The sequence below is a fragment of the Sander vitreus genome, chromosome 10 (assembly GCF_031162955.1).
Source record: "Sander vitreus isolate 19-12246 chromosome 10, sanVit1, whole genome shotgun sequence".
NCBI classification, from domain to species: domain Eukaryota; kingdom Metazoa; phylum Chordata; class Actinopteri; order Perciformes; family Percidae; genus Sander; species Sander vitreus.
In genome coordinates, this window is record NC_135864.1 from 10944430 (window position 1) to 11232787 (window position 288358).

A 288358-nucleotide genomic window follows, 5' to 3' on the forward strand; every position below is an offset into this window, starting at 1 on the left:
GCCTGCCCTCTCCCTCTCTCTGATCATATCTATCTGGCTGTATGACACTATCTCGTCTTTCTCTTTTAAACTGTAGATTAGAAAAGAAAACTGGTGGGTTCACCGGTGACCAAGTTTACAGTCTATACAGTAACTAAGCCAAGACAAGAGCAATGGTGTAGGTTTGATTTCAGAAGTGGGGAGTACACAATGGAGTCAGCTAAAAACAAAACTTGATAACACATTCCGTGAAACTGGTTATCATGTTTTCCCTAGTCTATATCCACAACGTTTCACTTCCGGGATTGATCCGTTGCTGCCAGAAATTCCACCGGATGACACTCTTTTCGGCCGGATGTCCGTTACCTTCCACTTTCTTTGTGTTGGAATTTGAAACTCCGGTAGATTTATGAGGACTATGGTTAACTGCTCCTCAGATCTCTGCAGGGTAAATCCAGACAGCTAGCTAGACTATCTGTCCAATCTGAGTTTTCTGTTGCACAACTAAAACAATTTTTGAATGTACACGTTCCACCAAAACAAGTTCCTTTCCGAGGCTATTTTGCAGCGGCACCATGCCTCTGTCCGGCGCTTAGTGCCGCCCAAGACAATTGTGTTTGGTTTAAAGAAATGCCAATAAACCAGAGCACGTTTTTCTCCCTTCCCGGAATAGAGAGCCGAAGTCACGCCCTTCTACTTCCAGCCAATGGGGCCTATCTTTCGAAAAAATATGGGTCAATGGAGAGATAATAATTATTTTTTAATCCCGTTTGAATTGAGCCACGGATTACAGAAGAAAGTCTTAGTTTATTGTTAAACTGTTGAAGTATAAGACTGTGAAAATACGTAATAAGAAAGACTACACACTTCAATGTCGCATGGATGACGTCTCGCTGAAGCTACGATGTCTCTGTGTATCGTACCGGGGATGTAACATTACTCAAATGAGCAGCGGATCTTGCTTGTTCTTTTGCTTATCTGCTGAAAACACTTCACTGGATAAAACACATCAGGTAAGATAACGTTACATGTGTTGTGGAACAGAGCTAAGCTAGCTAGCGAGCAAGTTGAGCATCAAGCTAGGTGTCTTAAATTGTGTGAGACGAGAGATGTAGTTCACTGAGCGGCTTCACACAAAACTAAGTGGTACTATGACAAACCTACAGCTAACTGAGACTTTCTTCGGTTGAAAAAATTATCTTCTCAATTGACGAACATCATATTTGTAATCCATGGCTCAATTCAAACGGAATAAAAAAAATATTATTATCTCTCCATTGACTCTCATTCATATTTTTTCCGAATTAAGGTCCCATGAGGTCCACCGGAAGGGGCGTGACTTCGGCTCTCTATGCTGTGTGGACTAGCCAGACCCTCCTCCGCAGCGCTGTGGAGAAAGGTCTTGTAAAGTGACACTATGTTTTCCATAACGATGATAGTCAAACGAAAGAATTAGAAAAGTTGTGTAAATGTCTGAAACCCCCATATCTTTCCAATGTTGGAATTGGGGGAATTTCTGTAACTTTCCGAAACCAACAATCCTACAAGAGAAGACCACTTCATGCAGCTATTGACCAGGTGTGCAGAAGTGTGAGAGCAGGTTTCTTCTCTCAAGATCTTTTTTTTTTCCACTCTGCACACTGTGGTGTCTTGCTACAGCATCACCATTATATGGTGATGCTGTAGCAAAAGCTAGATTTTCCCTTTTTCCAAGTCTGATATTTTCCAACGCGCCTGCACCTGGATGTGCAAATTATTTCTTCGAAAAGTTCTTTTGAGACAAAAAAGATTCACTACCTACCCTAACCAAGTTGGTGCTCCCAAGCAGTCACAAAATGTCAATGACAATGTAAAAAATCCTACATAAGCATATAAAAGATAATTTGTTAAAAGTTAGGTAATTCTTTTATAAGAAACATTAGCCCATGTTTACCATCACTTTGTGGTTATTCTGTGTATAGCAGGGCCTCCTGATACTGACTACCTCTGCAGCTGTTCATACATGGTAATCTTGTACTTGATGTGGTTTATCACATCAAATGCATCCTTCCTGTGGAGCTGGAATTCAACATCATGACTTTAACTTCAGTGAATGCATGAAAGACTTGGGTTTTGTTAACCTATGAAAATCCTGAAATTTCAGTCACATGCACACACCACACCAATTTTCAACCTCTGTGTTCCTCACCCCCCAGGCTGGGACTCTGGATCCTATTTCTTAGTGACAGGTCCAGGACAGAGGAGGGGAGGTCGGTTCATTTTTTGGCTGCTGGGAGGAGGATGAGGGGGGGTTGAGGACACAGGATGAGCTGCCAGATTGACAGGCTGATGGGGCTGTCGCTGGGGACCAAGGTGTAGAGATGTTCGGGGAGTTGGCGTTTGCGACTCAAAAGATAAACATCAGTGAGAATATGAGAGGCTAGATGGTAATCTTTCACAGGAAGTCAGGCTATACAGTTGCAGAAGAAACCACAGGAGAGAGGCTGACCTTGTGCGCCTGTGCTCGGCTGCATTGCTTTTCAGAGGAGGCCAGGCCTCCAAGCCACTGCAGACAGGAAGATACTCCATCATAGTACTGCCCTGCTTAACATCAAAGACAAGTCAGCTCGAGAGTTTATGTGCTGATCATAGAGAAGTAAGCCTAAACTGTTTTATAATTGCTGCACCATTAGCAGCATTAATAACCAAAATTTCAGTCTATAGTTTGGGAACTGTTGCTCAACATCTATCCCCTACATTTTCAGTTTTAATCAAAACTTAAGATGCTTAGCTGAAAGATGCTAAATTGTTCTGAAGAGCTGAGGTGATAATTCTGTGTATATTTGTCACGATGAGTGTCTTTCACATTACACAGTCATTTGACCCACTGTTAATATAAAATATTGAACCTCATTAGGGTTCCCAAATATCCCAATAAAATCTAATTTTCTAACTACAGTTTATTACAACTTTGGTTCAATTATGTAGCTCTGCTATCAGTTCTATTGGTTATGATAGCATAATACTCTGTAGCAACATTGCTAAAGATAGGTCCATCTTGTCCCTCCGGTCTGGGTCGCCTTCTCCAATTTATTTTCGGGACATGGAAAAAAGTTTCCCTGTTCATCAGAGAGGGGGAATCTTCAGACTGTACAAAACACTGCGTCTCTTGAGTGTTGCGACGCAACACAGATACTCCTGTTCGGTGGCCATAGCTTCACAATGTCCGCAGGTACACCACCAGTTTCCCGAAGTATGAGGTTCTGTTGCGGCATAGCTCTCTCTCTCTCTCGTAGCCATTTCACGGAGCTCCCGCAGCTTTTCGTTCAATAAACAGTCTGTACACTTACAAAGTTCTCAATGCTTCGGTTAACATGTAGGGACCCTCACTATGCTACCGTTGAAGTTTGGTGATATTTTGAGCCTTTTTAGTGGTATAAATAGCGATTTGTTTTTACTTTCCCTGTGCCCCGAATACTAGCGTTGTAAGCTAACCAGCGGTCTGCGCTAGCTTCGTTCAAGCTACAAACACAATCAATTAGCATAAAAACATGTCCCAGAGAACGACAGCGTGGGTACACATCCGTTATTAACCCTTAGGTTCATTTTGCGCTGGAATTGTCCTTTAAATATAATGCATCTCAATTTCTGAATTTTTGGTTTGTGTGTTAATCAGCATAGCATAAAAACATCATGCTGATATTAAATGTTATAACTGGGCATTTATTAATCTGAGTGCTGAAGATGTGACCATAGATTTTTAAAGTATTACCAAAGTGACAGTAGACTCTTCATTAACTGTTTATTCAATAAACTGAAAATATTACACTCAAGTGAAATATCACTTCAAAGGTTAAGCTTAAATAAGATAGGCCTACTATCACAAATTGTAATTTGGGTTTACCTTCTTGTTTGATATAAAAATGAAGCCAGATGATGATCTGATTGTAAGAGTAAATGTCACCGTGCTTCCTTTTGCACTTTGCAGAGCAGAAGATGTTGTTGAAATGTCACCATGTTACTGCTCAAATTAAGAGAAATAGCTGTAGCATTGGCAGATTCATTTGACCCTGATTTATTGAACAAATGGTCTGAGCCTGGTTTTCAGATATAATTTGGGAGCTTGCACATTTACATTTTGCAAACTCACACTCGCAAAAGTTGTCAAACCCTCAATGACTTTTCATATGTATATTAATAGGATGATGCAGACATTTGTTGTAAATAAACATTATTAAAAAAAAATGAAATACCCATATCACAAACAATGTTTCCACAAAATATTTGTGTACAAATGTTTTACTGTCTAAACAACTGTGAAGACCTCAGGTTATAGGCCAGTTATTCACCACACAGGAAGTCATTTTGCGTTACTGCAGTGGGCTGCCTAACTCTGACAGTCAGACTTTAAGCAGCCTGGGTGTTTGTCTGAGCGAGGGAAATAAAAACTGCAGACTATCTATTTCTGTAACCAAATACATGTAACCAAATAGGCTTGCTGGACACCCACTGATGCAGGTGTGCGCTTGTTGTTCAAGTCTTCGGAAAAGGTAAGTAAAAAGCATCAAAAAGTTAGTCCGTAGTAAATACAGATAGACTAGAAGAATAGAATAGAATAGAATAGAAAGGACAAGTATGGAAATATAAAAAGACAAGCTTTGAAATGCAGTATTTTCTGCTAGAGTTGACAATTCTGCTTTGATTAAAATTCAATTTAATGTATAGTAATCTTAATTTTTTTATGTGAATTTGGTATTGGGGGGCACGTTTAGTCACAATGCTATAAATCAATCTGATTATTCAAAAAAAGGCGCAAAACTCATTGCTATAGTTGCATGTAATACTGATACATTTAAACGTCTTTGTGTTCACGCTAAATAATAGACATCTTCACTGCAATAATTAATTGTAGTGATAGTGATATACTGTATACTTCATAGCAAATGGACTTGAAAAACCTCTAAGAAATCTTTTCATCTTTTTATCCAAAGTTGTAAAAGCAAAAGCCTCATATGAAGTTAAATAAATATATATATATTTTATATATTTTCTCTCTTAATATGGGTACATTGAAATCCCTATTTACCTGTGGTTTATAATGTATTTGAAATAAAATATAAACAGGTAAATAAGGATTTTTATTCATATAAACCTATTAACCTTAATTCAGTCTGAGAAGCACTTAACATAGAGACATACATTTAATGAGAAGGACTGACTAATCCTGGAGGCTCGAAATACACCAATTGTCATTACATATTAACTGCCACAAAACAAACTAACAGAGGATTCATTTAAAACATAAATATCAACACCAGTGACAATTATATCAACAACAGTGAGTGGCATTTTATGACAATTTACAGTGTGTCCCAGTTTGATCCCTGTTGATATTGTTTTGCTCCTCAGACTGAGCTCTTTCTTGCTCTCTGCAGTTGATACTTTCTTGATGCCCGTAGCAAAGCTAGGTCAAAATCCTTAAGTAGTCTGGTGCTTTGAGTTGCCACAAATTCTCTGCACCCAATTTCCATGGGGCAGAAGTTTCTTTTCCAGACTAACTGTTCAACCTCAGACGCTGGCTCCAAGTACCTAAGCTCTTTCCTTTTCATACGTCTCATCCAACACCACTTCCCATGGCCCAGTAAACTCTGCAAAGTAGACAGACAGCCCCGCTGAGTGTTGGACCACACTGTCAAATCCAATACTGAGTGTGATTCTCCCTTTTGGGACTGTGAGTTGGTAGCCTGTAATGTCTCCTGGCATTTTCACAATCCTCACTTCTATTTTAGGTAGGTTTCCTTCCTGCTTTCCGTTTTGTTTTCCTTCACAGCCAAAAGGATTGAAAGAAAAAAAAAAAGAACATGTCAATCAAAGAGTGATTGATTGGTCCTGGCCCAGTGGCTCTCTTCCTCTTCTTGCTTCTCTCCCTGGAAACATAATTTTAAAATATCATATATACATATAAAATAATGTCTTAAAAAAGCTCATAAATGGAGGATACGTGACAAAGACCCACGTATAAGTCTCAGTTTTCTTTTCACCATTAAGATTCAAATCATATTCCTGACACTGTGGAGCACTAAAAGTCTGGCACTTTGCACTATCCAAAAATAAAGCAACACAAGGTTAAAAAGTGCATACGTGTTTCTGTGCTTTGTTACAAAGCTTGCACATATCAAGGCAAATTTGGCATTGTTTGGATCTGCAAGTGTTGACAATTGAATAGTCTGGAGAGACAAACCAATTTTCATTTTCTTCACTTGACTGATAGGTTTAAGATAAATATTTTGAAGAGAAAATGGTGAAACTAGCACTGATTCCCCTACTTACAGAGATTATCTGAGATGAATCCTAGAACACATATACCAAGGTGTTATGCTGGGAAGAATAAAGTGCAGCATCTGATACTAGTGGGTTTCTACTTCATAAAACTATTTCAGACTAATGATAGCTTTGTATCGTATCTTTTAGTTTTTAATAAAAAAAAATTTTTAACAGAATACAAAACATACAACTCACAACATGAACTTTTTGAACAATTTTATATCTTTTAAGGTGGATTCTGCAATTCTCGAGAAAGATTGTAAAAATTCAAACTCAACACCCAAACAAATACACCCCTGCCGTCACATAATTTGCTGCCACAGCAGCATCTTTTCTACACTATGCTGATGACACCTGACTCTCTCATGACAAAGCAAACAAACAAATTATATGAATTGACTCTGCTCTGTTGAAGCAAAACAACTATTTGATTTTTGGTGAACAACAGCCACTGTGACCACAAGTGACAACTCAATATAGTTGTGCTCAGTAATGTCAGCTGCAGCTATATCTCTCCAAACTGATTCTGATAAGCTAACATTAGCAACCTCAAGCTACTTTTCATTCAAGACCAAGTGAGGCTGTAGTTGCAAAACCTCTGAATGTACTGACTGAACAAGGATGTTTAATTTGTTTATGAAACAAGCTTTTACTTTGAAAGAGGAACCTTGTATTACTTCGTCTTTCAACAGTTGTACAAAGTATCACTTTACTGAGTACTGAGTGATAAATATGGAAACAAACAATTCAATTTAGACAACTAAAATACATAACCACAAATTAAACAAAGCAATCCTTATATCTTTAGTGATGTTCTTCCCCACTATAATTATATTATTATTAGCATTATATTGATTTCTTTTTATCCAAAGTTGTAAAAGCGAAAGCTTAATTTGAAGTTATATAAATATATATTTTTATGTTTTCTTGTAACCTGTTGTTTATATTGTATTTGAAATAAAATATAAACAGGTAAATAAGGACTTTTTTAATCATTAACCTAAATTCAGGCTGAGAAGCAGTTAACATAGAGACATAAATTTAAGTAAATTACAATTACTAATCCTGGAGGCTCAGTGGGATGTTGTAAAGATTAACACATTATATAAATTGTTTGTATTCATATGTTTCTATGTTTAAGCAACATCTGTCCTTTTTGTGTAAACAATTAAATTATAAATCTGTCAATATTTAAAAAAAATTGTTCCGCAATAAATTCAGCTATAGTTTCTTTTCACTAAATGTTTTATTTCAGAAAAAAAACTTTAATTCAGATCAACAGACTGAGAAGCCCGGTGAGAACAGTGAGGGGCCACAAACAGCTCTGTTTTGTTGTGTAATAAGACCTCGTTCTTCTACATTTGTAAGTGTTGAGGAAGAAAAGTCCAAGGACAAATTGTGTTGGAAGGCCACATTCTTCAGCAGAACCAGCACCAAACTAATTATGTTTTTTTTTATTTCTGTTTCAGCCCCTTGTTAGCTGCAGAGAGAGAGAGGGAACAGCCATGAGGCTGCTGCTGTGATAATGGTGAGTTATGGCGCCCGTATCCACAACGTTTCCTCGATGGTTCCACGTGAATGTTACGAGGGGAAGCTTTGGGAGTTTGCAGCCCCCTGTGTAATTACCTTTTAGCACAGAAATGATGAAGGAGTGAGATTCAGCTCTATCATTGTTAGTGCACAGCAAGAACAACACAGAGCAGACCAGGATTATGATTCATAACTATTGTTTTGGTTGGAATTATACAATTAAATTATGAAATAATATTTCAATTTATTTAGTCTTACTTATTAATAGAATAATCATCTCTAAAATTCACGAAAGCCCATTAGTTTGATAATATGTTAATGTCATTTTAAGGAGTCATTTTAATCTATAAAAGATGAAAACAAAGCATGTCCTTTAAAATTAAAGTAGTTGTTTTTAACTCCACATACATGTCTTATTATGGTTATGAATACTACCTGCAAATGTGCCGTAGACAGGGAACTGGCATTGATGAGACATTAATGAAACCTTAATCCTCATCTACACGCACACTGTGGGACAGACTGTTTTTAGTCACACTGTTTTTTGGAAACTTGCAATAACATTCAGATGCTTTTTATGATGTACTTTCTTTCCATTGTTGGCTCATGATGCTTTTCAGTAATGCAGCACAGAGCAATGGCACAAAATGTAAAGTATTTTCTTTGATATCATGTTTCTGGATTTAGTGTCCCTCACATCGACTCCAAAGTCACATGAACTCAGTTTAGGTTACTTTCACTTTCTCTGTCTTTAGCAAGAAGCATGCTAATCAGAAATGAAAACTTAAAGTTATAAATGTAGTAGTAAAGCAGTCTGTACTGGGTTAAAAAATAATAATAAAAAGGTTCCCTACCAGTAAATGTCATCCGCTTGCAGGATGATGACAGCTTTCCCTTTTGGTCGATTAGATCCCTTTAGCCGTCTGAAGACTGTAAGTGTGCATCATCTGCAGCCCCTAAACAGAGAGATAAGTGAGATATTTTCAGCACTCTGGGCAAGAATGTGCTCCATGTGAGTGTACAAACGCTGAGAAAATCTTCGACAATGTAACATGTTGATGTTAGAAAGTGACCCTGTGTGGCAAGTTATAAATGGCCTTTGCAGAGATTTAAACATCATAATATTATAGCATAATAAATTCACCTAAACCTAACACAGTACTTAAAATGCAGGTATAGAGTACGGTTACTTTTAGTTACGTTTTGTAAACATATGTTTATTGATTTTATACATTTAAGAAGTTATGGATATTGAAACATTCCCCAATAAGAACATTTGCATTATATAAAATATTAAATAAGTTAGGATTAATGGTGAAATTATACAGTCACTGTCTTTAGTGATAAAAAAGAGGATGAAACCAAAATACAGTAAAAATACAGTCGCATGCATAGGACTGAGTATGGCATAAATAACTCACAATAACATTAGTTTATGTCCTTCACCTTAGCCTTACACTTCCAATGCCTCTTCAATGTCCAGAAATATCTCCCAAATATTAACTGTGTCAACCAATAACCAAAAGAGGGGCAACTATAAGGGCCTATAGGTCTTTACTGTATTGGAGATGAGGAAAAACATCCATGAAACCAAGCCCACCACCGACCTCTAAAAGTTTTGAATCTCAACACATTCCCACAAATAATGATACAAAGTGCCTTGTTGTGTATTGCACTTTTTTTACATTCGTCAGGAATATTAGGATTAAATGTATTCAGTTTTACAGGAGTGATGTGTTCTCATTACCCATTAGGGACAGTTATATTATACTGAAAGTTTTAAAGTCAAAATCATGATGTAAAAATGTTGACATTGCTCAACTCTAAAAGGTACATTGAGTCAATCTTGTCCAACAACCTCTTGCAATATAAGAACCTAATATTGTGCTTTATTTAGAAAAGACATTTCCCCCATTTGTGCATATACACAGCCAAACAAGTGGTTATTGTAGGAATCATTTTCTTTCAAAATACACTCTCAGAGTTCATCATTACTCGTGAAAACAAAGGAACCTGGGCTTCCAAAGAAAGACATTTCCTGCTTTTGGTGACATATTGGTGATGATACTGCACTGCACTCCTCTCAGGAAAAGCCAATCTGGACTCCCCTTTTCAATACAAAAGAACTAGTTCTGATGTGAAACACAAAGCATTTTCAAATTGAATGAGAGAAGCTGGTTTGAATGACCATGACGGATGCACCCACCTATAATACATTCATCCTAATCTCAACCATTTTTCCAGCTTCGCACATGTGCACAAAAATACACAGTCACAATGCACTTTGTATCATGTGCCATTAATTCACAGAAATGGACTATATTTATTATTTAACAGACACTTTTTTCTGTGTAAATGTGTGCGTATTGGTGTCTGTGTGACTGCAAAGAGTGAAGCTTTAAAAAGGAAATCCCTTCAGAGACAAGCAGTGGGTTATGTGCAACATAACCCACTGCACCCACACCTCATTATAGCTTCCTGTGCTTATCAGTGTTGTATACGGGTCTAACACTACTCAGAATATATTAATGTGTTACTGTACAAAGCAGCAAGACTCAAAGGCAGATTAATATATTCTAAACAATTGCAGAATCAGATCAAAAGCAGTCTTTCTTGTCTTAAATCTTAGTGACACACACACAATTTCCAAGAGCTCAGTGTAAAAAGATGAAGTTTGTTTATTGCACACCAGGTATCTCCAAGTCTAATCGGAAGAAACTGCAATTTTCTCTCCACAGGATCGCAACAGGACAGGCAGGAACAGAAATCAAAGTAACTATAACAGCGTCGTGGCGCGTCAGTACGACGTGGTGGGTGACCTGGAGGAAGAGCTGCATGTGTGCATACTTCCTGCAAGGCCCATACATGATGAGAGAGAGTATGCAGGTAGAGAAGAAAACAATGACTTCATTCACATTGACAAAAGCTCCTATTTTGTTGTTTTCAGTTCCGGTTTAACCTGGTTTGTTACAGTTTTGTTGGTCGCTCAGTGGGCTGAGAATGAGTAATTCTGTCCGTCTGTAGGAGTGAATTTGACCTTTAATATTTTGCCCCTTCTTGTCTTACTTTCATTATTCATGCATACAAATATAGCAATTAAAATAGATAAAGAGTTCATAAACCTAAGAATTAACTTTAATTTAAAGAAGTTTTTGCGTTGACACATTGAGGGTGAGTTTGTTTCACTTTACTTCACAGAAAAGATCTGGTGAACTAAATTTTTGTTTTGTTAAAGAGGGAATGACATGCAGGTAAGGGCTGCAGGTCAGAATTGAAACCACGGCTGCTGCGGCAGGGAATGAGCCTCTGTACATGGGACGCATGCTCTACCAGATGAGCTACCCTGGCACGCCTGGTGAACATAATAAGAATGAAGCTGAATGAAACGCAGGCACAAAAATAACAGCCACCACAAACTGTGGTGAGAATGAAAGCAGTGTGTATCTGAGAGAGAGAGAGCGAGAGAGAGAGAGAGAGAGAGAGAGAGAGAGAGAGAGAGAGAGAGAGAGAGAGAGAGAGACGCAGCTCCTGATGAGTGAGCATGATCTGCCAGTGGGTCTCCAGGGCCATCTGTTGGTTGAGTCAGACAGCGGGAGATTACAATTATCCAGGAGCCAAAGGCAGAGAGAGGGAAGCATGTAGTGTGAATAGACTCCCTTTACTCTCTTGCATGGATGTGGCCCACAGCCAGGGGCCTCACAGCTGCATGTCTACAACTTTATACTGAATGTGGCTTTTAAATTTGTTCACACTTAGTGTTCTCCCTCTGTAATCAATGCAGTCTGCTGCTGCTTCTGCAGTGTACTGCTGGGATTGGCAAAGACCGACTTACAACAATGATACAAACTCATGGAGTGTTTAAACTGTCAACAAACACTGAAGCTACAGAAACAACTGAAACTACTTTCATTGCTGTCACTGTCTTTTACTTTCAAGACAGGGATCTTCCAAGGTCATCATCGGCTCAGAGCCTTGTATCACTCTCCACTGTAAGCTTTCTGTTTTCTTTTTTTATTAATGCTCCATTACAACTGTACTGCTGTAAGTGTCTGCTTATACTTTATGTGCTCTTCACTTCTTCAGGGTAACTCCAGCATCCTCTCAAGAGAAATCCCATTTACTTCAGGTAAAGTGACAAAACTCTCCATCATCATTCTGAATTTTGATTATTGTGGTAAAGACATTCTGGGGAAGTCTTACTTGGCTTTTCAGTACTTGGCCATAGGCTGCTACTCAGCAAAAATGTACACAGGGTTACTTAACAGGCATTATTGAAGATTTAACATAAAATGAAATGGCTCTCTGGAATGTTAGAAGGTCACGCATGGTACTGAAAACACTAAAAACAGACGCAAAACCCATGCTGCAGAGCTTTGTAAGTCTCTTTGAGGTCATTGTATTGTTTTTACAGCACATTTACTGCGTGGGTCAGTCTTTTCAACCTTCATAGACTGTTTGCAGCTCTGGTAAATCCCCTGCACACTACTAGAGGCAGGCAGTTAAGTTAGCAACTAGCTAGTGAACGTACGTTTCTTTTAGGGTGACCTCTTACCACCAGTCCAGGGACAGCAGATGTGAAATAGCCTCCAGGCCAATTCTGACACATGTTATATTTTTATTTATGTATTATTAGTGTGCATTGTCCCTGATAAAAAAAACTGAAGTAAATAAAATAAAAAATAAATAAGTGGTGTGGTTAAAAACCCAGATATTTGTCTCATTTCAAATCAAATATAATGTTTTTTATAGCATTAAATGTGATTTATATAATGAATATAATATAGCTGATGGCTTTCAAGTCAGTGGCATTACTTGTTTTAGTTTAAAGAGCCCCTATTATGCTTTTTTGGAATTCCCGTCTTTTAGTGTGTTACATAGTTATTTGTGTATGTAATAGATGTTTAAAGTACAAAAAAACCCATTTCACTCAAAATGGAGCTTTTGATGGAGCTCCAAAATGGAGCACTTTTTCTCAACTGCCTAAAAACGCCTCATCCACATTCCTGTTTGAAATTAATGATGTCACCGATTGATAATGCCAGCCCAGTTTTTCATATGTGCTGCCCATACAGTAGGTGCTGCCTGAGCAAGCACAGCCCGCCCAGTGGCTTGTTTGAATTTGGTTGACAAATCACAACAGAGTGGGCCGGCTGACCAATCAGAGCAGACTACGCTTTTTGGGAAGGTGGGCCAAGAGCTCAAATAGAGTGTTTTATGCAGAGGAGCTGCAGCAATGGGCAGTATGAGAAACACCTATTCTAGTAGACCCCAAGGGTATAAATATGACGCCGAAGAGGAGTATAACAGGGGCTCTTTAAAGTAAACTGTAACTACAGCCTTGCAGTTTACTAAAAAAAAGTAAAATACCAGGAGTACCAGAACCTCATAATTGTACTTAAGAGCACAACTTTAGTAAATGTACACTATACATAATTATTTCTGCATTCTGTGTATCTTAAACACAGGACCTGCTATAAATAGAGACCTGAAGCCAGGCAGAAGAAAGGACAAATTAGGTAACTACTTTACTTTACTTTTACCACCCTCTGGCATCAGAAGCACCCCACGTATTCACATGTTGCTCTTACAGATAAGGGGGTCACACCTGTGCTGCCAGCAGGACAGGTAAACACCTGTGCCATATACATATATTGTTAACTCTGTTTTTGTGTCAATACACCGTGCTAATTGTGAATGACTTTTCTTTCTTTCTAATATCACAGCACTCACACAGGTACTTTTCTCAACTACTATTCAAGTTATTCAAGTTAATCATTGTTGGGTTTAAATGAGTTATGAATGGACTCAAAGTCTGTGTACTTCCAGGCGCTCTCCACCACCTCCACCGTTGACCTCAGAGTTAGTGAAAGACTTGCCTGGGCTGACTCTACAAGAACGCTGCAGGAGAGAGTGAGTAAGTTACTTTTGTAGCAGGGCACAAAGAAGGTAGACAGACCATCGCCTGTTGTTGTCTAATTTTGCTGTAGTTGGCTTTGACCCTATGTGACCCTTTCCTCTGTGAGTAAATGGTGGAAAGTGAAAGGAGGCTCTCTTAGTTTACAGTTTGCACGGTGGGGCAGTAACGCCATCTGCTGGTTAGAAGAATAATAACTGAGATGAAGCATGTTGTTGTTATGTTTAAATAATGCCCCTTTTTCATTTCAGTGGACAGAAAGCAACAAAAAAAGTAAGGAGTCAAGCATACAGCATTATTTCAATGAAATAACATTTCACATTTCAGCTATTTTTATTATAATTTTGTACATTATATTTTATTCTACACAATTAAACTTGTAACCTGACTAGAAAAGACTCCTTGACAAACTTTTAAATCTAATTGTCTTTTTAATACTTCTAATAGGCAGACTCCAGTTCACTTCCCACAGGTAAGAGCTAGATAAGTGTGAATGTAACATTTTTAGGTAGAAACAGCTACACTGTTTTAATAATGTTGAATGTGTTTTTAGGTCTACAGAAAGCTGAAAGTGTTTCATCACTTCATGCCAATCACAGACATTCTCTGGATTTGGAAACTCATAATTTCGAAACAAGGTGTGACTTTAATTTCTCAGGTATATCAGGGCAATTATTTCATGTTATGTCATGTTTGATTTACTCTTTCTTCCTTTATTTAGGTCACAACAATATCTAGGTAAGTAATGTTATAGGTCATCAGTATCATTACACAGTTATTGATTAAATGAGTCAACATGTCAACAACAACAACAACGTCTATTTAAAGAAAGGGTGCTATCAAAACGTCATCACCATGAGTGGCCTCAGACTAAAGAAGACGTTGACCAACATGACTTTGTTCCAATGGAAAAGCCTCAACAGGTATACTTAAAAAGTCCATAGGTGTAAAGTCATTAGTCACTGAACTCTATAATAATCATTGGTGGAAAGTAACTAAGTACATTTACTGAAGTACAATTTTGAGGTACTTATAATTAAATATTTCCATTTTTTGTTACTTTATACTTGTACTAATGCATCACTAATTATAATCCAGTATATGATTCGGAAATGGACCATTCTGCATAATGAGTACTTTTGAACGCAGAACTTTTACTTGTAACTGAGTATTTAACACTGTAGTATTGCTACGTTTACTTAACGAAGAAAGATCTGAATACTTCTTCCACCTCTGAAAATATTTGCCAGACCTGTGAAGAAGACTGGTACGTTGGGGCTTGTACTCGAGCAGATGCTGAGCACGCCTTACACCTGGTGAACAAGGTACTGTGTCTCTTATAATATGACATTAATAAATATAACTAATAGCCTATAATATGTCTAAAGCTAAACTTCTTTTGTTTATCACACTTTAGGACGGGGCATTTTTGGTACGAGACTGCTCCATCAACACCAACAGTGAGCCCTTGGTGTTGACTGTGTATCACGAAAAGAAGGTTTACAATGTAAAAATCCGGTTCATAGAGAGCACCGTCAAGTATGCCCTGGGGACGGGACAACGATCAAATGATGTAAGTAGACAAATTAAAAAAGATAGATCAACAAGCACTCTCTTCATTCATTATATTTACTGAAGCTCACATTTTATCTCTCCTCAGATGTTTGACTCTGTGGCAGACATCATCAAGTTTCACTCCATATTCCCAATAATACTCGTCAGTGGGAGAAATACTCCCGGAAGCAAATGCCCAGAAAACTGTGTGCTGACATGTCCAGTAACGAAAAGGGATGTTGACCAGCTGCTGCAATAACACAGAAAATATAACAGCAAAGATAATCTGTTCCATCCTATCTGGTTCGTTACACTAATATGTATGTTACCTACAGTACGTGACCCAAAACATCCAATAACGTTAACCATGAGCATGTTCGGAAAAAGATGAGTGTGTATAAATTGTGAAAGTGTTTGCTTGTGTCAATAAAAAAACTGTTCCATCTAAGTCTGCAACTAAGGATTATTTTCATGATCAATAAATCTGATGATTCATTTTTTGTTTAGTGTGCCCACATTCCAAAAACACAAAGATAATTACTTTACAATGATACAAAATAAAGCAAATTGCAAACTCTTCGCAGAGAATAATGATCATGTTTTCTTGATAACTTTTCATTTTTTAATCATAACCAGAATAGTTGACGATTAATTTTTCTAAGCATGTCAGAATTGTGAGCTTCATGGCTACGCAATCAAAATTATGACTCAACGTTCCACTTCCGGGATTGTTCAGGTGCCGCCGGAAATTTCGCAGGATGTCCCTCTTTTCGGCTAGATGTCCGTCACTTTCCACTTTCGTTGTGTTGGCATTGTAACCTCCGGTTTGATATTATTTGAGGACTGTGGTAACTGCTCCTCAGATCTCTGCAGGGCAAATCCAGACAGTGTAGGGAATTATGTTTAAAACAAGGCCCTAAGGCCTGTCAAATTTGACTCCAATTTATTAATTCCCGCGCCTTCTTTGATTGGACTTAAGTTTACCAGAACACAAGGATCAATCTGAGACTAAGAGTACAGTTAAGCAAGTTTACTGAAGGCCAGCACTGAAGTTTACAAAACATAATTGTGGTTTCACAAAATGACAGTTAGTTTCCCTAACCTCAGACAAATGTATACGGAGTTCAAGTCAGCAAATTATTATTATTATTAATGTCAAATTATGAACCCCGTCTAACCATGTTCCTAATCTTTCATATCTTGCTTGAAGGCATCCCCCTCCTGTCTTCCCGAGGCTATTTTGCAGAGGCACCGTCATTGTGTCTGGGGTTTAGCGCCGCACAAGACGATTGTGATTGGTTTAAAGAAATGCCAATAAACCACAGCACGTTTTTCTCCCATCCTGGAATGCTGTGTGGACTAGCCAGACCCTCTTCCGCAGCGCTGGGGAGGAAGGTCTGGCAATGCGAAACTATGACTCAATAAATCCAAAGCAAGAGATAGTGTAGAAGAAAATGATCAACAGGTCCTATAGGCTACATACGTGTTTTTCTCCAGCTCACCTGGTAGAGTGTGCGCCCCATGTAGGCTGAGTCCTTGGCAGCGGCCCGGGTTCGAGTCTGACCTGCAGCCCTTTGCTGCGTGTCCTTTCCTGTGTATCACTGTCTAATAAAATAAAATATCTGCTGGACAAAATGTGAACATGTGTGAGTGTTGCTAAAGTCTTCTGGCAAAGAATCCTGCAGTTAAAAAAAAAATCTTAAAATAAATTCCCTTGGTGGATTATACATATGATGTACTTACAACTAATGACACATATGCATGTAGATATACATATTGTCATGACCCAGCTCATTAGCCATGAAAACAAACTGGGTTGCAGTGTTTTCAACTAAGGTATAACATTTATTTACTGAACAGGAATAGCATATATTGTTATGAGGAATCTAAGACAGTGTTATCAGTGTGTCGGCCAAAGTCAACCAAACAGAAATGTGGTGCCAGGAGAATGGAGAGAGAGAGAGAGAGAGAGAGAGAGAGAGAGAGAGAGAGAGAGAGAGAGAGAGAGAGAGAGAGAGAAAGAGCGAGAGCAGGTTCTGGCAGTCTAATTTTCAAGACTCCTGAGAGACTGGCCAGGTGCTTCGCCTAGCGACCTGCAACAACACAACACAACACAACAGAAAACACACAAATATACTGTAGAGATATACACATATTAGGGCTGTGCAATTAATCAAAATTGTAATTGCAATTATGATTTCGGCTCCTAATGATCACAAAAACAGAATACTCGAGAAAAATGATTATTTTGCACATTAAGTAAATCCGTATTTTGTCTTGTGTTTTAAATGAAAAAAGAAGTTCAAATGGGAAAAGCATTAAGGGAAATTCCACAGTTCTAGGTGTTTTCACTGTTGATTTTTCAGTTTTTTTAAGTTCAATAATTGCAACATCTTTCCAAAAGTCAATGAGTAATCGCGTTACATAGTCTGGATTTCAGTATTGACCAGAATAATCGTGATTATGATTTTTTTCCATAATCGAGCAGCCCTAACACATATAGTGCATATGTTCTAGAAGAACATTTTTCTAAAGTTTTAAAAGTATCAGCAACAACTCATTATTCTCCAGCCTTTTACAACTTTACATCCCCTCGAGGCCACTCAGGTCAGCTGAACAGTTGCTCCTTGTGGTCCCAAGATCAAGGCTGAAGCACTGGGGAGACTTTTCAGTTGTAGCCCCCAAACTCTGGAAGGAGTTGCCTCCATGGATGTATTATAGGGTTGCCTCTAGATGTTAGGCTGGCCCCTACACTGCCTGTTTTTAAATTCCGTCTTAAAACACATATTTTTGTCAGGCTATTACCACACTATGATAGTTGCCTTTCTATTATTGTTGTCATTTTGTCTTTAAACTGGTCTTCGTGTTTTTACTGTGTTCTTTTTATGTTTTCGGTATATTTGATTGTACAGCAAATTGGGTTGGACTATTGGATTACAGTCATTCTTAAAGTGATTGAAAAGTCAGTGGCGAGCTATTTTTGTTCTTTGCGAACCACTTGATTAAGTTGTGGTATGGTCTCAAATTTTAATTCCTCACTCATGAAGCTCAGCGTAAATTCTTTCAGGAAGACTTCTAAGCTTTCATTCACCTCTCTCTCTCTCTCTCTTTCCTAAACTGATCAGCTGATTCGGGGTGTTCACTCTTCTATTAAACCAACAGAATTGGCGATGAATTCCACGAGCCAATCACAGCATAGCATCCCTGCTTTAAATATGTTCTTCTCTCTGCTGCTGTCAGTTGTCATTTCAGGCCAATCGCACAACCCTCCTCCACCCCATTCAAATCATGATTTACCTCCGGCATCGTCATCCACAGCACCCTGGGTCCTCCTCCGGAAGACTTGCTCCCGTGCTTCCATCCAGTCTTCAGGCATCGAGAACCGATTCCTACTTGGAATCGTTTTCAAAAATTACGATTCCAGTAGAATCGTTTCTTTATTGATTTGGTTTCAAATCCGATCATCGCTTCCCAATTTAACATGCGCAGGTTTTGGTTTCCGGCGCCAGGCGCTTGTATGCTGCAGCCTTGGAGCAGTAAGCAGCGCTCTAGTGTGGTTTTATTTTACATTGAAAAAGCCCTGTAAAACTGCAAACGATCATTGAATCAAAATAAAACTTTCCTCTTATTTGTGAAAATAGGCATGTGACACGTTTCAACTCCACCCCTCAAAGAATTGGAATCGAGAATCGATACGAACCGGAATCGAAAGGAAGAATTGGAACTGGAATCAGAATTGTTAAAATCCAAACGACCCTAGTCTTCAGACCCCTTCACCACCACCACCAGTGTCTGGACTCCATCGTGGGATTTTTCCTGCCCACTCGTGGCTTCTCTACTCCCTTATAAAATGATTTACATAGCAATGGAGTCTAATCGCTAAGGACTCATATTTAATGAATAAACCTCTTGCATATTTGCAACAAAATCTCTTATGATTGAAATATTGTTACAACAAAACCCCCGTAGTGGAGCAGGTTGTAACAATGGAACTCCCTGTGTTTGACATCATTTCATTAAATGTTATACAGTTGGATATACTAGAAACAGTGCTATTTGTAGTAGACAAAAACGTTCACAAGGACACACACAAAGAGTCAGGGAGTTATGAAGCTTAAAGAAAGTTTAACCAGAAAAACGCCCTCACTCATTCATTCTCATACTCTGTCTGCGTTCACTCTGGACTGATAGTCAAATCAAATCTTGCCACGAGCTCTCTTAGCCAAACATATCCTTGTTGTCCAACTCTAAAAACTGTTCTCCTCTCTGCTGCTGTCACTTGTCATTTCAGTATGAACAGAGGGTCAAAAGCACTCCTCCCCACCTTCACCTCCAGTCTTCATTATATTCCCCCTTAATATAGCTACTACATCACAATGGGATCTAATCGCCAAAAACTCTTCTCAAATTCTTTTTAAACATGATCTTGTATAAAAACTGATTGACTCTAAATGAAGTCTTTCCTGATTGAAATAGGTGCTGAGAAAAATTCTGTTAAACAAAAGGGAATAGGCCATACAAACTGGGTTCATGTTTTAATAGAAAAAGAGGAGTTACACAATTGTCATTATAAAAGCATGAAACATGATAATGAACATTGAAAAGGTAGTAAAACCAAAATCTGCTATAGCAGGAACATGAGTAATTCTAATACAAATGAAGAGTGAATGAAAAACAAAGCAAAGCATTCAGAAAGAACTGTCACGCCCTTACACACCTTTAAGACAAATAATACAGCACAGCAGCTTTAGACACTGCAGTGTTAGGAGAGTAAAGCACAACATAACTTCTTTTGCAGAAGAGGCTGTGGAATGATAACCATTCCCTACTGAGTATAAACACCAGTTATCGCACGTTATATTTAAAGGTATATACATAATAAAATCTGAGGGTGATCAAAATATATACAATGACTGGGCAACTGAAACCTATTATAATTGAATAATAGGTCTAGCAACTCCTACATGATGGTTACAGTATAAACAAGAACACAAAAATGTTGTAATGCTGTCGTAAGAAGAGAAACACATCTGCAAAGTATCAGGAAAGAAGATTGTTTGTGTCCTTTATATGTTTTCGAAAAACTATACAAGTTTTAGCAGGTTCCCTAGAATCACAACAGTCAGTATTTACACGAAAAAAAACACAAGTATGTACTTGGCCTACATGGCAAAATACACATATTATATTTTGTGGCTTTCTGTTAAACTAATAAACCAGTTTTGGCCGATTTTATCAACTCCATTTTGCACTACTGTTTAAGACGCTAGAAAAGAGGCTATACATGGAAGCTGTCACATAAAAAAAACAAAACAAAAACATATGGCACAAGGAGTAACAACGATCCAAAATGGCATTAACACTTGGTTCTGGGACTGTTCCCTTACATAAGTTAATTACAAAATATCTGTGATGAATTACACATTTAATCGTCATGAAACAAACATCTAATGGGGTGAGAATGAAAAAAATATTAATTATCAAATCGAGGATAACATAAGACTGAACAAGTAAATAAAAATACAGAAGGATTCTTTAAGGCTTTAAAGGGGGCTGTACTCAAAATACTGAATAAACTGCTTGCTGGGATTGCTTCCACACAGCTCTCACAGACCATTCCCCAATACGTGAAATACCCGTGTTTTTTTTCACGGCCACATGCAATAATATGCACGCACGCACGGCCAGACCGGCTATCAAAAAAAACAGATAAGTTCTGATTACAACACACACAGTGGGAGTGTGACTTTATTCTCTGCTCACGACGCCATTACTCCACTATATCTTTACATAGCACTATATTAATGTTCTGAATATTGAGTACAGCTCCTTTAAGTTTACCGTTCTTATCCATCTGGACTATTAGGAATAGTGGAAATTGTAGCTCTTGGCTAAATATAGCGGTGCATTCAGGCACTCCTCATCAACTGGCAAAGTAAAAAACATTTAAAGCTATAGTGCGTAGTTTCTGCCACCGCCCCCATGAGGAATTCTAAGTAATGACAACAAAACTGTCGGCAGCATCCACTTTATACAAGCCTTCCATGACCGCACCACAATGGCTTGAGATGTAATGGGACGTTCCTCAGCGTAAATTCTTTCAGGAAGACTTCTAAGCTTTCATTCACCTCTCTCTCTCTCTTTCCTAAACTGATCAGCTGATTCGGGGTGTTCACTCTTCTATTAAACCAACAGAATTGGCGATGAATTCCACGAGCCAATCACAGCATAGCATCCCTGCTTTAAATATGTTCTTCTCTCTGCTGCTGTCAGTTGTCATTTCAGGCCAATCGCACAACCCTCCTCCACCCCATTCAAATCATGATTTACCTCCGGCATCGTCATCCACAGCACCCTGGGTCCTCCTCCGGAAGACTTGCTCCCGTGCTTCCATCCAGTCTTCAGGCATCGAGAACCGATTCCTACTTGGAATCGTTTTCAAAAATTACGATTCCAGTAGAATCGTTTCTTTATTGATTTGGTTTCAAATCCGATCATCGCTTCCCAATTTAACATGCGCTGGTTTTGGTTTCCGAAGCGGCCAGGCGCTGAAAAAGCACTGTAAAACTGCAAACGATCATTGAATCAAAATAAAACTTTCCTCTTATTTGTGAAAATAGGCATGTGACACGTTTCAACTCCACCCCTCAAAGAATTGGAATCGAGAATCGATACGAACCGGAATCGAAAGGAAGAATTGGAACTGGAATCAGAATTGTTAAAATCCAAACGACCCTAGTCTTCAGACCCCTTCACCACCACCACCAGTGTCTAGACTCCATCGTGGGATTTTTCCTGCCCACTCGTGGCTTCTCTACTCCCTTATAAAATGATTTACATAGCAATGGAGTCTAATCGCTAAGGACTCATATTTAATGAATAAACCTCTTGCATATTTGCAACAAAATCTCTTATGATTGAAATATTGTTACAACAAACCCCCGTAGTGGAGCAGGTTGTAACAATGGAACTCCTTGTGTTTGACATCATTTCATTAAATGTTATACAGTTGGATATACTAGAAACAGTGCTATTTGTAGTAGACAAAAACGTTCACAAGGACACACACAAAGAGTCAGGGAGTTATGAAGCTTAAAGAAAGTTTAACCAGAAAAACGCCCTCACTCATTCATTCTCATACTCTGTCTGCGTTCACTCTGGACTGATAGTCAAATCAAATCTTGCCACGAGCTCTCTTAGCCAAACATATCCTTGTTGTCCAACTCTAAAAACTGTTCTCCTCTCTGCTGCTGTCACTTGTCATTTCAGTATGAACAGAGGGTCAAAAGCACTCCTCCCCACCTTCACCTCCAGTCTTCATTATATTCCCCCTTAATATAGCTACTACATCACAATGGGATCTAATCGCCAAAAAACTCTTCTCAAATTCTTTTTAAACATGATCTTGTATAAAAACTGATTGACTCTAAATGAAGTCTTTCCTGATTGAAATAGGTGCTGAGAAAAAATTCTGTTAAACAAAAGGGAATAGGCCATACAAACTGGGTTCATGTTTTAATAGAAAAAGAGGAGTTACACAATTGTCATTATAAAAGCATGAAACATGATAATGAACATTGAAAAGGTAGTAAAACCAAAATCTGCTATAGCAGGAACATGAGTAATTCTAATACAAATGAAGAGTGAATGAAAAAACAAAGCAAAGCATTCAGAAAGAACTGTCACGCCCTTACACACCTTTAAGACAAATAATACAGCACGGCAGCTTTAGACACTGCAGTGTTAGGAGAGTAAAGCACAACATAACTTCTTTTGCAGAAGAGGCTGTGGAATGATAACCATTCCCTACTGAGTATAAACACCAGTTATCGCACGTTATATTTAAAGGTATATACATAATAAAATCTGAGGGTGATCAAAATATATACAATGACTGGGCAACTGAAACCTATTATAATTGAATAATAGGTCTAGCAACTCCTACATGATGGTTACAGTATAAACAAGAACACAAAAATGTTGTAATGCTGTCGTAAGAAGAGAAACACATCTGCAAAGTATCAGGAAAGAAGATTGTTTGTGTCCTTTATATGTTTTCGAAAAAACTATACAAGTTTTAGCAGGTTCCCTAGAATCACAACAGTCAGTATTTACACGAAAAAAAACCACAAGTATGTACTTGGCCTACATGGCAAAATACACATATTATATTTTGTGGCTTTCTGTTAAACTAATAAACCAGTTTTGGCCGATTTTATCAACTCCATTTTGCACTACTGTTTAAGACGCTAGAAAAGAGGCTATACATGGAAGCTGTCACATAAAAAAAACAAAACAAAAACATATGGCACAAGGAGTAACAACGATCCAAAATGGCATTAACACTTGGTTCTGGGACTGTTCCCTTACATAAGTTAATTACAAAATATCTGTGATGAATTACACATTTAATCGTCATGAAACAAACATCTAATGGGGTGAGAATGAAAAAAATATTAATTATCAAATCGAGGATAACATAAGACTGAACAAGTAAATAAAAATACAGAAGGATTCTTTAAGGCTTTAAAGGGGCTGTACTCAAAATACTGAATAAACTGCTTGCTGGGATTGCTTCCACACAGCTCTCACAGACCATTCCCCAATACGTGAAATACCCGTGTTTTTTTTCACGGCCACATGCAATAATATGCACGCACGCACGGCCAGACCGGCTATCAAAAAAAAACAGATAAGTTCTGATTACAACACACACAGAGGGAGTGTGACTTTATTCTCTGCTCACGACGCCATTACTCCACTATATCTTTACATAGCACTATATTAATGTTCTGAATATTGAGTACAGCTCCTTTAAGTTTACCGTTCTTATCCATCTGGACTATTAGGAATAGTGGAAATTGTAGCTCTTGGCTAAATATAACGGTGCATTCAGGCACTCCTCATCAACTGGCAAAGTAAAAAACATTTAAAGCTATAGTGCGTAGTTTCTGCCACCGCCCCCATGAGGAATTCTAAGTAATGACAACAAAACTGTCGGCGCATCCACTTTATACAAGCCTTCCATGACCGCACCACAATGGCTTGAATGTAATGGACGTTCATTAATATCAAAAAGTTACGCACTAAAGATTTAAGTTTTTCACCGAAAATGGCTGGCAAAGTGGTAAATACCAGTAAGAAACTGGGGCACATTCCAAGTTTACAGAACAACTGACATTTCATTTCACACAACACATTAAGGACGACTTTGGCACACATAAAGTCCGTTTCTCTGCAGCACCCTGTGATTTACAACACATCCAAACTAATAACGAGAACAAACAGTGGTGTGCATGCCCAGCTTCCATTATTTACACCTTGCATCCTCCTTTTCATTGGTCCAGTTCATTTGATGAATTAACCAGTGACTGTTGAACATCTGATAAATACGACATGGTCACGCAATATTTACCGAATCTTAGAGTTGCAAAGAGTTCCTAAATGCACCACGACACTACTGACCGATACCGAGTGCTGCACACTGGCTGTGACTTCTACGAAAGCCACATTGCTCAGGCCAAATTTAGAGGAGCTTTTGAAATGGGACGCGTCTTATTGACCACTTTTAAGGCAATCAGTGTTGAAAGTTTAACTTTTTGGGTGCAGCTCCTGAATTGGAATGCAGCATAAAAGTCTAACAACTGGCCATCAACACAACAAACCAACAAAGAAATAAAACATTGTATAGGCTTGCAAGTGCTATCTATATATGATCATTGGAAATTGATTTGTTTTCTTGCCTTTCGACTGTTCTGTTAATCTGAGTAAAATGGGGGGAAATGGGGAGTCACATTGGAAGAAGAAATGTTTTCATTGTATGTTGTTTGTGCTAAATATTGCAGGTGAGCTTTCACCCACAATCAACAACATCTAACTGTCAAATATCAACCCAAACATTTCATCATTACTTAATATCCACCACGGATTGTTCCATCATTACAACTGGGAGCCGTGTATGTTACGTGTATTTATTCATGACATTGTTTATACTCTACACAAAGATTTGATACTCTCAGGTGCACTTTCCCTAGTTCAGGTTGTATCTTAGAGGAGCCAGATGAACAGCAAAACATTACTGATGCAAACAAAAAAATAAATACAGTATGTTATCCTTTTTAAGTAAACAGCATGCATTAATGCCTCAACTCTGACAGATCTACTGGTTTCTCAAACGTCTTTAAAACAGTAATCTAACATCTGTGTGTTACTGACTGCAATCTATTACAGTAGATGGTCCATGTTCCCTTTCATTGCACTTAAATATTCCATATCCCATGCCTATATTAACATACGTATAACACAATGTTCACTGATAATCAGATGTCCACTCTTTTAAAATTGTGTGCTCCCATAGAGAAAATAACGTTAAGTCAACATCTTCCCATTGTAATACTACTTATTTTCTCATAAATGTACACTTCTGTCCACTGACATATTATCTGATAAATTCATGGAAAGACTCCAACCGTGCACCCCATCACCTCATACTTCTGCCCCATCACTTTGCTCAGCCTCATTTTTAAGATTTGGCACTTTGGAGCTCCATTAGAGGCTCCTGTGTCTGCTAAAGTGTCTGCTCTCGCTCCCTGAATGGAGGCCCGAGGCTTTGGGTGATTGAGCACCACCACAGGCTGGTTGGGGCCCGGCCGTTTCACCAGTTGGTCCACCTTCAGTGGCATTGGGTAAATAACCGTGCAATCCGTTAGACTGCCCACAGGTATCTGAGTCTTATACTTGGATATTCTAAGTTTCAGTCCCTTCTTGGTTTTCTTCCACACGCCTACTTGTACCCTTTTCAGAGAGACAGTCAGGAACTTTGAGATGTCGTTCTCACTTTTTGCCATTTCCCGTAGAGGCTCTGCAGTCTCAGGTGCATTCACATGTGCAGCAGTTTTGGAAACAGATTCCTCATCTGTTGAAGACTGTGAAATAGGAGTGTGATGGCCGTTCTTATTGTCTGTTGGCGTCGTGCTGTTTGTTTCCTCCTTGATATGGACATGGTTGTGGGTCAGTGCAGGAGGGTGTTGAATACCCTTATCCTGCTCCTCTACTTTGACGGACTCACTGGTCCGCTCTGTCAATAAAAGCTTGCGGATGATGGATCCATCTTTTGTGGCCGCCTGAGCACAGAACCCCAGTGTTGGCGCCTCCTTCACCTGCTCTGTGCTGTTCATCTTGATGTGATCTTGAGTTGCACTACCAGAACTGTTACTTTTATTCATCACTATACCACGCAGAGCCATAACCAGTGGCTGCATGGAGCCTTGGACATCCTCTGGTTGTTGACTTAATGAAAACACAGAAGAGATGATGGGAAAACCCTCGGGCTCTAGCATGTCTCCTTCTCCGGCTCTCTCATTGGATCTGACTTCCTGGGTCCAAGTGGAGATCTTTGAATTTGTGCGGTTGGAAAGCACCTGTGTTTTGACTGATGAGGGCTCATTTAGAGTGCTTGGCATTGAAGAAGATGGCTTTGCAACATTATCCTTACAAACTAAAGTCGCTGGAGGTCTCACTTGGGCCGCTGCAGCTAAGAGAACACTCAAGGAAGGAGAAGTTGTTTTTTGCTGGTTCAAGCCCACTGCCTCTTTCTTCTTTTTTAAAGAAGTGGTGTTCTGGAGGAGCTCCTCCCCAGGTTCCTGCTTAACAGCCACCGACACATCTTGAGGAATGATTTTTATGTCACTTGCCCTCTTTGGTGGGATACTCTTGGAATGCTCTGGAATTAAATTATTTCTCTTATCCATTGCTCTCTGAGAAACACATGCTCCCATGTTTTCTGGATGTAGGGTGTGAGTCAACCTGTTGACAACCGTGTTGGAGATAACAGAAGGCAGAGCTGAATTGTGATTGATGGACTCTCTCTGTGTAACTTTGATCCCACTATTTCCTTCTCTTACAGGATTGAGGATGCTTTTGGGAACCTTGTTTGGAACGACTGTGTGACATTCCAAGTTGATTATTTCTTGTGATGTTCTTTTCAATCCACCTTTTTCCTTGCTTACTTGATGATTCGGGAGGTTTTTGGAGATATTGACTGGGACAACTGCAGGACGCTCCACATTCACAGTCTTTGTTTCACACTGTTTCCTGTTAACTGTGCACATTCCCATACTCATAGACTTCACGGTGTTTGGATGATTTAATGCAGATAAGAATGGCTTTCCCAGTGCAGTGTTTTGAGAGACTGTGGTCCTGGTGTCTTTAATCACAGACTTGTTTTCTTGTTGAGAGACAAGCCTCAGCTTTAGCTCCTTTGTCCCATTGACAGTTTTTACCTCAACAAGTTCAACCAAACAGCCAGCAGGGATCGTTACTTCCTCTGGAAGGGAAACCGTCAGAGCCCTGTTGTGCTGAATGAGTCCATTAAAAGAGGTCAAATGCTCTGCATTACCATTTGATACATTTGTGTCCAGTGTTTTTCCTCTCTGTTCATCTTTACCCAGTCTGACTGCAGATGTACTCAGGGCAGGTACTGTTACTCGAACAGTTGGTCGAAGTGGCGACGGATCAGCAATGGGCACACTTGATAAGGCACTGGAAACAGAAACCTGTTGATTTTTTGTCGTGCCAGGGTCACCAGGTCCTTTACTAATGTTTGTACTATGGAAACGCTCGATGTGCTTCACAAGGCACAGCCTCCTCATATAGCCCTGTCCACAGTGAGGACATTTAAATGGATACTTTGAATTGTGTTGCTTCAGGTGAGCGTTTAACTCTGCCTCACTGAATGAGACTTTGTTGCAATAAAAACAGTAAAACCTTGTTGTCCCCCTATGCTCGATCATATGCTTCTTGAACAACGCAGCATCTGTAGAAGCGAATCCACATTTCTGACAACACCTCACATTTGAAGTGTTGAGAACACGATCCAAAACCACATTGGAATGCCCACCGTTCACAGACGACAGCATGCTCTGATAGCTGCCAGGATTCATGTTGAGCGGTGAGGTCCGCTGGTCATCAGGCAGCAGGTATTATTAGGTCCCACTGATTCAATGGCTGCGATCATACAATGGAGTAAGAGTCAGACAAGAGGTAACCGTCAACTGACACGTGAGACGTCTTCTCACTGTAAAAAGCAGATGAGAAAAAAAACAGTTAAATCACTGAATGAACCTTACAGTGCTGACATTAACATAAGGCCCATAGAGCCCCTCCCCCTCTCTATCACACATTTCTTTTTTTTCTTTTTCTTTTACGCTATTACGATTTGCTCTACAGATAACGGATTACGAGCAGAAGACACAAAGCGGTTCACTAAACTCAGTGTAGTAATCTCTATTTACATATTCCTGCTGCGGTGTACCTTTGAACACAAGGAAAAGGCCCGTTACCTGACCACAACAAGGGGGGTCGCAAAGGCGACGGCCCGCATTTCAACTGTTTATATTCGAGACAGAGTCTAATGCCACATACCTACCTTATAAGAGTGTTGTGTTTCGATCCGTTATATGTTTTTAATGAATAATTCCTGTCTGTGGACGGTATATTATCGCTTGTCAAGGCGGCCAACCGAGCCGCTTTGCTTTAGCTGGTCGTAGCTCACGTTAGCTGACATAATTCCGGAAAAGGGTTGTTATTGCCTTCAAAATAACAGTATAAAATACAAATAAGCGTTACTAAACATAGCAAACCATAATCAAGTAGCCTACATTGGGGGTATTCTCGAAATCCTGACTTATTTGTATGTTACAAAAACGAAATTTTGGTGCATACTGTGGAATATAGCTAGATAGATTGACTCTATTGTTCACCTCAGTGGAAATATGTCTTTGGCTTTATTCTAGTAAGCTACAGCACATAGGCTACAATACACGTAACATACAAATTACAATATACAATAAACAATAGTGCAAATGGACAGGTAGCAGCAAATAAGCTGTATACATATTAAAAGAGAGCACATCTTAATCTATCTAAATACATACAAGTACAAGTAGCCCACTATAGGCCTACAATTTTAAGGTACTACTTGTATTTCATAGGCTATTTTACTACTACATACTATACTTTTTACTCCACTACATGTGTTTGATAGTTTCAGTTACTTTGCAGATTTAGATTATTAATACAGAATATAAATCAACTAATAAATGAAGATACGTCAAGATACCCAGCAATATATAGGTATTTTCACAATAGACGTGTGTGAAGTAATAGGTCTTTTTCACAGAAGACGTTTTTTCACTTGTCACAGTAGGAAAAGCACAGGTGTAAATAATGACATTCAGCTGCTTTGATTTCAGGTTCCTTGTATGGTGCACACTGGCTCACTGTCAGTCTCACTGGACACTTGAATCATAACTATGTGCTCTTCCTACAACAAGAAGTCAAAATGTCTGCTGTGAAAAAAGCCTATTCAAATTAGCTCCACATTTACTAGCTCTTACTTAAAGTGATTTACACATATGCTTATGAAATTGGCAGTTTTCCAATATATTTGCTAATACTTAAGTAGGCTATATTTACCTGAGTAAGCTTTTGAATGCATGGATTTTAGTTGTAACAGATTATTTTCACACTGTGGTATTGCCACTTGCACAGTGAAGTAAGCTATTATTTTGAAAGTTGTTACCGGAAGTTCACGTTTCTATTGTTTCTCTTTACAGTTGGAAAGATGGGCGTAGTGTAGTTGCTATTCTTGAAGAAATACCACGCAAACCTCCTTCATACCCTGCAAAGGATACCCTGGGATTATTTACACTAAATCTGCCACAAAACACGTAATGCTTTGATTTGCCAAATATGTTATCAACACCCATTAACAACTTCCTATATGGCAACAGGCCTACACATTTTAAACTCGTAAGTGCAGTTTTATTATGAAATCGCCGAACGCAACAATTGTAGCCTTTTTGTTTTTAGAGACAGACGGGAATTGTGTCGCCGTACGCAGACCTACGAAATGCTGCGGGTTCACCCAGTGACACAGGAAGTGGTTTAAACCTTTTGTAGCCTATTTAGCGTGATAAGACCACAGGTCTTCACCGGCTGAGAGTGAGCAGAGAGATAAACAAAATCGACACGCGGTGGATGCATCGTTTTAAAATGCCCTTCAAACGAATAAAAACATGCTGTTTATAAGAATCTGCAGACTGCTTCCTACTGTTCCAGTGTCACTGGCAAGGTGAGTGCAGTAACTTTATAAGGCAAATATCATGGTGCTTTCTGCAATTTATATAAAATGTAACTTTAGGCTATTTTATCTAGCCTAATTTTTTTAGTGAAGAATTAGCTCTGATTTACACCTGTTATTGTAACCCCCGTAGGCTACTGGAGCTCATGTGAGGGTGACCATGCCTAATTGTGAAAACATTTTCTGGGATTTACACACCATTGTTATAATTCATAATGACACAGCAGTGGCTTTCACTTGACCCTCCCATTTCCCTGTACGTCTGACACACTGGCCTGCGAGCTTCCTGGTTATGGCAATATTAATCCAGCTAACCCGGACGCGAGCTCCCTGCTGGTTTATTTTCAGAAAGCAACTTTTGTCGTTTTTTCGCAGACAAGGAGTTATCATCCGTCGCAGTATGGCCTCAGACCCGACGGCAACAGAGACGACCCGGTTCGACCTTTTGGTGATCGGCGGCGGGTCCGGAGGTCTAGCTGGTGCTCGGAGGGCGTCGGAGCTCGGAGCATCCACCGCCGTGATCGAGAGTCACAAACTCGGAGGTACCTGCGTGAGTAAAAACAAATTAAACACTGTTATCCATCCCGACAACAGTCACCGTGCTTTCGCTTGTGCTGCTTTACACCACACTCTGGTTGCCAGGTTCACTGCGAAGCCTCCGGACTCCTTTTGTAAAGTTGATTTTTTTTGTGTAGCCTACAACAAACATTGTCGGTTTGATTAAAGTCAGTGGGCATGTCCACCCCCAGTACAATTTTGAACGTCAAAGACTTCATTTCCTGCATTCTGACCCACTTTTATGCACCAGTTTATGGTGTAAATACTTTTTTAATTAGCCTATGAGGGGGGAAAAACGGATGACAATTCAAAATGTATCAAAAATAATAAGTAAATAAAAAGTATATTGTTACAATTGTCATTGCACATTTTTAAGTGGGTATATGGAAATCCTGGAGCTTTCTTGCATATACCTGCATATCACGTAGACTACACCACTGAACGTTTTTAAATGCATCCCAGCCGTTAAGCTCTCCCCCATAGCACTGACATAGGCTACTGAAGCTAACAACCAATGTATAAAAGAGTAAAGACAAAGTCTCAACATTTTAAATTAAGTTGACGAGGTAAAAAAAACTCACCCCTCATCGATTCCTTCATTAAATAGAAGTAGAAATAGCCTAGTAAGCTGGTCCACTTGGTCAGATTAATTTCCAAATGTTGGTAATAAATAAGGAAATGAGCTCATATAAAAAAAATAATAATAATTATGTGGATAAAAAATATATAACAGGTATTAAGCAATGGTCAAAGCCACCCAAACTTAGTTTATGAATGCCACCTTTTTGGTGATAATAAGACTTTTGTTTAAAGTTCATATTAATTTGAGCATATATTGATTTCCAGTGGTATTGTACCATTTTGATGATTGTACTTATTGTAATTGTGTAATTAAAAAGAAATCTGATGTGCAATTCTTATGTCAATTTTAATGATTGCAAGATAACAAATTAGTTATTGAAGGTTTTGCTCTGGGTTGCAGTTCACCTTTAAGTTTTCCTTAACACTACAACACATTGCAACAAACTGTGTGAATAAAGTTCAGACCTCTGCAGTGTTGTTCTGAAATATTTATTACTAACGTAACGTGAGCTTGGACGCTATTTCATCAAGCTTACACTGAACTAATTTGCGCTGTTTGAATGTTTTTTCAGGTCAATGTTGGCTGTGTCCCTAAGAAGGTACAATTTTCTCTCCATTTGAGTTGTGATAAGCCAAGTTTTACCTATCAGACATAATCATTTTGTATCAAACTTCACTAATCCAGCGCCTTTACACCTGTCTTCACAGGTTATGTGGAATGCAGCCGTTCATGCTGAGTATCTTCACGATCACAGTGATTACGGCTTTGACGTTGGAAATGTTCGTTTCAGTTGGGAGTAAGTCACATTATCTGGTGTCTTCTTCGCTTTTGTTTGCAACTACAGCAAGCTCTTTTGAAACCTGTTATGGGATTTCCTGGAACAAAGCGGTGTCTATTTCATAGCACAACTTCCCAATCTGTCTTTTGTTGCTTCACTTCAGCCCACTTCCCTATCTTTGTGAACAACGTATTCTAGTCAACATTGTTTTGTACTTTAGCATTACATATGCACATTATGAAGATCCCAGCACAGTGTTGTTCAGCACTAACCATAGATTTACCCTCCCTGTGCATAGCAGCCTCATAACATAGGTGAACCAACTGTATCTGTGTCCTGGTTAAACACTAAATGGGCCGCTATTTAGGGCTGGGTAACGAATTCAGTTCTTTTTAGGCACCGACTGAATTGCCTCTAAAGTATAGAGTATCAAAAAATGCCTCGTCATTCAATACCCAATTTCAATGCCTAAGGAGTAAATCTCATCAGCGTCAGTGAACCAATATGCATTCAGCATGCTCCTACCAAGATCTAATAATGCTTGTGATTGGCTGTTTAGTGTTACACATCGTAGAGGCATCCAGGAAAAACTCTACGTTACGCTGGGCTCATGTAGAGCTGAATATAAACAAAGATTTGTGCCGTAATGTTGTAATTTCTTTTTTGTCTAATAAATTTGGGATTGAAAAAAAGGATCATTTAGGAACCGGTATCGAAGTCACGGTATTGGTACAAGTATTGAATTTCTTTTAACGATACCCAGCCCTAGCGCCAATATACTCCGATCTGGGCCTGTTCTAGGGGTGCATGATATATCGACTCAATATCTTTATCGCGATATCACGTTGCACAATACTATATCGAAAGTGTCGTGATAAGTATGTAATATTTTTTTATATTTTTATTGTTTCTAATCTGTCCTGTTCTGTAGACATGGTCATTATTTATTTATTCATGTTGTACCAGTCCAATGTGACTGTCAGTTGAAATAAACCTTGTGTTGTAAGAAAACCTTTTTTTATTTGTTATGAATATATTTTGATGCGTTTTCCCATAACTTTTGTAATTTTACATATGTTTAAAAATATCAAAATTAATATCGATATCGCAATATCCGTAATCAAAATCACAATATCACATTTTGTCAATATCGTGCAACCCTAGCCTGCATACGTCATTGGAATGCATGCCTTCCTTGTGTAAATGTGGCTAAAAAAAACAAACCACCTCTTATCTTCGATCATTTCCTGTGTTTGCAGAGCTCTCAAGGCCAAAAGGGATGCTTATATTAGTCACCTAAATCGTATTTATCGCAACAATCTTGACAAAGTAAGTTTGTGTTTTATCATTTCACATCTTTATTATTTCAGTGTGTTTGTTGTTCTTTCCCGTATACGTCTATATTTACTCGTCATGTCTGTAAACATTTTTCACTATTTCAATAATGACATCTGATCCATTCCAGGCTAAAGTCCAAACTATTCAAGGTCATGCCAGGTTTACCAATGATTCTGAGCCGACTGTGGAGGTAAATGGAAAGAAATATACAGCGCCTCATATCCTCATCGCCACTGGAGGGCAGCCTACTGTTTTGAGTGATGCTGAAGTTCCAGGTAAGACATACTGTACTTAGATTTTACTTGGAAAAGTTTGTTTTATTCAATCTGTAAATTAAAATCAGACGACTTAAATAAAATTGCGAAATGTGTTTATTGATAACTTCAGGGGGAAGTCTTGGCATTACCAGTGATGGCTTTTTTGAACTTGAAACTCTGCCAAAGTAAGCTTATCGTATAATCTCTTCATTGTTTATACCATGTGTAAAGTTTGTGCCTATAATTCAAAGTTTTGTTTTCCCAACAGGCGCACTGTGATTGTGGGTGCAGGTTATATTGCAGTGGAGATGGCGGGCATCCTTTCCACCCTGGGGTCCAAAACATCCATCATTGTTCGACAGACTGGAGTAAGAAACCCATAGAATCACAACTAAATACTAAATGATGATCTTCATAAGTGTGCAGCCTTGCAGTTACTGAAATGCATGTATGCTCTCATATTCTCTCTGTAGGTTTTGAGGAACTTTGACAGCTTCATAAGCACCAACTGCACTAAAGAACTTCAAAACTCTGGTGTGGATATGTGGAAGAATTCTCAGGTGAAGTCTGTTTGTAAAACCGACAAGGGACTGGAGGTGACAATTGTCACCCAAGACCCTGAGAAGAAGAACGACGAGGAGAAGATCGGCACCATCCAGGAAGTGGACTGCCTTCTCTGGGCCATCGGCAGGCAGCCAAACACTTCTGGACTGAACATCGGCCAGATGGTAACAGTCTACTTATGATGTCTACTGTAAACTAGATGCTGAAATGTGCAGGGGAAACATTTACATCTTAGCTCAGTGGTAAAATCATAGACTGTATATTAATGGACAGCACATGTCACTGTCACCCATTAGTTTGTGGAGATCTGTTATCCGTCGTCGAGTTTGCCGTTACGGGCGCAGCCATCCTGGTTGCTGCTTACACTCTACGTTACACACTTTCACGGGCAATCACATCATAGCCACGCCCTAAAACACCCCCTGCTTTATCGCCGATTTTAAAATGGAGACCATAATTTAAAAAATGAACATCATTCTGTGTTGCAGAAGACCTAAAACTAGTGATTGAGACCATAAACTCATTGTGAAAATGTTTTACTGAGGTAATAAATCAAGTGAGAAGTGGGTCACTTTCTCATAGACTTCTACAGAAACAGAACTCTTTTTGCAACCACACGTGTCGCCCCCTGCTGGAATTCAGATATAATGCAGGTTTAAGGCACTTCCGCATTTGCAGCACTTCGCTGAACCGGATGCGTTGTCCATTAATATTAACAGTCTATGGGTAAAACCGGTAGATGATCCTAAAATAACTGAGTATTTATTCTCCTTATTGAGGCAATTCATTTTGCAGCTGGAAAGAGTGCAACACCCATCAATAAAATAGTAACAGTGCATTTAAAACGGGTGACTACAGCTTATCACCACGGTCTGTTTGCAAAGGGAATTAATTAGTGTTTGGCTCTGTACAGATTTCCTTGTGTCACCCTCATCCTGGCTGCTTAACTGTCCTCATAGATTATAGCAGCATTGCAGATCATTTTGAAGTATTTGGTGTCTTTACACACAGCTTTGAAAGAAGAAAGAACTAAATCCAATAACACACTATTGGATAAAAGGTTTCATAGTTTAACACCTTTTTTTTATATAAAAAAAACTAGAGCCCAAAATAAACCAGGCATGGGATCATTTTAAATCGGCGATTAGGGATAATCCGGAAACAAGACAGACAACATACTTGGCAGTCTTTGTTACGTTGTTTCTTAAGAGGTGAAGCGTAACATGCTTATTGGCTCAGGATAATGGGCACATTAATAACAGATTAACGGGGACGTTAAGTCATTTTTCTTTTTAAGGTACTTCACCATACAGTAGCTTAGTGAAGAGGGCTATCAGATTGCCTATTGAAAGGAAAGTTTAATAGATGTTTGTACCTAACTAATACCACACATTCTGGCTTGTCTTTTTATTGTCTAACTTGTAATATGAAGGAGAAGGTGAGTGAAATGTCACAGCAACAGTTCAACACTCAGGGAACCACTAACTTGTATTGAGAAAGCATCAAACTAAGGGAAGTATGAAGGAAAGCTTGTCATCTTAGCGGTATTTATACCCGGTTTGAGAGGGTTTGCAGGGATCAGTCTTTGTTGAAACGCATGATATTGTTAACAGTGAGTACGTGGTTGCCCCTGCTCTGTGTATTCTGGAGGTTTCCGAGCCTCAACAGTAGGATCAGTCATTGTTTCTTGCTTTATACAGAAACTGTTTCTGTTGCTCGCTCCTTAAAGTTTCTGTTACAAATGCACACTCTGCAGCTCAGCAGCTTGTGATTAGTGAACTGCACCATACAGAATTTATTTTTTCACCAATTTATTTTTATTGGTGTTTTTTTTTATGGATTGTACAATATTCAAGATTGTGATTGTACAAGTATGTTCAGCATTTTGTTATAGAAAACAAAAAATGAAGTGTATGTGTGTGTATATACCAGCACCTTGGCATAAATGTATCTTTCCTTAAAGTCGTTGAAGAAAAAAGACTTCAGATGTGATGTTTCTCTCTGTTTGCAGGGTGTGGATACAGATGAAAGAGGCCATATCATTGTGGATGAGTTTCAGAACACCAGCAGACCAGGGATCTATGCTGTAGGGGACGTTTGTGGCAAAGCTCTTCTCACACCTGGTAAGTAGTTGCACTAATGACTGACATCATTTTGTGGAGGTTGCTTAAAAACTATACAGTCATGTTTACATTTGAGCTTGCCCAGTATGGGCGTTTGAAGGCTGATAGACTAGTCAAGGCTTCAGTGGTATTTTCTATCCATGTTGAATATCTATACATTTGTTTTTTATGCCTAAAAGGTATTTTAATATTAGTAGGGTAAAAAAAGAGAGGGAGACATTTTTAGAGGTCTTCAGTTGAACTTTAGTCACTTTGTATAAACAGGTAAGGACTTTATTTAGTGTCTTATTAGAGGCAAGATTTACACATTTAAAAACTAGAGGCTCCAAATATCTGCAGTGAAACTACCAGGAAGTGTCCTCCCTCAATCGAATACTGTTACTTTTGAGTGAGAACATAATACAGGAAGCATGTTTTTGTCAAGTTGTGTTGTGTACAGTTGTACGTGTACAGCAAGATGGTATTTTCATAAGAGAACCATTAAATGAGGCACTTTGGAGTCCACGTCTGCCCTGTTTAAAAGCTCTGGGTGTAACTCTTGTAATTAGGCGGTATAAACTAAAAACTAGACCATAATTTGTGTGCAAATCTCACCTTTTTAGCTTTAAACAAGATAGTAGGTAGCAGTAGAATTTGCTAAATCATTGATAGAAATATGTAATTTTCCTGCACAATTCTCAGGTGCAGCCTCCATGTACTGACACCTATCTATTTTAAATAATCATGTTTAGTTACAGTTTACTATTTCCCTATTCCATGCACAGTTGCAGTAGGTGAAGTGATCCTTTGCACTTGTTTTTCTGGTTTTAGAATAAAGCGTTTTTATTTTTTACTTTGTGGGCCACTAAAATGTTTTCTTAGGACGTTTACTGTTAGGCAGAGTTGTGCACTGATGTTATGTTGTATGTCGGGGCAGTTGCCATTGCTGCAGGCAGAAAGCTCGCACACAGACTGTTTGAGGGCAAGAAGGACTCCAAGTTGGACTACTCAAATATCCCCACAGTGGTGTTCAGCCACCCACCCATCGCAACGGTGGGCCTCACAGAAGGTGAGCAGTAGTTTCATAATCAAAGTTAAACTTTCACATGATTTAATCCTTTGTAGTACTCAATAGGACAAGAATTACAATGCCTAATTTGTGTTTGTCACAGAGGAGGCCATTAAATCTAGAGGAAAGGAGAATGTGAAGATCTACAAGACTTCTTTCACTCCCATGTACCACGCCATCACGAGCAGGAAGAGTCAGTGCATCATGAAGCTGGTGTGTGAGGGCAAGGAGGAGAAGGTAGGAGTCATCTGCTATTTACAGTTGTTGATCCAATATCATCAATACTTTGATAGATCAATAATTATTCTTCTGATTTTCTAATGTCATTTAAATTATTGTAACCGTTGTATTTATTATTAATCAAAACAACATGAACTGTTACTGTCATTGTTTCTTAAGGTACACGTCAATTAAGCCACATGTTCAGAGTTAAAACCGCGAGGTAGGGCGCAAAGCATATAATGGGCACAGAGGCAAAGTGCAGCGCAGGTTTACGTCATCGTAGCGTTTGGCTTTGGTTGCGCCTTGAAAGGTCAGCGGCACCGAGGTCAAAGTTGAAATAATTTGAACTTTGAGCTCAGCACTCGGTGGCAATTTCGTGCGGTGCACCATGCCAAGGGTAGCGCTTCCTCCGAGTTGTCTAGACCGCTCTCCCCATAGTAAAACAATGGCATAGCCAATGCAGAGCGATTTTTTTTTTATTTATTTTTTTTTTATCAGGTGTAGGCAGCTTTAGACTTATCGCTACATCTGATAGATTATGAAAATCTGAAACCCTAACCCTGCTTAAAAATGTAAACGTACTTAAATTGATCATTAATCATCTCTAAACCAAAAAAAAAAACGCATGACTTTGTCCTTGGGTATTGTGTGGTTAACAAACCTTACTCCAGGCACTCAAGTGGATCACAGTAATAAAAAGCCTTGAACAAATATGGCCCAATGGAAAACTTTGTTTATGTGTATTCTGTTTTTGAATGACAGTGCATCTATTTTTGCATTGAACTCTACGTATTTGACTCAAGTGTTGATTCTGTAGTAGATATAAAATGTTTGAGAGAGGACCTTAAGATATCTGGCCCAATGTGCCTCTATTTTTGGCTCATGTGAACATCAACAACTGCAGTGATTTTTTTTTTTTTAAAGATGGACTTGTCTCTTATCCTCAGGTGGTGGGCCTGCACATGCAGGGCCTGGGCTGTGATGAGATGCTGCAGGGCTTCGCTGTGGCCATCAAAATGGGTGCTACCAAAGCAGACTTTGACAAGACAGTTGCCATTCACCCCACCTCGTCTGAGGAGTTTGTTACAATGCGTTAATGCAAACACAACCCACCCCCACCCTTGCTTCCCTAGACGACTTGCAACCCACACAGGCATACCAGGACAGAGTTGCTCCTCTGTACCACTCTCGCATCAGCTTGACGACTTGCTTTCTAAAACGGCATACTTCCATTTTCTCTCTCATTTAAGTGACCTTATTCGTGCAGTGTTTCATCTTATCTTCTCTAATTTTTACCTAAATGGACCAAGACCGAGTTATGGCCTCCTTAAACTGTACTATGGGTCTTGAATATTGATCGAATATTCTGGATTCCATTTTAATGATTGTAAAGATGGAGGGGATGGATCTGCAGGTATTGATGTCAAGTGATTGCATGGGAAATCAAAAAGACTCTCCCCTAGTGTATGTGTTTGATTTGTCAGTTATTTGTTAGATGAATATGACAAACACTGCTGCTCCTTAAGGCACCTATTTACTGCAAGATCATAATATATCGACTGTACTGTTTTAAAGGTTCAATAAACATGCATGATTTTTTTTCTTAACTGTTGTGATTCCTTTCTTTTCATTCACTGACTAAGTCTTTATTTTATTTGTATTTTTTTACGGTGCTGTGTTGCAACACTCTTCCCCCACTAGTGCCCTGCTCTGTCTGTGTTTACAAATGACATGGGTTGAGCAATTAAGTACTTCTCATATTTGGACAGAGGGTGCTGTATTCCTCCTTCCAAGGTAAAATTGTATGATGACAATGCTGCATTTAAGACAACTAGCACACTATTTCATTGCTAAAAAATGCAGAATAATAACCCTGCTATTTACTACCCAGATGTTTCGTTTTGTGTAGTGCAGCAAGGCAAACTATATGCATATTCTCCAGATGCGCTAGTGTGGTGGATCTATTTCCATTTGAAAATAGTGAAAAGGAATTTATTTGGAACACTAGTGGTGATAAGTAACTAAATACATTTATTTAATTAAGTACTGCATGTACAATTTTCGAGGTACTTTCCATTTTATGATTTTCTTTCTTCTACTCCAAAACAAACTAAACTTAAAATATGATTGAACTTCCCAACATGATGTATAAAGTAATCTAAACCATTTATACAACAATACAATATTTAGATGTTAATATTTGATACATAATAGAGGCCATTCTGCTGCATAATGAGGTATTTTTTACTTTAGGTACTTGGTGTTGATTTTGTTGACAACAACACTTCTGTAGTTTTACTACAGTAAGATGTAAAATGCAAGACTCATGTAATAGATTATATTTATTATATTGTGGTATTACCTGTTTTAGCCTACTTAACTAAACAATCTTCCAACACTGGGTACTTTAACAAAAAGTATTTTAATCAAATCAACCTTTAACTTTTCTTCTTAACTGTATATGAAATAGTTGGATGTAAACAGCACCGTGAGGATGACAGGGATAAGAAACTCTGGACATGAATGGCCTAGTTTGCACAGTGGTTATTACAGGACTAGTCGGATTATGGAGAAATGAAATGGCAGGAAATTTGGCTAGTTGGAGACAAATTATGTCATAACAAAGTTAAAGAGGTTTCAAGCAAAAAAGACGTTAAAGCGATTCAGACTTCATATTGAATATTCTTGCACTTTCTGTGAACTAAGAAGAAAAACAAACTTAATACTATGTATACCAGAATATGTTTTGGTTAATGTTAAACATTTTATAAGAAGGGAACTGGGCAAACAATTCAATTTCAGGATAAAGACATTCTTATATGTTTTGAAGGTCACGAGATGGGGAAGATCTTTTTTTGTACAGTTAATTTTATTATTAGGGAAATAATAATATAATATAATTGCCATATTCGCAAGAAGAAATGGCCGGACTCCAAACCAAACATTGGACACATTTTTATGAGGAACTGCATCAATATGGCAACATTATGAGATACCTTAAAAAGAGAAGGCAATTAAGACAAATTTTGTGTTGGGCAGTTTATGTATGTACATCATGGAGGTGTTGATGTTCTTGTGTTCTTCAAATAAAGTGAAAAAAACTTAAACTGAATAAGATCTCGCGAGAAGACAATCAACGTCACTTTCGTGTCACAGGTCAGGTCACTGTGTGTGTTGTTTGCAGCGTTACCATTAATGTAGTCTCGCTTTGCCAGACCCTCCTCCAAAGTTTGACCATATATTCTAAAATGGATACAGACTATGCAGAATAAATCTCACAATAGAAAGGTACTGTCTTTTTTAAATGACCTTATCTAAATGTACTCGCTATTCAGTTGCAGTTGTTTCTGAGTAAATCAAATGTTACACAGTACTTGTTACTTACGGCGGCTAACGTTGTTAGCTTACGGTGCTAGCTAGCCGGGGTTGGTGGCACTGCAGTAGAGTCAGTACGGTAAAGATATTTGACCATTCAACCGATTATCGATGACAAACATTTCAGTTAGCCAACAATGCCACTTGTGTTTAACACTTTAGTTTGTTTTATAGCGATGCTAACGTTACTGCTTGATGAAACTGTCAGATGTTGAGAGGCGATGTCTTGGCTTTAATCTGTTCAGTTGACAAGCTAACACAACAGTGACCGTTCTATCTGTGACTCCGCATAGCAAGTTCCTGCACTTCGGTACCAAGCCCCGCTACAGCGAGGATGTTCCCCAGCCTGGCCCACAGACCATGGCATATCTTCTGCAGGCTCTCCTTGCAACACAGGGCGCCCCTGTCACAACGGTCCCCGAGGATCCCCCAGCTGTGCTACGGTGAGGACTCATTACACATTATGGCTCTAACTACTGTGCTTTCTCTTGAGCCATAGTTTACAATGCAGTACAACTGAAGAAACGTTTATCATACATTCTGTTGCACAGGTTTGAAGAGTGGAGGCATACATAACGTGTGGTTCAGCCTCCCAGACTGCCGTGTTGCTTCTCTAGGGCTGGGCAAGGTGCAGTACTACTCTACCTCTGGCAGCAGTAAAGATGGTTCCCCAAAATCAGCATCAGGTGATGCTCCAACAGCAGAAAAGGTCTTGTCTGCTGCTGCAAAAGCCACCCCAGGTTCACCAACTGACTAACTTTAATGTTTCAGAATACCGCAGATTCAGAAGTTGTTGAGATGTTTGCTGTATGTCTGTTTTTGGCATTTTGTGTGGCACTGCATTGTGTACATTAACGGTTACCATTTCCCCTTTTATAACTGCTAAAACTGTTGTCCTATTGCATGCCCTGTCAACATTAGCACCGGAAGATGTTTCTGGTAAGTTAAGATGTTTAGGAAAATTCCAAAGTCCCCCAGAAGAATTTCACTTTAGTGTACGTCTTTACACGTTTACATTTCAATCTTTGCTCTCATAGGTGCAACACCTCAGGGACTGACTAAAGCTGAGACAATTCAAGTAAAAGGTAATTAACAATATTTGTGCATGCTTCACATGAAACAGATTTTAAATAAAACTCACTGCCTTACTCTTGATTTACCTATATTCTTAGTATCTTCAGAATGTGGGTGTGATTTGATGACTTGCATGAGGACTAATGAATGCAGATGAAACCCTGCATCATAATTTCCCTCTGTCATATGCAGTTCGAGCAGTCCTGAAGAAAAGAGAATATGGAACCAAGTACACTCAGAACAACTTTATCACAGCGGTCAGAGCCATGAATGAATTCTGCCTCAAGCCAAGGTAACCCCAGTTTCCCAAACAAATTGTGTTATGTTTCATTTATATATTCACTGTGCCCACAGCTGAATTAACGGTGTTGAATGCTCATCTGTTCAGTGTAACCATGTTCGGCGCTAGCCGAGATGCGGGCAGACCACAACACACATTCCTTTTGATTAATTAGTAAACATGCTGTTGTCATTAGCACATATAAGACTGCCTAACATCGTTTAACTCAGGTCTTTCTAAATCTTTTTCTTCCCGACTTCCCCTTAAGTGATCTGGAACAGCTTCGAAAGATCAGAAGACGCAGCCCTCACGACGACACTGAGGCTTTCACGGTCTTTTTGCGGTCAGATGTGGAGGCCAAGTTAGTTCAATTTATTTACACCTCAAGAGATATAAAGAATATAAACACTATGTGTACTCCAACAAATTATTGCCCAAACCACCAATTTTCATTCATGTGTCTCTTCTCATTTTGTGATTCATTTTTTTCTTTCTTTCTGTGACTATTAGAGCACTAGAGGTATGGGGAAGCCATGAAGCTCTAGCCCGAGAGAGAAATCTCAGGAAAGAAGTGGAGAGAGAGTTTCAAGAAAGTAGGTTTATTCCATTCCTTAAATGCTCAATACAGACCTTTTGTGAATATTTGTGTAACTAACCTGATTGTTTAACAGCTGTTAATTGATTATTTTGTCCGTTGGACATATCGTTTTTATTTGTATCTCTTATTTGTTGACCTCCAGGTATATTTAGGAATCAACAGTTGTTAAAGGAATACAAAGACTTTTGGGGAAACACTAAGGTGAGCTCTTTTACTTTTGTCCTGCCATTTTGTTTGATAATATGGTTAATTCTGAAATTTTTTTGTGTTTTCCAGTTCCAGTTTTATGTGTGAAAGAGAGAGAGTTGACATAAGTGATGTATTTGTGTGACATTTTTCTCTGTTACAGAGGTCACTGCGTCTACGTGTATATTAATGTCATTATCTGTTGTCATTTATGAAGTCCACTGGTGTTATTTTGATGACCATACTGTACTGTTCCACACTGCTCTGGTGTGGCATGGTGTATTCTATACTCTGCCGGCTTGTTTTTCCTCCTTGTATTCTCACAGTATTTTTCATGAGATAACATAAACTGTATAAGTCTGTTATGACGACATAGCTGGACATTCCCAATCATGTGTATATTAAATCAATGGCCGGTTGCTAAATTTCACTGTAGTTGTTTTTCTTTGTTCCACAAAGCCTCGATCAGGCCAGAGGACAACGTTCCTACAAGGGCCGGGGAAGGTGGTCATGGTCGCTATTTGCATGTAAGTTTTAATACTCTCGCCCTTGTTTCTGACTGCTTGTTTGGTTTCGCTGTAAAGTCTTTCTGTACTCAGTGACTTTGCTGAGCTGTAGCACACACAGTGGGAGGTATTGGATTAGAGAGGAACCACGAGTCTGTTCTCGGCAGGGTTACTACAGTGTGTCGGGTGAGTTTCAGAGTGTAACGTTTAGGAGACAGTAGACCTACTTTCTGAAAAAAGAAGGACCCCCCCTGCACTGTAGAGTTTTGACACTCAAAAAAAAAAAAATCTCAAAGATGCAAAAATCTAAATTGGAAACTGCATGGGCTTTAACTCACGTGAGATAATGTGGCATTTGGATTAGGATGATTGCATTACAGGACATGTGCAGTCACATGAACATCTAAATGTTTCCTTCACTTAGTATGCACAAGGACTGACAGGACTCAATTGGTTAAGTACTGAGTCGAGGGGAGGTCCAGTCTGGGTGTAAATTCTGTGTTTCTGGGGAATGAAAACAGAAAAGCTGAAATACTTTGCAATAACCAAAAGTAGTTGAGTAATAGCAAATGGGAGCAATCGTATCGTATGTTATTAACTTTGGCCTCCAGCCACATTTGTTTGTCTAGACTTAACAGCCACATTATCACATAGCTAACTGTTTTTCTGTCCAGTACAAGCTGCTTATTAAATCTGTAGCCCACCCAAGTCAGAACTACTGTTAACCATTAAATTATGTTGTAGATGATAAATGTTTTCAATGCCCTTTGAGTGCTTCATCTACTTATTTTTCCTTGTCCTCAGCAATGGGCTGAATTTCATCTTCAAGCTGCTGGCTTGGGTCTACACTGGATCAGCTAGCATGTTCTCCGAGGCCATCCACTCTCTGGCCGACACCTGCAACCAGGCTCTGCTCGCCCTGGGAATCAGCCAATCTGTCCGCAACCCTGATGCTGGGCACCCGTAAGCACCACACCTTACTGTACTGTTAAAAAGAAAAGAAAATGATGATGAGGGGAACGTGAGCTGTCGCCAAAGGAAAGAGCACCAAACACCAAAAGAGTAGAAGTATAGGTTGAAGTTTACACATTTAGAATTTTGCAGAAGTACCATTTTAATCCTTTTGCAAACAGCGTTTTTGCAGAGCGTAGGTATTTGTATCCTATACAATATAAATAATGGGGTTGTTGAAAATAATGTTGTTGATGGGTAAGAGAACCAGTCCTGGTTTTGTTCAAATGATACTCTCAGCTGTAATAGAGGCCCTACCTCTTTTCCAGGTATGGCTTCTCCAACATGCGCTACATTGCCTCCCTCATCAGTGGGGTGGGCATTTTTATGATGGGAGCAGGCCTCTCCTGGTACCATGGCATCATGGGATTGCTGCACCCACAGCCCATTGAATCTTTGTTATGGGTGAGTGTCTATGTTGACTCGTGTCTGTAATACAGGATATATCAAGGATAATAATGACCCAACACGTCACTTCTCTGTGTTACAGGCTTACTGTATTTTGGCGGGCTCTCTGGTGTCTGAAGGAGGTAGTTTATTGAAATGAAGTTTGTTTTTGTTTTTTTGTTTTTTTAATCTTTGGACATAAAGTATCATTTTGTAATGAAACATCTCTTTCTGTTTGCCTTTCTCAGCCACATTACTAGTAGCCATAAATGAGATAAAGAGGAGCGCCCAACTTCATGGACTGTCTTTTTATGAATATGGTATGTACAACGGAAATATTTTTCGTATTAATTAATGATGCTTTGAATGCCATTTACACCTTGCATTACAATGCATCTATATTGATCAGGCAGCAGTTTACTTTGCCCTTATCTACCTAAAACTGCAGGTAACCTGTCCTGAGCTATAGAGGAGGGGATTGAATTATGATTGAATTGAATTAGCTGAAATCACATATGACAGTGTAAGATCTCTATAACAATATACAGAAGATGCCTTAAGGAAACACTCTCCAAAAAAACTCTTAACGGGGAAAGAAGTGGAGGAAACTTCAGGAACAACAACTGGGGAACAGTCTCCCTGGACGGACAAACATACAATAGATGTCGTATGTCCAGAATACAATAAACACAATAAAATTACAGTATAGACAGCCAGGATGAGAAAATGATACATAGAGTGGCAACATATGGGAAGAAAATGGATCGAGGAGGATGTTAAGCAGCTTCCAGGTGTCGCCAAACAGAACCTGAGCCACATGACCTCTTCACCACCATGTAACCTGGAACGCCGACAAGAGACACAAACACACAAGACGCAAAACTGAATCGCATCATTCACACAGATAAGGAGAATAAAAGAAGCACACAGAGAAAGAGGGAGAGGCTGAATCCCAGGAGGACGGATATCCAGATCCAAACGTGCGAAGTCGGGGCACCGACAGCCAGGGGAGAGAGAGCGAGAAAGGGTCCCTGGATGACCAAATACACCTGCCGTCAGTTTGAGATGAATGAAACTTACCTCTGGAGTAAATGAAAGCAGGTGTTTCCCATCATTGTACGCAGACGGCGTCATTCAGTCCGAGTTGATTTTCATATTGTGAAGGAAAGAAGTAAATCCGATCATTCATCAACCATAATTCTACCAAAGACACACATCTGTCCACAAATGTAAATGTTATGTTGATAAATCCAGCCTTGGTGTAATGTGGGTATATCGCTTGAAAATTCAGGTGTAAGTGTGGTCTCGCGTTGTTTTTATGTGTGCAGTAATGCAGAGTCGAGACCCCAGTACTAATGTAGTGCTGCTGGAGGATGCTGCTGCTGTATTAGGAGTCATCATGGCTTCTGGCTGCATGGGCCTCACCTCACTTACAGGTAAACAAAGAGACACGGAGACATTGTTGGATTATTGGAGTCGATCAGTTTCAATCTATTCTATTGCCCTTAGTCATGCAGTTAATGAGCTCATGTTTTATTGCTTCTTTTAATCTTCTCAACCAGTACTATGACTTATTATTCTCCAATTGATAAACTACTAACAAGGATAATCCTTCTCTCATGTTTTTGTACTTTGGTCTCCACTGTCAATGTTGGCAATGATCCATATTTCTAAAGTTGTACTGATTCTCTTTCTTTCAATTTCTTTTCCTCTGTCCCTCTCCGCCCGCGTCACCCCCAGGTAACCCCCTCTATGACAGTATGGGTTCTATCTGCGTGGGCACGTTGCTGGGTGCCGTCTCAGCTTTCCTCATCTACACTAACACAGAGGCTCTGCTGGGTCGCTCCATACAGGCTGAACGTGTACAGAAGCTTACCGAGTTCCTGGAGAACGACCCTGCAGTAAGGTCAGCAAATGAGCATCATGTTTTCAATTTTCTGTTATGGTGTGGAGTGGAGGGGGCAAGGAGAGCGTGATTTACAAAAACAAAAACGTCAAGTCTTCTGGACCCCACAGCCCGTTGCTTTTGAAGCCTGGCATCACCACGCAGCCAGCGTACGGTACCGTCTTTCATGAGTTCACCCGGAACTCCCAGACAGCAAGCATGTTTAGTTACGTCTGTTTCTCTCTGCCGTTGTTGTTTTACACAAAGAACTGGGCTGATGTTACAGAGGTCCGTTAAACCAAGCGCTATCAATGCACACGTTAGGCTGTGATAGACAACAGCAGAGAGAAATAGACTCAATTGGGGTTTGGGAGTTCCAGATTAAGTCGTGAAAGCCGCCGCCGTAGATGTACGGTAAAGCCAGAAGCTGAATGCGGTCAAGCCGTACATGGAGATGAGGGGCTATCATGGATGTATTAAGAGAACAGGGAGATGAGGGGCTATTTGCTGTTTTTCTGTGCTGGTCGATGTTGTTCTTCAGCATTTAGCGGCAGTCTAGAACATTTTTAACGTTAGGCGTATATACTGCCCCCGTCAGGTCCGGAAGGATTGCATCCCCTGGTACCTGGGGAAAAATGAGTACCGGCATGTTTTCAGAATTTTGATACAGAGTTGGTACCGAAGTATCGGTTCTCATGACATCCCTAATTTGTCGAATCTGTGTTTTCTGTTGCATTGACGATAGTGACACCAAGTCCTCCCGGAGATGTGCCTTTTGTCATTAGTTTTGCTTTCAATAACTAAACAGTGGCAGTAAGGCCGGTTACACACTGCCTGCGTGGCGTGTGGCGTTTCTGTTGCGTGTCAGCTGCGTGGCGGCTGCGTGGATTCTTCTACACACCAGAAACGTGTCTGACGTGGCGCGGCTGCTGCTAGCCTTGTCTGGACACATGTATGTTTCCCATTGATAAAATTAAATACCATGTTAAACATAAATATATACTGATTTGATTACAGTAAAGACGACGTCAGAATATTTTGTTCTGTATTGACAGGTGCAATATTAGAAAATCATTAAATTACATTTATATCTGCATTTATGTCAAAACCTAGAGACTTTGTCATTTGTTAATATGTATTTGTGTCTAAATGACATATAAACATCTTTTCCTATTCTATTTTGCCTGGAAACGCTTCCAACACGCTTGAGTGTCGCGTGAAAAATGGGCGTCGGTTCTATTTCTAGCAGGCGCGCGTTTTTGGCGCAGCTGGAGCCGCGCCTGAGACGTGCATGTCACGCAGGCAGTGTGTAAGCTCTAACCTGTTAACATGGGAGCTGAAATATAAACGGACACGCCACGCAGCTGACACGCTCGTGCGACGCATCCAGTGTGTAACCGGCCTAAGCGAACAGCTACATGCAAGGTGTGTGACACCAAGATAAATGATGCCGGATCAACAATGTCCAACTTCATCAGTCATCTCAAAACGCACCCAGATAGGTCAGTCACTTGCTAATGTGAAAGAGACGTTAAATTTAGCATATATCGTCACAGGTAACAAGCTAACCAAGTGTTGTGCTAATGCTGGGAACAGGCAGATTGTGTCTTAATAGTTAGTAGTTGCTGAGGCTCAGACATCCATGGCGCACAGGAGGCAGGACGCACGGATCCATCTCCCCAGGAACAAACGCCGTGTCGGATGGGCAAACTCATGTGATGCGTAATTGATCCCGTGGATGATTTGTAGGCTATTATGAACAAGGTGTACCCGGTCCACCAAACACTGGGCCGTTTTGACTGTCTTAATTCTGCACAGTAGTCCAGTAGTAGTCCCTATTTACTATTTCATTATTTCATCCATGCGTGGCGCAGCGGATCCGTAGCGCACTGTCACCTGCCGTGGAGACGCTGGCCTCACTAACCTCTCCTCCTCTGAGTCGGATCTCCCTCGCGCTGGACTCAGTTTCACTGAGCGTACTAACACTTAGAAAATAAATGGCATTACATCAGTGAGTTCAAACTGCTTATTGTGCGTAATTTGGACTGACACTGAGATGCATGTTGTTCTGTAACTGGTGTGGCGCTGCCACTATTCTCTTGATTTCCACTTCAACATTACACTTTTTTTTTTGAGTGAAAGAGACGTTACATTTAGCATATATCGCCACAGGTAACAAGCTAACCATCGCCAAATGTTGAGCTAATGCCGGGAACAGGCACATTGTATCTTTATAGTTGTATCCATATGATGTGACAGCCTTAGGTTGATATTTCACCAGGCCAGAGGGTTAGAGGGATGTGTTAAGTAGACCCCATAAAGTTATCCCACAACTGATTTTGTTACTGTACTCTATGGATGGTAGCTACGGGACATGCTTTGAATTCATAAGATTTAACAATACAGTGTTAGGGACAGATCAGATGGCCAGAGACTTGAGACTTGACTTGGACTCGTGGCAAAAGACTTGAGACTTGACTTGGACTTCCAAAAAATGACTTGTGAACATCTCTGGTTTAAAGAAATGCCAGCATGTTTTTCTCCTATCCAGGAATGTTGTGTGGAAGGGCCAGACCTTCCTGTGCAGCACTGTGGAGATAGGTCTGGCAATGCAAGACTACATTTGATGTCATACTCATTATAAACACACCCTGTCTTAGCGAAAATCCACTAAACTATCCTGTAACATGTTTTGTTCTCTGACTAAGTTTTAAGTATGATAGTTTTTCTTCCTGCCTAACCTAAAGAACTGCTTTTGTTTTTATCATGATCAGGGCCATCCACGATGTGAAGGCCACTGATCTGGGACTGAGCAAAGTGCGATTCAAGGCTGAAGTTGACTTTGATGGCCGAGTGGTGACACGGTCTTATCTGGAAAAACAAGACATTGACCAAATCCTCAATGTAAGTTGTTCACTCCCTTTGTTTCCTTTTTCTTTAATATTTTTTGATCACTACTTTTTATTACTGTGGTGTATAGTAGGCAATAAACATGTCTTTTGAACACTATATTATGAATCCATCTGTCGCTAACAACTGCTAGGGACACATTGAACAAATCACAGATCAATTCAAAACAAAGGTTTTTCACTCATTAAAGGATAATTCCAGTTTTTACGCTTTCTTGTTTATGCCATCATCGCAGTTAATGAGTCGTGAAAGAGCGAACAAAATCTTGCCATTTTCCCGACTATAATTGCTGCATGTCATCCCTTCTCTCTCTGTCACAATCTAAATAAAAAATAAAATGTCTAAAAGAATAAATAAATAAAAAAGACACACAACAGCCCCTTACACTGCAGCTTACACAGTCACTTTTAATAACAAAAACTGATTATTATCGGGACATTTTGGGTTAAACAAAAAGTCACTTCAGTGAGGTTCTGTTTACTTTGCTAAATGTTGGTTCCTTGCTGCATTCATGTCACATAGGAAGAAGCATTCCTTAAAAACTGTTGTGGTTTAGTATACAGTATAATAATTATTTAAAATGAATCATAAATGACCCTCAGCAGATGTAAGGATTATGCACTGGTATCTACTAGGGTTGGGTACCTTTCGCATCTGAACCCATATCAGTACCGATACCGGTACCTGAAATTCAGTTCCCGGTACCCAACGGTACTTTTTTCAGTACTTTCTCTCTGTAATTACAAAAAAATGATTTCAGTTGTAAAAATAATTCCAAACCTATTTATCCTATTTCATTTACAACATGATATTTATTTAGAATATTTTACACTGACAGAAATTAAATAAAAATAAAACACCTCCCTCTCTCCTCCCAAACCCGTCCCTACAACCTATTACATTGAATAATGATTCAACTTTTATTCTTGTATTTGTATATTATTCTTTTTTAGCCTGTTTTATTTTCACCATTACCATTTTTAATTGCTCTGTAATGTTGCATGTAAAGCACTTTGAATTGCTTTGTTGCTGAAAGGTGCTGTAGAAATAAAGTTGTCTGTCAGTCAGTCCCCAGGGCACAGAAACCACTGTTGTGCCTGCTTGTCTCACAGGAAGTGTAACGACAACAGCACCGCGACTGCTTTCGGCTCGCCATTAATGTCGTATCACAGTGAAGGGTGTCTGCGTGAAGTCACTGTGACTTCAACAAAACTGCAGAGCTGACGTAGTTTGCTCCGTCAGCACCTGTGCGTGCGTGCGTGCGTGCGTGCGTGCGTGCGTGCGTGTGTCAGAGCTCCACTCTCTGTTAACATGCAGAGAGGACAGATAAGCTTACGCGCTCTCAGGTACCGAAATTTGGCATCGTTTGATTTTACGTGAACCAATACTCGGTAGTGCCGACGTGATTCGTTCGGTACCAGTAAAAGTACAGGGTTCGGTACCCAACCCTAGTATCTACAACATACAGTAACGCAGGCTACAATAGCTACTCTCCAGATTATCTAACGTGCAGACCTTGAGGATTTGAATATGTTTGAGCTTCGGTCCAGTTGAAGTGGTCCGAACCAAGCTTGAATTTTTTTGCAACAGGAATGTGGACAAACCTGAACTTTTTTTTTCTTTAAAAATGTTTTTCTTAAAATGTGATATTTTTGTCCTCAGATGTGTCCTTGGCTTTTGCTGTATCCAACATGCATCTATATTGCTTACCTTGTATCTTTACTGACTGACTGACTTTCTCTCTCTTTAGGAAATCCAGCAGGTGAAGACGCCCGAGGAGCTGGAGAACTTCATGCTGAAACACGGGGAGAACATCATTGACACCCTGGGGGCCGAGGTGGACCGCTTGGAGAAAGAACTCAAGGTTCTGAAATATTAAACTTGCTCAAATTGTTGTCTAGAAAATACCTAAAACCGCCTTTTTTTTTTTTAACATTTCATGGTGCTGTTCCTATAGTTACTAATTGGAATTTATCTGCACAGCAAAGAGATTTGTATGTGACCCTGTTTTTTTTTTTCCTCCGTAGCAACGGAACCCAGAGGTCCGTCACGTAGACTTGGAGATACTATAATACCTTACGGGTCATCGTGCTGTAACAAGAAGAGGAAAAGGTGAAAGGAGGGCCAAGCTTGCCTCTGCTATCTGCCCCCCCCATCCTGACCACATCTGTCTTTGCACAACTCATCAAGTCTTACTGTAGAAAAGTCCACAGCCATACTCAAGGAAGGTGTTTGGGCAATGATCATGCTTTCTTTGTGTTTGTTGAACTTCAGTTAGCCGGGAATTCAGCCTGCCAGAGATCCACTTTTCACATTCAAGTGCGAGTGTTCCTGGCTTAAGACTAAGAACTGTCATTAGTCTCCTTGAATTTTAAGAGAAATTTGAATCTCCGTTGCAGTTCACATACATCTATGACAGTTTAGTCTCCTGGTTGTTTGCTTGACCTCACATTCCTGCATGAATGTGTTTGGATTCGGATGAAATCAGGACCAGTATCATTTACTAGACTTGTACTGTAATGTGAAGAAGCTTGAACCACAGCGATAGTGTTTCCTTCATTAGTACAAAGGAAACCTGAGAGCTACATATTCAAACAAGATTTATTTAACTGCAAGACATTAGTTTTTTTTTCTTCTTTTAATGTGAAAACGGAGGAACTGAAGACGCCACGATGCTCCTGCAGGTTCTCTAATAAAGACAGTTTGTGATGGATAGATTGTATTGCTATTACAGTGTAAAACAGAAAAGAAAAAGAACTTAAAAGGTGTTGCTAAGACGTTTCATTTGATTGTATGCTAGAGTTGAAGAGTGAACTAAGAAAACGGTAGCGCTTATTGAGCATCAGCTTATGCAAAACTTAAATATTAGAAAACGGTGTCATCACTGTAAAATCAATATGTTCCCATGATATTAAGAAGACAAGTTGAAAGTCTGACTAACAAATGCATTAATTAAGCATGTATCGGACATGTTGATCTTTACACAAGGTCAAATAGAAAGAGTGAACGCTCTTCCGAGCCAAGACATTAAATTATAGGCAGTGGCATCCCTCTCTTTCACTTCATTTCTCAGCTTCACACTCCAAACTTTGATGTTCTCCAAACTTAGTAACTTTATCTTGTGGGGTTTGGCAGCCGATCAGCAGGTAACTGTACTGATCCAAAGATGAGGTACTTGATGGATGCAAATTTCCAGTGTAAATAAGTGGTCCATGATGACAAAATGTACCAAACGATTGGACCATCATCATCATCATCCTCATAAACTGGGTTTTAATCATTCAGGATGTCACATTGTACAGTGCAGCGTATCAACATTATCTCCTACTTGGTGTGAAACATACAGTGACCGCTTTTACTTTTCATTCTGCTTTTACTTTAGTCAGTCAGCTGCAGCACAGGACACACCTGCCTGTTAAACATGTTACTATGCTTCAGGAGGCCAGCCCAAATCATTTAATCTCTGTTGGGAGGATGGATATGTATCTTTCAAGGTGTTAATAGTGTAATATGTTCCCCTGTTGGCTGTAACGAGGCTGCCACTGCTGAAAGAGTGAGAATAAATTTGAAATTATTTATTAAATTATTTTTGCTGTCCTTTTTCTGTCATGTGGTCTGATCTCATTTCAACACTGCTTCACGTGTAGTTTGTGATTAGCATGATAAGAGGACAACGGTTCTCAATATGTTCTCTGGATTGTAACCCCAGTGACCGACCCGTGGATGCATTCAAGACCTCCTGAACGCATCTGGAACAACAAAGAGGTGCATTTTCAATCCTTGCTTTTCGGATTGGAGGCCTGTTTTCTTGTTTTAAGCTCAGATGGTTGACTGGAATGTAAACCCAAGTCCATTAGATGGTGCAGTTGTAGGGATGAGAGAGAGAGAGAGGGGTGGGGTGGGGGGAGTGCTAGCCTGTACGCTGACGTCAATAAAAACAGTCATTTTCAACCAGTCTGCGCATTGACCGACCGTTCAAAACATTACGCACAGCATCGCGGCTGGAGCCACGCTAGACTACTCGACTGAAATAATTTTTCGCCGAGCCCGGAGAGCGGAGACAATGCGGACAAACTCCATTGCAGGTTTTTACACCATTGAATGTTGTCTGACAATGAACATTTTGGGTGTTGCGCGCATATCACTGTCATGTCTCGTCATACCATTCCCGAGTCAGTTGTGCCAGTGCCGCTTGCCCATCTTGTTTACTTTCATTTCTCCCCTCCGCAGAGAAAGAAAGGGTCGCTTGTGCACGTTGATACAAAAAAGAAGCTGATCTTCAGGCTGATTTGGCTCATTATTAGAAAGGAAACATGCGTCGAGACGCGCCTGTCACGTTCGGAGATCACTAAACACGTCTTCAATCCTTCTGCACATCACACCGTCACTTTCAGTAGCATTAATTGGTTCATTTTGTGAGCGGATTTAAAAGAAAATGTAGCTGTTTTGTTTTTGTAATAATAATTAAAAAAAAAATCTTTCTCTTTCTCCAATACGTCGTCTCCAGCAGCCCACAGATGGGGGCGCAGTAAACCCGCACATTCGGGGTCTCAGATTTGTCATGCAACCTCCCCTTCATCACCACAAGCCTGCGGTTACAAAATCCCAAACCCCATTACTCTTCGCTGCGGAATTGAATTAAAGAAACGAGATTTTGTTCAGCAATGTAATCATCTCCCATTACCCAGGCAGAAAAACCTCATCAACCCCTTTTTTGTTGTTGCTTTTGTGTGTATTTTCCTATGTCTTCTTTTTTAATAATCGATTTGGTTGCTGTTTCAATCACAGGTGCAGGAGCATCTAGAACAACCCAGGTGGTGATGGCAGGACAGGTCTTCATGGCGGATGATCATCACCATCACCACCATCACACTGCTCTACGCTTTTAGCCTCTTTACAGTGCTGCCTTGTCGAATCATGTTCAAGCAGCATTGTACAGGGCTATGACAGCATAGAGAGCTGAGCAGCTCGGGCGCTGCGTTTCTCTGACCCTTTGGATGGCGGCCAACAAATGACATCATCCGTTAAAAACACTAAACGGCAATTATTGCATGTGAGGACTGTTGGCAATAGACTGACTTGTCTTTTAATGTTCACGCTCGTGTCGTCAAAAACTGAGATGCATTGCTTTTTTAGTGTTAAAAAAAGCTCGAGCACATTAAGTTCTCAGTGGGTTGAATTATTCAATGCAAACCTAAATCCCTTTGCAGCCAATACATTATTGAAACAGTCACATTGCATTGTGCTGCTTCTGTATTTCCATTGCATTGGAGTCCCACAGAGCTAGTCATCTCCATTTTCTTAATTTTTATTTTATTTTTTTATCTTTACAAGACTGTTCTGAAGTTATTTCCCCGAATCGTTTAAGACTGTTTAACCATCTGGATGAAAAAATATTGTCTTTGCTGCACGATAACACAGACTTAAACGTGAGAGGCACAAACTGCATATAGGGCATTGTTTGGGGAATATGTTTGTACTGTACTGTATGTGTGGCTGTAGAGTGCAACCACCGATTATTTTCATTATTGATTACTTAAAAAATAAATAAATCACAATTTCTCACAATTACATATTCCTAAAGCCAAATGTGACATCCTAAAATGTTTTCATATTGTCCAAACAACAGTTGGAGATATTCAGTTTACTATCACCAAGAAGAGACAAAGAAAATCAGCAAATTCTCACAATTGACAAGCTTAAACGGGGGCACTTGGGCTTAAAAATGGACAGAAACGATTAATCGATTATCAAAGTAGTTGTTGATTATTTTTCTTTCAATCGACTAATCGTTTCAGCTCTAATGTAGAACTAAGAAATATATAATGTACTATTAAAAAAGGTTTCAATCTGTTTGATTCCCTTGATTTACTTAAATTTAAATCTGTCTTCACACTTGTCTATAAACCCTCAGTTTTCAGTTTATTAGGTACACCTAGCACAAACTAATCTTACATTTATTAAGTTTTATATGAGGTTTGAATGATATTTTGTGTGAACAAAGATCAGGTTCCATGCCCTCTACTGGCTGCAGATTGAGCCCTTTAACTTTCCTTCTCTGTCCTGTGTCTAAACTCCGTCTGATATGGGATTAGTAATGAGAGCATTTTAAATGACGGAGCCTCCTCACTAATTAAATAACACGCTTAAGTTTTCCACCTGTGAAACTAGTTCACAGCTCCTTGGTGGACGCATGTATTTACAGACAGACAGAAACCTTTCAATGAATTTTGAATAAGCTAAAGGGAGATCTTTGGATCATAAAGAATTGTTATGATGTATTACATAGAGTTGAACATAAACAGCAGATCCACAAATTCACAGATTTTATTACAAATGTGTTTTCTCTTTAACTAATAATGGCCATGGAAGAGTCCTGCTGTGTTTGACTTTGCTGCCTGTGCTACAGTCCAGTTGAACGTCCTGACTAAAGTCCTAGAGACGGAAGTAAAGATGTTGGGTCAGGCACTTAACATCCTCAGTGGCTGCAGCTCACACAGGGCTGCAGGCCGTTCTCATTGCAGGAAGTGCACTTGAGGGCTTTGAAGGAATCCGTGAAGCAGTTGCGAAACACGGACATCTTGCTGCCATGGCACATTGGGCACGGGATGAAGGCAAAGCCCCCACAGGTCTGGCACGTCTGGGGCTGCTGTACTCTCTAGAAAAATGAATAGATACATATTTACATTCCAGATAAGGTATCCAACATTTAATATTGACAGCTAAATTATCTACATTCCTTGAGCAAAACAGGACTGGGTTTCTTTGTATTCCCAAAGTCCACATTTTTAAAGATACAACATTTTAAATCAGCTGAATTTGGTAGGAATAACTAACTTAAAACTTAAAAATAGTCTGACATTTTGGGAAATACTCTTATTTGGTTTTTTTTTTGTTGGGAGATAAGAAGATCAGGAAAGTGTATTTCCCAAATGTCCAACTATTGCTTTAATCACAACTTCCTATCCAAACTTCAGACTGTGCAGCTATAAACACACAATAAAGTAATGTTGCAGGCCAGTTCTGGACTGATTAATGTATGCATGACCTTTCAGAGATGCATGCTCTTTTTTACTAATAGCCTGCAGTGACTGGAATGCATGACTTAAATGTCATTGTCAACACGGCTTTGTATTCATTTATGAAGACTCTTGCTGGCTCCAAATTACAACCAAGGCCTGAGAAAAGGCCAGTGCTTTGTGTGACAGACATTTCTGCAGCTCAGTGAAAAACAGAAATAGTTTACACCATCTCAGTTTGTAGCCAACCGCCGAGCAATGTGCTCTGCTTCGGCGTGTTTGAACAAATGTGTTGGAGGCCAAATCAATAACACATCCTCCATTATTGATCGCCATTTATTGACGTGCATGCATCTTTCACATTGCAGTTTGCTTATGTTTTATTGATGACACAACTGGTGAAGGGAAATGACTGATGCTGTTTGAGCTGAGTTCATCTCAGTGACTTTGGGCAACGACAAAGCGTTAATTTATTATGACTTTATAATTACCTCATGCTTTGATATGATATGTGCTACACATGAAACACATGGGTAATAAAACACCACGTGTCATAACAAGTGGTTGACTCAACCTTATTCACAGGAAAAGCATCTGTTTGACCACCATCAATTATTCAGAATGGGATTTTCGATGCAAACACTGAAAACCAACCTCTATTTTTGTCAGAAGATCTTGAAGCTCTCCTGATTCATTCATGCCTAGAATTTTCTCAGCACCCTGCAAAACATAATTCAATATTTAATGAACTCAGTGTGTGCATGTACAAGATATTGGTGTCAGAGGTTAGAAAGGAGCAAGATATGCAATAAATACACCAGCACTTTGTGGACTTTGCACTTTAACGATTTCCGTTACTTTTTAAGATGTCGTATTGTCTGTACAGTCCTGTGTCCTTCCTTCATGTTCTAAGATGTCTTATGTTGATCTTGTGTTGATTTTATGTAGATTTAAGAATGTTTTTTTCTGTCTGTACATGTTTTGTACAGTGTTGTAATGTAACAAAGTACAAATACTAAGTCACTGTACTTAAGTAGAATTTCCACGTGTCTGTACTTTACTTTGTTATTTATATTTCTGGAAACTTTTACTTCTACTCCACTACAATTCCTCAATAAAATGTATACTTTTACTCCACTAAATGTCCCCTTAGCATCTTCGTTACTCGTCAATGCAAGAAATGTTTTTCGTACGTTGGAGTGGAAGGTTCTTCCTTGTTTTTTTCTTCTTTTTTTAATGTCAGACATTGAATTTAAATGTTTAAGAAGGAGTGTAAACCCTGAATATGATGCTTTACTATAAAGAAGCCACAATCAAGTTCATAATCACTTTTTTTTTTTTTTTACTTCTAATAATAAAGTACATTTAATATCAGAAAATGACTTTTGATACTTAAGTACAGTAAATATTTAAGACTTTTACACAAGTAATATTCTAAAAGGTGACTAACTTCTACCAAAGTCATTTTCTGGTAAGATACTTGTACTTTTACTCAAGTATTGCTTTCAATTATTTTATAATTATATAAAGACTGATGTTGTGAAGCAGCAGATTGTAGCACTATGCCCAAGACAAATTGCTCCTCGGGGACAACAAAGTGTATTCTATTCTAATCTAAGATGAAGAACTGACCCCAAGGTAGTGTCCGTCAATGAACACGACTGGTAATGAAGGAGTTTCTCCCACACGTTTGCACCGCTCCTCCAACTCCTTCCCGTACTCGATGTCCAGGGCGATGTTCCTCTCCACAAACTTCACCCTGTGGTTCTGGAAGATCTTCCGGACCAGCTCACAGCGCTCAAAGGTTGTCCTCACCACACGGAAACTCGTAGTGTAGATCACTATCCGCCCAAATTCAAGAGATAACTCCATCTAAGAGGGAGAAAAAGAAATCCTAATTGTAGTTACATGATTACGTTTTTTTGTATTTGTTTAACTATGCAGAGAATAAACCATGCCTCCCAGCAGCAGGATTTTGATGTAAAATCTTAGTATATGTACTTCAGAGATCAGCCTCTAAAAAAAACTCTCAGAGGAAAGTGCATTACTAATTGTATCAATACTAATAGTAGAATTTTGACATATTCCACTCTTGTGTTCACTTATAGGAACATGTCTTATGTTTGGTACCACTTTTCTAATGAGATGTAGCTAATGGCTCTGGTAATGCTTAATAAACAACAATAACAACAACAACAACAACAACATTTTTAACACCAAATATAGGACAAACATCAGCCAAAAGAATTGTTTCAACTCATGGAACCCAAATGTTGTAATGGCTTACATAACTGATTTATAGAGCTCCCTTTTTGTTCACAAGCTAAATAATTACAAGCTCAAACTAAAATGGCTGTTAGTTAGTAAACCGTTTTGTGTACAGTCCTGATCCTAAGCTCTTCTTAAAGGGAACTTTAACGTTACTATCAAAAAGTCAGAAATGCTGAAAACAATACTGAACCAAACGTCTTAGACACAAAACTAGTACATATTTTTTAGAGTAAAATGTTTTCTGTTCTTTATGCAGTCCTGTTACAAATTAAGCAGCTGTTGTCTCAGTCGTACTGGGATCTTAAAATGCTTTGCATTGTTAGAATTGTGAGGCTTTCAAATGATGTACAGTTTTTCAAGGTGAAGTAAGGATTCAAATAATGATATCCTAAATATGGTAACTAATCCCCTCCCAGGCCTTGTGTTTGAGTCTTAGGCAGTGACCTCATTTAGGATCCTATGGCCTGAGGGCAGAAGCTCCTCCTGAGCCTCTCAGTGCTGGCTTGGTGTATCCGGTACCTTCTACCCGACCTCAACATGGAGATGAGGCTGTTACCCGGCTGGTTTGGATCTTTAATGATTTCCCTAGCCTTTATCTTTTCCCGGTGTAAATATCCTTTAGGCAGGGTAAAGCACCTCCTGTTGCATGTTCAGCCAAACAAACTACTCTCTGTAGGGCCTTGCAGTCATTGTAGAATAATGTTCTTACTATTTGCAGATAAATATAATAAGGATGTAAAAGGTTTCCATGAGAGACCAAGTGTGTTTCGGTGTATGCTTATTTAGCTTAAGCCATAACTACACACACACACACAGTGGTCTCGAGCAAAGTACATTGAGTAATAATAACAAGTGAAACAGGAGCAGAATGTACCGATTCGCGTGAGAGCAAATGAAGACGAGACACAGCACAGTGGCCTCAACCCTGGCGTGTGTTGTGTGAAGATAACACTCCCTGTGCTGGAGAAAAGAGGAGGCCCAAGAAAGAAAGTATAAGAGATGAGGGGAAGTACAGAACGAGGCTTATAAGGTCTGACAGTCTAGAGATACGTAGACCAGCTCTGGCTTTTTGCCTGTTGCTATGGAAACGTAGTCTCTGCGTGCGTTGTGATCCCACAGATCTGTGTATTGAAACTCTGATACTTGACTGACTGACTTGAATGTGTTTTACTTTATCGTATCGTCTTATTTGGCTCTTGCTTAGGATCAATGTAATTCCAATTTAATGAATGCGCAGGGATATATAGGTCTTTTATTTGGAGTCAGACACATTGTCCCAAAAGGGGGGACACAGAAGAGGAAATCCCCAACATCAGTTAGGTATTATTTCAAGAATTTCCAAAAGTATACAATAGAGGTTTGTTTTATACTTTTAAATGTGCTTATCCTCCCTTCCAGGCAGCCTTTGGTTTTCATTTATTTCAACAAAGTTTGGAAACTGTACAGAGACTACTAATTCCAGGTGAAAGTAGATGGAGTTGCAAAGTCTGCACATCATTAACATGTATATTATTGAAATAAATAAAGCTACATGTTCATTGTAGGCGCACATCAAACAAGTGAGTCAACAACATTCAAAAATGTTGTAAGAATTTATGGCATGCTTTAAAATATTAGTGGTGATAATGTAATGTGTATGTGATTTTCACGGTTATAAAACATGCAAAACCCCCAGAACCTTCCTTTGGGATAAGATCAGACTGTGGTAAGCATTTAAACTTGAACCTAAAATAAAGATAATCATGATGAGCAGCTTTATCGAGTCTACAATGACGCTGTTTGTTCACCTAATACCACTTTGCCGAGAACTGGCCTCTTTGATATGACCCTCTACATCACCTTTGCATCAGCACACAAGCCAAAGAGTTACCTCAGAATAATAAACACGTCTTACTGCTGGGATACTAGAAAGTGCAGAGAATTCATTAACCTGATTAGGTTCTCTTGAAACCCTTAACGAAATGCATCATTAATCTTTAATTGCTCTGTGACCTTGTCCTCTATTGTGAGCTTTTATCCCAGTCACACACCTACATGCTCCTACCTGTAACTAGACTTGAGGACGTAGGCGACAATGATGGGAACTGGTGTAATACATAGATTGTATTAAACAATAAGAATGAAACCAGGCCCTGACAGATTCACTTACACTGTTGAAATTGGGAAGGTTTTCAAACAGCGTCTGACCTGCGCTGACTTTGTGCTTGACCCCTCTCACGGTGCCATTTTTACTGAGTATGTTGACCCTCTTGGTGGTGAACATCCAGTCCTTGGTGGCCCCCGCGTACATGAGCAGATCATCAGGCTCATACTCGCTGTCGTCCAGCTCGGAGCCCAGGTATCCATACAGGTGTCCATCTCCACTTGTAGAGGGGGTGCTGGCCCGTTCTGCATCCGAACTGCTGGTGCAGTCTGAATCCAGGGAGTCTGAAGGCCCCTCATCCTTGAACATCTCCTTCAGCACCCGGCCGCTGTTCCCCGAAGCCACACGGAACCTCACCCGCTTCTGTGGCTTCTCCTGTCCAGCCATCAGCGTTGTCCCCTCCATTGCGAACCCCCTGCCACATTACATGGTCCACAACATTGCAGTGTAGCTCCTCGCTTCTCATTCGGATGTAGACACTGAGCTCAGACAAACAAGTTTGTCCCTCATGGATTACTACCACGTTTAATCCTCGCCATTTGAACAGATCTAAAAACGACTGAGAGCCTGTAAGCTGCCTTACAGTCTGACACACTGCCAGTAAATAATACATGCATCTCTGCCATGGCAACCTAACCAAGCTAATCTCAAGTAAAATGATCGTTGTCTTTGAATTATTCATCACAGTTTACACTGTTTTCACCAAAGCTTAAACAGAAGACTTTTAATGGCCTGACTTCATGTACTTTAATCAAACAAACAAACATTTCTCCCTCTTGGGATAAGATGACAACTGACTGTGAGGCTAAAACAGCTTCTGCATCAGTTACATTTTATAATAATACAGCTAGGTATATTGCCTCTTTTAAAAACATAAATAATGATTATAGTGTGTGACTGCTGAAGACAATAGGCTACACCTACTCAACACACCGTCTGCCCTTTTCATTTAGACTAAAATATCTCAACAACTATTTGATGGATTGCCTTGAAATTTAACACAGACATTAATACTTCTCAGACTATGAATCCTAATCACTTTGTTCATCCCCCTGACTTTTATTTAGTGACCAAACACCCACAAAATGAACAACATTCCCATCAGCCTCAGCAGTGCTTTGTGTATCCATGTGTTCTTAACCCTTGTGTTGTCTTCACGTCGACTTTTTCCGACATTTTTGTTGCATAATTCAATGTTTTTTTTTATTCATGGTCAATAAACCTAATTTATATGACATTATACTTAACTTTGAGTTAAACAAAAGTCATTACACATAGAACCAGTATGATATGATGCATTTTAGCATCTATCCAAATAGGCCAGAGTAGCAAAAGTGTGTAGGCTATAGACAGGCCTAGGCTCTATATAATGATAAACAAATGTACAGAATAGACAATAAACCAATGAGGTAGTGATAGTAAGAGGATATGAAGCCTAAATGTGTTTACAAATAGGCTACAAATTTATGCAAGTAGGCCGACTTCAATTAAGATTCTGCAGGATCTTCATTTGTTCTGAAAACTTTGTTCTCCAATTTTAGTAACATACTAGAACTTTTTTTTCATTGTGACGTCTTTACTATTATTCACCATGTACAGTAAAGTAATAAAGTAATAATGTAGTGTGACATCATCATCCAGACACATGAATGCATGACGTATGCGGATATTACTTGACTGCTTACTGTGTTACAGCTAAAGTGGGAGTGCAGGTGTTCACTGGGCGTCCGCCCAGAGCAGAAGAGGACCAGACCATATAATATGTCACAGTGACACAATTCAGCAACGTGTCCACAGAGATGCCTGGGCCAGTTTTTTTGTGTCGCAGGTGATGAAGCAGCTCCCTGGAGATGTGACACGTCAGCTTATTGCGTTGACAGCACTACTCTGTTTGAGTGCTACATTTTGGCCGCTGAGGTAAGAGCTACACACGCACACATGCACGTGCACACACACACATGCACGTGCACACACACACACACACACACACACACACACACACACACACACACACATACACATATATAGTGCGTTTCACTATCTTTGTGGGGACCCGTCATTGACATAATGCATTCCCTAGCCCCTTACCCTAACCTTAACCATCATAACTAAATGCCTAACTGTAACCCTTACCCTCACCCTAACCATAACCTAATTCTAAGCCTAATCCTACAACCAAGTCTTAACCCTCAAACAGCCCTTTAAAGTTGTGGGGTCCAGCATTTTGGCCCCACAAAGCTGTCTGGACCCCACAAGTATACTGGACTCCCGGTTTTTGGACCCGACAAATATAGTTAAACAAGAACACGCACACACACACACACACACACACACACACACACACACACACACACACACACACACACACACACACACACAGCATATCATCACCTGTTCATGTTCATGTTATGCTGATTATTAGATAAACTCCACCTGAGAAAGTCTAATATGTCAAACTAAAATTTAGTGATATCCTGAGACTGTGGTAAAAATGGCTCTGGTTCCAAGTCGTATTGATCCAAAGTGACCCTAACTCTCCTTTAGACTGTCTTTTATTATAAGGCCATCACAACAGCTTTTACAATATGGGTCGTTGTGCATTATTGCTGCTAATAGCCAATGCTAGATGCCATTAGGCTGTCTAGACTTTGAAATTACTGCCTGAGGAGCTGAGGGTGGCTTGATCACTTTTATTTTTTAAATCTCGTCTTAATTTTATTGAGCTGTTTTTTCTTCTTTTAAATGTTATGATCTTTAACAGTCCTTGCACTCCCGTCTTCAAAACCCCTGAAAACCTAATTTTCTCAATCATCCTCTTACTGTGAATGATGGGGGTCCTTAATAATCACACATATTTCTGCCCAAGTTAGATCAGTTTGGGGCATGAGAGCTTTCTGTCTGTGCTGTTTTTCTGGGGAAATTGATGTAAAGCATTTCTGTGGACCTTCTGTGGAATTTAGCCACATTTGACTTAAAACTGCTGATTGAGTTGTTTGCTTGTTTGCTTATGATACAGGTAACACTGTGTGTTGTGAATTATGTGTATCCTTGAGGTCAAACAAACAAATTGAATGCGTTTACTTCCTCAGAAAACATTTGCAAAGCAAAATCTTTAAAACCTTTTTAACCTGGATTGTTGAATTCCGTGTGGACATAGTAGCAGCCCTCCTTTTCATTGCGTTTACTGGTGCATTTCTGTTTTTCTTGGTGCGTCACTGCCACCTGTAGATAAGTGGATTAGTGTGAAACCACTGACAGGCATGTATATTGCATGTATGTGCATCCTTGTGGGGGACCCACTCAAAAAAGGCAGAAGACAAAAGGCTAAACTATTAGCAACATTGTCTCTCCTCCTTTCAAAGGCTTCGCTGATAATGACATGTGTTTTATTGTGTTTATTGTATTACCTGGAAAGCTACATAAAAAGCTAATAAGTGGATCTTGAGTTAAGATTTTTTGGTAAAAATATTTCTTCTAACAGTGTTACAGCATTTTCTTTTTCCTTTTTTAGTAAATAGACTCTTTATTTGTACATCAGTGTTAATGAATATAGGTAGGCTATTGACAAGTGCAAGTGGTTCATGCTGGTATAAAAGCTGCAAACCAATTTTTGTTTCAGTGCAGAGTTTTAATACAACATGAATGGTACTGTTGCTGCTTTGCCGTCCGATAGGAGTCCAATTGTTAGGGAAATAATATATTTTGTGGATGAAAATGCTCAAAATGAAAGATACTGAATACTGATACTACACAAGGTTTCAACAGCATATTATTTTACTGGTGCTGGGTGGATTAGAGATCCTACATTTTGAATTTGGCAGTCAGTGTCTGGATAAAGCTGCTTATGTTACTCTGCCTTATAATTGGAATAAATCAGTCATGGTCTTTACATATGATTTTCATTTTAATTAGTGGGTTTTTTATATCATGGAGAAGCAGTTTCTCAATCATCCCTCCCCCATAGAATATAACTTTCAGTTTAATTTTGAGAAACCTCTTCAGCTGTTTTATTCGGGAATAAGAGTTCACGTGGGTACAGCTACAGTGACACTGCAGTAGATGAATTAAGATAAAACATGGGAAAACAAGCTCACCATGTCCTGTAAAAAAGGACATGCTTATCTAGAGTTCAGTAAAACACACCCACTCCATGTTGAGTCAAGCAGCCATTTTATCTCATTTTAGCACATTTAGTCCAGAGACCACTGAGATGGTGATAGTCTATTCAACCTGAAGAGCTCATCTCTCAGCCCTCCTCATCAGTAGTGCTAATGTAGCCTCGCCAGCCACCTCAACTGCTATTAAAAAAGCCATTTCAAAAGATTAATACTTTGACGCGCTTTAATTTCACTGCTTTTCGCTGGCTCGGCTGTTACCGAGTGGAAGAAGTCAAACAGTGCAGGGTGATGAATTGTTTTCATTTTGTGCATATTGAATATACAGATATATTCATGAAATACCTGCAGGATTTGTATGCTAACTTCATAAATTTGATTGATTTGCAGTACATTTTTTAGCCGAATCAGACTGATCCACATCTAGGAAACTATGAAATGTGTCTTTGTGCAGGTTTGACAAGATCTGCACATATTCATCAACTTGTGAACATGGTTTAGGGAAAATGACTCTGCAGTGACTCACCATTTGTGGTTAGTTGGACATCAAACCACCTCACCCTCCTTGGCTACAGACTAACATCCACAAGGGGGCAGAGTGCAATTCAATCACAGTTACAGTTAAATGTCACTGCTGCCCAATAGTTCCCTCAAGAGCTGTAGGCAAGAAATGAAGGATGCAGCTGCAAGCCCGAAGGCTGCACCCACCAGCTTGGTTTAATCAGTCTTTAGAGAACGATCAATGATTAATGATAAAATCAATAACAATTTAGTGAACCCAAGTGAGAACGAGCAGGATTAATGTATCCTGAAGAGATTGAGACCAAATTTCCAGGCTAAAGATTTATAAACTGAACTTCAAAGGGTTTACAGCCACAGGTGTGTTTTCTTTTAGAGAATATCAAAGCCATTCTTGAGTCTAAAAGCCCTAAAAATGAGAAATGGTCTCATCCTAGCTTCATTTTTTTTTATAGCTTAAGTGCTGTCTCAGTGCTGTGGTGAGCATAAAAGCCAAATGAATGTGTCCATAACATACAATGAATGTATGAATCAAGCTGTTTTAGTAAGGATTTTACTTCTAAAAAGAATGACGCTAAATTGTTAAGCTCTAAAGCATCAAGGTTACATTTAGGAGAGGTTTCACAATAGCAGATATCAGTAAGGGAAATAGTCGGTACTTCATCCTCTATAGTCAACTGGACACCCCTTTAAAAGCATCTGGGATAGGATCCGGTAAAGCTTGTTGCAGTGTTTAAGCTGCATTACTTCTTGCCTTAGTATTTCCTCTCTCAAAAGCAGCAACGTGGCTCAATGTATTTTCCTGCAGAGGCAAAGGGATCCCAGACAGGGGCTTACAAACATCATCACGTTCAGGCTGGTTATACAGCCAGACCTTTGTTTGCTATCTCTGAAGGACACTGCAAACTCATTATAGTTAGATAGTTACTGAGCCCTTTTGATTATGAAATTACAAAGAAATGTGGAGACAAAATTGCATGGCAATCCATCCAATCATCCAACAGTTGTTGAGACATTTCAGTCTGGACCAAGGTGGTGACCGACTGACCGACACAGTCAACCCTAGAACCTTAAAACAATGCATTCAGGGCTGAAAAAAAAAAGCACAACAAACAAACAAAAGTTAAAATTCACTACATTGATCAGACTGTATCCTTTGGACTCCTCCTAAATAAATTGAGGAATTACATTTTGTTATTAATAGATAAAAAGCTTGAGAATTGCAGGCCAAAAGCAAAAAAAAAGTAATAAAATAAATAATTAATTGGACTGATGTTTGCAGTAAATGGGTTTTTGCACTGAGCTAAAAATGCATTTCTGGGACTGATCTCAATCAAATATAGGCTATATATATTTTAAACATTACTTTTTTTGCCTTTATTATAATAGGGTGCTGGATCTTTTATCTGCATTTTTTCAACAGCCTGTTTAAAATGTATATTTACACTGCAATCGATTTTAAAGAACAAAGGTGTTCGGAGGGAGTGTCAATGAAATCTTTTTAGGTCACTCTGATGAAGGTTAGAAAAATAAACTGAAAGAAAAACACTGTTTGTATTTGACACAGATTTTGATAGTGATAGAAATTGTTACAGCTGGTTGAATGAGTCATTGTTTGGACTGGATCTGCTGTAAAACACAAAATCAGCATACGCACACATAGCCTACACACACACACACACACACACACACACACACACACACACACACACACACACACACACACACACACACACACACACACACACAATCAAAAAGGCAGGCTTCTTGTCACTGTTGCTTAGCAACCATGGGAGCTACATGAGCCAAATCCCTGTGGTGGCAAGCTGATGTTGAATTAGGTGAAGTGGGGGAAAGAAAGGAAATCTTTGGGAGAGATGTGTCTCTAGCAGGCACAGGAGGAGGCATCGATGTTCAGGTGTTCATTTCTTATTTTTGGATGTAGTGAATCTTGAGTTCCTATGTAACACAATCGCCCTGTGTTTTTGATTTTGGCTTTTTTTGGCTGTTGAGAAGAGGACTTACTGTTGCATTTAGGATTTAAAAAAAAAAAAACATACATACCGAAATCTTAAGATACTGATTATTTTTGTTCAAAGAAATGTGCACACAGATATGCCTTCCAGCATCTGCACTGTTCACACACAAAGAAGCATTATCATATATTCCCCTAATCCCAACAACAGTAAAGACATTTGATCAAAACAGTGGCCTAAATCACTCCTAAAGAAGAGTGTTAAACTATGAAATGATGCAGTGGCAGCAATAACTAAGGAATCTCTCTGTAAAAATACATGCACATAAGCAGGACACTGCATTATGAAAATACTGCCAGAGCAATACACACATCAGACAACTAGTGTGTCTGTAACACTGCAGTTCTCCCAGGGAACTGCAGTGGTGCTGCTGCTGTACAAATGGCGTCTCCGGTGTGATTTGCATTTTAACTGCAGTGAGAATGAGACTTTGATTTACTGTACAGCCAGACTGTCTCAGCAGAGATGGCATTGTTGCTGCTTTCTTCTTTGTATTTGCATGTGTATTCCATTTATGGGTCATATTTATGGTTACTGAGGGTCCAGGTTAGATCATATAAAGGAAACTGTGCACCTGGATCCTCTGCTGAGCTTGTCTTGAGACAATAATCACATAATAACATGGTGACTGATACTAGTGTCTACTTACAACTACTTGATTCCATTGTTGTGGTCAGTAGCTGTCCAGGATGTTATCTTTGAAATGTTTATTAGTTTAGTTTTCCCGAGACTTGAACCACTGTTTTATGGATAAGATTGATAATTTGATTCATTGGTCTAATGTTGGTGAATAAAAAAGAGGTCCTTAATAGAAAGGTGGCATTACTTCTACCATATTAGACATTCAAAAACAGCCACATGGCCTGTCGAAATGTCCATGTAGATAAAAATGAACAGCATCTTAAAACAGTCCAGTATTCAGAGTGAGGTTGTTGGAATTGGGCATTTTTGTAGCTTCACCATGAACAAAAGTCAGTTGATTCTTGGATGGTTAATTATTTTAATTTTGTTGGTACTTTATACTGTGATTGTATTTTTAATTGATAGTTTTATTTTGTATATGTACTTTTGAAGGTACAAGTTCTTTTTGAGGACTTCAAGATTAAAGTATGCACGCTTTTATCATTTGAATCATAAATTGTAACACTGTTTTCCTCCTTAAAAATGAATCTATGTGAACTAACTTTGAACCAATCCTCCTGTCCATCCAGAGTCTTGTTCTTATCTTACTTCTCTCACTTCAACTTTATTGATATTGTCCCCGAGGGGCAATTTGTGGTGCAGCAAGGCATACATGTAAGACAATTAGACACAAAGCACAACAAAAGAAACCAAAATAAAGAGACTCACATGAAGTGGGGCAATGAATAATGAACATGTGGAACACAACCATAAATTCACATAATTTAAAATAGTTAAAATCCTACCTTAAATAGTTAAAGTGCCAGTTCCCCATCATAAAGTGCTAGTGCACTACAAAAAAAAAAACAGATAAATAACACAGACATCTATAAAAACCATCATAAATCACTAATAAAATCTGAGCAGCAAGTGCTATCACAAATAAAACGACAAACAATCACTACAGATCTAAACCAATCAATATAAGACTAAAACGGACCTGTATGCCCTATATATACACATACACACACACACACACTAAGAAATACCATAGAAATGAAATGAAAAAAACAGAATTGCCTTTTTCTGCATTATCATGACCATCATCATTTTTATTTTTTACATCAGGACCCAAGCATACCATCACCACCTACAGTCCTGGCCAGACCTGAGTTCAGCAGTGAGATGGCGGTATGAATGTCTGACCTGTTGCTCTTGACTGGCGGAAATCTGAAGCGGAAACCAGAGGGAAGTAGGTGAAATTCTGAGGGAAGGGGGTGGACACTGACCGACAGAATGGATTTTGCTTTTTGAATCACTTGTCTATTGTACAGGTCAGTGAGGTTATTTTGTTGAACACCAAGGATTTTGCTACAAATCATGTCATCTAAGTGAATGGAACGATTGTTAGAAAATATTCTTGTGTCTCATTAAACCTTTAGAACACTGTGAACTGACCCCTGCTTCGTGTCACTTTGTTCTCTGAGCTCGCCACTGCTTTCAGAATCAACTCACAGATGTCAAGCTTGTAGATGATAGGATTTGAACTACAAAACAGACGTGATCCGATTGTTTCACAACAATCACCTTGAAAATGTTTTTAAATCCTGGAACATTTCAAAAAATGATTTGAAATGTTATTCATTGGATTGAAGTTAGTGTTTTTTTAAATTTTTAATTTTAATTTTCTTAAATCAAGTCTTTGATGCTGATAGTGGTTAAATGGCAGGAAGCCTTCCTGATTAATAAAGATCTTGAAGGCATAACAAATGTAAAGTATATCAACAACCAAATAGGGATCCCTCTACCACATGTGAGTGCAAAAAGTGGTACATATAGCTTTGACCTCCCTGGTCATATTGTATTAATGCACGAATTGGCTTGCAAATCATTCTGCTTTTCAAAATATTAGTGATTTCATGATCAGCAATAACAATATATTTTATAATGTTTGTTTAGGTATTTAAACCTACCTAATACTTGCTACTAATATTGCTTGGATGACCCATTCTCCATCTGGCCTCGGTGCAGATGGGAACACATTGGTCATGGCCACCTTCAAATTTTATATATCTTGATGATATATATTAAACAAATACAGAGGACAGTCTGGGATAATTTCATTTTATAATGACTTTTTAATAACAAGTTTGGTTGTGTATATGGTTATTATAGTGTCTCAGTGAGTCCTGTTTGTCCTATTTCTGCACTGACTGGATGTCTTATTTTGTGTCAGTTGTGGCTTTTTGTTTATAGGAATTCCATATTAAATAATTATTATTAAACAAAAATGTAACATACAGCAATATATAGTGTCTTGTGGAATATATCTAATAATACATTGCAAAATAAATTTTTTCTGCGTTTTTTGATATTTTGCAAAAGCATCACCATATAAAGACATGTCAATATACATATATATTTTATATTTCTAATATATTACATTTTAATGTTTGAGCATATATCAATGTATGTTAGTTCATTAAGTGGCGGAGGTTGTCATTTGCTGACATTGCAATAACTATTAATACGTTAATAACAATATTTTATTCAAAAACAAGACTAAATGTGATAAGCCAACTCCCACCCAGTGTATGTCCCACCCCATATTGTTATGTCTTCAAGCTGTGAACAACATCTACTGCAGAGGGGGGAGGCGTCCACACCAACGAAAAATGTGTTGGCCAATTTTTAAAACGGTGCCTTATACATTATTGGCCCTGCCGATCCAGCTCTTTGTGTGTTTTTTTTTATATCCTCATAAAAATAAAATGTTCATGACTTATGCGCTTTGATTTGAGAGTTATTATGTTATTATGGTTAGTCACCCCCTCCCGCTGCGGGTGAATGTGGTACGGTCCATAATGTGAATAATGTGAAGCGGCACAGTCCCCCTCACGTCAGTTTATGGTAAATCCGTGTCTACTCTTGCCTTACCGAAGGCGTCTATCGGCTTTGAAATCCGCCGTGTAAACCGTGATGCTTAGGGATCCATGCAGCCGTGGGCTCCTGGGCATGGTTCTGTTACCACCTGGATTTTAATGTTGTTTATATCTCGTCTGTATCTTTCATTATCAGTAGACACACAGCAGCACTGCCCGCATGAGATAGATTCCTCTGTTCAATTTTAGCCGTTTTTTTTAAATTTTTTTTTATTCTTTGACGGTTGAGAAGAAGCAGCAGCAGTAGCCACAGGGAGCAGAACTAACAAGCCGCGACCGCTTGACAGGTGCCGTCTCCCGGCTCTGCGTGGAGAGATGCCGCCCGTCCAGAGAACGATGTCTGATCTTCGTACCCGGGCGGAGGGTATGTTAAGACATTTTCACTACGTTGTATGTGTTACAAAAATGTTTGGAAATCAGGTCCACGGCTGTTTCCTTGTTAACGTTACCGAAAGTAGGCCGGTGTTGTAGTTACCTCCCTGAACGTAACGTTACAGGACAGTAACTTGCTAGCTAAAGCTGTGATTACCGGTGCCTCAAAAGAGGTCAAGGAAACCCCAGGGGCCTTGAGAGTTTTCTGAAGGAGTCTTCAGAAAAACAACTCGTTCAGTTTTAATGTAACTTATTTTAATAAAGAGAGTCTGCTGTCATCTCCACATCTGCAGATTTAACACGGGGTTTCCCAGACAAAGGCTTTATCAAATGTCTGTAGTCTACGTGAAGCTTCTATAAAATTAAACCAATGTCTGACCTAGCAGACCCATCCAGACTGGGACCCCCCCTCCCCACCACCACCACCACAACAGCCAAGCCTTGCCAGTCACAAAAGTACCATCATCTCAGAAAGCAAATGAAGTGATCAGAAATACTGCAAGTTGATGCTTACAGTAGCCACAAGTCTTACAGCGCAATAACAAGTGTCCAGCCAAAGGCATCTACAGGAGAGTGGGTCTAATAATGCAGCCATTGTAATTCAGCCGGGACCCTTACTCCTTCACTGCACCAGTAACTTTCCACTGCATCTCAGTTGTGTTTTCCAGGGAAAGAGGATGCGGATACATACACAATGTGAATGCTTATAAGGGGATCTTTTTACTCCAAGGACTCCAAAGCTGCTTAGTAGATTTGGGTGTTAAGGTCTGTTTGTTTATCCAGGAGAGCGCCTATGGCTGGGCACATACAGGCTTATTACTGGCTTCAGATGCCATGCCCTGTATGGTTTCCTCCCTTTTTAAAATCCTCCCATCACTTATTTGTGGCTCACCCTGACCTCTGACCTCTCTGGACCGGAGCAGAATTTATCTGCAGAGATCAATGCCATATCGTATTGGTATTATTTATGGTACTTACTGCAGTTTGTGTTTCTCTTCACATGTAGTGGCACTGTTGTGGTGTGGGTTTGATTTATAACTGTAGACCCAGGCTAATATCTCAATCTGAGTTATTGCTTTTGAGTAGGACTATGTATATTAGGCTGCTTAGCAAGCAGCCTGGGCTAATAAAGTGAATTAAAATAAACTTCCTCTTCATTGTATTTTTATATATCTCTAGATTGTTCTCAAAACAAAGGGGATAAAGGCACATTTGCATACCTAATATGTGCTGCTCATTAAGGCTATTAACAAAATGTCTACAATGCACGTTGTGCCATCTAATTTACCTCTAGTAATGCAGTAACTTCACTGTATGAGACATTTTAATTGTTGAATGAGTGTGTTCATACAGGAAGTATTCATGAGCCAGGTCCTTCATCCAAGTAGCTATGACTGTGGGAAATGCATTTTTAAAGAGACATGCGACTCAATTTAAAAATTCAGTATTTGTGATCATGAAGGATTGTCTCAAAGCTGCTGCAAAGGAGCACAAAACTAAGACCAACCTGTGAAACACTTTTCGTTGTTGTGCACAACATATTGGTCAGCTCCGTTAATTACTGATTACAAATGCCGTGATTCAAGACTTTTCTTTTAAATGAAAAGTCAGTTCTGAAAGGATAAAGTTAATAGCCAAGTTTGTGTGAATTACTAAAATCTTGAAAAACCTGATTGAAGGGATCCGTTTTCCTCTTGGCGTTACTTAAGGCAATAGTGTCATTGTCAGAATTTTACAGAAAAGCTTTAAGGGATTTACCAACTGTAGAAAAAAAAAATATATATATATTATGAATATGTATTAGGGTTGGGCGATGTCCCCTAAATTGGCAGTTGACGATGTTTACAGTAAAATATGATGATGGACGATAATATCGTAACCTACAGGACATCAGACTTACTTATTGATTCACGCACCCAGTAGTGTCGACAAACTTAGTCCAATGAGGGGAGAAAGGAAAGTGTGATAACGTTCCACGTTATCGCTTTTTTCTCTCTCGCTCGAGACCTCTGTGTCCACTAGCAGGTGGAGCGAGCTACAACTGACAGGGAGAGAGAGATAATGTATCACTACAGCCAATCCAGTCTGCTCAAAGCAATGGTCTTACAAATAGGTTGCACGTAAGGGGGGAAAAAGTAGCTTCCACTTAAAGGGCCCTATCTTGCACCCTGCGCAGCATGGCGCAAAGCCCGACGCAAGTGTCTTTGCTAGTTTAAATGACCGACGCACTTGTCAATTTCCCGTCCAGCGCCCGCGACTAGGAATAGTGTGTGTCTGACAGGGTGGGGGGCGTGGCATCACGATGGTGGCTCTCCATCGTGATGTCGGCTAGCCATCACGATGGACGATGATATCGTACATCGGCACAACCCTAATATGTATGTAGACAGGCAGGTTAACAGGTTAATATATAGGCGCGTAATGAATAATATTGGTAGTAATGTTGGCCTAAATGACCATTATTGCTTATTAGAGTTCCGAAGATTTTAATATTAAGCGTCTCTACCATCCAGACATTGATCTACACCATAGACAATTAATAGGTTTTTGTTGAGTCAGAGAATTTCTAACTCATACATTAGTTATTTCAAATACACACCAACAGTTTTGCCTACATTGTAGGACAGTGTATGATTCAAAGATAAAAATATATGCAAGTATGTCAGTAAAACAAATTTCTCTGCTGTTAAATTGAGTTGCTTCTTTTTTGTGAGCAGGGTGCAGCTCACACTTGTTGTATGTGATTGTGTTTGGTGGTAGTTTTGTGACATGGTTTTAAAATGCGACCTAAGAGCTGGTGATTAAAAAGCAGTTTCTCATCCTGTGCACCACAACAGAAATCATAGTGCATCCATCTTACTGGTAGAAATCTAAAACAATTAAATACTAATAGATTCCATAGAAAACTGTTGACTGCGGCAGTCACAAGAGCAAACACATAAATTATGCAGCAGCTATTGCTGTCACCCCCAACCCCCAACTATCACGCAGTACCTTTTTTAGATTATAAAGAGCAAATGATTTAGCTGTTTTTCACTTGGTTCCATAGCACTAAAAGTACGCTGTCATCCCCCTGCTTCAGTGAAAACAGTATCATCTTTTCTTTGCAGGCATCTTTCTAAATGTAGGATTCGATCACCTCCTGTACCGTGCCAGGTTGGCGACCTATGCAGCTGCTCCGTCTGTTCTGCAACATTTCTTTCGGCTGCTTTTATGAGAGCCTAAGCACACTTCCCACCCTTCAGTTTTATTTTTTAATCACCACACTGCATCAGGCAGGCTTCCATCTAGAAAGGGCAACCCTCTGCCCGGCTTACCACCTAATCCATAAGCGGCCTGTCCATCAGCTCTTCATGCTGCACACTCCCCAGTCTTGCCCACCACGTGCCGCTCCACTCCTTGTCACTCTTCTCCGCTGTGCTGTGGAAACATCTGACATCACTGCCAGTCTGTGCCTTGTATGTGTTGCCAAAATAACCTTATCTAGGACACTTGACGTCATTATCCATCAGCATGTTTAATGTGTGATCCTGCAATGACAGACAAGCACCTTCAGACGTTGATCTTTCCAATACAAATGGGCAGGAAGGCGCTTAGTACCTACTTCCCACTGTCTAGATGGGAAAGCTGATCGACAGAAGCCACGCAGGTTAAGGCTAGACAGATGCCAAGAAGCATCCTGTTTGCTGTCTTAGCTTGCATGGTTATCTGCAGGCAGACAAAATCCGCTCTCACTGAATTGTCACCAAAGGTGGAGATAGGCAGGTAAGACTGTCCTGTGAAGATGAATCTATCAGTAGACCAAATGCTTGTCTTTTCATGCCAGCTGATTCCACCACGGGTGGAAGGTGCTCATCAGCATCTGATTACCCACATACTAGTTTTAAAAGACAGAGTAGACTGCTTCTTCTTTAAGCATTATTATATGTGTACCTTTCTGTCATTCTTAAGGTTTTATTTTTCATGTGTAAGTGAAGCAGGATGTTCCCCCGTAGCATTTCAATAACACCAGCTAAGCCTCGGTCTGTCTGAATAGTGGGAACAGCATGGGGAGGGAGACTGGAGGGGGATAGAGTGCTCCCTTCTGAAGGGAATCGAGAGCTGCCCATGTGCCTGGCGGATCACTGGCTGATAATAATGTGGCACAAAAGCCCAACACGCCACTTAAATCCCCTGTCTGGGGCCGCTGGTGTGTCATATCAAGTCCCCCCAGGCCCCCCCTACTCGGTCTATGTGCCGGCATGGGACATCTCCTCTCCTCTATTTTCCACTTAATGTCCTGCCTCCATCACTAACCTGCAGCCAGTCTAATATGTGTTTCCTCAGATACTCAGTTTCCCTCACCTCAATGATTCTTCTCTGTCTGCAAAGCAAAGTGGATGTGGCAGGTCATTGGGAAGAGGAGGAGATGTGAAAATGCTCATGTGCCTGTGTCCACACAGAGATGGGTGCAGAGACACTGAACCTATTCTAATGTTTGCTCATGTATGTCGTAATATCGATCTGAGACGATGAAGACCTGAGCTGATGAGTGAGAACTTTGCAGACAGTGTCACAAAGATTGCCTGTTAACAAGAAACTGCATTGTCCTATATAGGACTGCAACTGACAACTATCTTCATTTTCATTTAATCTGTTGAGTTTGAAGGTACTGACCATAAACGCAAGTTTGCGTTTCCTCATTTGCGTTGGCCATTCTCCATCTCTATTTATCCTTAATTTATTTATCTACTGTTGACTATCCAATAAAGGCATAAAGTGCCCCCCAACTTAATAATAATAAAAAAACTATTTTTTTTTTGTCTATAAAATGTAAAACAAAGTGTGCTCTTACAAATGTATTGCTGTTCTTATGGACAAAAAAATTATCTACCTAGCGTCTGCATAAAGCCTGAGAAATGGTAAAATATTATGGCTCTGTGATTCCTTTGCTATCAATAATAGCAATATGCTGGCCTCATGCAATACAGTGATAGTCTTTCTTCTTATTACACATTCAAAATGTGAATATGATGGCCTTTATTCAGCTTGAAAAGTGAAATAAACTCAAAAAGATTGTATCTAAATTATACTATATCATACCAAATCTAGTCACATTTACAGTACTGATATAATCAATGTATCTTTCTGTTTTTTTATATTAATGTGTTAGCTATTTAGCTACAAAAATATTTTAAGATTTAAAGAAACTTGAGACACTAACTTGAGCCTAAAGTCAATTACTGTTAATGTTCTGAATGGTTCAAGAGTCCCCAAAACAATTTTTCTGGAATTTCTTTTTAGAGCCTCTGATCTGCAGGTCAGCTGGAGTTCATCAGTAATGTCTCTCAGATCGAACCTTATTTACGAGCCACTGAAAAGCTGCGTTGCAAACATGCTCGTAGGGAGATCAATCTTCCATTCTCCTCAACCTAGCCATCAGCTCATAAGATGTACAGTAGCTCTGTTCTCACCTCCTGTTCCCAAACGTCAAATAATTCATGGAAGCAGCATTATACACTGAGAAAGAGGTCCTAAAATGTATCCGCAATCATAATTTTTTGCTGGTGTCTTGTTTGTCTATGTGATGCGACACACACGATAGCAGCAGGAAAATGCAGCAAGCCTGCACGTGCCAAGAGATAGTCAATGTGATCGCGTCACAGCGGGATGACGAGGTCAGATGGAAAGGTGTCGGCAGGCACTCCACAGGGAAGCAACACCATCAATGGTTGGGAAGATAAAACTCTTGCTGCTCTTGACCCTCAAGATGTCGAGCATTTTATGGCCTCGTTCCCATCTCAGCTTTTGTGTCCAACTAGGCCACAGTGCTGCTTCACTAAATACACACATTATTTAGTACAACATTTTTGTTACAGAAAATACTGAGGAATACTACAGTGTTAGGATTACTGTCTTTAGATAACACTTTTCTGGGTCTCAATAGGTGGACACCTGTGATCTGGGACTAATGTAAAGGCATAGTCATAGGTCAGCCGTACAAAACCACAACACATTAAAATACAACATACAACCACGATTAACAAAATTCACAATAAACAGAAGAAAAACTATTTAACACAGTGGCCTCTGATAGCCTTCATTGTTAAAAAGTACCGACGTTTGTAAAGAAACATGAGGTGAACTCCTGATCTCCAGTGAGAAATGCTTAAAGTGCCCATATTATGAAAAAAAATCACTTTTTCTGGGATTTGGGGTTATTTTGTGGCTCTGGTGCTTCCACGCATACAAACTTGGAAAAAAAATATCCATGTTGTTTTGAGTGAGATACGGGTTTCTGAATGTGTCCTGCCTTCAGTCTCCAGGTGAGCTGTTCAAAATCGGCAGGGCTTTTTACGTCACTAGCCGAAACGAGGAGGCTAACTGTAGCATGCTAGCGCTAGCTCGTTCTGAATGGCAAAACACTGCTACAACACACACTAGTTCACCACAATCTACAAAAGAACTACTTACATGTCCCTATTCTGCAGGTATTCCACGCAAAGTTGGAAGTGTGCCCTCGTTTAGAAGAAGTCTCCCGGCTAATCCTGCCTTGTACTACTGAAGTTGTAGAAACAAACCGCTAGCTAGATGATGTGATCCTTACCTAGCTACTGCGCATGTGCGACTGCCAACTAAGATGTTACAGCAGTGAGATGTCTCACTCTGTAGCTAAAACGGATACCTGAACACGGTGAAAAGAGGAGCTGCAGCAATGAGCAGTACAACAAAAATATGGTGTTTTTTTTGGAAAATTAAACCATGTAAACCTGTTCTGGTACAACCTCAAAATACAATTATGAACCTGAAAATGAGCATAATATGGCCACTTTAATATGCACATCCCTCCCCCTAGATTTCCACATCCTTACTTTTCCTTTCACAATAAGTGTCACCTGCTTTTCTGCTCTAGCAATTGACATAAACGTGCCATTTTCATTGTCTGACTAAACAGCCAATTATATCATTTATCTTCAGGAGAATCTTGGTAAACCTGTCAGACAGGAGACATCTCAATTGTTACAATCAAATCCAACTGGTCTTACAACAGTGATGCAACAATTTTTTTTTTTTTTTTTATATACCATCATGGCCTTTTATTACCTGTTAGTTGCATAACTGAGAATCTATGCAGCATAATGCAGCTGCTCAAAATGTGTGGTAATCCTCTAAATGGCATGCTCAACAGTTTTGTCTAGTTCTGAAAATGAATAACATTGGGTCTTTATTCTTGCAGTGGTTACAGTTCATTTGTACCCTGCGAATACAGAAAGAGGAAGGGCCCAGATGAAGAATGAGGTTCAAAACAGATTTTAGACCTTACATTTCTTTAGAATGCAAAAGGATACCTGAGGTTTAGGGCTGCAACTTCATTTCATCAGTTTCCATAGCCTAAGGTAACTTGTTCAAATTGCTTTTTTTGTCCAAAAGACAGTACAAACCCAGAGGTATTACATTTACAATCATAAAAACAATACAAAGAAGTGGCTAATTCTCACGTTAGGCTGTAAACAGCAAATGACTTAGTGAAATATCTCAACAGCTATGCTGTTAAATTTGGTACAGACATTATTTTTTCCCTCAGCATGATTTCTAATAACTTTTTTTGTAACTCTAACGATCCTTTCATTTTTAATTTAGTTTTTTTTAAATTCGATGTTATAGTATAATAAAATTTTTCATTGATTTACCATGTTTGTTCTTCAATTCGTTTTCTTTCAGTTGACTATTGGATTAATTGAAAAAATGTTTCCAGCACTTCTGAGGTGGTTTTCCCAACAGCTGTGGAGGGACCTAAATCACACCTTGTGTGTCGATTTGGCTGTAACAATAGAACCTGGTGCAATATTTTATACATTGTGATGAAGACGAAGAACAGTAGTTTGAGGTCAGGCACAACACTGACACAACACTAAAGACTATGATTCGCAAGATCTATTTCCTGTTTTTTCAGATTCTTGAATTGCATGTCATATGCCCTTCCCTTTTACCATTCAAAAAGTTGCACACAGTGGAAAGGTTTCTGTCCCTGTAGATCCTCTCTAAGCTAAGCCAGACCAGGCCATCCCTGTGATGTCACAGCAAGCCCCAGCTGCCTGTGTTGTCCCTGGACTGTCCGTCCCACTGTAGGCCGTCTGAGCCTATGGGAAGCCAGACGGAGCCGCAAAGGGAGGGGGATTAATTCTGCAGCTGCCCTGTTGTTGTCCTGAGTTCTAGTTACAACATTGTGATCTGATAAGCGACTCTTGGATGATTTTACTGTTGCTTAGATTGAGGCAGTATATATATCCCCCTCCAGCTCAATACCGTCAATGGCTGTGTGTGGAGACTTTCATCTCTGGGACTTTGAATCCAATGAATAGACTGTGGCTGCTCTGTCTACTGAAATATTTATCTGGAATAAATGAATCATGTACAGATCTTTCTTTGGTGGTGATGAGCAGATATAAATGGCACATTAGGCTCAGTGGGTTGAGAAATCCCAAAGCCCAGGGATTTGGAACTAATTTGACCCTAATAACTATGGTAAATAGCCTCAGGTGGAGGTAAACAATGTGCAGACTGACAGTGCTGAACTCCATACTATATCTCACCTTTCTGTCTCCCGTCATTCCTCCGCATTTTCTGTTTTCAGAGTATTTGATGCAGTTTTTCTTCACAAAGCCTCTTGACTGTAATTTGGCTGGCAATCATTTGTTCGTGTTAGATCAATGTCAGTAGCCTAAAGCTGCCTGCCCCCACCCACCCTGGTATTATTGAATGAATCGTGTGGAAGCCTGCTTCTGGCCAGGTCACGTGCCTCCTCATCTACACTTTATTGACCAGCCTACAACTCTCTCAGGGCGTTTTCACACATGCCTCATTTGGTCCGGACTTTCGGACTTTTCAGTTTGATCCGAACCGAAATTAGAGGTGTGAGGGCGTTTTCACACCTGTAGTTCGTTTGCTTTGGTCCGAATCAATTGGTGAGTTAGTAAACTTGGAGCAATTTGCCCTCGGTCGGTTTGGTTTGGTTTGGTTTCACCAATGCGTCATTACAAATCAGGCAAGAACGTCCAGCCCTCTTATTGGTCGGATATGTCTGGGGGCGGGAGCAAGAAAGTAAATACAGGAAGGTCCTGTGTACTGGTCTAGTGGTCAAACCAGCTCATTTCAATAAAATTATCAGACATTGTTTCGCAAGAGACGTTACTACGTCTGCTCTTCACCGAGATTTCGCACTGCTCTGCCGATGTCTGTCTCCAATTTTAGCGGCAGCTGGTTTGACCACGGAGATACGAGTGACGGACGGCAAGCTTGACTGCAGTCTATTTCTGTGATAGAAACACTGCAAGCTGCTACAGTTTGCTGCCCTTCTGCATCGCAGATTGCTAAACACACCTGACTACAGGAGACATTAGCTCAGACTTGTGGAGTACATATAGTTGGTGCGGTTCGAGTACAGATCACGTTCTCATCACAAACGAACCGCTCCAGAGTTCGAATGAAAGCGTACCGAGACCACCTCTTCAAGCAGGTCTCGGTACGCTTGTTTGGTCCGCTTTTGATGCGCACCAGAGTTCGATTGCCGTGTTCTCACCTGCCCAAACGAACCGCACCAGCGGGGCAAACAAACTCTAGTTCGATTTAGGGCTGCAACAACAAATCGATAAAATTTGATTATTAAAAAAGTTGGCAACAAATTTCATTATCGATTCGTTGTATCAATATGCCACTCAGTCGCGGAGATAAAAAAATTAATTGAGTTGAGCGCGGAGCGGAGCAGAGCGGAGCAGCGCAGCGCAAAATTAAAGAAAGAGCAGAGCGGGAGTACAGGAAATACGGAGAGAGACCGGAGAGACCCGTAACGTTGTTCTGAAACACATGGCGGAGGCAGAGAAATCAGTACGACCTAAGTCATCCAAGGTGTGGGAGCATTTCACACTAAATAAATCGAAAACGTGTTAATTGCAAGATAAGCAAAAGCGACACAGCATGGCACAGGCGCACCACGGTGATGATTCAGCACCTAAAACGTAAACATGTTGGAGTCCTTGATGAGGAGGAAGGGAGTTCAACAGCAGGGTAAAGTCACTACAGAATCCTACTTTTGTTCCGTTTTGAAGTTAGGAACATAACGTCCCTCCAGTAGCTCTTCTGGTGCTGGTGTGGTATTTACTCGTTATCCAGCTTGACAAGCATGACAAGCTAGCGTTAGCTCGTTAATAACAGTAGTAAAGCAGGCAAGACTAAAGACACGTTTTTATTCACTCGCCTTTTTTGGCCCATTAATTTTTCAATCTGTTATTATGTATATATTCTGTGCTTTGTCCCATATCAGTTATTGTTGACAAATATATTTGTGTGTGTTGTACTTTTTAATTTCATTTTAAAGTTCTTTTATAGCACTTGGTCATCTTAAGCTGTGTTTAAATGTGGTGTACAAATGAACTTAACTTGCACTTACTACAATGATGGTAATAATTTAATGAATAAGCTTCAAGTGTGTGTGTGTCTTGTCTGTATCTGCTCTTTGGGTTACTTACCTTTACACAACTATTAACTCACACAACAAGTAAGTATGTATTGAGTTGATGTAAATTAATGCTTTTTAGTTTTTTTATCCAATTCATCGATTAATCGAAAAAATAATCGACAGATTAATCAATTATTAAAATAATCATAAATTGCAGCCCTAGTTCGATTCAACCGAACTAAAGGCTGTCGGTGTGAAAACGCCCTCTCCCCCGCACCACGGTCTGGACCAAACATCCGAAGTTTGGTCCGACCAAAAGAGGTGGTCTCGGTCCGGACCAAACTGAACCATGGTCCGGTTCGTTTATAGTGTAAAAGCATTTTTTGGATGGTTCGGACTTTCGGACCAAATACAAGAAGCTCTGGCAGGCTCTCCTTGTGTTACAAGACCGGGGAAGCTCCTTTTAAGGAATAGCTCGGTGCTTATGTGTACGTGAGAGACGGTAACTGTCAGCGCTCAGAGCAGACAGCTGTCGGCTATCGGAGCAGAGAATACATCAGCAGTTTATTTGTTAAGTGGTAGTAAATTACAGTGTAAAAAACAGTGTAGGTTTTCGTTTGTCTCTGAATAAATGCTCCAGGAAGAAAGTTCCCGTGTCTTGTTTCTCAACATCACAACAAAACAAAAAGAGCCGCGGCAGTAGGGGAGAGCAGCAGTCAGTTGAAAAAACTCCCGACACACAGAGAGAGAGGATACGAGAGGACGGGGAAGCCCGTCAACAAAACCAATCAATTATAAGTATCTGGAGACGCAGCTCACGTATGTGATGACGGCAGGACGTAGTTTTGTCACGTATAGATCTTTAGTGCGCTTTCATAACTGCAGTGTGAAACCAAAACTTACCGGATCAAATGTGTACAATGTAACAAAAACATGAACCTTGGTCCGGACCTTGGTTTGGACTTTCATGTGTGAAAACGCCCTCAGGCTCATTAGTGCTTGTTCCGTATCTCAACAGTTTTTTTTTTTTTTTTTTTAAATTTGGCCTATACAGCCAGTAAATCGACTCATGGGCCTTTCTGAAGAATCCTAAGGCTTAGTCATTGAGCCAACTGACTCATCACTGTGTAATCCTAGACATAGTACTGACCAAAGAAGTTGTAAAATGCTGCCAGCATGTGACATATCTTTTTACGATTTATTATAAAAGCTTTATTTGAGGTCAAATTTGAGTAGACAGAATAAGATACGGTCGCTAAAAATATCTCGACTTTAACAACGATTTCTAGTAGTTGATCCTGGAGTGTCATGACGTCCTGTGCTCGGTCAAATGCTTGAATATCAGGTCATTATTGTTCCTGTCATTGCTGCCATTAGATGTGTTTAATCTTGCTTGTGTTGACAGTCATGGCAGCTCTAATTTTCCACCCCCACCACTTCTGCCTGATCTGAGCTTATACATTACCACTCAGGATCATAAATCTGCAATGGATGGTTTTTTTGCTTTATTTATGAACAATATATTAGTATTGATGGACAATACATTATTACTTAGAGTAATTGTCATTTCTCTTATATTCAGTTTTTAAACTATATTGTAACCATGCTTTACAGCAGTTTTCAAGAGACTACCCTGACCACATGTAGACATACGCAAATTAGCATTGAAGATGTTCTATTCGGATTGACATACTTTAGGTATCTTAAAAAATCTCTGCGGTATCACAGAAGGAATTTTCCATGCTGAATGGTTGCAGAGAGTCTCTGTAACCTACACTTAGATAAAAAGACATGTCTTCACCAATGCCAAAGCATGCTGGGCCCAGTTTTTTTCCCCATTGGGCACTGTCTCCAAAATACATGCCCCTTGTGACTATTGTTTCACCAGTCTGTCTGTTGGCTGACACAAGCAATAATCCTGACATCTGGCCTGCATCCAAACTCATTACGACACTTGATGGCATTGATCCTTCCTCCAGAGGCTTCCCCTCCAGAGCTGTGTGCTTCTGCTCTCTACTCTTGCTGAGCTTTATTTGGCTCCTTGGTTCATGGCTACTCTTTTCTCTCTCTTCTCTTTCCATGGCTGTTTTTATACAGCCAACTAGTGCTGGCTTCATTAATAGATGAAAGGTGTTGTTATGAAGCCTAATATAACACAGATTAGATATCATGTTCACAGTGAGTATCTGCCCAGTTACCCATTCTTGCTCGCTTTATTGATGTCGGGGTAGTTGAGCCGTGACACGCCCACAGTTAATCAAATTAGTGCTGAGAAAATGCACAGTCCACCAGGGAATATTAAGAGCAGTTACGACTTAGACATCAGGGGTAGTGGCGGAGGACATTATCCACACAGTGTGTTAGAAACTAAGGAAATGAGTGGGATATGGGGGGAGGTAGATCCCATTAATGTTTGGAGAGGGGAAGCTGGGGAGAGGCTATTTTAATAATGGAAACTCCTCCACCTCTCACCACCAGACTCTTGGACTGTGGCGATGACCTGTCAGGGTTGGCCTTGTGTGCTACTTTTAAAGGCCACAGTCACAGTCTGGGTGCACATGAATGTCAAGCTGGTTAACATTGTTTCTTTTGGTATGTCAACTGTAAACAGCTTTGCATTTTGACACCACACTGTGCTGATATGAGTTGTTATTGTAAAATAATAGAGGTCTGCTTTTATTCATCCTATTCAATTGTAATAGTGGGATTAATGGGCCAGCAACAACTCAAGCCCAGCTGACCACTTTCTGGCTTTAGCTTTACTTTTGCTCTTCTAATCCAATTAAAGTGTTCAATATGTAGCCTTTAATTGGATCAGGTGTGCGAGAATACTAACTGTAGCAGAAACCTGGAGATTGTAGCTTTTGAAGACATGAGAAGCACAACTCTTAAATCTTATTAGTCAAGACTTATAAGTAATTCTGCTGCCAACTAGCAACTAACTAACTAACTAACTAGTGTACTACTGTAGTAATCAGAATAGCATAACTGTACACAATCAGATTGAAAACAAAAGAGCCCGCATAGGCATATAAATATGTAAATATGTTGTTTATACGGTTCAGAAACAAGTGACGATAACAAGTACAAATATGTGCTATTCCTATCTATTTCCTGCCCCATTTATGTATTCAAACTGCTGTCTTGTAAAATGTAGAAACAGATAAAAGAGTAAAGTATTGTTATTAGTGCTATTTTATTAACACCTTTTGTACGTTTCACACAACCCAAGAGTTTGTGTTGTTTGCAGTTCTTGATTAAACTTTGTATACAACCCCTTGTGTCAAAGCTGCTAAAAGGAGAGAGCAAAAGTTAAGCAGTAGCTGTACCAGCTGCAACTGGTGCATTGCAGCACCTGGCCTACTATAGCACACTCCTGCTGCGAGGGCCCATTCAGAACACAGAGACTCAACATCAATCACAGCTGCTCAGCCAGCTCCTCTGGCCTGCTGTTTCACACAGGCCTTATGCTGCAGTCACCAGCTATGTCAGTCCCCTGTTTTCATTTGTCATTGTGGACACTAATTCCTTGATCACCCAAGCTTCTTAAAGATTTAGATTCTTGGCTTACTTTGTTTGCTGGCTTTGTCTCTTGATGTGCAAGCTGAGATCATGCTTTGGCATACTGTATAATCAATTATTGTTGAGGCTTGAGTATCACTTAGAACACTGGCCATATATTACTGCTGCAAAAAAGATGAGAATCTGACTCAAAATTAAGATTATGATTTACTCTAATCTTTTATTGTATGATAGTGTACAGTAGAGAGATGATAGTTAAACAATGAGAGAGAGAGATGGGGAGTGGCATGCAATGCAGGTCCCTGGCCGGACTCAAACCTGTGATTTTATGATTTCATGGCGGTCACCTTAACCCCAAGGCCAAATCGGGGAAAATCACTTCAACTCTGCATAAAGCAAAATCAGTGATCATTTTTTAAAACACATTATACATGAAACTGTGTAGTACTGGAGTTTTTCACCATTTCTGTGTCCAGGATTTTTTGGGCGGCCTGAAATACTGAAAAAAGGTAGCATGCCTTTGAGTCAATGTCCTTTTCCTCACCTTTACTCAATGCTGTTACTCATTCCCAACCACCTGTCTTCCCAGTGTCACCAGGTGAGCTTTTGGCTGCGAATTCTCGTTTAATTTTAAATGAAAAAGGCTAGGCCTACAGGCAAGAGGAGGGATGTTACCTCCTCTCCTACCACCAAGGTGATGAAGGATCAGTGGATCAACTCTTCAGGAATATTATGTAGTGCTGTGGTGACACCGGGCCTGAAAGTATATTTTATAGTTGTCAACAGGGGCGTCGGACTGGGGGGGAAAAAGGGGACTGAGTACCCAGGGCCCTCATGTGAGGAGGGCCCAAAAAGATGCTAGAATGAATAGCTGTGGATGCGGGGAGGGGCCCATAGAAAATGCCTTTCTACAGGGCCCAGAATGTTGTGCTATGCCCCTAGTTGTCACAGGGCAACATTTAAATCCCATTAAGATACCACTATTCAAAAATTCAATTTCACTCTGTGTCCTATTATGTGGGAAGATGGAACACCTGTTGAAATGTGTTTGCCCTTTTTTTTCTTCTTCTTTTTTTCTTTTTTCGAATTGATTATAGTGAATTATTGGCAAATGATTGCTTTACTGACATTTTATTGTCTTGCATATACTCCAAATTTAACCAACCTCTGTCTTGCTTTCTAGACAACCCTGTTTTCACTATACACAAAAATGTATTTCAAGGAATCACTAGTTGATTACATCGTATTGCGAACACATCTAGTCTATACTTATCCTTTACCTAAACAGTACACGTGATAATCAAAGGCATCATGGCAGGAAGTTTTCCTGCTTAAGCAGTAGGCGCCACTCTTTAATCTCCTGCCTGGATCCACACACCCTTTTGCCACCATGCTAATCCAATAAACCACCTATGCTGATCTGACGTCTTGCATAAGAGGGCTGGGATAGCCAAACCGTGTTTTCCCCAGGGACCAAATGACTACAGGGGGCCAGTTATTTTTAGCCCTCGAGTACATGCTAAGGAGAGAAAGTATCAGAAGATAATGGTGGAAAGAAGGAAGGTTTGGCAGTCACTCCTCCAGTAATCCTATATGCAAAGCCAAGTGGATCATTAAAATAACAAGCCCTGTAACTTAAGATTCAGGGTTTGTGTAACACGAGTGAGAAAGTGCCAAGAGTAAGGTGAAAATGAGAGAGGGAATAAAGAGCAGAGTAAGTTTGACTTTAAAGACTGTGTCGGCCTTCTGTTTCGTCTTGACATGATGAGAAGGACAGAGACTGTACGCAGGTTGCAACTGGGGCATATCCGGTATGAGGCTTTGGTCTTATGACTCTGTGTTTTGTTGTTGACGTTTCCTCTCTTGTGTCCCCCTCCCTCCATGCCTCAGAGTGACCCTTCTTTCCATTTTTAAACTCCAGGGTTTAACTGTAGTTGTGGAAGCTATGCTATGCCTGTCCTTACCTCATAACCCCTAACACCACTACTACTGCATGATAGGGAAAGCCACGCAGCACCCACTGGATCACATGCATGCAACTTGAGAGTCTGAGGAAACTGTTGACTTAAGAGTTTTACAGTAGTGCGCTCTTGGCAGTGCTGAGGGCACTAATTTAGACGTATCAATTAAAACACGAGGGTAGGGGAATGTGAACCTCAGGAATTTTCTCATTTCTCATCTTACAAACAAGATGATGCCTGTCAAATCTACCTCTGTAGATGTGTTAGATATTTCAGCTTCAGATGGTACTTGAGTACAAATTTGTTTTGCACCTTCACAGAAGTTAAGGAGAAGTCAGTCTCATGAACATGAACTGCATGTTCATGTTTGCGAAGCGAAAACTAATGAGTCATTTTATCAATTAATTAATCGTTTGATCTATGAAATGTCTGAAAATAAAACAAAAAAGGCTAAGAATTAGTTTGCAATTTTGAAAAACGTGTTTTTTTTAAACTATTTGTGCTTTAAAAATGACTGAAAAATGATTATGTTTATGTCTATCCAACACGTTCTCACTCCCAACTCGTAAAATACGGACGCTTGGTCAGTGTCGCTCAGCGTCCGAGACGATGCAATAAGCACCCCTCATTGTGTGTATGGAATGTACCTGAAAGTATTACCAAGGCCCTATTTTCTAAACTGGCACTGATGTTATAAGCATGATGTTTGACAAGGTTTTCAAAATGAGAAAGGTGAATGTTATACCAAGATATAATGTCACTGCCTTAAGTGTCTTCCTCCATGCCAGCTGAAGTGTCTGTACTATGCTATTTATTGGTTTATGAATAGCTGGAATAGTATTTAATGTGTGTTCATATTTTTGATGGATGATTAAAAGAGGACAGCCTTACCAAGGCATTAGGAGGAAACCATTTCGTACATTTAGCGAGTTACTTTCTGATTAACAGAGAGATTATTTTGTGTCACTGTAGTAAGCAGCTTCAAGCTACAGGCTTGAGATATTCTCGCAACATCCCTAGACATCCTTTTTTCATGACGCAGCACCTGTCTCCAGCATGGAAAGCATGCATGTTAACTGTCCATCTGTGATGTTTAGGACCTTGCCTACAGAGGCAAAGTAAGACACAGAAATGCCTCTTGCCAATCAAAAAATAAAAATATTTGTGTGTGGTTTTAAAAAAACAAAACGGAAAAGAAATGTTTTATATACATTAGCATCTCTGCGACCCACATACAGCCCTCATTTGATATTGATCCTGCGTTGATATTGCCTACATGGCTCCATCCCACTTTGTTGAACCTAGTGGGAGCGGAGCAGTGCTGACTCTTTTAGAGACTGAGAGAAAAAGAGTTATCCACCCAAGGAGAGGGTTTGCTGATTTTGTTTTCAGCAGTGAATGGTGGCCTCTGACAATTAAACATTTAGGTTTTGTTTTTTTCCATTCAATGGTCAATAAGAGAATATTTGAGTGAAGAATACATGCATTCTGTAAACTGTACGGTTTGGAATTAAAACGGTGGAATCAATCATTAAAAAATACTGTTGGATCAAAGCCTTACATGTACAGTACCTTTGTATTGTAGTTATATGACACCACATTACTGCAGCTAATCCTCAGAGTAGTTTTATCTACTGTTGCCAGCAGGATGTCAGTCTTAACGGGAAATTCCAAACTCTTAACAGGAATATCACAATTGTTGCTTTCCTATACAGTAGATGTATGTTACTTTGGATGAGTCAGGCTGTTTAACATAAAGATGGTGATTCCCTGTATTATTATAACAAGGGTTTTCTTCCAAATTGGCATTTTACTGTGGCGGAGGTAATGAGAGATGTATTGTCAGTGACACGTCATTTGGCAATCCCACTTTTATATTTTCTAAAGCACCTTGTCATTACATTAAGATAATAATTTGAGCATTATACTGCTATTAGATTATTGCTCCTGATCTGGGGCAAGTGTATCACACAGATAATTACAAATGTCTCCTCAATGTATTGTGTAGGCTGCAGTGAGTGTAGCCTACTACAATGACTAATACATTGTGTACTATACTCCATCAAATTTGAAGAAAAAAAAATAAAGGTGTATTTTAACACACTTTTCAGACTGTGAACTATTTGTTTGAAAAGTATTACAATAAGACATTTTATAATGCCAACTTTATCTATCACAGCACACAAAACATTTATATCTCAGGCCTCTAAAGCACCAAGGTCACTATAGTTTTCACTTTGTGTATTGAAATCACTGACTTACCTTTTACAGACTCCAAAGAGTCCTTTAGTGACTTTTGGACTCGCACCAACTCAAACACTTCAAAACACCTTTTCATCTTACTTTTGTTTGTGCTCAAGGCAGATATTATTCCTTATAGAATGTCTTTTTTTTTTTTTCTCCTACGGTGCAGGATATGAAAAGACAGAGGACACTACAGAAAAGACGTCCTTAGCTGACCAAGAAGATGCCCGACTGATATACCTCAACCAGCCGCAGTTCACCAAGTTTTGCAACAATCGAGTCAGGTGAGGAGACGTTGCGTTTATGGAAATGTATTTAATGTGATGAGAAATATTTATGTACTGTATGAACCGATGGAGAATTTGATTAAGAGCTATAGTATGTGTTTTAGTGCTGTCAGTTAAACGCGTTATTAACGGCGTTAACGCACACCCATTGTAACGGCGTCAGTTTTTTTTGTTAAAATCAGCAACATATCTATTTGAGTTAATATCAGTGTGGCAATGTAACCAGCGAGGAAATGTTGGTGCAAGCTCTACTTGCAAGCTCAAGCTTCACTAGATTAACACTGGAGTGCCACCCAAGTAGTAGTAAAGAGGGTTGTAGGTCTGTGGTGGTCTGTTTGTGCCCCCTTCAAAGAAAACTGCATAGCTGCTTGTTGCTTCATATGCCTCTTCCCTATGCATTAAGCTGGGCATTGTGAGCTTTGTTGCTTTTTTTGTGTGCTGGCCTGACCAGTGGCCAGTTGCCCTAACCTCAGTACCGAAGTGCTTTGAGAAGATGGTGTTAAAACATCTCCTCACTGAGGTCTCACCATTCTTGGATCCTTATCAGTTTGCATACCAGCCAGAGCGGGAGGGTTAAGGACGCACTGCTTACAATGACCAACAGTAAATATGAGCATCTTGAACAACCTCATAGTCTTGTGAAGATTGTGTTTGTTGATTTTAGCAGTGCGTTTAACACCATCCAACCTGATCTGCTGGTGGGCAAGCTGATGGGTCTCGGGGTTAATCCAAGGCTCATTCTATGGATCAATAATTTTCTCCTGAATCCCAGCAGGTTAGATTCAACACAGCTATTTCTTCCCCTAAGTCTATAAATACACAGGCCCCACAGGGCTGTGTTTTGTCTCCCATACTGTACACTGTATACTAATGAGTGTTGAGCTTCAGTCTCCACTCACACCTTTTTGTCCATTGTCCACATACTAGGGCTGCACGATTATGGCCAAAATGATAATCACGATTATTTTGATCAATATATTGATCACGATTAATTATCACGATTATTTGTTGATTTTAACCAAAAGAAATGTTATTGTCACATAGGCTAATTATAACTGCTTTCACATCCATATTGTGCTACATTCCTCCTTTGTTGAAGGATACTATGAAGGAGTATGCCATTTCAGCTGTTGTGCGACCGCTGTTGTGCGTTTGCCGTGAAAAGATACAGGCAACGCAACTTTCTGTTCACGTTAACGGCGCATGTTAAAATCCGGTGCCAATAGGGCATCTACCGGACGAAATAGCAACACGGATTACGGTGCCACTTAAATGTCTGCGTTGCGCTCTGATGCTCCAAAACAGACGTTACAGGCAACAGAAACATCGCTGCATGTCACGCTAGTTAACACTAATAACACATTACACAGCAGCTAACGTTAGGTTAGGCTACTGTTAGCTACAGTAGTAACTGGATTAAACACGGCTAAAATGCTGACAGCTAAACGGTGTAGTGTGACTGTATTTCACTATAGAGGATTCCAACAGCGGGACGTACAACAGTCTGCCGCTAAAGCTATGAGCTAAAAGACTCAAACTAGCACTGGTCACTACTGTTGTCTGAAAAACAACACAGACGGGACAAAATGTTGCGTTTACTGGTAAACTGGTAAACCTTGTGACAACTTATGACCGACTGGTATCTGTTGTGGAATTTTCCTCACGTTACTCTGTCCTCTGTGACTGTCTACATCTAAACTAAGCTGCGCGGTGCAGGGAACAACTCTGATTGGCTCATGGATGCACGTGATCAGAGAGTGGTTTACGGAGCTTTGGAAAAAAAAAAACTTTGATACAGAGCGTTCTATGAACGGAATGAGGCATTTTAAATATCGCTCGATCGCGTACATTTGATCGTGGGGAGCCAAAATCGTGATAGTGATTAAAATTTGATTAATTGTGCAGCCCTACCACATACCTCCAGATTTTGAGTCTGTATGGACGAACACTATAGTTCCTTACTAAGCTGAGGAAGCAAAAAAACTTGAAGCAGTCTTGTCATCTTCATGCTGTTGAGGTTTGATGTACAGCAGTTGAGTCTTTACATGTTCCTGTCTTTGTTAGTCATGAAAACAAGGCTTCACACCAGTCGCACAAGGTTGACTTATCATCCAGGATTCCCAGTGTCATTTTTAAGGTGCTTTAAAGATGCTTTCCTCATGTCACTTAAAATTGAATGGTATCCTAGCTGCTTTAAAATTCATGCATTCAAAGTTGTATTCTCTCAAGGATTTTGCTATTTTTGACTATATGGTAGTCAGGACTTTTTTTGAGCATAGGTTGTCAAAATTTTGTCTTGAGGAGAAAATAAATGTACGATCCTTCTCTGGCGTGACTGTAAAGCAGTAAGTAAATAGATGATTGACTTTACCTTGCAAATCTTGTATTCAACCCTCTTAAGATGATGTTTGAATACAAGCCCCGTAGTTAAAACAGTGTACAGAACAGTGGTTTTGATGTGAGGAGCCACTACTTATGTGCAAGAGAAAGGGACGTTCTGCGGCCGGGTTGGCTCAGTTGGTGGAGTGGGCGCACATATGCAGAGGTTTGCTCCTCGACGCAGCGGCCGCGTGTTCAACTCCGACCTGAGGCCCTTTGCTGCATGTCATTACCCCTCTCTCTCCCCTTTCATGTCTTCATCTGTCCTGTGGAAATAAAGGCCTAAAATGCCTGAAAAAAATTACCTATTTTAAAAAAGAAAAAGAAAGGGATGTTCTGCAGGTATTATGACAAAGCACCCAACAGCCATATGATATTTGATAAGTACCTCCCAAGATTTGTATCACCAGTGGCGCCTTACTCCAGATAAACCAGCCTGGCCCTTTTTTATCCTGTTGTTCCTCTTGGAGTGCAGTGCTTTAGCATTAAAGGTCAGGCTTTTTTGGTCAGGCTGCTCTCTGTCAATGAATATTACTGTTAGCATTCCTGCAGCATGAGCAGCTTGAGAAATGTATGTGCTTACATGGACACAGCTATGAAGTGAACAGGAAATGAATGAAAAATGCAAGTGTGCTAATAGTAATGCCATTTGTTGGGTCAGCTTAATGTATTGACATGACAAATAACAATTGCAAGCAGCTAAGAAAATTGCATAATCTCTTTCTTACACCAGTTTGTTGTTTATTTCCAATTATTCAACTGTAAGGAAGTGGATGCTGATTCTACTTTATTTTTATTTAAGCTCCTTTTGTAGTTGGTTATCACGAAAGTGTCACCTATCATTTTTTGGTTTTGGTTATTAATTATTACTAGACCCAGGTCAATGATCATTTTCAACCAAGACTTAGCATTATTAACCTGTTTGGAGTACCAGCTGGATGATGGCTGAATTATGTTGCATCAGAGAAGTGTACGTAATATTGCCTTTGCTGTGAAAGAGCACCTCTGCATATTTGAAAGTGTATTACATTTTTGTGACCTTACAAGAGGCAGTCATTAATTCAGTGGGTGGCCTGCGTTCACTGAAAAATAATAGAAAATATCACATGAATTCCATTTAGTTAAAGCTCATGCTGTCACTGTTCAAATAAGGCAGTTAAATCATTGTTATAGACTTCCTAATATTCAACTGATCTGACGTATTATCGTATATATTGCTTGGCTTAAACATGACTGATGTTGTACATAACATACCAGTAATTCTATGTCCTTGTAGCATTTGAATTCTCTTAAGTGCCCAAAAATTCTCCTCAAGCCTTGGTGGCCCATCAGGCTTTAAGCTGCTCTAAAGATCTACAGTGCTGTAATTTGTTCAAGAGGACTGGTTGCTGTCTCAAAGTGACCTGTGGAAACACTTACAGGAGCAGGGTCTGTAATAAATGGTGGATCTAATCTTACAAGCAGCCCTCGAAGGTTTCTTGCTTCCATTTGCTCTCATTCTCTCTCTGCAGCATCACTACCTGCAGAATATCTGCTCACCATCACACAGATGTACACGTATGTGACTCCTGCCTCATAACAGAAAGACACCCTGTTCTCTCTTGTATGCATGAGGATAGTTGTGGATTGTTTATTTACATGAGCTGGCAGATCTGGTTGTAATGTAAACGTGATTTAACATGGAGATGTTGACAACCCATCCCATGGCAAACAGGAGTGGCTGTACAAACCATTTTACTGTCATGCATCCATGAAATGCTAATATTGCATGTCTTGTTTTGAAAAAAAGGGGCAATTGTGACTTGCGTAGATACATACAGACATAGACACAATAATAGTCATCATCATCATACATCATATATCTTAATCAACTTACTGTGTGAATTTCTTTATCATTGTGACCAATTTGAGCTACTCATTTTAACAGCACAACAGCATTTAATACTAAACTGTACACAATACAGTTTACCATCACATTTACCTGGTGATTTGCAGTACTACTGTACTTGTATGAATGTTATAATCCCAAATAGAGGCACATCTTAAAGGGATATTAAACAGGAGGTTACACATTACACATACATACATTCATAAAACATACATTCATCTATATTGGTTACTGGTCCAACCAGACTTATGTCAATGCAAGTTATGTGTGCACAGTTGTATTTGCATACCAAATTATTTGGACAAGGACAGACCTATCATCATCCTTCATGCCAAGTCAGACATTATCTAACCACCTGTCTGACCATACAATCACCACCTTGGCTCATTGATTATCTCTTGTGTGGTTGAATATATGCTGGTAAATCCTGATGGCCTTCAGCTGGCAGAAATTGACCATCTAAGGCAGTGTACTGTAGGGTTAGGGTGTCACTTTTTTTGTATGTATATGGATATTCAATGGGTTGCAAGCGTATTTACTCTCTATTCGTGGCCCCTGGAAGCCCATTTAGTCTCCCATGGTCCATGAGTGAGTGTTGACTCTTGGTCATTTAAACAACATAATCTTCTGTCTTTACCAATCATGGACGTTTTGCAAGTCATGGTGCAGATCATCATCATCACGTGTTGGCTTTCCTCCAGCTTTCTCTTTTTGTTTGTGATTTCAGTGCCCTTCACTTGTGGAATTATAGAGTTGTTAGATTTTGTTAATTGCATTTAAATCCACCTATAAATGTTTAAATCTCATGGGGAAAGATCGTTTTATTTTTATTTTTTTTGGGACTTTTTTTTTTTAAGATGTGAGGTGTCAGTTAAAGGTGTGGCTCAAAGTGGAATCCAACAAAACGTGAACTGTTCACTTGACAGTTATTTAACTTGTGCAAATCTAGTTATAATTTATGAGACAAACCACAAAAAACCATTCATAATGACTTCCTGTAATGTCAAACCTTTCAACTGTGGTGAAAATGTTGGCTAAAGTTCTTCTGATCACTGCTGCATGGCTGTAATCTGGATATCTGTGAGTGAGTGGAGGAGGTGCTTCTCATATTGTCTTAATCTGCAGAGCACTGCCAGGAGAGAAAATGTAAGATCCATAATCATGCATTAAGCAAAGTGTAAATGAGCTTTTTTTATCTTGCCCTGCCTCAGTGGAGAAAGTAATACAGTGTACAGAAGTAACTAGAGAGTAGGATGACAGGATGACAGATGTATTAAAAGAGAGAGATGCCCAGGCCTTTAGGCTAAACCTGCAGCTTCAATAGCAACTATTTCTTTGTATCTTAAGGGATAAACTGAGGGGGTAACTACGCATTAGCACTAACAGGCTCTATCTGTCTCATACCCAGTTGGGTCACCCATACTAAATGTGATTGCACTCATGGTATTGTTATGGCCGTTGAACACACACACACACACACACACACACACACACACACACACACACACACACACACACTTTTTGTTTCCTTTCACAAACACATTTCACTTCCTGGTTGTATAGCTACAGTTTATGATGGCAAACTTTGGACTTCTTATTATTGATGATCATGTACACAATGATAAACTGAAACAAACATTTCATGATAACCAGCAACCTAGTTACAATACTGCTTCCATATAATATAATGTTAGTAAATGGCCTCACTTTCAGGCAATTTCAAAGAGGGAAATGTAAACCACATGAACTCAGAAACACAGTTTTCAAAGTAAAATGTTTTAATGTTATAAACCCAGCGGTTCAATTTTACAATTTAAAATGAATATGACCTGTCTTTGCTGCTATACTATTCTGCTATGTCAGAAATCTAAACTTTCTTTTTTAACATGGCTCAGTAAATAGCTATGAAACTGCTGTTTTTACAGGTGACCCAAAGATTATGATTTCTCCTTTTTTTTTTTTAAGAAACTGAAATAACTAGGCTAGACTTTGTTGAATGAAACAAAGCTGACCCTTTCTTGACCCTTATTCTAACAAGGCTCTTCATTAGGCTCCGCTGTGAGGCTGGTATTACATTGTACTGCTGTCAGAACAATGCCTCGCTCTTACTTGCTTTCACTCCGTCCCTCTCACTCACTGTGGACAGCTCTGCTGTACCAGGCGACCAGGATGACAGTGAATGTAAAAAAAAGTTTTCATTAACTCAATCTAATGCCATTTTTCCCCCATAACTTTACACTGTGCTTGTGGAAGTGCTACAAGTAAAACATACTACATTCTTGTCAAATATGATTCAGACTAACCGGAATAAAACAGTGATACCACAAATGTTAAGCTCCATATGCTTAACCCCCTTTAGACGTGTTGGAGGCTATACTCTGATATTCTGCTTGTATATTTGTGACGGCTTTTGTGTGCGCGCGAGTAAGCAAGCAAAGCATTGCCAGTGGCTTGGCGTACATCATGGCATATATGTTCTCCCAAAGTGGCTGTTTTGACTGGCCCTTTTAACACAGTTGTAAATCAGACTGCTGGAGGTCTGACTCTCATATCCAGCCTAGATATATTGGATATGCAACAGAAAGGACTTTCTTGAATGGGTGGGGCAAGGAATTGGTTATTTTAAATATATTTGAATGGCTAGATTAAACAATATAAATGTGTATGTGTGTGTGTGTGTGTATATATATATATATATATATAATATAAATATGAACAGAATTTGAGAACTAACCATTTGTCTCTTTCTCTTGTCTTCCTCCTCTACCCATGGCCTTGATTGCTGCTTGATGCCGTCTTCAGCACAGCCAAATATAATGTCCTCACCTTTCTTCCTCGGTTCCTCTACTCACAGTTCAGGAGGGCAGCCAATGCCTTCTTTCTCTTCATTGCACTGTTGCAGGTAAGATGTGGTGTTGTGCGTCTGTGACATAGATTTAAATGCAATGAAAACACCTTATTAATATTAAATCACTGCTCTTCTCAGTTTAAATTTTTGCTTTGTTCCCATTAGTGTATGAGTTGCCTTTTTAAAAAAGCTATTTGCCATGACCTAGACAACACACACACACACACACAGTACTTTTATATATCCTGATAATGAATAATACATGTAATACTATGTGTGCCTCCTTTAAAGGGATACTAGATATGCCTGCAGGCTCAACACATTGCATATTACATGCATTGGTAATGCATGGGGTGCCATGGAGGGTTGTACATTGTATTTTGGTCCTTCACTGTACCCCTACCACTACACTGCAGTAAAGAAACTGCGCTGTGCTTTACTTGGTGGGACATGGGATGCAGGAAAGAGACTCAAATAGCCCAACTGACGTGGAGCCACAATTAATTAGGAGTGATTTGAACAGATTTAGGATTAGATTTGTGAAAGAAATAAACTTCTCCTGGTTTCAGTTTCCGTTTCTAGGTGATTATTGGCTCTGCTCATGTTTTGATTACTGCCCAACAACAGCCACAGATCTTAGCAGTACTGGCACTGTTTTGATTTAGATACAGAACAAAGACTTTCTAGCCTTAAGGAAGTTTGCAGTGGTTTGCCAGCATACTGTAGCTCAACATTAATCCTTTTTTAAGAACAATTAAAGCCTCCATCACCAATCATTACTACATCATTCAAAGGAGCCAAAATCCATGTCTCAGGTGTTCCAAGCTTTGCAGAAAAGATTAAATGAGCGAAGGAAGGCTGCATAGAACTGAGATTCTGTCTTTACCTGTATAACCATGCTGATAGACTACCCTACGTTAATGAGAGCTTTGAGGATGGGAAAGGACTCTATCCAGTGACCTTGCTTTGAAAAGCAGCCAGTGTGAATCTTCATTACCTGCCCTGTCGATGTTGCGACCTTGAATAAAACATCTATGCAGATGAGGGAGACGAGAGATCTACTTCGTTCAAGTTTCCTTCCAGCAGTATTACAGTGACGATCTCCTGTGGCCCCTTGCTTGGCTTTAATTACGCCGCTGTTTGGCGGATAATTTTAAAAGTCTTAAAATAGCCAAATCATTCAACATTCAGAGGTAAGGAGAGCATTATAATAGTACTAAGTAAGTTGTTTGTGCTGAATATAGCTCCTTTTAAATTTGGAGGTCCCGTTCTTTTTGTAATTGAATCTGTCAAATGGTTACAAAATGTGTGATGGTGGTGCTGATTCATAGGTCTAAAACCAGGCTAGTGAGGCAAAGCCCACATTATTGATGACACCAGCAACTGTGTGTCTGTCTGTTTCTTTGTGTAAAAAACCCACACAATTCTCAATCTAAAACTATGTTAAATTTGCAAATGAGCTGACAAGACCATTCATATAATTATGGTCAAAAATAGTGTGTATAGGAGGAGGAAACACTTTTTTCTGTTGGCCACTGTTGTCCTTTTTAAAGGGTGCTAGCAAATGTATTTAGCAGAGTGGGTGATTTTGGGGCAGGGGCTGGTTATTTTGAGCCAATAAAAAGTACCTGGAAATTGTAGTCGGCTTCTGCAATACTCTTATTTTGTGAAAAAAAAACATGTCTCTTTTAGCAAATCCCAGATGTGTCTCCCACTGGTCGCTGGACCACGCTGGTGCCGCTGCTCTTCATCCTGATGGTGGCTGCTGTCAAGGAGTTCATTGAGGATCTGGTAAGACAAACCTCTGATATTATTTGATACTAGTTTTTGTTTCACCCTGTCAAAAGATCTCTCTTTCTGTGCGAAAGTTGGACTTGGATTGTAATTTAAAAACCATTAGACCTTTTTGTACTCAAAGTATTACAACATATGTTCAAAGCATATCATCTTACAAAAGGGTCAGTCATATGATGTTGTCTAAAACGTGATATTACCAAAGAGCCATCATCTGGCCTTGGAAAACATCATTACTGCAGGAATGAAGACATGTACACATACGTTAGATCACCTTTAGTTGCAGGTATGAAAAGGTAATCGATCAACTTTTTGGCCCAATTTTGCATTTGGTTTGAAGTAACTTTTACATCTCAGCTATCAAGTCCTTAATTAATGCAGACAGCATGAACACAACATGGGCCATATGTAATAGAGTGTGCTAAAATGTCTAAGTAAATGGTAAATAGACTGCATTTATATAGCCTTTCTACGTTACCGGACAACGCGCTTTACAACTTGCCTCCCATTCACACCCACACACATTCATACACAGACAGACCCGCTCTACCTCCTGAGCCACAGCTGCCCCAAATACATGAAATACAAATTCTCTGCAATTTACTTTACTTTATCATTAAAGTTGGTTAATTAGTTCTCAGATTGAGTGATGTACCCTAACTTGAAGAGACTGTCCCTGTGGGCTTTTGTTTAGTCTCATACTGTAATGTTACACTATGTCCTCTGACTGCTGACCTGTTCCCTGTGCAGCAGAGAGGAGGCATTGACAGTTATATGACCACATTAGGATACTCCCCCAACATATAGAAACGCCATCAGACATAGACATGCATACACACACGCTCATTTCAGAGGTCACAGCTGTGCTTACTGCACCCGCAATACTCATTCAGTCAATTAACCTAGATACTGAATGTGCATGCACAAAGGCAGTTAGTACTAACAAAACAAAACAACTGTCTCCCCTCAAGCAAGTCTGAACTGTTAAACAGATGCTTTAAAAAAAAAGAAGAAAAAAAAAAGGTTATGAAAGGTTGATTTCAGTATTTTTTTGTTTTGGTGAAATCTTTTTATTGTGTGAATTCTTGCTTGTTGGTAAGTTAAAGGCTTCAAAATATGTTTTGTGTCGGTGTTGGCAAGTAATCCGCTCAAGCCCATCTGAACTATGTGAGGGAATGTTGCATTGTACTGTATTGCAGTGACCCTGCAATGCGATCCTCTATGCGGGTCCCAGTGGACAGTTACTCTATACTATTAGCCTCTATGTCGTGCTGAAGGGATCAGCGCAGCACTTTCTCTCTCGGCCTGTAGTGAAAAACATGGGAACAGAGTGGTGATGACTCTGTCTTTATTGCTGAAGGTCACCTGCGCACACGTCTGTTCCCTGTACTGCGCTGTCCCTCACAAGTTGACCTGACAGGGCAACATCGAGCCCTAACTTCATGAATCATGCACTACGGACACACAGTACAGCACACATCTTACCTTGTTGCTGGCTGTCTCTGTTGCAGCAGACTCGGGCTGTTGGTTTTGAGTAGTGCAACTATCTTTTCAGCTTAAAAATTTTACGAACTTAAATGTAATGGGAATAACACTGGCGTGTGGTCCACTTTTACACTGTAACACTGCTTATTTTCGCTCTGTTAAATTTCCAGTCAAACTGAAATGAAAACATCAGATGAAAGACCAAATCATTTTTGTGTATGGTTAAACCTCCTTCACTACTGCATCACATTAGTTGAAGCCATATACGCAGGTTAATTACGGTAACATTGCAGCTGCTCTAGCTTTTAATCTTTTGCTGCTTTCAGTTTTTTCTCTCTGGCTGAAGTCTACAGAGGCCCGATACTGCAGTATTTATCCATAACCTCTGCATGCTACTCTCGCCCTCCACTGCAGTGTGATTACACACATCATCTAAATACAGTACATCTCCTTTTCTCCATGTCCATTGGGACAGAAGCAGCGAGAAAGGAAGAGGCAGAGAGAGAAAATGAGATGGGTGAAAGGCAGGAAAAGTTGTGGAGTAACGTATATAAATGCAGTTTACTACATGTTTATAAATAGAGGAGGTTCTGTACAGCCAGAACAGATTGCGTGGATGAATCAATGAAATTAGCTGACAGCTTTTGCACAGGGGATGATGAATGAGCTTTGTAAAGGGCTCTACTAGCAAACTTTTTTTTTCTGGCCGTAGTGGAGCTGGTAAAAGGCTGTAGCCCACAGACACACAGTCAATTCATTAGACACTACATCATTTTGCAGGGATATTAAACTAATTTGATTTAACTGAAGCCTGAAAAAAAAGTCAGGTTGTGGACGGCAGAGATGAAAAGAAACATTGGAAAATAAAAGTAGAGAGAGACTTAAAAGTGAATGGAACAATAGTGCAAGAGAAAACAGCCTTTAGAGCAGATTCAGTTTTCAGCTTTAAAATGGTTGTTGTTCAGAGGGACCAGGGACGTCACTAGGATTGAAAAACAGGGGGGGGGGGGGCTTAGCCCAGAGGCTATGCAAAACTTTCCCTTGCAAAATCTTACTTACAAACTCTAAAGTTAGCTTTTAGATACATCAAAGCTGCATGGGGGGGGGGTTTACTTAGGCCAGACTGTGCTCCTGCTGAGTTATTCTGTAGGCTAAGACTTAACCGCTATCTATCTGCCCGTGTAAATGTGTGGTAAAGTAATACCATACCTAATTCCTCTCTCTATTAGATAAGTTGCAGGTCAAAATAAGACTATTTAATTACTAGGGGTGTAACGATACACGTATTCGTATTGAACCGTTCGGTACGAGGCTTTCGTTTAGGTGCGCATTACAAACCAAACGATTCGTTGGACTAATCCTATTTCATTTTTTAAAAAAGAGCTTAAATTATGTGAAGTATAATGTTCTCAGTGCCGCTGCACTCAACAAGGCAGCCCAAATGACAAAACAGGCAACATGCTGTCTGCCCTTCCCACTCCTAAAGAAAAACACACTACTCCAGTCAGGCATGATACGCTGAACTAGCTCGTTGCAATATGGTTGACAAGGATTTAAAGTATGTCTGAATTTAATAACCTGATGGCGAGATGAATAAAAGTTCTAGTATTTATGTATTGATACAACCCACTTCACCTTCAGCTGCTTTGGTTTTTCAGTGAGCAACAGGAAGACTTTTCTATCCTCCTGAAATGTACAGCACAGTCTGCCAAATTATCTTTAAATTAAATTAGAATTAGACTAAATTAGAATGGTTCTTCAAAGTAAACAGATTATTAGCAGGGACGTGAGTGGATATGTCCTCTCCTCGCTAATCAAGTACAGCACATGTTGCTTTTAGGAGCTACATTGTAAAACACAGCGATTATTTATATGAGACCGACTCAGCAACACGTTATTACTCAGCGTGATGCTAGTTGACAAGCTGTCCCTTGGAATCAGCTGTTGAAGTCACAGTTGATTGCATGACTGTTCGGCAGACAAGTGGGACATGAGGGGAAGTAATACTGCTGATTAGTATTTTGATGCTAGTGATACAGCACAAATAGGATAGTTGGTTAAGTTTGTATGTAGTCGCTACTTCAATTTCAAATACACTATGTACTGCTTGATGGAGAACTAAGGATCACAAGACAATTGTCTATACATTATATGGCAGGTAGATACACACACACACACACACACACACACACACACACACACACACACACACACACACACCAAAACGAGACATGTAGTCTAACATTTATTCATATTTCCTGCCATGTTTTTTGTATTTGTTACATATTTTGTAACATTATTTTCTCTGAAATTAACTGTTAATCTATATATATATATTATATGATATATATAGCTAAAAAAAGTTTGCTATAATATAAATATATATATATATATATATATATATATATATATATATATATATATATATATATATATATATATATATATATATATATATATATATATATAGAAGAGTTAAGCATCACCATTACCAAGATTAGGGGGTTTCTTATTAGGGCCACCAGTGCAAAAAACCCTATGCTCTCTTGGTACTGTAGTGGGCATTGGACTAAGCAATTACTCAAATGTCATACTGCATAATAGGAGTCTGTGCATTTGCGAAGGTTGTGTAGTCCTAGTCAAGGTTATTATAGTTTTTCATTAGTTTTTATTTCGTTTTGACTTTTTGTTTTCAAATTCAGTTTAGTTTTAATTAGTTTTTAAAGTGGGTTTGCTAGTTTAGTTTTTATTTTTTGAAAATGCTTAGTTTTAGTTTAGTTTTTATTAGTTTTAGTCTTTTTTGTAATATGTGTTATTTGTCGGGGGATTCAAAAAGATCAGAAAAAGTATTGTGTAATAATAACTCAACAAAAACATCATACAATTTTATAAATATATATTCACAATGTATTCAACAATAACACCGGTACATAAAATGTAGCCTACATATGGTCAGAAATATGTAAACAGTCTACACAAGGCGCAGTATGTGCAAAATGTGTAAGTGACGCGTTCCAGGAAAAAAACCTAAATAGCCAACAGACTAAAGAAGACATGAACAGGTGTTTTCAACTTTGGTTCGAGTAAAGTGGCGAACTTTTTGAAGTCAATCGAGTCACACAGTTGTGTAGACATCCCAGTATCAATCCACATATTAACCCACGCTTCCTCCCGCTTTTGGTGCTCCTGCGTATTTACTAACCAGCAGCTGTCGGGTCGCCGGTGAAAGCCCTCCTGTAGTGTTCTCTGTCCTGCTGTTGTCTCTGTCCTGCTGCCTGGCCCTGTACCCATACATCCATGCCCGTAACGTTACCGGGGTTAGCTTCTGTTTCGGGGAAAGGGGGCTTTGCGTTCTCCTTTACCTTGTTAAGGTAAGCTAGGTTAGCTTCCTAGCTTGTGTGCGCTTCTCAAATGTACTTTCAAATTCGTGGGATGTTTCCCTGTAATAAATTGTCCACATATTTTACCACCTTCCACTGCAAGGCGCTTTTATCTGACACAGTCATAATCAAATAGGACTGCCGTTTTCTTCCGACTTTCGGTACCGCTATGATGCCAGGCGAGAGGGACGGAGCCACGGACATGTTGTGTTCAATTTGACGTGGAATGTCGGAATTTCTGGATTCCCAATCGGAAACTATACATGTCTACGGGAAATGTCATGGTCGGAGAGATATAACGTTATTCGCTCTATGAAAGATCGACAAAGACGAAAACTAAGGACATTTACTCAATAATTTTATTTTATTTTAGTTAGTTTTGCAAACAGACATTACAGTTTTAGTTTAGTTATCGTTTTTTTGTAATGCCTCGTTTTTATTTTTATTTCAGTTAACGACAATGTTTTTTCCCACCTAGTTTTCGTTATTTCGTTCGTTTTCGTTAACGATTCTAACCTTGGTCCCATAATATTCAAATACACTCACTCACACTTAGAGCTTGTAACTGCAGACTTTGAGAGGTCCATCTGCCTCTCTCTTTCTGTAGTAAGTGGTGCTATACAGTTTCACCCTCTTCAGGCTATTTCCTGCTATAAACTCATAGAAGTCTCTTACAATCCATAGTAGTTGGTCTTTGTATGAGTACTTTCTATTCTCTCTTGTCTGTTTGTCGTTACTTATCAGAGGATACAATGTGTTCTTTTTTTCCTTACAGAAACGTCACAACGCGGACAGTGTTGTCAACAAAAAGGAATGTCAAGGTATTGAAAAGCATTTCTTCTTCGGGTTTTTTAGGGAAGCCAAAGAGTTTTTGGTTATACTTCAAAACATACTACTGGTATTAGTGGTATTTACAATGCCAACAAGCAAATGGGCCTTAATACAATCCTGATTGTCTGCATTGTAACATGGCTTTTATTTGTTTTTGTCTCTTTTACTTCTTTGTTCCCTGTTGCTGTATCTTTCTCCACACTTTCTCGCCACAGTACTGAGGAATGGTGCCTGGGAGATTGTGCACTGGGAAAAGGTATGTACCCACGATGTGTCACTAATGGTCATTTTCACCAGTTCCCATTTTATTCATCTAGAGCAGATTTCGCCCTCTATTGTGCTGTTGTCAGTTGGAGAAATCTCACATATTGTGTGTACACACACACACACACACACACACACACACACACACCCTGACCCCTCTAGTATCCAGCCACTAATTAATCCAGCATTTCCATGTGGATGGTCATTAGAAGGCAGTGCTGGAGGACAAAGAGAAGCTTCCTCTATTCCGTCATAATGAAGCTATTTTATTACTGTGGCTGGAACACTTTCCCTAAAAGCATCAAAAACACCAGACAGTACAGAAATGAGATCAATTTGGACTGTTTGGGAATTGGTAATATTGCCTCATCCATTACATACAGCAGGTAATAGTGCAATAGAAACTGAATATTTCTTCCTGCTCCCTGGGATATGAGACATACAAGAAATAATCATTTATTTATAACATGAAGTATTGTTGATTTGTTCTTGAGAACTAAGTTAACAGCAGGAGATTAGATGTAGTGTATGTCTGTAATATATCAAGAGGAATACAAAATAGAATGTGAAAATCACATATTTAAGATGCAATACATGCCACAACAACTTGCTGAAATATATGTGGCAGTGCATTCAGCATCTAGCTGAAGGGTGGGGTTTCGGAGGTACCCATGATTAGATTAAATGACTATTCAAAGACCTTATCTGCATCAGAGTGATGTGATGGCACAGGGCTTACAGTGTTTCTTGCTGGTATGTGACTGCCCCCCCCCATACAGACAGAAAGCCTCTCTAAAAAGTCTAGCTTTAAATAATTGATGCGTTTTACATCTTCAGTTCTCCAAGTTCCTTTCGTAAGTCTTTCAGGGCAGCTTGAATGAGGCCAAAATGATCACTTGTTTTTTGTTTTTGTTTTTTTTCCGCCCAATATCTAGGTCCTTATTATTAATAATGTTTTTGGGCACAAAATTGTTTTGTTAAGGTTCATGCATTTTATGTAATCCTATTTTTTCAGCTGTAATAGATTGTGTCTATACTATAGAATACCACATGTTTGGGTATTGCTAATGTACCCCCTCATAATTAAATGTGTTGCCTTGTCATTGTGCACTCACATGGTAATTCTGATTCGAGTGACAGGATAAACCTGACACGTTTTCGACAGGTCCTACCTACTAAAACCTCCTTTCTGTCTTTTCTCTGTGACAAAAGAAATGATAGTTTCTTCTCTTTAAATCTTTAATTATGTTATTCATCATTTTGATTGCTGCTTTTTGTGTTACTGCTGCCATTGATCAGAATTGATTTGGAATTCATGATTCGGAATAATGAAGGTTTTTATTTACAACATTAGTTGCTCAAAAAATAGACATTAAATCAGCTAGAAATACAGCAGACCTTTTGTGCAGCCATAAAGAGCTTGTTGTTGTATGAAATGCATGAACGTCACGGCTCGTTTCTCACCAGTTGTTATGCTTGAAAATGTTGATAAATACAATTTGTTTTCCTCTGAAGTTGCTGAATGATGGAATATGCTTAGTGGTTGCACCTGTTATGCAATGTTCAGAAGTAATAGAAAGAAGACTCCAGCTGTTTTTGTACGGTTTACTGCTTTAATGTTACCTTTTTTTTCCCACCAGCCGTGCATTTTTGCTCTTGATGCAGAACTCATGTTCCCATGTATGCTGTTTTTATAGGCAGTGCACAGCAGTAACCGGTTTATTTTCACAGGTTGAGGTGGGCGATATTATTAGAGTAAATGGCAGTGATTTCGTTCCCGCGGATGCTGTCATTTTGTCAACCAGGTATAGGAGTCCCACCTGCTGCCAGACTCTGTGGAACTTCACTCTTCTTTTTTTCTTTTTCCTGTCTCTCAGCTCTCCCTGAAGAAGTGATGGTTAGATAATACATCAAGCCAACACGGTCAAATGGCTTAAAATCCTGCAATTGACATTTTAATTGGAATTTCAATTTTGTTTAGAAATACATAACTTTGCATGTTTTTTTATCTTTTGGTGACAACCATCACTTCTCTAGGTGGGACATTGGTAATGTGATATGGTATTTGAATTGATCATGTCAACATTAACCTACCTACCTCCTTCACCTTTTCAAAAAAACATTTGGCCATAATATGGAGCTTACATAGTTTCTGCATCCCTCCTTTAAGATTTTTAAGTTCCTTAAAATCTGAACAGTGCATTTTCAAAAATCTCTTCTACTGGCACGATTTCAATCACAACTTCCCACATCACTACTTTGTTCTGAATATATATTTACACTTAATACCGCTGAGAAATTGTATCATCAACTTTACGGTATCATTTTTTTCTAAATGGTTTTGTGAAAAGGAGAACAGATGACCAACCATACCGGACTGATCATTGTGCTCTTCTCATTTCTCTCTCCCCTTATGTGTTTGCTGTTTTTGTGTCTGTTTGTGTGTTCTTTTTATCCCTTCAATGCTTCCCTTTTTTCTCATCCTCTCCTCTCCTGCCCCCTGTGCGAACAACTGCCACACCTCCTCTCTCTCACCCCCTGCTGCTGCGTGGTTGGTAATATCAGGTGTCTGTTGGGGAAGTAGTCAGAGCTGCAAATGGGGATCACCTCCCGGCTGACCTCGTCATACTGTCGTCCAGGTCAGGAAACCAGCAACATTACCAAAAAACAGCGGTGGGAGAGATAGGGGCTCATCACACAATAACTAGTTTATTTTAAACACTTTGAGGAAGGAAGGGGCCTGTGATTATTCTGGCAACAACCAGATGTTAGAGTCAATGACACCATGTTCCTTTCCTTTTCCTCTACATCGTGGTTTGGCAGCCATAATAGTGGCCGATTATACAGTCATTTTATTATGTTTTATATATTTTGTTTGACATCCTAACTTGTACAGTAAACCCTTTTCAATGTTTGGCTGAAACTTCCAACACTGCTCAGAGTGAATGGAAACATCTAGTGCTACAGCACAGGAGTGCCAGCTCCTTCTTTGATATACTTTTTTATTGGGTGTGAATATATTTCCATATTCTTGCCCTTTGCATGGCTTGTATGGCACCCTCAATGCAATGCAATTTAATTTGATGTGACAATGTGCATGCAGTCACATTCCAAGCTGTAAAGTTGATAAACATCTTGGAATTATAGTTTTGCTAACTTTCCACATGTTACTACCATTTGAACACGCTTAAGTGTAGTTCAGTATTTCCCAATCATTATTTAAGCAGTATTTTGCTGTTTTATGAATAGCACCAAGTTGTCACACTCTGGCCATGCCAGCAGACTCATTTCCATGAAGCAAAGCTTTAATTTGACGATTAATAGCAGCTGATTCCAAACCTCTCATTGATTGTGGTTGGACTTCAGTGTCCAGATCTCTCTTTGATTTTCCTCTTTCACCCTGTGTGTTTGGACCAGCCTTTCGGTATGAATAAATCACTCTATAAAGAGTAGCTAACCTGCGACCCAGCTCACCTTAAGCACCGGCATGCTCTCACTCTCTGTCCCCGTGCCCAGAGCCTGTCAGAGGCTCATTTGTCTGCTGTGTTTGTTGTGCTCGGCATGCTTGCTGCTCGCTCATATATCCCTACTCTGGTGTTTTTCTCCCTCTCCACTCCCTGTCCCTTTGCCGTGTATTTTAGACCGTTAAACTCTGGGGTGGCACTAAACAAAGATGTTATGTCTGTCTTAAGGACATTTACTGTGCATTAAGTGGGTAACTTCCACTCAGTACAACTTTGTTGTTTTATGTTTCTGAGTGGCCTTTAGGCTGACATGTAGCATCTTTGTTTGCAGTGATCTAGTCCTATGTAATGTTCTGTTGTAGGCCCTTTTTAAAAAAAAAATCGTATCTAGTTTATAAATAATTGAGATGGAAATTTACATTGAAAGTAAGACGTTATTATTGGTAAATAATCTGTACCTACTAGTTGGTAAACAATATTCTATAAAATTACAGCCACATAAGATAATGAACAGTTAGGGTCAGGTTTACCGTTATACATGAATAAATAGCAGTTGTCATATTGTATTCCTATTCCAAGTGTCTATATCCTCTCCCTCCACTACAGTGAACCACAGGGTATGTGCTACATTGAAACATCTAACTTGGATGGAGAAACAAACCTTAAAATCAGACAGGTGATTGTCTTTTTGATTCTTTCTTAATGCAAGTTACTGTCCATACAAAGAGGAATCTTCTGTTAAGTTTGCAACACAAATTGATGACAAGTAAAAACACTGCAATAATGCTGCTGTAACGACATCAACAGGGTCTCCAAATGACTGCAGACATAAAGGACATCGACAGCCTGATGCGTCTCTCAGGGCGGATGGAGTGTGAGAGCCCAAACCGCCATCTGTATGAGTTTGTTGGGAACATCCGCCTTGATGGATACAGGTGGGCTCAGTTGCAGAGCTCCATGTCTGGCCCTCAGCCCCTCGTGCCAACTCAATAGCCCATTAGCCAGGAGCAGAGCCTGAATCAGTGCATTATGGGGTTTTAGGGGTTATTTAATCTTTCTGCTAAATAGGTGAAAGCACCTGCCTCAGATAAATTTAATTAGATATTTGTTTGGAGACTTTGCCATTGTACAGAAAATGCATTATATGCTGTATGCCTGCTTTTATGATATTATGGCTTGATTCTTGGAGTTTGGGACAATAAAGCTCTCCTGAATAAGCATTGTTACCAAGAGCTATACTTAGCTCTTTGTGGGTGTATTGTTTGATGGGCTGTATTTTCATCTTGATGGAAATCTTCTTATTCAGTTTTACCAGCGTGCAACTTAAGACATCAAATCCTACAGGCTTGGATGCACGTCAGTTTAAACACCATTGTTACAACTGAATTGCATGTACATGTATATTCTAATTTATAATTAAGAGTTCAACTTGTTGATGGGAAAATGCAATTTATTAGAAATAGAGGCCAATTGTAATACTGGCTGTGGTATAAATATTGTTAACATGAACAAGTCTTTCACAGAATCACACAATACTAATTACCTAGTTTGTGTTGTTGTGTAATGTTTGTGTGGTAAAAAGATATTTCAGGGTGGATTACTTAGTGTTGTAATATTGATTATTGGTTATCGTTAGCATTGGCATATTTATCAATTAGGAATCAGGAAGATTTATGTTAAATCCGTGATTGTGCAGTATGTAAGGTCAACACTCACTGATTTACAGTATGGTGATATTGGAAGGCGTGTAGTGAAGTGTTTTAAACAAATGTCTTGGTATCAAAATAAGATTATAGATTGTTTAATGTGTGAGCCGTTACTGTCAACCAAAGAATTTAATAAAAAAATAATTGAACCAACTTGTAAGAGACCATGTTAGCCTATTATTCTTTAGGGAAAGTATGAAGAATGTACTCATAGCAGTGATGTTTTTTTTTTTTTTTTACTACAGTTCAATGCCACTGGGTCCAGACCAGATCTTACTGAGAGGAGCCCAGCTGAGGAACACTCAGTGGGTGCATGGTGTGGTGGTCTACACTGGACATGACACAAAGCTCATGCAGGTAAAACATATTTGCACAGTATTTAGAGGGTTTTATTTGCAGTTACAAAAAAAAGTTGGAGAAAAAGAAAAAGCTCAGTCTGGTGAACTGGTTCATACTTTATTTTAAAAACCTATTTTTCATTTCATTTCTGTTTTACTTTTTTATGCAACCAAATCTGTTTAACCAACAAATAACATACAGTATTTAAAACATATCAGACGGCATGTGCCTGCATGTATATCACCAAATCTTATTATGGTTTTTCTGCAAAATGTTTATCTTCAGACATTTAATGCTCTTAGGCAGCTTGTTACAAATGTTTAGTTCCCCTGAACATGTTTTATCTTGATGATAAGATAGGGAACCTCACCATTGGCCATACTTACTCATTTTTTTTCTACCACAACTGTCTTGTTTGTGTTACCCAGAATTCCACTCGGCCTCCTTTGAAGCTGTCCAACGTTGAGCGTATCACCAACTTTCAGATCCTTGTGCTATTTGGTTGCCTGCTGGCCATCTCTCTGGTCTGCTCCATTGGCCAAACCATCTGGAAGTACCAGTACGGCAATGATGCCTGGTACATGGATCTCAACTGTAAGAGTCCCAACAGCCCAGGCTGCACCTCTTATTCCACATATTTTGTCTCACTTGTCCATATCAGCTTATTTCTTTGTCATTTTAAGTTCCTAAATGCTGGTATGTGTTGTGTCGGTTTTATGTTGCCTCAGTTAAACTATGTTTCGCATTACAAGTGAAATATGTGGCAGTGTGGGAATAAGTGAATTCCCTTTTAACTGAGAAAAGACAGCTGTGACATGCATAGATGTGTTGTGAATGAGTTTGAGTGAAAAAAGAAATGGTTGAATATCACTGCGCTGCTGTACTTTTTTGTTCCTTTCTAATGTTCTGTTTGATTTTGTTGTTTTCTTTGTTGTCGTTTTTTAACAGCTCCAGGTAACAACCATTTAAAAGCCTTGGCCATCCGTGAATGACCCTCCCTTACTAACCCCTTACTGAAGCTCTGCCTTTGCTAAGCAAATGAAGCCCCCTACCCTCGCCCCCTATATGGTTGCCCTACTTTGTATGGGCCCATGCCATGGACAAGCACATACCAGGGATCCAACAATAGGTTTTTCCCCTCCAGCTCTCTTATACTTTCGTCTAGTTATTTTCAGTGCCTGATGCAAACACTGTCTCACTTTTCCTCCATTTTTTTGTGCCACGTTAAACACTTTGCAGTTCCCAAGCTTTAGACCCTCATCTTATTTTTTAGCAGCATTTACTTTGACTGCCAGGGAGATGAGGTTGTACTCAGGAAGCTTTTCATAGCAGGAGGCTTATACATGTTTATTGCTCGAACACATGTGGTGCAACCCAAGGGGCAAGAGCTGACATTTTCTAAATGCCTCTGCCGCCTTCTTTTCTTGTGTGGAGTTTCAAAGAACAGACAGAGAGGGGAAGGTGGAGAGGTGAAACCCTGTTTAGTTTTCACATGTATTCTCAAGCGATTATTAAAAATGTTAAGCTACTATAACAGACATTAACAGAACACAAAGAATATGGGCTGCTCGGCTTCTGTGGCAGTTGGTCTGTTGTGATGAAGCTCTGAACCTGGTATGCAAAGTGATTATCGTGACACTCTGGCCATTACTCTGTACCCTGATAGGCCTGTGTAGGAGAGGTTGTGCCCTGGTCAATTTAAGCTTGCACTACGACTTACACTGTCCCTTTTTACAAGATGTTGCATTGGCTTCTATTGGTTTTGTAAGGGTTTTAACATTGTCCTCAGTGGCATTAAAACCCACATCTAAAAGACCCTATATCACACTGATGAGGGGAGTGTAAGTCATAAGGCAGGCGTCCATCTTGAGACTGATTGTACTTCCATAAGGAGTTGTTGAGACTCTGTCCAGTGCATATTATCCAACCAGTGACAAAAGAGAGAGGTGGGGAGATTGTCAAATCTTGAACATCACATTTACTTCCATCACTATAATTTTCTAAATTATTGTAATTTCACTCACTTATTAACATTTGGAAGTCAAATGCAGACAGGAACAGAAGAGTCAGCATTAGCCTGCTACACATCACACAGGCTTGCAAGAGGCCTGCAATTATGCATGCCCGGCGAGTAATTCATTTGACTTTGACCTGCTGCAGTGTGCTGACACAGGTCATCCTCCACATTAAGCCTATACATTGCGACAACTTTATGCAGATTGAAAGCAAAAGTGAATAGTCATTTGTAATGCATTTATGCCACCTGCCACAGTTTACTGTCAGTTTCTGTAGGTAGTTGTGCATTTATCACCATATCATTGACTTTATGCTGACTATCTCTGTTAGTAAACTGCTGATGTCTTAACTGACGGCATGGTAACGTTTTTTTTTTTTTTCCTACTTCTGCTTTTAGTATAATGTCTAGGACGTGTTGTCTTCTCACTGTAATGTACATGTGCCACCTGATCATTTAGAATAATGAAACCCCAACAATGTACAGTCCAACTCCTGCGACAACTTGCTGTGAATCAATCAAAAACATATTTTTATGTTGACTTGCTTGATAAGAACCTCATACATTCAAATTGCGCTTACATTACAGTGACATACAGTACTTAAGAGAAGATATTAGGTGTACTTTTGCACTTGTGTGACCTGTGCATGTCCTGGTTTGCTATGGTTTGATTTTTATTTATTTTAATGACTCTCTACTGATCCAACACAGTATCCCTGTCTCATCCGATAGCAGAAATCTTGCTTTACATCACATAACATGCTGGCTACTAGAAATGAGTGACACAAGGTGATGTAGTGATCCTCATAAACACCCAAACTTTTTTGCTGGCATAATCCACCCCCTCTTTTCCACTCCTTGTTGGTTGAGAATGTGCTATGGACTGAATCTCCCTCCTTTGTCTTGAGAGCATCCGATACGTTTGTCTTCCTCCCCACTTCTGAAACAGTATTCCCTCCTATATGTGTTGTTGTACCAGTAGCAGTAGCTTCCATTCTGCCATCCAGTTTTTTGTTTTGCAATCGTTCTGTCATGGGGAAGGGCTGTCCCTCTCAACCACAATGCTAAGATCAAGGCTTGGGTTGAGGAAGGTAACATTTGCGCCTCCTGCAAGCTGAGGAAAGGTAAATCATATCCCTCCTGTTTTCATGTTTGGTGTCAGTGGGGTTACATGTTGATCATTGGCAATTGTTTGGGGCTTTGGGGGGAACCAGCGTCATTTTGCATAGTGCTTTGTGGAATTCATTGCCTGGATCATGCTGGATGCCAAGGCTGCTGCTGTGACACTAATGACATTTGAGATACCTCAGTCCCTGTTCACTACTTTGAATCTTTGGGACATTAAATTGGACTGTTAATCAGTTGAGTCATAAGAGGATGAGATTGGGTGGATGAAATGGCTAATTCCAGCTAATGCACAACGTTACCCCAAAACATACTTTGAATTGGGATAAAGTTGATCATTGGCTGGAAGTAGCTTTGGGCATTTTCATTTAACTAACTGATATTAATGAACCAGCACTGATGAGGCTCCTGTGTATCACTTCCCTCTGTCCAAAACTCGTTCCCTGATAGATGGCGGGGCAGCTAACTTTGGCCTCAACTTCCTCACCTTCATCATCTTGTTCAACAATCTGATCCCCATCAGTCTCCTGGTCACACTGGAGGTTATCAAGTTCACCCAAGCCTTTTTCATCAACTGGGTGAGTTGAAGCAATTTATCTGAACTATACTATAAATATACTATAAATTTGAGGTGTGACTTTAAGGAGGAAAATAACTTTTAAATGCATGTGTATGTTACCTCTATGTTTACATATATTACATAAGCAAGACATACCTGCAGCAGAGTACATCTACATGTGTTATATTATTGCAGGCTATGAGCACACAATTTCAGTTCAATGTTTGCAATACAGTTAATCTCTACATAAACAAAGCACGTGGGTGGTGACTGTTTCAACATAGTGCACTATATGGCAGGTAAGGCTGCTATAATCTATGTTTTTATATTAACAATGGATCGAGTGATTTCTTGTATGTGAAGGGAGTTGCTCTTAGTAGTGATCCCACAGCGAGTCATCACCAGACTCTGCCGTTCCCTTCAGCTCTACAGTGTTTTAGCGTTTTTGTCTCAGTTCTTCATTCATTTTTTTTATTTTTTTTAAATGTACTCATACCGTTCTCATCAACATTGTTTCCAAACGCAGCAGGTAGCTGGTAGAGATCAAAACAATGAATGCTAATGTTGCTCTGTTTCTGCTTGATGTGTAAAGAAGCCACTGTTTGCTATCACATTGGCCATATCACCTTTATAAGGTGTTTACAGTGTGTTGCATTGCCCTCAAGTGACCAAAAAATCGATTATTGCAGTTTTAAGAACTGGGTATGAACATTTGGAGTATCGAAATTAAATGGTGTACAAGTAACATGGTCAGCATCATTCCCATGTATGTATGTATGTATATATGTATTGAAATCTGTAAAAACCAAGGCAAAGTCGTACCACTCTTGAGTGAGCACCTAGAATATTTTGCTCTTCTATCTTTCGCAACTAGGTCAGCCCCACCAAATATCTCAGCTGAGGAAATGTACAGTTTTTTTTGCCCAAAATTATTTTGGGCCCCTCTTTTTTCATTAAATTTTAAATCAAAATCCTAGCATGGAATTTTTTTTGCAACATTAAGGGCAGCTCTCAGTTGGCTTCTCTTTCCGCCAGCTCCAGTTAGTTCAGTATTTTCTGGAGGGGAAATTTTCACCGCTGCTGTGAAGTCTCATTTTTTGTAAACCTGTATTGTTACCAACATTTTTGTTTCTTTAGTGAAGTTACACTAAAAGTTCTTGATTGATTTCAGGACACCGATATGCTCTATGAGCCCACGAACACACCTGCCATGGCTCGCACCTCCAATCTGAATGAAGAACTAGGCCAGGTAAATTATGCATTTCATATAATATTTATATTATACTAATGCCTACTAAAATACAATCTCTGCTTTAGAATAACATGTATACCCATGAAGTATGTGTTATTCTGTCTTTCTCTACCCCTACAGGTAAAATACATTTTCTCTGACAAGACGGGGACCCTGACCTGCAACGTGATGCAGTTTAAGAAGTGCACCATCGCTGGTGTGGCCTATGGGTACGTTTCGCTTCCCTCTCCCTTTTTGATTTTCCCTGCTCCCCCCTTTGCATCCTCTACCGTTGCCTCCCCCATCACCTTCATTAAATGCCAAGTGTGCATCACAGTACAGCTGGCGTCTCTCTCTCTCTCTCCTCCCTCGCCTTCTCATTAGCAGCTGCATCAGTGCTCCTCTCAACATAAACTATAAATAAAAGGCAGAGAAGGTACTTTACTCTCTCCTGTTTAGGCTTGCGTCCATCGCATGTCACGTTGGAGGAGTTTGCGGATACTGGCTATACATTTCAGAATTTTTCCTACGAGGTCCAGAGCTTGACAATCTCTTGACACAAATAAGAATATTGCCAACATACAGTATCCTCTTGTAAACATTGCGATTTAGCCAAAATTCACAGTCCACATGAATTAACTTTTTCCCTCCGCTCTACTGACATAAAAGCATATTCTATTACATTTTAAAATAACATTAAATCAGCCCTTCATTTTTTTTTCTCCCCCCCCCCCGAATATATTCTCATTTCATTTCAGTTCATAGATAATTAGCCTCAGTGGATGCAAAACAAGTGGGAGAGCAGATCTTCACAGAACCAAAGCAAGTGCAGGCGTGACAGTACATGATTAATCCCATTAGGATTCAATTAAAAGCTTGATTGATGAAGTGCAGGCTGAAGACAAAAGAGAGTATTTTATCTGGAGTTCTCTGTACCAAAGCTCTCATTATGCTATGATTGCTAGCTCCAACTTCTCATCGCCATCTCCCGGATCAACAACATAAAGTTACTTTAAGTAGTGAGAATGTGCATGTTGATGTCCAAGATTATTGCTGGTATTTTTAAAAAAAAATATGTTATGGCTTTCCGCTATTGCTTCTGAATAAAGACAGGGATGTAATTTTGGGATGTTTTAGGTTAAAGATAATTTTTTTTTTCTTTTCTTTTTTTTTTTTTTGTCATTTTCTTTTTTCTTTTTTGAATGGTTATTTAATTGACCCAAGCCTGCTGGGGATCAGGGCCAGACACTCCTTCCTGCAAAGATTAACGTTAGGCAGCAGTTTCTCTCTCCTTCTTCCAAAGTAGAGATGTCTTCTTTTGATACGCTGAAACGAGGACTCCCTCTTATCCAACTGATAAATATGAATGAGTGTTTCATAGCAGGATAGAAGAAAGGCATGTTCTAATGAGGCGAGGCTGTTTTCATGATGCTATCATTTGGCCTGCTCTTCTGCTCCTTCTGGGTTCCCAAAATGAGCGTTGGGAGGGTTAGATTTAAAAACTGTTCAGGTCAATGCTCTGTATTTATAATTCACCAGACAATACCAATGTTAACTGGAACAGTAATGCAACCCACTGTAGTGCTATAACTATGTAAGTTATGTTTTCTTCTCCTTCATAGAATATATAATCCAATTATTTTCTTTAAACTTTATTTCACTATTCCTCAAAATGTGTTGGGAAATTGTCACAGAGCATTGGTGTGTTGGGTATTGACTGTTTTTGGATCTGCATTTTTTTTCCAGATCAGAAACACGATTTCTGAACCTGAGTGTTGAGTTGAATGGGTTTTTATTGAGTCCATGACATGTCACACATTAATGCCAATCAGTATTTTAGAGGCCTAAAACAATTGACACAGTGCTGTTCCAAATAAATAATCTGTACCCTCCTGCTCTTTTTTTTAATTAGTTAATATAGAAATAGTACATACTGTATGACATATATTTAATGATTTAAACACTAAATGAATACATGGTTGTTGAATTTACCCAACAGTGAAACAGCTTGGCAATCGGTTGTAGTAGATGTCAGATTCGACTGCCTCCAGTCTGCTGTCCTCAGGTTTATCGTTAGATATGAATGAAAGTAGTTGTGAGGCAGATATTGTTTGATTCAACTCTAAATTCTGTCACTTAACATGTCTCTACCTCTGGAATTAACATACCTGAATGCTTCTTCAATGCTTTTATTTTACTTTTTGTACAAAGACAGATTTCAAAGTATCTGACTCTATTTCAGGGTGTAGTAGTATATATTTCTTGTCCAAAAAAAAAAAAAAAAGAAAGATAATTTGAGTACAAATAAAATTTAAAACATTCCATATTTTAATACAAATGCACGTGCATAGCACGTGGCGTGACTTGAAATTTGGTGCCAGCACACACACAAAGCCCCCCTGACACTGCCGCCCGCATGTGTTCCTCACCACAAATTAAGTGCTGCTGTAATTAATAAAGCCAACCCCAAGGGAGTAGACATTAATTAATTCCACTGGATTGGAGTCCAAATCTCAAGGAGAATACTGTTTAGGTTAGAAAGGCTCCCAGAATCCTCCTGAGTGTTATTAGTTTGTAGTTGAGTGAAAGCATGTGACAAAACTCAAAAATATACGTTTTGATTGTGTTTTTTTTTTAAATAAACCATTTGTGTAGGCAAATTTTGATCGTAAAGTGTTACACAGTAGACGTGTACATTGGATACAGTTGTGTTACATACGTCTAATACCGTACATTAGCCTGTGTGCCGACGGATTGGTTTGTTGTTAATGCAGCTAACCACAATGTTGTTTTACTGAAGGTACACTAGTGAACAGGCTCACAGCATGAATCAAACTGAGTTGGAATCAAATGGAGAGCCGTAATGTTCAGTAGAGCACGTTGTCTGGTCGGCTCCACTCCTTACAGTTAACAAAACACTGCACTGCAGTTAGTCTGCCAGAGCAGAGATGTCAAAATAATTTGTTGCCTCATTTTAGAGCAGCGTGCACTCTGACCACATTTAGTTTCCAACATTGTTGTTTTCATTGCTGGATTCATTGGTGGCCTTAAAAATGTACACAAAATGCTCACATACACGTTGCAGCTGTAGTTGTGAAGTTCCTGCTGTTGCCTGATGAGGAATGAGAAAGGGAGGCTTCTTACTTTACTCAGATTATTCCCAAACATTTATATATTCCCTCAATTTTGTTTCTGGCTGTTTTTGGTTCAGATTTTTTTTTATTCTCAAACATTTCGGCAAAACGTCCTCAGTGTAATATCTTCAATGTGTTATAACCCCAGTTAAATGTAAATACTTTTTTGGTATCAAATATGTTTAGTATGTTTTGTAAGAGCATAATGATCCAAACATTTTGTGTGTTTCAGACTTTCTTGTCCGCTTTGACAATTAGTCAAAAACAACAACTGCTAACTACAGTAACTAGTCACATTTCAGGTTTTACTACAGTGTTTTTAATCAAAATATACATGGTATTATTATAGTGGTAAATGTCATTCTTACCAGTAAGTTTCTAAAGGATCTTACATGTATGTAATACCAAAATGATTGATACTGATGAGTGAAAGGACTGACATTTCACTTAACATGCACAACACAACTTGATATAGAACAGCAGCATACTGTATATTGAGATCTAAATCGCATGCATGCAGTATCTTTCTTTTTGCCCGTGAAGAATTACAGCTGGTATAACATCTGTCACTTAAAAGTAAAGTGAGCATAAAACTTTCAGTTAACAATAACTTAGAATGAATGCTAGTGCTTGTATACAATTGTAAGGAGCAATAACAGGAAAGTGAGCAAAAACTAGCCCTTAATAAATGAGTAACTTGTACCTTTTAATGCTTCAATAATTTACTGAGGCAATTCATTATTGGCGCCATAGTGACGAGTGAAGAAAACATACTACCCAAATGTGCTAATAGTATGTTTAATTCGTACAAAAACCAAAGTGTTAAAATGGAACAGAGGGTTTTACAGGGAGTTATGTGCTGGAGTTTTTTCTGCAACTTTTACCAAGGTTTTTATACTTTGGTTTTTGTACGATAATACAAACAAGATATAATATTGAGATGTGTTAATTAGTGAACTGTAGAGGTGTTTTTTACACTGTGGCTGTGTTCGAAATCGCATACTAACGTACTGCATACTAACGTACTGCATACTAACCTACCGCACACTACTACACACATTACTCAAACTACTCAGCTAACCCTAAATAAACACTAAATTAATGATGAAGTATGCCATTACCAGCAGACTGTTCACAATGTATATATATAAAGTATACTTAAGCAATACGTCTTCTCTGTACGACAGAGTATAGTATTGATCACACCCTTACCGATCTGAGCTACTATTAAATGAAAATTGTTTATTTCAAATATCAAATCAACATTACCTCTTCCACTCAATTTGATATTTTATGGCAAATTTAAATTATTAAATATTTTACTGTTTAAATTTGTTTGTTACATTATAAATGTGAGCACTCACACTTTTCCTCTTAACTGTACCTTGATGTCACTCGCCATCATTTGCAAACGGTTAATTATTTAAACCGTCTGCCTCGCAGTCCGTCATTGGACAGTCTAAAGAGCCGCAGTGCTTTTTGGAGCGATTGAGTATGTCCAGTAGGTTCACGTCTCATACTAAGAAATTGTTGCTAATCTGTCATAGATCCGGGCATTTCTTGCGTACACAAAATCCACAAACTATGCAAGGGGAACGCACTACACACTCAAATCTACATCATACTAGGTTAATATGTGATTTCGATCACAGCCTGTTCCCCCCTCTTTCCAATCTTTGTGCTAAGCTAAGGTAACTGGCTCCTACTGTGTGGACATGAGAGTAGTATCATGTGTAAATGATCAGAGGACCTGCTATAATCACTGCTATCAACCTAACCACAACACCTCGGCTACAGTCCTTCCCGGCATCTGACCTATCATACTCTAACACCTGCCAACTCATAAACAAACCCATCTTTACTCCAATCCTGGCGTCTGTACATTCACAGAACATGTTAACAATAGACTTTGTCAACAAGATAATTTTTTCTCCAACAGCCACGTCCCTGAGGCTGAGGAGGGTAGTTTTGCAGAGGACGACTGGTAAGATGACTGGGTGTGAAATGGTGATCGTTTTTTTTTTTTCACTCCTCGCTTCTGTGATGTATCAGTGCTGCCTTGCCTTGTGAAAATCGTGACATTGAACACAATACCTCAATTTGTGTTTGTTGTTTTTGTGTGCGTTGAGTACACTTTGGACATGTTGTATGTGACTGTGGCTCTTGGTTCACTGTGTATATCTGTTTATGTGAAAGAACAGCCTTAAAAACAAATATTCCAGTTTATACTGTATATAGATCTATGTTTATGCTGGCAGTATTAGAATTATTATTGAATTCTGAGTGGTTACGTTATGTGGCTTCCTACCAGCATTTACTGTATGTTGTGTTGAGGCTGAAGCTGTGCAGCACATTCTCCTTTTCCCCAGTTAACATCAAACTAACTTTCGAGGTGGTAGTTTACACTCCCACTTATCTCTCTCTCTCTCTCTCTAACGTTCTCTCTCTCTCTCTCTAACGTTCTCTCGTTCTCTCTCTCTCTCTCTCTCTCGTTCTCTCTCGCTCTCGTTCGCTCTCACTCTCTCACACGTACACACACTCACACAGTTCTAAGTTTGCTACAGTATTGAGATCTGCAGTAACAGCATGGGTGTGTCTTATCCATTTTGCATGTGGGTTTGTCAATGCCTATTATGCCAAAATCTTGACTCTTGTTGTTTTAAGGAAGTTGTCAGCTTTCATGAAGGCATGTCTCTTTTTGCTGCTTTTTTTTTTCTCACTGAAAAAAACTTGAGTTTTTGAACTGGGTTTTTATTTCTACACAAAATAGGCTGGGATACAGGAACAAGGGGAAAACAAAGTGTGTTTTGTTGCTTGATGATAGATGATATAAAACAAAACAAAAAAACAAGACCAGTACTGGATCGGTCGTCATCCTATGGCTAATTTTAGTCAAAGTTTATCTCGGTCAAACACTGCCATCTAGACACAGGTCAATTAGAACTGTATTACTTCCATGACAGCATGTGTGTCGGCAGGTTTGATCAGGAACCTGTCCCCGGCTATTAACTGTGAACAGCCAGCACCCTTGTTCCTATAGTGACTGGACCTCTGTGTGCTGGCAGATAATCAATAACTGACCGTCCTCCACACCCAGCCCTGTGCCTTAGATTTTCATCAAGACAATCGACTTGGCGAACTATGCTACTGCTGCAGTAGAGAAAAGCTTTGGGCTTCCTTCTCTGTACAAGGGTTAGAAACAGTAATAATGTCTCCATAGATTTTCTGTCAAAAGTACTGCAGCTTTTCAGAATAGGTTTTTACTGCACATATGAATGTATAAGGCTCTTGAAATGTAACCTAGATACAAACATGTAGGAATATGTCACATGGATGTAACCTGCTGTAATCAGAAAATATTTTACAGTATATGATGCAAAACGTCAAACTTTTTAGTTGAAACATCCACCCTCTTTCTCAGTATGTGTTTACAACATGTATGTGGAGGGTTTAGAAATGCAGGCTTTGTTTGCTGATTTCTCCATGACATATTTTAATAAAGCCTGCAAGTGTGATACATTTCCCTAACCTCCAGTGCATCTATGTCTGTGTAACACAATATCGACTCCAGCCCTGCTGCTTGATGGCATCGCTGTGTTTTTCCTATTTGTGGTGCAGTAGATGGGAGTATTACTGGCCGGCTGGCTGTTTGGCTCTTAGGGATCCGAACGGTGTATCCTGTGGGATTAAAAAGACTTATAGTTGCTAATGGCAGCCTCAGTAACATTTCTATCAAGCCCCAGTGCCACGGACAAAGCTGCTGTATACCTGATTTATAGGACTCTATTCATCACAGAATCATGGATCGATCCCCGCTGGAAGGTCAGCGAGCGGCTGTTTGTTATAATACAAAATCACTGTTGGAAAGGGGGGGGGGGGGGAATCTTTTTTTTTTTTTTTTTTTTTTTTTTTTTTTATGAATGAAAAGGTCTTCTCTGCAATCCAAAATCATGTTTTTTCAGTTCAGCATGGCTTGCTGTTGTTGACAGAAGATTGTATGGTTTTTTTCTTTTGCTATATTCCTGTATAAATATGACATTATTTTGCATCTTGCCAGTTACGAAAAACATTTCTGGTGCAAGTATGATTGACTTATTGTATTTCCAGTAATTTATTAGGGCTTGGCTTTGATTAGTATGTGAGTCATATGGTCTATATTAACTGCCAGAAATTCAGCCTGCCTGCTGCTGTGTCCCTGTAAGCAATTTCTCTTGCATTGTTTAATTTCTAAAGCATTTATTATTTATGGAAATGACTGAAGGTAATATGATATATATAAAGGGTGTTGTGAAATGATAATCTGCTCCTGCATGTACAGTCACACTGTATATGACATTACTAACACCCAGGGGGCTTACGTTTGCATTCTGTCTGCATTGCGGTTGGTATTTTTCTCAACATGTCAATACTGTTGGCACGCAGCACTGGCTATGTCAATACATTTCAGATCTGTTTTGTGGTGCCAGTCTTGGGCCCATTTGTTTTTTTTTCTATAAATAAGTTGACTAATTGATTAGTTGGTCCACAAATTTTCCATCATTTCTCAAGCAGAAATGTGAAACATTTGCTGTTGGTACATGAACATTTTTGTCATGCTTATCACTGTCAGACGCTGGTAGAAAGATGTACTTATATGTAAACTCCTGCTGTCACAAGCATTGATGATGCAAATGAATTTAAATGTTACTCTAGTGTCACAACAACGTGCTCTAGTTAGCTGTCAGTGCTATCAAGTAGTCCAGTGTGTTCTGTTTTTTTGACTTCTCCGTCTCTTCTTTCCAGCCACAGCACACACTCATCGGAGGAGGAGGGATTTAATGACCTGAGCTTACTGGAAAACCTCCAAAGTAATCACGTAAGTAATGTCAGGGTTCCCTGCCACCCGCCTGCAGTGATAGCTGCTGTTTAGGACAAAACTAAGAAGGATTTTGAATCTAATTGTGTGTGGTTGTATAAGGTCTTTGTGCTATTTTATGTGGACCTTTAGTGATGTGGTGGGCTTGTGTTTATGTTGTGTCTTAAAAATGGTGAAAATGCTGTGATGTTTCATGGTAAGATGATGTGTTTTGACAGACACATTGACTATATTCTCTTTAATATCAGTTTGATTAAAATCCTGCTGAGGGGTGGATTATTATTTCTTTACAGGCATGCAAATAACCTAATTAGCTTATTCTGTCAGGATAAAAACCTGCTTATTTGCGTCTTCACTGTGGGGAACTGTACTGCTGTAGAGTAATTGCTTTTAATTTATGGATATCATATGAAGGGCCCAAAAATAATAGCAGTTGTGCCTGTGTCTCAAAATACGGACATGCATTTGGGATTTGTTACAGGATTTTAGACGGAGCAGTTAAGGCCACCTGTGGTAATGAAATGGGTGAAACCTGTGATTGATTGGCTAGTTGAGTCACTCAGCTGCAGAACAGCATGGGGGAGGCAGAATGTCACATCTAATTACGTACAGTAGCACCGCCTAGGGAAAGTAGTAATCCCACTGTGATGTTTGCTTTGTTATGACAGCAGAATCTCTCCACACATTGAGTTTGTCTAGGATCTGCTTTTGTTTCATATTGATAGCCCCGTGCCCTCTGCTAATTATAGTGCACGACCAACCACTGTTTAGAAACCCCAGTCTCTCTAAATCGCTGGTAATAAATAAATATATATATATATATATAATATAAAACTTTATTTACAGACTCAAGGTCCAGATATAAAAGTACACATAACATATTACAGGAAGGGTACACACAAACATAAAAACATACAGACATACTGTCTACCACATATTACATAAAGGGAACATACATACATACATACATACATACATACATACATATACAGACACAAAGATGGTTATGCACAATACTTAAAACATATGCAGAGGCGTGTTCCAGTGTTTCCAGAGTAATGATTTAGCTTATTTAACCTATTTATCTACTGTTCTGATCTATCTATCTATTGTAGGTGTACTAATGATTTGTTGATGGTGGATGTCTTAATATTGTAGCACTTTTGTGAGTCATAGTTTTTCCTTCTCCTAGTCAACTTCTATTATATAACAAGACTCCTGTCACGATGCTGTCATGTATTTTGAGAGTTTTGAAATTGAATGCACACGATCTCTCAATAGTGGCACTGCTATTAAAATGATATAAAAGCTGGAGCCAGCAGCCGCTTAGCTCTGCTAAAAAAGCCAAAAAGCTCACTAATAAGCATGTTATGTCTTATTTGTTTAATCTGTACAAAACTAAAATGTAAAAAGTCTCAAAACATGTCTTAACATGTTGGGATTTTACCAGACTTTTTTTCCTGGAGTATTTCTTTGTGCAGGGACTTCCTGGAGTCTCAGCTAATTGCGGTGATGACAAGACTCCAGGAAGCCACTAGCTAGCTACTTCCCCCTGTTTCCAATATTTATGCTAAGCTAGATTCTCTACTGTTGTTGTTCTTCATACTACGTAATCTTACAGCCCATGGTCGAGCTACTGCTATGCTTGGTGCGTCACATACATATTGGGAATGAGTACTGGTTGCCCAAGCAAGTCTTCGCAGTGTGATCATCTGCCAAAAACTGATTGCTGTCTACCCTACATGCAAATGACGAAATGAATCGTACACAAACGCGTTAGATGAATGCCCAGGCTCTTGTGCTCTCCAGCACGTTGTTTTGTTGCCGGCGGTTGTGCACATTTCTCCAGCCTGCGTTCCCCGCCTGGGCCACATTGCTACCTGGATGTGTGACGGCTAGACGAAAAAAAGGGGACTCGTCAAATCTCTAGATGAGCTGCAGCCGAGCCGCGCCTGATTGAACCGCACTTATAGTTAGATAAAGCTGTGGGGAAAAAATACTGGGAACCTTGTCCTTATGGCCATCAGGATGCTTCTTACTTAAACATTACTAATTAGATTAGATTCAACTTTATTGTCATTTAGCAGAGTACAGGTACAGAGCCAATGAAATGCAGTTGACATCCAACCAGAAGTGCAAAAGAAGCATTACATACCAAAGTGCCGGTTGAGTACAGTATTCTGTGCAGTTATGTAGACGATAGAGATTAATTATGTGTGTACAGTTATATACATAGTATATATAGTTAATCCTTATCATTAACAACACTTTTGGGTCGCTGCAGGCTGTTTTGTAGGAGTAGTGTTGATACATTGTTGAGGGGGATGGCAGACTAAAGAACAGAGGAATTAAAAGTGCTGACAAAAACAAGCATCCCCTCTGGTGCTTTTCATATTCTCTTGAGTCACTGGACATGTTCTCTGCCCGCAGAGCTTCAGCACTTGTCGTGGGTGTTTGTTTGCTCGCTCGCGCGTCTGGGTGCTCTGCTTAATTTTCTCTTTCACCCTTCAACCTTTTCCACACTGGCCATGTCTGAAGTGATGAGTGTCCGTCACTGTTGTCATGACGCATATTAACCAGGAGTCAGTGGGAGTGATAGCTGGCAGCACATTATTAGCTGTCACTTCTAATTGTGCCATCAGAGCAAAGCTCACAACTTGCCCTGTGCTCTCTGCCTAGGTTACCACCACCCTGGATAGCAAACACATGTTTGACTTCTGTGCTTGTGGGGACAGTCATTGACATAATTCATTCCTTAGACCATAACCCTAACCTTAATAGAATAGTTTGACATTTTCAAAAATACGTAACCTTTTTTATTTTTATTTTTTTGTGAGTTAGATGAGATGATCGATGCCACTCTCATATCTGTCCGTTTTTAATATGAAGCTGGAGCCAGAAGACTGTTAGCTTAGCTTAGCATAAAGCAAGCAGGGTAAAAAAAAAGTCTGCTTACCAGCATCTCAGTACCTCACAAATTAACATGTGTTATCTTGTTTGTTTAATTTAATTTATAAACAGGGGTTTTAATGGGCTTAACTATTTCTTGGTTCAGCGCAGTGACTTCCTGGAGTCTTGTTGTAACTGTAAGTGTAACAGGCTAATAGCAGAGACTCCTAAAAATGTTGAACTATGTGCATTACCCCATCCCTTACTGTAGATTTAACCAAAACTGAACTCTAACCTTAATCCTCAAACCAAGTTTAAACTCCCAAACAGCCACTTGAAGAGGTGAGGACTGGCCAAAGTGTCGGCACTTTCAAAAAATGTCCCCACACCCAGTGTCTTAAATTCAACCGGCTCCTCACAAAGATAGAAATATAAGAGCCCACACACACGCGCTGACATGTCCTTCAGAGGATACCTGTCAACCCAGACCAAATTAGCATGCTGCTAGGAGGCAGAGGGGACTCTCACAGCCACCTGGACTTTAATAGACTCTGTGTACTTTAATTTACAAGAGGCCCTTTGATTTGCCCTCCCCTCTCCATTCATTTGCTTTGTGTTCCCTGTTAGAGATCTCTCATCAGAGTTTCCATGACCAACAGAAAGAGCAAATTGAACAATACCGTGTGTGTACACAGCTTTTGGTTTGAGAAGTGAAAAGAACAGTAGATGTTTTTTTGAGTAATAATAAGCTGTCAACAATGCATAGCATGGCATACATTTGTCACATCTGCTGTAGAAGTCTCTGTGTCAGCGTAGGTTCATTGGTTTCTCGTAATGTTGGTGAGCTAATAACGTGAGCTTATTTTGCTATTGAACTCATTTTTAACAACCACCGTAGCCTGATTACTGTTTTCTGTATGATTCAGGCCTGGCATAGCCCTGGAGGTAGCTGATATCTCTGCCTCATTGACTAGAGGCTGGTGGTCCTGCAGCTTCAGACCGGAGCCTCAGCAGATGCCTGTCCGAGTCTGTCCCTCGGCTAGTTAGTCATACGTTTCCCCTCATTAATGTAAAATCCCCTCAGTCTATAGGTTAGGCCTTTTTTCATTAACTGAAGGAAGTTTATGTTGCGCATGCACATGCATGAGCAAATGTCAGTCTGTGGGATCCTACTGTCTTGTTTCAACCAGTCATTAGTCAGGCCCAACCTGACTGGTGAATACTGGAGCCACATGTGTTTCAGAAAACGGACAAACTAGACGGTGGCTTCGAACAACAATATTTGGAATTAATGGATTTACAGTCAGACTCCTTTTTTATTTTACTCCTGAATGTCACTGTAACACATCTGTACCAGAGAGGTGAGGTTTTAAGTCATTCATTTCAGTTTTGGGGTCAAGATTGGCATGGAGAATTTATTCATGTACTTTAAAAAAACAATAAAGTAAAAATGAAAAGTCATTTTTACTGAATTATCAAATTGATAAGTGGTCCCAGGCCTCTTAGGTTGTGTTTATGGAAAAGTGAAATATTCACTCTCAGTCTGTTTTTGCGGTTCCCTCTCTTTTCTGCTAATATAAAATATTGATTTGTGGTACACAATTTGTAGTTGATATTTTCTAAAAGGTTGTCAGTGTGGATACAAACCACACCAAACTATTCAGTACGTCTTCCCAGCCTGATGGACAACACTAATGATGACATGGCATGTGTAATGGTCAGAGACCAAACGGCTAGCTTTGCATTTCATGCATTTGTGGTTTGGGTCTCTGCAACACTGAATGGAGATGGTAATCAGTCAAGCAAGTCAAACAGTGTTTAGCTAAACAGTATTTCCAAACAATTCTTCTTAATGTTTGATTTGTTGCCTATTTGCTGTACTAGATGGGTTGAACTGAACCATCCTATAGCATACCTCATGCAACAAAAAGGTTTAAACAAATACTACAAATTACCTTTCACCCATATCTACAGTACATAAATGTATGAAGAGAAGTTGTCCGTAAACATGGCTGCAACACATGAAACTGTTTTAGCAGGTTGTGTGTGTGTGACTCACACATTTACATTAGCTGTAAGTCATGCCAGTTGATCAGAGTCTGTCAAACTGTACAGTATCATCAATGTCTTTCTAGTTGTTTTGTTTTTAATTAAAGAACATTTAAAGTCAAAGTGCCCTTTCTACTTCCTGTAGCCTACAGCTGCTGTCATCCTGGACTTTATGACCATGATGGCCATCTGTCACACTGCAGTCCCTGAGCGCACGGATGGAAAAATCACCTACCAGGCTGCATCTCCAGGTAGATGACACCTTCATCAACACAGCTTGTGGAAATTATACAGCTTTTGCATTTACATTATGCTGCTTTGGTACTATCCTATTATAATTTGGGAACCTTTTTATTGCCCATACTTTGTCTATTGTCTGGAGGCTCCAAAGAGGAAAAACAAAAAACCTAAACAAAATCAGGATAAGAAACAAGTAGACCTTCTTGACTGTTAAGGTGTTCACGATCAAGACTAAGTATTTCGGAATGTAGCAGCTAATCAGATTTACATTTTTAGATTCAAAGCACATATCAAAAGGGCTTGTAACTTGCAAACTTGCACATATAAGTTTGGGATACTGCACATTATCCACATGTCGCGTAGTTGTTCGGTCACTGTCAGACCAGTTCCAAACATGACAACCTGTGCTACCTATAGGAAAGGAAAACAATAGTATCAGTCTAGACATGGAGATTTAGAAATGGTAGATTTAGCAATTTCAACCATTGTAGTAATTATTACAGCTGAAATAGACATAGTCACCTGTCAAGAGCTAACTATTTTACCAAGAAAATACAGATAAATTATTTCAATGATACCCAATATTATACCTAATATTATTCTACAGATATTTAGCACAACGATCAAGTTAGGCCTTCTTCTAATCGATGATCACAATGACTCAGTGTGAGTTCAGCATTCATACTTGTATGTAGAGAAAAATAATGCTGCAAGTAAGAAAACCCTTTTATTTCGCAGGCTTACACTGTGTAAAGTGTTAAACCTTAAGCACACGAGCACTGAATGCAGCTTAAAAAACAACAACTTAGCACTTGGACTCATTGCCTTTTGGTGGCGTATCAATTTGTAGAAACTGTTACTTTCCTTTCTTGCAGATTGTGCTCAGCGACACATTTATCTTCCAAACATACTTTTCTTGCTGCCCTGCGGCACAAGTCAAACAGAAACTGCAGGTCTATGACATTGCAAGACTTAAATTGCTGGTGGTGCAGCTCTGCAGCTCTAGGTCCTCCTGGTTCCAGGTGCTTTCCATTAATGATGTTGTGTCCTTGATATGCTTTTTGTTATTGAGATATTGAATTTTTCATCTAGTGGCCTATGTGTCTTTGCAAATGGAATATATCAGTACAGCCTTCAGGTAGCAGTAGTTGATAAAGACATATATATATACAATCATCAGTGCAGGAGAGAGCCAGGAATTATATTAGAAAATAAAATATCCTGTTTACAGAATGCATGGTGTATGTCACTGTGATTCTTTGAGCCTGACTTTGATCCCTCAGTCTCTCACATTCACAGCTGTGATGAGACACCTGCCAATCAAGAACAGTGTTTGGTGTTTTAAGCCCCCAACGTCACCTTCCAGGCAGCACGGCAATGGTTATGTTTAGGGTTAGGGTTAGCTGCCTGGAAGCCGACATTGGAGGCTTAAAACACCATTGAGCCAAGAAAACATGCCCTTAAATGTGATTATTTTTAACTCCACATAAACACTCCCATTGGAGGAGGTGAAATTAACTAATACTCTCAGAACATGCCTAACCGTGCTGCTATGTAAATTTCCTGAAAATAAGTCCTAATGAATTTTTAAAAATGTCACTATGCTTAAAGGTTTAAATCTGCGATTCAAATGTAAACAAAGAAGTAGCTCTCATGGGGAAAAAAAACCCCCCAAAAAAACAATGCAAACCTTGTGTAATTGCCAAAGTGATTGACAAGCCATTCAGTATATTATTAGTGTATTATAACACTGGGGGGGTTAAGAGGAGCCGGGAATAGCTGCAAAGAGGACGGTAGCTAAGTGAACTGTAAAAAACTAGGGTAGAGCTTTTACTCGCCCTGCAGCATCCTCATGCAAGCTGTAGCATCAGCTACCTGGTTCACAGCTTTCAATCACTGTCCTCATGGTGACATTTTTTAAAAATAAACTTGTTTTATGTACGAAACGAGAACATGGTTAATATAATTCCAGGTTATCTTGAGACAGCACTGGTTTCTGTGCGTTTATCTGTAACATTTTCGGTTTCTATTTGCTTTCAAGACGAAGGAGCTCTGGTGAGAGCAGCACAGAACCTTGGCTTTGTGTTTTCTGGTAGAACCCCGGACAGCGTCATAGTGGAAATGGTAAGTTGGACATGACAACTTAAATGAAAGGCAAGTTTGTACTGATGGATAGATCCACGCACTCTTTAATATGAGTATCATGATAGACCTCAAACAAGAAAAAAAGACTGACAAGATGTGAGACACTGATAGATGTGTGATACTAACCACAAGGGTATTGGCTTAATCCAAGTGAAGAGGGTTTTTCTGTCATTAATGAATTAAACAAATTGTAATTTCTTCACCAGTTCATAAGCTGTGGAATATCTCACCGTTTCCCATGTAGCTGCAGACATACTGTAAAAAAACTAATGTGTAATGAGGAGAGACAAACATTCTGATGTTCCATACTTAACAACATGATTACTTTCATTCTACAGTGGGTTTAAGGTTATTTATTAAAGGAATAGTTTAAAATTTTGGCAAATAGCCTTCTTTGCTTTCTTACCGAGAGTCAGATGATAAGATTGATGCCGCTCTCATGTCTGTGTAACTACGAAGCTACAGCCAGCAGCTGGTTTGCTTAGCATAAAGACTGGAAACCGGGGGAAACACCTGGCCAAGCAATAGTCTGGCACATAACCCCCCAGTAAAACAGTGAATTGGTGTACATAAAGAAATAGAGAAAGTAAAACAAAGAAGTAATAAGAGGTCTATAAAGAACTAAAATAAGAACAAACAACAGAAAAGTGACCATGGTGTGGTTAAAGTGATAGTAGTGTGATTAATAGCAGCAGAGTCATACATATATACTGTTAAGACATGAGAGTAAATCATGTTGAACTATTCCCTTAACCACACTGCACATCCCAATTATTTTTTAGGTTGTAGTGTATCTCTAGAATATCTCTAGGCAGTTACTTATGTAATTAATTCACTATTTTTTATTTTGCTCAGATGTTCCATTGCAGACCTTGAACTAAAACCAATATGCATAACACATAAAGATAAGTCAGTCTTTTGTATTCCTATGGGCCACAGAAATGGAAAATGACGAACATTACATGTGATTAAATCCTGAGCTGATGCAGTGTGTCCTCTCCGAAGCTCAGGTCACTCATCCTGTTGTTCCCTTAATTGGCTAACCTGATGATTGCACTCAAAGAGGCGGAGGCAGAAAGGCCAAAACCATTTTCAAATAATTTTTTTCTTGTGCTGAGAACATCTTGTCTCCAAGATGTTTGTCCGATTTCTTAACCTTTATTAGGCCTTCTAAAGCTCTCAGCATCTATTTAATCACTCTGTCTTGTACCTTGCGGTCTCTACAATTAAGAAAGTTAATTGAATTCTACCTTGTTATTCTCCCTCCATCAGCTCAGTGCAGGCAACTGATAAACACATTTAATGTGCTATTAAGGCTGATTTGAGTAGGGTGGCTTGTGCTACTTGAGATAACTTGTCTCAGAAGAAGACTGAGGTTGAGATATGTCCTTTTGGAGTGTGTTAATTTGTCTTTCTTTGGATTTAGCCTGGAACAGAGGAGAGATACGAACTACTTCATGTGCTGGAGTTTACAAGGTAAACTACAGATTATTAGTACATTATACTCTTCATTAGTTATTATTTGTACAACTGCCGTACACTGTTATTTGTTGTCCATTGGTGTACATGCTTATTGTATTTGCTTTATGAACCTAAAAAGAATTGCATGGTATCAGAGTTTATCATCTTCCTTTTGCCCTAATGATTTGTACTAATCAATTGTGTGACCTAGGTGTGATATCTTGTTACCAACTCTGTGATTTCTATTTTCAGGAGGCTTATGCCAGCTCAAACCGTACTTGATAATTTGCTATAGTGGCTGTAACACCTTATAATGTGAATTATCTTATTTGCTTTCGCCCCTTATTCCACCTTTGTCTCTCTTTCTTGCCTTTTTCTCTCACAGCACGAGGAAGAGGATGTCAGTCATCATGCGCACCCCATCTGGAAAGATCCGCCTCTACTGCAAAGGAGCTGTGAGTGTCTGTCTCTCTCCATGGCAACACATGACAGCCCATCACCATAATCACCACACACACACATACACTAGTGTTGAACACTCTTCTCCCCTTATTGCCGCTTGCTATTATCAGGAAATCTTTTCAATGAGCAGCAGCAAGATCACCATATTTCACACATGGGTATCTCTGCAAAATAAAGGTTATACAAATATATTCAGTATGGGGTTTTTATTCTTAATGTGTATTTTTGTTTGGCACAATTTTTATCAACAAGATACAATATATATAATAGATATCAACAAGGACAATGCTAAATGCATAAAAAGTCATTACTATTACTAATGTTTAATTTTTGTTTGAAGCTAAACTCTTTAATGAGTTGATGGTTTTTGATGTTATTAAAAGACATTACTCACAGAATAATTTATCCATTACAGGATCCAGATACATTTGTTGTGAATTAATTCATTCCCTTGTAACTGCCTTTTTAAAGATTATTTCAGAACAAAAAGATTTTGGGGCAAATCTGAGTAGAAACAGAAAGGGCAACACAAACGGCTATATTCAACCCAATAACACTCATTTGTGCAGTAGCCCAAGTCCAGGAGGTTCCTTTCATTCCACTCTGGGTGTCAATAACCAATACGTGTTTGTTTACCTTCAGGACACAGTGATCTATGACCGCCTGGCAGACAGCTCTAGGTACAAAGAGATCACATTGAAGCACTTGGAACAGTTTGCCACTGAGGGTGAGTGGGCAAACATCGCCCCCTGTCTGCCAAAAGTCATACATCTCTTAGGATGCTTCTAATGTACACAGTATGCTCCCCACATTTCTGGCTGGTCATTATCACCACTTGATCATCAGCTGCAACAGAAGAAGTAGTTTTTTTTCCCTTAGAGTTTATCCTCATTTGTCATTACCTGATGAACAGTAAATCCTAATATGAGTATGCTGAAGCATTGTTAATCTAACGCAGTGATGCTGAAAGAAACTGCATCATAGACTCTCCCTTTTGTTCTGTGTTCATACTGCCCCCTTGTGAGACACCGGTATGTCATTGGGAATATTTGATGCAGGCTAAATATAGCATTCAGGACAGATTGTGAAGATCTTCAGTCACTGTAACTTGGAGAGGCCTGAATAAAATATAACTTCCTTTATCACACTGACAAGAATGAACTAAATGATATCAGAGTGTGCATGGACGACTAATCGCCACCTGTTATACCTGGCTAGATATTGATAAGTCGCCCTAAAAATAATATAAAATGCCATAAGATGTCAACATGGCAAGGAAAAGTATAGAAAAGCTCAAGAGGTCATGTCAAATGGTAAGAAGTGTGGATGTTTTGACCCAGGTGTTGTGATGCTGCTTTCCTCTTCCAGGCCTGCGCACTCTGTGCTTTGCAGCGACAGACGTCAGTGAGTCGTCCTATCAGCAGTGGCTAGAGATCTACCGTAGAGCCTGCACCTCCCTGCAGAACCGATCCCTGAAACTGGAGGAGAGCTACGAACTGATAGAAAAGGTTTGCAAAGTGAACAACTGATATGTTTGTGTGGTATCAGTTCCTGATGCCATGACTTCCTGTTATGTTCCCTTAACTTAATTAGATAGAGATTCAAGGGTTCACCAGCAGGTAGAATTGGTTTTCTGTGAGGTGGGTCTATGTGGAAGCGCTAGTCAAACACAGGATGCCACGGTCGTAAATCAACCACTTGGCACATTCTTCATGGCTACCCAAAACAAATGGAGGCAATCAATCATGAAATAAACATAAAAGCTTTCCAAGAGGAAAATGTACGTTGCTTAATGGGCAGAGTGTGGCACTGATGCAGCCAGGGTTTGGGGTTTATTGCCCCTCAGGGCCACCCATATTTTGAAATGCACACGATGACGCCACATGGGGGCACAGTGGAGTTGCAGTAAAATTTAAAGCACGGAGACGTTCCAACATCATCGGAAGTTACTCCTTCATCATCTCACAAACTAAATGCTACATGTGCATATAATTCAGCATTGGTAGGAAAAAGTTAATAATAAAAACCTTACCATTCCTTTATTATTCTTTATATTGAGAGGATGTTGTACTTCTGATACATAATCCTCACTCATTATTATTCTCTTTGATTGTTTTCCATTACATTACTTTTACGGTACTGTGCTTTTGAAAATAGTTAATTGGTCGAATCGTATGATTCGCTGAATCATTCTTCGAGTTTCCTACCCTCCTATTACTACAGTATCTTCCAGAGTGTGTACATATAACATTAAACTGCTTCAGTCTTTGAAGGAAACATTTATCATTAACTTTACTGATTGGTTTAAGCTTAAGTTGATTATTTATGGACTACTTGTACTTTAGCTCAGCCAGGACAGAATTTTCCAGGAAGACAATCAGGAGGCCAGTGTTCAATGCAACAAATAGAAACTGCCAGTCGTTTGGTCTCCCACACTGCAGTTTGCAAAGTTAAAACTTCTGTTCTTTAACATAAGGATCAGAGTAGGAAAGTACTGACCCTCCACAGTGACTGGTGAATTCAGAAGTGTACAGTCTGTTAGATGATGGTTAATTCACTAACACAAGACAGCATCTACCAGCTTTTGGCTATTGACTGGTTATTATGGTCCCACCCTAGTTTAGGGGTTGAAATCCTGATCCAAGTGGCTCTTGTATCATAATCCACATAGTGCCTTTAACAAAAAACACAGGAACATAAGAACAATTCACATCAAACAGGCAAATGAGGACTCATGAGCTATAGTCATGTTCTTCCCCAGGCAGAGTTTTCTGTGCTGTGTGGTTTAAAATGATTAGAGAGGACAGAGCTACAGATGTATAGGCAGCAGGTCTCAGGTCGCAACTTAAAGAGCTTCCCCTGCCTTTCCTCTTCTGCTGGCTCCTGTCTCCCCTCTACCCTGGGGTCTTGTCAAATCTTTGGCCCCATGATGGGCCCATATGAGCCCACAACCAGCCACAAAGAACCACCAAGGTTTCTGGGAAAAACACCAAGAGTATTTTGTGGGTATTTTTGTGTGGGAGAGATCGTGTCTGCAGATGCACACAGAGGCACAGTAACTGATCCAAAAACCTCTTAAGCCTGTCATGGTTTTTCTGGGTGATAAACAAGAGCAGCTGATGAAGGAAAAAACACGACTGAGTGAGTGACACAATCCCGGCTCGCATGTTTCTCTGACACATGACGTTTTAAAGGCCTTCCTCTGTTATGACCACCACTTACTGGCTTTTTACTCATTTCTGGTGTAGAACCTCCAGCTCCTGGGGGCCACAGCAATAGAAGACAAGCTCCAGGATAAGGTGCCCGAGACCATTGAGACTCTAATGAAGGCGGACATCAAGATCTGGATCCTGACAGGGGACAAACAGGAAACAGCCATTAACATTGGTAAGAGCCAGACGCACATCCATAAAGTTGGGAGACTCACAAGATATCTGGACTTTTATTCTCTAGTATAGGTCAAGGTACAAAAACACTGGATCCTATATTTCCCATAATACAACTCAATTGCATAATCATTAGACCCCTCCTGCCTCCTAAATGCCCACTTCTTTCAAACCCCACATCTCCAGCTGGTAATGCAGGCTTTCTGTTAGACACTGGTGGAGTGCCCCTTTAATGTAGAGAGGTGCCCCTATAATGTAAAATAATTTACGTTAAAGACTGTTGCACTCACATAATCCAATTGATATTTGTGCAGCATGCCCTGCTTGTTCACTTGGTCTCAAACCAAATGGAAAGTCACTGGTGAACCTGGTCTGTGTTGTGATAGATTGCTCCAGTCAGTCCTGGGGTCATTCTTCACCCAGCAAGACAAACTACTGACTGACTGAATGCTTCTCTGTCACACATATCTAGCAAAAGCATCTGTCGTAGAATGCTAGATGATGTATGAGCACACTGCACTGACATGAAATAAATAACATGCATATGTACACAAGGAGGCAACTCTCACATATCTGGCTCCCCCAGAGGTTTTAGCCTTGCAGATGTTATCAGGAATGTGAATGACTAACTCTAGTCCAGCAGGTCCAGTTCAGTTTTCTTAATTGGCACTGGTATTACAGCTCTTAGATGTGGCTAACTACTACAAACGGATCTACCTTGAATGCAGCCAACATTTAAACACAGAGTCCAGAAAAATAGATATGAAAAGTACCTCCATTTGTGGCTATACCTACCACTGTGGCCTGACTGAATCAGCCCTTTGTGCCCACCGTGCCCAGATGTGATGGAGCTCTGCAGAAGCATATGCTCACTGGAAGTATTTTTACAGGACCGCCGTTTGACTAAGTTGCTCTGTAAAATCTATGCTCAATATTGACTTTGTTTTTTACTATTTTCCTCACTGAAAGACGATCCCCATTGCCAGGGTTAATGGTGCACATTTTGCCACGTTTGACTGGTGAATCACATTTAGATTTTTCTATGTTTCGAGGTGGCCTGAACCACCCAAATGCCACTCTTGGCACAGGATATTGGGCCAAAATGCAGTGGAGTTTACTTATTTTTTTAGTTTTATTTTCTTTACAAATTATTGATATTGAAGCATGGCAGATCTGTTTGATCTGAAGCTGTAAAGACTGTCATTGTTTCAGTTTGTCTCTAATCCTGAACTATCATGACAGTAACTACTCTGACACTGTGTCTGGCTGTCTGAGGAAAGAGCCATGTTTGCTCTGGGACACGCTCCCAGTGCTGTGAGTTGTTTGTTGAGGGGAATTAAACGTACCGTACGTAATGAAGGGAAAGTGCCCGCTCTTCAGCTAGTTGGGAAACACTACTTACTTTTATGAAGGTATTACAGATGAGAAGCACATAAACATTGCTGTGTTAAATTTGGCCAGAGGGTGCATCATCCCCTTCAGCAGAGAGACACACAACCCCTTATCTTCTTTCACAAATATGCTTTCCCACCTGCTTTACCATGTGAAGTCATTATTTTCAGGTCCCCATTCTTTCTTCCTCCCAAAATCGTGAGTTCCCTCTGTAGGTAAACATTGTATTTTTTATATATATATAAAGACTGTTTGTCATATTTGCTCAAACTGTGACTGTATTCTGACAGTAGTTCATAATATAATCTGTGAAAAAATCTGGTTCCTCTGCCTCCTCCTCGTGCTCCTAATGGCATTTTCCAAGATTCCACAGCGCTCGAAGAAAAACAACCAATCAGAGCCGAGAAGTCTAACTCGGTGTCAATCACTGCTGCTGAACTCTGATCTAACTGTTAAACTATGCACCACTGATCAAATATGAATCAAGATTTTGTTACTGCATTGCCTATTTCTCACCTCAAATATTTTCAGAAACACATTTAAGTGTACTGTTTAGCTGTAAAAAAAGAGAGAGAGTGCAGCGAAACACATTCTTGATAGTATAGTGACAGTTTGAGGAAATATGACAAAAAGTTGTTGTTTTTTTAAAGTAAAAGTTCCCTACTGAACCTTTATTTGTTGCTGCAGTTGCAACATTTGAGATGACTGTGACTCGAGTGTCCCTGTTACACATTCCTCAAGTCCTTTGGGAGCAGTGTTTATTTCCGCTGAGATGGAGAAAAGCCAGCAATTCAACTTACTCTGGTGAAATAAAAAAAGGGCAGTTTGGCCACAGTCAAATGAGTTTGAGGTAAACTCATTAAGTGGAAGGACTATGGCAGGAACTGACAAGGGGGAAGGGAGTAGAGACAGTGTTGAGATGGGGAGACATTTTCCTCACATTGGCAAATTTTTTTACATTTGCACCTTTGCACTTAAGAAAACAATCCGCCAGACCCAGACCCCAACACTGTTTGGTTTTGACTCCGGAGGTGAAACCCTCTCATTTCCTCATGCAAGGCCCCTTCTGCGTGTACTGTGTGCGCATTATTGTGTTTGACTGTGTGTTTTTGTGTGTTTTGTGCAATCTTATCTCAGTTTCACTCACAGAAAATGCCACCCATGTATTCACAAGACATGGCTTTGTGGTAATCCCCTTAAAGAAACTAAAATGTCTTTCCAGACAGAAGCAAAGTGTTGAAGCCCACAAATATTCATGTGGTTATGCCACAGTTGGCAGCCCTTTCATACAGCCACGGTTTTGAACTGAAGGCTTCAGTCTTTGGTTCATGAAACATTTTTGTTTTCCCCAATGGGAGGCTCCCTCTACCACCTTGCTGGTGACCCTGAGCATCTGTCCCAGCCAAGAGCTGAGGGGAACGCTCCCCAGGGAGCCATGTTGACTAACTCAGAGTTGTAACTGCCTATTAAAACAGGAAACCGACAAACTCTTATAAACCAAACTCATTAGTCATGTCCCGAGACACTGGCTCTGAGCTGCAACATTTTAATTGGTGTCCCTTAAAATGTTTCGCTACAAAATGTGGTGTCCCTTATTTGATTCATTTTTTCTTCTTTTTTTATTTTTTGTTTTATTTATTTATTTAATTGGTGTGTCTGTGTGGAAGTGCGTTTGAGCCCCAATCAGATCAGTTGTAAAACTAAAGGGGGAAATTAAATCTAAGGTACACTACAATTTGATTTAATTTAATTCATTTAAAGTATTTCCTGCCTACATACGTGCATACTTTCCAGTCTTTTTAAGTCTTTTAAATGTGCTTAATGAAACATAATATAATCTTCTTGTTTTTCTGTTTTATCATAGGACATTCCTGCAAACTACTGACCAAGAACATGGGCATGCTTGTGATCAATGAAGACACTCTTGATGTGAGTATTTAGCGTTCTGCATATCCACCAATTAACGTCCTTGCATACAGAAGCCAAAACCTCACCAAAGCACATAAAGATCATCATTGCTTTACAAAATATTGTGCTGAGACTTTTGCTTCTTCTAATCTACACATAACTCTTTTTTCTTTGGATCAGTCATTCAATTTATTCCTAATTTTATTGATCTATTCCATTGCTAAAAACAAAATAACCTAATTGCCATTTGCCTCATGCATCTTCCAGCATTTTCAATACAGCTGACTATCAATACAAACCCGCTATCGATCAATCTATATCTGTGTTTGCTACATTAGCAAGGATGCATCAGAGGTCAAGACTAACAATGACTCAATACAAATGTCATTTACGATTGATTTATGATATTGTTTTGGCAGATTGTAATCCAAATATAGAACCTTATACTAAATTGACAAAACACTTGGCACCTATAATATATACAGTAGTTTTAGTTGTTCAGTAGTTGTGATCTTGAGGGTAAAATCATGACATCATTAGGATGTCCTTGAGTAAAATAATCACCTGATCTCATCACTCAATCCCTGTGAAAAAGCTGTCTCGACCTGAAAGGATGAGGCCACAGGGAGCCTTCCACACACACAGCCAACACACATCCCAAATCTGCCTTTAACATCTTTAAGACACCCAGCAGAGAAGTCTGTTGACCCCCCGGCAGGAGAGCCTTGTCTGTTGTTTCTGAGATTGAAAAGGGCAAGTCCCTGCACTTCCAGCAGGAGTAAGCTAAGCAGAGGAGCCACAGATGGAGGAGAAACTTGACTGGGTTTAGTTTGTCAGACAACGGGGGAATGGTGAGGAAAAAGTGGGGAAGGGACGGGGGAAGCAGCAGGAGGGTGTTTGGGGGTGATGACGGACGGCCTTCACTCTGTCAGCCAGTCGTTAAGCGTGATAAATGAAGCTGAGGTAGAAATGTGGGGTCGGTGCATTCATAAAGCATGCGGACCAGCGCTTTGAAATGTCAGCTCTCATTCTCCTGTGGTTGAACAGATGCTTACATAAGGCAGTTTGTTAAAGTGCAAAGGGAGAAACCTCTCCACCAAGACTGAGGAGGCCCAGTGAACAGAGGACCGGGCAGCAGGGCTAGTAATTCAGAGTGCTCTTGTGCTGTGAAAGAGAGTAATTGGAGCATGTCTTTCCTCTTTTGCTGTGTTTAGAAATGCTTATCAAAGGGAGGACAACGTTTTAGACATCCTCTCTACTTAATCTTACTAGAACTGAAATTCCCAGATGCATTATTAGATCATTTTGAATAGCCTGGTCTCCCAGTCAGCGTGTTTAATCATTTGAAGAGCTAACCGCACTTATTAAGCATTAGTATCTTAATCTTAAATGAAGTACAGTCACAGATAAATGGGGCTTATTATTTTCATTTTTCTGTAAAAAAAGAAAAAAAAAGAAGCTTATTTGAATGTGTTTTGATTATAAAAAAAAAAACCCGGAGAAAAACACTCAATAAAAAAATTAAACGTCCCCTTTGAGGGTGGCTTCAAGTCTGAGACAGATGATGACATTACATCCATACAAATGTCCAGATTCCACATCATGAGTGTCACGTCCTGTTGGCTGTATCACTCAAGAGCTGTATCAACAATAGAGCTCAGTCTTTATGGGAAGCTCTTGTGGATTTCTGAATGGACAGCATAAACCCATTCCAAAGCCAAACACTAGCTAGTCACATAGGCTAAACTGGTCATTAAAGCCATAACAAAGAGGCTTTAGGAGGAGACATGTAGCATTAGTGCTAAAATTCCTCAGTGGAAATTAGGGGGGAAATGGCTGCCCTACTTGACGAAATGGCATACTTTGCTTATCACACTATGTGATGAATAGATTGTGCCCCAAACAAAGTGAATTATTTCTCATACATATGCTATACTGGCTTATGCAAAGCACACACACACACACACACACACACATGCACTTACACTTTGAGATGTCATCTAAAATCACTCTGTTAACTGACTGGGATTGAAAGGATTTAATTTTTTCATCTGTGGTTGAATATAGATATCACAACCTGACCTGTGCTTCTCTCTCTCTCTCTCTCTCTCTCTCTCTCTCTCTCTCTCTCTCTCTCTCTCTCTCTCTCTCTCTCTCTCGCGCGCAAGCCTGCCCACTGCTCGCCATCTCTTGCTGTTTTACAGACCCCATCAGGGATGGTTAAGTCCTCGCAGCTGCTTTCTGCTTGTATCCTCTTGCTCAGTTTCTCTCTTCTGTTAATCCATCATCTCTTTCTGTGCGTGTCTCTCACTCTCCTTCTCTCGCTTTGTGAAACGTAAAGCCCCTTTCTCCAAATATTTCCTTTAAGCTGGGGTTTCAGAGTTTTGTTATGCCAAGCGAACGTTGCCTGGTCCCCCTGGTACAATATGACTGCTTTGACATATCTGACCTCAACACCAAGCCGGACCCCTCCCTCCCTCAGTTCTGCTAATGGCCACCATTTTTTTATGATTATAGCTGTTTGAACATCTGCATGGCACATTAGGTTTGATGCCTTGCAATATATCATTGCTTTGTTTCTGCCCATTTAAAACTGTCTTTACAGTCATTTAACAGTTTGCACACCACCATAAGGGATATAATTAGGGATAGCAAGAAGTGCTTCTATTATATTTTTGTACTTTTGAAGCCAGGTAATTTATAAAGAAAATGTAATTTATTATTATTATTATTATTATTATTATTATTATTATTATTATTATATTCTTTTATTGAAAATACATATGTATTATCTACCTGTCACTTAGAAAGTGGTTACACACAGTATTTCCTAATGACTTTACCATCTGTGGGGAAGATGATGATGAATGATGAATACAATGATGATCTCACCACTTCATCCATCCAGTCCACATGTCCGTATACCAGGACAGTAAATCCTCTTGTCAGTCTCATATTTATGGCTTTTCATTATCACTCGTCATCAAAGCAGTATATACTGTATAAGCAAACGTGATCCATTCTCAGAACTCGTCTTGTGTTATCATCTCATAGCGAAGGTCTGAGTGTAATAAGCATGGGAAATGTATTAAATATCTAAAATATCAAGAGCAGCTGCTCTGTAGCAGTTTGGGATTAGCAAGAAGAGTGGACAGATCTGTGTCATCTATTTAACTCTAATTTGAATTAGATTAGATAGACTTTTGATCCCAAATTGGGAAATGTCAGTGCTACAGCAGCAACACATCAGACACACAGCACACATACAGAATATACAATAAATAATAAATAAGATATAATACTAGAACAAATATTTAAAAAATAGTGTGGTTCAGTATCAATCATACCTATTCTGCATGCATCTCAGCCTTTGGATTAATAAATCCTCAAATGCAAATGAAAAATGTTACAACTAACAAAAACATTTGACAGTTTATTTTTTCCCAAAAGCCTGGATAACAGTTGGTATTATAATAATTGTTAAATATTTTTGTATCTGTTAACAAATTGGCAAAGGCTTTTTAAAATAGAATTAAAAAACAAAACATCTTAAAAAAAAAAACCTTGCTGACTTATAAATGAATTAATCATAATCAGCTTGCACAGTAGATTCTTCCAAACCAATCCACCCGGGCAAAACAACTTACACTATCTAATAACACTATTTCTCCTCTAGCGACTTTAATACTATAGGCTTGAAATTATATTGACTAATTGCACTAATTAAACTCACAGTAATTACATGTTTTTCATCACACAGAGAACAAGGGAAGCGCTCAGCCACCACTGTGGAATGCTGGGAGATGCCCTCTACAAGGAGAACGACTTTGCTCTCATTATTGACGGGAAGACTCTCAAATACGCCCTCGCATTCGGAGTGCGACAGTACTTCCTAGACCTCGCCCTGTCCTGTAAAGCTGTCATATGCTGCAGGTAAGATTTACTCCTGAAACAATAAAATAATAAATTCCACTGACCGAAATGAAAGTAGGTGTTCTTACTGCAAAGACTTTACGTACCGAGTCTGTTTCTGCACTTGGAAAACACTATACAAAATGTGTGTTTAAATACTATACAGTACTGGAGTCATTAATCCACGTTAATGCAGCGGCTCAAAACCGTATATGGATATAGAGATGGAAAATTCTTAAACTTAAGGCTTTTTACTATGTCATAAAATTGCGTATTTTTGTCAGACCAATAGCCCCAAACCCAAAGATGATTTTACAATCATATAAAACTGAGAAATTGAGCAAATGAGAAGCTGAAAGTAAGTAATGTTGGGCATTTTTTTCTTTAAAATGACTTAAATTCAATTAAAAGCTCTGTGGTTGAACAACTAAGTAGTATGTCTTTTTGAGTCATTGAGTATTTCATAGCAGCAGTTTAAAAAGTGTGATAGTTATAAATTTAAATGGCAACTTTCAACATTATGCAGGTACACTGTTGACCTGCCCAGGCCACATAAATAATAGGAAGTACTTAAGTACTCAAGCAACCATGACGGGGTCTGGGGCCAGAAATCAGCACCACGTTTTCAGAACAACAGCAAACCTTATGATTTTTATTTATTTTTCCTTAACCTCTACCTGCCTTTACCTTGTGCACACTCTATGGGCACTAAGACACACCAGAAGATGAATGTGGCCTCTTAAACCACGGAGAACATAAACATTAGCAATTTCACAGCTTCAGATAGCTAGCCGTTTACGACATTGTCTCTGGAGACTCTCTGTACTGTACACAAACCTCTGGTGCACTAAGACAACACTCCTGTGTGGGAGGCTACAGACTTTGCTGTCAGTGAGGGCATAGTTTAGTTTGAAGTCTTGTAAAGGAAGAGTAATGAGATGTGTCCCAACCATCACCTAATGATTGGCTCTACTTAATGGGCCTAGTAAGAAAGGTCTTACAGGGTCTCGAGAAAAAGCAGTAAAAAGGGGAAATGCATCTCCCAGAATATAACAAGTAGTCTTTATAGCAGTAGTGCCCAGTTCCCCATACAGTCCTTGTCACTGCCAACTTTGCTGTTGGTATAAAGCATTACAACAGTATAGAGTAGATTTAAAGTGTTTTTTGACACTGATCAGCAGAAAAGGGAACTTTAATGTCAAAGTGAAAACAGATCTCTATTAAGTGACCTGAAATGTATTATAAAATGCAAAATAAATGCACAAATATTCATCCCCTGTAACAGGACACGTAAATCATCACTGGTACAGCCAATAATAATTAGTTAAAGCTTTAGTTTCTGCCACCCCCATGAGGAATTCTAAGTAATGACATCAAAACTGTCGCCGCATCCACATGATAGAAGCCTTCCATGACAGCCCTCCCCCCGCCCCCCTTCCCTCCCTCCTCCACGCAGTTGCTAGTAGCCAAGGAGGACACATAGGATTAAAAAAACATGATGGACTCTTCAGAAAAGGCATAAGGTGGCATAGGACAAAGGAACACTCCAAATGGTGATCCAAAATCCAAAAGCACATGTCAAGGCAATGAATACAAAATAATTCACTGAATATTCCTTTGGACAGACATGTGCTTCCTCCTATGTGCCACCAGCTGCGTTGACATTGAGGAGCTTGACCATGAAGTCCACTCCCTCCCCCAGATCTCACCTTCCTTCACACATTCGCCTCGTCCATCCAGCATGACATGACACAACCCCTCCCTGGCTACCCGCCATCAAACAATGCCCATTACGTGGTACTCGGTAAAGTCAGAAGCACTGCCACTGGGGATTAAATGCAGTCTCTACAAGGGCTTTCTACTCTTTGCCACCTTGGCACCTGCTTTTTTGTGATTCTTAAAGAAATATTCTGCACAAAATGCCCATATGTTTATTTTTAGGGTGTTCACACAGTTTGGCACGACTGATTGCATGCCTCAACCTACAATTCTACAAAGTGAAGGAAGAGCTTTGGGTTTTGCCAAGTGCTGATCTCAAGAATGAATATTATTTTATGCACACCGCAATTATACTGCCCAAATTCTGGGGAAGTAGGAAATAGAATTTCCTAGACAATACGTTCCCTTGTAATATGTACTGTATAATCTGACATCTACTCTTCTTCTAATGTATGTCTTGCCTTATCCTTTGCACTGCATACTGTATGCCTCACTGTTGTAGCACTAGTTTTACCACGACTGATTTTACCACATTAATAGCAATTGCTGATTACCACAAATCAATATCTAGTTTCATTAAATACACATTGTGTAATATTCCCTGTGCTACTCCTCCCTTTTAGAGTATCTCCTCTTCAGAAGTCAGAGGTGGTGGAGATGGTAAAGAAACAGGTGAAGGTGATCACGCTGGCCATTGGTGATGGTGCTAACGACGTGGGAATGATCCAGACAGCTCACGTCGGTGTGGGAATCTCCGGCAACGAGGGTCTGCAAGCTGCAAACTCTTCTGACTACTCTATTGCCCAGGTGAGCACAATGGCAGGGGCTTACACTAAGTTAGAAAAACACAACATATTAAGTTAAAGTATGTTGTTCTCTCATTAGGAGTCGGAGATGGAAGACATAGGTATCTAAAGTGGGAACTTTACCAGTTATTGTTTATATTAAAATGCCTAAATTATAATTTGTAGAGTAACTTTGACAGCTTTGCTGATGACATCAGGCAGTCAGAGAGGGTCAGAAAAAAAGTATGCCAATGCATGATTGATTAGCTGCTTAACTGCTAATAATATTCAGACTAGATTAACAGAAGACGGTCTTTAAGACTCAATACAGTAGAGCTAAACAATGTAAAATCATCACCTGTAGTTGTTTACGTTTTTTTGTTCTATTGTAACAAAAATATTTGCACACTGACACCCTGAACTTAAATAATGTACATAAAATAAAAATAAGACTAGAAGACCAGATTTTACACTTTGGCAGTGTTAAAACGTGATTTTAACTTGATAAAAAAATATGTTTTCTTCTAAGCTGGAGGTGCATGTCCTCAATTTATCCATGCCCATCCATTTCTATCTTCTAAAAGTCAGATTCCACAAATTGTCCGTACTGTCATTGTTGTCTCAAGTGTAATATGTGTTAGTGATAGCTTGGCACATTGTTCCCAGTAACAATAGGTCATTACTTATACAGTGGAGTAGTAACCCCTGTTAAACAAGCATCTGGTGACACCCAACTCCCAACATAACCATACAGAAACAGATCCCGGCAGAATGCTACTTCTTAAATACATTCTTACATCCTAGTAACCAGTTTGTCTGAAACTCTGCAGCGATATGTGATACCCGTAAGCAACAAAAGCCATGGAGGTCCTGTGTCATCGTTCTGTTTCTACACAGCATGCCACTCAGTACATCATGTTTCTATTACAGCCAAGGGGCTTGAGAGAATAGGAAACCAGTAGCTGACTAAAACACAGTGCACTCTCTGTGCTTCAGTATGCAATTACCATTCAAGAGACTTGGATTTGTCTTAAGTGCCCCCATCAATCGGCATGACATGTAAAAGTGTATGTCTTTCAAAGACAGGTGGCCTCATAGAATCCATTTAGGTTGTGTCCCAGCATCAAATTAAATTACACCTCCAGACTTCCAGTGGTGTTTTCCATATATTGGCGTAACGGTACATTAAGTGTAATTTGCAGTCTGCAAACTGAAATCAATCCTTGGAAGTTGTGTAACTTGTTTTTCTTTTCCTATACATGATTTATATTCGCGTTTGAGAGTATCAGATGAGCTCCTTGCTGCTGTAGATTGTTAGGGAGCTAGTTCCTAAGATTTAATACTTGAGAGCTCAGTGTTATCTGTTGAAGCAAGTGGAGAGTGAAGAGGCTTTGGGCCGAGGCACCTCTGCTCTTCATCTGTCATCAGCTCAGGTTTGTGTTAACTGATGTTTGATCCGACCATTCGAGGGGTCAGACAAACTGGGGGCTGCCACTGTGTTGTCATTTCACCAACGAATACTGTGGTAATGCTGAAAGACAAGAAGGCCTTCAAATAAACAAAATGGTGTTTCATTCTACTCATCATACCTCCTACTATAGTTTGAGACATTTTAAAAACTTTTCATTTTGTTAGAGGCAAGAGAAGGCAAGAGTAGATTGTCTGCTTTGTTTTAGTCATTTACTGGCAACTAAGATGAAACAATTGCCTCGAACTTCTGCTCCAATATAATCACACTTATCAGGCAGAAATTGCACTGAAATTGCAAGTTCATAACAGTCCCTAAATGGTGGTATAATTATAAAGCAGTTTAACTATTATGCTGAGTCCTTGGAGACCAATACCCCCATATGAACTCCTTCATTTTTATCAACTAAACTCTTGATCTTACAATCTTTATCTCAACATTTCTGGAATGTGTTAGTGAGAGTCTTTGGCTTCAATCTCATCAGTCCTCTCTGCTTGGGATGACAAAACACTGCTTCTTTCTTTAATCTTGAAGTTCCTGTAACTGCTTCAGTGTTTCAGCACTGATCTCTGATTATGAGGAACCATTAGACAGTGTACTTTACACAGACTTTTGCTATTCATGCATTTTGTCGTTTACTCCATTTCCTCCCCTCCCACACAGTTCAAATACTTGAAGAATCTACTGCTCGTCCACGGAGCCTGGAATTACAACCGTGTAGCCAAGTGTATTCTGTACTGCTTCTACAAGAATATTGTTCTCTACATCATTGAGGTAAGAAGCTCTAAGGGCTGAGAGTCATGCAATAAACCAGATCTTAACGCAAAGCTTTAAAATGTATTCACGTCATGATTAGGTGTAAAGGCAAAGATTCCTTGTTAGAGTTTCCGTGTTTGTATTTCTGTTGACTGGCCCTTCACATTACCTACCAGTTGGTGCGGCTCCTGGGTGAATAGTTTGTTTTGACATACCGAGACAGAATATACACACACACACACACACACACACACACACACACACACACACACACAAACGTGCGTTTCACTATCTTTGTGGGGAACCGTCATTGACAATGCATTCCCTAGCCCCTTACCCTAACCTTAACCATCATAACTAAATGCCTTAACTTAACCCTTACCCTCACCCTAACCATAACCTAATTCTAATCCTAATCCTATAACCAAGTCTTAACCGTCAAACAGCCCTTTAAAGTTGTGGGGTCCAGCATTTTGGCCCCACAAAGCTGTCCGGACCCCACAAGTATACTGTATTCCCGGTTGTTGGACCCCACGAATATAGTTAAACAAGAACACACACACACACACACTCGATATGAGGGGAAAACTACATCTAATGAACTGGAAGTCTGCCTTTCAGTAGTCTATATCCGTGACGTTCCACTTCCAGGGTTGCTCCGGTGCCGCAGGAAATACCGCCGGATGCATGTATGCCCGTTTCCATCTGCTTTCTTTTTGTTGGAATTTTAAAGTGCTCATATTATGCTTTTTGGCTTTTCCCCTTTTCTTTATTGTGTTATATATCTTTTTGTGCACGTTATAGGTTTACTAAGTGAAAAAGTCCAAAGTCCACCACAAAGGGACTTACCATCTCCAACAGAAAACACTGTTCACAAACTGCTCCAAACAGCTCTATTGTAGTCCTGCCTTTACATCCGTGACAAACATGCGTCACTTTGTAACACACGTTATACTGCTCGCCTAGCTGCTAGCGTGGCACGCCTTCATATTCTGCAACTGACCAGCTAGCAGTGCTTACCTAGGTACTGTGCATGTGCATGTCCCAACAAAGATGGAATAAAAGTGTGATGCCTTACTCTGTAGCTAAAACAGAGAGCTCAACACACAGGGTGAAAAGAGGAGCTGCAGCAATGTGCAGTACAACAAAAGTATAGTGTTTTTTGAAAATTAAACCACATAAACCTATTCTGGTACAACCTCTGAATACAATTATGAACCTCAAAATGAGCATAATATGAACACTTTAAACTCCGATGGATTATGAGGACTATGGTTAACTGCTCCTCAGATCTCTGCATGGTAAATTGAGACAGCTAGCTAGACTATTTTTCCAATCTGAGTTTTCTCTTGCAAAACAAAACAATGTCATTTTTATGTAAAGCACATAGTGTTGCATTTTATAATGTATGAAATGTGCTATATAAATACATTTGACTTGACCTCTATAGGATGGTGAATTAAAACACTGACTTTTTGATCAGCCCTGTAATTATTAATGTTTTACTGTACTGATGATCCAGGAATATTTGCTTTGGATGGAAAATTATGAGCAGGTAATACATGTCTGTTCATAGCCACCCAGCACTCCTCTCCTTGTACATCAATGGATGATGGTTAGGAAGGTTCACACACATGTTACTCCAAACATCGGTATGTTGGTGTGCGGTAGGTTTGATGGCATTTAACAGATACCAGACCCAGTGCTGATTGCAGGTTCAGAGCTATAACCAAGAATGACCAGACAGGTTAAGTGCTTCCTATCAGCAGCAGCTTTATCATCGGGAGTGCTCAGATGTTTTGATCCACCGGCCATGCACTTTTCTGGCGGAAGCAGCAGCTATAGCTTTGCATCTTCTTAAATTCTAATTCAGAAGTCAGGCCGCCATTGTAAATAAGAACCTGTTCTTAATGACTTGCCTGTAAAAAAATAAAGGTGAAAAAAAACACTTTGTCCCACACTACATATCAGGATGTTTTAATGGAGACTGCTGTAATACATGTAATATACTTACATTGGAGACATATGTGTATAAGAATAAAATGTGCTCTTATTGCAAGTTGAATACCAGTGCATTTCTGCAGTACTTTTTTGTTTGTTAATTAGATACAATAGAAACTTTATTGTGGAAATATGTGAAAAAATTGTCTTGGCTTTACCAAATAGCATAAATTGCAAATAAAAACAAGACAAGCAAGGACACATATCAAAAACAGAACAAAAGAAAAAACCCTTCTTGAGGGGGCCCAGTAGCCATAGAAAGTAAGTGATTTACAGACTTCTTCTGCCTTTGCGCTCTGAAAAGAGGACAATTTAGAGAGTGCTCCCTGGCCATGGTATGCGGTGGCAAAAAAAAAGATCAGCCACGTTTTTTAAAATATCATCACCACATAACATGTCATGGAAATATGAGCACTTTAAAGTTGTCTTTTGTTCATCCTCTTTCTGTGACACTTGACCTCTGATCTCATTCTTGTTTATATACTCTACCATGGAGAATCAGTAGACTACCTTTTACATTCCAGCATGTCTGCTTCTGGCTTATTGTGACCTGAAGTGAAAAGAGGGCAGTTGGTCTCTTTCCAGAATATAACTGCACTAATAGGAACTGCAACTGTTTGATCATGCTACCCTTTTTCCAGATAAGGTCAAACACCACGCTACTCACCATACTACGAATGCAGATCCAAAATTAAATTAAATTTAAAGCTAATAGAATTTTCTGTCTGCAAAAACATGTGTGCTTGAATGTTGAATTTCTTTCATTTTCATCCCTGTTTTTAACCATGTTAAGACAATTTGCTATTGAAATCAAAAAGAGGTGGCACAACTTCTAATGTATACATTACATACATTCAAGACTGTGCAAACCCTTGTCTTTCCCCCCCTTTTTTTTACTTTTTTCCCTTCATTTGAATTCTAGTCTGGCTCAATGGATGTACAATGCTGGGATAAAGCCTGACAGGATGTTTTCCCTTTCTCGCTTTCTCTGCTATCGGGGCTTAGCTCCGCCCAAAACGGTTGTGAATGATTTTAAGAAATACAAACAAGCCAGAGAGTTTTTCCCCCCCCTCCGTCTTAGAATAGATAGGTGGTATAGTCAGACCATTATCCAGTGCTAACACAGCACTGTGGAGATAGGTCTGACCTATTTAAATCCTAGCTGGACCTGTATGCCACAATGACATCAAAACCTGTTCAAAATTCCTCTTAACATTGTTTATCCATTTATTTGTGTGTCCAACTACTATTAAGCATACCATAGCCTTTTTCAAAGCAGGTATTTTCCTACAATTGGAACATAACAGCTATAGTTCTGTCTGCAGGGCGAGCTTCTTTCTAGCACACCTTTTGTTGCTCTCTGAAAACATAACTCCCCCTCCCCCCTGTGCTACGCTCCTTCAGGGGATTCAAGTAAATAATAGGAAATTTCTTCACTTTTAGGCTGCTTCAATATTTAAAATGTCCCTGTTTTGTAAGAACCTGGTATCTAACACACCAGCAACCCCGGGGTATGGCTAAAAGCTGCATTTGTTGCACTAATAGGTTTACTTTTGTGCTTGCATGTTTTTCTCGTCGACTCCCAGGCTACCTTGCAAGGAGAGAATCAGGGATGTTGACAGGAATTTTACCTTTTTTGTTCGTAGCACCATTGTCTGTTACAGTGTGTGTTACAACTTGAATACCAGGACTGGGAGCCTCTTTTCGTCTCCCTCTCTTTCCACTGGGTCTTTGGTTCTTTTTAAGAGACATAGAGTAGGATTGGATTGGTGAAGGATTCTGGGGCTATTGTGGAAGACATGAATGTGAGCGCAACTGTGTCTGAGGCTCTTGGAACAGTTGTATGATGATTCAAGATTTTCTGTGACTTTCTGAGGGTCAATTGTGAGTCAGAATGTAAGGCTGTCCCTTCAGTGGATGATTGACTGACAGCTGGAACTGCTTCACAGTGTTTCCTTTGGCTTTCCGCATGCTGTCGATTTTGGTTTTCAACTTTGTCCTAATCAGTTAGAGAACAGTTCAACCATGATCATGCTTGAAACATGACTATCTATCTAATTGAAAAAAGCGGTTATAAAATAACTCAAATATTTTTTAAACAATACGGCCCAGTGCTTTACGAACTTAAAGCAGAATTCATAACTCCTACTTTGTTACACATTACCATTACCATTAACTAAAGGACAGGAGTGAAAAGAAATGAATTCAGTCACATTCAAGCTAAGAGACCTTTCCAAAGGAGCAACTTCATTTAAATGACCGATCCAGCTGGCCACTCATGTTTGATTGACAATTTGCCAGGGTGCTACAGAGGGGGCTGATGGACAAGTGGCATTTATGAGGCAATTATATCAAAGCTCATTCAGTGCGGCTCAGTGTAGTTAGAGACGGCTCAGAGTTTCAGAGCAAAGCTTGCCGACCATTGCACACTGAATGAAACCACGGAGGCCGTGCCTGGCATTGTAAGACCGCTTGTGTTTGTAGCTCCACATATTTCCAGCATATTTATCAGCTCTCTTTATGTCCCTTTACATTCTTTGCTTGCTTTGTGTATGCATGCCATTAGCAATTCTGCAGTACTAAGCTTAAGAGTATCAGGACTCGCATTGTTGGGGACTTATGTCATGCTCCCCCCACCCCTTCAACCCACAGCCACTTCTAGACAAGGCCTGCAGAGCTGTGGAGCAGCCTTGGAATCAATGATTTTTGATTCATTGATGAATATGCATAAAGTCTTATCGGCTAGCCACTGCCCAATCCCTCTTTTCTTAACTCCTGCTTCCCTCCAGTACTGTTTTTCATGATGTGCAGTCGGGGAGAGAGGCCAGCCACACCCCTCCGTTGAGTGGCACTCAATGAGGAGAAGAAAAGAGGAAGAAAAATCCTGCCTGCTACTTCCCCTAATGAGCAAATCAATGCATCTGTCCCTCAAGAGATGAGAGAGGGAGAAAGAGAGAGAAGCTATTGGGACCCCAAGGACCAGGCCAAAACACTCACACAGAGGCAGTTACCACATGCTATGAATAGGAGCCTTTTTTTGACTTAGCACAACAATATATCAGCCCAGAGCCTCTCATTGGGCAGAGCTGTAATTAATTCAGCAGTTTGACCTACTTGCTAGCCTCTCATTGCCATTGCTTGAGCCACGCTAATGGTTGAATCCGCTTCATGGCTTGGGTTTCATCTGCATATAACCCATAGCAACGGCATCTGAATGTATTTTCAGGAAGCCAAGACCTAAAACACCTAAAACTATTCTTGCACTGCCAACAGATGTACTGCACACCTCCTGTTTTTCATGGTTACAGAACCACATGGTCCCAGATTTGAGTGAACATTCCACGTGAATTTGAAAACAGGCCCCCTCATATAAAAGAAACAACATCATGGTAGAGTGCACCAAATGGAGAGGAGGGTTGGATCTGTGATGGGTGGGTGTGGCAGAGGGGAGTTGAGGGGCAGGGTCTGGGGGCACACACATAAACACAGGCCTTGTCTATAGCCCCCCCCCCTCCCCCCACACACACACACACACACACACACACACACACACACACACACACCTCACCAAGGGAATGAAGGGTGGGTGAGTGGGGGGTGACAGACATTTGTTTTCATGCATATGCTTACACGATTAAATGGAAAGGGCTAGTGGCAGATTGGTATTGGGCGTGTAGAGAGTGGCAGCGGGCGGGTGGGGCCTTCAAATAGGCTTTGTCCCAATCTGAGAATTTGTAGCAGTTCATGCTTTCATAATGAAGTTAAATGAAGCGAGGAAATGCTTGGTTGGCCATGGCCAAAACACAGTACCCTGATGTTCCCTTGACATATCCGACATTAGCAAGAGGTGGTTTGGGACAACAAAGTGTCAATTTCTGATTCACTGTCAGTATACAAGCAATTTTCAGATTGTACAGTACATGCAGTTTTTCTCCAGGAAATGTCAGACAAATCTGCTTTACAACAATTTAAAAGAATTCACACATGCCATTTTTCCTACTAGATACTGTAACTCAACTTCTCTACTGCACGCTCATATAGTTAATTTACAATACCTAGCTCCTGTCCTGATCTTAGAGGCATTGTTTTGTTCAGGTAAGTATGACTAATCAAGATATGTGATAAGTCTCTTCACCACCCAGCATATGGTTTACATTACCTCTATCTCCCTTTCCTGACATAATATATCAAAATCTCCATCATTCAGAGTCCCACAGCCCTGACTCTGCCCCTATAACTAACCTCGTCTGTCACCCACTTGTCTTTAGGAGGATCAAGGAGGGAAATAGTGGGCTTGATAAATGTTTGTAGGTAATCCCGTGATGAATCCAGTCGGCAATTTGCATCGTGGAGGTGGCATCTGGAGGTCTAGGCTTTCCCACTGTCGTTCATTTTTCCCTGATTTGTTTTAATGTGGCCTACCTCTGCCTTTCCTGAGTTTAAAACCTGGCTAACTTAGACTAATGACATGTTAACCACAGGTCAGCACTTCAAACAAACCCACATTAGTTTTACGATAATTTTGTTTTGAATTGACAGGAAAAATTTATTTTTCCTGCTTTACTCCCAAAACGAACATTATTGTGAGATGCATCAGCCTTGCAACGATTTTAAAGATATATTAGAAGTCGCTGCTCACTCTTTCATTACTTTTTTACAATTTTTTAGATTATAAGAGATCCTGCAGTCTCTTTCTGAAGTATCTGTTGACATAAGACAGTAAAGAACGTAGTGTGACAGAAAAATGGGTTGTTAGTTTGTAGACATAGTGAGCCCTTCTCAAAGCTGATAATGGTAACCATTCACTCTTACTATCACTAATGGAAAGCATATACTGAAGAAGCAAATTTGAAACACTACAGAGATTTGGTGTTTTCATCATATAGTTTGAGTGAAGCCTACAGTATAAAATTCATGACTAAGTGTGTTAATGTTCAAAATGTCAGTAATGGGAAAGGGAGATGTGAGTATTTTGGATATAAACCATCCTTGTCATTTTGGTTTAAATATAAACTGTGTTATTGATAGAACTGTTGCACCACCATTGCTTTCTGTTTTTATTTTTGCTGCTCTAACTCTTTCTTCATGTGATCTTGACTCCCTTAGATCTGGTTCGCGTTCGTCAATGGCTTCTCAGGCCAGATCCTGTTTGAACGCTGGTGCATTGGTTTATACAACGTGGTGAGTGTTAATAAAATGTACTATACAAAGAGCCCACTTTACTACTTTACCCCATTGTTCTCTGCCATAGAACTGATTTGCTGTGGTGTCCCAAAACTGATCCCTTTGTTGCGTGACTATGTCATCAACATCTTGAAAAATATCTCCATTATTTATGACCTGTTGTCAAGTCCATATTCCCTCTGTGCCCTAAACTATGTACTGAATACGAAAGAACAACATTTGCGTTTGCCCCAAAGAGTGTAGTTAGCAAGGGCAGCTAAGTTTGAATGATAAAAAGAATAGGAAGAATGGAGCAGCAACTGAACGGGCTGCTGATGTAGGGGGTCCCTCAGGGCTCTTTAATGGGACCACTCCTAATGAACTCATATTTCATATCTGTCATGAATTAAGTAGAAGTAAAACATGTGCATCTGCAAGTCTGATCTTTAATACCATGGCATTAAGCCCACAAGGAGTTGATATGTAACTTTAAACTGTTTATTAAAATCAACTCAATTCAATAAACAAAAATGAATGAGAGAAGTGTGAAGTGAAATTTCCCCGCATTCCTGATCGGGACAAACTTTCAAGTGAGAAGGATATTTCAACAGCCCTGCCTTTTGCATTCATTTAATAATAAACCACCTTACATACAGTACTGTATTTGGGGGGTGGGAAGAGGGTTCAGTCTTTCACTTTATACAAAAACTGAGGGAATTCCTCCGGCTCAGTGGGAGTCTGCCGGAAGCAGTGGGCTGAATCTGACCATCAATGGAGATCTTCCTGGGCCTGGCTCTGAATAAGAAAGGAGCCCAGTGGAGCATGTCCTGTGGCCCGCTGGTCCTGCAGACTCCTACTCCAGATGGGCTTCAGGGAACTCACACCAACTGACCCACTGAGCCCCCTAGCCACACAATACCATCACTCCTCTCTCAGCAGCTGCCATACAGAACAACATTACAACACCACTAAGAATGTACACTTTAGCTAGGCTTAAATACCCACTTCTTAGTCAAGAGCATCGCAGATGTTCATTGGAGATGGATTTTGCATATGAACAGACTTGAAGCATGACAAATCAAAATAAGAAACCCTAAATGGTTTTAAGGTCAATTGTCTTCAATGATATAAAATAAAGAATGGGAAAATTGGAGAACAAAATGAAGCAAATTCTTCTGTAAATGTAACCTACTATGTGGAGATGGTGGCTATGATGAAGACGGGCATCTACCATAAGTAACAATTAGACATTCAATTACACTATTTAACCTCTGCATACTAACATAGTAGTGTTGTGAATTTGGTGAAGTTTGCAAAGTGATTTTGGCTTTTGGTTGCATGAATATTTTCCCTTTACGGTTCAGTAGGTAACTTTTATAAAAAAAATAACTTTTTGGCATTTGCACGATTCAACCTCACCCGAAGGGAAACAACCAATTAGAGCCGAGGAGTCGCAACGCAGTGTCAGTCACTGCACTTAAACTCCGATCAAACTAGTCAGAGCTGATCAACTATAAATCAAGATTCTGCAAAAGCATGGGGACCTTTTGACTTGAGATTGTTTTTTCACACATACAGTTTCCATGATCAAGATTGAATTGTCATGCTTAACAATGTTTTAGACGATTCGTATTTGAAGGTCATCACTTCTAAGTTCAGAACAATAAAAGAGGTGACCATTTGTGTGGGTTTCATTTGTTGGAAAATTATGGAGACATAAAATTCACTGATGTTTCTCTCTGTGTGTTTTTCCTTATGCAGATCTTTACTGCTCTGCCGCCTCTCACTTTGGGAATATTTGAGCGCTCCTGCAGAAAAGAGAACATGCTGAAATACCCAGAACTCTACAAAACCTCCCAGAATGCAATGGGCTTTAATACCAAGGTAACACTAGTCTCAATCACATGTTCTTTATTTGCACACACCACTAGATGTAAATGCTATTAGATGACATTGTTATTATTCCCACTTTAGTCTTTTTGTTGCAGTTATTTGTTGTTATCTTGAGGACTTTCTTTTTTAAGTGTTTTCTGGTCTCTGTCCTGCTCTTTGCAGCTACAGTAACATACTTTCTTGATATGGAGCTGTCAAGTTTCTCCAACTCTAGTGCATATTGTAAGCAAATATCTCTTTACCTCAGATGATCTTTTTTGTTCAACTTCTAAAAGAGGAGTATCATTACCTGCCATTTTTGTAACTTTGTAAAACTCAACTGGTATTATGTGTCACCAAACACTCACAATTTGGTATATTTCCACTGTATCATCTAAAGTTGAGAATTAATGTTGTGCTCCACCACACAAATGAGGAGGTCAAATGTTCCAGCTCCTACAACCAATTAACATCAAATTAATTAAGATGTTCTTGTCATGTTGTTGTTGTTCAGGACTGATCGTCTCCCGTCACAGTGACCTGGCAGCTGTAGTCAGTGGGTCTCCAGTCGTAGCCTTGTTTGGCCTGGCTTGACCTGTTCTGTCTGGTTGCAGGGGCTGTCCATTAGCTTTCCCCCGCTGGTAATGAAGATGTCTCCTTCTTTCTCCATGCTAAACCAGATCCCTACTCCCTCCTCACAGGCGTGGTGACCTGGTTAGCACAGCATGGAGGTGGATTAAAGACGGATTGGCCATGGCGGTCAGGGGCAGGAAAGGTCAGATGGCTTGGGGTAGGCAGCAGAATTAATAGGGGGAGAGAGGGAATAGAGAGAGTGTGCTGTCATTGTGTGACAGGGTTTGTTGCGGAAAATTATGCAATTTGTTTAAGTGAGGTGGTAGTTTGTTCTCAGAGCAAAGCTGTCAGTTTGAGTTTAACTCATCCAGGACCACACTGAATGTGTGAAATAAGTTTCCATCTTAATTTTTACTGAGCCATGACTACTTACTTATGTTAAAAGAGGCACTTTTCAGATTGACCAAGTAAAGTATAAATAAAACATAAGGTTTATTAGTCACGAAGAGTTAGCCCATTGAAACCTAGTCTATTAAAGACAAATCCTCTATATTTCTCAAACAAAATTCATTGAAAACACATTTTTCGAAACTTAATGTCTCTTGAGCTACGACAATTAGTTGATTCATCGATTAGTTGATTGACAGTAAATGAGTTTGCATCTACTGCTTTTGGTCATTTTTGTTTGAGAAAACCAAAGTGAACAAGCAAATGTCATACATGTATATGATAGTTAACTCAATATCTTTGGGTTTTTAACTGTTGTTCCAAGGAAACATGCACTTTGAATACATCACCCCGGGCTGTGGGGAATTCTAACAAAATTACAAAAGACTTAGCTTGTAAAGTCACAAATGATTTATGAACACACTGTAGGTCATTAGATGAGTTAATTTAAGTAAATCCACTGCTTGCTATAGCCCGGATTGTTTTTCATAATTAAAGAAAGCTGAAGAAATAGAGGTAAATTGGTTGCAAAACAGACATGCTATACACAGAATAAGTGCTATTTGTTCTCTGTAGATGAATTGTCTTTATTCCATCAATTAAACAGTTGATCAGAGAGAATATTTTCCTCACAACTGCTGAATTAATCGTCCAAATTTCTTTTGAATTCTGTAGTAGGTTGGACTTTCCCTTCATTAACATTTTTGAAGACTTTCAAAGTCTGCCAAAAAAGGGTCATAAAAGTATGCGTCTGATAATTAGAAGCAAATGAACCTCAATTTTGTTTGGGCCACATTTTCCAAAACCCATAAATGATGACTCGGCCAGGTCAGCAGGTTGTTTTTTCTGGCTTGTCCACTCTTTTCCCGAGATATTTTCCTTGCAGCTGGCCCGAGGCGAGGCGAGAAAATCCAGCAGGAATTTGGCCCCTCCAAGCCTGTCTTTCTGCACGCCTGGCTCTTTTGTACACAACAGATACTGTCTTTATGAATTAAAGCTGTTTGTGTTGAGGTGAGAGAAGGGAGTGACTGAGGGTGTTAGAAACTCAAGGCGTGGCTTTAACTGTGCTGCCCGTTTACTTTTAATTACATATACCTGACACTTAAGTCACTCTAATAAACCAGGCTCCCCTTCATGTGATTGTTGTAATTACAGTAGTTTACCTGCTATCACTCTTACTATTGATCACCTCTTATACAGCACCTTTCCCTCTCCTCTATTTCTTCCTCCCTTTCCCTTCTTACATCACTGGTTCAAAAAGAAACGGGAAGGGGTGGGCAGCTCTGGAAATATTTGGCTCAATATTAATTACCGGCATTCATGCTTTTTTTTTTTTTTTTTTGGCAATTAGGAGTTCCACAAAGGGCAGAATCTTTACAGAACAGACTGGGCATTCATTCGGAGTGGATCCCTAGCAACTTGCTGAGATACAAGAGAAATAAAGAGAGCAGGGTGGCTGGAGAGGTGAAAGGGAGGATCCCACTGTGACAAATGATTATGAACATTTATTGATTTCATTAGCATTCATTATTGTGGCGGGGAAACTAGGGATTGTTTACAACCCAACAGTGTTTGGGAATGGGATAGTTGAGGAGGAGGGTGAAAGAGAACTGAGCCTATCAGTGGGAGGCTAATTGGCATAAACATGTGATTGTAACATTAGTGATAATTTAGTCCACATTTGACCAGAGAGATAGAAGTGTGGGGGTCGGTTTCAGCCATTTCGCGCTCAGTGTATTGGGTTTTGTCTACACAGTGGGAGGGTAAGGTAATCCTGGGGGGGGGGGGTCTGCTATGGGACTTTGTTTGGTCAATAGGAAAGGTGAGGAGGTCGTGCCACTGAGGCCAAGGTGTATTACCAAGACTCATAGTCTAGAACAAGACTTTTAATTCACTGTACCCTGTCCTGCTTTACTCCTTCTTCTCTCCCTTAGATTTTACATTCTTTCCTGGCACCTTTTTGGTATAACCATACAGTGTAAAGTAGTACTAATAGTTATTCTAAAATGACTAAAACCTTGGGAAATCCCAAGAAATTTAGACTTTCAGGGTACCCAATGTGTCTCAAATAAGATATGGTTTATGTTTTACTGACAGATTTGCTGAAGTTGTTGAAAAGGGTGTTTTTAAGGTAGCGAGCCTCTAACTTGTCGTCTGCCAAGAACCGATGATTAAAAAGAGGCCAAAGATTAAAATGTAATGTTTTTATTTTTCCTTCCCCGTTTACGCTCTGGATTTGACAGATTTTCATCCCTCAGAAGTAACACCAACGTCTGGGTCAGCACAGGGAGGAAAGGGGGCACAAATGTGTTTCATGCTACATTGCCCATTAGTGTTTTGTTTGGCTCTGGTATTTCATAATGTAAATTTGAAACAAGGTGGTTTTGGAGTGGGAGTATTGATTTAAACGACTCATCCAAAGTCTGCATGCTTGCATAAACAGACACACACGCAGACTGCGGTCCACACCACGATTTTCCAGGCCCTTAATAATGACCATGAAAACAGTTTAATCTCTGTCAGGTTTGTCAGTCTCCCTGTGTGTTTCTAAACTGATTTCTGCTTGTTTAAACTCTCCTGTCATTTATTTCTATACCAGTTAAAATTCTCGAATGACAGGGCCGAAGCCTAATGAAATGTAATGAGAGGAAACCCTCATACTAGCAGCACATATATTAATGTTGTATAATGTTCTTAACATCGAGGCGAGGATATGTATTTCAGTTTCTTATGCTCGATGCTTTTTTTTCTTTTCTTTCTGTTGAATACGGCGTAAACTTAAAAAAACAAACTAGAAGTTAAAAAACTGCTCACTGATGTTGTCCACTTGCCTTTCACTGCTCGAATACACACTCAGTAGCCTCTCTCCCCCCCCTTAACACACACTGAGGATATACAACGTGTCTGTCAGCAGGGTGGCCATTGAGCGTGGAGGCCCTGACAAAACCGCCACTTAGCCTAGCGCTGGGCTGGCACAAAGGGCCCAGGTCAGGGGTCACTTGGGAGGCTGGAGCTCCCCACACCCTTTTCTCATGCTTTTTTCTTCTCTCTGTCTCCCTCTCTCTTCTTTGAATCTCCTGCCGCCTCCAACCCCCCACCCCTCTTTTCCTCCTCCTTCCCGCCTCCTTCCTCTCCATCCTTCTCCCCTATTTTTTTTGCAGGTCTTCTGGGCCCATTGTCTGAATGGCCTCTTCCACTCCGTCATCCTCTTCTGGTTCCCCCTTAAAGCCTTCCAGCATGGTAAGTAGCTCCCAGAGACTCCACCCTCGGTGGATGAAGAGGGAGGACAGTCAAACTCACATACTTTTGTCTTAATTGGTTCTCTCTTCAACTGTCCAGTCATGAATTATATGTGTGCTCCAGCAAGAGTAACACACACTAACAAGTATATATTTATGTTCATATATCTGGCCATACTTCTGCACACAGTTCTTCATTTTTGTAAATAAACACACACCTCTGAGATACAAACTTTCCAGGTGCTTGTTCAGTGCAGACAATGATGCTTTTAATCCAAATAGACAAGTATCAGTCTCTTTGTGTGCGCAATTAAATTTAATAACTTTATTTATCTGTATAAGGTCAATTGTGCATGTTTGTGCAGATTAGGATGCAATGTTTCTATGTGCGAGTGCAGAGAGAATGGAGTTCTTAGAGCCAGTGGGTCTTGGCTTGCCAGAGGACCACACAAGCTTGTGCCTGCTCTCCAAACAAAGGCGCCGAGCCGCTTTACTCTGACTGACAGGCTGTCAGCAAAGCCTCAGCGCACACAAGACGTGACCAGCCGGAAGTAAAGGGAAAGGGAGCCTCTCTTTCTTTCTTTACTGGCAGTCACACACTGCTGATATTTTAGCCTCAGCTACAGCCCAAACTCACGTGGGCAGTTTGGATTCATATGTCTGTTAAATTTGCAGTTAATTTCAATTTTATTATTTCAGGAAATTCTTCTAACCTCTGTTTTAGGAAAAGTGTTCTCAGTAGGTTGGATTCCGATTTCAATGGCAGAATACATACCCATTTTGTCAAAAAACAGTCATGTTCTTTCTATTTCAGCAGTGAATTAGCCAGAGCATTTAATTCCTGACCATGATTAATGCACACCAATTCAGCTTTTCAGTCTTACTGATGGCTTTTCATAGAAACACTCTTTCCTAATAGTTGCGAAAGACAGAATTAACATTCCAGCCTCTAAAAGGGCAGTAATGGCAGCAGCATTTGACTGTGGTTTTCACTTCACGTTCCAATGTCCACTTTTTTGTCTCTAACAGAGTGTTTTACACTAAAGTTCACACTGAGATCTACCAAAACTAATATCCTCTGGCTCTTTACCATTTGGATCACCTAATGGAACTCTATACGAAACCCAGGAGCTGAAAAGAGACAGCTTTGGCCCTAAAAGCTTATGTTGTTGATTCCCTTCACAGATACAGTTTTTGGCAACGGAAGAACTCCAGACTATCTCCTCTTAGGCAACATGGTTTACACAGTAAGTGCACCAATCTTCTTGACATTCAGGGTTTCTGCTGTGTTAAACGGTTCAGGTGTCTGAGCCAAGCGTTGCATTTCTGTGCATAAACATCACTTGGACCTTTTATTTTGTTTGCTGATGTTTTCCATTTTTATATTGTACAGTATGTCAACAAAAATATGTACTTGTACTGAAAATTCAGTTGTGTGATACACCTCCAGTGACCGATGATAGTATTGAAGAGGGAACGGGTTTAATGTCAGTGTGATTTGTGTCTCCACAGTTTGTGGTCATCACAGTTTGTCTTAAAGCCGGCCTTGAGACCTCATCCTGGACCATGGTAAGTCGATGGCTCTATCTTCTCTCGCTTAGGTTCTGCTATCTCGATCCCGTTCCTGGATTTTATATGACCACCGATGCTTGTGACATATTTTACATTCTCTTATCTCATCTCCAAGTCTCTTTATGGTTTGTTTCCCACTGAGCTCGTAACTGTAAACCCTGTGAAATGACCGTACCGTATGGAAACTCCTTCAAGTTCCTAGAAGCCACTCAATGTGAACTTTTATGCCCAAATGATAAAAATGGCAACGAACAAGATAGTATAATGTATAAAAATGATGGCCCATATGCAATTTAGTGAAGCACAAATCTACAGTAAATTAAGAGCCCAAACTATTTCTGTTTCTTTACTGTCCTCTAAATTTCCACCAACAGTTTAGTCACATCGCCATCTGGGGAAGCATCGGCCTGTGGGTGGTGTTTTTCATTATCTACTCCTCCCTGTGGCCCCTCATTCCTCTGGCTCCCGACATGTCAGGAGAGGTGAGCACATGCATGCTACATGTACTCATACAAATGCTTACACATTTACACACACACAGTCTCTCTCTCTCTCTCTCTCTCTCTCTCTCTCTCTCTGAGGGCCAGATGTACGTACATTTGCGAATGTAGTGTTATCAGCACCATGTCCAACTCACAGAAGGCGCACGCTGTGATACTTCAGCTTATATCATATTTACCAAACCTGCAGTTCATCGGGCAATCAGCGCCTTTCTCCGCCCACTATACCGTAAATTGCGCTGTAGCAATGCGTTAAGTACTTGTGCTATGATACGGTGTGCAGTATCATAGCACGGAGTGCAGACTGCGATATTCCCACTGCTGATGCTATGACTGTTTGAAATGATCCTGATGCCAATACTATACGCTGAGTCTGAGATTCAATGTCATCTTTGATTTCTTCCAGTACCTGTAATATTGCATGGCTGCTTAATCTGTAACGCTTAATGATTTTGTGTTCACTCAACTGAAAAAGTGTGATCCTTGTGGCAAAAATCCTTTCAGCTCAGCCCTTTGGCCTATGTCTTCATCTTGCTCGGATTACTGCTGCCATTTCATCAGGAGGCATATGCGAGGAAACCCGCTTGCGGCTGGTTTACACCTGTTTTTAAGAGGCAGAGAATTTTCACCGCAAAATAGAGGCGCGCTGTCATGGGCGGTTTTTGTACATACTGCGGAATACATAATTGGGCACACTTTACGCTTCCCATCCCATCTCTTTATGGGAAACTCCCACTTTCCCCTTGACCCTCCCGTGAATGCATATGCATGACACGGAACAGCGCAATTTGCCATTTTCAGTTCCCACGACAGGCAGTCTGCACTTTTACCTCTGTGCTGCCTGTTTGTACATACCTCGCCATGCTTTTACGTGCACGTTGCGAAACAAATACGCCTGAAGTGGGCGCAAAAGCATTAGTACATCTGGCCCTCTGTGTCTCACAGCAACAACTTCCTCTGGTACTAAAGAAACTGCTGATATAACCATCTATCACTGACAGACCTGCAGTGCCTGATTCATTTTCTGCACACGCTGATGGGAAATGTCAGAGTTAAACTTGACACAGGTCTTTGTAAGGAGAGCCAGAGGGGTGTAAACTGTCAGACCTCTGGCTTGTGTTGCATAATGACTTAATTGGGCCAATTAGCCCAATGTTTGTGTTATTCTGCCCTCCCTCGGCTCTGAGTATCCACAGGTGACATTGAAACAGTGAAGCTAAGCAAAGAGAGGTGAGGATGTATTTGGTATACACACTGATGTCTTAGAAATCTGTCCAGCAAACACCAGGATCAGAAATTGAGTTTAAATGCACTTTAAAGTTCATTAAATATTTAAAAAAGATTAAAAGAAAATGGGCCCATGATTTTACACTGTTTACTTGTTTGAGTTATTATTTACATGTGAATGGGACTACTGTCTTGCTGGGTCACCACAGGTGGTTAATAAGAGCCTATTAACCACAGGTGACATTTCCCAGATCATTCAGAGGAAGACAATGAGGCATCTTTTCATTAAAGAACAAGAAAACAGTAGGAGGCTATTCCAAGAAACAAGCTGGCACTACACAGTATGCGGTAGAAGAAAATAGCTGTCTGTCTGGGAATCTGCATGTGTGTGTCCTGTTTGAGACAATGTTTCTGGCATGGTGTGGGGATTCAGTGAATGTGTGTAACACAACTGTGTTACACACATTCACTGAATCCCCCTCTGTAAGAACTCCTTACAGAGCTATTCGATCGTTTTTGGGAGTTCATAACTTTATAACGCCATCAGTGGTCATATTGGATGGGAAACTCCAAATGTCAGACATATATGTGAGAGGATTTGGAACAGACTTGTGAATATGTCGGAACGGCAGCTCACTAGAAAGATCTTTAACTGGGACATTTTGTATGGAAAACCAATGGATAAGTGAGGTGAAATCTTTTCCTTTTTCCAAAACATATACAGTGTAATTTTCACAGTGTTGATGTTTGGTACAGACAACTATAGTGTAGAGCCTTATTCAAAGCAGAGATTAACTAAAGTAAATAGAGTAAAAGATGTCTGTTTGCACAGTGATGATCAGGTACATTACCATTGGCTGTAAAAACAGGCAGAAAAGGCTTTGTTTGTTGTGATTTAGGTCAAATTGAATATGGAGTAATTGCTCATTATGATGATTTTAAGCAAAACTTTGACAATTTGGGTAATGCGCTAATACACTTAGTCGCTTTTTGGTGGCATAGATGAGAAGATTTGTACCACTTTCAAATCTGTCTGTTAAATATATGGCTACAGCTAGCAGATGGTTAATTTAGCATAGCATAAGGAGTGGAAACTGGCTCTGGCTCTGTCTGATGGTACCAAAAACTACCTCCCAGCACCTGGTACAAATGTGTAAGTGAGCTTTAGAGGTGCTGGTAGGCAGATTCTGTTCCCTTTGGACAGAGCCAGGTTACCCATTTCCCCCTGTTTCCAGTCTTTAAGCCAAGCTAAGCTAAGCAGCTGCTGGCTGTAGCTTCATATTTACTATGCAGAAATGAAAGTGGTCTCAATCTTCTCTTCTAACTCTCTGCCAGAAAGTACTATTCCTTTAAAGGCTACACTTTTTAGTAGAATGTCCTTAATTTCTGATCAGTTCTGCTGGTTGAATGATTATAAGGAGGAGCCTTTTTTTGCAGCATATTTGGGACAGAAGACACAATTCTTTATTTGCATTGGAGTTGTTGTATCTAATTGTAAGCTAGTAGTTAACAGTATTTTTGGCATTTGAAGTCCAAGACAGCTGGGCACTTGTATGTGCATGACACAATAAATAAATGCAACACATAAATACTCCATAAACAACATAACTTACTAACTACACATGCACAGAAATGCTCAACACACACACACACACACACACACACACACACGCAATGGGTATATTAGCTTCACTCTATCTCCTTTACGAGAAGTCTGGTGCTTTCATCCACGGCCTGCAGCACTTGACTGAAGACACTAATGGTGTCCTGTGGGTGGTTGGTAGGTAACCCTACGCCCCTGCCCCAACTCTGGGATTGCCAGTACATCATCAAACAGGGACATGTCTCTCCGAAACTTGAGAATGCATCAGAGACAACAATCTCAGCTTCCACAACCTTGTAGCCTCACATATTTCACTAAGGCCTCTTCGATGTGTACTTGAAATATTTGTGTGCTCTCAGTCCTTCTATCTGTTTTCTTTTGCTCCTTCTCTTTTACTTTTTGCATCAGCTTTTTCATCTTTGTTCTCTTTTTGTTCACCTCCCACCCCACTCCCCACCCCGCTCCCTGCCAGTCGGAAATCTGCCCGAGGGCCAACAACATAACAGACACCAGAACTCCTTTCTCCTCCTGTTTCTGCTCTCACTCACTACCCAGCTCACCGCCTTTAACAAGAGACGTTAAGCAGTGCTCAGCTTCATGTGAATGCATTCATCACTGTCAGGCTAAATATTCTTTGGACGATTGACAAGACAGGTGCAGGATCCCTCCACCGAACATACTAAAACAGCTAGTGTGCTTTTCACAGGTACTCCCAAAACTGACTTATCCCGTTTGCACCTCATAGAAGTCTGACACAGATATCAAAAGTAAATGTGAGATTATTGTGTTCATGCCATGTAATCTGCCACACTAAGCAGCTTAGCTTCACCTCAGGAGATGTCTCTGGTAGGTTCTGTCACACTGACCTGCTGACTTGCCTCTGCTATCAACACGGCTGTCTCCTGTACAGTTTATCCCTTCTCTCGCCTCGCTTCTCACACACTCCTTTTGCTATTGTTCAATTTCTGCTGCGAGCTGCACTGGAGCAACTCCCACTCAGACTCAAGTACTTATCATCAGCATATTGATTTTTTTACTCTGCAAGTGTGCGTCAGATTCTTTCAGTGATAAGAAACATTTTCAGAAAGGAATCATTTTACCAGGAAGTTTGTTGATTCGTAACGTGCCAGGAATACACTCGGGGCTTCGTATGCCTGTCTGTGAGATATTATTGAGATTAAGAGCAGGAATGAAAACAATTTCTAGAGAAAAGAGTACATTTATCAATATCTGTTTACAGGCATTTTGAAAGAGTAGTTTATATTTAAGGTCAGATTTATGTTGTTTAGCTATAGCTGAGTTATACAAGTTTAGTGTGTGTTTTTAAAACTAAAAGACAAAACAGGAATGCCAATCATAAAGAGCCTCCTTTCAAAATATATCTCCTGTTTCACTCTTTCATCAGCCATTTTGTTCGAGGTCTCTTTTCTGGTTAAATGTGCTCAGTGTCCTTTTTATTATTTTATTTGGAGTCAGGAATGATAGAATCGACATACTTATTATATGAGAAATTTGATACCATTTTGGAACTTTATCTAGCTACATTTTAATTGGTCAGTAATTTTGGTCAGCAAATTTGAGTGAAACACAGACTTCATTCATTTGATAATGTGCTGCATGAAACATGGATATAGGGGTAAGTTGCAAAATGATTAGGTCCTCAGGTTCTGTAATTCTTGTAATGAAGCCACAGATTTAAAAAGCCGATGTCAGGTATCCTTTTACTGCTTTGGTATTGCACTTCATGAAGGATCATAGCAGTGTTTTGTTTTGCACATTTGTGTGTGTGTGTGTGTGTGTGTGTGTGTGTGTGTGTGTGTGTGTGTGTGTGTGTGTGTGTGTGTGTGTGTGAGACTTGAAACTTGCTTAAGACAAGTAATTCATCATAGTTAACATGAAGACATCTTTGGTTTTCAGTCATGTTTAATTATTATTATTTGCAGTGTACCTGATCCATGTGCTCCAACATGCAGAATTCCCCAATACAGCAAAAACACTGCTAGTGATAGATGATTTACCCTTAATATAGTCTTTCAAATAAATGGTCTAAAGATTGGGATAAGTATACAAATATAATATATAGCAGAGCTATTCTTCTTCTAGGGATCAAAAAAGTTACAGATTTTTAAACTTTTCAAAGACCCAGTGATGGAATTACTGACCCCTGTTCATCACTGCTGTTGACTTAGTCCCTCGGTGGTACTTGTGGAATCCTTTTGGTCCTTCTTTAAGACTCATGAGCCTGTCGTATGGGAGGTTTTGTTAAACTCTTGTACCCAGATGTCTTCGTCCTCCCTCGGCTAATGATTGATAAAAACCACAGCACATGGTTAGTGTAATACCTGACCATGGTGTACAGTATTGGTGAGAATAACAGTTTTAATCTGCTGATCACACACTGTAAATCGCATGTGTGTAGTTGTGGCTGTGAGACTGCTGAGTTACAAGTGTTAATGTAAGGAATTTATTTTCTCTGTTTTCCTAGTCGGTGTCTTGCTGTCTTTGTCAGGCAACACACTGAGAGCATGGAGTGGATGAAAAACCTAACTGAGAAAGTCATTGTTTGCTTTACACATTGACCCTTTTTTTGGGGGAGGGGGGGGTTTGGTTGATTTGTTTCTGCTGATGATGTTTGGGGAATTTGGATTTGCCTTGTCCAAGCAAAGCTGCCTTTTTGCTCTTTTTTTAATTTGTTTTCTTAGTAATGTTTTGCTTTTAATGCTCTTTCTTTGACTGAGCATGCTTCTTTCTGTCATGCTCAGTCATTTGGTTCTCTATGCTCTGTTTGCAACCCATTTATCCATAAGAAGCTAAGTATTCACAAGAAAGTATGTTGAGGATTGGAGCCCCATTTGGCCAAATGTTTAGTTTCATCTTCAATTTCCCTCCTCTCCTTGAAGCCAGCATGTTTGTGTGCATTCAGCCAATTGGATAATCAACATGGATAGATGCAGACCAAAGTAAAGTCTGAGACAGGATTCAGCTGATTCTAACCCTTCTCCTCTCAGTCTACCTAATACAAAATGTTATATAAATACAAAGAAGCTCTGTGCATTCAGGAAGCTAGTGCTTGAATATTAGCAGATCTGGGATGTCGTGCAGCTGCTCGAGTTTTATGAAGTTGGGTTTTCTTAGTCTTGTTTGCTGAATCCAGAGAATACTATAGACCTGTGGGGTGAATAGTGAAGTAGTGAATTACCTAAATTTACATTAACCATTACAGTGGCAGGCATTAACATAATTCAAACTGCTGAGACTACAGGCTTTCCTAAACATGATCAGCCAGGTGTCAGATTTCCCTGATCAAGCTTTCCTGGAAAAGGAAAGTGTGAAACACTTGGTCTGGTTTGCTCGATACCCTTCCACATATTTTCCAAAGTTTAGTCATCTTTCAATAAAGTTACAGTATTTTCATGTTCTTCAGTTTTAAACATGTATTTGAACATAGCAGATTTGAATGACATGAATGATTTAAAGAAAAGAAAAAAAGAAACACACACAAGAAAGTGGGGAGAGAGTGAGTTGTATGGTACAGTATGTAACTTAAGCATTAGGGTACCAGGACACTCCAGAACCTCTTAACCACCACACCATCCCCAAATAGTGTCCACCATTCGGAAAGGCGTAAAAATACTAAGAACCATACATTTTACAGCAGTATATAAGGTAGTTGGCATTTTGTGTGTGGACGTGTATATACGATTGCTTCTGTCTAGTCTTGTGTCTAGTCCGTCTGTCTCTGTGTGTGTGTGTGTGTGTGTGTGGCCATGAGGGGGTCAGTGGCCTGTCAAAACACATCCCTCCATGCCAGCGGACACTACTGTCTGTCCAGCCAGACAAGTTTATTAGTTTGTCCTAAAAATACAGCCCTGCACCTCGGACCTCTCTCCCCCCATCCAGCTCCCAGGGGCCCCCTGGTATGAGGCATCCACCAACAGGGTTGGCCCGCTCACAGCCACAGAGCCTGCCCAGATGACTAAAGACAAACATTTGTTGATTGTAATTGGTCAGATTTGTTTGGATTTAGAAATTTTGACGTCAAATTGAAGAACTAACAGTGAATTAATGCAGTTTTTTTTAGGTCTAGTTTCTACTTTTTTATGGTTTCTGTAGGTTTCCCAGTTGTACCAAAAGTTATTACCAGCATTTTTTTTTAGATTTTATGATAAACTTGAGATTTGACCTATAAGTCCTGTACATACACCATTTGTGGCTCTGAGGTGTGTACCGAGATATACTGTAAATATGGTTTATAGATTAAACTTGTGAAAGACTAAGATGGTTTATTTTTTGAGCCTTTGACTTTGATTTAATATGCTGAGTATACATCTCTGGTTTGTTTTCAAAAGACTCATGACAGCTTAAACGCTCTCATTAAAATGCATGATACACTGGATGAAAACGAAAATAATTAAACTGACTTACGACAAAAAAAAACAGTAAATGTTTCCACCAGGGCTGCGTCATTTCAAAAATTGACATGAAAATATCCCGTGCTTCGATGCAATTTTCCCTCATCTCATACGTTTTCAGCCTCTGGGGCAACACAGAAAAGCTCTATTCATCCGAGTCCCATCTCAAACTGTAGGAACAAGTCATTTTTGATTTCCTGTCATTTGGGATTTCCTCTTCCCCCAGTGTTTTGTCAGACATCAAAGTCAATTTGCAGGTAATGGCGAACAGGTTAGCTAATTTGAGCAAACCTGAGCGCTTTGATAGTTTTGACGCGCGTGTGTGTGTGTGTGTGCGTGCGTGCGTGCGCATCCAAGGGCCCTGCCTGTGTCACATTACAGGAAGGACACTCTGGAGGGGCCCCAGCAGTTTTTAACAAGTGGCACATTACAATGCGAGGAGCAGGAGTTTGCGAGTTTTGCACCTCGACATGTAATGACAGATAGTTTCAGTGCAGCGGGCCAAAGCAAACATTGTTTCACCCCCACAAGACGCTTGACTGTCTTCTCAACACTCTGGACCCGAAACAACCTCCCAGCCACCGCTTTGTGTTTGGGGGCTGCAACTAAAGATTCTTTTAATTTGATTACAGTAATCTGCTAAATATTCTCTCGATTAATCGTTTGTTTTATAAAATGTCAGAAAACCGTGAACAAGAGTCTACAGCCACGTTAGCTGTTTGTTGAGGTTGTTCTTAGGCTCAATAGATCTAAATGCTAACATTGGCATGCTAACATGCTTACAATGACAATGCTAACTATGCTAAAAAATGCTGATGTTAAACAGAATGTTGATGTTCACCATTTTAGTTTAGTGTGTTAGCATGCTAACATTAGCTCATTAGCACTAAACAAAGTACAGCTGAGGCTGATGGGAATGTCATTAGTTACGCAGCTATTTGGTCATAAACCAAAGTAATGGACAAATTGTTATTACAATAGTTCATTCTGGTACATTAATGGCTGTACTTTTATCTGAATCCGAAGTAGTGGGCTGACATTAGCTATCTCTAGATTCATGCTGCTAGGATGGCTAAAAATTATCTTAATTTCCTAAAGCCCAGGCTGATGTCATTAAATCTTATTGTTTTATTTATTATTATTCTTATCTTATTTTCCAAAACAGCAATTCAAAAGCTAAAAATATTCATTATCATATTCAACGGGAGAAAAGGAGCAAATCTTCAAAGGAACTAGAGAATATTCAAAGTTTTGCTTAAAAAAATTACCTAAATAATGAATCGTTATCAGAATAGTTGCAGATTATTCTACTGTCGATTGACTGATCGAAAAATCTTTAGTCAACAAAGAACCACAGGGATATTGTGGATAATTTAACAACCCTTGACAAAACCTTGTTTAAACGGTCATATTATTAGTTATACATGTTTTAAGTTTTTGGAAAATCTACAGTATTCAGAATTGTTTTTCACTGCAATCACACAAAACGATTCTGTGGTTTTCTATGTGGATATTCTCTACAAACATTGAAAGTGGAACATGGAAGTATTAAACTTAAACTCTGATAATTACAGCTCTTCACAACGCTTCATCACGATGCTTCCTCTTACACTCTGTGGCTGTTGTATTGAATGTATCATTAAAAGCACCTCCGATCCCGGTCCTGTGTCTTTTGTAAGGTATTGACAGGAGCTCTCAACACTGCAAACAGTTGAGCTGCTTTCCTGTGAAAGAGATACCACTGTTGAAATGCTTCACAGGTACTTCCTCCGCCCCGAAGGGCTGAGAGGTGGAGGAGATCCATACAAAATCATGGTATCATTTAGTCACAGAGGATTAACCCACTTTAAGCAAGTTATTTGGACTCATCTCCTCTTTATTTCCACAATATAACTGTTTGTTTTGGGCTGCTTTTGTCATGTATGTTTTTAATTATGTGGCACAAAAGAGGATAATACGTGCTGTTCTTTATCAGGTGTTTTCTTCTTTTGAAGAGCTCTTCTTTTCAGCTGATCAGGTGTTGAACTCTGCATTGTCTACAGTGATGTGTGTGTGTGTGTGTGTGTGTGTGTGTGACAGGCGGAGATGATGTTCTGTTCGGGGGTCTTCTGGACGGGCCTGGTTTTCATCCCAGTCACCTCGCTGGTCTTTGACGTTGCCTACAAAGTGTGAGTCTTCTCTGCGCTCTCCTCGCTCATCATCACTCATCATCACTCCAATACACTTCCGAAACAGGAAATTCCTCCAGAATCTCTCCTATCTCCTGAAAAAAAATCCCTGCCCCAAAATTTTGTCTTTCAAGGAAGTCTAGCTTTTATATATTCTGTGAATGCTCCATGAAATGTTTGTGTCTGGTTGACATCAGCCCACAGCAGATGCAAGGTGTCAGGAGCAATTTGCAAAGTTTTATTTCCTGATGTTTGAAAGCAGTTTGAATTTGTCGGTGGGGTATTTTAATGTCAGTCTATGGAGGTGCTATCGCGTTAAAGCATCTGTCACATTATGATTTTGTTCTAAATATCGTTTACTTTACAGGGTGAAGAAGGTGTGTTTCAAGACCCTGGTGGATGAAGTGCAGGAGCTCGAGGCTTTATCCAAAGACCCTGGAGCAGTGGTGCATGGAAAGAGGTACAGTTACTTATCACTTCTCGCGCTTTAGATCTACATATAAGCCATTATAATTTTGATGCAAAAAATATAAAGCATTTTTGACAAATTCTCCACATCAGCTTGGAGGAAGAATCATCTGTAACCTCCCAAATAATCATGGCTCCGCTGCCAACAATATTCCTATGGGGAAGAGGGAAATCTTAAAATTGCTGCTAAATTGCAGGAGTTTGACTGTAATATCAGTAATCATGTCATAAGAGTAGATGTCCCCCTTTTTTTTCTCTGGAATAGTGAATGTCTCATTTTTGAGCTCCTATATTAAAGCCATATATTATAAAAAAGGTATTAGTTGAATTAGGTCTGCGCTGCTCTGCTCTGCTCTGCTCTCGGGGCCTGAGGCCTGCAGCAGGAATCAACATGGAGCAGATCAGTGTGAGATCTCCTCCTGGCTGAAAGTGATCCCCGAGCCTGGCCGCTGTCCCGGACCCAGCAGGCTGCAGACACACACACACACACACACACACGCAGACACACACACACACACACACACACACCTCACCAAGGGAATGAAGGGTGGGTGAGTGGGTTGATGCGCATGAAGACCCATATATGTATGTATGCATAGAGGACTCATGTACAGATGTATGTGCTTTATATGAATCTAGCCAACATGCTGTGTCAAATATTTCACCCACACACACAAAGTTTGTTCTTTCCCCCTGTGCCTGGAGAGTTTTGTCTTCGTACATGGTGTTTGTACCAGCAGGTTGCCAGGTCCATCCACTCTGGAGGTGCTTGGACACAGGCTTAATGTATGGCTCATTAATTCTGCCTGTGGTGCTCAACATGCTGCTAACACCCTGCCTCTTTCTCTCTCTCTCTCTTTGTGTGTGTGTGTGTGTGTGTGTGTGTGTGTGTGTGTGTGTGTGCACACGTGTGTGTAGTTTGACGGAGAGGGCCCAGCTCCTAAAGAATGTCTTCAAGAAGAGCACAGTCAGTTTGTACCGGTCTGACTCCATGCAGCAGAACCTGCTCCGTAAGTTACAAAATATTTTGTAGTTATCTTTCTTTCTGTCTTTTTCGTTCTCTCTTACAGCCTTTTTTACTAAACGTGCCTCAAGATGGAAGCGTCAGTTATCTCCTACCCCGAGGAACGAAAAAAGACTTCAGTTTATCCACGTTAGATTTATCTGCTTCCAATTCTTTTGCCTCGTCAGGGGAACAGATCAAGCGTCATTACTCTTCCTCTGACACATACTGTATTTCTAAAACCTTCGTCTCACCCTTCGTGGTCATAAGATATTTTTTCCTCCTCCCTCATAATAAACGTTGTTTTAGCCACTGGCAAATTACAGCAGCTGATTCACAGACAGGCTTAGTATTATTTTTAATGTTAGTATTATTTACCGTTAATTATCCAGCTGGGATTAAATTATTAACACATACAGCTGCAAACTACTTCAAAACTTAAATTTCGATCAGGCTGCATATACAATAAGAAAGACTTACTTTCTACTACTAAGTGTATAGTTGGGTATGAAAGAAGTATAGCTTTCGTATCAGCAGTAAAACTCAGGTGTTAGAATGGAAACTTTCCAATGATACTCTAAGCATGGGTTTGGTTTTCTGTTTATTTTTCTCTCTTTTGTTCTGTCTTTCGTCTGATCAGTTTGTTTTTTTGTTTGTCTCATAGGTGGGGATGAGAGCGTTGTTGTGTGATACCTTTTTTTTTTTTTTATTATTCATTATTCAAACCTCACCCCGTTTAAAACTGCCAGCCTCCTCTAGCTCCCTGATAGATGCCTCTCTCCCTCTTTTTTTCTGGTTGTTGACTTCCTGTCCTTCCCCTCGTGTGCCTCGTGGTGTGTCCTGAGTTGAGATCAGTAGAGCGAGATAAAGATGAAATGATGAAATGTTGCGCTGTTATTCCCCCCCCCCACAATGCACTCGTCTCAGCGGGGTCCTTTGAACTTCCCCGCTGGCCTCCAGGTACTGACCGAGTCATTTGACACCTGAAGGTGAGTCAGGAGTCAAAGGTCAGAAAGAAACCCTGTAGGAAAGTTTAGGTGCTAGATCACAGGGCTGCTGTTATACTACAGATACAACTTTTGGGGGAGCTGTGATTAGTTGTTTAAACTCTTTTAACTGTATCATTTTCATCATATGATTTTATTTTAAAGGAATAGTGTGACACTTTGGCAATATGCTTATTAGATTTCTTGCCGAGAGTAAGAAGATTGATACCACTCTGTATGAATATGAAACTACAGCCCAGCCCTAGTTTGTGCCACTCATGTATTAGCGTTACATTACATAAGCGTCCATTTCTCTAGAAATAAAAAAAAAAATTGGTATGCTGCATGATAGCCTTGTTAATCATTAAGCTTTAGATATGCTGGTAGACATTTTGTTACGTTTACAACAGAGCCAGGTTAGCTTCTAGGTTAGCTTCAGGTTAGCTTCCCCCTGTTTCCAGTCTTTAAAGGTCCAATGTGTAGGAATTTCTCCCATCTAGCGTTGAGATCATATATCGCAATCAACTCTATCGCGCCACGCAGTTCAAAGTACGTATTACAGCTACGGTAGCCTTCACGCTTCAAAAAGCTGGTCTCTTGCTCTTTTCAATATCCTTTTTCTGGGCGAAGAAGAAGACTCCTGTTCCTGAAATTTGGATTTTGAATACGTGTGGTCCTCCGTGTTTCCTTCTTCAAACTTGCCGGGGCCGGGAAGCGACGATACCCATTAGCAGCATTAGCAGCACCTGTGAGTTTATCATGTGACAGCAAAAACACGAAAGGCGGAGCAGTATGTCCTGTATGTCCCTTACCGGCTAACGTATTTCAAGATGGCGCATGAATATGGAGCGTCTACCCCAGTTCATGTGAATGCAAATGTAAAATTTCAAGCCAAAAGGAATACTTGGAATTGATGGTGGTGGTAAATATTCATGAAAAAGGACAAGTTTGTGAACGGGCAACACAGATTTTGATAATGAACAACTAAACACGTTACACACTGGACCTTTAAGCTAAGCTAACCGGCTTCTGGCTGTAGCCTTATATTTACCAGACAGGCATGAGAGTGGAATTGATCTTCTGGGCAAGACAGTGAATAAACCGATTTCCCAAAATGTTGAACTATTGCTTTAAGTTTTGTGTTTTGTTATTTGTTTATTCTGTTTATTCAGTTGTTTTAAGTGTGTGTGTTTTATACGTTCTAAGTAGTTTTTCTTACATGGATCACTGATGTACACAGTATTAACTGCTTCGACCCTTTTTCAGATGGCTACGCCTTCTCTCAAGACGAGAACGGAGTGGTGTCTCAGTCAGATGTCATCAGAGCATACGACACCACCAAACAGAGGACCAATGAGTGGTGAGCCGCCGGCCCTCTGGTTGGCCAATCGGGTGCCACAACAGCCGTTTCTAATGGCGATATTTGAAGCTTAGCGGGGGAAAGACGAGGAGCGAGTGTGTGCCTCCAGCACTTAGGGGATTTTTGGAGGTGGACAGAGTGTCTTTGAAAAAGGGGAAAAAACAAAAAAACAAGGAACAAAACAAATTGTGTTCACTATCAGCTGTAGTTTTGTGTCCAGCAGACATGATGAGCACTGTGCTTTCTTAGCAGTCTGTGGTCTGAAGTTCTTCACTGTTCTCGCTCAGTTTGTTGATGTGAACGTCTCCTCTATTGAAAAGCATCTAAATCATTCAATTAAATTAAAATCAAACTCCTAAACACTGTTATTAAATAAGATGAAACACTGGACTATGATTAGTTTTAGAGGCTTTGAACTTGTAAAAGATTGCCAAAGAGCAGTCGTAAATACAATCTTCCAAGTACTAGTGAATTCGGAAAACTATGAACCAAATGTAATCACACTCCTGAGTGTATTCCAGCACTAAACGGACCACTTCAGAGCAGACATTGTAATATTTTCTTTTTGCACTTAAGGAAGCATCTATTGTGTAAAGCCTTACATTTGCTCATGCCTTCATCCTCTTCTTTTTAGTTTCATTTTTAAAAGTCTGTAGCTATCATCCCTGGTTTTATTTATGTTTTCTCTTTTTTATTTCTTTGTTTATAAGTCGCCTCCTGCAACTCACTGTGGTCCTGTTTCCACCGTTTTTACAGCAGAAGCATTGCTCTCGACAAATAATTGCATTCCACACATCACTCCTGTTTCAACAATCACAACGGTGCCTATGTAGAACTTTTCCCTTATAGAAGACAAAGATAGCCAAGAATAGTTTACCCCGCTAGCTTAGACCAGTGCTCCACACACACCTACTGAAGACAAAATCAGTCTCCCCACCACAGTATTTTTACAATGTGAAAAGTACAGAGTGCATGTGGCACATGTATAAACTAAGATTTGTTCCTGCAGAACGGGAGTCTCTCCGATGGTCTTGTTGGAGCTTACAGTGGTGATAGTGTTTCCCCTAAAATTTAGCTTTTATCCTTCTAACATAAGTGCCATTAGCTTAAGGGAGAGAGAAATATTAGCCAGGAAAACTCCACGACAATATCGAAACTACTTTGTCTCTATAGTTATTTTGTGGATTTGTATTTTTATATTGGAAATGTATGAATTTTGCATTGACTGGCTTTGTAATGAACTGTCTGTAACTTTTAGTTTTTTCTTCCTCTGATAAACGGGCAGGATAGAATAGATCGAATAAGGAAACTGAGCTTTCTTAAATGTCTTGTCATTAATATTAATATTGTTGCTTCTTTTATTTATAATTGACTACTTAATGTCTGTGTGATTGCTTTCTTCTCCCTGTGGGAGATCAAATCTCTGACGGTGTGTGCGAGTGTGTGTGTTAGTTGCATGTGCATGTGCTGTGTGTGTGTGTGCGTGTGTGTCTGTGTGTTTGTGTGTCACCTCTACTGTGGATAACGTCTATATATGCATTGCATGTCTGTCCTCTATGTGAGACTGGGAGTTTCTGGTGTCTCCTGGTGTGTTTCTTTTGTCGTGTGAGAGAGAGAGAGAAAGAGAGACGCTTGCTCCAGTTGTCCGTCTGCACGACTCCAGATATAACTATGGTGTAAAACTGTGTGCTGATGCATGGCCCGTATGGGGAAAATGTGAGCATTAGAGTGTGTGTGTGTGTGTGTGTGTGTGTGTGTGTGTGTGTGTGTGTGTGTGTGTGTGTGTGTGTGTGTGTGTGTGTGTGTGTGTGTGTGTGTGTGTGTGTGTGTGTGTGTGTGTGCGCGCGTGCGCGCGCGGTCAAACTCTCGACCTGGACTGTGGGAGTTTCTGATGCTCAGCTCGCTTCAACAGGAGATGTTGCACAATGCACTCAATGTACCTTTCCAGTATTGGACATCTGGTATTATCTGATTTCAGTTTTTGATTGCTCTTTTGAGTGTACATGTTTGTAACTTGTTTTCTTTATGTAGTGTACTTATGCTTTACAGGAAAACTCTTTAGTAAGGGTTAGTGATTATTTTTCTCTGCTGGTCTTTAGTGTTAAAACTTAATTGGTCGTCATCTTGTCAAACGTTTCCAAACCGCTGAATGTGGATGTCGTCGTTGTGGAAGGCTTGGACTGTTGCTTTCTTTTTTCAGAAAACATCAAACACGCGTTGTTGTCTGTGAAAGTCGTGGGCTGCATGAATGGATAACACAAACTGTTCTCTGAAATATTTAACTGTACTACTTTGATTCTCCCTCAAGTGTTGATCACTTTACAAAAGAGAAAAAAAACGCACCTTTAACTTTACTTTTCAATATTTGTTTCTTTTCCGTCATTTTGTTCGATGATTGTTCTGCATGTTGGGACTGTAAACTTATAAGTGTTGTCTTTTACTGCCATGAAGGACTACTGAAATAAACTTTACAATCATGGAGGAACAATGTGAACATCGTTGCTTATTATTCTGTGTATTTGCAGGGTTGAAATCACTGTCGTCTTGTGCTGGTGTGTGGCGACAAACAGTACAGTGGGAACCTAAACAGGAAAAGGCAGGGAGAAACATCAGTTTGCGTTTAGTCGACCTTACACTGTCTGTGATCCCAATCACACAGTAATCTGTTCATGTAGCTAAACACCCAGATTCATTCTAAGTGACTCAAGTTACATTTTATAGACCAAATACGGCTGATTCCTTACTAACCCAGTGTTGGTGTCCTACCCAGGGCCCTTTGCTGCAGGTCTTCCCTCTCTCCTCTCTGTCACTACAGTATCTAAATAAAGCATTAAATGTCTAAAAATAATGTCTTCAAAAAACCAGCTAGTTTGCCAAAACTATAATGAATGAATATATGTTTACAGTGTGGCCAACTAAACTCAAGTTGGTTCAAGAAGTCAATCAGAAGTAATTTCAAACAGATGGTGTATCTACGTATATTTTGCATTTGATTCTTCTTGTTCCATTACTGCAATATGTCAAACTGATCTGCTGACAAAGGAATAATGCCAAAAAGGCACATTTTGTGATCGCCTAAATACTTGATGGATTTTGTTATGAGAAGAATGTTTTCAGAAGTTTTGGACCCAGAATTTATTTAAATTTCTGTAAAATCTGTAAGACAGAATAAAGTAAAAGCCTTCAGCATGAGTAATAATCAGGACTCTTAACTTGGAAAAGAAACTTGAAACTTTTGAGGCCTGGCGAAGATATAAAAACATTATACCTATCCAAAAGATTTAGGATATGTCATCAAAACTTGTTCACAACTTGTATTTTCCTTTTTATAAGCAGAGCGTGGAATGTGAGAATTGAAGCTCGACCTGACAGCCATGAGTATGAACAAGACCTGAAGAAGTTAACACTGAAATCTGTCAAGTAAGTTGTATTTTGTGATCAAACAGTCCGGTGGTAACGGCACAGACTTGAATGCTGCAGCAGACATCCTCTGACTGAGCAGGTTTCATGACACACTGATTGCCAAGCCTATTTCACAGTCAGATAACTGGAGAACAGAACAGTCTTTGTGGAGATTTTGCTATACCTGTTGGTGCAACCCAAACCTCTATTTCTGGGGCGAGTTGTTTTTAACGCTGTGACCAGGCCATGCTCATTGAACACTGACAATGACTGATCTCAGAGCTGCATTCCTGCTGTGAAGTCTGGCGCAAGAATGAGCGACAGGTAGTGAGCTGCTGTGCAGGCCCGACCGCTCCGGTTTCCTTTTTTTGTCTGCGTGATGATGAGGCTTCTTTCAGAGCACAAAAATATCATTTAACAGACTTCACATGTATCCGTGCACAGAAGGTACTGAGAAACATTTTATTTGCTGTAAATTAGGGAATCAATATGACAACCCTACTCTGGGTATAATGCCTGTACAACATCTTATAAAAGTCAATTTCCTCCTAAATAAAAATGTCAATGTCAAGTCCTCCCCTCTTTCAGAGGTCCTTGCGATTGTCAAAAAACAATATTTCCCTGGTTTCCAACATCTATTTCTAAAAATGAAACAATGCTCAGAGTTGCAGTGTTGGTGCCGTCGGCGTGTGCAGTATTTCAGTTTTTGGTTTCTTGAGGAAGGTTTGTGATAGATTTTAGTCTGTATTGTAAGCTGTCACCTTGAAAAACAGCCGGTGTAAAAAATAAAATATAAGGCTAATGAGGTGTGTTTACAATATAAAATAAAAGTGCACAAGATTCAAAACTGTTGCTGCATCTAACAGGTCTGTTGAACTCTGATGTGTCCTGTGATGCAGAAGGGGGAAGCGCCTCAGGCCAGGCAGCTTTGTCGCACTTTATCCCTTGTCCTCCTGTTGCGCTCTCTGTGTCCATTCAGCTGGCCCAGGCCTTCCACCCAAACACCACCAGCTGTGTTGTAGTGTGTTCATCCTCGCAGGCTCACAGCCAACCATGTACAAATCTTGTATTCCCTCTACTTCCCCTGCTGGGAGCCTAGTCAGCTCTGTCCGAAGTCGGCGAAGCCTTTGGCCGCTGAGAAGGCGTCGGGCTGCAGGGGGAAGAAGTACTGCTGTGGCAAGAGGAAGCTCTGAGAGGGGTGAGAGGGCATGGAGGGCTGGTGGAGATGTAGCTGAGTGTGGGTGGAGGGCAACGAGTGCTGGATGCTTGCTGACATTGGTGCTGGTGGGGATGTGTAGGGGGGAGGTGGAGGTGGAGGCAGAGTCTGAGGGGTCTGGGTGGGGGTGGAGGCTGACGAGGAGACGGTGGCAGACACCAGGCAGCCGTGCTGCTGCCCTTGACCTCCGAGAGAAAACCTCCGCATGGAGCTGCCGCCGCCAGCCGAGCTGGAGCTGGTGGTGGCCGTGCTGGACTGTCGCGATGGGGCGCGGAGGCTCGGGGGGGCGGAGGTGAGGATCATGGGGATGGTTTCGCCCTGACAGCTACGCAGAGAGAAGCGAATGGGCTGCTGGGTCGGCTGCTTGGGCCGCAGGCAGGTGCAGCAGTAGACGGCCACCAGAGAGCCGACCACGACGAAGGCGACAAAGATGCTTCCCACCATTAGGAAGGGCACGTAGATGGGCTCTGGGGACGGAGGAGACACAGGCAGGTTAGGATCAATTATGGGAAGCACCTTAATGGGACAGAAAGCTGCAGGTTATTATAATGTGTCTACATGTAACAAAACAGCTGACATAGTTGGTGTTCTGATTTTCTACATTCACTGCCCTGAAGACACAAAAAAAAAACTGAATAGCTAAAAATCGTTATAAAAACTAAATAAATCAAAAATAAAATACATTATTTTTAACACTTTACTTTAACTCCACTATTTAACATTTAATAGCACTATACAAACAAATATGAATCGATTAGTTTTCAATACTAAATTAATCGCCAACTATTTTGATAATCCATTAATCGGTGGGAGTCATTTTTTTACGGAATAATTCCAAAGATTCTCTGATTCCAGCTCCTTAAATGTGAATATTTTCTAGTGTCTTCACTCCTCTGTGACTGTAAACTGAATATCTTTGAGTTGTGGAAAAAACAACTAATTGATTAATCAAGAAAATGATTGACAGATTCATTGACAAAGAAAATAATTGTTGGTTGCAGCCCTACAAATATCTGAGTGTTGTATGACGCTATAATCTAATTTTAAGCAGATTTGTCTGTCAATACAGCAGCCTCCACTTATGGATGCTTAGGAGTCATAACATTAATACATTAAACACATATCTGCTTAAAACTACATTGAAGTGCATTATAAATGTGTATGTCGTGCTTATAGAGTTGTTAAAGTAACCTTTTGGTCGCTAAAAACTGCAGCCTGTCCTGCTGTTTATGGTGGCTAAAACATTATTTTAATTAATCAGATAATTTCTTTTAAGTGCTTCATAGTATTATTAACAAAACCTAGCAGACCCATTCCTGGTGGAAAACACAAACAGCTCAAGTTACACAGTGAAGCCCATTTGCACTTTGGGAGGAAATCAGCGATTTTGATAGGGAAAAAATAGGAAATTGTGAGCAAACAGTCCATTCAGTTAAAGCCCCATAGTTAATCAGTTCGGGAAATTTAAAGAAAACCTTTAAAGAAAAAGAAAACGTTGAGGGTTAAAGTGACCGATTATTAAGATATCACAACTAACAGTGAGTTAATGTAACACTTTGAGTCTGTTAAAGGTTTATAGAAGCCAAAGAAAATGAGTTGCTGCCTCACTGTGTTGTGATAACTTTGGTTGGCAAATCCAAAGTGAATGTGTTTAATATTTGGCAGCACAATAAGCCGGCTTGTGTGGTAAAAGTTTTTGAATACATTCCTGCATTGTGATCCAACTTAATCTTAACTAAGTTTTGTGCAACTTTCTGCTTAAGAATTTGTAAAGAGTTATAGCAAAGAGTATAGAAGAGGTACTTCTATACTCTTGGGTTATTGTTTAAAGAACATTTGTTGAGTGACTGACAGGCCGCGTCATCAAAAACTCCTCTAGTTTTCCTTTTTATCCTGATAGCAATCTGCAGTGAGTTCAGGTCAAATGAAGCCACAGAAGCTGAGAGAAAAAGGTGCTGGAAACGTTAGTGGAATAAGCTGGAAAGGCATGAAAACCTTAAAACACCAGTATGGATAAAAGGTGAGACACAAACAACGTTCTGTCTAAAACAGACCATATAGGCTACTTCTAAGAAGGGAAAAAAAATGCAGGGATTTAAAAAAAAAAACAATTTAACACACAGTAACATGTGTTTAATAGTGCAAATGTCGTCCTTTGTTCTCCCACAGAAGAGACCCTTAGTGTCTTTTTTTGAGTAGATGAACCAAATTTTCAGAATAGCATCTTATTTCTCATAATTTCACACGACAGCAGTCTGTCTGGTCTGATGGTTTGAATCTGAGGTGTCCTTGAGCAAGGCACTGAAACCTGCTTTCTTCTGTTTATTGATGTTGTTCAGCTGACCTCTGACCTCTTCAAACCTATTTTAAAGATCAACCAGACTGAATAAGCCATGAATTAGACAAAACGTGTATGCATCTGTTTACTTTATTTATAATTTCATTTAGGTTCAATACTATTGATTTAGGACTTTATACATGATGTATTTGTGGTGTTTGTTCCCAACCTAATTCAACTCTGAACTAATGTGTCTTTTCACGTGAAGTTTTGCTAAAATGCTGCATTTTGGGGAAACCTTGATAACAGCATTTTTTTTTTAAGTAAGTACGTTTAAAACTCCTAAACTTACGGGCTGCAAACTCGGTGTTCTCCACCTCCCTGTCGTTGGTGCAGCTGCCCTGGTCAAGCCGTGCGTCCGCGGCCGCGCAGCAGTAGCGCAGCGAGCAGGACCCGCAGCACACGGTGGCGTCCATGGTGTCAAAGTCCTCCGGACACTGGAAGCCATCATGATAATTCCCATTAGCGTCCAACCAGCCGTGGCAGTACTCCCCCTGTGCGTCCGATATCCGCAGATTCCAGGTCAGATATCCCAGCAGCAGGCAGTTCAGCAGGCGCATCATCCCGGCAAGCCGTGGGGTTTACGTCCTGTGGGCTTCAGCTCCCGGCCGCCGAGTGTGTCGGTCCGGGTTAGAGACTCTTCATTGAGACGAATTCACTGAAAGAGAAACGCAGCGATCCAGAGGTGTAAAGTTATGTTACCGTCATCTTTACACCATCCAAATCGTTTTGAGCCAAAAGTTCCCAAATATCAATGTGAGAAAATCCTTAGGCTAATTGAATCTTCTGTCACTTTTTAAAATATCATCACTGAACTTTCTTCTCATCCAAACATGTCAAACAATCTGCTCCTGGTTTCTCTTGTTCCTAATCGCGTTGCTCCTGCGGGCGTTTGTTGATGTCGGTGCAGAAGTTGTGCGCCCACCTCACTGATGAGTTGCTGCTTTTGTGACTCTAGCTGTGCACGCGCGCACGTAACCCCCATTTAACGGACGTGCGCGTTCACGTGGTGGTGGTAGTGGTCGCATAACCGCAAAGGTGCACAAATAACATGCATACATGATCTTACCGAGTTTATTCTGCCGGAGAGGAGACCCACTAGTGCAGCAGCGTATAGATTTGAATAAAATCATGTTTTACATTTAAGACCAAACAATGTCTAAAAACAAACAAACAGGACCATATCATTCAGAGAAAAAAATTAAAGTGAGACTACGTAAAAATATCCTCCTAACAAATGAAAAGTTGAATCCATAAATAATGCACACCTTTGCTATATTGACTACAGGTGTAGGCTAGGCTACTTGGTCTGCTATGGCCTACTGTTAGTTAAAGCTTAGATACCAGACTGACCCAGTTTGTGGACATTATGACTCGTTTTTATTTAGCATTTATAATGTTTATGCTTGCATTTGTGGAGTGTCTTTTTAATATGTTACCTGTCCAGGCACTGCAGGTGAAAATTAACCTTCTAAGCTAATTCTGTCATATTTCTGTTAAGAAGAAGAGAGTGTAGTCCCTGAAGAATAAACAAACCGAACTAAATCATTATCCTATAGCCTACTTCTCACTTTTTTTGTCCGATAAAGTCTCTGTTCAGTGAAAGTAACAGGCTCACTTTAATGCATGTAAATAAATATGTAGGCCTGTGGCTAATTCAAGGAGGAAGTAACTTAGAGGAAGTTACAACTTTTTGCAGAATAATTTACAAACATGTTGTCTGTCTGACACTGCATTCAGATGCTCCGTTATTTTCTGTAAATGTTTGACTCGGTCGTTAATGAAAATCACCACTTAAAGGTTATTGTTTCAGCCTATCAATGTTTTTATTCAGACCATTCCTTCAGGCCTATACATCTTTTATTATTAACTTATACAGCCATGTTCAGTTTGGTGTCTAGACACAATATTGACTAAGCACTTGCATGTGTTTTGATATTACACAGAAGCAAAAATACCGACCTGTCTGGGCTGTTGAAACGGAGAGAAAAAAATATTTATGTTAATCAGCAGCAGGTCTTTTCATTCCTCCATCTATTACATCTTCTGTTTGTAACCTATTGATGTGGCGCCCCCATGTGGTACTGCAAACTTTTAGGTCTGCAGGCTACCAGACAGCTGCTACACCAGCCTTTAAACTATAAAGGATTTAAAACATGAGATAAATTCTGACAGTTTGCCTTCTAACTATAGGCCTAGACTACTTATAAAAGCAGGCCTCTAACTATGGATCCGAAATATAAAACAAAATGTGGAATTCAGGAATTAAAGGCTATGAGATTATATTTCCTTTTTGTTGTTGTTGTTTTGTTCCGTTTTATTGATCCAATAGACTATAGGCATACATTTTGTTTATTTTTTTGGCGAAATCAAAAATAGGCAAAATAAAAGCTATTTTCTATTGGATAATTTTCTCGTTTTAAGTAGCCTGGATTCCATGGTGTAGATGGCCTTTTCTTTCATTTGCGCTCGTGTTGCTCTATTAATGCTCTGAGCTCAGTGGCAAAATGGCCTCTGCCTTTTCATTTGTAGAATTTCATTCTGCGTTTTTTTCGTTTCCAGATTGTACAACTGCTATAGCGCTCGTTGTTCTCTGTGGATGGTGGCTACAAAGGAGGCAGGCAGCGGCGCACAAGTCCCGCCTGTATTTCCCTCTGGAGGAGTCTCAGTATCTGCGTTCCCGACTGGGGATTGGAGCGGCGGCTTGTCAGTAAATGAGCCCACCCTCCACACAGTGTGTATGAGGGAAACCGAGCCAGACAGTGACGGATCTGGTCCTACAGTCATCAGCTGCCTGTCACACCAGCACGCCACAGTACCGACCCGGAGCCTTCCGCCGCGCTGTGACACCTGGCGGGGATGGAGGGAGAGATGCAGCCCGCAGATGAAGGGCCCTGCGCCCCGAAGATGTGCCGACAACAACGGGGTCCGTACAGCACCCTAAAAACCTTCCAGAGCAAACGGTCGGCGGGCAAGTCGCGCTTTGACAGGTCCGCTGTGGTCGAGGTGCCTCTGTTTGGCGACGGACATCACTTCACTTTCCATCCCGAGCAGCAGCATCATTTCCAGCCGCACCATCATCACCATCACCACCAGCGTCTGCAGCAGCTCCACCAAACCAGCGTCGCAATCAGCAGCAGCAGCAGCAGCCAACAGCATCACCCGACGCAGCAGCAGCAGGGTCGTTTCCCATGTGAGAACAGGCCCAGCAGCAGGGTCCCGACATCCACCTCAGCGGCGGCGGCAGCATCTCCTGGTACCCAGCAGCAGCAGCGCGCCAGCAGCGGCAGAGCGGAGCCCAGATTGTCTCCAGACTGCACCTATGGTATCAGCTCAGGTGTGTTTCAAACTTGTTCAGAGTGAGTGGTGACTCCTGGTAATATGTGGAGATCTGCTCCATCTTTTAAGTAGGCCTATTATTAATTTAGATTTGGGATGTTGAGACTTTTCTGAGCTACATGTCCTCAGATTGTCTGGATTCTAGTGTATATTTTGGGTTTTTGCTGCCCAGATATTTGAGCATAAATCTTCTACAGAGTCAATAAACTTGAATGGAAGATTAAAAAATGTCATTAAATTCAAGCATCTCTTTTGTTTACCTGAGCTTCGTGTTTTTGTTCAAATTCCTTCTTCTTTCTCCTCCTGTCAGCAGTGATTGATTTGCTGCTGTAATGAGAGCAGCCATGATTGAATCTCCAGCATGCATGTGCTTGTCTGTCTATGTGTGTGTGTGTGTGTGTGTGTGTGTGTGTGTGTGTGTGTGTGTGTGTGTGTGTGCAAGAAGGGCCCTCACAATCTCCAGTTGAAACACATTGTTCCATGCTAATTTTTCTCCTCAGCTGCAGTTCATTAGAGGGCTATGCAGGCTCAGGAAGAAATGTGTTCCCCGTGTGGAGGGCGGGTCCATGGGAACTAACATTAAGATGAAAGCAATGAACCTAATCCTGGCAGTTACAAAATTAAACATTACATCTCATCCTCTAATCAGATATTAATCTCTTTATCACTGCTGGAAGCATGAGTCTCAATTTGCTGCTGGTTATTGTTGCTTTACAGACAATCGAGTGTTCAGTCTGAGCTCAGGTTGCACTGTATTAACTCACCTAGACCAACATGAGAATTGGAAAATGTGTGCATAGTATCACAGGTTTAATCTAGAAATAGGCATTAGTTTCATATATTTAACCCACTTCAATCTGTGAAAGAGTAGCCAGATTTTTTTGTTAGTATAAAGCCCAGGTTTCAGTGTTGATGACCCATTGTTTGCATCCCTTCTGGCAAGCACGTGGTCCTGATTTCAGTTATGAAATAATCACACAAAACCATATTTCCTCTGCTTATATTACACATGATCCAATTCCAGCTAAACGTGCCATGCATTCTTACTGATAATGACACATCAAAGTGATTTGTATCTGCATGATGGGAGCAACTTAATGTCTCTCTCATGGCTGGAAAAAAAATAAAAAATAACTTGATGCACTTCTCATGAAGAGAGGCAGCAGGGACCCCTGGACCAAGCAATCAGTTCAGCACACAATAACACAAATTGCATTGAAAAGCTGTTCCCAAAGAGTTGTGATTAAAATAAATGGGGCTCATAAATTTGCCTCTGCCGAGCGTGTTGTTTTTAATGAAATTTTATGAGGCTCTCAGCTCACAGTGCCACAGAACTGGTGAGAGCAGAGAAGAAGGTGGGGGGCGCAGGCGAATGATATCAGATACATCTTGACGGGTAAACAGAGACAGCACGCATATTAATAAATGCAACACATCTGCGCCAGGCTGATAGACACGTCTGAGCGAGTGGCAACGCAGCAGTAGCCGCCTAGAACTCATTTTGTCTCTGTGTATATTTGTGTGTGTTTGTGTGAGGACAGTGGACTCATAATCATTACACCGAGGTGTGTGTGAGATCATCTCATTGAGACGTGCCCAGACTACCAGGGAAACTGTACACTAAGGCTCGTTTCTGGACAATGGCTTTGTGCTGATTTTCTTTGCTCGGCTGGGTTTGGTCACAGCAGATTCTGTGACTTTAGAGTTTATTGACATCTGAATAAATCAGCATAATCAAGCTGACATTTATGAGCAGAGGAGCCTACTGTATGTGGAACGCTTTGGCAGGAAAAGGGAAAGAAAAGGGAGGCAGAAAGAACCAAAACCAGTGAGGACTAAACACAGAATCACTCACATTGTTTCCACAAGTGTATCTGCTGCTTTCCAATAGGAAACTTCCTTAAGTTTCAGCAGTAGCCTACATCACTTAAGTACTATACTTTTGAGGTACTTGTACTTCCATTCTATGCTACTTTCTGCTTCTCATTCACTACAATTCAGAGGTAACTTACTGGATACTTTTCAGATTTCAGTTTTGCATTAAAAAACATGATTTGAGCTTAAATAATAGAATGCATTAAATAAAATAAAACCAGTGGTTACCAACCTATTGGCTTGTGACCCCTTTCAATAAAGCCATGTCTAGCTGGGGCCCCTTTTCACGTTCAGATGTCTGAGTTCCGTCGGCAGATCCAAAAATGTCCCCTCTACCTTTCTCACATGGCTTAATTAAACAAGTTTTTGAGGCCCAGAGGTCAAGTTATCCAATATTACACAATAAAAGCAAATATGAGATAACAGTCCAAAATAGCAAAAACCTATTTATTTTATCAGTAAAATGCTGCTTACACATTGATGCATTAGTATTAACAATCCAATGATGCCAAGTATAAAATTATAACAGTCACAGGGGACATTTTACTGCAAGTACTTTAACTTTAAGTACATTTAGCTAATAATAACTTCAGTACCTTTACTTGTAATGTAGTTTTTTTACATTGTTGTACTGATACTTAAAGATTCAATAGGTAACTTTTATAAAAATATCTTTTGTCATATTTTGTAATATAAGAACTGTTTATCCTGAGATTAGTACATGAGACAGATAATCTGTGAAAAAATAATCACTGTCAAACTAGGCAGCGCTGATCAAATATGAATCAAGATTATGTTACTGCATTGTCTACTTCTCACCTCAAATGTTTTTAACATGACGACTGGGTTACAAACTTTCTCATTTTACAGCTGAACGGGGTGTGTGTGTGTGTGTGTGTGTGTGTGTGTGTATTTCAGGCCTGTGTGTAATAACAACAGAGTGTAAATTGTAATTTACCCATTGGGGATCAATAAAGAGTATAAATTATAAAATTATTATTATAAACAGTACACTAAAATATGTTTCTGAAAACATTGCTCTAAAACAAAACATTCTACAAGATGACTGACACTGTTTAAAGGCACCTGTCTCTGACCTCTGGATTTTCCCTCTCTCTGCCGTAGAGAATCGTCTCATCCTGGATGCCTTTGCCCAGCAGTGTAGCCGAGTCCTCAGCCTCCTCAACAACGGCCGTCTCCTGGAGCCCTCCTCCTTCACCTCCAACATCAAGCTGGAGGAGGGGCCAGGGGCGGTACAGGGGCTTCACTGCTCCTCACTGGGGAAGACCAAACCTGAAGAGAGCTCTTCCACCACAGACCCAGAAGAGGAGGCCCAACAAAGCCATTTGAACCAACAACAGACCTCTGCCGTTCTTCGCATCTTCACAGACTCCCTACAGAACTATCTGCTCTCAGGACCGCCGCCGCAGCAGCAGCAACATCTGGCTGCCGGTCTGGAGGATGAGCAGTGTCCGTTGGCGGAGCCCGGCTCAGGGTTGTCTCCTCCAAGACATAATCTGGGAGGCTGGGGCTCACCGACTCCGTCAGAGTCGTACGGCCACCCTTCGTCCACACTGCCTGAGGAGGAAGAGGAGGAGGAGGAGAGCTGCTGTCCACGCTGCCTGGAGTTGGAGCAGGAGGTGCTGTCGCTGCAGCAGGAGAACGAGGAGCTCCGCAACAAGCTGGAGAATATCCCAGGTGCAGTAGTGAGAGCCTGGATCCACAGGGTTTTGAGGTCTATTCTTTGGGATGGGTCAAAGATACAGAGATAACAGATGCCTAATCATAACCGTTTTTTCTGAAAAGCTAACGGGATGATAATAAGGCAGCATGGTCACATTCAGGATTAGCACTGATCCTGTTTTAATTGTGACCAATCAGAGATGTCAAAGATGTCAGATCAAAACCCGGAGCAGTGATGTATAGAAACACTACAATGTTCCAAACAGACAGGAACTCATCATGGAGCTTTGTGCACAGTTTCACCTTCGTTTTGAGTGTTCTCATTTAACTATTTGACACATACAGAGGCATTGATTCATTACCGTAAATGTCCTGTTTACATTAAGAAAAGAAGTCTTGGTTGAGATTTTGACCATTGTGCTCTTGTAATTTTCATACAAAGCATTGATAGACCTGAACAAGTTTCAAGTCACGTCTCAAAGACTTGACATGGACGTTGCTGTTATTTCAGTCTGGACAGGAGTGGTGGACAAACCGACCAACGTTGCCATCCCTGTAGCCACAGCGCTAGCATGGCTAAAAATAACGATAAAATGATTGTTAAAGTCAATAAAATAGCCAATACATTTTATGTAGATTGATTAATCAACTAATTGTTTCAATACTACTCATTTGTTCATGCTCTTTCTTTAATTAGTCATCTGTATCTGTCTGTATACAGTATATCTAGTAAAAATACTAATGCATTAATCAGTACCAAAGCTACACGAGTTTATCGTCATTACACCTTAATAACCTCAGTTTTTGTCTGTCATCAGTTTCAGAGAGCGGCATGCTCTCACTCTCTAATTGCATTACAGTGTTTGTGGCAACAGTCTTAATAGCATCTATTTTTATTACCTTTTCTGCTCTCCCCAAAGCATTCTCAGCTCCCCTGTGTTACCTTAACCTATATTGCACTAAAACGGCTAATTTGATCTGCACATGATTGTTAAATTATACAGAAGATGGGTCATCTCTTTGCTTGCAGGACATTTTGACAGTGTATTTGTATTTATGGTAATGTATGTTTTATGCAGTTCCCTGTCAAAAGGCTCTCGACTACTTCAAGACTGTTCTTGAGTTCCACAACCAACTGGTCCAGCCGATGCCAGAGGAGCAGCTCACAGAGGTGAGGAAACAAGCAGCAGTATTATTCACAGCTATTTGAAGCATGTGTGATCAGTAGCATACAGTATATTTAAGTGTAAAAATACAACATCACATCCTTCCCGCATCAGTAACTTCTTCATTGTGCTAATTGTGCTGTTACATTGTGTGAAAATATGAAATTAAAGCAAACTCTGTCTCTGCAGGAAGAAGAGCAGCAAACAGTCTTTGAGGTCTGTGTTTTTATTCAAGCATTTCTGTTGTTTGAGAACATAAAGGATTTCAGTGTATATTCATGTATTTTCTTTGCCTGTAAAGTCAACAGGAAGTGGTAGCAAATTAGTGAAATTGAAATTAGATAATGTGCACCCTAAAAGAAGGTTAAAAGTAAATTTCAAATCTGACAAAACTAGACAATGCAGTCAGATTTGGAGCCAGGCTGTGGACATAACTGAGCGCCTTCTGACCATTACATCATCTGACCTCCTCTTCCCAGCAGGGCAGTAAGCAGCTCTTGGAGAACTACCCTCTCTTCATCTCTAATAAGCAGTGGGACGAAGCCGTCAACTCCTCTAAGAAAGATGGCAGGCGGCTGCTGCGCTACCTGATTCGCTTTGTCTTCACCACAGACGAGCTCAAGTTCTCCTGCGGTTTGGGCAAAAGGAAGCGTTCGGTCCACTCAGGAGATCCAGGCCTGGAGAGACGACCACTCAACCCCGTCAAAGTCAGCTGCCTCAGAGGTACACAGCCGGAAAATGTCTGTTGAGTTAGAAGAGTGTTTGCATTGTGCTTCAGTCTGGGATACATTATCGGTGTTTGGTGTTTTAAGCCCCTAACGTCGTCTTCCAGGCACCAGGATGAGGCAATGGTTAGGGTTAGGTGCCTTGAAGTCGACGGTCGCAGCGCTGCCAAAGTCGACACTGGGGGCTTAAAACACCATTGAGCTACATTATCATTGAAACACTGTTAGAACTCGTACCGTTGTCCTACAGCCAGAAGCTCTGTCAAAAGTCTACATATAAAATGTTTGTGTCATTTGAGTGATGTAGTGCCATGCTTATTAGAGTACTCCACTTTTACAGCTTATGTTTCAGACTTGAAAAGCAGCAGCAGCTATCAAGTGAGCTCATTATTTATGGGCTCATAACAACATTAAACCGAGACTTATCTTGTTGACTTATGTCGGTCTAAGATCTGATACATTCGTGGTCCATTCGTGTTTTTAGTTGTAACCGATCAGATTCAACTGATCACACTTCATGTTTTCTTTTTCTTTTCTTATTCTTCTCCTACGCCGATTGATCATTGCACTTTTCAACAACAAGGCATTTCAAAGTGTTTCACTGACAGAAAAAGTCTAACTCTAGCCTTGAGCGTAACTACTATTTCATTCATTTCCACTGCTTCACCATTTATTATTTAAACCTGCAATAATAGTATTTTTTCGGCCACTTTGGGGGCAGCAGAAACAAATTGTGAGCACAATACTGACCTACCATCACCTGTTAAGTTATAGTGAACGTGTTAATTTACACATTCTGCAGTTACGGAGCAACATGATCAATCATTTAAAGTTGTGTTTTAATGTCCATCTGATCAAAGTATGTCTAACATTCACTCTTCTATTAGCTCTGTGTTTGGTCACTGCCAACTCTTGAGGGAAATATCTGGCTCTTTAGATTCTAAATGCTCCACTATGTTCACAGGCTAGTCTTTAACTGTGTCTGTCAGCTGTCGGTTTGGTGCCGAGCATTTAGTCAGTTTTTAGAGCTCTTTCTCTTATAACTAAAACAACACTATGAGAGCAGTAAGAGTGACCTAAAACAGTAATGTTGTGGGCCTGACATAAACAATGAGCTGAAACTCTCTTTAAAGCTCATTGAAAAACAGCTGCTGCAAATTCAGGTGATAATTCTCTGCAGGTTTCATATAGTCACATTGTCATTTCATACATTGTTATCATAAAAATCTCAATTATGATCATATAAATAAGAGATTGAGCATTAATTCCTTTTAATGTGAATGTCACCTGTGGTGTCACACTAAAAACCTCATGCTTTTTGAAACCCTGGTACAAATCAAGGAGTACTTTGATTTCTAACTATTAAAAAAAAATATATATATATACATTTTTTGTTATTGAAAATCTTCTTGCCAGAGTTCATCCGGATGCACTGTGCCTCAAACCCAGACTGGTGGATGCCCTCAGAGGAGCAGATCAACAAAGTGTTCAGTGATGCCGTCGGTCACGCTCGTCAGGGCCGAGCGGTCGGTACGTTCCTGGGCAGCAGCGGAAGCAGCACCAGCAGCCTCTATATGGACGGCTTTGATGGACATCTGTCACAGGACGAACTGTATTTGAAAGGCTGCCAGAACGGCCAATCGGACTGAAGTTAGAGGAGAGATTAAAGACAAATGCCGGAAATGTAGCTGTACAACAACATATCCCAAAACGCTGACCTGAACCTGTCACTTTACACAGTGAAGAAAACATTCCAGAAGAAGTTTATCATACACAGAATAGAACTCCAGTCTTGCTGAAGAAGTTTGAATAGTTTGTAGCTGTTTTGCCATTTTTATACCTACAATTTTGTTCTTTGTTTGTTTTAGTCAATATTTGACTCTTAAGGTGTTTTAAACTTTTTAAATTTCAGTCTTCCACTTGCTACGTTTTTTCTATGGTTTGCTGTTTTGAGCAGCTGTGTCACTATCACTGGAGTTTGTTTTGTTTTGTGTTTTTGGGTTGAAGTCCCAGTGAGTTTATTTTTTCAATTTACACGCTTACCTTAAGGTCATCAGGAAGCTGTTTTAGTAAATGTCGCCCAAGTTAGAGACTTATTGCATCCATCACTGACATTGCGCCCTCCATCACGGAAAGTAGCATTTAATATTTTTCTGCCAAATTCTGCGTCATTGGCGAAGCACCTTTACTTGCAACCCTTCAATAGGAGTGCCTCGAACAAAGTCATGTTTTGTTACCTGTAGTGTTTGCACTTGTTTTTCTCAATTTGAATCACTTTAGATGTGTCAAGTTATAAAAAAGAAAAAGTGGTTGATCTGTTTTGAACTTCCTGCAGCAGATTTCAAGATATGCAACTGAAAAGAAAGCCGTGCGTCATATTGCAGAACAGTCAAAGATATTAAGAGTTCAATAACTGCAGAATTCCTTACATCTGGTTTACAAGAGGTCTCCTAAATTAGTTTGAAATGCTGTAGGCCTATATGGCAGCGATATAATGCTGATCTTTTTTCCATTAAATAAAGGTATTCTAATAAATAATAAAATGAATAAAATGCAGATTTGCAGAAAACAACAATAACACAGTGGATAAATACCAAGAAGATTGTTTCTATTTTATGCTAATTTCTGCACTTTCTTTGCTCTATCATAGTTTATTTTATTCATTCTGTTGCAAAAAGTCTTCAACTGCATTTAAATTGCATTTAGTTTTTCATCAGTGAGAAGACTTTTTGACTCTGGATGAATTAATGACACCATATAATAATGCCTTAAACTTGATTCAAGTCAAGTGTGTTATCAGTCACGTAATCACAATATGGGTTGTTGGCCCAAGTGGAGCACTCCTTTCTTATTTGCACTTTTACGTGTCTCGTTGTGGCTACAGCCGTCCCACAGGGAGGAGCCCTTGAACAGTATTTAACCATTCTTATTCTTTGACTTTGTTTTTATTTTATTTGGTCCTCAATCACATCATGACGCCGTTTTCTACGTTTTGAATGTACCAGATTTATTATGTCAGTTTGCCACGTCGACAGTGCTGTGTAAATGTGTAATATAAAGTACAGTATTGTGTGAGGTGTTCTTGAAATACCACGTCTCTCTCTTTAAAAGCCAAGTAGAAAAGTGCCACAGAAACCTTAAACAGTTGGATTCTGTTGTTGTGTTGCTGTTCTGAATGTGAGCATTTATTTGTATTTACTCCCTCAAAGTGGCTGTTATCAACACTGTGAAACATCAGTAGGATTTTTACAAATCTAATAGCTTCTGTTGTTTTTTTATTTATAATAAATACAATAAGCACTGAAGTTGAAAGCTTGCTTTGATGAATATCTATGTATCTACTGTTTAAAGTGTTGGGCAAACTTGTCAAATGGCATTATTCTAGACATTTTTTAATTAAAAAAAGTAAGAAAGATCAGTTCAAACAGGACAAAAGTGTTTATTTACAGTAAAGTTTTATTTCTGTCATTAAATAGCATCAAATCTATGACTCCATGTGATGCATTGGCTAGTTAAAATGTGTTTTGACTCACTTGAGTAAATATGGCATATAGTGCCTATTTTAAATGTTTCCACTCACATTTGATACAAAGTAACCATTGGACATTTGGGATCTGATCCATAAACAACAATCAGTTTTTCTGATGTAGTACTGTATGGATATTCACTTATTTGCAAACAGTGGTCAAAGAAGTGCTCATGTCTTTTACTTAGTAAAGATAGCAACACCACTATGTAGAAATATTCTGCGACAAGTAAAGGTCCTACAGGATGGTCCCTTTCTGAATGATATATCATATTCTATATATATCATATTCTATAACATTAGAATATACTGATGTATTAACCAGTAATAAACATTTTCATGTTATATGTGGTGGAGGTGGAGCTCATTTGAACTATTTTATAAGATGCTGGATATTTGAATATAGCACTGCTTCTTATTTTTTTAATTAATCATATGTTTTTAATACTGAAGTACAAGTACGTCAAAACTTTGCTTGAGTATATGTATTAAGTTACATTGCTCCACTGTGTGTAAGACAACATCTGCTGGTGATTTAACATAAATACAGAAATCCATAGCCCTTAATGGACTTTATGAAAGTGATTGTTATGTGGAGCTGAGGCTGAACATTAGGTTTAATACAGTAGTAGTCATATTTCCTTTGGATCCTCCTCTCGACTAAGAAAAAAGAAAAATAGCAACACCCTCCCCACAATATCTCAAAGTTATATAACACTATTGATTAATAACTAAAGGTGCCTAATGAATTTAAGATAGCATACAAACATAATGTGTCCTGTTTACTGAATATTGCAGCTATTGAAGGTGGGAGCTGCTGTAGAAAAAGACAAAGGACACCCTCTCTTCAATCACTAAAAATGCAATATGCAACTGTCCAAACAAATGTAGGTGAGTGACTCCCTCTTTAGAAACTAAAAAAATACTATTTGATAAAGCTTAGCCTATAAGTAATATTTGCCAAAATGCTGGGGAATTTGACATTTAGGCTGTCTCAGTGTTACAGCAGATATTCATTGGATCGGATGGTGGCTGATATGTTTTATTAGTTTAGAAACAAATAGCAGGATGTGACTATAGCATCTCCACCTGGGAGTCTTCAATATGTGTTTGTAGTCGCTCTCTTACCTTATTGCTCTTTTGTACTGATTTCCTTCACACTGAACTGTCACTAATCGCCACCAGGTGGGGTTGTAGCTGCAAGGATGACTAACCTGATGAAGTCCAAAAGTTCTCCAGCCAATAGCTATAAAGGACTACAGTATAATGTAGTTTTAAAATGAATGCATAGGTCTGTCCATGAAAGTGAAACACCGAATTGTGTCCATTAAATAAAAACATTAAAATGATTGATCAGCCTTAAAGGGTCTAATGGTTAGTAGGCTATTTTTCATTTTCAATCAATTGAATTATTCAATTAAACTGTCTTTTTAAGGCTTATTATTTAAATGTTGTCCCATTCTTTTTGCTCGCACCAATCTTGCACGTGGCGAGATACACTGTCCCAGAGGTTTGGTTGGAAGGAATAATTCTCGAAATCCAAAAATTTGAAAGACGAGCTGGGAATACGTTTTAACTGAGGGTTCCGGCCATAAACTTAAGTGACTTTATTTACTGCTGTTTCACACAAAGCCAAGCTGCTGAAATGCAGATCTCTTCTCTCAGCAGCAGCAGCAGCATACAGCGTGTATCTCTGTGTCGGCGGATCTGATAAAGCTTCGGTTGGGTGTTTCTCTTTAATTCTGCGGCATCTCTCTCACTGTATGCGGGCCTGCTGTTCTGGAGGAGGGCGGGCCGTAAGCACAACGAGCAGATTTCAATAAACAGTAAACTAGCTGATGCGACACATGTAACTACGGAGCACGGGATGATTTCAGCACGCAGCTCGCCTAACTTGGTTTGCATTGATTGGATTTGGAAATGGCACGCGGAGTTTCCAGTTGAGCACAGGCGCGGTCTGCTGTCTGGAGACTGACCTCCGGTAAACCCTCAGAGGCTCCGCGGACTTAGGAGACATTCTGCAGAGGTGTTTTTTTGCGCATGACGGTAACTCTTGCGCAACACAAAGGGGATGATCTCCAAAGCAACTGATAAAGACTGAGTGAACCTACGATTAGTAAAGGACACAAAGGCAGCTTGTGTAGCGGTGCAAGATGATGTCACTGATAGATCTGGACGATGATCAGCGATGGGTGCCCACTCATGTGAATGTCACCGTCCTCCGCGCAAGAGGACTGCGAACCAAGGGCAAGCACGGCAGCCGCTACCTCTACACCATCATGCAGGTGGGGAAAGAGAAGTACACCACCGGGCTGGTGGAGAAGGCGGAGGTGCCCGAGTGGAGCGAGGAGTGCTGCTTCGAGCTGCTGCCCGGGATCCTGGAGGACGGCGGCCGGAGCGCCTACCCTCCGGGGAGCGGGGACCTGGTCCTCACCGTCATGCACCGGGTGCTTATCGGACTTGACGTGTTTCTCGGCCAAACCATCATTCCTCTTGATAGGATATTTCAGGAGGGAATGTGTCCTCGAGATGAGTAGGTTGCGTTTGAATTTTAATGAAGCCTGCATGACAAATCATGCAATTTATCAGTTTACTATTCGCACAGAAGATAGAAGTCATGTTATGTTTATGTCAGACTGGGGCAGACAGTTGGGGAAGAAGTAGGCTATGCTATCAGATATATTTTACTTAAGTAAAAGTAGCAATAGCCTACCACAGTGTAAAAATACTCTGTTACGAATAAAAGTCCTGCATTCAAATAAGTCAAAGTACAGAAGGTATTAGCATGTCACCTACTTAAAGTAGGTTACCAAAAGTAAAAGTAGGCTATAATTATGCAGAATGGCACCTTTCAGAACAATATATAGCCTATTATATAACCGGACCTCAAAATTGTACTTAAGTAGCCTACAGTACTTAAATACATAACTTTGGATATGATATTGTTAGGTTATTTAGTAAACATTAAAGGAAAATGATATGCAGCTTTTAATATAGTCCTTCATTTAAATGATGTAATTCATTTAGTAGCCAATTTTGGGGGTAGTTTTCTCCTCTCTCCTGCCTTGATGATCTCCTCATAGTGATGATCAACCACCTTCTTACAAAATCCCACAACACAGCAGCTGATAAAAGAGAGGACGAGAGTTAAACAATGAAATACGACGTGGTAGTGTTTTGCAGGATGACACAGAAAACTGCTAGCTTGAACCCTAAATGCATACAAGCTCATTAAATGCTGGCCCTTTAGGCTTCTACTGTACTCCAGAAGCAGTTCCCACAATGCACTGCAAATCAACATGAGATGCATTTTCCACTGTGGAACAAGTAGTGATTCTAGCCAGAAGGCCTCCATCTTTATGCACAATGCACATCTCCTATTTTCTTTTATACAGCACTAAATGTATCCTCAAATACTTTGTGACAAAAACATGATGTAGTTGACTGTTAACACAGAAGATAGAAGTGATGTTGTGTTTTTATGTCAGACTGGGATGCACAGACAGTGGTGGAATAAGAACTCACAGATGTTTTACCAAAAGTAGCAATACTCTGTTACAAGTAACAATCCTGCATTCAAAATCTTACTTCAGTATAAGTACACAAGTGTTAGCATCAAAATATATACTTAAAATGCCAGAAGTACTCATTATGCAGAATGGCCTATTTCAGAATCATACATATTACATCACTGAATTATAATTAGTGATGCAATAATGTACATCACTTCAAGTGAATAGGTTACATTTTTTATCTAATATATATCACCATGAAACTTCCCCAGTTGATTACTTACATTAAAGCGTAACTCTTGCCAAAATGCAACCTAGTTTTTTTTTTAACTTTTGTTTAAAAGCATAATTAGGACGGAAACGCCACTTTTAAGATTCACCGTATTTTCCTTTTTCGGTCAAATGGCCTTTTGAATGGGAGTGCTAGGGGCACTACTATGATAGCATCAAAATAAAAAAATTTTAAGACACTAAGAAGGCTCGACACAACATGAAACTTTGCTCGAAGTATCACCAGGGGCTCTACACATGAACTCAGCATTGAGAACATTGTTTGTGTACACAGAGTTCACTGAAAAAAAACTTTAGCAGTTGTTGTTTACGCTATCCGCCATCTTGTCAGTGAAAAAGTATCAATCTCCGAATGCGAATGAACGGACTCCATAGGAGGAAATGTCATTCTTATATGAGGCTCCTTTTTAAACTTCAAGGTCAATATTGTTTTTCACTAACTTCAAAACAACAAATTATCCGTGCATTTATATGGAACTAAGCTTTAGGAGCTTTCCATCTTTACGCTCCTCCCACGACTATTTTTGACTGGCTCAATAGACGCCGACCGGAAAAACCAATAGCTACAGTGAGTAGCTCCAAACCTTTCTTTTTAGTAAACTCTGTGTACACAAACAATGTTCTCAATGTTAGAGTTCATGTGTAGAGCCCCTGGTGATACTTGGAGCAAAGTTTCATGTTGTGTCGAGCCTTCTTAGTGTTTTAAAAATAGTGATTTTGATGCTATCATAGTAGTGGCCCTAGCATTCCCATTCAAAAGGCCATTTGAACGAAAAACGAAAATACGGTAAATCTTAAAAGTGCCGTTTCCGTCCTAAATATGCTTTTAAACGAAAGTTTGAGTCGGGTATATTCACAAAAACACCCTAGGTTGTATTTTGGCGAGAGTTACACTTCAAGGCAATTGTTTTGTATCGCAAGTTTTCTGAAATGTTAAGTTTAAATATGCAAATTATGCATTATCTTATTAAATATGCACTACTTTGCATAGCCTACATTTCCAGAACAGAAATCATTGTGTAAAGCCAGGTTCAAAATTCTTGTTACAGAGGGAATTTTTGATATCTCTTATTATACATTTTTGCCGTGTTCTTAGGAATAAAATGTTATATAAATCAGGCTATGAATGATATATGTACAAAGTACCCCTCTGTAAAACCCTCAGGAGATAGATAGGAATGAGACTGGAAAGTTTGGTGTATGGAAGTGCTACTGAAGTTCAGTTCATTTGCTGGCTCAGAGTGAGAGAAAAAAAAACTCATTTTGAGAAAATCTCTGTGAGAACAGAGAATAACTCATCTCAATTATAATTTTTGGCTAATAGGGCACTGAAGCCTTCTTCAGTACTTGCTTCAAATACAGTAACCAGTAACTGGTATTCCACAATGTTACTTTATCTGGCAATGGCTTTGGAAATGTAGACCTGCCAAAGTGAGACTGGTGAACTTGGTATCAAGGCACTGATATAAATAGCACAAGGATGTGAGGAGGAGTGAAAGGTTGTTCATCACTTTGTGTTTTGAAAATTGCAGGGAAGTAGAAATATTTTGGAAGTTTTTTGGTCTTGCAAGGTGTGTCCGTGATAATGAACTATGACTGAAAATGTGTAGCTTGGTCTGTACTGTTTGGTTTAGGTTCCCCCAAAGTAAGAACGTGAATTCAGTTTACAAACTGTAAGAGTAAGTTCTTTTTACTGTTGTAGTGTATCTTGAAATTGAATTTGAATCTTTTTTTAATTTGCTTGATTGTGAGTACTTGAATACCTCAGTTGTGCCACAGGTGATGCAACAGGACTCCCCAGTAATATGTAAAACATCTCCACTAAAGCAATACAATGCATCTGGATTTAATTGTGGGCTATACGCCCTCTCTACGCTCAGTGAAACTCGCACTGAATTCCTGCTGTTAGTTTTGGCTCTACAACACTTTCTCTGGTCAACTCAGAGGGTTGAGGAGGCAGTAGCAGAGGGAGGATTCCATTGGTTGAATCTTCATACAGATTTTATTGGTTGAATCTTCATACAGTATTGTCTGACATTGCACATACACATCGGTGGATAGACCTTGAGGAATTAGAAGTGTGATTTCCTTCTATGAGGCTTAAAAAAACTGCTTGTTGTCAAAGATTATGAGTACAGTCCCCCGAGCAGTATTTCCAGATTATGTAATATGTTGGAAAGCATTGCCAAAAGGAAATCAATGTTTTTGTTGCTGCAGGGGAAAGGCCCGATTACACATGACCTCTGATTTTAGCTTTAAACAGATAGCATCACACTTCAGATATCCTGCTAAAGTAATGTCTTTATTTAAAGCAGTGATATGAGAGTGACTGTCACAGTGTGGATGTTGACTGTCCCTTTTCTTTTGTGGCTCCAGATGGTTCAAGCTCAACTCTAAGGCGGGTAGAAAGGAAAAGGAACGTGGTGAACTTCAAGTAACAGTCCAGTTCACTCGCAACAACATGACAGCCAGCATGTTCGACCTCACCATAAAGGACAAACCTCGCTCTGCTTTTGGCAAGCTCAAGGATCGCGTCACAGGGAGGAAGAGGGGGGACATGGAGTCCTCCTCAGCCATTGTGCCAGGCCGCTTTGCCGCCCTGTCCGGAAACCTGGGGCATCCGTTTGGAGAGCAGGGGGACGGAGGGCCGGCAGAGTCACGAGGAGATGTGGAGATAGCAGAGGAGAAGAGGAACAAAATGAAAGATTTTTTTAAAGGGAGGCTGCGCAAGTCGTCTGACACCAGGTCATGCTCATCGCTGGCTTCAGAGAGTAGTGTATCTTCCATGGCCAGTGATAACCCCGGCCCTCCACCCAGCCTGGATCTGATGTCAGACCCTCCCAGCTCTCCCATCTACACTAGCAAAGTGAGAGTGGACACCCATTACGGAGAGACAGATTTAGCTAAAAAAGGTAGGCTTTGAAATAATTCATATGTTCATGACATGCCTGATAATTAGGGCTGTCAAACGATAAATTTTTTTTAATCACGATTAATCGCTGAAGTTCTATAGTTAATCGCGATTAATTGCATATTTTATCACATGATTAAAATTCTATTATTTTGCATTTCAGAACAGTTTTCAAGTACATATTAACAATCGAAAGCAATTTTTACCAGTGTATCTTGATTGGGAATCAAATGAATGCAAAGAAAGTTACTTTATGAACTTGATTTTAAGATTTGTAATTATTTATTTACTGTAAACAAAAGAAAAATGTGTGAATCTGTCATTATTGCACAATTCCTCCAAGTACCTAACTAAAAAACAAAAAATCCCTATCCTTACTAGAGTCAATATAGTGTTTAGTAACTCCTAAATAATGTTGATTACTCACTGACGTCCAGTGATCACCGGTTAATGAGCAGCTCATTTCTGCACAAGTCCGTGTTAACACAGCCCATCTCCACTCTTACCCGGCGACAGAGAAACAGGCTGGATAGTCCGGTACGCTGTTGTTTCCACAACAACAAAAACACAGCAGTCTCTGAACTCGCGTTGGGAGTTTCGTTGAAGTTGGACATAGTCCAGTTTTTGTCTAATGAGCGGACACTTGCAAGCAGGATTGATGGAACAGGTGGCCGGTTAGCGTTATCTTTCTAGCTAGCTAGGTTATACTCCATCCCCTGTTCGCGTTTCACCGCTGAGGATGTCCCCCTGTGATCGCCCGCCGGCTGCTGCCCACTACGCTGCTCGCCGCAGCTGCTCGCCGCAGCTGCTGCCCGCTGGTCAAACTAACCTGTACGGCCGGCCACAGCAACCTCTTATTTCCGAACATTCATCTCTCCCCCGTCCCCCGAGGGCCGGTGGTCTAGTATCACGTTAACTGTACTGCTATGCTTAGCTCCGTAGGTGGTAGCTCAAGCTTGATGTGCTTCGGTGATATTTTAATTCAGCTTTACACAATGTGTATATGGCTTTCGACTTGTGTACAAGCCGTCCGGGAGTTTTGGAAAATAAAAAGCGCCATTCAGGATTTCATTGCTGCTGTCTTTCTCCATCATGCCTGCAGCCAGGCCTGCAGCCTGCAGCAGCAGGATGTGTTACGAGGAAGTGGCAGCTTGATGATAAGTAACGGTGCTGCAAAGGGTCAAAATAGTAGCCTGTTAGGCACGACGCAAAGCCGAGTGAAGTGTAAAATAAATTAATAAATGCCGGCATGCGATTTAAAAAAAAATGTGTCGTGTCGGCCCTTTAAAGCAGAAGTGGGCCAACTCTCTGGGAAATAGGACAAGTCAGGATCTGGGTAGTCTCGCATTGCCAGACCTTCCTCCACAGCGCTGGCGCAGTCTGGCTAGTCCACACAGCAATCCGGGATGGAAGAAAAAAGTGCTCTGGTTTATTGGCATTTCTTAAAAGCAATCGTCTTGGGCGGTGCTAAGCGCTGAGCAGAGCCACGGTGCCGCTGCAAAATAGCCTCGGGAAGGAAATTGTTTTGGTGGAACGTGCACGTTCAAAGGTTGTTTTAGTCGTGCAACAGAAAACTCAGATTGGACAGATAGTCTAGCTAGCTGTCTCGATTTACCCTGCAGAGATCTGAGGAGCAGTTAATCATAGTCCTTATAAATCGACCGGAGTTTAAAATTACAACACAAAGGTAGCGGAAGGTAACGGACATCCGTAAACAGACAACGGAGATGTACTAACGCTTTTGCGCCCACTTCAGGCGTATTTGTTTCGCAATGTGCGCATAAAAGCATGGCGAGGTATGTACAAACAGGCAGCACTGAGGTAAAAGCGCAGACTGCCTGTCGCGGGAACTGAAAATGGCAAATTGCGTTTTTCCACGCATGCATATGCCCTTGATCCATGGGAGGGTCAAGGGGAAAGTGGGAGTTTCCCATAAAGAGATGGGAGGGGAAGCGTAAAGTGCACCTAATTATGTATTCCGCGGTATGTACAAAAAACGCCCGTGACAGCGTGCCTCTATTTTGCGGTGAAAATTCTCCGCCTCTTTAAAGCAGGTGTAAACCTGAAAGCGGGTTTCCTCGCATATGCCTCCTGGTGAAATGGCAGCAGTAATCCGAGCAAGATGAAGACATAGGCCAAGGAGATGAGCTGAAAAGATTTTTGCCACAAGGATCACACTTTTTCAGTTGAGTGAACACAAAATCATTAAGCGTTACAGATTAAGCAGCCATGCAATATTACAGTTCCTGGAAGAAATCAAAGATGACATTGAATCTCCGACTTAGCGTTCACATTCCATTCCAGCAGTTGTTAAACTCCTCGCTACATTACAAATATTGGCATCAGGATAATTTCAAACAGTCATAGCATCAGCAGTGGGAATATTGCAGTCTGCACTCAGCCGTATCATAGCACAAGTACTTATCACTTTGCTACAGCGCTATTTATGGTATAGTGGGCGGAGAAAGGCGCGGAGAAAGGCGCTGAGAATGGCGCTGATAACGCTACATTCGCAAATGTACGTACATCTGGCCCTCAGTCTCCATAGGAAGTACAACACAGTATTTTATGTAGTTAAGATGTAGAGTCCACACAAGTAAAAGTATAAAAGAGTAAAATATTTTATTTAACAGTCTACTCTCTCTAAGCTACTTAGAATGTTGTATTAGCAACACATTAGCTTCAGACAAAAATGGTGGACGTAACAATATGTCAGTTAGGCTACATTTACTATGTTTTGGTTTTTAAGCGGAGTTTTGAGTCAAAAGCGATCTCCATGCACACAAGTGTTTTTAACTCCATTAGAAGAACTAATCTCCATTTAAACTAACGTGCCCAAACCGCATATCTCATCAACATTCTCGTATACTGGGCATGCACGTGCCAGGGTAAACAGGAGGCAACATGTATACTGCACCTGTTAATGGTAGTTACCATGGTAATGTGGCATAACATTGGTGTCAGTGTTGGTTTTGCCATAGGTCTTCATTTGCGGCCATTGAAACTGCAACACAACCCCTGGAAATTCAAAACCGAAATGGGGTTCAGAAGTGTTTTAAATTTTCTCTGGTTTAGGGGCTCTGAAACGCCAGAACAGTATCAATGCGAGGTGTAAATGTAACAAAAGATTTTTGTTTTTAAACCAAAACCTAGCAATGTAAATGTAGCCTTAAACTCCTATGGAACTGTTGTCAGTAGTGGTTCCTACTAGCAACAGAATGTTCAACTGAAACCTGCTGATAGCGTCTCCCTCAGATTCAATAACTTTCCCCAGATTTTCTTGTGTTTAGATAAAAATATAAGGTGTAGACTTTTAATAACCCAGTTCTTCCTTCCCTCCAACAGTGCTCACCAGCCAGCACACCACAAAGGTTCTCACACACAAGCGAGCCTTCAGCGATGAAGCCAGTAAGATCACGACAGCCTTCCCTCGATCAAATCCTGCAGTGGAGTCTCTGAAGGGTCAGACCATGACTCAGTCCAAGTCTTCCCTGTGTATAAATGGCAGCCACGTCTATGACTCCGAGCCATCGACTCCAAAGACCTCAGGAGCCCATCAGCCCAAGCTGGACCTGCTGGAGAGGTGCTCCCCGCTCTCTCGTTCCCTGCAGAATCTCACCAAGAGAAGCGAAGACAAAGGTTCCCTTGCCGAGGGCCAGCGCTGGTCCTTTGACAGGATGAAGAAAGATGAGAAGGAGGAAGAAAAGGAATCTCGGGCATCGTCTCCCCCAATCCAGCAAGCTCAGATGGGGGGTCGCCCTGTACAGGCAGAGATGCCCGTCATCTCCTCTGCTGCTCTTTCACCCGACAAAGGGAGGAAGCTGAGAAAGACGTTATTCTCTGGAGGGAGAAGTGACTCTCTGCCAGCTAAGTCAGACCTGAACCAGGCTGGTTTGACATCTGAGGGGAGGCTCAGAGGCTGGTTTGGCTCCGGTGAATCCCAGAACAAGCCAAGGTGAGTGAGGGTCATTTTCAGGTTTTTTTCTGGGCTCCACAGTGTTTGATGAATCCACTTTCTATCCAGGCACAGCAACAGGCACATGGGAGGCGTGTTTCAGCTGGGTGTCCTGAGTTCAGTGTTTGCTCTGCTCCATGCTCATTTGAAAATGGAATAGATGTAGTTCATAGTTTACTCCATTTTGCGACCATGCTGTGTCATCCTATCATACTACATTTTTTCCCCCACAAATAGCACTCAAGCATTTCCATTATCTATATCAATGTGTGTTTCTCTATCAAAGATGCAACATCACTTTAGAAAAATGCACTTGCAGAAGGATACAAAAAAAAATCATTCCACGTTGATATGAGCTCACCCTGCAGAAAAGCTGCCAGTGCAGATAGTCTGGAATGGCTACAATGCATTTTTTATTTTTGCTTGATAATTTTGCAAATGTGCTTTGCTTTTTTTTTGATTTTTTCATAATTCTTTCATTTGGCCCGTTTGATATCTACTGATGTTAGTGGACTTTTCTAGGTAACAGAAATGTCAGTTAGTATTTTGGTTGTCTTTTCTGTTTGTATAAGAAAGATGTTCCCCATTTGGTAACCTGGCACATCATTAACTAAGAGGACTATTGTGCCCTATTTTCCTCTACAGGCTGGAAGTTACTCCTAAGGTAGAAAGCAGCTCAGACGTACCCCCTCCCCTCCCTCCTCGCTCCCCTGTACCCCCTGAGTGCTCCTCTCCCTCTACCTCTCCCTCTGGTCATGTCTCACCTGATCACTGCAATCACACCAATCCCTTCACCCCCTCTCCCTCCTCAACCCCAATTTCCCCCTCCAACCCTTTCCCCCCACGTATGCAGCGCAATCCCTTTTTTGAGGATCTCATGGCAGAAGAGTCACAGAGGTCCCCTCCTTTTGCGCCTTGCTCCTCATCCGGCTCATCCCCCTTTCATTACACTACTCTGCCCTCCCAGCCCTGCACACCCAGCCCTGCTCATGATGTTAAAGCTACAAATATGGCTTACATAAAGCGGGAGCGCCCCAGGTCAGTAGCTAGGCAGACATCTCTCCCTGCATTACTACCCAGAGCAGCCACAGCAAACCCCTCCGCCCCTCGCTGCATGTCAGAGAGTACAGGAGAATGGGATGACTCGTTTGATGCCTTTGCCTCCAGCAGGCTCAACTCACCTAAAGGGAGTCTTCCGCAGAAACAGCTGAGAACCAGTCCTATTTCATCCCATAGACACAGTTATCTTCCAGTTAATAACAACACCAATAATCATGCACAAGAGCTGCAAACATGTGAAGAGGAGCCTCCACCTTTGCCTCCAAGGAAACCTTTAAGAACGTCGGTGAATGAGATTTACTCTGACGGCTGGTTGCACAGAGGTCAAGAGCTGGCTGTCCATAAAGAAGCCTACCTCCTCTCACAGACCGGCGTAGCCTCGCTGCAACGCGGAAAAGAAGGAGAATGCAAAAGAAACAATATCTCTCCAGACCCTCACACCAGCAGCGAGACTTCCGACTCCCTCAGTGTTCCCTCTCAGCCATACACCAATATGACTTCGTCAGGATTCATGTCCGAAGAAAAGCTCAAAAAGTTTAAATATGAACCTTTGGAAGATGAAACCGACCGCTGGGGAGGGATGTTGTTTGAACAAGACTTGTATGGACGCATGTGCAGAGGAAACTACGGACAACCCAAAGTAAACTGTTTATCGTTGAGCGCTGAAGAAACTTCTGGAAAAAAGATAACATCTATAAACTCAGGACCTAAAATACTTTTTGACAGTGAGAGATCTGTTGCAACTCTTTTGAACATGTCATCTACTACTCCCTCAGAGCCAGATGCAAAGGTACTAGATATCACAACCACTCCAGTAGAGGAGATGGAGTCTAATCCACCTCAAACCACATGCATCAACAATAATGTGTCTTTCTCACTAACCTCAGGAGATCTGAACATGAATGTGAATAATTCAGATTTTGGTTTCATTGATTCAGATGGCTCTTCTCAGTCAGAGGTAGTTGATACTCTCAAAGGCATCAAGAGCGGGACTTTTCCACAGCCGCCAGAAGCTTTACAGATAGCAGCTTACCATCTAGAGACAGTGAGCACACCTGAGGATATGTTCACTTTAAAGGACACCTACATACCTGAGATGAACTCTTCCTTTGAAATAACTGCATCATCTAACAAACTGTACAAAATCTCTACAGTTCTTCAAGACAATTGCCACGATAGTCGATGTGAACTAAATAACGTGGCACCACATGGTAACTCCAGAATGAACAGCAGAGAGATCGCTGCTTTGTCGTCACAAAATCAAACGTCGAATGCAGCCAATTTTGAAACTGAATCGAGAGAAGTAATATCAAAAAGTGTGGAGGATTTTAAAAAGACACAAAAGGACTTTGATGATAACGGAAATCCACAAGCTGAAACAGCCACACTTAACCAGAGGGAGCCCTTTACTGGTGTGGTTAGTGCACGTTTTAGACCAAAAGGAATGTCCCGACAGAACAGCAGCGGCAGCCCAAGTAACCAAAGCAAAAGTGGAGACGGAGATTTTGAACAGTTCTTGTCCCTCGTTCAAAATATTTCAGAAGTCCGTGAGGGACCATTGTCATACCAGCCTTCTAAATCAGCTCTCTCTTCCTTACTGGCATTAGATAGCACCACACATCACAACGAGTATACTACAACATCACAAATATCTTCACAAGAGAACACAGGAACAGGAAAATCCTCTGATATCAGTTTTGAAGACCTTCACGCTAAAGTAGCACCAAACTCGAGATCCCCTTCAAAGTCAAAGATTGGGCAATCTTTGCAAGAACCCTCCTCTCCTCCCATCCCTAGTACACTCTCCCTGTCAGCCGGTGCACAGGCTACGCTCCACACTACCCCTGTCTGTTGCCCCTCCATACATCCCTCAAGCATGGGGCCCAGTGCTGGAGCCAGCACTACTCTGGCTGTGGCCCCCTACACCTCCTCCTACTCTACCACCTCCACCACTGACCAGCCCCTGGTCGATGCACGGCACTCACTTTTGCCTGAGGAGACTCAGCCAGCTAGCAACCTGCCCCGTCAGGAGAGCAGGTGAGAATCCTCACACTAGGATATGACATATGTAGGTTTTTACAAGCTGTAGTAACAAGCTGTAGATTTCCACATACACTTCAAAACACTAAACGGTTTTTATTTGGTTGCTCTGGTTGCTTTGTTTTTCCCGTTGGCCTGGCTTGTTTGATGTTAAATGCATTTATTATTATTAGTTCTTTTTTTCATCCAAATTGGTTGGATGATACCTGTTGCATTTTTCTTGGCTTTGCTCCACATTTATGTTATTCATCCCATTATTCAGTTTCTTGTTGGCTATTGTACATTTGTTGTTTTTCGTCGCTTTTGTCTGCTACTTCTGCTGCTACTTTGACCACCTGATACATTATCTCCAGATACTGTATCTTGAAGTACTAAGTGAAAGCCAACTGTCATTTCTCCTGTATGGATGTTTTTTTCAGAGCATCTTGTTGTTGACAGGTTATATCTAAGTCAGTATAACTGTAGTTTCAGACTTGGTTAAAAAATAACGGCAATGAAATTGACAACATTGGACATATAACGTATATAGTAGACGACTTAGTCAGAAGTGCCATTTGGGGGTAAAGAGGGTGAAAGCGTAAGATGACACAGAGTTAGACTGGACATGCCAGGAATTATGGATATTTGTTGTGTCACTGATGTTCAGGGAACATTTCTAGTGGCACACCTGGATTCAGTCTCTGGAAACAAATAATGCATGTACTTTGTTAGATGTGCACCATCTTTTATGTTTACAGCTGATAGGATACAGGAGAGAAAACTTCATATTTAGAATTTAGAATTCAAATGAAGAGATTTGATCATGTTTGTTGGCTTAGAAACAAACAGGCAAAGGGCCATCGAGTCATAGCTACTTAGCCATTTAATTATACCCTTTTATTCAATGATAAAAGCAACAAGAGAAAACATGAAGTTGTTATCTCAGAACCCCGGCTCTTCTTTCTGCTAGTCACAAAGTAGCTTTAATTCTAGCTTGTATTCTGATTTCCTTGCTGCTGTTTTTGTTGTTGTTGTAGTACAGTACAGTATAAGCCAACCCTGTCTCTCCCCCCCAAGATGATTTCATCCTCCAGTAACCAGCAAGTCACGGCACTTGCATTTTAGAACATTTCTTGTTGACTGCTGTTTTTAATGCTCAAAGACCAGTAGACACATCCTCTATATTGCTTACTTTTTCTTCCTAGATTCCATCAGATTTTCTGATCTGCTTTGAAGTGTGTGTGATGTTCAGTTATAACTGCTGACTGAACTAAAATACAGTAACTACTGTAGCTTTTTTTTTGACCAAACAAGATTAGTTATCTGAAGTGACTGCTAAGCACTTATAGTGAACATACTGTGTTGAAATACTAGTGCTGACCTCTTTACTTTGCAGACCTCATCCAGTAAGGCCGCTGACCTCCAGCCAATCAGAGAAGAAGGAGGCTCGTTCGGTTCTGGAGAAGCTGAAGTCTACCATCAACCCTGGACGCACTGTTCACCAGGTTGCGGCAGAGCCTGAGAGGAGTCCGGTACTGCACATCACATCACATCACATCACATCACATCACATAACATAACTTCATGATCCCTTTATAACCTTCCATATACAGTATATAAAGAATATTTACATATGTAGCTCAACAAGAGGACAATATTTTCCCCTTTACAGAAACATTGTGGGTTTCCTAATCTTACTAACAAACTTTTACTAACACAGCTAAAATAAAATACATATATAATACATAATACATAAAATATGTTTTTTGTGATATTTTATTATTACTGCCAAGTAAATGACTGAGGATATAAAAAATCAGACATGCAAGTGTGCAGCTGCAACCTACCAGCTCCCATTTAGACTGAGGTTACTTTCAACACTGGGGAGAGAAACGCTGGTCCCATTAATTGTTTGGCCCACATAAGAGTTTTCAGGTCCTAAAATTATATCTCTAGTCTTCCTCTATAATACTTTGGACCATTTCTGTAACAGTATGTCAGAGAATAAGGTGATTCTGATGCTTTTAATGGGAAATTACGTAATAGCAGGTCATGCCACAATCAGTCTAACTGGAAACAGAAACAGAAGTGTAGAGTTCTTACTTCCGCCAAGGAGGTTATGTTTTTGGTTCGGTTTGTCCGTTTGGTTGTTGGTTTGTTTGCCTGTCAGCAGGATTACAGAAAATCTACTGGCCCGATTTTCCTGAAACCTGGTGGAAGGGTGACGCATGGACCAAGAAGGAACCCATTTCATTTTTGAGCGGATCCGAATCACGGGGCAGATACACAAATTATTTTTCAATTTTGTTGACATTGCGAGATAGGGTATTTGTGCTGCATTCATGTGGTGTCATGATGATCGAAAAAAATGAGTTCCCGGCTGGTAATATTCACACTGCATTAACATTGTGAGATAGGACATGCCTTGGTGGAGGTCTGTACTCTCTGAGTACCCTTCTAGTTTATATATATATTATTATAACTGCTTCTTAAGATATGAAAAGTGTGTTTCTACACGTTTTTTGTGGGTTTGAGCTGGTGTGCAGACTGCATTTACCATTCATTATGTCACCTATCAAAAACTGCAATCAGGATTTTAAAAATCACAGTAAATTAGTACCCATAACGCTGTGTGAGTCTCATGTGCAAACAGCAGAAGAATTAAGTTATTAACATGGCATACCGAATTACAGAAAGCCATTAGGTCCACAGACTATTTAATGCTTCCATGAGCATTTAATAACACCAGCAGTGCACTCTGTGTTAATAAATGCACAGTGGGAGAATGTATGGCTTCATTGTGTGGCTGGTCTGTGACTTACTTTATTTTTTAAGCCATAAGCCAGTAATTTTAACCGCAGTTTCTCATTTAAAGGAATAGTTTGATATTTTGAGAAATATACTTATTTGCTTTCTTGCCAGGAGTTAGATGAGAGGATTGATACCACTCTCATGTCTGTTTGATAAATTTGAAGCCACAGCCAAAAGCGAGTTAGCTTAGCTTAAAGCCTGCAAATGGGAGAGAAACAGCTTTCCTGGCTATTTCCAACTGTAGAAAAACTGACATTTACCTTTGGATTTCGTCAGGTTTCCCCCTGCCTCCATCTTTATGCTAAGCTAAGCTAACTGTCTCCTGTCTGTAGCCCCCATATTAATATTGAATGGACAGATATGACAGTGGTATCAGTCTTCTCATCTAACTCAACTCAATGCAAGACAGTGAATATGCATATAATAATAATAATAATAATAATAATATTAATAATAATGCATTTATTTATATAGCGCTTTTTGCAACACTCAAAGACACTTTACTGAGTTTTATAAAAGGAAATGCACATACTACGAAAATTCACACACTAAAATACACACATATTTCCCTAAATGTCAAACTATTCCTTTAACTGTGGCATTTACCAGCCAGATTCACACACATACATCTATTCTGCTCCTGTTCCCTCTGTAGGATGTGACAGTGGACAACTCGGCCCAGTACCAGCACCTGACCAACATGGAGCTAATCTCCTTGCTGCTGCAGCAGGAGATGGACATGCAGAAGCAGGAGGTGACCTCTGAGCATCAGGCGGCGCAGCTGCAAAAATGTGAGGCTGAACTGAAAAAGGTGAAGTTACAGGTTCGAGACCTGGAGGACTACATTGATAATCTTTTACTGCGGATAATGGAGCAGACACCCACGCTGCTTCAAGTGCGCAACAGACACAAGTGACGACAGTGCTAGTGTGTGTAATGCATATGACGTACAATCCTCTAGAATGCTGTTTCCTCAAGAGTGGATGCAAAACAAAGGGTTGTATTTAAAATTGGGAATCACTGTTCTAGAGACAGTTGCAGTCAAACAAATGCTCCATGAAATCTGATCTCACAATCATCCAGGTCTTCTCACTGCTGATACTGCCTTATTGATGTAGACACAATATTACCCAACATGCATGCTGGTTACTATCCCAATTTGGCACAAAAAGAAAACGGAATAAATTACTATGAGAAAAAGCTTCTATCAAAGCCAAATGATTATTTTACATGCGCTTTCTAGAATAATTTAAGGTAGTCAGCTCTTGTAACTCACTGCTTTCACACATGCATAAAATAAAATGCAAGCTAGTGAAAACAAATGGAAGTGCATTTAAGGTGCTCTTCTGGGATTAAAGTAGGTTCTCTGGCAAAATATGATGTTAGCTCAAGTAACCTTAAAAATACAGCTGTTGAAGTGCAAAAATGACATTTTGTCACAAGGTTTCATCTCAAACTGTTTTATGAAATGTCAAGTGCACAAAAGGTTAACTTGAGGTATATAATTACATGTTTTCAAATAGAATTTAAGAAATGCTACAAAAAAATAGTAACATGTCATTACTTTGCTGCACTGCAATGTGAATACTATAAAAAGAGACGTTTCTGCATTAACATTGCTGTATGATAAGCAAAAAACAATGTTCATGTTGGAGCCTGAAAAGACTAAAGAAGATGAAGACTTATTGTTCGCATTTTGTTTCTTTGTTTTTTATTTTTTACAAAATACTGTTCATTAAATTCTTATATCTTGTTGATGTAGAAGAATGTTTTAATATATATTGTATGTTTGTTTGTCCATTCTGCACTTTTGTTGTTGTTGAAATAGTAAGTATTACTGTAGAAATTACAAAGCATCAATGCAACAGATAAAAGTATTATAAGTTATTTCTATAAAATACTTTTGTCATAATATGTTCTCTAATGTCACTCTAGTACAACTGTAGCTGCTTGCAATGCTTTACATGACCACAGTACTGTACTGTAATAAAATAAAGTGCACATAAGCCAAAGTTTCTGAGGTTCTTTTTGTTGTTGGTTTGTCATTGATAACATAAGCATTGCTGCATGGTATGCTATCATACATACCATACCATGCAGCAATGATTATAGTATGGTATCATACATACCATACCATGCAGCAATGCTTATGTCTCTCCACTAGAGGGCACTCCAGTTACTGCACAGTTTGCGTGGAAACCTGCTGGTTCAGCATGGACCTTGCCCTTGGCTTGTACAAATTGACAAGAGATTTTGATCTACTAGAGATACTATTGTTGTAAACTGCATTTATAACAAATGTTGACAAGTTTCCCTTGCACTGCTTTCTACCTTAGTACACTTATCTTTCTTCGCTTCGATTCCAGATAGTGAAATGCTGATTTACTTTAATTTCTGCTCTAAAGCTAAATATAGCAGCAAGGCTGTTTTTTTGTTTGTTTAAAGTCTGTACACTCTCAGAAAAACAGAACAGCAGCTTCACATTTTTCTACCACATTAGTGGTAAAGATGAAAGAATAGAAAGGTTGTATCCAGTGGTAGAAGTATTCACATCTTAAGTAAAAATAGCAATACTACAGTGTAGAACTACTCAGAAGTAAATGTCCAGCATTCAAAATCTTACTTGAGTAAAAGTAGGCCTACATAAGTATTAGTATCAGTCAAAATATATAAAGTACAAAAAGTCAAAAGTAGTCATTATGCAAAACAGACCATGGAAAAATCAGTTATATTATATCACTGGATTATATTAGTGATGCATTATTGTGTAAGTAGCACTCTAATGTTACAGCTGGTGAATTCATTTTATTTTCTTAATGTATAGTTTAACCTATTATGATATATTATCATGTATTAGTTGATTTATAGTCCTATTTTGTATTAATAATCAGAATATGTAAAGTAACTTAAGATGTCAAATAAATGTAGTGGAATTCAAGTAATGGAAAAACTCAAGTAAAGTACAAATACTACCTCAAAATTGTACTTTAGTAGGCTGTACTTGATTAATTGTAGCCTTGAAACATAATTAGGATATAGGGATGAGGTTATAGAGAGCAATATTCTTTACTGTTTACTATTATTTAGTCTACTGTTATGTTTTCTTTAATACATTGGGATAGATGTTATGGATAAAATGTATAATAGGCTATAATGTGAAGGACACATTTGATAGACTATAGTCGAACTGAAAGCAGCAGTCCCTTGCTTTCGGCCACTTAATGACAAGAGCATAATGAAAGTGTCTAGTGTGGTGACAAATATTTATTCTCTTCTTTTTTGCTCCAGGTTATTTATTCTTTTCTTGTCTTTCTTTATTTTCAAGTGAACCTGAGAGCTGTTCATTAATCTGCGCAGACACTTCTCTCTCTACAGGCCACACCTCCTCACATTATTGAGTTTATTGATTTATTGAGCCACCTTTGAATGGGTGCATTAACTGTTCTCTCCCAACATCAATCCGAACAGTTATGCAACAGATTTTACCTTATCGATTATTTGGGATGTGTAGTCATGCGGTTCAACATTGCCAGTGTTCACGCAAAACAGAAGACTACACATCCCGACAGACGGAGCGGCTCGTGCTTCACTAGTTACACATTGAATGTAGTTCGCTCTAACGTTACTTGAAAAAGCCGTTCATGAGTCAGTTCATTAATAAATAAATAGTTTCGGTGTCATGGCGGAATCTGCAGCATGTCCTGCCTTCCAGCTCGGAAGACCCCGATATGAGCAGGTAAGTCTTTTCTGTCTTCTTTCAAACGTGCAATTAAGGACATTTTGTTTTGAAGGCTTTCGGGTAAAAAACAGCCCCTCCGCCCTGCTGCTCTGCTCCTCTCCGCTCCGCTCCGGCTGCAGCATGCTCACACTTTTAGTAGCGAAAGTTGCCTTCCATCTGCGGTCCGATTCTTTGTTATAAAACCGCAACAACTTCGAACTGATAATGAACTCCCGAGCGTGATTGGATTAGTTTTGAGTTCATTATAGTTTTACTAGTGGAATGAATCGTTTGTCGACAGGTTCATATCGCTGTTTATCATCTCCACTGACACATTTCACACCCTTTGACTCGCTGCTGCTCCGTCAAAGATTCTATCAGACTGTTCAGGTCTGCAGCAAAGACACTGATATCTTGCGTGTGATGAATGTGGAAACGTCTTGTTTTTTTCCTCTTTCCTTTTTATTTTAGGCTTTACAATCGCCGCTGCTGGAGATTTCTAAAAACAAAATCTACAAATATGTGCATAATTTTTTACATGAATCTGACACTTGACACTTTAACACCCTCAAATTTATGTTTTTTCAGGATGCTTTCTGCAGACCGACTGTGGCCCCACATGTGATCGAGATTAATTGACTGTCCGTCCTTATCTGAAGCCCATTACTCAGTTTTCTGTCCTCGTAAATGAATTTGCATTGGTCAGCCCTGGAAGATAATGTGACCTTCACGTTAACTCGGATGGCACATTAACTGAGGAAGCTGCACACTGGTTACATTTACATTTCTACTGCGTCTTTCTTCAGAGCCATTTATTAAACAGCTGCTTAAAAGAAAACGATTCACTTGATGCTAATGCACAGAGCAAAAGTCCATAAACAGATTGTGTAAATAAGTGACTAAACTTTAGGATCTGCTATTGTTTCAACTGATATGAGCTATCAATGCAACTCTTAATAAAATCCAGGATGACAACATGGAAAATCTATGGAAAGGCACAAAAAACACGAAATGAAAGGAAACATATCTTAAATTTTGAGCCAAATTTACTTTTCACACATATGACAGAACACACTCATGAATGGATTACTGAATGTTCCTACTGAGCACAGGCCCAAAGGCGTCAACGGGCTTCTGGGCCAGAGCCTCGGTTTAAAATTAATGGAAAAGTCAATCAAACGAACAAAGAGACACAAAACAACTGCAAAACTGCAGTACAAAGAAATGCAAAACAACCAGAAAAAGACGCAAAATGACCACACGTAGATGCAAAACAACCAAATAAGGACGCAAAATGATCACATAGAGACATAAAACAACCAGAAAGAGTGCAAAATAGTACATAGATGCAAAACAGCAGCACAGAGATGCACAATGGCCACATAGGGATGCAAAATGACCACAAAAAGACACATAGCAACCACAAATAGATTCAAAACCGCCTCAAATAATGACTACAAATAGACACAAAATGACCACAAGGGATGCTAAATGACGCTGTTTTGTGTCTCTTTAAGTCTGGGAGTCTTTCTCTTATGTAGGAGGGGTGAGGGACCAATTAACACAGGATATTGCATGGTTCACACAAAGCATAGCAAAATAGCAGTACATTTACACCCTTTGTCTCATGTGAATTACTTTGTTATTTTAGCGATTCCCATCACAAATTCTTCTTTTAAATTACCATCATTTTAGGGAAGAGAGTAATTAATCCTTCCGGCTCTTTTCTATCTGAATTCCATAAACCTTTTAATTTTTCCATCTGCAACCTGAAGTTCATATTGAGTTGATAAAGGTGTTGTAATATCTGTAGTTCCTTTCATCAAAGCAGTTCAAATTAGGCCAGTCTTTGAATCAGCATGAATCTTGCTCAGTTTGTCTGTGCTTTCTGCCGCGCTACGTCTCTGCTAGCCTTGTTGTGTACTCTCCAGGGAGCTGAAACTCATGCATAATTAAAGCGAGCTCCTCACATGGATCCTCAGTCTACCTCACTCTTACAAAACAGCACTGCAGCACATACAGCCTGTCAGAGGAGGAGATGTGATGGAGGAATGACAGGGGCAAAAATCCAGGCGTACAGAACATTTAAGATGCTTTATTTACAGTCTTTAGGAGGACCGGATGTTGTTTCCAGTCATTTCAATTAGGACCCGATGCTGAACAGATCATTTAAATACAAATGGGTTTGTTCCATTCTTTCCCCTGTGTTTTATGCCCTTCATGATAAATGTCTCTGAGGGAATCTGATTGAAGCTGCCATGTTTTCGTCCATCTGGTTTTCCAAAGAGACTCTTGGCATAAATTGCTGTCGGGCCTTTTCAGACTGTTGGCACACATACTTAGCAATTGGCATGCTGATGAAGACAGTGAAGGGAACAGAAAACAGGGCACTTGACCAGCAGCTCCAAGCCTCACTTGGAAGAATGTGTTTGCTAAATGTAAACTTACTCAGATTGTTAATACATTTACTTAAAAGTAGGGCTGTCAGCATTAACGCGTTAATCGCGATGCGATTAAAGGCCGAGCATAACGCGTGCATTTTTTTAAATCGCATTAATCGCATGCCGCCATTTATTAATTTATTTTCCCTTCCCTCGGCTTCGCATCATGCCTAACAGGCTACTATTTTGAACCTTTGCCGCACTTTGCCATACTTCCTCGTAACACATCCTGCTGCTGCAGGCTGCAGGCTGCAATCATGCTGGAGAAAGACAGCAGCAACACAATTCTGAATGGCGCTTTTTATTTTCCAAAACTCCCGGACGGGTCAAAAGCCATATGCACATTGTGTAAAGCCGAATTAAAATATCACCGAAGCACGTCAAGCTTGAGCTACCACCTACGGAGCTAAGCATAGTAGTACAGTTAACGTGACTCAGGCTGATGCTAGCAGGCTCAGGCAAAGCACTATTTTGGAGAGTGCTACTTGAAACCAAATCCCCAAAAATTACTACAGCTCTTGCAAAATGGGTGGCAACTAACTGCAGACCTGTCAGCATCGTAGAAGACTCGGGTCTTAAAGACTACGGTTGGCATGTTCTGACCCGTCTTATACATTTCCGTCGAGGGGGACAGTAGTTTCACGCATACACAGCCTGTACGACACGGAGAAAGCAGCCAAACTGGAACTGCTGCAAAGTGATGCAAGGTGATCACTGGACGTCAGTGAGTAATCAAAATTATTTAGGAGTTACTGAACACTATATTGACTCTAGATTCAAATGTGTGACTAGATTCACACATTTTTCTTTTGTTTACAGTAAATAAATAAATAATAAACAAATACAAATCTTAAAGTCAAGTTCATAAAGTCACTTTCTTTGCATTCATTTGATTCCCAATCAAGATACACTGGTAAGAATTGCTTTGCATTGTTAATATGTACTTAAAAACAGTTCTGAAATGCAAAATAATAGAATTTTAGTCATGTAATAAAACATGCGATTAACTATAGAAATTCAGCGATTAATCGCGATTAAAAAAAATTAAACGTTTGACAGACCTCATTTATACCATAATGTTGGGAGGTAAAATTGACAGAAAATAGAACTGGCCACTTAAATAAATGAACATATTAAGATGTATTACTTTAGCTGTAGTTGTTTTGGTGTGAACAGACAAAGCAATGTTTTTAGGAGCTTTAGAACTAGTAAGAAACAAACTAAAGCAAAGTTAGCAGTGATAAAGCCTCTCAGACTTCACGTGGATATGGATGGTCTGCTGTCTGTGTATACTTTAATAAGAATGAACTTTGTCACACTGTCTTTTCAAGGGCTCATTCCTCGGTCGACTGAGACACTTCGTAGACATCATTGACCCCAGCACTCTGTTTGTGTCCGAGGTAAAAAAAACAACATCTGTAAAACTGTCTATATGTTGCTGATAGATGCTTTCAATACAAAGTTTAAGCGTCCATCCATAAGCGTATTATAAATGGTCACATAACAAATGATCACATTTCTTTTAAAGCTCTTCATGTTCAGACATTAAACATTTGTAGAGCTGTAACGATTAGTTGATTTATTGCTAAATCAATGAATCAACTAAGAAAATCAGTCATCAACGTTTTTGAAATAATCAATCGTTACATTTCATTTTCAAGCAAAAATGCCAAGAGTTCGCTGGTTCCAGCCTCTCAAATGTTTGCCGTACAGTATATAATAATTAATTGAAAGTTTGGAGGTTTTGCTCAGTTGTTCTGACAAAACATTTGATGGCCAATTTTCAGTATTTTCTCACATTTTAAAAACCGAACAATTAAATGATAGATTAACAAAGTATTTGGCAGATTGATAGATGATGTAAATGGTCGTTGCAGCCTTAAACATTTAAGAACTTTGCCTTCTTTTGTTAAATGCCAAATTTATTTGTGATTCAAAACGTTTTCACTTTGTATGTGTATAGACACTGGTATCGAAAAACATTCTCAGTCTTATTAAGCTCCATATTTTGTCTTTTCCTTTTGTATGTAGAAACGATTGAAAGAATGCTTGAAACTACTTGATGACTACAAACATGGCGAGCTTCCACCTGGAGTGTCTGATCTTCAGGTGAGTCTTTATCATAGCTGCCTTGTTTTATGTTTCTTAACTTGTTTTACTTATATTCTGTTTGTATTTTATGCCTGTGTGAGTTATGTACTTTATGTCTTTATTTATTCTCTTGTACATCACTTTGGTTGTTTGAAAGTGCTCTATAAATAAAGTTTGATTGATTGATTGATTGATTGATCAGCGTTGATGTGATCCAAAATGTTGCATTAAAACATAACATGTTTGTGAAGGCCATAATGACAGGAAACATAGTACACAGTTGGCTAAAAGTCATGGCTAGAGCAAAACAATAATCAAAACAAAAAAGTTAATGAATGTCTCCCAACCAAATGCAAAACAAGAAAAATACAAACCTAATGATTACTTATAGCTCTTCTCTTTCTCTGCTCTGTTTCTTACCTGTGCAGCTGTGGGAAGCCCAGAAGATCAAGCAGGTAAGTGATTCATCAGTCACTTGTAAGTCAGCTCAGGTTAACTGCACCTACATACATTCAAGCCTCTGGGCTCCAGGCAGCATGAGGATGATGTCATGCTCTCTGCATGCAGGCCATCATTCATCCTGACACAGGAGAGAAGATCTTCATGCCATTTCGAATGTCAGGTATGACCTCAGATGTAGATCTTTGCTAAAGTTGTTGAAGTTACTTCCATTTTGTCCTCGTTTTTAATTTTATTTTTTTTACACTGAAAATCATTTCTTCACTGTGCAGGTTATGTCCCATTTGGAACGCCGATTGTAAGTCCCATATAAAAATCATACATTTGTGCAGATGTCCATTTACATGGTCGTGTTTGGGGATAGATGAAATGAGACTTTGGACTTATTTTGCCCTGAAAATAAGCTCTTATTCCCTGGTCTCATCTAGGTCATTGGCCTTCTTCTCCCAAATCAGACTGTGGTGTCTACCATTATATGGCAGGTACTGTAAAAAAACAACATATTGTAAAACCATTGCATTTATTGTACATTTTAAACATCTGGTGAGCACACTTTTATTGTGTCCATGCAATGCTTTCCCACCTGTTATACACCGGAATAAGGACATTGTAAAATAAATTGCTGCTGCCTTGTTTGCTTCTTTCTGTGTGCTGTTGCTTTACACAACAACATGTAAGCCTGCAAATATATATATATGCCTCTATCCTATCTTCCTCTTTTCCTTTCCTTTGTTTTTCCTTACTCTTTTTTCTCCTACTTTTCCTTTTTCTGCCTCCACCTCTCAATTTCCTTTTCTTCTTTCCCTCATTCCCTCCCTCCATACTCCTTCTTTCTATCCTTTATTCATCCCTTATTTCCTTCCCTCTTTCCTACAGTGGCTGAACCAGAGTCACAATGCCTGTGTGAACTATGCCAACCGCAACGCCACAAAGGTGGGAACTATATATCGTGGATATTCAGATCTTCTCCCCAAAAAAGCTCAAAAATCACAGTATTTATTAACTTTGGCTGCTTTAGATTTAGATTTTTGTTGTTTTATCCCCATAATAAAACATCATGCATACTGTTTTTGTTGTAAATAAAAGAAAATAAATCTCAATATAAAATACAAACCGTCACTATAGACAATAAACCATGTATAAAGCTGTTAAACAATATTTCTTTTCTCCCTCCTCAGCCTACGCCAACATCCAAGTTTCTTCAAGGCTATGTAGGAGCTGTGACCAGTGCTGTTTCTATCGCAGTGAGTGAGTTTCTTGTTCAGTGATTTCAACATGGTGGCAGTAGCTCAGTCAGTAGGGAGTTGGGTTGGGAAAGGAGGGTTGCTGGTTCAAGTCCCAATACAGACCACAGTATGGTGGTGGACTGGTAGCTGGAGAGGTGCCAGTTCACCTCCTGGGCACCACGCCAAGGTGCTCTTGAGCAAGGCACCGAACCCCCAACTGCTCGGGCTTTCCATGGGCAGACCCCTCACTCTGACATTTCCCATTAGTGCATGTATAAGTACTGAGCATGTGTGTGTAATTCAGGCCTGTATGTAATGTGTATATTGATAACAACAGAGTGAAAACATTGTAATTTCCCTTGCAGGATTAATAAAGTATAAATTATTATTATTACATCATCTTTCAGGATACTGAAATTTTCTTTAAAAACAGTTGTTTTTATGTGAATTTTACCTGCACATGAGAGCTTTACATAACTGTTAACTGTAAGTCATAATTAAACGGGTAACTACCGTTTTTTTCAACCTGGACCATATTTTCCTATGTTTTTGTGTCTAAGTGACTGAACAACAAATCTCTGGTCCAGTATTAAGCAAGATCGCTGCAGTCGGCAGCGGTGAAACAAGCTACAATGTAAGTTAATAGAGCAGTTGTCCAGCTTGTATAAATGTATCTTCACAAAAGTGCTCGTTTTGCTACTGACAGGCTTAGATTAATATTCTAAGTGTCTGACAACATTATGGAAAAGATGCCTTCAGAGATAGACCTTTAAAACCTCTTTGAGACCTTTATGTTTAACCAGAAAAAGCTCTGAAGTCGCTAGCGCTAAACCCACCAGACTCCATTTAAAAAAGCGTAAAAAAGTGTATTTTACGATGCTAAAATTACTGTTGATTTACATGTCTGGTGGGTTTAGCGAACGCAATTTCATGGATGTTTTTATGTTTTAAAAAAAGGACCTTCCTCTTTAAATCCTGTCCATAATGTTGTCAGACACACTATTAATCTGAGCCTGTCAGTGGCAAAATGAGCACTCTTGTGAAGGTAAATACAAGCTGGACAATTGCCCTATTCATTTACTAGTATGATTGTAGCTTGTCTCACAGCTGCCAACTGCAGCGATCTTGCTTAATACTGGACCAATTTCAAAGATTGTTGTTCCCATCAGTCACTTAGACACAAAAACATAGGAAAATAGGGTCCAGGTTGAAAAAAACGGTAGTTACCCTTTAAGTCATGTTTTGCAACTACAATGCACAGAGCTGTTTTTGTAATGTTTGTGGCTATATTTTATATACAGTATTATTAGCAGCGATGGAGATAAGCTTTTTGAATAGTCTTAGCAGTACAGTTCTAGTACCAATGCCAGTGTTTTAGCCACACTAAAGTAAGAATCCTAGCGCTACTAGGTATAAAAATACTATGCTGCAAACAAAGAACATTTTACATACATTTTTAATATCTTTTGTACTTACTAGGTGGGACTGAATGTGTTGATTCAGAAGGCTAACAAGCTGAGTCCTGCCACCAGAATGATAATACAGAGACTCGTCCCCTTCCCAGCTGTAGGTAGGTTTTCAAAGGACCCTATGTACTGGTTATAACTGGGGGTAAGTGTGTATGTTATGTGGCCCTCTGGTGGTTGGAGTCACAACATCTTACTGATTTTACACTTTGTTTTTCTTCTATGTAACAAATGAGACAATAATGTACATATATCTCAATATATTTCAGATGCAGTAATGTAATTCATGTATGAGAATATTACTTTAATTGAAGTTTTTAAAGTGTTTTTAGGATATTTCTTTATATTAGGGAATTGTTAAAGGAATTTCTTCTTTTGATCCGTGACTGTATTTCTTGACTTCAGCATATGTTCTTGTGGAAATGTATAAAAATATAAAAGCTGCCTTTCTCTCCCCTTCCTCAGCTAGTGCAAACATCTGTAACGTGGGCCTGATGAGACACAATGAGCTGTCTGAGGGGATTGATGTGCTGGACAGGAACGGGAATGTGGTGGGATCCTCCAAAATTGCTGCAAGACATGTGAGTGTTTTTTATTTGCATACTCAGCATACTTCTTACTGCACTGAATATGTTTATACACTTGCTATTTTTTCTAAATTTATTGCAAATGTGATGGCGGCTGATAATGGGAAAATGCATCATTTTCTGCTCGGCTCCTGTCACTCAGCACACATCTGATCTCATGAAAGGGAAAATTAAATCCAACTCATTGCGGTATTTGAAATGAAGCGTGTGCACACTGTTCTCGTCTTTTCCCCAGGCGATCATGGAGACCGCCTTCACACGTGTGGTCCTCCCGATGCCGATCTTTGTCCTGCCCCCCATCATCATGTCCTACCTAGAGAGGTTTGTACAGACATATACAGTATTGTAGGCTTTATATATATATATATATATATACTATCATTAAGAAACCTAGAAATATTCACATATGAAAAGCTAGAACCAGTGATTTTCCATTTTTGCTTAAAACATACTTGAAAAACTCAAAAACGTGCCTAAAACAATTCTAATTTTAATTTTAATATTCGGGGATATTTAGAAAAAAATGGCTACTTATTATGCTGCATTAACTCAACAAAGTAATGTCTACTGTCTGTCTAATGTCTGTCCTGAAGGCAGCTGTGGACAATGAAGCATTTTATTATATTGTTTAGGTAAAACACAGAATATATTAGTTCAGACCAGAATCTGACATTTGTTTTACAGTATGAAATATTATTATGCCTAAAAACCACCGCCTTAAGTTAAAGCTAACTGGTGACTTAGCTACAGCTAGCCTTAGCTGAAAATAAATCCTCCTCTTTTCCTAGTAATTCAGTTTTCTTAGGTTAAATGAGGCAATAGCTAAATCCAACCATGACAAAAAGTAACAGCAGCTGCTGCTAAAAGATGACATGCCCAGCTTAGCAGAGTAGCTGTAAACACCATCTCAGTCCCCCTAACATAATAAAGGTTTAAAGGGTTTTGTCAAGACAGCGTGTAAGTATAATCTTTCTAAAAAGGCCTTAAATTGACGACATTACAATGTATAATTCATCTGTGTTACGGTTTACCTGCATAAAAACCCCTTTTCCCCCAAATCCTTTCTTTTGTTATTACTCTTTATTGTCTTTAGAGGACACTAGTGTCTGTTTGATTCTGCTCTATAATTACTCTGAATGTTTCTCTGTCTGCCAGAGCTGACATATGTTATGCCCCAAAGTGCTGCCCATATATTTATCCGATAGTAGGTCACAGCCAGAGAAAATAAATAAAACGTAATTATATAGCCTAATGTGTTTTCAAACACACAAAAATAGACTTTCTGTTAGGAAGTTAAATAAAAGAGGATATGTGCAGTCTGACTCATTAAACCCAGAACTGGAACCTTCACAGAGACAGATTCATTTCACACCCACTAATTGTGGAAAATAGCTCCCCCAAATCTGCACCATGTCTTTTCTCCAGATCCAAAAATAACTCCTGGCTTTGCAATAGTCATCTGAAATCGATCCACACAGCAGGCTCACGTTTCCTTTTATCACTATCTTGACTTGTGTAAGGCTGCGATTCCTGCAGAGCAACCGCAGATTGTTGCTGCCCATCCACGGCCTGGTGTGCCTCGTTACCTTCGGCCTCTCCCTGCCTGTGGCCATCAGCCTGTTCCCCCAGATGTCTCAGGTACAGTACAGTGTCGGCTCAACTGCTTCTACTGATTCAAGGCCAGATGTTTCAGAGAGAGAGCATATGGGAAGAAAATCACATTACACATACACCACTTGATGTGCTCAGCCTCGACCGACAAGCTTGTATTCGCCTCATATTCCAGATGTCTCTTCCCATGTCTAATTACAAGTCAAACTGATTTCAAAAGCTTATCGACTGAGAGATGTAGAACTGAAATTTTACCTCTAATCTTTTTTTCTTTTCTTTTTTTTTTTTTGCAGATTGAGGTGTCTTGTCTAGAGCCGGAGATCGCCATGGCAACAGATTGCAAGGTGGTGACCTACAACAAGGGTTTGTGATGGATGGCGTAGTGTGAGAGAGGAGAGCAGAGGACGGGAGCGAGGATGGAAATGAGGCTGCATTGTGAATAGCTGTCAGGGAGAACCTACAGTGGGGGTCTTTTTGCCGCAGTATCACAGCAGAGCCTGTAGACCTTCATCTACTAACACAGGTTTTTACGGATCTCAAGATCCAGCAAGTATTGAGTCAAGGTTTGAAAATAGGAAAGATTGTTTTTCTGTCCTCACTGTCTGCAAGAGCAAAGAAGAAGCTCTGTATATAGAAATTATGATATATTTACTGTGAAATCAGTTTTTTTTTTTTTTTTTTAGCATTAATGGAATTATTTTAATATATACAAAACAGTGTTCCCCACACGCTATACAGTACTTTGTTTCCCACTCAAGTTTTGGCTGCTTTTTCACCCAATGACAAATACAGTTTTAACCTGCAATAACTGACATTTTTTCTTGCTCTCTTGCTGCTAAATTGCTAAATGCTCCACTAGTAGTCTCTAACTGTGTATATGATCAGGTAGTGCACAGTGTTTTTTAAAATAGCTTTTTTTGCTGAAAACTGCTGCCTGTTTGGCCTCGCTGATGAGAGCTGTGACAGTGAACCAACACAGTAAAATGGCAGCTAGATAACAAAATCAGTGAGGTGAGAGGAAGTGAGGGTGGCTAAGAACATAATTTTGTGTAGCTGAAATGTTAATCATGTTAATTATCCTACAGATAAATCTTGCGACCACAAGATTAGAACCATTGTCCAAAATCTACAATTCTGCAGCCCTTTCTGAGTTTGATTCACGACCAATACTGAAATTCTGAGGCTGATAATAGATAACGATATACAAGCCATCATTAATTTCCTTACATAAACTTTGACATAAATTTTGACTGGGGGTATGTACTGAGCCATGTTACGGTTAAACAAAAACACTCATCAGTGCCCTCTGCTGGACAAACTAGAGAGTAAACGTAATGGAGGCCATCCCCTCTTCTACGTTTAGACATCCTCAATACCTTTCCCGGCTCCTCTCCTCACGTCTTGGTCTCTCCCACCTGAGATGCAAGTAGAGGAAGCAGAAGAGTTGAGGCCACATGAGACGTCCGTGCTTCAGAGCCATCATTTTAAAGCAACGTCATTTAAATGTGACGTGTGGCACAGCTGCCATGGTTTGTATACCCCAGCTGTGTCATGCTTCTTTTATGCATCACGAGTGCTGAAAATACTTCCACAAAGGATACACCCGTGCATCCTCACTCAAGTTTGTCTGGCAAGCCTCCTCTCTCCTTGCTCCTCAAGATGCATTTTAGGAATTGAGGCATCCATTAAGATGGTGCGCTGAGATCGATTTCTGAGTCACAGGCCCAAAGACAGAGGAGACAAGGAGGCACGAAATAGAGAAATGAGAAGATTTGTAAATTATGTTTACTTTCTGAACTGCCATTACTTGTTACTGGAAGGTTGTCAAAATACGCTGATCCTGATTTATCTGCAATAAGCTAATATCAGCTGATACATATCGGCACGACCGATTTATCAGTCTGGCTCTAGTCTGCTTTATTATTGTGATGGAGACAGTTGATGGAAGGAGGAGGGAAAGCTTCTTGCAAAGTATATTTTTGACCTGTGGGAAACACTGTAATAGAAATCAAAATAAAAGTGTTAGAAATCTCTCGGGAACAAGTCTATTTATCATGTGAAGGTAGAGAAACTCTGCGCTAACCAGGCTGCAGTGCTGATATATATATATATTCTGTGTACAGGACTGGATCACTAAATGAAGCCACTCCGTCAGTGGCTGTACTGTATATGTATATGGAAAAATGTGGAGACTGTAACTCTAGATGTATATTAGTTTACACGCTGTTTATCACATGCCGGGAATTTTAACCCCAATGTGAAACAACATACAGAAGCCAGGGCATTTTGTTTTCTACAATAGCCAAACACTTTCCACTGACTTATTTTCCTAACATTTTACTCCACTCCTGATTGTTTCTTAAACCGCCACTGTATTCCTAGACTTCTTTTGTACAACATTTAAACCATAAAAGTATGAGCTATATATACTGAGTATGAACTGGTATTTTTAATCTTTTGTATAACGTCTACTACAAGTTTATTAAATTTTTGCTAGTCAAACAATGTAAAACAAACATTTATATATATTATCTAAAATAATATCTAATAAATACTCTCTCCATTTATCTTCTTTTGTGAAGACTTGATTTCCAGACCTACGCTTTGCTTCAGCTGTTTAGTGTTGCTATAGCATTAAGGCTTTCAACAGGATCATCATGGTTTTACTGTTTGTACCATTTACATTCGTTTTTATTTATTGTTAATACATTGGCATTTAGTTTTCTCATCACAAATTTAATCACCTTTATTTATATTAAATCTAATTATGTAATAGTGTACTGTATTGCACCTTATTTTTAAGAGCTAGAATGATTGGTCGTTTAATTAATGAGTCGATTGTTTCAAGTTTTAAAGATGCAGTAGGTAAGACTTAGAAACTAACTTTCTGTCATATTTGCTGAAACTGACCCTATGTTCGAGTAGAACTACATGAAGCAGGTAGTTTAAAAAAAAAAATCTGGCTCCTCTGGCACCACCTACAGCCTGTAGTGTGATTTGCAAAAATCTACAGCTCCCTGTTCAGATGCACCAATCATGGCCAATCACTGCATGTCAATCACTGCTCAGGCACACACATTCATTCTCCCTCGTGGGGGGAGGGGCTTAGGAGACCGTTTGGGCTTTAGTAGAAAGGGGGAGAGGGACTGAGAAGTTGTCTGTTCAAATTCTTTGGCTAAATCCTGGATCTTCACAATCCTACCTACAGCATCTTTAAGTTTTTTATTGTCAAAACAATTCAGAGAAGCAGTTGTTAGCAATGAAAATCTTAGCTGTCAGGCTCCCTCCAGCAATGCTCATTACATATGCATAAACAAGAAAATCATGCAAGCAAAAAAATAACTGAATAACTAGAACTGCAAGCAGTTATGACGGGGCCCAAGCCACCCACGCCAGTCGCCCCCAACGCCCCGGGGAGCGCGCGAAAGCGGAACCCGAAGCTGGGCGGCTGAGAGGCAAATCTCAGTAAATATCGAGAGGCACGAGTCGCGACGTCTGCGGTATGACACCGTTGCAAACGTAGCGGTCAACAGTTCACCTCCATGCATATACAGACTACCTTTAACAATGATATACGGATAGAATTGGAGATGAAAAGTTCAACAGACACGTTACTGCGATCAGCTTCGTGGGAAATTAAGAATCAATGCCATTGACATAACCAATCACACTATGACAGACTCTCCACTTAGCACCAACTGCAATGTTTAACTGTAAATGAATGTAGCCTACTGGCAGTCTGGCACACGTGGGTGCTCAGTATTTTCATTGGCGCCTATGAATGGTGTTGATTTTGGACTGAAAAAGTGAGAGAAAAGAGTTGCATTCGTCCACTGTGAAGGTTGTAGAAACTTTGTCAGGTGGCTTAAGAAGTTTGTTTATTGTAAAAAAACAAAGGAGCACAAATATTGAGAAGTGTGAGCTGCAAGGTCTGTGGTACATTCCCATTGCAAATATGGCATTAACATAGAGTAAAAGGGCCAAAACTCGTCTACGTTGATTATAGCGCCCCCTAATGGCAATCTTCGCCAAATTTGGTACAGAGCCTCAGAGCGGCATGCCGAACGAGCACCACAAGTTTCGTGTTGATTGCATTTACTGTGGCAGAGATATTGCAATTGCAAATTTCCCATTTAAATGCATTGAGTTATTGGCCAAAACAAATAAACATTGCTTATAGCGCTCCCTAAAGGCCGATCTTTGCCAAATTTGGTATAGAGCATCGTAGTGGGATGTTGAACAATGCTGTCAAGTTCCTTGCTGATAACATTTAATTTGGTCGAGATATGATATGATACGTGTGTGGTAGCTAGCTAGGAAACTTTATTTGGTCGTCAAATGTACATACTTTAATGTAGCAAAATTCCTTGAGTAACTTTTGGTCACGTCCATCTGGAGATGCTACGTACCAGGTTTCGTGCTGATCCGTCGCACGGCCTAGGACGAGTTTGAAAAAGTTGGTTTTGCGCATTGACGAAATTTAAGCGGAAATGGGCGTAGCCTATATCATGTGATTCAGCTTGATTCAAGGAACACGTGGATGTCAGGATTGTTAATGTGCGATGTGTAATGTGGGAGTTAAAGGCAAAGGCATTATAGCGCCACCTAGTGCTCCACATGTGTAATTTTTGGTAGGTGTGGTCCATGACCCATTGTCTATCTACCCTGTAAATTTAAAGTTGTTCACGTTAGTGTAAGTAGTAAATTTAGACGTGGGTCCCATAGGCCACGACCCCTCAGTCCCCCACTCTAGGGTTGGCCTCAGGAGTGGCCCTAGATAGTACCCTACTAATTTTGTAAAAATTGGATGAGTGGTTCATGAGATATAAACTTTTTGTACTTGTAGCGCCCCCTAGTGGCCAATTTTTTGTAACACGCGTGGGTGACCTTCAGAGGGTCATGGTAAACAAGAATCTAAAGTTTGGTGTTGATGGCATTTATTTTGGCCGAGATATGGCAAAGTTGGTGTTTTCATAGTTAGCTACACAAATTTGTTTGTGCGTAATATTTGCATTTTGCAATTTTGCTTTTTATTAACTTTTTGTCCGGCCCATCTGGAGATGCTACCTGCCAAATTTCGTGCCAATCCGTCGCACGGTCTAGGAGGAGTTCGAAAAAGTAGGTTTTGCATAAATTGCGATTTTTCACGCATAAAAGTTTAGGCGGAAATGGGCGTGGCCTATATTACGTGATTCAGTTGGATCCAGGGAACGCGTGGATGTATGGTTTTTGAATGTACGGTGTACGGTGTGGGAGTTATAGGGCCAAACGCGTTGTAGCGCCACCTAGTGGTGGAAGTGGGTCAATTGTTGCGCCTGAGGTCCTTGCGGAGTTCTGGACCATTCCTGAAAATGCCAACCCCCCACCATGTACGGTTTAGGCTGTAGTCGGAGTTTTAGGCGGAGAAGAATAATAAAAATCAGTAGAAAAACAATAGGGTTCTACAGCCCTGCTGTAAGAACATCATAGCTTTGCTATTGCCCGTTCTTGCAGACTCGGGCTTGGACCCCTAATTAATCAGTAGAAAAACAATAGGGTTATACAGCCCTGCTGTGCGAACGGCATAGCTTTGCTATTGCCGGTTGTTACAGACTCGGGCTTGGACCCCTAAAAACAATGAACTTTCCACGTTGAGCCGTGGGACATACCTGCAGTGCACATGTCCGCCACCAGAGGCCGCTGCTGCCTCGTGTTGAGCTAAAACGTCAGTGTCAGAGTTGAAAGGACAAAGGTCGTCACTCAGAAACATGGCTGCTCCCCTGGATGACATGTTTTCCTTCTGCGTGGACCCCGGTAAAGTGTCCACCTGCGTGGATGTCCGATTTATAGACAATATTAAGGTAAGGCGGTTTGGAGTTTGCCAGACTAAAGAGATTTCGACAGATCTGTGGCTTTATTTGGCTCTTTAGCAGAGCTGTGTTAGTCGCATGTCGGCTGTCAGTGCGGATCACAGCCTGCTGGGCTCAGACAGGACTGCAGGATCTGGACCGGACGTTTTCTGACAGGACCTGATCATTATAGATCTGTCTGTGTCCAGAACTACCAGTGAGCTACTGGTCTGTACGTTTAGTGTTTTTACGTCAACCAAAAGTGAGTAAGTTAAGGCACAACATCCACCATTTTACACCATTAAACCGTGTTATGGTGTGATATGCATGGAGAAAGTAATATAACTTCATTGACCAAATTTAATTAAAATTTTTTATTTAAAATTGATTAAATAAACGTTGCTTATTCTTGTCATTGTGCCCAGACAATATTGATGTATGGGTTTAAAACTAAGCTCACAAAGTTCAGCATAAACCAATAAACATGGCATTGCCATTGAAATAAAGCAGGCTTTTTTAGGAGACAGGAGACTCACTCAGTGATGTCTATTGTAATTTTTGTTAATAAGAAATGTATTCATTATGTATGCCAGCTTCTCCCCTGCAGGGTCGCAGGAATCCTCCACTTAAAAGCCTTTTAAATATGATATATATTGAAATAATATTTATGAGGGTAAAATAAAACACAAACAATAATTTATAAGGAAATATTCTGGTGGTAATGATCTGAAAGATACAGATCAAAAGGCCAATGACAACATGAGAAATTGAGAGAAAGTTTCAACCTTACCATTACCCAGCATCTCTGAGCAAATCTCTACCTCCGAGAGTGTACCAGCTTAGAGATTCTGCTATAGGTGTGTTTACATGTAAAAGAGGCCGAGGCTGCTGTGTTTTTTAAAAGATTAGTGCAAACGATCGCAACAGTAATGTTTTGTTATTCATGCTTCAGGGTAAGGGTCTCTTCGCCAAAAAGAGCATCAAGAAGGGAGACACCATTTTTTTGGAACGGCCTCTGGTCTCTGCCCAGTTCCTGTGGAATGCTTTGTATAAATATAAAGGTGAGATGTCGACTCTATTTAAAAACACGTTCTACACATTTATTTTTTTGGCATTTGCCTTTATTCCAGAGCTGACAGTGTGGAGAGACAAGACATGGGGAGGGAGTGGGGTATGTGGCATGTGCTACTTAGTGGACTTTTTAACTGCATCTTGCATTAATTAAGAAGGAATGACATGTTGCATGAATAATATAGAACAATATATTGTAGACCGTCCACACAGGGACGACAAAAGCATGTGTGTTATCAGACTTGACAAATCCTGGATACATTATGGTTTTAGGAGGAGTTCGATCTTGCATGAAGTAGGGGTGCATGATATATCGACTCAATATCATTATCGCAATATCACGTTATTATCACAATATTATATCGAAAGTGTCGCAATAAGTATGCAATATTTTGTTTATATTGTGGAGCGCTGCGTCCCGTCCGTTGGCTTAGTTGTGTTTGATTTAGAGCCCGCTTGAAACGCTATAATCATCATTTCATTGGCCAGTTACCGTGCCACTTGCACATGTTAGTACACGTTAGCGCACGGGTCCACTACATGACAGAGTGACAGTGCAAGTGAAGAAACAGATAGAGACAACAAAATCGGAATCGGAAAAGCGAAAGAAAAGTTGTGTCCTGTTCTCTTTATTTATATATTTGATACTGTACAACCAGTAAAACATGTCCTGTTCTGTAGACATGGTCCTTATTTATTTATTCATGTTGTACCAGTCCAATATGACTGTCAGATGAAATAAACCTTGTGTTGTAAGAAAACTTGTTTTATTTGTTATGAATCTATTTTGATGCGTTTTCCCATAACTTTTGTAATTTTACATATGTTTAAAAATATCAAAATTAATATCTATATCGCAATATTCATAATCGATATCGCAAATTTCACATTTTGTCAATATCGTGCAACCCTAGGATGAAGCTTAAACATCTTAAACCAACAGGGTCTACTCTGCAGTAATGTTTTACCTCTGCTCATCTGCTCTACTGCTGCACTGTGTCCTTTTTTTTTTTAGCCTGCGAGTACTGCTTACGTGCTCTGGAGACTGCAGAGGAGAATGCAAGGAGACTCAGCGGCAACCCTGGACTCAGCCTTCCTCACCTGGAGCTCTGCCGTGTTCGACCAGAGCTGCACCAAGCCTGCCCTCAATGCCAGGTTAGTCCAGTCCAGTGAAGTTGTTTTAACTGTAGAAGTTGTCATATGTTTCTTACAGAAGGAAACATGCCCTGAAAAAGTGGTCAGATCAATACAAGACAAGAAACATATTGATTTTAGGCCAGCTGAGGTCAGGGAAGAACTTCCACTGAGTTGATGGTGGGTGACATGACTACATGATCGATTTTTAGAGGCCAGTATTGTACTATGGATCAGTAAGCTAATCTGTCTTGTTTATTTTTTTAAATGACCAAAGTGAAAAACTTAAACAACTGTTTACCCATGGTGGTTTCTTTGTACTTGCAGTATTGGATATCTGTTGGCCACTAGAAAACAGTTTAAACTATCCGATTTGGGTTCCTGAAGCTAATAATAATAATATTTAAATTAATAGTAATTATTAATTACAAAAGTGCAATGAAATACAAATGTAAGATTAAAATAAAAAGCAATGTAATGAATGCAATTAAAAGAACAAATGCAGTAAATGCACAAAATAAAACAATTTAAGAAAATGCAATTAAAATGAATGTGTTTTAGGAGAGATTTAAATATAAAACAGTAATATCATAAAGACCCTCATTCTTCCTTAAGTATAACTGCCTTTTATTGGGGGGGAATATGCAATATCTTGGTGTGTATATGCTGGTGTATATGGATCCTTCTGTGTTACTGAATGTTCACTGTAGTTTAATTGTAATTGTAAATGTTTACGGATATATTGTGTGTATGTGGAGAGGCTGTGTGTCGCTACGTTACCTGTGTTCTCTCGAAAGACAAATAAAGACAATAAAGGCTAACGTTATATTATCGTACAACTTTCCGTACAAACACACTAAAAAAAAAAGAAGGATAAAGATGTCCCAGATTTTGTCTATTTACTATGATAACTTTAGAAAATAAAAAGTATTGCTTACATCTTTATCTTTTCTTAGGAAATATATTTCTAGTCACACCCAAAGTTTATTATATATTTAATACACTTTAAATATCTGTCACTTGAAATGATTTATTTATTTTTTTGGTTGTTTTCAGTGTTTTCTGATTGATATGAAGAGCTCTCCTTCTCTGCAGGTGATGTACTGTAGCAGCGAGTGTTGGCAAGCTGCAGCTGATCAGTACCATCGAGTTCTGTGTTTGGGTTCCTCCCAGGACGATCCGGACCACCCCATCAACAAGCTGAAAGATGCATGGAGGTCAGAAAGCATTTTATAGATATTTTCATTGTAATGATTTTCAGTTTAAAATGTCATTCACCTCAATAAAGATATGTTTTCTCTTCAGGAGTATGCATTATCCCCCAGAGACCTCCAGCATCATGCTCATGGCCAGAATGGTAGCTGTGGTCAAACAGGCGAGTCTCTGATTACTTTTAGCTCCTAAATCATTGAGTATAAATAAATAATTCCATTCATTCTGGCATGTGTACTAATCATATAAGAAACACAATACAAACACCTTGTCGTAAAAAAAGACATAACATGCTGCATGTAATTTAGATTTTTTATCACCCACACACCATTTTTGGATGGGTGTTACACCTAGCTTGAAATTAACTTTGCCCTGACTAATACAGATGTCCTAAATAAGAAAGCTGGATGTGGGAATTATTTTTGTAATGTGACAAGCTGGTGAGAGGACATTTATAATAGACTTTGCTTTCATGAAATTAAAGCGACTGACCGTAAACAAAATATGATGTGCTGCACATATTTATTTGATTCAGTTGCTCTAATAACTGTCTTTATATAAACAATAGATGTGCACAATACAAAAAGGTGTTACTTGTAGCGATGAACCCACAGGGAATTTTCACAGACTTTGCAGTTCCCCTCAACTCCACAGTGGTTTTGCACCTTTCAGCTCATTGTTTTGGTTTTTACACTCTCGCCACTCTCATCGACCTTGTTTGCAGCTGCAGCAGGCTGCTGTTTACAAAAAACAACAACTAACAAACTCACTGCACACTACCTGCTCAGCACCAAGTAGCAGACAGTGTTGGACATAGTGAAGCATTTAGCAGGTAAAGAGCCAGATGTTTCCCTCAGGAGTTAACGGAGACCAAAACAAAGCTAAAAGGAGGGTGAATATTGCACTTGCATTCTTTAGGTGGTCATAAACATAACTCCAAATGAATGCTAATGCTGCTCTGTGTCTGCAGGATGTGTAAATAGGCAACAGTTTGCTGTCAAGTTCCCACATGAACTTTATACGGTGCTGATCTGTTATTTCAGATTTAATTTGGCACAGTGAATCAAGAATAAAAGACAACAGATAAGGGCTTCATGTATACATATTAAATCAAGGTGAGGCAATGTTCAAGTTAATGAAAGCTAGAATTAATACAGCACAAAGTAAAAAGCTACAAATGGCTTCCTGTCTTGGAGTAGACACCACTAGGAGTTTAGTTTTCATTAGCCTTCAAAAGACAAGGGGCATTGATTAACCGATTAGTTGTCAACTTTTAAAATAATCGCCACCTATTTTTTTTAATTGTTTAATCGGTTTGAGTCATTTTTGTTTTATTTAAAAAAAGTAAAAATTGTCAGATCCCAGTTTCTTAAATATGAATATTTTCTAGTTTCTTCACTCGTCTGTGACGGTGAACTAAATATTTTTGAGTTGTGGACAAAACAAGACATTTGAGGACGTCATCTTGGGCTTTGAAAAACACTGATTGAAATTTTTCACCATTTTCTGGCATTTTATATACAAACCAACTAATCGGTTAATCCAGAAAATAATCAACAGATTAATCGACTATGAAAATAATTAGTTGCAGCCCTACATTGAAACATTACTCATGTGTATCAAAGATAAACTGCATACTAACAATATAATACACTATAATAACTAAATGTGACACAGTGATTGTTATTAAAATGTATTGTTTATGTCGTCCAGGCCAAAGACAAAGCACACTGGCAGAAGCTGTTTTCACACTTCTGCAGCCGGACAGGTAATGAGGAAGAGGAGATCGCCCATAAGCTCCTGGGAGAGAAGTTCAGAGTAAGTTACCATCATGTTATTCCGCCTGGAAATATGAAACTGTTGAGGTGCAAAATGTATGAAGTCTGGCATTTCTGCTCTTATGCTAATCACAGTTGTTTACGGCTCAGTAGGCAAAGCAAATTCCGTGTTACTCCCTCCTGAGGTTTAACTCCCACTGTGGCCATCTATGATGTATGTTTTCTGTTACGTAAAATGTAATTTTTTATCTGTCTAACATTATTTCTATAGGGGCAGCTGGTCTTGTTGCACAGCCTTTTTAAATCAGCACTTTATGATGAACATCTGAGTCGGGTAAGAAAGAAAAGTTCAAATGTAACCACTGCTTGTTTTTTCATGTCTTCCCAAATACTTTACAGCTCCAGTGCTGCAACTAACAATTAGTTTTTTCATCATCAATTAATCAAATAATTATTTTCTTGATTATATGACTAGTTTGACATTTACATGTACACTTTTTTGCCGAGAATTGGATGAGAACATTGATACCTTTCTTATATCTGCACGCTAAATATGAAGCTACAGCCAGCAGTTTGTTAGCTTAGCTTCGCATAAAGGCTGGAAACGGGGAAAATACTAGCATGGCTCTGTCCAAAGTAAAAAAAAACAAAAAAAACACACGTTATATTGTGTTTTAATCTGTAAAAACAGTTGTTGGACAGGTCGTCCAACAACATTGGACTACTTCTTGGCCAGGAACAGCGACTACCTGGAGTCTCTGCTGGTTGCCTGGTTACCTCACAGTGACAACAAGACTCCAGGTAGTCACTGCGCCCGGCCAAGAAAATCTCAAGCACATAACCCACTGAGGTGCTGCGTGGCAGATTTGTTTTAGTGTCAGACAGAGCCAGGCTAACCGTTTGCCCCTGTTTACAGTCTCTATGCTAAGCTAAGCTAAGCTAGCTGTCGCCTGGCTATGGCTTCACATTTACTGCACAGACATGAGAGTGGTGTCGATATCCTCATCTAACTTTTGGCCAGAAAGCAAATTAGTGTGTCAAAAAATGTCAAACTATTTCTTAGAATCAATTAATAGTTTGGTCTTTAAAATGTAAAAAGTGAACCATGGCATCACAATATCTGAAAGTGCTAATAGGTCCAAACTAAAAAGGTTTCAGTTTGTTGTCATAGAAGACAAAGAAAAACATCAAACATTCACATTTGAGAATCTTCGTAATTGTTTTGGCAATTTAGCAACATTTAACTAATCGATTATTTATTATTATTATTATTATTAATTGTTGCAGATTATTCTCATGTTACAATGAAGCTGCATGTTAAATCTTGGACCTTTTTGCTATGGGCCGCTAATAAGAGCAAGTCAGTGATGAGTTTTAGGCTGTTTAGTTCCCTGATTTTTATTTGGGTTGCTTTTGTCCCCTAAATGTAAATCAGTCTTACAATATAAATGTCATCTGAAATGACCTGTGTGTCATGCTGATTGTGTTGTAGGAAACCTTTATCGCACAGACAGTTTGTTACAGAATTGTATGTTAAGATGTGATGATACGTTATTGAACTTGGTGTGACATCCCGAATAATGTTTTTATGCTGATGCAACCGGAAAGTGAACACACAGCACGAGATGCTGCAGCTGACGCCGAACTTTTGGCACGGATCAGTAAAGATGTGATTGTTTTGTAGTGGTTTGTCCCTGAGGGTTTCCGCTCTCTGTTCGCGCTTGTGGGAACCAACGGACAAGGCATCGGTACCAGGTAAACACCTCGCCTCTCTTGTCCTGTTCTTATGACAGCTCTGGATCTTAGTTCGGCTCAAATACTACTCTCTCTTTGTGCTCTATTTTTCAATTCAGCTCCTTGAGTCGGTGGGTTCATGCCTGTGATGCACTTGAGCTTCCTGCCCAGCAGAAGGAGCAATTGGACTCTTTTATCGACCAGCTATACAAGGACATTGAGAAAGGTCACAGTTTTATCTCAGTCTTGCAGTCTTTTTTTGGAGTCAATTATTTTTTATTGGAGTCTTAATTGAACAGATTTGCAATTGTATGACTGTTTTATTATTTGTTGTCTCAATGCCATTACTGTGATTATGTAACCGGTGTTCAGATCTCAACAAAGACCAGAAATGTGCATCATTTGTCTCTTCTCTCTGTAGAAACGGGAGACTTTCTAAACTGTGAGGGCTCCGGACTTTTTCTGCTTCAAAGCTCATGTAAGTGCAGATTATCTCCATGTTATGAGCCCTGTCAATTCAGTTCAAAGGGACTGGTACTCTGGTCAAGAGACCGTCTGATAACCCCTTTTTCTTTTATGTCTTCTCGCCCCCCTGCAGGTAACCACAGCTGCATTCCCAATGCAGAGGCGTCCTTCCCCGACAACAATTTCCTGCTTCAGCTCAGTGCCCTTAGTGACATCAACCCAGGAGAGGTCAGCTCACATGTCTGGGTTTGGAGTGATAATTTCTGGCCAGGGATAGACGGGACAGAACATCCCTCTCTAGCTTTGTGTGCTCCCTTGTCAGACAGTATTAGAAGGCTGAGACTTTGAGGATTGGAATTGGTTTGTCAAGCTGTCAGAAAGATTGAGAAGCCTTGCATCTGCATGGCACAGTAATGTCAGAGCAGCAGTGCTTCTTTCACAGAAAAGCTCTCCTTTGAGTGCTCGCTAAGACAGGAGCGCTTTGTGTAAGATTTCACCAGTAGTAAGATGGAAGGACACAGCGACTTCCTGCATGAGAAACTATACAAAAACCTGAATTATTTCTGCCATTTGAAAAATACCAGTATCATGTTTTATGGGACTGAACTGTAAGTGTTGAAACAGAAGTTGGAGCGTTTTTAGCTTCTGTACTGTGACATATTGCCCAGTGAAACAGAATATTTGAGCTATGGACAGTTAGAAAAGGGATTTAAAATAAATCCTTTGCACTTGATTGGACCGCTAAAAAGTGGGAAGGCTTGGAGTTTAGCCTAGGATGAGTCATCAAACATTTGAAACTGTTTTACAGGAAGAGAAAAGACAGGGATTTTGATGTAAAAATACTCTGATACACATATGTGGCATATAGCAAGAGATGATGAATGATTAGCACAAAGACAGGATTAAAACTTGAAAAAATGATTTTTTTTCATTATAAGGCTATTCTGGTTCTTCAGCCACTTCAACCGTTTGTAATTCTCAGGAGATCTGCATCAGTTATTTGGACTGCTGTCAGCGGGACCGAAGCCGTCATAGCAGACACAAAATTCTGAGGTAAGCATCTGTAATCCCTCAGATGATTCACTAGAACTGAACATACTGTTACGAATTCCATCTGGATCAATATAAAGCTTTTCCTTGCAATAATGGGGAGTCATGAGGCAGAGATGCCAGGGGCCTGAGGGCTACTCCTGTGCTTATGCTCCTCATTGATCAACATAACGTCAATCCATCTTTGAATTACATTCCAACACTCAGTCGGGAAAGTTTACTTTGCAAGTCTCTGTCAGTTGAGTTTTTACAGCATCTGTGATACCTCTCAGCCTTGAAAAGGTGTAGTTGCACTCCAGGTTGGTGGTGTGAATGAATGCCTAATATAATGATGTTACATCACACCCACTGATTAAAAGTAGTAATTGCGGGTGCCTGGGTAGCCCACCTGGTAGAGCGCGCACCCATATATATAGAGGTTTAATCCTCGACGCAGCGGCCGTGGGTTCGACTCCGACCTGCGGCCCTTTGCAGCATGTCATTCCCCCTCTCGCTCTCCTTTCATGTCTTCAGCTGTCCTTTAAAAATAAAGGCCTAAAATGCCCAAAAAATAATATTTAAAAAAAAAAGTATTAATTGCACCACAATTATTAAACACTCGTTTGCTGCGTTGTGCAGCACCAGATTTGTTAACAGAAGTGTGTAAAAGGCTTCTGAATAATTTCAGCTGTTGTAAGATGTGCAACAATGTGACTTGTGGAACATTTTCTTCCCAGGGAGAACTACCTGTTTGTCTGCTCGTGTCCAAAGTGTGTCTCCCAGATGGATGAGCTGGACATGACATCAGAGGAGGACGAGGAAGAAGAAGGCGAGGCAGAAGGTGAAACAGAGGGGGATGAAATGGAAGATGAGATGACAGATGTCTGATGAAAGACTTGCCCATATTGTTTTCAGCTGTTCCCTTTCCTGCCACCACGCTAAGCAACCTAAGGAATAAAGACCAGTTCAAACCATGATCTGCATTTCACCAGAACTGTCCAAATGTGTGAAAAATGTCTTATTAACGCATTCCACTCATTCTTTGTCCAGTTTTAGAGATCAGCCACAGAACGCTGTGTGTCAGTATTGGGGCAGTGACAGTTTTTGTTGTTGTTTTCGCTTTACTTCAGCACACTGAGGGGTTTGAATAAATCAAAGAGTATAACTTTCAGGCTTTGTGGGTGAACAGATAAGGATTGGTAGGTTGTTGTTTTTTTTTTTACACTTGGGGACTATGTATAAAGAGGCTGTCAGTTCTAAACAGTGTATTGAATGTGGATGTAAACACCTTTTTAAATCTACATTAATTAAAAAACTGCCACTTGGGAGCAGCACCACCAGTTGTTATCTTTGATATATCACCTTATTAAAGAGTAACCAAACACCCCTTGAAAATCTTCTGCTCTACAATGGTTGAATTTCTCACCTTGCTGCAGTGATGTACAGGTGTACTCCAGTACACTGTGACATCATCTTTGGGTGTGGTTACAGGTGCAACAAGAGCACATTTCTGACTTCACCTAGCTGGAAACAACACTGATGAGAATGACTCAAAACAGTAAAGTTGGGGGCTGCAAAAACAATGAGCTGAAAGAGTCTAAAAAGCTGAGGGTAACTGCAGCTTTAAGTTAAAGCTGAAAGTCAGTACTTTATCGTAGAGTTTTGATTCTCTGCCAGACTCAGACCAGGCTGTTAAATTCCCCAAATTTCCCCGGGTTTTAATCAGGGAAGGTTCACGCAAAATCCCTGTTTTTATTTTTTTAATGTTTGTGTACCACTGTGTGCGACTACCATCTTCTGGATATCAACTTACACGCATGGATAAAAAAAAAAAAAAAACACACACCGGTAGAGAATATTGACTTTTGTCTCAATTTATTTTTCGCTGCTGTTCGAAAATCATGACACTGACAGCAGTTGCTGTCGTTTAATCCAATGTGCTGAAGTACAGAGCCAAAACAAAACTACTCACCTATTGCACCGTGTCTGACCTTCAGGTCCACTAAAGTCAAAGAAAAACTGTTATTTCTTGTTCCTGTCAACTCTTCAACAAGGCAAAGTGATTAAGCTGAGGTCAATCGGTTCTCAGGTGTTTTTCTCCACTTAAGTTTCTTACATGACTTTGCATTACTGCACTGAAAGAGGCTTTTTATTTACTTTCCGTTGTAATTACAGTCTTGTCATATGGGAGGAATCCAGCCAGTGATGAAATACAGTTTGGTTTTCATACAATGATCTATGGGGTTAAGTTAAACATTACTTAATGTATTATGGAGACCTTGAGTGGAAAATTGCTTTGTCAGTAACTGTTTGCCCTTTGTTGAGAACTGTATTTCAAACCGCAGTTCCACATGAGTGAAATTGCTGCTGCCCACACATGAATCAATATTATGACTGTAATCACAAATCCCAATAATTTCAAAAAAAAAATGTACTAGACAAAGATTGAAAATATTGAATGACTAATCCCAATGTTTTCAGTTGGCATTCAGTGCAGTGGCACAGGAGAACATGGCTTTGTAAGTCACACGTATGATTTAAAAATTACAGCAGCAAACAGGAGCATAGCATTGTCGTTTTTACTACTCTAGCATAAACCATTGAAATTGAATGTCTGTTAAGTCATTCATCAGGTTTACACACCTCCTGCCTTTGCTACTGAAGACTGTACTGGTAAAATATTTGTTCAGTCTTTGCATATTAAATACAAATCCTTAGTCAATTTGTCTTCTTCAAGGGGGTGTGGGTCTTAACTAATCATTGCTTTTTATGGCTCTTACTCTCCAGACAGCCTTTTGCTTGGCACTTTTAACATGCCACATATACATCTACATATCTCATATCATTAATTAATAAATGGATTAAATGAGGTATTCTATTGCTGATGCCTGGCCGTCAATCCCTGTTCACACTGACATCAAGTGCTGTCTAATTGGTGATATATGTGTAAAATAATAGTGTCTTTGCAAGGTTAAGCATAATCCTCCACTTTTCCCCAGTGCCTCCAGATGTCTATGCTTGACATTTCTCTATTAACCTTCTCAGTTTACTCTACTCCAGTCCCCAGTTGTAGCTGCACTTGCATCATATGCTAATTCACCTAGAATGCACAAAAGAGAAATAGTAAAAAAAAAAGAACATATTATGTCCATGAAAGGATGCACACCTGGGACCCAGCATGGCGGGGAGGCTGGACACATCCTCCGGTTGAAGCTCCCCCACCGTTGGCTGTCATCCTCTGAAGCAATGCCAGAATCGCTGCAGGAGCTCTGTAACTTTGGAATGTGGAATATGGTGCGGCAAGCTCACTGCAGGGGTCGAGCTTAGGCGTGCACACATATGGACCTCCACATCACGCAGCGTGACCTGTTTCAAGTAGGGAAAGAGGAGAGGTCAAAGAGGCCACCCTGATAGAAGTTGGGTTAAATAGAGGCTCATTTGTGGACTGAGGGGGCAGGAAGTGAGGCAAGTGTTTGAGGAAAGAAAAAGGGAAGTGAGGGGGGGCACTAATTGCTATGCAGAGAAAGAGTCCTTTATTCTGGCAAACCAAGTACAAAACACTTCATATACATTTCAAAGACTACAATGATCTAAAATTGGAATATTGCTGTAATTGTCATGCAGATGGGGGGGGTTAGTTGAGACTATTTAAAGATATATATATATATATATATATATGTTACTTTTAATGTTATGTGAAGGAAATATTCTGTTTTACCTACACAGTATTACTTGTAAAGGCTGGACTACACATAGCTTTGTCAAAGTTTTTTTTAAACCTCTCAGCCTAAGATGCTCCTGCTCCAAAATCTATACAGTACAATATCCATCCATCCATCCATTTTCATCCGCTTATCCGGGGTCGGGTCGCGGGGGTAGCAGCTCCAGCAGGGGACCCCAAACTTCCCTTTCCCGGGCCACATTAACCAGCTCCGACTGGGGGATCCCGAGGCGTTCCCAGGCCAGGTTAGAGATATAATCCCTCCACCTAGTCCTGGGTCTCCCCCGAGGCCTCCTCCCAGCTGGACGTGCCTGGAACACCTCCCTAGGGAGGCGCCCAGGGGGCATCCTTACCAGATGCCCGAACCACCTCAACTGGCTCCTTTCGACGCAAAGGAGCAGCGGCTCTACTCCGAGCTCCTCACGGATAACTGAGCTTCTCACCCTATCTCTAAGGGAGACGCCAGCTACCCTCCTGAGGAAACCCATTTCGGCCGCTTGTACCCTGGATCTTGTTCTTTCGGTCATGACCCAGCCTTCATGACCATAGGTGAGAGTAGGAACAAAAACTGACCGGTAGATTGAGAGCTTTGCCTTCTGGCTCAGCTCTCTTTTCGTCACAACGGTGCGATAAATTTAATACCGCACCTGCTGTGCCGATTCTCCGACCAATCTCCCGCTCCATTGTCCCCTACTGCGAACAAGACCCCAAGGTACTTGAACTCCTTCACTTGGGGTAAGGACTCATTCCCTACCTGGAGAAGGCACTCCATCGGTTTCCTGCTGAGAACCATGGCCTCCGATTTAGAGGTGCTGATCCTCATCCCAGCCGCTTCACACTCGGCTGCGAACCGATCCAGTGAGTGCTGAAGGTCACAGGCCGATGATGCCATCAGGACCACATCATCTGCAAAAAGCAGCGATGAGATCCCCAGCCCACCGAACTGCAACCCCTCTCCACCCCGACTACGCCTCGATATCCTGTCCATAAATACTACAAACAGGATTGGTGACAAGCGCAGCCCTGGCGGAGGCCAACTCTCACCTGAAACGAGTCCGACTTACTGCCGAGAACCCGGACACAGCTCTCGCTTTGGTCGTACAGAGATTGGATGGCCCTGAGAAGGGACCCCCTCACCCCCGTACTCCCGCAGCACCTCCCACAGTATCTCCCGGGGCACCCGGTCATACGCCTTCTCCAGATCCACAAAACACATGTAGACTGGTTGGGCATACTCCCAGGCTCCCTCCAGGATCCTTGCGAGAGTAAAGATCTGGTCCGTTGTTCCACGACCAGGACGGAATCCGCATTGTTCCTCTTCAACCTGAGATTCGACTATCGACCGAACCCCTCCTTTCCAGCACCTTGGAGTAGACTTTACCGGGAGGCTGAGAAGTGTGATACCCCTGTAATTGGCACACACCCTCTGGTCCCCCCTTTTTAAAAAGGGGAACCACCACCCCGGTCTGCCACTCCTTAGGCACCGTCCCAGACTTCCACGCAATGTTGAAGAGGCGTGTCAACCAAGACAACCCCTCCACACCCAGAGCTTTAAGCATTTCTGGACGGATCTCATCAATTCCTGGGGCTTTGCCACTGTGGAGTTGTTTAACTACCTCAGCAACCTCCACCAGGGAAATTGATGCCAATCCCCCTCATCCTCCAGCTCTGCCTCTACCATAGAGGGGCGATAGTCGGATTTAGGAGTTCCTCAAAGTGCTCCTTCCACCGCCCCTATTACCTCCTCAGTTGAGGTCAACAGCGTCCCCATCCTTACTGTACACAGCTTGGATGGTTCCCCGCTTCCCCCTCCTGAGGTGGTGAACGGTTTTCCAGAAGTACCTTGGTGCCGACCGAAAGTCCTTCTCCATGTCTTCTCCGAACTTCTCCCACACATGCTGCTTTGCCTCTTTCACGGCAGAGGCTGCAGCCCTTCGAGCCCTTCGGGCCCTTCGGTACCTTGCAACTGCCTCCGGAGTCGTCTGGGATAACATATCCCGGAAAGACTCCTTCTTCAGTCGGACGGCTTCCCTGACCACCGGTGTCCACCACGGTGTTCGTGGGTTACCGCCCCTTGAGGCACCCAAGACCCTAAGACCACAGCTCCTCACCGCAGCTTCAGCAATGGAAACTTTGAACATTGTCCACTCGGGTTCAATGCCCCCAGCCTCCACAGGGATGCACGAAAAGCTCCGCCGGAGGTGTGAGTTGAAAGTCTGTCGGACAGGGGCCTCCTCCAGACGTTCCCAATTTACCCGCACTACCCGTTTGGGCTTACCAGGTCTGTCCAGAGTCTTCCCCCACCCCCTGACCCAACTCACCACCAGATGGTGATCGGTTGACAGCTCCGCCCCTCTCTTCACCCGAGTGTCCAAAACATATGGCCTCAGATCAGATGAAACGATTATAAAATCGATCATTGACCTTTGGCCTAGGGTGCTCTGGTACCAAGTACACTTATGAGCATCCCTATGTTCGAACATGGTGTTCGATTATAGACAATCCATGACTAGCACAGAAGTCCAACAACAAACAACCACTCTGGTTTAGATCAGGGAGGCCGTTCCTCCCAATCACGCCTCTCCATGTGTCTCCATCATTACCCACGTGCGCGTTGAAGTCCCCCCAGCAGAACTATGGAGTCCCCGACTGGAGCCCCATGCAGGACTCCACTCCAAGGCCTCCAAGAAGGCCGAATACTCTGAACTCTTGTTTGGTGCATATGCACAAACAACAGTCAGAGTTTTTCCCTCCCCACAACCCGCAGGCGTAGGGAGGCGACCCTCTCGTCCCACCGGGTTAAACTCCAACGTAGCGGTGGCTTAGTGGTTAAATCCTTCTCCCATAGCACCAGCAAGTCAGAAGTGTAGACTCTGATCCAGGTTTGAATCCCAAGTCTGAGCTACCTAATGTGTGTGGAGTTTGCATGTTCTTCCAGACTTTCTTTTGACATACTATGACTTTTTTTTATAACTTTTTTGACATACTATACTATGACATTTTTCGACATACTACACTATGACTTTTTTTTTTATCACTTTTTTCATCATACTATACTATGAATTTTTTCGACATGCTATACTATGACTTGTTTTCAGCATACCATATTAGTGATGCAGTGGCTTAGTGGTTAAATACCACTCCAACTTGCTCCATCAAGTAAAAACTGCAAATCCAAGTCTGGGATTTTTGTATGTAGTTTGCATGCTCTTCCCGACTTTCTTTGACATACTATAATTTTACTTTTTTCGACATACTATGACAATTTTTGACATACTATACTATGACTTTTTGATTACTTTTTTGACATATTATACTATGACTTTTTTCAACATACTATACCATGACTTTTTTTTTAATCACTTTTCAACATACTATACTATACTCACCCTTGGATCGATCCCCAGTCCAGGCTGGGCCTTCTGTGGAGTTTGCATGTTCTTCCAGACTTTCTCTGGCATACTATACTATGACTTTTCTTGACATACTATACTATGACTTTTTTCGACATAATATACTATCACTTTTTTCAACATACTATCCCATGACTTTATCACTTTTTTTCCACTATGGCTTTTTTATCACTTTTTTGACATACTATACTATGACTTTTATATGACTGTTTTCAATATACTGCACTGGTGACACAGTGGCGTAGTGGTTAAATACTGGTCTTACTTGCCACACAAAGTAGCAACTGTAGAATTTGACCCAGGTTCAATTCCCACTTAGAACATGTCATTTTTGTATGTAGTTTGCATGTTCTTCCCAACTTTCTTTGACATACTTTGATCACTTTATTGCAATACTATACCATGACTTTTTTTTTTTTATCACTTTTCGACATACTATACTATACTCATCCTTGGATTGATCCCCAGTCCAGGCTGGGATCTTCTTGTGTGGAGTTTGCATGTTCTTCCAGACTTTCTCTGGCATACTATACTGTCACTTTTTTTATCACTTTTTCAACATGCTATACTATGACTACTATTTATTTAATACATTATTGGTATTATTCAAAATGTCAATGAAATTCATTCTAATTAAAACCATTCCCACTTTTCCAACTTTTCTCACTACTTCACCTTCTTCTTATGCAATTATGCCAGCAATCCAGTTCAGCTTTAGCAATTAAGCTTTTTAGCATTCAAAAGCATTTTATTTTTTAATTTCAGATGATTTCTTTCAACTTTTTCAATTAATTGTTGAATCGTGTTTGGTCTATAAAATGTCAGAGAATAGTCGAACATACCTGTAACAATCTCCCAGAGCCCAATATTATGTTTTCAAGTGTCTTGTATTGTCCAACCAACAGTCAAAAACCTTTACATAAAACAGACAAAAAGAGCAAAGCTTCACATTAGAGAAGCTAGAACCAGAGTGATTAGTTTTTTATTCATACTTGACTTAATTAATTAACCAGAATTAATTTTCTGTCAGTCAACTACTTGATTGTTTCAGCTCTATACATTTTTTTAAAGTTTTTTTATCAGGATGTTTGTAGCCTGATCTTAATCTATTAGATGTTATTCCATTTCAAGTTATATCTATAATTTAAATGTCCTCCTTTACTTGAATTTCGTTGGTTGCTTTTTTCCATAATTTATTCTAAATGATTCAAACCAGTGATAGAAATCAGTCAGGTAGTTTTCATCCTAACATACGTCATCTCTCTCTCTCTCTCTCGAGAATTCCCGGCAACCTGCTGTTGATTTATCTGTCAAGGCGAAAGGTGGAATGTGTTGTTATGACTGCTAGTGCGAAAGTTGTCTATTTAACTAACTATTTCACATTGCATGCTCGAAGAGGGTAAACTATGAAATGTAATCTGTTTTTTAGACCCAAGCAAACTGACTCTGCTTGAAAACAGGCCCCATATGGAAACAATCTCCAACCTACATTAGCGCTGTCCAGATCGGTTACCACAACGGATACCATTGCTACCTTGGAGGGCTACTCCAGAACTACAGTGATGAACGACTGCTTCATGTGAAGCAAGGGTAAGGGTATTGCACTTTAGCTCACCCTGCATAAAAATAAACATAAGAGAGAAATACAGTTCGAGAACACAAACATGGCTGCTGAGTGACCTGCTGGTTTTGATCAATGTTTGAGATTTCTCTGGTTCAGTTCTGCTGAAATCATTTCCTGTAAAAATCAAAATGGTACAAATTGTCAACAGTATTGAACAGAAACATTGTGAGCTGCCCAATAGCAATACATTCATCTTCAGGGAAAAATGTTTAAGACCTCAATCGGGTCATATAAATCTTGCAGCAATGCCTGAGCCAGTGGAATGGAACATGAAGAATTGAGCTGTGAATCATCCAAATGGAGGCTTTAGCATCACAAATGTTACAAAGGTATCTACAGTAACACCAGCAAGGAGGACTCAAGAGAAATATACAATTTTTGATACCTGAAGTGTTTTTGAAGACAGATTCTCGCTCTTGTATTATCACAGCCTTTAAAACAAAAAAATGAGGTTGAGGTTCATGGTTTGACAACAACTATTGGATGGATTGCTATTGAATTTGGTACACACATTCCCTAAGGATTAATTGTAATATGTGATCCCGTGGCTTTTCCTCTAGCCCAGTCATCAGGTCAACATTTTCATTTGTCCTATTTTCTGACCAAATACCTGCAAAACGTAGGACATTCTTATCAGTCTCAGTTGTACTTTGCGCTATGTAAGCATATTAACGCACTAAACCAAGATAGGGAACATGGTGAACATTATACCTGCTAAAAACCAGCATCTGCTAATCAGCTGCTAATCACCATGGTCACTGACTGAATCAGTAGCTTTTTAGCAGCGGAGCTCTATTTATAGGTGACGTTTCCAGCTCACAGTGCATTACTTCCTCAATAAAAACATATCAAAAGACCACAAAAGAGAATCAATCAAAATCTGTTAAGCAGTAATGTGTTCACATTCTGACGTACGTACTAAAGTGCATTTGACCGGTGACGCAACCGCTTATTAAGGGACCACGAATATTTGAACTGAACTGAACTGAGTGATTCAACAAAGTAAATTGTGATTTCCACTTCTCCAAACACTTCATTACAGCCTTACAGATCCGCTAATGTGGCTGCAGAATTTGAGTCCTCCATATGACCATAAAGGTAATTTATTCTTACCCTCTAATACGACCTATATGAGGGTTTCATAAATTATTGCCCCTAGCGGTGACAGGAAATACGACCCACAGGAGCGTTTTGCATCCTAATATCTAAAGCAGAGAACGTAACGTTTGAGTTCTGAACACGTCATTAACGTTGTGAAATAGCCACAGTTTGGTTATGTTTAGGAATAAAAACTATTTGGTTAGGTTTAGAAAAAGATTGTGGTTTGGGTTCAAATCAGGACATTTGTTACGTTACTTCCCTTCCGGTTATGCATGTTACACAGAATGTAATTAAGATTGGTTTGTTGCATAAAGTTTAAAGAAACTCGATGTTTACTTTTATTTTCAAACGGGACACAAACCCTGGTCTCCTGGGTAAAAGTCCTGTATTTATTTGACCCATCCATCCCCCAAACCTGCTTCCTTACATAAGGTTTTACTGCTCCTATACCTTGTCACCCTAGTGCCTTCTTTGCTCCCATCATAAATACTATGGCCACTAGAGGGCGGCACCACTAAAAAAAAATTATGGTTCGTAATTGCTGCTTGAAGAAATAACTTAACATGTCGTTTTTCGGGGGAGGACAGCCTCCTTTTTCAGCAAACAGAAAAGTTTTGAAAGATTGACGGACAGGGGCGCAAACATCATTGTTTACTCTGAAACACTGAGCTGATCAGTTAGAGTATTTTGTGTCTGAATTCTTTTTCGAAAGCACAAGCACATAGAGGGGCTGTGGGTTTTCCATTCTTGGATGGGTAGTTTAGTTTTTGTTCTTTTCTTTCCCTCCCATTTCTGGTTTCAGACCTCCAGGACATGTATACATTTCATTTTTACAAACCTCCCAGTTTGAGGCTGGGACAATTAAAATAAGACCATTGTGCTATATGTGAAAGAGGTCAACTGTGATCAACTGCGAATGCCTAGATGAATTCTTTCTCTAAGGTCAAGCCAGACATTCCCACTGAGACCAAACATGGTCTGACTCATGTAGTGCAAATGAGGCATTTGAAACACTGGCTATTCAGCTTTATCTCTCGCTATCTCATTTTCACATCTCTTGCAGGACATTCAACACATCCTTGCAGGATGAGGCTAATGCTTTCTTTTGGCTGTGGCATTTCAAAGTTGGGGTTGCGAAAGAAGCAACTGTATCCGATTATGTGAAGCTTATTCTTGCTAGTCAGAATGATAAGCATGCTAGCGAGATAGCTTTGCTAGATAAGACACTTTTCAATATCAAGAGCTGCTTTCACACCCTGTGGGCAGCTGGTTGATGGACTGTTTATCATGCATAAGGTCACATTCTTGAACCAATTACAAGAGGAATCTTTTCATACAAAAGCCAGTTGTTAATATACAGTAATATAGAATAATTGGAGAAGAAATTATTTTGGGTGTTTTTTTTGGTGACGAACAATGATGCCTGCTTTAACTGCTGCCAGTAACACAAGCAGAGTAGTAATTAATGAATTTAACCATATTTTGAATAGTACCTGCTTTTAACCTAAACAATGTGAACCCTGTTGTGCAGTCAGAATTAGGGCAAGTAATTATTTTCATTATTGATTAATCTACTAGTTATTTTCTTGATTAATCAATGAATTAATATTCTCTGAGTATAGACACGAAACATAGGACCATACCTCTAATATGTAGTGAATATACACTGTACAATGGTGGTGCCCAGTGATGTATTAGTGCAAATCAAGTAGATATGGCTAAAAGCTAAATGAAGGATTTTATATCATCTGTAAAATATCAGAACATTTAGAAAAATGCTCTTCATAATTTTGCATAGACCAATGTACATATTTAAACAGGCCAAAACCAAAATATGTTCAGTTTACTATCATAAAAAACAAAGAAAGAAGCTGAAACTATTATGTTTATAATTTGAAAAATCAATTAAATTATTGATTGGTTATAATAAATATATTAGTCCATTTACTAATGGATTAATCCAATTATCAGTTGTAGTTGAAGTGTCATGAACAAAAGATGCAGAATCTGTAACTGTTGACTGGAAAGACTTGAAATGTGATGCTTTTGGTTTTCACATATTGATTAATACATTGGCCCCGTGAGAATTTTGTCTTCCAATCAATCTCTGATGAAAATGCCTGCAGGTGGCAAGGGCCTCTGTTAAGTAACCCTTTCAAGATTTATGGTCTCCCTATTTGAATTCAAAAGAAAATGATCCTTCATCTGCAAATTTTCACTGCTCCATCCCAAATGAAATGGCCTGCGTGTGAAAGTGAGCCCCCTCCCTCCCTCTGTCATCAACATATACCCTCAGGACACGCTTTGACCATCATGGGGGGGGGGAGGGGGAAGCCCATGCCTAATGCTTTGTGTCGTTATTTGAGTTCCTCACAATTTCCATTGATTACACATAAAAAGACCACATAGGAGGCTTGGTTCCAAGAGGCCCCTTCATTATGCGTTCAGGGTAAGATAACTCCAACAAGTCCTCCAAACCATATGACCACATATGTCTTTATTCCTACCATAATACAACTCATAGGAGCGTTTCCTAAATTATCGCCCCTAGTGGTGGTAGGAAATATGACCCAGCGTTTTCCATCCTCATATCTAAAGGTAACTGTCACGGTTTTAAACACAGCCTTAACGTTGTGAAACTGTTGTAGTTTGGTTATAATTAAGCACAAAAACTACTTGGTTAGGTTTGAAAAAGATCGTGATTTGGGTTAAAACATCTGAGGCACGTTTGCGCACACAGCAGGGTGTTCAACACACCACCGTTTCAGTCTAAATTAGTGTTTTGCTACGTTTTGTCGGGGCTGATTGCACCCCAGTACAGTTGTTACGCTGATGTAGTTCCATTTGTTCCTTAAAATATTTTCAAACAAGACACAAACCCATCCACCACCCCAACCTGCCTCCTTCAACATAGTTTGGCACTCTTGTACCTTTCACCTAAGGGGTCACCTTACTTCCTGCTTTGCTCCCATCATATTTAATACAGCCACTAGAGGGCACTGCCATTATAAACGTAAATATGGGTCATAAGTGAAGCTTGAACAATCGACTTACGGGGACGTTTTCGGGTGAGGACAGTCTTGATAACCCAGTGAGCATTTTCTTCATACATGTGGTGCTTTATCCACATTTGTAATTTGCAATTGATTAATAAAGACCTTTATCCACACAAAAACAATATTTGGTATGCAAAGGTTCACCTTTAGATTATTTTCAGTGTAGTCTATCATAAAATATTATGGATGAATAAATAGTTATCTGACTTTATTGCACATCCTAAGCTGTGTGCTACAGGCAGGGCCTTTTTTTTATTGGAGAATATACTGTTAGTCATCATTATCACCTCAGGATATCATCTAATTACTAAGCAACATAGTGGCTGGATGGAACAAACAATAAGCATATTATCTAGCACTGGCTTCCTATTGCATCTAACTTCTGTTCACAAAATGAACAGATAAAACATTTAAATGGGACCATTTTCACAGCCCACAACAAGAACACCCATGTGCCACGAACTACCCAGAATTTTCCAGACAACTCAGTGTTTAGTTTCGTACACACATTCCTCCACAGACAAGTCCATCCCAGATTAATTGATGCATCAGGTGCTTCTATGACGCACTGACTGTCTTGTTCCCCAGATGGATGTGCCTGTGAAGGCCCCCGTTGTCTGAAACTAAATCGTTCCAAAAAGTATCATGATTGAGCTTAGAGGTGCAAAATCCGCCAAGACAGAAAGTTGGCTCCAAGCACAAGCTGGAAATGTGATTAAGGCCTGAACCTCTGTGGTAGAGTTCCACTCAACAAATCCCATACCCAACACCGTAATTCTGCCGAGGTTCCTCAGGAGACATTTAGCATTCTGTTAACATAAACCTGTTTAGTGTGACATGGGATGAAGGCCCCTGAAGTGACAGATGTTTCTCTTTAATGTGTGGGAAGTAATTTTTTTTTTAAGGGAGGGAGGGGCGATACTTTGTGGGGTTGAGTGAGAGATGCTCAGGTTGCTTTGAAATCAGCCCAGAAGTTTGAAATCCTGGGCTGATGCAGTCTCTCTTATTCTCTGTGAAAGTTTTGCATGTTGATATGGAATACACCTTCTCTGTTTCAGAGAGCAAATAACCTGCTCCATCTCTTTCCTCTCCTCCTTCTGCATGAGTTCACAAGTTATGAAGATGGTGACTTGGGGTTATTTCAAATACTTTGCCATTGTAGCCTTAAGCAAGGTGCTCTCAACATAAGGAACCACTTTCTGGCTTTACAAAAAAGAACTCTAAAATGCACTGGGTTTTAGGTTCATAAGAGTCATTTCTGACTCTAAACTAAATTGTTTCTGGGATCTGTGAAAAAACCTTTTTAGCTATTATACTACCTTGTTCTAATAGCCACGTCTCAGATGATGGTCCATCCTCATCTGCTAAGTGCAAGAATTGAATCACAGATTTACAACAATGGTTTGTTTGTTTAAATGTATTGGGAAGGCTTGGACATTGTAGAGGAAGAGAACAAAAACAAAGGCCTCTCTCATGAAGCCAGTGGTCTGTTTGTGTGGCTGGTTGAAGAGTCTTGAGACACCAGAGGGAAATCCACCAGACCTTCAAAGGCCCAGCATAGCGGGGTGTGTTGGCAGACTGCTGGTTTGGACAGCTTGCATACCTTACAACACAGCTCCAGTTAAGAGACGAACACACATAAACACAGCATCACCCACCATTATGGATTAGCAAGCAATGTACAGGCTCCATTCCCAACCAGGTTAACTTATACCTCAGGGGTTACTTCAGCATTTTGCAAAAATTGCAGAGTTGCAGTCTGAAAAAATAGAAAGCTGTAACACCTAAACATGTTGTGAAAGAACATATGTGAAAACTAGTTAGCAAGCAAACAAGCAAGCTAGCAGAGATGTCTAAACAATTAGCAAAAAGTAATAGATACATGGTTCAAATAGACAGCTAAAAGTAATGAAACTGTTCAAATTGTCAAGTGAAAGAAATAGTTAAAAATAGTTAGCTAAAAGCAGGCTAAAATATATTTTTTTAAAGTAATGTGGTTGAAATATAAAGCTTCTGCCTTTTAAAGTCACACTTGTTTGAATGCAAATGTATCAAATTCAACATTGATATTTTAAATGTATAAAAGGATTATTGTAACAATATCCACATAATCAATAGAATTAAAGAACATCCCGTTTAAAGTCTAATATCACACATTCAAATGTATTCATTTATAAAGCACATTTAAAAACAACAGTTGACCAAAGTGCACTGTACAGAATAAGGCAGATATTTAGGAATTAATAAATGTGTATACTCAATTTTTTTAATACAAGCACGCGCTCTCACACACAGGAAACCACTGAATTATAGATGCAGAAACAGGAAATTCCTTCCTTTAGCCTCTGTCACTCAGGCTTCGACCTTGCACTAAATCAATTAGTAGTGCTGCAGGCAATCAGCAGACCTCCCCGGAGACTCTATGAATGTACCCTTAATTCATGAGGGCCTCTTGGACCCCTCTCCGCAGTCCCTACCTGATGGGTGGCCACCGCTCCTGTTCTTACAAACAGGACAGTCATTTCACGCTGCGCAAATCAGAGAGCAGTAGGGGTGAGATCGTCTCGTTTCCTCTGCTGTGCAGCGGCCTGTCTTGTCCATAAAGAGTCCTCTCCTGTGTGGTCAGGAGGGTCTTGTTCCACTCGGTGACCACTGTGAAGGTCCCTCACTGTGTCCTTCGGGTGGTTTTTGTCTTTTATAGTGCTGCTTTAAAGCAAGCACTGCTATAAAAACAATTGATGGTGTGATTATCCTGGCTGAAAATGACCAGGATTTATAATGTTGATCAACAATAGAATGAATGATGAAATCTCTATTGTTGTGAATTGATTAGTGCTGACACAATGAATCAATTAATTGCTAGGTATCAACAACTAATTTAGCGTTTGAGTCATTTATCAAGGAAAAATGCCAATGTTTGCTGGTTCCAGCTCGTCACATGAGAACAGTGCCATTCTTAAGTGACCATTTTAGCATTTTGTCTGTCATTACATAACTGTCTCGGCCTCTGCCCTGTTTGTCTTGACAAACAGACAGATTTTTTTTTTACTTTGAGGTTGATACTGAACTTGTAAGCAAACAGTTGCTTATTTACACATCCTGCAGGTGAAACATTATCATTCATTTTGAGAAATGTTTGAGTCTACCTGATGAATGTAATATATTTATTCTTCTTTTAGCTCTGTTTTTTGTCTCTACCCCTAAGGGAAATATCTGGCTCTTAAGCTGCTAAATGCTCCACTATGTTCACCAGCTAGTCTCTAACTGTGTCTGCTGTTTGGTGCTGAGCAGGTAGTGTACTGTGGGTTTTTAGAGTTTTTTTCTTCTGAAAACAGCTGCCTGCTGCTGAAAATAACACAATGAGAGCAGTGAGAGTGAAATAAAACATGACGTTGTGGCCGGACAGCTAAACAATAAGCTAAAACTCACTACAAAGCTCTGTAAAGCCGAGGGGAGCTGCTGATTTAGGTGATAATTTTCTGTAGGGATGAGGGACCCCTTTCACATTGTCATTTAATACATTATTATAATAAAATTATTGATTATTGCTGCTTTAATACCTTGTGTAAAACTTCATTTTCCCCAAATATGTAATACTGTCACTGTGTGCAAAATGTTTAAAAAACTCAATAAGCATATTGTTGAAAAAAAATAAAAAGTTCTGCATAAAAGATACCATTATTGTATAAGACACGTCGTGACACAAGACTAAATGCTGCACAGGAAATAATTTAGGTCTGTCTCTCATTAATGTTTTCATCAGTTACAAGAAAATTATGTAAATTATTGGTAAATAGCACACATTAGCTCTGCTAATTTCACACATTGCGGGATTGCAATTCGTCCATGCTCTGCTCCAAACTTCAGTCTGGGTTGTCTTGGCGTTTCCGTTTAGGGAACCTGACACTTACGCGAGCTTCCAGCCATTCAGTGTTTATCAGCAGAATCAATGCAGCATCTGTGTCTTTCTCCCCACGAGACTCTGTGGGATGTAATCCCTCTCTAGCCGAGCGGATCCTGAATCTTCCCATTCACTCTTGCTCCCCAGAGGACACAGAGGCACATTTCCCATGGACCTGAATAACTCTGCATGCTATTTGCACAATGTATCGCAGGACGATTGTACCATAAAGTAATGCATATGGCTCAGATGACCTTGCCTCATCCTTAAGAGATAGTGATGCTAAAGTATTCACATCTTATGACCCTCAGTGGAAAAATAAATCCAGACAGGAAAGCTCTCCCTTACAACAACCCCCCATAACTTTTCATACTTGTGTCTCACACAGTTGGGAAATAGATCTGAGCTCAGATGAAACAAAATGCTGTGGTTTTCTGCGTGTAACTGGGACTTTGCCGCACTGATTTCCCTTGGTCATATTTCCCTGACTAATGAATTTGAGATGCGCAGATCACCAGGGAATTACACACCGTACGCGGAAATAAACAGAGTAGTGTTCGGGGGAATTAACCCAATTACAATGTGAGACTTAATAAAGCAAATGGTTCAATTTCAATCCATTTAATACGTCAAAGAAGCTACACACATATATCACACATAGAATAACACCTTGCGGTTAAAGACTAATGACACATTCTCCAAGTGAAAAGAAAGTGGTATGTGAGTTTGCTTTTGTCTCCTTTGCGTATAAAACTTGGCCTCAGTTTCATGTTCATAAAAGAAATTCCAGTGATTTTCTCACGTAACATTTATTTTTACCCGGTACAGTCACCAACCTTCTTTCAATTCTCAACAGCATAATGAGACTCATAAACTCTCATAAACTAATGGCTATTACATAATTATCTTAATCAGCTTGTTAATTGATTGTACCTCAAATTTATTGGCACCCTATCAAGCATCTCTGTGGTTCACGCAGTTGAAGGTGAGAAGAAACCCTGGAAATGTTATGAATTTGCCCTTTGCTGGTTTGAAAAACATTATCGAATGAAATCATTGATTGGTCAAACCCCATAGGGTAAAGTGACACAAAAAAAGGATTTAAATGAACACAAGTTCAGCTAAGCACTAAAACTCACTGCTTTGACGCCCTGTCTAACGCCCTCTCTTGGCTAGGCAATGTCATTATTTTTACGTACACCACTTGAATCCTTCTTTAAGAACGCACTTTCCAAAATTGGTATCTATTTTGTCGAAGTTAATTAAAGCATGGACAATCATTTAATCTTTTTTTGTTATGACAATTGTGTTAAGCAGTAGAAATATTGGTAACACTTTACTTGAAGGTATCTACATAAGAGTGACATGACACTGTCTTGACACAGTCCTAACCATAACCCTAACCCTAACCATAACTTGTCATGACAAAAACCATGTCATAGATGTTTATGTTTATGAGATGTTCATGACAGTGTAATGTCACTCTTATGTAGATACCTTCAAGTGAAGTGTAACCGAAATATTTAGTTTGTGTTAAGTAATCTAGTAAGAATATGCGCCTGCGTGTACTTCACTGGCCAATGCAGGACCTCACTCGACTAACCCTTTTGGACCATTCATTGAAGGATGAGACGGTGAGTTTGTGATTGATATAAAACATTTAGATTATTGTGGTGAAGTATTCTCATTAATCTAAAAGCAGTGTCCTGTCTCTGCAGCTTTCACTGTGACAGTTAACCAACTTGACATGATAATCAAAATGGAAAAAATAATTACATCATTACTTTGAAGAGGCTGTGTAATCCAAGACTATTTTGCATTTGGCTGTTGGACCTTCTTAGTTCTGTGATTCAACCTATATGTACACTCGGCTGATTAAATCTTTAAAACTGCTGCACATCAGGGGCCAGACGTATAAAATTGTGTAGATTCACGACTAAAACTTTGTGTATGCACAAAAAAGAAATATGCATATGCATTATTTTTGTCAGCATTACAAAGCTGAGTGAGCCCATAATTTCTTTTTTATAAATTTTAATAATTGTGTAAAAAGTTTTAAAATATCCTCTTTGTGAAAAGACTAACAGTAAAGTGTGTTATATTGCAGTGATTTCCAGCGTATCTTATTCTTCTCAGGAAGAATAGCTCCTGCAATGCAAGAGCTAATGAGGATCCTAAATAAACAAACAAAAATCTATGAAGTGCGAGCACTGTGAGATATGGGGCCCAGTTGAAGCAGTTATTTATTAAGGCAGGAGGACTTGACACCTACAGCAGATTGGCTTATTATTTATAAGGCTCGCTACGCATTATGTGAGAGGTTTTACAATGACAGCTTATGAGAACCCAGCAGTGAAGAGAGTAAAGTTAAAAATCATGACACAACTTCTCTTGTGGCATTCATTGACAGGCTGTTTATAGTATTGGAGTATTTAGGATGATGTGTGCAAGTTATACTTATGTGCAGTAAACATAGTGCTGCTGGTAAAATTTACATACTGAATTTTACTATTACAGATTAATGATTAAATTATATTTTCTTCATATTAGGGACTGTTTGTTATTTATTTCAGGGTCCACCAGAGGAGTTTTGGGACCTTTAGTCAAAATAGACCTGACCCTCCCTTCACCAGCAATACATTTTAGACAACCCTCCAAAATGATCTGAAAAAAAGGGATGACCCTCCACAATGATTTATTGATACCTTCTATACTGGTTTGCATTTGGCAAAGACATACAGGTAGCTATTATTATTATTATTTTTTTACAGCCATGACATATGTGACTAAATCTCTGCATTCTCATCTTACGCATCATACTCCTCTGTTATGGTCTGGTGGCCATTTCAGTAGATTTACTCACTAACATTGTTGTGGAAAAACAATAAGCATGGAAACTAAATGCACACTTCCTGCATTACTTCAAATACTAAGTTACTCATCTAGTAAACTAGTATTCACATGAAATAAAACAATAAAACATTGAGACCATTCAGCAAAGCACACTGGGTAATTCAACACTGGTTACTATGGACTCGTCACTATAGGTAAAGCTGCCAAAGCTGAACATTATCCAAAACGCCAGACTTTCTCAGACGAGCGCCAATTTGGGAGCTTGCATGCTACCACTCCTTCATATATGTCATATATATTCGGTGATGTCATATATATATATATATATATATATATATATATATATATATATGACATCACCGGGACCGAAAGGATATTTGAGTCGGGTATGGCTGCATCCTGGAGACCTCCCGTCTCATGCCCTCCCGGCTTGGTGCAGTCCGCAAGCTTTGACTTTTCAAAATAAAAGCTTGTGTCTGGTCCGTTATGTTTTTGTATGGTGTTTTGGATGTTTTTGAACTAAACAGTACGGCAATCACGCTAATGAATAAAATTATTTTTTCATCAGATGTCTTAGTTACAACATGATGGAGCTAGCAAAGCAGTTTTGTGTTTATATGTACAAGTGGATTTATTCAGTTTGGGAAATCCCACGGTCTCTAAAGCTACAGCTCAAATTGTCTGGCTGACTAAACAAGGAGGGACCGATCTGCTAGCGATAGGGACCGAGACTGAGAGAGCTATATGGAGCTACATGGATAAATATGCACCAAACAAGCCACTTTGAAATGTTGCTGTTCTCACGAATACCCCCCAGACAAAAAAGAAGTGGGTGACCCTCCCCTCAACAAAGAATAAAAGACATGACCCTCCCCTATTTTCCTCCGGTGGTCCCTTAGAGAAGTGAAATCATAGGAAATTGACCTTATGTACTCAGAGACGTCTTCATTTATAAATCCATTTAAAAGTCACTCAGTATTTCTAAAGACTGCAAATACTGCAATAAACTAAATCTCTCAAAACATAATAAAGCTTAATAACTATTTTTATCCGTTTACATTATAGTTTGCTTGGAATCACCAATTTGGACTAAATATATATGAAGATTTTAAAAGAAGAAGAAACAAAAACACTAGTGCTGTATCTGATCGAAAATCTGATCTGTGAATCCTTGATCTGAACCACATTGAACGTGAGGTATCCCTCTGCCATAACCTTCATCTCTAATTCATGAAGTAATGCGATACACTGCACACAACATGAGTTTATCATAGAGCATGGTACAGTGCAATATTCATGGAAACCTCAGGCCAATATAAGCAATACAGGGCACAGGGAAAAACCTATACATGCTGAATACTGCATGAGTTGAAGAATCACTTCTCTTTGCCTCTGGGCCAAAAGAAGTCAATCACCTCCTGATGCAGAGGCCTCCATAAGCCTCCATACGGCTTAAACTACGGAAAATAAATGATCACATATGGAGACCATCAAATAATCAGCCTCTCCGTACTTTTAACTCACAATAAATACCTTTACAACTCTTTAACTCACAACAAGCAGTTACTAAATTCCCTGTTAATAGGAATCAACAAATAGCATTATCATACAGTACGATCAGCAAGAAAGTGACAACAACAGCTCAATGACAGCTTGCAAACTGTTGTGTGAACAGTCGCATCCATCCGCACTCATTACCAATTGCGAGTTCATTTTCTTGCTGAAGACAGACCTCCCGACTTCAACCACTCTGCAGCCAAAATAAAGACACAAGGTAACTTGCTACTTCAGCTTGTTTGAGGAGAAATGAAAGTGATGATGACTTCAAAGAGTTTGAGATTGAATACATTATGGAAATGATGCGAAATGCCCTATGAAAACTATAATATTATGTGTGTGTATGTAAAAAAGAAAAAGTGTGCTGTTGCACGCTTTTATGTACTAGTAAGTCTTTGACAAAGTGAAAATAATAATGCTCATAAGCAACATAGCTTGTCAGATAACAGCCAAAGTAATAGGTTTCCACTTTAGACTCCTAGAAATAACACTGCTGCTGAGCTGTTTGCTTTACAACCAGCATGGAAAACAGCAGTGGTTCCCCTTTTGACCTTTGCTCTCACCAGATTTTGCCTTCTAATTTGGCTAATTGTTTTTTTTTCCCAGGGGACACGCATACACAACCGGCATGTGCGACATCAATGAGTGGGGGTTCAGGTCAGGTCAGTCTTAAAACACAGTTCATAACAAAGACATGCACCTAAAATGAGCTCCATCTCTCACTGTCATACCAGCAACACCTTATAAAGGCTAATGTTTAATGAAAAGTGCTCTTTGTAGAGTTTTCATAACAACATAGACCTCTAAAGGGAGTATGGACTGTCTATATATCACTCAGGTTTTGGAACTGTCTAACTCAGAACAGAAACACTTAAAGCGTAACTCTCGCCAAAATGCAACCTAGGGTCTTTTTGTGAATGTACCCGAGTCAAACTTTCGTTTAAAAGCATATTTAGGATGGAATCACCACTTTTAAGATTTACCGTATTTTCGTTTTTCGGTCAAATGGCCTTTTGAATGGGAGTGCTAGGGGCACTTTTATGCTAGCCTCAAAATAGCTATTTTTAAAACACTAAGAAGGCTCGACACAACATGAAACTTTGCTTAAAGTATCGCCAGGGGCTCTACACCTTAACAAAAGCATTGACAACATTGTTTGCGTTCACAGAGTTTACTAAAAAGAAAGGTTTTGAGCAACTCATGTTAGCAGTTGTTGTTTACACTTTCCACCATTTTCCCAGTCAAAAACAGGCAATCTCCGAATGCGAATGAACGGACTCCATAGGAGGAAATGTCATTCCTATATGAGGCTCCTTTTTCAACTACAAGGTCAATATTGTGTTTCACTAACGACAAAACAACAAATTATCCGTGCATTTATATGGAACTAAGCTTTTGGAGCTTTCCATCTTTACGCTCCTCCCACGACTATTTTTGACTGGCTCAATAGACGGCGACCGGAAGAACAACAGCTACAGTGAGTAGCTCAAAACCTTTCTTTTTAGTAAACTCTGTGTACACAAACAATGTTGTCAATGCTTTCGTTAAGGTGTAGAGACCCTGGTCATACTTTGAGCAAAGTTTCATGTTGTGTTGAGCCTTCTTAGTGTTTTAAAAATAGCTATTTTGAGGCTAGCATAAAAGTGCCCCTAGGAATCCCATTCAAAAGGCCATTTGACCGAAAAACGAAAATACGGTAAATCTTAAAAGTGGTGATTCCGTCCTAAATATGCTTTTAAACAAAAGTTTGACTCGGGTACATTCTTAAAAAGACACTAGGTCGCATTTTGGCGAGAGTTAAAGTTAAATTTCCCTGCTGCCAGTTTTCACGTAACCGTGAAATGCCTTTTTATGTTAAAAGTCTACATTTGTTAGCTTATACAGATATACATGCTGCTTGTGCGATAGACATTGGTTAAGTAGGTGAATTGGTCAGTCAGCTCAAACCACTTTCTAGTTGGGTGTAATGATCAGTGTGGTCTCTCAGGGCTGTTAGCTTTCAGACCCTTAGCTTAATTACTTAATTAGCCCTAAGGCCAAGTTCTTGAGCCGATTTCAGCCCTGCGTGGAGAAAAAGCAGCCCTCTCATTTATTTGACGGCTGCAAACGTCATGATGGCTAGAATAGTTGCCACAATGATAAATCCTTTTTCATAGTAGCATAGACCTCTGTGCAGCATCTGATAAACCTTTATTGTATTTTGTAGCCTCGCTTGTACATGATTGACAAGCTGAAACTGACAATGGCTACATATGGCTATAGAACTCACAACTAGAGGTCTTGAAGGAGACACTTCCTAATATCCAAGACCCGACTCAGCTGCGTCCAAATTACATTCAGTAGTGTCCTGTTGTTGCCACAGGTCTTTATCTTTGTGCCACATATAATACCAAAGTGGGTCTGAGTAGACCCATGATCAGCTCTGATCACTGTGCATCATAATCATTGAAGCAAGACGGTGCATTGTAACACGCAACAGATATTTTGTGTGTCAGACTTTGTGCTCGTTTCACAAACTTTTATGGGATCGGTTATTTCAGTTATCAATTGCTGGTGAGCATCCCAACAGCGAAACAATTGATCATGATTTGAGCATTCATAGTCCAAAACATTAAAGTATTTTAAACTTTGACAGAATGCGCTTCAAACTGGTTTTCAATTGCAGCATCACTTCCCACAAACATCTGCTCGGTGCTTTAAGCTTAAAAAGACATGTGCGGTGAATAGCATGAATTCTCATTGAAGAGCCATTTATAAACACACAAAAATCTGCACACACACTTGTTCCCACACCCAAACATATTTTGGTGTGTGCACTCGCATTCACAATTCCCAGGAGCATGAGTTATGGATCTTAACACACAGAGCTGTTGATCCAGGTGCCATCTGATTATTTTTGGCCACCAGGAGTGTCAGGAAATCAGTGATAGATGTTCATGGATAACCTTATCACCCCCCTTAAACCTACCACAGAGATAGATTGCCCCTGCTGGAAAAAAAGAGTCTCATGAATTTTAACTTTAGTGACAGCAAGCGTAACCTGATCTTTTTTACTCTTTTTCTAAGGCTCCTATCATCTTTAAATACATAAGTGATAATAGCTGAACCCTAAGGTGAAAGAAAGGGGAAGGTGTTAAGGAGATTACACTGCAGTGAAGCTAGTCAGGAGCACATGCATGTGTCCTATATTCAGCTGTTACAGAATGGAAGGATTGGGATGAAAACCTTTGTGACTGTGGTGTTGCAGCATGTGGTGTGAATCTTCAATGTGCTTACTATCAGAAAACTATTACAATCTTTATTTCAACACGAAGGCCCAATTCCAATGCGGTCTCTACACTCTCACAATCCGTGATGAGTGTAACTCTGTGTGGAGTCACACTCAGACCTGAAAGCACCCTTCATTAAGGTGTAGGGTATAAATTCAGCGACAAGCTTTGGGATGAACTTCCCTTTCTCCGGTGGCAACAGGACCTGTCGTTTCATTTTGTAACCATGGTTTCAGATCAAGCGGCAACTGTTGTACACAACACTAATAAGGCTACATTCACTTCACAGTAGGCATTAGCCTATGGAGAAAAATCTGAATCAGAAGAAATTTGCTTTGGTGTTTTGGTGCATAAACAAGAAATATAATAAATACACAATAACAAATTACAATACCAATATTTAAAATGTGTACAATGTAACTGTTGAAAGAAAATGAAAGAGCTAGGCAGGAATCTACAAATATATATTCTTTTTGAGCAAAGGTTCACAGTATTAAGAATAAAAAGAATGTAAAGAGTACTACTAAACTAAGAAAGGTATGTGCCGTTTCTTACAGAAACAAATGAGGGTGCTGCGCTTGAGAGGAATGTGGTTTGTTAGCTAGCATTGATGCAGACTCACTGTTGGAGGGTGTTGTAACCCACTTTCACTCCCCACTAATTGGTTTGGAATGACATTTATTGTGGCGGACCCTCCATGCAAACGCACAAATGGAGTGAGAGTGGGTAGGGAGAGGGTGTAGTGGCCAGATTGGAATTACTGCTTGATTAATTCAGTAGTGCCCTCTCTTTTCTGTTCTATGCATGTTACATGTGTATGTGCGTGTTTGTGTGTGTGTGTGTGTGTGTGTGTGTGTGTGTGTGTGTGTCTGTTTGTGTCTGTTTGTGTCTGTTTGTGTCTGCACCTGTGTGGTCCAAATTAGGTTTAAGAGACATCTAGGCATCCGCACAGAAGTAACATAACCTTCCACACAGTATGCAGAGACACCATCTGTTGTAGTGAGAAGTAACGGAGTCACTGTCTGTGCAAATGCCCGCCATGCAGTCTGGCACCGCTTGAGCACTGCTCTATTTGGCATGGCACTGGCTGTGAAACACCCTTCTATGATCACAATTTCTTGCATGTTTGACAAATACTCCCACCAAGAGGGACTGGTCAAACACTGGAGATGACAATCACAATCAAGTGTGGACATAAACGTCCCTATCCTGGGAGCAGTATGTATGGCCTGCTTCTTAATCGACTGTGAATGTTTTGAGTTGTAGAATGAAGTCCTGAAACACATGTTAGTTAGTTGTTAGTTACAAGACCACAGTTATTGCTCACTACTACATAACTACTAATAACTAACTAACTAATAACTCTTGTCTCCACCTCTACAGGCAAATGTCTCGAATATGACATGGATAAGAGAATAAAATGTATAAGCTTTTGATGGATTATTTCTTGCTGCAGACTTTCCATTTCCTCCTCTAAATGTCCGAAAATTGACAGTATGCACACCTTGAAACATTTCTCAAATTGGACAGTGAAGTAACATTTAAAATAAAGGCTTTATGTTTACTGTGACAGATTATGCAGCCTGGGTAAATGCTGCACAACAATGAATGGCAGCTAACGTCTTCTGAAAGGACAGTAAAGCTGTGATATCTCAAATTATGGTAAAAAGTAAAGAAGAGAAACAATTAAGACAACCAATTTAAAAAAAGTAGATTTTAGGAAAAATAACAATATAAGGCAAAGTCAGAATTTAAAGAGACAAACTATTACTATATCGAATATTCGATGCTTCGATCGAAGGAGCCTGATTCGACTACCAATCTCACAGTTGAAGCTTCGCAGAGGTGTTATGAAACGAGGATCTATTTGGCTATATGGGGTTGCTCAATGTTTGATTTTAGATATAACTACCTGTTTTCTCCCAATAAGTTAAAATACAGCCTGTTGTGATATATATATCAACATATAATGCTGTAAATAAAAATTTGAAAGTAAAGAAACTTTTTAATAAATCTTTTTAAAGTGCGTGAATAAATCCAACTGCTCCATGACAGATTTAAGTTTCACTTTCCATGATCTGTGAACGATGGAGGAGCATCTTGGTGGCAGGGATTTAAATCTTCAACTGAAAATGTCTGGGAAAAAAATCTAAAGTGTGGGTGCACTTTGAAGTAGTAAAAAGTGATCCCAAAAAAGTAACACACAAGTGCAACTAGCTGACGATGACTGACAGTTTCTGTGAGATCCCAAGTCCCTGGAATCGCCACTCTGAAATTGTTTAGCAGAACGTCTTGACTAAATTGTCTGGTGTGTGCATTCTTACGATTTAAATATTAGAAAACGGTTAAATCTGTTATGTCTGTGGTCTTCCACGTTTTTTAAAATCAGTTATGATTTGAAAATCCTCTAGTGTGCACCAGGCATTAATAAGACACAAATAGAACAGAGCCTTTGTTAAGTTGCACCTGTTTCGTACTATAGTAGGTAAAAATGTCTGAATAGGTAGGTAAATGTTACAGGGCGTTTGGTGACCTCACGTAAATTCCAGCCTGGCTTGCCCAACTTCAAACTTAACGAGGTCTAATCAGGCAAAATAAATGAAAACACCTGTGAAGCTGTGCCAGTGGTGTGTAGGAGCCCAAAATAAAAAAAAATCCCCCAAACTAACAAAGAATTGGCATACATCAAATGGGACACTCTACTTTGAAGCAAAGGGAAATGAGGCCACTATGCTTTGGTTTGTCATGTGAAGTCAGAAGTCTACATTTGGCAGTAAGTGTAGCTGTATGGCTCCAACAAATATTTACAAAGGCCTTTTTTATCACGCAGTTCTGGCACTTTGACACAGCAATGATTATGAGTACAATAACTAATCCTTCATTAATGTTGTGTCCACGCTGCTGCGGCTCACTAACATAGGAAATCAATGTACCTTTGTCTGAAGCAAGAACAGAGAGCTGTCCATCTCCAGAGTTAAACCTCTCCATATTGAAAGATTGTTAAAGAAGCAAGAAATCCTGGGCCTATTGACAGTCACTTAATATCCCTAGAACAAAATAACAATGTTTTATAAGTAGAGGCTTTGGTTTAAGACAGTGGTTCTCAAAGTGGGGTCCGGGGACCCCCAGAGGTCCTTGACAGGATTCCAGGGGGTCCCCAGCAAAAAGGGGAATCATTTATTTTCACTATAATTTCATCTATAAGTAACACAATGACAGATTGTAAGACTATTTTGCTCATTCACTCTCTGTAATAAAACATCTAAAAGCAAAAAAATCTATCATTTAGGGGACCCTGGGACAAAGTCTTATCAGATGGGGGTCTGTTTTCTAATTTGTGTCAGTTTAGGGGTCCTTGATGTGAAAAAAGTTTCAGAACCACTCGTTTAAGAGACTGAGCTATGCCATATTTCTGCTGGAGCTAGATCCCAGCTGAGGTGATTCAGATCACGTTGGGTTGGGGGTAAGAAAGACAAAGCCCTCTGCATCCACAATCCACTAGGAGGGAGCCAAAGACTTTTTAGATTCACAGGAAAACATTTTATCTCTAATTCTCCTAAACTGTTGATGAGGCTTTTTCATTTTTGCAACATTTAATGTTGATTTGAATTACAAATGCACGTGCACATTGCAAATATATGTACTTTACCTGAAGCTCCCTATGGCACTGAGTTGCTTTTTAAAGATTCATAAAGCACATCTTCCCCACATTCAAGCACTCTAACTCCCAATAGAGATGGTAATGTATTGTTCCAAATATTCTCATTGCAAGCTGGTTAGGGAGTTAAAATTACAATCGTTGAGGCGTAAAGACATTTTACAGTTATAGTCTTTCCAATTTGAGACCTCAGCAAAAATAAATAAAAACTTGAAACAACTAAGGCACTGAAAATGCTTAATGTTGCCAACTCATGAAAGTCCAGTGAAGCACTATAGTAGAGCAGCCATGAATGGCAGTAAAGATAACACCAGCAGGCTGAAATGGCACTTCAGAGGTCTTCATTCTGTCTTTGGTACACAACTGGATCATCCTTTTGGACCCCTGTTGTTGCATTACAGACACTGACACACATTCACAGACATATACAGTAAAGCACACACACTGAGTATGTCCGATCCAACATGGTGAACCTTAGTTATCTGCTCCTCGCCAGCTTTGTTTGCATTGATCATCTGGAAACTCCATTTGTTGTTGCCGTTTTAGAGACGCACTAAAGGGGTGAGTCAACAAACTCCAAATGCACATCCTGACCCGCTGATGTTCTCTTCCAACGAAAAGAGCTGCTGAACCATAAAATGAACAGATGGTGCAAAAGTTAAATTCTTAACGCTGAAAAATCAATACATTTCTGTTTCAAAACAGTGAACAGCTCTGAAAATGTGCTGTGTAGCTCTGGTAGAGACCAGCAACTGGATCCACCTCTCTATGGGGGAGTTTTTACTTTTATATGGAACAAAAAAAAAAAACAGTTGAGGATAAAAGAATCTACTTTTTATACAAAATGTATTTGTAAACTTTTGCCTACACCACAGGCGGCCCAGGTGACTTCCTGGTGTTCCTAACAGTCTTTTCCTCCTGTTAACATTAGAAATGTGGTGATTTGTTTCATTAAATAGCTGCTGAGAGTAAATATGGCCAATTCAGGTGGCTCACCACCTAAAGCAATATGACTTGGGAAGGAATCTACAAGAAGGGACTGCCTGTCTGTCTGTATTTTATTGTATAACCAATTAGAGGTGTGCTGTCGATATGAATTTGTACTATGAGCTCTTAAACTTTGTGCACAGGAAACCAAAATGAAATAGGTTTCTTGTTGAGAGTGCCCCACATCTGCCTCTTCTGGGAGCTGGAGTGCTATTTTTCTATTGATATTAATCTTTTGTTTGATATTCTGGGAGAACTGAAAGACCTCTATCAGTACAAAGTCACATTTATAGAGGATATAGGCTTAGTATTGATCATGAATACTTAGGTCTTGGATTTACGCTTGTAACACATTTGATTGTGACTGACCGGAGTCAAAATTGTGACATTTCACAACAGAGGCATACAGAATAAATAAATAGGGACCAGACTGGACCAGAAAGTTATTATCGGTATGGGCACCCCAAAATAAAATAACACTGTAACATCTGTTGGACCTTGAGCTGATAAGGGAATAAATCATCACAAATCATGAAAAGGCAAGCCAGTACATCAGCCTGTATAGAAGTACGGTATAAAGTAAAAATCATGTAACATAGCCTATGTTATGTTTTTAATATTATAATAAATCTATAGGATACAATAACAAAGATCATATGGAAATACTACTAGAATATTGGAGCATCAGTCAATGCTATAACATTATTAAAAAATACCACAAGGCAGGTTAAGATGACTATACTACCACAGCCACACTATGAGTACCTGTATTAATATTATAATACTGTGTTCTGTTTCTGAATTAACCTTGTGCCATACTTTATTAACGCCACAGAAGCCCTGACTGTGTAATCAGGCTAATGCCCTTTCCTGCACAACGCGTTCTCCCTCTCTCCCTCCCTCTTGGCAGTGGTTCTTCCCGGCAGCAGTCAGCATCTCTCCAGCAGCGGACTCAAAGACTGTGCGACCACCTCGACGCGCAACATAAGGCTCTCTCTCACGATACCGGAGTCGGACCATACAGCGCACAGGACAACTTTCACTCACATTATTACGCATGGCTCTGGCTTAAAGCGCGACTGTGACACCGTCTTGGAAGAAACAGATGGAATTCTAAGAAAATAAAACAAAGCAACAACAAACTGAAAAGACGATTTAAGGATTTTTTAAAAAGCGATTAATCTCCTTCTGCCAATAATGATTTCCACACGTAAAACAGGATATCCTCTTCTTGCCGTGTAATCATACAGCTGTACGTGTAGGTCCGACGCGTTATCTGAAATTCTCGTTTCAAATAGAGATGGATCTGTGGGGAGTTTATCTGTTTCATCTCATAACTTTGGGTAAGTAAAAGCGTTTCGTTTAATAAATAAATAAACGTAGCAAATGTTGGAATTAAATGTCTTCAGCAGGGGAAAAAAATATCCAACCAGCTCCATTAGGAGTTTGATTGACCAAATCCATCCAATAGAAAGAGTTTGTCGGTCGTTTTTCCTTTATTTTTTTAAGTGCCAACCTGCATATTTAAAAACAATAATGTAAAAAGAAAAACGTGTATTTTATATATAACTGTTTTACTAAATAATAATTTAAGAACATGATTTTTCTGTTTGAGATTAGCTGGGATGTACAGCATTGTATGTGTTATCCAAAAAGAGCGTTACGCATACGCGCACGTGCGTGTGTCTGAGTACGTGTGTTTCTGAGTGTAAAAACTGCACAAGAACGCTCCTTTGTCCAATGAGTCAGTGTGGGTTATATTTTTTTGCTTCCTAGTTATGCATATTTACTCACTGCAGAAGCCCACTGCATATCCCATCAACGTTTGCATCATACATTTATCGTAATAATCAATAGCGTTTTACCCTTACACCAAATAATATCCGTCATATTACCTACTATATGCTTTTAACGTTTTATACCAGACTTACTTGATTGTTTAATCTAGTAAAGACTCTAAAAGTGACCATCCTCAGCAGTACATTAGTCATTGCAGTGTCACTGAGCTACCTGCTCTCCATGTAATTGAGCAAAGCTGGAATATCGATTTATGTGGCAACAATCCACAGTCTGGAGAGAGGAGAGCTGTGTGTTGTTGGTTCACAGTGTCTCTTTGTCACTATACACAAATGTGTCAATCTCATTCCTACTGCCACATTCCTAACTGTATAATTACCCACTGATGGCCATGGCACCAGAGATAATCATTCTCCTTTTAATTGGCACCAGCTTTCCTGCTTAACAAAGGCAGGAATATGCATTATGTCTTACCCCTTTATTTATTATTAATGTCCTCTTTGAATGTTTTCATTGTATAAATGAATGAAGAGAGTAATAAATGCTGAATGTAAACAAATGCACTTTGCTTTTTGAATCAGCTTTTCTCTGTGTAATGACATTTGACGGTCTCACATTTGTTGGATGATTTGGATGGTAATGGCTGATTAGAGGCAGACAGGGACAGCTTGTGCTCCAGCCATATGCTTGAAAACAACTCAAGTCTCTGTACTTGTTTTATATAAATGTACGTATATGCAGTAGTGTTGCCCTATACTCGGGATAAATTACTGATAAACTGAATTTAGTTCTACATATCATACAGTTTTAGGGATGCTGATTCTATCCGGTTTAGCCATTTGCTCAAATCAATTAGGAAACACCAAAAAACCAAGTTCACACATTATCCAGCTCCTCTAACGGCTCCAGATAGCTGCAAGCCAACAGAAGGATCTCAAAACCATCACAAACTTCCAGATGTTTATGGTTCAACATAAATGTCCATCCATTTATTAATCAACAGATAAATTGTTGGATTAATTTTCATGAAAAAAAATGCAAAATGTTCACAGTTTCTTGTTCTATAAATATGACTATTTGCTGCTATGTATGTTTAATATCATTGTGAACTGAATATCTTTCGACTATTTTCGACTATTGTTCAGACAAAACGAGACATTTGTCAATTTTTGGATCTGGGAAATTGTAATTGTAAACAATTAAATGCAAAAATAAGTGACAGTTTAATTGATGATTAAAAAAAAACTTTAGTCACAGCTCTAGAATACAAAAAAAGTAATAATCATGTTCCATTAGTGTAAATCAACCAATATTTCTACATTACTGTAGGTATCTGATTCATGTTGGTCTGAGCTGAGACATGAACCTTGAGCAGTGATTATGTTCAGGTCCTGAAGAAGACATTAATCTAGCAGAGGGTCAGTTGAGAAGTTCAAACTAAATCACTGTTGCCTCCACTGTTATGAAAAATAAAAACGAATCCCAGGCAAGTAGTAGACTGTCTAAGCTTTGATCTTATCCGCATGATAAATGTGCACCAGGGCACACTTTGACAGATCCACACGGAGGCTCAAAATGATATAGAATTAAGCACAATTGTGCAGTGCAAGTCTTCTTTTTTAGGTTAGATAAGCATTTCCCTGCAGTACTAACTTGAAATGGTAAAAGGGGCACCACAGTCACAACACAACCATTTTCTATCGAGTCGCAATTGTAGCACAAGGTAATTGCATTTAATATTAATGGGTTAAACTGAAAGCACAAGTAGTGATCTCTAGTTGCACTCAAACTGGTAGTTGCAGTGAAAAACCAGTAGCAGCTGACAAGGATATGCAAATTGGTCATAACTCTTCTCATAATTCAACATTTTCTGATTAAGGCATGTCACAGGTTTTTAGTTTGTCTTCAGATTTTTTGCACTTTAACCTCCTACCTTAATCAGAGATGCTGTTTTAACTGCAACAGCGAACAGCTGCAGCCTACCATCATGGTATATGTTTTGATTTAATGGTTTTGACATTGTGGGATATGACCTGAGTCTTTAATGGAGACAGATAAGTACTGCCATGCATGCTGTTACCTAGCATATTGGCTGGCCTCTTGTAGGGCATTCGTCATGAATCTCATTTGAAGCAGGCAGTACCACGGCGGACATACAGCCCATCACATGCTCATGCTGTCTTCATGTGGGACAGATAGGTCAGTCATTCCAGTCCCAGTGAAACGTTGGCATTATTGGTGACAGGAGATAAAGTAACCTTGACTATGGGAGTTTTACCAAGACGTTAGTACCACTTTAACCTCATGTATGACACAAGATGTATTTGAAACTTTATACTCACTGTTCAGGGTCAGGGTTACAACACTTGGTCATACTCGTAACTGTTCAGTTCCTTACACATCACAACCAAACCAGATAATTATACAGCACCTTGTATAATTGTGTGTTGTAGCGATGTTGTGTCCTTAAAGTGGTCACATTGGAGATTCAATATATTTGTTATTGTGCTCAAATTGGTGGCATTTTATGGCTTTTCTTTACATTTGAAACGTTACACCTTATGAAACGTTAATGCAACTGACTTTCTATAAGTATCTATGTATTTTTGTGATTGAGGAGAGCAAAATGACTGAGAGGGCTAGAAATTACAGTACATTTTACCTACTTAGTATTATATAATGCAGTAAAATGGGTGAAGAAACAGGGAAAAAGCTATGGATTTTCACATAAAAAATAGCTGCAGTAATGACCTAATGCATCTGTCCTAATGGTACCTTTACTAAACTTTTAAAATAACATATTAACCCTCAAGAGTCAGTGGTGCATCTCAAGAGCCTCATAGTCTACAGGAAATAAAACTTTAAGGGATATGTTTTTTTTCTATCTAAACCCTATCAATATATCTGAGTAGCATTCACTCACTGGCAGATCTGGGGGTTAAAAGCTTTAGAGACAGAAAGGCTGTTACACTTCTCCTGTGGGCTGAGTCTCTTCTCCAGCCATTGTAAGAGAAAAATGCCTTTGTCTTTAATTAGTGAGGTTTTAAAATCTGCTGTTGCGCTGAAACATTGCCATTCATCTGATGTCAGTCAGTCTGATGGTTCTGGCCTTTAATAGTGACAGTATTCAACATTTTCTTACATAATCATCATCAAAGTTGCTCATAGTTGAAAAGACTGAGTCAATCAGTGACATTGTCAAGGTCTGCTGGTGAAGGGTTAAAACCAAAGACATTCCATTGATTAGGCGTGATGAATGTGGATGAAAAATAAATGAGTCTGAATTTAAAGCCCTAATCCATTATTGTAGTGAGTGCCTCCAGTTATATCACAGTTAACTCATTAGTGAATGTGTTTACATCTTGAGATTTATGTGATTGAAGGCACTCTGTCAGAACAAAATGACCAAAAACAAGTAATGCGAAGACACAGAATACGACTCCTGTCTGTTACATTTATATTTCATGTTGTAAAAAGCTTAGTTTGCCAATAAAAATAGGACAGACCCTAATTTATACTTACAAAAGATGGTAAAAGCTGTAAAAACCTAATTGTCTATTCATTCATAATATTACATTTCCATCCTCATGTTCAACAGGCTGCTTAAGCAGTTCTATTCTCATATTTTCACAAACCAGTATAATTTGTTTCTGATTTTAATTATGTAAACATCTTCCCAGTATACTGAAATTTTATTATTAGGTACTTAAAGCTTCTGCGAAATCAACACTGGATCAAATTGCTATGTGTATGTGAAAGGTCTTGATTGTGGTGATGAACCCAGAGACCCTATTTACACCTAGTTTTAAATGCGTCTTGGGTGATCGGATCAAGTGGACAGAGCTAAATACAAGTATAAACAATCACAAAGACGCATTGTGATCCGATCACTCAAACCACTAGCCGAGGTTGTCTGGGACGCATTTGACCACATATCTTTTGTAGTTTAAACGCTAATGTGTCCTGATTCCCCACAAGGACATGACAGCAAAATACGTCACCAATCAATGCAGGATGTGGTTGTTGTTTTGGTGACAGCGCGGCAATGCTCTATAACTTGCCAATTTTATGACTAGTTGGACAACATTTTGCTTGACCGTCCATTGTTTTGCCCTATGGAAGGAGATGTGTTGGATTCTGCTGACAGCGATGTCTCCAGCTGTACCAACACAACCGCTAACGTGACTGGCGAGAAAGTGATGTAATAACTGTGCGTGGGGCCCTTTGACCTTTGAGCAGAAGTCACATAGGCAGTAACAAAATCTTATCACAAGTGGTCAGCTGGAGATGCATTACAGATACAGGTGTAAACGGTGATGTGTACTGGCTGTCCATCGAATCACCGAAACGCATTTTAAAACCAAGTGCAAACAGGGTCACAGACACAACTCTGCAGTTCCCCTCAGTTCTACAAAACATTTTGGTGTCTTTCAGCTAATTGTTTTTCAGATACAGCAGGCAGCTGCACAAAACTCAACACCAAACGGCAGGCAGACAAAGCTACTAGCTGGTTATCATAGCCTAAACTACCAAGCTCCCAAATATCATGGAGAATAGCACTAAACTTACTATTAAAAGAGTACAGCACCAATTTAACATGGTAACTTTCTACAAAATTGTGAAACGCACAATGGACAGTTTTATTTATTTTTTTTAACTTTTTGATAAAGGATCAAAATCGATGGAGCAGAACAAGGCATATTATCTTTTTATTCCATTAATTTTTCTTCCCTGTCAAAACCCAACACCTACCTTACCCACAAAGCAACGCAAATGCCAACAGTGCGGTTTGAGATTTGGGTGTGTTATGCTAGTGCCTGATCTAGCTCATTTCTTTCTAACCCTACATTCCAAGATTTATTTTCATTTTCAAACTTTTAGTCTCCCTCTGGAGCCGCAAAACGCACATAGAGTATGCCACAGTACTGCCAATACCTGTAAACAGACTTTGATGTGTAAGATGGGCGCTTGGAGATTCTACGAATTAGTACCAGTGCATGCATGCTAAGAATATGTGTACATATGTAAGCCACAGTGGATATATTAAATTGCATATTGGGGTTTACAAAATCATGTAAATGATTTAAATAAATACCAATATTATTATTATAGTACAAGCAACACCCTACAGTAGCCCATAGTGCCAGAATAACATCTTCCTTTCATTTGCCTTTTCCTCTGTGTTTAAATATAAGTAAACTCTCAGACGCAGTGTCTGGTTTAAAGGAAAACGTTTGTTGTTGCTTTGTTAGATTAAGCCTGGCCCATGCAACAGTAAAGGTCTTGGCAACAAAAATCCCACTGTGGTAAAAGCTGGAGGAACATTCCAGCTCATGGTGAGATGCTTTGTTTTCGTAGAAAAACTTGACACTGTGTGGTTGTAAATCGATCTTCCGAACAGTACATTTTGTTTTGTGTGATTTAATGTGTTCTGTGAACTGCTGAGCAAGCAGTTAGTTTCCATCAGTCTACTAGTTGCATTATTGGATGAAATGTTGTGGGTTTAGTGAAATAAAACCAGAGGTGTATAAAGTACTAGAGACCCATACTTGAGTAAAAAAAAAGTGATTTGAGTAGAAGTTGAAGTGCTCTTTAAGCACAACACTTAAGTAGAAGTACTAAAGTATTCAACATTTTTTGTACTTAAGTATTGCAAGTAGTTTATTTTAAAATGTACTACTCAAGTACTGAAAGTAAAAGTACAAGTATTGTGTTATTTAGTTATTCAAGAAAGCAGTCAAAAGTTTGAATATCATATTGTTTATATTATGTCAAATGTTTAGCCAAGGCTGTAGCCAAAGGAATTAACAAATATTAATTATATTAAAAATAACAAATATTAACAAATACTGAAATAAAATGTACAATTATCACACTGTGCAAGTAAAATAAACATCCTCTCCAGCACAGTAACGATTAAAGCCCTCAAAAAAGTTATCACACACTAGCTAGTAACATGTGTGATGAACAGGAAAGTTAGCAAGCTAGCAAAGTACAGATAAACTAGCAGCTTCACTTCACAGGGTCAAACGGTTAACATTCAGGACTCACTGGAGACTCAAACAACTCAGGAATAGCTTAATCTGCTGCAACAATAGCTAAATAGAAAGAGTACAAACTTACATCGTCTCTGACTTCTGAACGGGCAACCGTAATGAAAAGAAACACGACGCGATCTCGGGGATTTCTTACGTAAATTACGTAAGTAGCGTACGTAACTAACGTACACACACTAACCTACACAGTCTCCGTGGCGTGAGGAATTCACAACAGTAACGAGTAACGATGCAGCGCATAAAAAATCTATCGGAGTAAAAGTATTAAACTCATCAAAAATATGTACTCAAGTAAAAGTGGAAGTAGGAGAAAAAAATAATACTCCAGTAGAGTACAGATACAGCCTTTTAGTACTTAAGTAGAGTAGTGAAGTAGTTCTACTTCGTTACTATACAGCTCTGAATAAAACACACTGCAAACGGCAGTAGAAAGGAGATGCTGTTCAGTTTCTTGAAGATGCCTCAGGATTAAGTCAATTAAACATGTGGGATGGACATGCTACACTATATATTTTCAATTACATGCAGTTTCTGCTTTCACCCAACCCCCTTCCCCCTTTCCTTTGGCTGTGAGAACATTACCCTCAATTATCATGTTTCTGGTCAGCGTCCGAGATCTCAGGTCTGATTCTTGCTAAGTATAAGACAATGCTCTCTATTATACTGGCAGGTAATGTTCAAAAGTGAAATAAGGGGAAACTAAAAACTAACTGTATCACTGTCACTCAGATGAAAGAAAAAAGCACTCAAGTGACAGTAATATATTCACAGAATGGGTTTCCTTAAATCTGCATAGCACATAGGTTTGAAAACTGCAGTTGATCACCAATCTTAGAGCTAGAAGGTGAAAATGACACAGTATTTGCATAAGTAGGGCTCCAGATCGGACTAAAAGCAGCGTCTCTCTCTCTCTCTCCATTAGTTAGGAAATTCAAAAAATGGTTCTGAGGTTATAGACATACAGTGGCCTGTAAGGGCCAAACACAGGCTCATTAACTTAGAGTCTGTCAGTGGTTATCCAGAGAGCAAGACTCCTCAGACAAGTAGGCACAGCCCCATTGTGACACAATTTCAAACGGAGGGCTTAAGCTCCACTTTCTGCCGTCTTGTTGTATTTCTGGTACACTGCTAAATCTATTTGGGGTGAGTGAAGTTTTATGAAGATAGATTGAAGCAAATTTTGAAAGAGTACATGCGACAAAGGTCCAAGGACATACAGTATTTTCCGGTCTCCCTCCTCTAGTTAGCTGAGTGTGAAATTAGTATTTTCATTGCACAAACACCGGTGTGACATCAGCAATACGCTCAAAACAACACTGCCGTTTTCTATTGATGACATTTAGAGACATAATCCTCTTAAAAATTATAAGATATGATGTGGACTTTACTTTTACTATATGTATATAACGATGCTCTCTCTTGATGTAATAACCTTCAGTCAACGTTGAACTTCTTTTTGATTAATATAGTCCTCTTTGACTTGCTGGCATTAATAACCACAGGGTGCAGACAGTGAGTGACTTTTTGATGAACCAGTCATCTGTCCCATGTTATTTCCATGCAAATATGAATCACAGCTGCTGATATTCATTCCTATTCCGCTTTCCAATGTTCCTGCTGTGAAGAGCATATAGGGTCAGCTTTTTGGGGAGCCTTGTTTTTTTTGTTTTTTTTATAGTAATAAAAGCTTGAAAGTAAGCAGTTATTGTATAATTCCCACCCTTCTCTCACTTAGTAACGTATTCTTGCCATAAACATTGACACATTATGTTGCCCCATAAGTTTGTGAGCTAAACACTGAAAAGAAATTGTGAGAAAAGTTCATAAACTGACCTCAAAGCCAGAAAAAGAGGTTAGACAACGGTGTTTGCAAATGATGGATGCAGCATCCTTTTATCATTGTGGTCCCAACACAGGTTTCCAGAAAGGCAGGATGAATGAGCTCACCAACTGAGCTTTTTGATATCTGAATGAATTTCTATTGGTCGTAACCAAAGAGTAGGGTCAGAAGCTTCAGCTTATATATGTGTATGTACATATGTACTATGTGCTGTATTATTGCTATTATTTGATCAACATAAGTGCAGCCTCAAACTTTATAGTATTTAATTACCATTATATTGTTTGTTTACATGCACAGGCAAGTGAATTACACTTCAGGCAGCAAAAGGAATAGCTTCTTATCAGCGTTCCCAGACTAGACCATATACCAGCAGAGCTATGACAGCAAGCAGTTTTTTATTGAAATTAATTCGGCATATTTATGCCTAGAAGGAGCTCTTCAGTTAATCAAATCAGTGAAATTAGTTTGTGGCTTCGTCCTGGCCACAATAAAAAGGAATGACTGGAAATGCTTGTTTGCACAATATAAATTGAATTATTGTCTACACCGAGAAATAGTATTAGACATCGAAATAGTAAAACCTCGCAGCAATCCATGGACCCTCTAAACCATGTCACTCATACTATAGCCCCAGTAGTACCGTCTACTGAATGGGAACAACATTAGAGTCCAGGAAAATAGGGTCCAGGTTGAAAAAACCTGAAGTTACCCTTTAAGAATCTGTTTGCTTTGGTCTGGCTTTCTGTCTTGTACATTTTGTTCCACCAAGCCCCCTCACAAGGTGATTAGTCAACTTGCTCTGCTGTATAACCTTGTAATGCGGAGATGATAGAGGTTGATCTAAGTGCTGCTCGATTCCTCTAGTGTTCAAGGAAAGGAAACACGCCATTACCAAGGCATCAGACAGGAACTGGCTGGAGGGCACCTGTCTGTGTGAGCTGCAGTGGATTTACAACATCTGCTCCATGCAGCAGAGGATGCCACCCCGGTTCACCACTACTTGATTAATTATTTCAGAAACAGGGAATGACGCAGCCAAGAAATTGTAAATTGTGTGCACAGAAGATTTCATCTCACTTTTAAGTTATACAGAACCTCAGCAAGAAGTGTTTGGCTTACTCAACATTTTAACTTATCCAAACATGAATGATTGTGTATTATGAGGGAGACTACATGTTTGGCATGTGGCTGGAAACTTTAGTGAGCATGTTCTACATTCACAACTTTCTTCAACACAGCAGTACTTCACATGTTTCATTAATGGTCAGAGTGTGACGAGATGTTGGCCCGGCTTGTAGAGGCCTTTGACTCCCAGTGGATCCAACTTCCTTCCCTCTCCAAGTCTTGTTAGGCCCTAATTAATTGGATCAAGAGAATGCCACTATGTGTTTGACAGCTCTTTGTGAGTGATAACTGTGAAACAAGAACCACATTCCCATGGATATGTCTCTGGAGAAGAATCACTCCATATTAGGTCCATTGACTCTCTGCCACACACATCCTGGGGGATTCAATACTGCTGCCATGATAAGAAGCAGGAAGACCCTGCTTTGAAAGCTGCAGTGGGGTTCCAGAATAATTATCTCATTGATATCAGCCTCACTGTTCACTTTCTTTACACCATATCACAGCTGTATTAAGTTACTGCTAATAAACAGCTTACCGTTGTAACTTCTAGTTAACAAAAGTGTTCAGCTGTGGATATGGGTGGCTTTAATTGTGAAGCAGTCAAAGAAAACGCAATGCATTTGTCTCTGCGGTTAGCTCTGACTACGATTGTTCTTTAAGAATCAGTCTATAACAGTAATTTCCGTCTTTTCTTTTGACAGTGGACAAGTTTAATTTTTGCAAAGGAGTGATAAAACAACAAAAACCAGCCACTGTGGCCAGATCCAATGGGTAGGGTATTAGATTTTCAATTTTGGGATTCGAATATTCATTTTTTATTTTTTTAAAGTGCATGCAGGCTTAAATTCACTGTGATGTTTTGTAGGGATTAAGCTTCTAGCTAAATGTCCGCTACAAGCAAGCAGTCTGATGTAGAGGGCTTTATGGTTATAGTACTGTAGCAGCCTGATGTCGTTGTCAGGCGATTTGATAAAGGTAAGCAACTATAACAACAAAACAGTTGCTTCATTTCTCGCTTCGTCTCTTTTCTTTCTCTCTTTTTCCGTGAGATAAAGCTGCCTTCAGGTGCGGTCGGAAATGGGCTGTGATGGACGTTTCTATAGCCAAATGGCGTGCTCATAGAAATAAAATGGATAGAAAGGCCATTTCTATTCAAATCAATGTAACAGAATGGTCAGAGCAGCAGCCATTTTTATGTGTACCATTGCCATGGTAACGTATAAACTTCTGTACAAGCCGACTTCCGGCAAGTTGCGGAAGTAAGGTTTTGCAGTAACAAACGAACAGTGGGGATGTAACGTTACAAGCCAGCTGCTAAATGCAAGTGTAGCTCACTGCAACCTGCGGGAAGGCCCGACATCAAGCCCCGCCCACATCTAAGTCAGTCATTTTTCTTTGCTTACGTCACTCCCCCATACGCTTGAACGGACCAAGACAGCCTGGTAGCATTTTTTACTATGAAGGAAATTATTTGGATAAATGCCATCTTTGCATTTTGAATCTTTTAATTTTATTTGAAAATTTTATATCCATAAATGTAAATGATCTGAAAGAAAACCGAATATTCACCAGTTTTGAAACTTATATTTTGAAACTTTAAAACGACTGACAAATAAGAAAGCCATCTGGACTCTGAACATTTACAATTAACACCTCTTTAATGTAAATTTCATGCGCCCCTTTTTCGTGTATGTATGTATGAATTTAATGTTTTCAATGTGTTTATGTATCTGTACTTGAATAATAACGTTTTTTGAAAAAGACGGCCTGGTCGCAAAGCTGATATAGCCTCTTGTTTCACATTAGATAGAAACTGATGATGTAGGCTAAATACAAACGACATTTCATGCAACAGTGAAGTTTTCATGTAGTTAATGTAATTGGTCCAGTGTACTTTTTATAAAAGGTAAAACTAATATATTATATAGACTTATTACATGCAAAACGAGATATTTCAAGCCTGTATTTGTTATAATTTTGATGATTATGACTTACAGTTTATGAAACCCTCAACCCAAAATTTTAATATTGTGAAAAGGTCCAATATTGTAGGCTCAAAGTGTCCCACTATAATCAGCTAATTAATCCAAAACACCTGCAAAGGGTTCCTGCTCCTCGGATATTCGGCTTCACTCAGTGACCTGCACAGTAACACACCTAATTTAAGTATTTCAAAAGGTCGAACACACATACAGATGTCTAGACAGTAAAATCGCTACGTGATTACCGTTATATCCGAGGGTTGAAGTTGCATTTTAACGGGGTAGTGCAAGTTTCTGCTGTGGCTTAGCTGAAGCTAACGCAGCCTGAGCTTTCACGTTGCAATATAAAAGGTGTTGACCGTTGACAGTTAATTTACATGTCTACGAGCATGTGAGCAAACTACACCAAGAGACAAATACCGAGGAACATTGAAAGAAAGCAGAGGAAACTAGTACTTCCATACTTTTTAGCATTGGCTAATTAGCAACCTGCCTGCCATTAGATGTTAGCTTCCCAGCTAGTCAGCAGCTAGCCCCAGAAGTTCATGAAAACAAGGCTTTCACCAGAGCAGTCTTACGTTATTCCTGAACCACTCTTTTCGTTTCAAAATCGGAAATGAACGAAAAAGTACACGGGCCCAATTACAGTTCACTGTTGTTGCATGAAATGTCGTTTGTGTTTAGCCTACATCAGTTTCTATCACTTAATGTGAAAGAAGAGGCTATATCAGCTTTGCTACCATCTTGGTCCTTTCGAGCGTACGGGGAGTGACGTAGGCAAAAAAAAATGACTGACTTGGATGTGGAGTCTCCTGACCTAACCCCCCGTCACTCCACTCAGCAGCCGGGAAACAAGACATGACACCTCCGCTGGTCTGGAGGAGCTGCAGCATTTGTGCTCAAACTGCAGACTCTAGCTAGCCTACTGTACATCTTCACCGCTAAATGCTCTTCTCTGCTCCGATTGGTCTCTCCTGTCCGCTCACATCGCATCTCCTGTCAGTGACGCGAGCTGACCAACGCGGGGAAGTTCTGTCAGCCCAACATCGCGGTGTTTTTTGTTTTGTTTTACTGGTTAACGGGATCTAAACATATGTTTGGCTCGGGCCCTGGGCCCTTTAGAGGCCAAGACCCAAATGATTAATCCAACCCAGCTGATGAAGGTCCTGCTACTGCCGAAAACATGTTTGTCAATTTGACACATTTGGCAGCGTCTGCCTGAAGGGCCTGTTTCTATTTTTCGCGCAGCTTCTCTGCACCTCCTTTGAGTTTCTTCTGCATTATCTCTATCACTATTTTAGCCTGGCAGATGCGCTGAAACTGCATGCAGGCAGAAATCCCAAAGAGGGTGCTGTTTAAAGATATGATTGGGCCAGTCCAGTGTCAATTAAGAAAACAACTGATGGGCCGCTGAGCTACATGTTTCATGGGCCGTGTTTCAAAACCTAGCCTATGTGATATTTTTGACTAAAGTGTTTTGGGCCAACCCAGTGTCAACTGAAAAAACAATGAGCTGCTGATCTAGGCCTACCACTTTTATGGGCTGGTTCATGGGCCGGACAAAAAAATAAATAAAATAATAAATTAAAGCTGCAAGCAGCGATGCCTTGGCGGGCCCTGGCTTTCTTGCAGTCGGGGGTACTGGCAGACGCAACATCACACGTAGATCACACATTCTAAGTTTCATTTAAATTGGAATAACTTTTGCCAAGATACAACTGTTCATGTTTTAACAGCCACCTACAGGAAGTTGTTCCTCCATAACTTGCGCATTGTTTTGGCTATCAAAATTCTTTTGATACATTTTTGTCACAAGGGTCCTCCGAGTCTATATGCAAGTTTTCGTGCTGATCGGACTCACGCCCCAGGAGTAGTTAGACAAAGTAGGTTCCCCATATATCAATATTTTGCTGTTTAATTAAAAAAAATTAAAACAGCGCCATCTAATGGCCGATTGACGCCAGGTTTAGCACATATGCTAAACCGGCCATGACGAACAACCATGTCAAGTTTCGGGACAATCGGAATAATTGTTGCCAAGATAACGCAACTTCCTGTTTAGACAGGAAGATTGAAGATTGAATTGATTCATGAGCTATAAACTTTATGTACTTGTAGCGCCCCCTAGTGGCCAATTCTCGTAAAATGTGTGGGGCACCTCCAGAGGGTCATGGCAAACAAGAGACTTAAGTTTTGCATTGATAGCAATTATTTTGGTCGAGATATGGCAAAGTTGGTGTTTTCATACTTGGCTACACAACTTTGTTTCTGCGTAACATGTGCATTTTTTATCCTATAAAAGTTCTTTGGATAACTTTTTGTCAGGTTCGTCTGAAGATGCTACCTGCCAAGTTTCATCGGTCGCACAGTCTAGGAGGAGTTCGGCAAAGTAGGTTTTCGATAAATCGCGATTTTTAACGCATAAAAGTCAAGGCGGAAAAGGGCGTGGCCTATATCAGGAGATTCAGCTGGATCCAGGGAACACGAAAATATATGGTTTTTGAATGTGCAATGTACGGTTTGGGAGTTATAGGGCCAAACGCATTTTTTCCGCAATAGCGCCACCTAGTGGTGCATATGAGTAGTTTTTTTGAATCTTCGCAATTTTCACCAGTTGTGACACGTGTGCAAATTTTGGTGAGTTTTCGTGCATTCTAACCCCCTCAAAAATGCGACGAAGGAATCGGAAAACTAACGTGACCAAAAACAATAGATTCCTTTGCACTTTCAGTGCAAGGCACCGTTGGGGCAAGGCACCGTTGGGGCCTTGCACTTTCGTGCTCGGGCCCTAATAAATAAATAAAGTGTCAGTCGTCGGCCCAAAAAGCATGTCGGTCCACCGGGACACATGTCGGTCCACTGCCTGCAACACAGTTTACGGCCCTACTGTATTGTCACCATGACACCTTACAACAATTGCCATTTTGTTGTGTACCAATCAAATGACCACGGCAAACAGTTCAATGGCCTTTCTATTCATTTTTATTTCTATGGGCGTGCTCATTAATGGTACAAAAAACACACGCTAGAAGGTAGGAAAGCCGAGCAGTCGATTGCTTGTGTTATTGCTTTTGGGATATTTATCTATTGCCCCACAGTTCTCATGGTCTGCATCATAATGAGACTCAGCTTGATATCTCTTACAGCATCAGATGTTTGGTCTATAAAAGAGGAAGGGAGCTTTGGAGCCAGGTTGAGGAGGTGGGAGGTGGGAGGAGGTTTTGCAGAAAAAGCTGCTGCCTGAGATTACCTGCCTCAGTACTTTTGTACATGCCCTTCAAACCTGGGAGGGACACCTGTTTGGGGTTACAGAAAACAACATATGTTGATGCTGTGTATAACAAAAGGTCATGTAAAAGCTGATGTTGCTTTCTTCAAGTCATTACAAGGCCACAAGCCTATTGAAGCCTAGTCTTAGAAACAAAGGTTGTTTCAGGATTAATGTCCCGTTCTAAGTATCTCTTGAATGCTGAAAAGGTTGTACAAAGGGACAAGACAGATGAATACACATTGAACTTTTTGGACTTGTAATCAGAAGCTAATCAACAGTGTATATCTACATCTATTTCTGAAACTAATTTAGAATTTTTTTCATGTTCATGTACTGAAATTAAACTTGAGCAACCTTTTGGGAAATGACACCACTCAAGTCAGCTTGATCAGCTTGACAAGCTTTCAAAATTCAAGATTCAATACTTTATTGCCATGCAACTAAGTTGCTAGGAATTTGGTGCAGTGTGCTCCTTACAAAAAACACAAAGCATTCATAGCAGGACAGTCCATACCCGTTAAAAACACATGTAGGGCGCCTGATTAGATCACCTGGTAAAGGGGGCGCCCATATATAGAAGTTTACTTCTTGACGCAGCGGCGGCGGGTTTGACTCCAACCTGCGGCACTTTGCTGCATGTCATTCCCCCTCTCTCTCCCTTTTCAAGTCTAAGCTGTCCTGTACAAATAAAAGCATAAAATGCCCAAAAAATGATCTTTAAAAAAACACATGTAGAAACATATTGCCCCCCCCCCCACACACACACACACACACACACACACACACACACACACACACACACACACACACACACAAATGCATACCATTTATCCCATAATAAAATAGATACATGTTTAAAAAAAGGAAAGTGCCAGTGCTAAAGGACACCCTACAAGTCAGTGCAGTCCAAGAGTTACAAGTGGGAATATTGTAACTTTTAAAAAACCCTCGTAATTACTATTCTCAGGTCATCTTGTGGGCTTTATTTCTCCTGTGAATGCATATTTATCTTTTTAGTCTAGCCATCCTTGAATCTGGACTATCAGTTGGGAAGTCTGTTTTTTTATCAAGCAGGTTAATCACATTGATGTGCCCATATACATTCATTTTATAACTTACACACCAGGAATCCTTGAACAAGCAGCTGAGGGGGTGACATACATTGCATTCAGTATAAGCTAACCTTGACAGTCTTGTTATTCAGGGATGAAGGAACGTAAGGAAAGCAATCCATGTGATTATCATACAAATGGCAATGCAGCACACAATAAAATCGAACCATGTCACCTACTGCTGGCCCGGGTACAATAGCAACTGAAATGTATTGTAAATAAGAGGTAAAATCCCTACCATTCTTCTTCTTTTGTATATTCCATCATTGTTCCTTACATTCATTAAGGATTCAAATAGGAGACACACATATGATGTGGGTCTACTCAGTGCGTGTTGGACCCACTCACATAAGACAGATGCCACAAGTTAATCTCTGGTTGTCACCGTCAGCAGAGACTCCAGTCTGCAGTGTAGTTCCATACACTTTACTGCTAAACCATAAATTACACTGAAATACATTGAATAATTACCAAAGTTAAGTTTCTGTTTCACCTCTTTCTTTCTATGATTGCTCCCTCTCGCCCACACCGCTATGCTTTCTCTCTTTCTCTCTCTTGTTCTTTCTTATCTTTCTCTCTTTTTTCCAGCAGTTGGTTAAATTACATTTAAAAGTTGATAGCATTTAATTAATTTCCTTCCCTGATAGAAAGGCCAGTTCACCTAAGCAGCATCATCCAAAATTGGCCAGCTGGTTCTAGAAGGTTCTTTCCCCACTCTGAATTTCCAACGATAACGCCAATGTTACTTGACAAGTAGTCTCGCTTTGCCAGACCTTCCTCCACAACAATGCGGAGGAGGGTCTGGCTAGTCCACACAGCATTGCGGAATGAGAGAAAAACAAATTGTCATGGGCGGCGCCAAGCGCTGCACGAAGCCCCAGTGCCGCTGCAAAATAGCCTTGGGAAGGAACTTGTTTTGGTGGAACGTGTACGTTCAAAAGTTGTTTAAGTCGTGCAACAGAAAACTCAGATTGGACAGATAGTCTAGCTAGCTGTCTCGATTTACCCTGCAGAGATCTGAGAAGCAGTTAACTATAGGCCTCATAAATCCATTGGATTTTAGAATTCCAACACAAAGGAAGCATTAGGTAATGGAAATCCGGTCGAAAACAAGGACATACGGTGGAATTTTGTCGTGGATACAGACTACTTGACAAGCAAACATAGGAGTGTCCCGCATAATGTAACCTTCCTATGGGCTTGTGTTGTGACCGCCAGCTATTTCGGCTTTGTTTATGACAAATGTTTTTTCGGAAGATGGCTCTAAATACTACAATACCCACGAGCCTCTACTGCT

General features: G+C 39.9%; 11 protein-coding genes and 2 long non-coding RNA genes across 28 annotated transcripts; 10 read left to right on the top strand and 3 right to left on the bottom strand.

Annotated features, from left to right (window-relative positions):
* Positions 1-4345: 4345 nt before the first annotated feature.
* clnk (cytokine dependent hematopoietic cell linker) lies at positions 4346-15728 on the top strand. 3 transcript variants are annotated; one of them, XM_078260207.1, is made up of 18 exons: positions 4346-4508; positions 7538-7645; positions 7752-7810; positions 10551-10698; positions 11749-11801; positions 11896-11938; positions 13278-13328; positions 13403-13437; positions 13536-13546; positions 13639-13722; positions 13978-13999; positions 14174-14198; positions 14280-14364; positions 14448-14464; positions 14555-14649; positions 14935-15051; positions 15144-15299; positions 15387-15728. In XM_078260207.1, exons 3-18 carry the CDS (start codon positions 7808-7810, stop codon positions 15537-15539), a joined length of 1098 nt encoding a protein of 365 aa, XP_078116333.1. In that variant the 5' UTR covers positions 4346-4508; positions 7538-7645; positions 7752-7807; the 3' UTR covers positions 15540-15728. The 3 variants fall into 3 exon arrangements, with proteins under 3 accessions (XP_078116333.1, XP_078116332.1, XP_078116334.1); XM_078260206.1 differs by lacking the exon at positions 7538-7645; XM_078260208.1 differs by lacking the exon at positions 7538-7645 and having other exon boundaries at positions 4347-4508; positions 14977-15051.
* A 7054-nt stretch (positions 15729-22782) lies between these two features.
* On the bottom strand, positions 22783-28857 carry znf518b (zinc finger protein 518B). Its single transcript, XM_078260209.1, has 2 exons — positions 28707-28857; positions 22783-28355 (listed from the first exon to the last, which is right to left on the bottom strand). Exon 2 carries the CDS (start codon positions 28219-28221, stop codon positions 25732-25734), a length of 2490 nt encoding a protein of 829 aa, XP_078116335.1. The 5' UTR covers positions 28222-28355; positions 28707-28857; the 3' UTR covers positions 22783-25731.
* Positions 28858-30035: 1178 nt separating this feature from the next.
* gsr (glutathione reductase) lies at positions 30036-39500 on the top strand. 2 transcript variants are annotated; one of them, XM_078260212.1, is made up of 13 exons: positions 30036-30413; positions 30798-30972; positions 32135-32161; positions 32271-32359; positions 33601-33670; positions 33807-33954; positions 34067-34121; positions 34205-34304; positions 34410-34664; positions 36512-36623; positions 37540-37671; positions 37775-37908; positions 38841-39500. In XM_078260212.1, the coding sequence occupies exons 1-13, from the start codon at positions 30358-30360 to the stop codon at positions 38988-38990; spliced, it is 1503 nt and encodes a 500-aa protein (XP_078116338.1). In that variant the 5' UTR covers positions 30036-30357; the 3' UTR covers positions 38991-39500. The 2 variants fall into 2 exon arrangements, with proteins under 2 accessions (XP_078116338.1, XP_078116337.1); XM_078260211.1 differs by lacking the exon at positions 30036-30413 and having other exon boundaries at positions 30697-30972.
* Positions 39501-41050: 1550 nt separating this feature from the next.
* slc30a9 (solute carrier family 30 member 9) lies at positions 41051-53691 on the top strand. Of its 5 annotated transcripts, none has more exons than XM_078260213.1 (19): positions 41051-41181; positions 41562-41711; positions 41820-42008; positions 42190-42207; positions 42306-42353; positions 42535-42634; positions 42891-42983; positions 43133-43215; positions 43363-43421; positions 43866-43933; positions 44717-44875; positions 45193-45328; positions 45414-45453; positions 45559-45630; positions 46639-46746; positions 47051-47216; positions 49970-50099; positions 51856-51969; positions 52133-53691. In XM_078260213.1, exons 2-19 carry the CDS (start codon positions 41603-41605, stop codon positions 52175-52177), a joined length of 1737 nt encoding a protein of 578 aa, XP_078116339.1. In that variant the 5' UTR covers positions 41051-41181; positions 41562-41602; the 3' UTR covers positions 52178-53691. The 5 variants fall into 5 exon arrangements, with proteins under 5 accessions (XP_078116339.1, XP_078116342.1, XP_078116340.1 ...); XM_078260216.1 differs by having other exon boundaries at positions 41820-41954; XM_078260214.1 differs by having other exon boundaries at positions 41566-41711.
* A 377-nt stretch (positions 53692-54068) lies between these two features.
* LOC144524160 (uncharacterized) lies at positions 54069-55958 on the top strand. The gene is made up of 2 exons (XR_013502583.1): positions 54069-54190; positions 54894-55958. It is a non-coding gene; the product is annotated as an uncharacterized LOC144524160 (long non-coding RNA).
* On the bottom strand, positions 55411-62111 carry grxcr1a (glutaredoxin and cysteine rich domain containing 1 a). The gene is made up of 4 exons (XM_078260218.1): positions 61545-62111; positions 58757-58996; positions 57779-57844; positions 55411-56763 (listed from the first exon to the last, which is right to left on the bottom strand). The coding sequence occupies exons 1-4, from the start codon at positions 61941-61943 to the stop codon at positions 56584-56586; spliced, it is 885 nt and encodes a 294-aa protein (XP_078116344.1). The 5' UTR covers positions 61944-62111; the 3' UTR covers positions 55411-56583.
* Positions 60465-70286, top strand: LOC144524158 (uncharacterized). Its single transcript, XR_013502582.1, has 3 exons — positions 60465-60715; positions 63234-63455; positions 69958-70286. It is a non-coding gene; the product is annotated as an uncharacterized LOC144524158 (long non-coding RNA).
* A 1437-nt stretch (positions 70287-71723) lies between these two features.
* atp8a1 (ATPase phospholipid transporting 8A1) lies at positions 71724-179548 on the top strand. Of its 7 annotated transcripts, none has more exons than XM_078260224.1 (37): positions 71724-72135; positions 90475-90589; positions 97662-97761; positions 99400-99498; positions 105142-105187; positions 105413-105453; positions 108027-108100; positions 109532-109601; positions 109733-109860; positions 110877-110988; positions 111399-111564; positions 114560-114687; positions 115840-115917; positions 116041-116129; positions 120973-121017; positions 123816-123888; positions 128972-129077; positions 131108-131190; positions 132638-132687; positions 133058-133127; positions 133777-133861; positions 134503-134642; positions 136383-136521; positions 139777-139841; positions 143581-143753; positions 146075-146258; positions 148368-148478; positions 155568-155642; positions 157386-157508; positions 161678-161756; positions 162941-163002; positions 163268-163324; positions 163702-163809; positions 173149-173237; positions 173605-173697; positions 174624-174715; positions 175373-175593. In XM_078260224.1, exons 1-37 carry the CDS (start codon positions 72087-72089, stop codon positions 175396-175398), a joined length of 3423 nt encoding a protein of 1140 aa, XP_078116350.1. In that variant the 5' UTR covers positions 71724-72086; the 3' UTR covers positions 175399-175593. The 7 variants fall into 7 exon arrangements, with proteins under 7 accessions (XP_078116350.1, XP_078116346.1, XP_078116345.1 ...); XM_078260220.1 differs by lacking the exons at positions 108027-108100; positions 175373-175593 and adding exons at positions 107193-107266; positions 176961-179548 and having other exon boundaries at positions 71725-72135; XM_078260219.1 differs by lacking the exon at positions 175373-175593 and adding an exon at positions 176961-179548 and having other exon boundaries at positions 71725-72135.
* A 1481-nt stretch (positions 179549-181029) lies between these two features.
* shisa3 (shisa family member 3) lies at positions 181030-184953 on the bottom strand. Its single transcript, XM_078260227.1, has 2 exons — positions 184303-184953; positions 181030-182139 (listed from the first exon to the last, which is right to left on the bottom strand). Exons 1-2 carry the CDS (start codon positions 184571-184573, stop codon positions 181556-181558), a joined length of 855 nt encoding a protein of 284 aa, XP_078116353.1. The 5' UTR covers positions 184574-184953; the 3' UTR covers positions 181030-181555.
* Positions 183603-196008, top strand: bend4 (BEN domain containing 4). Its single transcript, XM_078260228.1, has 6 exons — positions 183603-183692; positions 186573-187347; positions 190350-190922; positions 191987-192078; positions 192556-192796; positions 194215-196008. Exons 2-6 carry the CDS (start codon positions 186870-186872, stop codon positions 194445-194447), a joined length of 1617 nt encoding a protein of 538 aa, XP_078116354.1. The 5' UTR covers positions 183603-183692; positions 186573-186869; the 3' UTR covers positions 194448-196008.
* Positions 196009-198117: 2109 nt separating this feature from the next.
* On the top strand, positions 198118-214878 carry rab11fip5b (RAB11 family interacting protein 5b (class I)). Its single transcript, XM_078260229.1, has 6 exons — positions 198118-198857; positions 202504-203039; positions 206384-206993; positions 207639-210089; positions 211468-211603; positions 213538-214878. The coding sequence occupies exons 1-6, from the start codon at positions 198478-198480 to the stop codon at positions 213796-213798; spliced, it is 4374 nt and encodes a 1457-aa protein (XP_078116355.1). The 5' UTR covers positions 198118-198477; the 3' UTR covers positions 213799-214878.
* A 1425-nt stretch (positions 214879-216303) lies between these two features.
* Positions 216304-226926, top strand: sfxn5b (sideroflexin 5b). Of its 2 annotated transcripts, none has more exons than XM_078260233.1 (14): positions 216304-216618; positions 220373-220441; positions 221073-221150; positions 221561-221587; positions 221700-221754; positions 221864-221889; positions 222020-222073; positions 222468-222524; positions 222770-222835; positions 224297-224387; positions 224749-224864; positions 225106-225191; positions 226391-226508; positions 226775-226926. In XM_078260233.1, the coding sequence occupies exons 1-14, from the start codon at positions 216562-216564 to the stop codon at positions 226850-226852; spliced, it is 978 nt and encodes a 325-aa protein (XP_078116359.1). In that variant the 5' UTR covers positions 216304-216561; the 3' UTR covers positions 226853-226926. The 2 variants fall into 2 exon arrangements, with proteins under 2 accessions (XP_078116359.1, XP_078116360.1); XM_078260234.1 differs by lacking the exon at positions 216304-216618 and adding an exon at positions 217109-219765.
* Positions 226927-226933: 7 nt separating this feature from the next.
* Positions 226934-242116, top strand: smyd5 (SMYD family member 5). Of its 2 annotated transcripts, none has more exons than XM_078260231.1 (13): positions 226934-227004; positions 233262-233370; positions 234396-234535; positions 235610-235731; positions 235820-235889; positions 237440-237544; positions 237776-237838; positions 239189-239259; positions 239358-239464; positions 239660-239716; positions 239837-239931; positions 240686-240756; positions 241470-242116. In XM_078260231.1, exons 4-13 carry the CDS (start codon positions 235613-235615, stop codon positions 241618-241620), a joined length of 909 nt encoding a protein of 302 aa, XP_078116357.1. In that variant the 5' UTR covers positions 226934-227004; positions 233262-233370; positions 234396-234535; positions 235610-235612; the 3' UTR covers positions 241621-242116. The 2 variants fall into 2 exon arrangements, with proteins under 2 accessions (XP_078116357.1, XP_078116356.1); XM_078260230.1 differs by lacking the exon at positions 226934-227004 and adding an exon at positions 232202-232321.
* The last annotated feature ends 46242 nt before the right edge of the window (positions 242117-288358 follow it).

What these genes read in the sequence shown, in the direction of transcription:
- clnk (XM_078260207.1), top strand. An exon ending in TGATGAGAGAGAGTATGCAG is followed by an intron (nt 10,699 to 11,748) that starts GTAGAGAAGAAA and finishes TTTACTTTCAAG; the next exon opens with ACAGGGATCTTCCAAGGTCA. An exon ending in AGAAATCCCATTTACTTCAG is followed by an intron (nt 11,939 to 13,277) that starts GTAAAGTGACAA and finishes TCTTAAACACAG; the next exon opens with GACCTGCTATAAATAGAGAC.
- shisa3 (XM_078260227.1), bottom strand. Translation starts at nt 184,573, where the DNA reads ATGATGCGCCTGCTGAACTGCCTGCTGCTGGGATATCTGACCTGGAAT. An exon ending in GAACACCGAGTTTGCAGCCC is followed by an intron (nt 182,140 to 184,302) that starts GTAAGTTTAGGA and finishes CTCCGTCCCCAG; the next exon opens with AGCCCATCTACGTGCCCTTC.
- smyd5 (XM_078260230.1), top strand. Translation starts at nt 232,229, where the DNA reads ATGGCTGCTCCCCTGGATGACATGTTTTCCTTCTGCGTGGACCCCGGT. An exon ending in AAGCCTGCCCTCAATGCCAG is followed by an intron (nt 234,536 to 235,609) that starts GTTAGTCCAGTC and finishes CCTTCTCTGCAG; the next exon opens with GTGATGTACTGTAGCAGCGA. An exon ending in AAGCTGAAAGATGCATGGAG is followed by an intron (nt 235,732 to 235,819) that starts GTCAGAAAGCAT and finishes TTTTCTCTTCAG; the next exon opens with GAGTATGCATTATCCCCCAG.
- bend4 (XM_078260228.1), top strand. Translation starts at nt 186,870, where the DNA reads ATGGAGGGAGAGATGCAGCCCGCAGATGAAGGGCCCTGCGCCCCGAAG. An exon ending in CAGAGGAGCAGCTCACAGAG is followed by an intron (nt 192,079 to 192,555) that starts GTGAGGAAACAA and finishes TCTTCCCAGCAG; the next exon opens with GGCAGTAAGCAGCTCTTGGA. An exon ending in CAAAGTCAGCTGCCTCAGAG is followed by an intron (nt 192,797 to 194,214) that starts GTACACAGCCGG and finishes TCTTCTTGCCAG; the next exon opens with AGTTCATCCGGATGCACTGT.
- gsr (XM_078260211.1), top strand. Translation starts at nt 30,715, where the DNA reads ATGGCAATATTAATCCAGCTAACCCGGACGCGAGCTCCCTGCTGGTTT. An exon ending in TCATTGTTCGACAGACTGGA is followed by an intron (nt 34,305 to 34,409) that starts GTAAGAAACCCA and finishes TTCTCTCTGTAG; the next exon opens with GTTTTGAGGAACTTTGACAG. An exon ending in CAAAGCTCTTCTCACACCTG is followed by an intron (nt 36,624 to 37,539) that starts GTAAGTAGTTGC and finishes ATGTCGGGGCAG; the next exon opens with TTGCCATTGCTGCAGGCAGA.
- atp8a1 (XM_078260220.1), top strand. Translation starts at nt 72,087, where the DNA reads ATGCCGCCCGTCCAGAGAACGATGTCTGATCTTCGTACCCGGGCGGAG. An exon ending in CTGACTACTCTATTGCCCAG is followed by an intron (nt 146,259 to 148,367) that starts GTGAGCACAATG and finishes CCTCCCACACAG; the next exon opens with TTCAAATACTTGAAGAATCT. An exon ending in TTGTTCTCTACATCATTGAG is followed by an intron (nt 148,479 to 155,567) that starts GTAAGAAGCTCT and finishes TGACTCCCTTAG; the next exon opens with ATCTGGTTCGCGTTCGTCAA.
- znf518b (XM_078260209.1), bottom strand. Translation starts at nt 28,221, where the DNA reads ATGAATCCTGGCAGCTATCAGAGCATGCTGTCGTCTGTGAACGGTGGG.
- slc30a9 (XM_078260213.1), top strand. Translation starts at nt 41,603, where the DNA reads ATGTTCCCCAGCCTGGCCCACAGACCATGGCATATCTTCTGCAGGCTC. An exon ending in CGGTCAGATGTGGAGGCCAA is followed by an intron (nt 42,984 to 43,132) that starts GTTAGTTCAATT and finishes TGTGACTATTAG; the next exon opens with AGCACTAGAGGTATGGGGAA. An exon ending in CTCTCTGGTGTCTGAAGGAG is followed by an intron (nt 45,454 to 45,558) that starts GTAGTTTATTGA and finishes TGCCTTTCTCAG; the next exon opens with CCACATTACTAGTAGCCATA.
- grxcr1a (XM_078260218.1), bottom strand. Translation starts at nt 61,943, where the DNA reads ATGGAGGGGACAACGCTGATGGCTGGACAGGAGAAGCCACAGAAGCGG. An exon ending in TTGACGGACACTACCTTGGG is followed by an intron (nt 57,845 to 58,756) that starts GTCAGTTCTTCA and finishes TATGTTTTGCAG; the next exon opens with GGTGCTGAGAAAATTCTAGG. An exon ending in ATCTTCTGACAAAAATAGAG is followed by an intron (nt 56,764 to 57,778) that starts GTTGGTTTTCAG and finishes TCATTTTTCTAG; the next exon opens with AGAGTACAGCAGCCCCAGAC.
- sfxn5b (XM_078260233.1), top strand. Translation starts at nt 216,562, where the DNA reads ATGGCGGAATCTGCAGCATGTCCTGCCTTCCAGCTCGGAAGACCCCGA. An exon ending in TCCCATTTGGAACGCCGATT is followed by an intron (nt 221,890 to 222,019) that starts GTAAGTCCCATA and finishes GGTCTCATCTAG; the next exon opens with GTCATTGGCCTTCTTCTCCC. An exon ending in CCAACCGCAACGCCACAAAG is followed by an intron (nt 222,525 to 222,769) that starts GTGGGAACTATA and finishes CTCCCTCCTCAG; the next exon opens with CCTACGCCAACATCCAAGTT.
- rab11fip5b (XM_078260229.1), top strand. Translation starts at nt 198,478, where the DNA reads ATGATGTCACTGATAGATCTGGACGATGATCAGCGATGGGTGCCCACT. An exon ending in CTGCCCCGTCAGGAGAGCAG is followed by an intron (nt 210,090 to 211,467) that starts GTGAGAATCCTC and finishes TTTACTTTGCAG; the next exon opens with ACCTCATCCAGTAAGGCCGC. An exon ending in CAGAGCCTGAGAGGAGTCCG is followed by an intron (nt 211,604 to 213,537) that starts GTACTGCACATC and finishes TTCCCTCTGTAG; the next exon opens with GATGTGACAGTGGACAACTC.